A 244,653-nucleotide genomic window follows, 5' to 3' on the forward strand; every position below is an offset into this window, starting at 1 on the left:
GTGTCACCTCAACCACTACACTGATCCTGCTAAGTTTTTTCTGCTCTCACCTCCATCCATCTTTACAGAGGGGAGTGCACATGCAAAAGAAGAGAATTATTGGGGCATTCTTCAGGACTAGCTACTCCTTCTCACCATTGGGTCTCTGACTAACTTCTCAGGCTGTTGATTGATGGATTCCTCACCAAACAGCAAAGATGCCAGCATCAGTACATGGGGTTTGGGGGCACAGTGGTCAGGGAGAGAAAAAAAAAAGGAGAGAAAGATAGAGGGAGATCACCTTAGAAAACAACAGCCATCAAATCAGGAAAGGTGTCTGTGTGTGTGTGTGGGGGGGGGGGGGGGATCTTCCCCTCTTGCAGGCTGGAAGATGATGAAAGCTGAAGAGTTTTCAGTGACTGAATGACTTGCTCTCTCCCGGGGCAATTATTTGGATCAAGGAAAGAAAGAACTCGCTGGGATAGGCTTGGTGTTCATGCACAGTCTCAAGAGCTACACCCACATGCACTTGTGAAACCTAGGGTGCCTAGGCCTTTCTCTCCCTCCCCCCTTCGTGCAATGCGTGTTTTGCTGTTGCACAATGAGCTGGAATTCAGGTTATCCAAATCAAGCTGATTGAGGCAGTAATAGGAACTTTTTGGTGGAGTTTGGTAAGTGTGTTGTACTAACATTATGTACTTGGAGATGCAGTTTCAACAAAACCCCAATAGGAAGACCAAGGAGGTGCTAACAATGTTCCAATCGATGTAAGTAATCAATATTTTCAGCTATATAAACTGACTGTGGGGCTTTATTGAAAACAGTGGATGCAACGGTTCATTGGATTGACCATGGTGACAATATTTAACTTGGGAGTCCTAAACATTTTTTGAAGAACCACAGAACATGATGGAACGGGTACTAAAAAATGTTGGGTATATATGTGAACAGAAATAATAAACGTTTGCAAACTGTAGCCATTACTTTCTATGCATGCATCTCACTTGGACAATGTTAATTGAGATAGTGAACAACAATGTGGGTTATCTCAGGCTCTTACTTGTGGAAGAAATTGAACCACGTTTGCTCAAAAATGCACAACATGCTTGTGGTCAACCAACTGCCGAGGGAATTGACCAGGACATAAGGTATGTGGCTGCCACATTAGGAGATCCTCCAAGACATCAGCAACAACAAAGTTGTCTTAGTCAGGCTTTAAGTAGAAGTGGTGAATATCTCATTAACCATGGAAAGAATCTCCCTAGAATTTTATTCAAGTTAAGGTCAATGTGGCAGCAAGGGGTCTGTTAGTGCGAAACATACAATTAAACCTTTTTCATGAAAATGAAAGCAACCAATATAAAAACACGAGTGAAATGTCGAAATCATGTAATCAAAACCCTGCTGAAATGCACATACCAAATGTATTGCAAAACAATAACAGAATGAATCTAAGGGACATAAGGATGGAACCCAGATTGGCATCTTACAATGATTTTAGTTCATTAATGTTATCACTAGTTCCTAGCTGAAACTAAAATAGTCTCGCATGAGATCTTTAGTCGCAACTATTCTCTTTTCTTCTATACGGATGCTTGCTTATCTGGTAATTTTAACTGACGAATAATTGCATCATGAAACTGAGGTCGTCAAATGCTAAAAGATAGCTAAAGGTGCACTAGTTGTACACATAAATTATGTTTACCTGAGAACAGCTCTAGAGGGCACGCATAAAGAATTGTGATGATTTAGTAAATAAATCATTGCCATTTTCCTGATGGGGAACATACAAGTTAGTAGAAAGATTCTGAAAGAGGTTCAGATATTGCAGCTAGCATCCTAATGTAATTATGTACAGAGTACAGAACTACAGACCACAGTCATAACAGTTAAGTGGTTAACTCTTACATATGCCATATACTTGATGGAAGTTATGCCAGTATCACATTGTTTAATGTCCCAACTAAAAAATGGAAGGGATCACTTTCAGGAGGTTGGCATGTCTATCTACTGTCTAGACTCTTAACTTCAACATGAACACACACACAGAGTAATGAATATTGACACAGATAAAACAACTAGCTATGAGTTGTCAAGGACAAACTAAAGGAGATGTGATAATTTAGATAATAGGCAGAATAACATCATTAATATGTTTGTTCTGACATAGCAAAGTAGATGAGGGATAGAACCAGAATTTGTACTGAAGTACTGATGTACCTCTGTGATGATGTTTACAGATCAAGCTTTATATCTTATTCCAAAGTCCTGGAAAGAAGAATAGCATTATGTTATCTGTCTACGCGAATAAAAAGCAAGGGAATTAGGTGTACACAATTTGAATGATATATATGATTATATCATTCAAAACTTAAATCCATGACAACATTTTGCACCTTTTTAGTGCAAAACTTAAATCCATGACATAAAAGAAGTAAACAATAATTTTTTTTCTATGGAGATATACAACACTACACAAGTTTCACTCAAAGTTAATTCTCTAAAAAGATAGAAATATCTATACAACTATAAAAGATAGTACTGGTGATAGTGAGTCTACCACCACCACCATCACTGTCATGTGGGCCATTATATCAGCAGAACATGCATGAGTATTCTATCTGCTTTTTGTACTTGTGTAACCGTACAACTCAACTCAATTTTCTAAGCATGGTGTTCTAGTTTTAGTTTTTTTCAGATGAAATATTTTTCAATGGATTTTTTAACCACCATATAACACACATACAATCTTGTTTCAACCAATTAAACATATTTTTTCAACAAAACTTAATTTTGCTATTTTCAATAACATGTTGCAACGCACGTGCATTTAGCTAATAAAACTTAAAACAGTCAACAGGAACCTAGGAATGCATTGCATAAAGATACCCTTCATCAGGTGCTTAGCATCTAGACTGATTTTGGTTCATTGTAACCTACTTACCAATCCCCATTCTAACTACATCACCCTCCACCAGTCTACACCACTCAAAAATGGATCTTTCGGATGAACAAGCCACCAATGTGGACGACAGCAACTTAAGTGACAGAGAAATGCGGTTGGAGAGCCCAGTTGATGATGGCCCTCCTATCACCGTGCTTCTCCTCACAAACAAACTCCCTGCAGATGATTTGATCCAACACTTGGACACTTGGTTGAAGAACATGCACAACCATCTACAGAAGATTTGACCAAAACATTTTGTTGCTTGCAACTGCAAGGGACAAGGCTCACAGGAGGGTACGAACGAGCGAGGGGTGATTGTTTGGATGTTTTATGGGAAAAAGACAAATGATAAAAATTATTCGTGAACAAACAATTTATATACGTATTCATCCAATAGTAGAAAGTAAACCTCGATGAAAAAAATCTCAAAATCAACCTCAAATTTAAAATTAAAAATTTAAATTTAGCTTATAAATATAAGCATAGACAAAAAGATGGGGATGAGCGGAAGAGAAAAGGACCTCCTGAATCGCGGCGGCGGGGAGTGATGGTGGATCTCCATCCACGACGACGGACGGGAGATCACCCGAGCATCGGAGTACCTATCCCCATCTGCAATCAGGAGCACGATTGGATTGTGTAAGCAGCGGCGGCGGCGGCGGCTCCTTGGCGGCTGGCATGATCAGTTCGTCGGAATCAAACGCCGGCGGCGGCGAGAACCACCGAACGATCGAAGAGAGGGACGGAGGGAGGGAGAGAGAGAAACCGACGAGAAAATGTGGAAGACGACGAGGCGTCAGCGGCGTGCTCGGCCCAATGGCGAATTCGGCCCATTAGCGGGGTGGTAGAGAGAGGTGTGGGCCGTCCATGGGCCAGAGCTTCCAGATGGGCTACACGTGTTGGCAGGCAGTCCACAGGCCACATGCAAAGGCCACGGCCCAAGGGCTCTTGTTGTCATCCATGTGCAGCCCGTGCAATGCTTCTTTTGGGTGTGTTCGAATCTATCGTTTCCCAACATCTATATGTCGTTCGTGACAGGCACACCTCCTCAACAGTTAAAACGATATCTTTTAGTAAAAAAAATACAAGAAAGTTGCTTAAAAATCATATTCCTTCTGTTTTATCTGGCATTGACTAGATTTACTTGTGTTGAAAATATGATCACATTTCGACATATTTTAATCCAAAATAATAAGAAGATATGCATAATAATCATAGGAAATAATTTAATGAACAGTGATAGAGAAACTAACAACATGCTTAATATATAATAAGCATAAACCATCATTTGATCATCATTTATCAATGGAACCATTGCTAATAGGCAGGTTAAATCCAAGAACAAAAAGAACAAGAGAGCAACGGTATACCCTGAGAATGACCCTCCGCTAGCGTTTGAGATAGTACTGTCTCCGTTGGTGTTGTTTCCGTTCCCGTTATAGCCGTTGCTGTGCATGCTGTCGCCGTGGTTGTGCGTACCGTCACTGTCGTCGTGCGCACCACCATTGCCGCCATCAAAAGACATGACGAGGATGTGCAATAAGCGGTCGTGCGAATGCACTCCTAAAAACCTTAGCACCTGCCTACCTTGTGTAGGTACTCTGGCGAATGGGGTTCTAGAGGCCTGCTCATCCCGAACACTCGTGCGCGCAAGTGAACAGGATGAGAGAAAACAGAGGAGGAACGTAAGAACTCGTGAACCAGAGAGAAGCAAAAGAATGTAGGAGAGTTTGCCGCTGACCTTGGGAGGAAGAAGGAGGATATGGAAACCAAATCTTGTATCCCTTGATTCCGTTACGTTATTATCACGCAATCAGATCGCAATCACATCGTGCAATTATCGCTGCGGACGTTACGGGAGACAATCACGGGGATTCGAATATCCTTTCCTTAAATTCTCAACCGTTGCAAAAGGAAGACAGTGGGTGGGCGAAGCGGCTGGCCGGGCTAGGCCGACGCCGCATCCCGGACAGGCCGGCTCGGCGCGCGCGTGTGGCGGTCTTCATACAATTTCAACCAGTCAACAAAGTTGAGATTCTCCACTTTAATTCTCTAAGGTGATATTGTTGTCACTGCCGCCTTTCCCTTTTTGTTTGGCTCAAGCAGCAAAATCAACACAAGAGAAAATGAGTGGGTCGAGCCCAACCAGTGCTATACAGATAAAATAAGGGCAATTTGGTCTTTCTATCTCCTGACTAACAGCAAAACACTTCACTAGATGGATGAATGCTACAGAAATGGTGGTCTGTGCTTCCTGCCGAAATCAAAAAAGTTGTGTGCTATTTTTTGGTACTGCTTTCTCTCCTGTGCTATGGATCGAATTTTCTCAAAAAAATAGATGAAAAAGCTGACAAACAAACAAGTTCGGTAGGTGTGTATGTAACCCGACAGAAAACATTATAAGATTAACATATACATATTGTATGACTTTCTAGCCTTACTAAATTCATCACTTAATGAATGTATATAATTTATATGTATGTCTAAATTTATTAGCGTCTATATAAATTTAGATAAGGCTAGAAATTCTTACGTTGTGAAACGGATGGAGTAATAAATATGATTTTTTTAAAAAATAAATTAAAAAATAAATTAATATGATTTTTAAAATAACTTTCTATAGAAAATTTTCATAAAAAATACACCACCGTCGGCTTGAGAATAGTACCTACGAAGAATCTTGAAACCCGAGGAAAGAATGGAGCAGATGGCTTATGTTTTTTTTCTCAACTGCTGCTTATAAAACCAAATAAACTAAGGTCCTGTTTAGTTTCGAAAAACTTTTTTTAAAAACATCACATCGAATATTTAGACATCTAAATAAAGTATAAAATATACATGAACATTACAACATAGTTATGGGGAAATCGTGAGACAAATCTTTTAAAATTAATTAGTACATGATTAGCATAAGTGTCATAGTAACCAATATGTATTAATGATAGATTAATTAGACTTAAAAGCGGTTTTCAGATGGAATCTAAAATTTGTTTTATAATTAAACTATATTTAATATTTTAAATATGTTTTTTTAAGAAATGCAAACTGAACCCAGCGAAACGACTAGTAGACCGATAAAGCGCATTCGCGAAAGCAAAAGCGTGGATCGGAAGCCGACGATACATCGACCGAGCCAGCCCCAAGTCCATTTCGGCACCCTCCCTCCCCACCTTTCTCCTCCCCCCATGAAACCCTAGCTGCTCGTCGCCATGGACAACGAGCACGCCTCCACCTCCTCCACCAAGGGCAAGCGCGGCCGGCCTGGCCGGCAGCCGAAACCGCCGCCCGCCCCATCCCCCGCCCCCGCCGAAAATGGGAACCACGCCCCCTCCTCGGGCCAAAAGCGCAAGCGCGGCCGCAAGCCGAAGCAGCCGGCCGCCGCCGCCGCTTCCTCCGACGGCCATCACCCATCCTCTCCCCTCGCCGCGGCGGTCTCCGCCTCCGCCTCCGCCTCCGCCTCAGACTCGCCTGATCCCGCTTCCCTCGCCGCCCCTCGCGGCCGCGGCCGCAAGTCTCGGCGGGGCCGTCCCGAGCCGCCGTCCGACGCCGCCCCCCACGCGCCTCCGTCACCCCCGCGCCGCGGCGCGAAGAAGGGGGCGGCCAACTCCAAGGCGGCGGAGGTCCCCGTGGTGGAGCCGTTGCGGTGGGAGCAGGTGGCAAAGGTGATGCCGTCGATGGATGCAGTGGTGAAGGTGTTCTGCGTGCACACGGAGCCGAACTTCTCGCTGCCATGGCAGCGCAAGCGGCAATATAGCTCCAGCAGTAGCGGATTCATCATTGGGGGGCGCAGGGTGCTTACCAACGCCCACTCCGTCGAGCATTACACCCAGGTCAAGCTTAAGAAGAGAGGATCCGATACCAAATATCTCGCCACCGTTCTCGCCATTGGAACTGAATGTGACATTGGTATGTATGCACGCGCTGTTGCAAGGTTGTTATGACTATGCACTAGCATTCGTATAATGGAGTCCTTGCAATGTTTTATAAAATGACAATGATCTGTGAAATAGATTCGAAACTGCAGAAGTGCACTACACAAAAATTAGCTGGCAACACTTGCTATTTACTATTAGCAGATTAGTAAGTTTGGTTGTTTTACAGATCTTCACATTGTTATACCAGAGTACATCAGCTTTAATATCGTGATATTCCATTTCAACAGATTTAGTCATCACCACAGAGTAGTGTGATGATAGGTGGCAATCTAGATTGAATAGAGTGCATAACAAGCTTGTGTAGAAGGCCTTGAGATAGTTTTAACAGGATAGGGAATGCCAGGGAGTAGGTAAAGTAATGCTACAACTTTGGAGAGAGCAATTAAATCTCATCTGCTTTTTTCTTTAATCTAGAGCTTTGTGGTTGCACCATTGCACATTTGCACTTAAATGCACCATTGCGAAATTGTTATAGTATTTGTGCAAAACAAATCCAGAAGCTACTGCTAATTTTAGCACCTTATGTTAATATCTGCAGACAATATAATATGCTTGGTCTTCCTATGTTGTCAGAAACCTACCTGACTACTTGGGCCATTATTTTGGAGATATTGGTTGGAAGTTGTTCTGATCCCAAAAAAAAAAAATGAAGGCCAAGAGTCAAATTGTAGTATCCAGGCAATTTATTGTTACATTTCAAAGAGTCGCCTGACAATTTATTGTTTAATTGATTCAAAATGAGCTCTCTGCCTTTCTTATGTGATTTCGTAATTAATATAATCTTTCCATTTCAGCAATGTTAACTGTAGAGGATGATGAATTCTGGAAAGGGGTTTCGCCTGTAGAGTTTGGATCTTTGCCTGCACTTCAAGATGCTGTGACCGTTGTTGGTTACCCAATTGGAGGAGACACTATCTCGGTCACAAGTGGTGTTGTATCTAGAATAGAGATACTTTCATATGTTCATGGTTCAACAGAGCTTTTAGGATTGCAGGTTTTTTCCATTAAGATCTTTGCACTCTTTTGATTGTCTATATTTTGCATATTATAGGCATAGTTTTTTTCCTTTATATGTGGAATTACCGATTATGTTCACTGTTTTTCTACGAATCTCTTAACGTGGGAGCATAATTATGGTTACATTGTTTCATGTGAACAGATAGATGCAGCTATAAATTCAGGAAACTCTGGGGGCCCTGCTTTTAATGATAAGGGCAAGTGTGTGGGCATAGCTTTCCAATCTCTTAAACACGAAGATGTAGAAAATATAGGCTATGTCATACCCACCCCAGTAATTAATCACTTCATTCAAGACTATGAAAAGTCTGGGGAGTACACAGGTAAATCTTTCTATCTGGTTAGTGTATGAAATTTAGTTCTTTAGTAGCTAAACTTAAGGGTGGCATATGTGCTGTTCTTGAGTGGAAAATGGATGCTGGTTGCATAGGAACATGTTTATTTGGTGCATATGCATATGTTTAATGTTATTTTTAATATGAACCAGTTCCCTACATGTTACTGTTCTTCATGACTTATTGACTTGTATATTTTTAAGGGGAAAGCTTGGTGTATTGGATCATATTGTTATCCGTTTATCAGCTTCCATGGCATTATGATTGCAAGATGCTTAAGTACTTATATTTTGCATAGATGAGAGGGGTTAATTCTTCATGACATGACATGTGTTTGGAATCTCTATCAACTCCACCTATGTACATTAAAAATCTTTCGAGGATGCTTATAATTTGAGCTTTATCACTAAACTAAGACTAACAAATGTTCATCTACCTTTGTATTTTGTGCAAATACAAAAGTTAATTATTATTCTTCGTCTTGCCTTATCAATAATCAAGAGGTATTGTTGTTGAGATCTTACATTTCAAGCTAATCCTCCATATTGTTAGGCATGTCAATAACCCACCATACCTTCATTGATTGCATGCATAGATTATATGTGTTTTAAGTTTGATAAAGTTACAATAATGCAAAACTCCAAGAAAAAAACGGTTTGAATAATTTAGTTATGCATTTCTATAGATGCCTATCATTAATATTTTGATGCATAGAGGGCCTTTCTTCTTTTAAAAAATGTTTTGGGCTAGTCTGTTTTTCCATTATGGACTTTCAGGTTATAGCTTTTAATCTGATATATGCACATTTCAATTTTGACATATATGATCATATGATTTTCTTTGCAATTTGCTTATTATTCCCTCTATTCTTTTGCAGGTTTTCCTATACTTGCAATAGAATGGCAGAAAATGGAAAATCCTGATCTTCGGAAGGCAATGGGAATGAAATCTGACCAAAAGGGTGTCCGTATCAGAAGGGTTGAGCCAACTGCTCCAGAATATGAATTCTTGCAATCTTCTGATATTGTTCTAAGCTTTGATGGCGTTGACATTGCCAATGATGGTACAGGTTAGTCATAGCTTTACACAACTGTTTGAATTTATTTATGCTATTTTTGTTGTAGGACTTGTTTGCCATGTCCAGTTAGCCTGTATCTATTTAGTGGCATACATTCAAGGGGACTGTTGCATGCAAGAGAGACTCTATTGCCTTAGATTCAACTTCCAGTCCCCAGTGCCTGCTCTAGATTATTTGGTCCTGGAAGGATGCTAATTGAATGGAGATCTGCACTGATCATAAACGACCCTATTCAATGTGCACATGTTAACTAACACAAAGTGTTAGCATGGTTCGGCAGGCTCAAAGGGCTTTGGGATGGCAAGCGCAGCTGGCTCTAGTCCTGGTCACCTCCTCCCTTAGGGATAGATGGTTAGTTGGATTATGTTAGGCAAGGATCTCCTCTGATTGGTATTTCTATAAACCGTCACCTGGGTTATCCTTGCCTATATATGTACTCGAGCTTTGCCTCTCCATAATCAATCTATTATCCCGTGCCATACTCTCTTTCACAAAGCATCGGTATTTTTTATAGTATCCTGCATGTCTTATTGTCTTGGTTCTTCTCATCTATCATTAATAGTTCTCCAAATGATTTGTCTCCAATGTAGCCTTTGAAGGATGCCTTAGGGGGAGTATCGTCTTAACATTTTTTTCTTGGCTATCCAGTTCCTTTCAGACATGGGGAGCGTATTGGCTTCAGCTACCTTGTTTCGCAGAAGTACACTGGTGAGAAGGCCCATGTCAAAGTTCTGAGGAATTCAAAAGTTCTTGAATTTAACATTAAGTTGGCAACCCACAAAAGGCTCATTCCAGCTCATATAAAGGGCAAGCCACCATCATATTACATTGTTGCTGGCTTTGTTTTTATGGCTGTATCTGTTCCATATCTCAGATCCGAGGTATGTTATCATCTTGCTTGTCCTCCATCTTTCTGTGTGAAGGTTCACTTGCCAATTCTACTACTGTATGATGTTCAGTATAATTTTATTGCAATTTTGGAAGCTTGATTTTAATAGTTGTTTATGACTTTACGCCTTTATCTTGTCTCTTTCTTTTTGAAATAAAAAAAACATACTACTCTCTCCATCAGAAATATAAGAACATGTGGAGGCATTTGGAGATATTAAGGTTGAGGAGAGGGATGGTTGTGATTGGTTGAGATGAGGAATTTCGTGGGGGAAATTAAATGAGGGATGGTTGTGATTGTTTGCTATGAGGAAGTAGGTGGGGATTTCCTTATGTTGTTGGACAAACATCAAACTCTAGATGTCCTTATATATCCAGATGGAGGGGCACATGCTTAGCCTCGCATATGTATGTTAACAGACTTCCACGAACTTTGCATGTTAGGTCTCACCTTATTTTATTGTAGCGATTTACTATTTCTGTTTGTGCTCTAGCGTGCGTGAAAACATGGACTTCCTTTTACTTACATGTTCACAAAAGTCAATGAATATTTGTTTTCACTGTTCACATTGTTTTCACCAACCTTGTAGAAAGAAAGAAATATTGCCACCTGAACGACATGTTTGAAATGTGTCTGTTCTATGTTGAACCGCCAGTTGCTTTTCCCAAGTTGGTTGAAAATGTTGACAGTAACCTGTCATTACTGAACTTCGAACGATTAATACATGTAGCTAGTGTTCATAATCAATAACCAGTGTCACAATACATGGTCAGGGGGAGATGGTCCTTTTCTCTCAGAAGATTCTTTGTTAGCATAGTTTATTTTTGTGGAACAGTTCTCTGCAAATTCCTCGAATTTTCTTTTCAGGAACCACCCATGTCCTTCACCCATTACTGCTAGCATAACACATTCACCTTTTTTTTTGACCCAAATTGCTGCAGTTTTGGATTTCACTTAAAAAATCATAAGCTGGAACTTTTTGATCATGTAGAACTAACGAGAATGCTCATTTATCAGTATGGAAAAGAGTATGAATATGATGCCCCTGTCAAGTTGCTGGACAAGCATTTACATGCAATGGCTCAATCCCCTGACGAGCAGCTTGTGGTGGTGTCACAGGTCTCAAATTCTTTCTGTGTTGTGTTTTTATGTTATAGATGAGACAGCTACTCTAATATTTCTTTTCATCTTTTGACACTTGTTTTTGAAAAAAAAATGAACTTGTAGGTTCTTGTAGCAGACATCAACATTGGTTATGAAGAAATTGTCAATATTCAGGTAACTTTGTGATCACTACCAAAAGCTTTTTGTTGGCTTGAGATTTCTTTTCACACTTTATTGTGCACTCTGTAGTCTGTACCAGTGTAGGGTGTTCTCCTGTATCAATTGCATTACCCACAGTTCATATTTTATTAAATGATGCTGATCAAAATTTGTCGTCTCTAGCTGCTATTATATAGCAGCTAAATTAGAGCCAATAAGCAGTTTTCCTTTTGAAGTTGGTGAGAGTAAATTTCAGAAAGGAGTTACCTACATTGGTTGTTTAATTGTTCTTAGTGCTAAACGTGAGACTATTCAATAGTAGTAGTGAAACCAACATTTTCCATTTGCTTTTGACGTGTTAAATTATTCTTGCTTTTGTTCTCTATAGGTTCTTGCCTTTAATGGCAAAACAATAAAAAATTTAAAGCACTTGGCGACCATGGTGGAAGCTTGTAGTGAAGAATTCTTAAAATTTGATATGGACTATGAGCAGGTATCAGACATGTAGATTATACCTTTTTGTTCACTGTTCTACTTCATGTAAGTACTTTTTAATTGACTGATGGATCATTTGACAGCTGGTTGTTCTTGAGACGAAAACGGCAAAGGCTGCTACTCAGGATATTCTGACAACACATTGTATACCTTCCGCGATATCAGAAGATTTGAAAACTTGAGAAAAGCAAGATGCTTGCTGATTTTTGCCTCGACTGATTAACACAATGTCCACTACACAGAAAGCCTCACTTTGGGATTTTAAGTACCAACGAACTCTGGCTGCAGATCAGACTGGAGTCTGGTGGCACCAATGAAAGCCAATGATAGCAGGTTCACATCATCATAAGTTGGGTTGATTAGGTTGAATAGCAGCAAGGAGCCCTTGAGAGATTGTGGAATATTACAAAGTTTTGTTCCCATTTGAATATTTGATTCATTGAGCCAATATCAGAAAACTTAACCTGAATGCCCCTGCATGTTCCCTTCTCACTGCCAAGTTTGATCTGGTGATATTTCTACTTGAAACGTATGTAATCTTTTGCAACAAGAGGCTATTTTTTCTGTGCCCTTTTTATCTGCTTTCAGGGTGCTTTTAAGCGTTTCTTGCCGGCCAAAACATATATCTTAAGTGTCTTTTGCACCAGAATTTGAATTGTTTTCGTCCTGCCCTTTGTGGTTTTGCCAATTCTTTGAGCTGAAGTAGTTGTCATGTCAAATTGCCACGTAAAAGAGCCTGGCTTGCAGCTCAAGGAAGGGTGATTTGGTGTTTGGACGTCTCTTTTGCTGAACATTTATCTCACTTGCCGTATCCCTTCCTTTGGAAGCAAAATCGGCAATGCTTTTTCGTCTTTCCGACACTGTTTTGGCATGATTCTGGCAGGTCGGTTGTGTGATTCACATCCCTTTCGTTCCAGTCGCATTGATCCAAATTGTACTAGTTTTGACAGATAATGAATTGCTTGATCGCTACGTAGTATTGTGCATGGCATTATGATTGGTATTCGACACTCCCTTTCGATCTGGCACGGTGTGATAGTGCCCATGATGCCTATGAAATGATTTTTTTTTTTTTGGCATCGATGCATATGAAATGTTGCTCATGAATTACTAGTAGAGGGTATTTCAGTACGATTATACATGCATACGGCATACACACCATCCCTACAAAAGAATTGAACCGGAATATTTTGAGGTTGACATCTTGCTGTCTATGAGTACGTACGTTGATTGCCACTAAACAAAACAATTAGAACTAATGCGAGAACGCATTAGGTTACATCAATAGAACCTAACCAATTAAGTTACACTTAGGACATCCACTATGTACATCTAGAGTAGAGTAGGTACATCTAGAGTAGAGTAGGTAGTAAGGAATAAAAAATAGCTAATATCAAGTAATATGCTTACTGTCTTGTCATAACGAATAAATAAATGATTTCTCTCCTCTCTCTCAGGCTAGTGATGATGGGGTTTAGTTTACTACTCAGTTTTGTTCTTTCATCATTATGGCTATAATAATTAATACCTACTGACGCAGGGCCCACTCTTATTTATAAAGTAGATAATAAATATTGGTGATGCCCTTAGTCGATGGCTTTCAAGTAATTTTGATACAACTCTAGTTGAGCTACGCTACCTTGGCTTTGAAGTATATTTGACAGATTAAAATGTACTTCCATTTTGGTCACCCGATTATATTACGAAAATGCTTATTACGTACTAAACAGTTTGATTTGCGTATAGCCTTTCTTCATCAGTAACTACAGAAATCCCCAAAATCAACTTATTAACTTCCTAATATTTATTTATTCAATCGCGCACTCGAATAATACTCCATTGATTTTAATAGTCAATCCTAATATTTAAGAACTCACTACGTTGATTTTAATACCGTTCGTCTCGGTAAGATGTGGTACTCTCTCGTACTACCTCCGTTTATAATTTCATAATATAATGTTTGACTTTTTGGTTGTAACGTTTGATTATTCGTTTTATTTAAAAATTTAGTATAAATATAAGAAATAATAAGTCGTGATTAGAGTTCTTTTGATAATAAAGTAAGCCACAAGCAAAATAAAATGTTATTTTTACAATTTTTTAAATAAGACAAATGTTCAAATAAGTCAAACATATTATATTATAAAATGAAAAGAGTATTTTTTTTCTATTAGATGTCGGTTAGTTCAACATTTATATATGGAGGGATATTCACGTGCACGTGGCACCGGCGCGCACATTTGTGGTGCAGTGCCCGTGCCCTCCGATCAGAATTTACTCGGGACATCCCCCCATTGGATGATGCCCATGGAAGCGCGCGTCGCGGCGGCAGATCGACCTGACGTTAATCGGGGGATGTTTGGTACCCGGTTGTGCTATCGAATGTTTAGATATTTATTATAAATAGTAAATTTAGGCTATTAATAAAAATCATTCATAATTTTGGACTAATTCGTGAGACGAATCTATTACACCTAATTACTATGTGATGCTACAGTAAACATACTCTAATTATGAATTAATTAGGCTTAAAAAATTCGTATCACAGATTAGCTCTTATTTATAAAATTAGTTTTTCTATTAGTTCATATTTAATGTTTTAGATTAGTATTAAATATCCAATGTGATATGAGATTAAAAAATTTAGTCACATCTAAACAACTCCTCAGTCGGCCGCAGGGAGAGACGCGCCTTTCATCTCACACCGGCATCACGAGAGAGCTGAGCCTGCCTATGGCGGTCAGGCCGCGCGCAGGCTGATGCATGCATGCGCCGTCGTCTCTCGTGCGCGCGGTCCGCTGCCGTCCGTACGAGTACCTCGGAGGGGATTGTTTGTCGATAATTTATAAATAAAAATTATATATGTATTCTTCACGATATAAAAGCCAACATTGAAAAATAAATTTAGGTAAAAAGACACAAAAAAAACTTTAAATTTAAGATTAAAAATTTAAATTTTAGCTTATAAGTATAAATAAAAGTAAAAAGATGGGGCGGCTACTGGCTATGCTGCCCACCCTCGTCTGTAGGCTGCACCTGAAGGTACTCCGATCCCTTCTCTATCTTAAATACTCCAACCACAATGTTGGAACAAGTTTATTAAATGTTTTATGTAAAGTTGTGATGGATAGTTGGTAAAAGAACATGATCATGTGTTAATCTTTGTTGGAAATGCGGTTTGGAGATTGGAATATTGATGTTGGTGTGTGTAGGGACGACTAACATGAGTCCGGTTAAGATATTCGTACCTGTAAATTGTTATTTGGATTTTGAGAATGCAGGTAATGAAAATTAATCTTGGTCAATGACGGAATATGTTCAGGTAGAAGATGTCTGAAGTGGTCAGGAGTCAACCTTGATAGCAGCTTATAAGGACAAGCGACCTCATCGTTTTGATAGCAACGTATAAGCATAAGTAAAAAAAATTAAATTTTATAACTTAATTTTAGAGTTAATTTTGAGATTTTTTCATCATATTTTATTTTATAGTATTTACTTTTAGAACGATAAAAATACATATACAATAGTTTTGTTCATAAATTACTTTTTAATTTTGAATAATCCCTTTTGCTTATAATATATAAGCGAAACGATGAGGCTTAAAGATATGATTGGTGCCTCAGTGCCTCGGCGGTCCTGATCAATTGCCCGTGCTAGCTTGGATTGCAAGCCTTTGCAAGTGAAGTGAGGTGCAATTCTAACCTATTTTCATAGGCCATTGAAATGCTACCCATACTCCATACAAGAAATCTTACGATCGAGTTGGCATGAAATGGTCTAGCGAAGTTTTCTTTTCAGCATGCATGTCTAGCCAAAGTATATAAAAGACGTTGAAACACAAGAGATTTGCATAATTGGCCGATCTTTTGTGGATCGGAGATCAATGATTACAAGAGCTGTAAATCTGCAAAGAGGAACACCTGGCCAGAAGATCAAATTAGGATCGACTTTTGGGCCGTCAGCTTTGATGCATGCATGCATGTCGCGCGAGAAGGAAAAGTGGAAAACAAAAGCGTGGCTGGAAGGATCACCCAAAATATACCGATGAATCAAGCGCCCACATGCTGGTATCATTTGAGAAGTTCTTTGCTTAGTAATCATCTGGATTTTGTTTGGTAACACACACATATATACACACACATGGAAAAAATATTAAATAGGAACAAATTATATAATATATTGTGTATTGCACTAACCCTAGTGGGTGTACGTATATAGTGTACGTAAGGGATAAATGCTTGGAGTATAAACAAACATTCTATCCTATCCATTTAGTATTCTATCTTTATCTCTATATATTCTATTAGAGTGTGTTATCTCTAACCGTAGATATTTTATCTCTAACATTCCCTTCGGTCATAATGGGAGCGAAGCAAATTATTGCGACTGGATTTAAAATCTTGTGTTTTCACCATCTTCTCTTATATGTTCCACCATCACCAATTGCATATCTGATAGATGGTCCTTCACCTTGGTAAATGCATCTCCTTCTGTGTTATCTCTTATCTCTCTCCTATATTCCTTCTAGCTGTCATAGCGATAGTGTCATGTACGATAGTGATAACAAAGATGTTTTGACTGGAGTTGTCGAGGTTGATTTATTGTATGTGTCTGTCAAGGTAGCCGATCATGGAGTAATAATGGTCAAAGTAGTCATGGTAGTTGATATAGCTGCATATTGCCAAGACAATAAGAAAATTGAGAGGGAGTTGCAATCATAGTTGAGGCACTTTGCAGATATTAGAGGATGCCATTGCATTAGAGGATCTCCTTGAGTCATCTTACATATGTCAGAGAACGGTTAACGTCAGTTCACTATTTTTTAATTGAACTCTGTATGCCACGAAGGAGATATCATTGTAGTGATTCTGGGTTGATCTAGTGTTTGTCCGTTATATATGATGTAGTCGATTATGTCGTTGATAAAACGTCTTGCACAGTTCTTGTCAGAGGACGTAGATGCATGTCTTTGTGGACGGAGCGGCGAAGACAACGTGTTGTTACCATGTTGATGAAGACCGGACTTGTAGAATTGTGTTGAGGAGGATGGCGGTGATGATAGATCATGAGGTTTTGTAGAAGAAACTGATATAATGCTAAATATTGATAGAAATATAATATAATCTAGAGATGATTTAAGATGGCTAAAAAGAAATATAATACACAACAGATTGTAGCTAATTGATGTGATGCTCCAGGAAGATTTATGGAGAAATCATACCCATGCGACGGCGCTAACAGAAGCTATGACAACCAAGGGTCCAATGTCATTGGTGTATGCCTCTGATACCATATAGAAAATAATAAAGATAAATCCTATAATCTGTTGTGTATTATACTAACTATCGTGGGTGTACATAGTGTAAATAGGAGATGGATACTATGAGAGTACATGTATTCTCTCGTATCTAGATTATGTTATCTCTGGCTGTAGATATTTTCTTTGTAACGTGCAAACCAATGTATATGGGGCCTTGTTCTTGCCATTGCCCCATCTACCCTTGTCTCTGAATTTTCACAATCTTATAAAACTTTAATTTGGCCATTATAAGCACGCTAACAAAAATAATTATACTATATTTTTTCGATAATGGAAATACACCCGGTCTCTCTCTATGTCAAGGATGTATCTGGCCAAAGTTACAAAATATGAAAACTTTTACATACATATTGATTTTAATCCATGGGCGAGTTTATTATCTTCAATAATCTGCTTTGTGGAAAATAAAGAGACGCTAATCAGTAGCCATAGTGTGTGTCTACTTTTCAGAAGCAAACTTCCAAGCAAAAGATGGCAAAAGGAGGGAGGAGAAAAAGACATAAAGCACAAAATGTCAAGAAAATCCAGCTTAATTACAGCTTGCATTTGTTTCTTGCAATACCATCTTTCTTAATTGTGTGCTTGCTAAGCAAGCCACTACGCCGTAGTGGTCAGTTGGTCACAGCAAATGAAAGTTTTGGAGAATGAAGAAAAAAAAAAAGGAGATACTGACCTAGTACTGACTACTTGCAGTCAGGTCGTCGGCGCCTGAAGCCTTTTGTTCACTTCAGAAGTGGTATGCAATCTGTCATTTTGTAGTGACTTTTGTCAAGTTGTGCTAATCTTTGGTAGAACAACTGCAATGTCAACCTTCTTTCCTTAGTCTACACTGTTGGTATATTTAACTTGATTAATCTACAATGACATGCATGGTATATTTTCAGTTTAAAATACATTTCTCAATAGGAGGGTGCTTCTAAAGCGCTATGAATAATCGACAAAACTGAGTTTATGACAACTACTCAAGGGCACAAAAAATGAAAATGATACTAGAAAGTTGACAGGTTGATTTTTTTTTTCATTCTAGAAAAGAGTACTGAAAAATGCTGACAAAGAAAGGTTTAAAAACCGTACCATTTAGTTTCAATTTGCACAAACTCTTACGAGATTCTTGAAATTAGGCCCAAGAAGAATCACATGATGGCTGAAAGCACTACACAACCAGAAACCAACAGCATCATCAACTACAGGAGGACCAGACAATCAAATGCCCATGCAACACAAACAGTTCCTGCAATTCTACCAGCAGCCTACCAGCACAGTGCAGTAGACCCCATTTTTCAGAAGATGAATGAATGGACGATCCAGATCCCAGTAGGGCAGTAGGCCAATCCCTGAAAGAGAACACGGCATTAGAGTTCAGAGGATGCCAAGATAAAGGATGGGAGAGAGATACTGATGCTGAGATGGTCTCTAGCACTAGCAGCAGTGAGAACGGTCAGAGAGACTGGGTGCAGAGAGGAGGAAGCATGTGACTCTCTCTCTCTCTCTCTCTCTAGCCTCCAATCATCACCTCATCAAGAAGGCAAGAAGCCATTGCCATTGGCTCTCTGGTTCTCAGCTCTCTTCCCCTTGCTCTGTCACTGCTTGGAGTGCTTGCTGCTTCGTTTTCTTGGCTCGATTCGGGCGGCCATGGCGTCCAGCGCCTCCCGGTTCATCAAGTGCGTCACCGTGGGAGACGGCGCCGTCGGCAAGACCTGCATGCTCATCTGCTACACCAGCAACAAGTTCCCCACTGTAATGCTAATGCAAGCCTTGTCTCCCCTATCTGTTCTTGCCCATTACTTTCGGTAGTCTTTCTTCAGTTTGTCGAAATTTCAGGTTTCTTCTTTGCCTCCAGCTGCAATAATGTTTAGATTTTCCTTTTCCGTTCTCGATTTCCTGGGACTCTGAAAAGAAGAGCTGGCACCAGTGTTGAATTAAACAGAAGTTCTTTCTTTTGTGTGTATTTTGTTTCTTCTTTTGAATCATCGGTGATATTCAACTCAACGATTAAATATTCTGAAATTTTTTCAGGTTTATAACTTTTTTGTTTGTGTTTGGCCTTTTGCAGGATTATATACCCACTGTTTTCGACAATTTCAGCGCCAACGTGGTGGTCGACGGAACCACCGTGAATTTGGGTCTCTGGGATACTGCAGGTAATTTATAACTCCTCCATTTGTTTGTCCTGCATTTGCAGTCATTTTTTAATCTTTTACTAATCCTTCCACCTGAAAAAAAGTGCATTATAGTGATGCTGACAGTGTGGACTTCAAATTGTTTGCAGGGCAGGAAGATTACAACAGATTGAGGCCACTGAGCTACCGCGGAGCCGATGTCTTTGTGCTTGCTTTCTCACTTGTGAGCCGAGCAAGCTATGAGAATGTCATGAAGAAGGTTCAGAAAGAAAAGAAATAAAAAAACTTGCCTTGCAAATAATCTGATGTATTCAGAGAGATTCAGATTCAGTTAGGTTTAACTTGTGCTTTTGCCCCCTTGCAGTGGTTACCAGAGCTTCAGCATTATGCACCCGGCGTGCCAATTGTGTTGGTTGGAACCAAATTGGGTGAGTTGTGTGACAACGAAAGCGCAATTTCTGTTTGATTGCATATCGCGTTGTCTTCGTGACAATAGAAATGGTGGGCTGTACGTTCTCTGTCTGGCTTGGCACTTGTTGGTGGTGATTCGGATGTTTTTGTCTTTTCATTGTTGGAACCAGAAATTGTGGTCCTAAAAATATTGATGGAACTATGCTAGTTAGTAATTCACCAAGATTAGTCTTTGTGATGTTTATGTAGGAATTTATTGCAATTTGTACCTTCTGTCTTGTACCTTGTCAGTAGTAGTTCATTGGTTCAGATCAAATTGTCCTATCACTGCTGGAATTATGATCCCTTGAGGAATTGCTTGGATTTTTTTTAAAAGATTTTAGTTCTCCAAGATTAGTCACACTAGTTATTTCATTTTATTTGTATGTTTACATTCGACATTTTTATCTTTTACAGAGCTATCTTAGTTTTTTTTTCCGATTTTTTTCACTTCTAAAGAATTTCAAGACCTATATAATGGATGTTCAGAAAAACCAATTCTTACTGGAAGCAGAACTTCAATTTCCGCAACTCATATCTTACCTATGAACTACTGCTGTAACTGAACAGATAATGATTCTGCAGTACTAAATGCTTAAGTAAATAAATGTTGCACCTTTTTTAAAAGGCAAGTTACACTTCAGTAATGTTAAATGAAACAGGCTTGTGAACTTTTACTACTATTCATGCTGATAATGTTTTGTTGCCTTTTGTTCAACTTTCTTGCATTTCCCCTTGCAGTTTTAATGCCATGCCTATCATATCTTGCAACAAATATCTTAATCTCAAGATGTTTAATTGAACCACAACTTTTGTTGACCATCTAAATGCACACAGATCTTCGTGAAGATAAGCACTACTTACTTGACCATCCTAGCTTGGTGCCTGTGACTACAGCACAGGTATTATCTCCAGTACCCATGCCCTCTGCATACAAGTGGACTGAAAATCTGACAAAAACCTCTGCAATTTGAGACATCCCTGCATTCCAGCATCTCACATTTTTTGTGTTCTTGCCTCGTTGCTTATCTTGCAGGGGGAGGAACTTCGCAAGCACATTGGCGCGACATTTTACATCGAATGCAGCTCAAAAACTCAGCAGGTTAATTTCTCATGTTTTGCTTCTCTAAGTTCCTGAAGGCTACATTTCAATTCTCGTTATATCTTGGGTAATCCCTTCACTCCAAGATTTCACTGATATGTAGAATGTCAAAAATGTGTTTGATGCTGCCATCAAGGTAGTGATCAAGCCTCCAACGAAGCAGAGAGACAGGAAGAAAAAGAAAGCACGGCGAGGGTGTTCTATCTTGTGAGTGAAATATGCCACATAATTTTGATTTTCTCAAGTCTATGTCTATGAATTTGCAGTTATATAGACTAAGGGGCTGACTCTGGTCTCCGGTGTATTTTACTAGTAGTAGAATTTAATCTATACTGTTGATTTGTTTTTATCGGACGACTATGATTAAATTATACTACCAACAATATTAGATATAGTAGAAATTTGAAGGGATAATATCGTCCTTTTTATTGTGATCTTTATTGAAAAAAAATACAAAATACTGCTAATCAAGAAATTAACAAAGTACAAAAATACCCCTTTTCAGTATAATACTACAAGTAAAATGTACTGGAGAGTTGCCCATAGACTAATATTGTTCTTCTTACATCTGGGAGAGTTTTGGTTTGAGAAGACTAAAGTCCATTTTTTTTGGTATTGAAGTTGCAAGGGTGTCCTGTCTAAAAGAAGACTAGTATGCTTCAAGTGAACAGAAAGGCGTTCTTTGAGGCCTGTGAGGGGCAAAATGATGTCTTGTGTAGTTCTATTGCAAGTTTCAGTTTGATGGTTGCATCTGCAAATTGCAACTTATACATTATGTTTGGCAATTAACTACTAGTGATAGATTACTATCCCGTCCATGTAATGTATTAGGAAGTTTTATACTACCTAATAAACTGTCATGTTTATTTCATCCCAAGAAAATGGCCTCGTAATACCACTGATTCACCTTGTTATTTCTGTCGTAGAAACAATTTTTTTCTGACATTAATGGCGGTGTTTCCTCGCTTCTGGCTACTAATTTGTTTTTTTTCATTATGTAAAGGATTATTAGAATTAAGACTGAGCATCTGGATTGTTTGATCCAGATCCTTTATTATTATAGTAGTATCATTATAATCACTGACATATATGTCTTATGGACAATAGGACCTATATGTATGGCCCGTTTGGTAGGGCTCTAAACTCCAGATCCTAGCACCAAACTCCAACTCCAGTGAGAGCTGCTCCTGTGGAAACCGGAGAGCAGATCAAAACTGTTTGGCGAGCTTGGTCTACTCTAGAACTACTAAAAGAGAAAATACGAAATAGATTGACAATAATAGCCTTACGGATTATGTGTAGTCATGATTAAACCATAATTTAATTATGTTTCTTTTTATGTAATTAAATACTGATTATTTTTCTTTTGAATTTTAACAACACAAACTATATGGTTATAAAATACTACATGATAGTTACAATATAAATATTTACTAATAAATATATAGTAGCATGAGTGGTAGATTTAAGTAATTATAATAAAATAATAAAGGGTAGTGAGTCTTTTGGCGTGGAGTGGAGCTGTGGAGCAGCAAAAACCTAGCTCCACCACTGTAGTACATTTTTCAGAAGCAACTCCGCCAACTCCACTCCAAAAAATTAGTATCTGTATCGTTTGGCACAACTTCGACTTCAGTTAAGTTAGAGTTGAGAGCTAGAGCTGTGCCAAACGGGCCCATAATAGCAGTGGATCTCAATCTGATTGTTTGAGTTAGAGATTTTAGAAGAAGGTGCATTTGTCAGACAGAAGCTCCTCAAATTGTATCACACTACAACCAAACATGGAAACTATTTTTACCCTAGAGCGTGAATTTTCAAGCTTAAATTTACATTTGATTTTACTATTTTATCATTATAGTTTATTTTTCAACATTTGTTTTTGATCGTTAAGAACATGTATATAAAATTTATAGTCAAAAGAGGCAATATTTATAAATTATTTTTTATTTGTAAATATGTCGTTTTATTTTTTGATAAAAGCCAAAAAATGAGGGCATTGGTCCGTTGAGGGATGTTCCAATTGTTCGTCGAAAAACCGTTCAAATAGTCATAAAAAATTTCTCAAAAAAACCCAGGGATTATAATCCATTCTCGACCAAGTGACAAGTTTTTCTCAAAAGAAAGTTCAGAAGATTGCCACTTTTGCTGCATCAGCAACTGATCAAAGGCCAGCAACGGCAGCATCTTCGTGCTCACGCGTGCCGCCGCCCAACCGCGCCTCCGACCGCGGCGAGAGCTCGACGAGCCGCCGGAGCAGCACGTCGTTCCACATGTCGATGGGCCCCGGCAGGCACAGGTGCAGGCAGTCGTTGGCGTTCCTCCCGCGCCACCTCTGGTGGTGCTCGCCGGGGTGGCCGTCGGCGCGCATCATCATCGCCGGCGTCACGTCCAGCACGCCGAACCCCCCGCTCCCGCGCCCGCTCGTCGCCGTCTTCTCCCTCACCTTCCTCACCTCCTCTAACTGCGCCGCCCTCAGCTCCCACCCGGCGGCCTCCGAGCTCACCTCCGCCTCCTCCAATGGCCGCGTCCTGTTGCAGTTGCCGCCGCTGAACCACCAGCCGTGCTCGAAGTGGTCCGGCGTGTAGGTCCGCAGGAACGTGACGAGCTCCTTCTTGCAGTCTCGGCACCACGCGAGGGCCTCGAGCGCCGCCGCGACGACGCGGCCGACGGCGTAGGCCCTGGGGAAGTGGGCGAGCTCTGGCTCGGGGCAGTTGACGCAGCCGACGCGGCGGCCGCCCTCCCAGAGGTAGTTGGGGCGGAAGAACCAGTTGCCGCCGGAGATGACGGCGTAGTCGAGCTCCGGCAGGCGGCGCGTCCAGTTGGTGTTCAGCCTGTCGAGGTGGACGTCGAACGGCCCCGTCCTCTTCCCGGCGACGACTGGGTCGGCGTAGACAAAGAATTCCGTCCACACCGCAATGAGCGTGAAGTCGTGCTCGGGGAAGTGCCATTTCCGGAATGCGTCCACGAACGCGCCGGCGTGCATGTCGGTGGGCGTCTCCGCCTGGGACAGGAGGCAGAGCAGGGACTCCATCTGGTTGCGCGCCAGCGAGTCGCCGATGAACGCGAGGCGCTTGCCGCGAACGACGTCGAGGAACCGCGCCGGCGAGAACCGCGGCAGCTCGCAGCCCTCCGGCCGCCACCGCCAGTAGAGGTAGCCGGGATCCTTGCCGAACTTCTGGCAGTTGACGTAGTCGGCCACCGTCGAGCACGTCAGGTTGGTGTAGATCGGGCCCCTCGGCTCCCTCACCCATCTCCCCCTCGACACGTCGCACTCCTCCGCCACCGCCATTCCAACCTCACCGGCGCCTCGCCTCGCCGTCGTGGCGCCCCAGCCGGTGAGCACCGACACGGCGGAGGACACGTCGCCGGCGACGAGGATCACCAGCGCCGGCAGCGCGACAAGGCAGGTCGCGATCAGGGGAGCCTTCCTGCTAGCCACCCACGGCCTGACCTTCTTGTCCACCTCGGCGGCGTCGGCTCGACGGGCCGCCGCGTCGTCCGACGCATGTGCGCGCTGCCGCGGCGTCGGCTTGCTTATGCCGCCTATGCTTTTCTCCCGTTGCTCCATGATTGCCATTGATGAGGAGCTTCCTTGATTTGAAAATGTTTCTTATCTTAAGTAAACATGCCAATAAATGATATCATATACTACATTATGGTAGTACAATAAAAGACTTCTCATTTTGGAAGACAACATGTTAATAAATCATATCTTATCTTATGGTAAATAGGATAAAAGACTTCTTATTTTGAAGAATAAGGGCATCACCAATAGTTCATCTATCTCATCCTATATTCTAAAAATAGAGGATAAAAGGTAAAGATTAAGCTCTAGCAGAATATCCATCTCATCATTTATTTTTAGATGTAATTCATATTTGAAGAGAGAAACTCTACATTTGGATGTTCTCTCTATTCTCTAAAAAAATATGGAGAATATCATATATGGATGATCTGCTGGAGTAGAATGAAATTGTTTTAGATGATCATCCAAATAAAGATATGGATGACCAAATTTAGATGATCTGTTGGGATGATGCTCTAAGAGCATGTTTCAAGGTAGAAACCAGTATAGAGAGGTAGAGCTGGGTTCGGGCAGATCCACTCCAGACTCCACTTTAGAGTTAAATTCACGAGTGAGTATACTACCAAACATGCAAATTGTTTTTTAGACAATACATATTTGTTTAGGTATTCTATCTTTTCAATAGATAATACAACGAAGGATCCAACCACTAATACATAAAAATAATTATTTAGTAATATTCTTTTACTTTTTCCACCATCCAGCTGGAGGTATGACAATGGCAAAGCTCGGGTAGGCAATGCACACACTCTAGGATGACTGAAAGAGGTGGAACAAGCCACACACAGTAGATGGGGTTGGCATAGATTATTGGCAGTGGTAAATTGCTCTATTGGGGGAGGGAGGGGAGTTGGGGTGGATTATTGGTAGAAAAACAAAATATCACCCCCATTTCCAATACAAGGATTTATCTTCGGGGGAGTGTGAGTGTGCATCCATTTCCGAGAACATTTAAACATAAAAAAAACAAGAGAGGAGTGGAGAAAAACAAGAGAAGCGGTTCATCCAGCCTAGTGGTTGTAATTTGGTATTCACCAAGTCAATGATTGGTGGCTCAAACATGGTTGGATAGACTTAAACTTGATGAGTTTGTCCTATATGCTGAGAACTTTAATTTAATTAGATGGTTTAAGGATCGATTGAGTAGAACATCAAATAATTGGGGGGGGGGGGGTTGTCAGCTCGGGTGTTTGCAGTTAGAGCATTTTTGGTAGAATTTCACTCTGAAAGGCCAAATAACATTGATTTGACCGATATTTTGACAGCATGGGAAGGGAGTCGTAGAGTTTCATTTCTATCAAGTTTCATACAATTTACTTCAGTAGACTGAGATATCGACTAATAACTGAAAGGGACAAAACTAGAAATTTCTTGGTTTGTTTTTGCTACACACAACTATATCTCTTGCTGTGATGTAGCTTTATATATTCTAGAAAAGAAAATATTATATACCCGTTTTATTTCTAACATGAAAATTAGAGTGGACACTCTGTAGGCTGTTTAAAGGCTCTATCTTTTATGCAGCTCAAGGCCATTGCGAAAGGAAGGAGACTATGCAACACTACATAACCGGCATGAGTTGGTGATGAGGAAGATGGCTGAACTACGGACCTATGAACAATCTACCTGATGATCTTGGGTACGCAATTATAAGTACCTTGCAGTTTGTTATGATAGGAATCTAAGTGTTTCTTAGGTTTTCTATGGTGGAGTTTGATTAGTCTCCCTCCTACTATCCTATGGTCTGACATTGTCGCTCTTTAGCTTTCTGTTTCCTCTAGCTTTGTAGGGGTTTGCGTTTATGTTTGGTTTTCTCCAAAGTCGAGTGTTGAAAATGGGGGAATGGATTTTCTCATGTAGTCCAAATAGTTATGAATAAAATTGAATTTTTAAACAAGATAGATGTATATGTGATATCTCACCTCACAAACATGCTAATTCAAATTCAAATTCATTCCCTATGAGTTGTGACAAAAAGAGCAAATTAAACTCCAACGAGTATACACATATTCACTGTGACATCTGGTTTATATTACAATATATAAAAATCAAATATGAGCATGCATGTTTTAAAGGTGATTTATTACATATTAATATATTTTGTTGATGTTTTTTAAAATATAACTATTTAGATGATATGGAAGAAACGAGTGAATATCCCCTCGAGTTCAAATTCAACCTTTATTACAATATATAAAAATCAAATATGAACATGCATGTTTTTAAAGTGATTTATTACATATTAATATATTTTGCTGATGTTTTTTTTAAAATATGACTGTTTAGATGATACAAGAGAAACCAGTGGATATCCACACGAGTTCAAATTCAACCTTTATAAGTTATGATAAAAAAATTATACTATTTTAGTAGGTACATATTTCATTAATCTATCCCGTGCTCTAAAAAGTTAGCGTGGTCCAGTTATCCATTAGCATTTATTACTTCTAATGCAGAAGGTTTTTTTTTTCCCGTAAATCATTGTGTCAACGGTGCATACGATGTTTCGTTGACTGCTGCTGGTTGAAACTGTCCTTTGAATGTGTGTAATGTGGTTACTGGTTGAGTGGTTGGTGACTTGATATTTGCAGATTGTACGGTGGTTAGTTTAGTTAAAAAGAAATACGGCGAGTTAACTTTTACTTTTGCTATTGATCAAACGTTTGATTTTTTGTTTTTCTGTCAAACACACGCGCAATGCACATGGGTTAAGGGAATGGCTTGTATGAGATTTTTTATTTGCATGTATGGCTTCAAATTATTATATAAAAGTGACCGGATTTAATCGATGGAATTAAAAACTTTTAAACATTTAATCAGTAGGATCTATTAACTTTTATATATGCTCGACAGTTTACATCACGATCAATCGATTTCTATTCCTTTCCTTATTTTGCACCAATTGCTTGCTAAAATTTTCACCCGTCACCACCGACATCACCGGAGATTCGGCGACGGCGTTGAGATGTCGGAGATCTTGTGGAGCAGCACGTCGTTCCACATGTCGATGGGGCCCGGCAGACACCAGTGCAGGCAGTCGTTGGCGCCGCCGGCCGACCTCTTGTCGTAGTGCCATCCCGGGTGGCCGTCGGCGCGCAGCATCATCGCCTTCGTCACGTCGAGCACCTCGAACCTCCTCCTGCTCCCGCTCGTCGTGGCCGTCGTCTTCCTCGCCCTCGTCACCTCCTCGATCTGCGCCTTCCTCAGCTCCCACCCGATGGCCTGGTCCCAGCTCGCCGCCTCTGCTCCTTCCTCCCATGGCCGCGTCCTGTTGCAGTAGCTGCCGTCGAACCACGAGCCGTGCTCGAAGTGGCTCGGCGTGTAGGTCCGGACGAACGCGACGAGGCCGCGCTTGCAGTCGCCGCACCGGGCGGTGGCCTCGAGCGCCGCCCTGACGACGCGGCGGACGGCGAGCGCGACGCCGAAGTCGGCGAGGCTGGCGTCGTTGCAGCCGCTGCAGCCGACGCGTCGGCCACCCTCGGAGAAGTAGTTGACGCGGAAGAGCCAGTTGCCGCCGGAGAAGACGGCGTAGTCGAGCCCCCGCAGGCGGCTCGCCCAGGCGGGGTCGGGCTCGTCGAGGTGGACGTCGAACGAGGCAGTCGGCTTCCCGTCGACGCCGACCACCGCCTCGCCGCGCGCCAAGAACCGCGTCGTGATCGCCATGAACGTGAATCCGTGCGCGGGGAAGCGCCACTCCAGGACACCGCCTCCATCCGCGTCACCGGCGAGCACCTTCGTCGGCGTCTCCGCCTGCACGCATGCCACCTCCGGCGAATAGCTCCAGCTTTGCTTCACATCAGGTGATCGATCAGTACGTAGTTTACGTACCTGGGAGAGGAGACAGAGCAGGGACTCCATCTGGTTGCGCGCCAGCGAGTCGCCGATGAAGGCGAGCTGCCTGCCGCGGACGGCGGCGAGGAACAGCTCCGGCGAGGACCGCGGCAGGTCGCAGCCGTCGGGCTGCCACCGCCAGTGGAAGTGGCCGGGATCCTTGCCGTACTTGTGGCAGTTCTTGGAGTCCGGCAGCGTCGGGCACGTCAGGCTGGTGTACGCCGGGCCGGTCGGATCCCTCACCCATCTCCCCGCCGACGCGTCGCAGAAGCTGCCGCCGTCGCGTCGTTTGTGCACCGCACCTGAGCAAACGCAAGACGCACTGTGGTGAGCAAAGGCTGGGGGTGATCGTGCGGTCGTGCCAATCGAAGTATTTGCAAGAAAAAAATCATTATATACGTGTTTTTAGCGACATAAAAATACGATTAAAAATAAATTATAATAATATACCATAAAATTAAATTTAACTTAAGATTAAAAATTTAATATTACTAGGTTATAATTTGTCTTTCGGCCCAAACTCTCGAGAATCGGTGATTTGACGGCCCATAACCCTTCGTGTCCGAAGCTGGTGACAGTAGACACGGCGCAGGAACAAACCGGTCAGGGCCGGCCGGCCTCGGGGAAGCTCTGGATTCTGAGGTAACATTTACTATAATAATTTTTACATATATGTTTATGATAATAATTTTTATACAAAAAAATATATACCCACTATGACAAGGTCTTTTGCACTAGGATCCTGAAAAATCAGAACCTGCATTGAAACCGGTGAAACTCTTTCAATTCGAACTTGAAGTTCAAAAGTTTCCTTTTTTTGGCCTGGCTAATTTTCGTGAACGCATTCACGACAAAAGGCGAAACCGACTTCTTCTTAATACGTTTTTCTGTGCGGTGTCGTGGGGCTTATGAGCTGAAAAGATTCTTAGCATTTTTGTTCTTATCAAGTGGATGGAATAGATAGAGAGTATCCCATAAGTGAGTGATTTGGAAGTTTAGATAGCTTTTGAATTTTGTATCATGTTTTAATCATTTGCAAACTAGATGAGTGATGAAGTTCAAAGGTGAATAGTACGATTGGTAAGTGTTTGAAATCAGAGGGCGTATTCTAATCCGAACTTCTGGTACATCAATGACGTTGATGCTTATTTTTCTTCTGTAATTAATATGATAATTAATTCATCAAGCTTGAGACCGAGCGTGATGTCCCCACTAGATTTATGTTGGCAATATAATATATTTGCTTAGTACATAAGTCAACTTAATTAAGCTAGGAAGGACAATGTTAATTAACAACAAACCATTCAAAGACAAATTCTAAAAAGTATTTCGCAAAAAAGATTCTAAAAACGTAAATTAAAAGAAATGTCACTCATAACTCACTAGACTACAAGATACCCACCTCCAACACTAAAACTTGCCATCAGACAATATTGGCATCCAACTTAATTAGATAACTCTTAATTTAGTGACATAATTGTATATGAAAAATATTGTATATCATTGAAGCAAGTTACACATCTCTAAATACAAATCATATAATTTTCATCTAGCAAAATAAGGTAACTTCTAAACTTATTATCAACGGTCAAAATTGAACCAATCCTGATTAATAGTGAAAAATAAATACTCTATCCATTCCCAAATACAACGATATTTATCTATGCATTTGGACATTTTGGAACAAATGGATATACCCGTATTGTTTAAGGGAAAAAATAGATATGAAGCAGAAGTATATTCTCAAACGTTATATGCAAGGAACATGATCACTAATATGTGGGTTTACAATCTAAGGATCCACATGTCAGTAACTATGTCATTCCGTAAGATGTCACTCTATAAGAGAATCTCGTTAACGTTCCTCGAACCAAATCTCTAAAGGATCTACCTAGTGATCAAATGTTTAAAAATTTTAATTCCATAAATCAAATTTGGTTACTGTCATTAGATGATAATATGAAGACATGCGTGTAAGTTAAAAATCCCATACACACCCTTTCCAGTCCTTTATGTATTGCGCGTATATTTGACAGAAGAAAAAAAATCAAACGTTTAATCAATAGTAAAAGTGATCTCATAGATACTTCTGCGTTGCTGTCGATCGACTCTGAAACTACATACAGAGATGTATGATAATACCTTTGGCCGTGAAATGCCCAGCATCGCCCAACTGAGCCCCGTCGCCGTCGCGGGCGTGTGGCTGACGCCGGCCAGGATCATCAGCGCCGGCAGCACGACGACGAAGAACGCGAACAGCGCGGAGCTCTTGCTCGAGGCCCATGGCTTCTTCTCCTCCTCCTCGCCGGCCTCCGACCGTTGCTGCATCGTCCGCTTGCATGGGCCATGGCTAGCACATTGGTTTATCTGAGCTTTCTTCTGACTCAGGGTCAGCCACCCATGCAGATACAAAGAATATATTATATATTTGTACATTTATGTGTGCCAAAACAAGAAGATATTCATGTCACCCTGGAGGGATAAACACAGCAGTAAATGGAGTAGGTGTCTTCCCTTTTTTTTTTTCTGTTACTGGAGAAGCATCACCAACTGTGTCATCTTTTTTTAAGAAAAAAAAATCAAATAGTATATTTGCAAAAAAAATAATATTTAAATAAATTTTTCATATACATATTCTTACCGATTTAAAAAACAAATATTGAAAAATAAACTAAGATGGAAAAATCCTAAAATTAACTCTAAATTTAAAGTTAAAAATTTAAATTTTAACTCGTAAGTATAAGAAAACAGAAAAACGAGCATGCTTGTTTCGATATGACCAGAAGGGAAAAAAACAGGTGTCTTCTCCTGGAATCAGTTTTTTAGCACATAGGTATATATACACCCATTGCTTGTATGTCATCTATAGTCATCAAAAATATAAAAAAAAATAACAAGATGTTTGATATGAGTTATATCACTCTACTAATATGCAAGTTTAAATTCAACTTCTATAAGTTGTAGCAAAAATAACAAAAACAATTATGAATATAAGTATACTTAGTTTTGTTTTTTGCCACAACTTGTAAAAGTTACAAGCACACGGATATATGCATACCAATGTGCTAAAAAATTTTTCTGTCTCCTCCGAATTCATGCCATGCATGTGTGTTAGATGCGCAATAATAGAATACCAGCATTGAAGTAAATAATTAATTACCAAACGTTTTGCTTCTATCCAGCTCAAGCGGAGTTGCGGTGAACGGATCCGGTGACTGCTATGCTAGCTCGACCGGCTGCGCTACAGTCAGCGAGCGGGAGTTATCCATCGATCAACTGCCCATCTTTTCGTTTATAAGCTTACTAGCTAAAAATTAAATTTTAAAAATAGTTGGTTTTATGACTTTCTTATTATATTATATTTTTTTTCTTTGTTTTTGTTCGTTAAGAACACGTACAGTTTTATATTAAATTATTTAGTTTGTTAAAAACATGTATATAAAAGTTTATCACAAACTATTTATTAATTGTTAAAGAAGGTGTTTCACTTATGCTTTTAAACAACCAAGAGAAGAGCTTGGCTTTCTGGTTCTATACTCCTCGTACGGGTGCTCTGCATCATCCCTGCTGCCTCGGACACGCCCGAGATCTATATTGACATGGCCTGCTACTTCCTCTGTAGTGACATGGAACTTTGAGTGCGCATTGGAGAAAGCCAAATTCAGTGGAGGAAGATGCTTGATTGGTATACTTTGGCTGTGCTCTTTTTTTTTTAATCAAAAGAAAAGATTATCTGGTTTTTGATAGTTATTTAATAGCATAAATGATGAATTAATTATTTTCAAATAAAAAATCTACTCTTTAAAGGTGATGTGATGAACTTCTATACAGATTTTCTTTTAAAAAATATATCATTTAGCAGTTTGTATATCATTTAGCAGTTTGTAAAGATATTTTGATTTTTCAACGGATAAAATATGACGATGTTTTATGTGAGAGAATCGATATGATCCAATTGGATTTTGACTGTGTGAGCATATTTTAAGTTTTGGTTTTATACGTGAGAGCAAAATGTTACAATTTACAATTTTTCACTTTACAACATAAGTCTTTTTATATTTCAGTCGTAGTGATCAACTGAATATTTCAACCGTCCGATTTTTTTGATTCGGATAGGATATTTGTCCAATCTTTTACTACCTTCGTTTTCAGTATAAGCATTTATGATTATCCAACTGATGAAAATCCGTTCTTGTTTCACTTGAGTAATTGCTTCCTTTTCATTAGTTCCATGAATGGAGAGGTTACATATACATATATACAGAAGTATAATTTGGTCATCTTCAAATTCTGGAACGAGAACATCTGATATATTTGGCTTTGAAAACTTCGGTCTAAAATCTGGACGAGACAGGATGCCACGACAACGCATGTGTGGCGCCGTCGTTCACGGTTCACCTCGCGGCCGCCGGCGGCGAGATCTCGGTGATCCTCCGGAGCAGCAGCTCGTTCCACATGTCGACGGGGCCCGGCATGCACCAGTGCAGGCAGTCGCTGATGGCCCTCTGCCACCTCGGGTCGATGTGCGCGCCGGGGTGGCCGTCGGCGCGCATCATCATCGCCTTCGTCACGTCCAGCAACTCGAACCTCCTCCCGCCGCCGCTCGCCGCCGCCGCCGTCTTCCTCGCCCGCCTCACCTCCTCGAGCTGCACCCTCCGCAGCTCCCACGCGGCGCTGTCCGGGCGCAGCTCCGCCTCCTCCAGCGGCCGCGTCCGGTTGCAGTAGCCACCGTTGAACCAGGAGCCGTGCTCGAAGTGGTCCGGCGAGTAGGTCCGCAGGAACGCGACGAGGCCGCTCCTGCAGCCCCGGCACCGCGCGATGCCCTCGACGGCGGCGCGCACCACGCGGCGGACGGCGTAGGGGACGCCGACGTCGCTGAGGTTGGCCTCGCTGCACTTGACGCAGCCGACGCGGCGGCCGCCCTCCCAGAGGTAGTTGGGGCGGTTGAACCAGTTGCCGCAGGAGATGACGGCGTAGTCGAGCTCCGGCAGGCGGCGTGTCCAGTTGGCGCTCAGCCTGTCGAGGTGGATGTCGAACGACGGCGTCGGCTCGCCCTCGGCGCCGACCACCGGCTCCGCGTGCACGAAGAACTCCGTCCACATCACCATCAGCGTGAAGTCGTGCTCCGGGAATCGCCACGTCCGGAACTTGTCGTGCCCGTCGGCGTACACCTCCATCGGCGTCTCGGCCTGCACGAACACCACCCAACCATAACCATTTCGTCTTCGCTGCAACCGTGGCAGCCATGGCTAACACCTCACGAGTCACGACGAATAGCTGAGCTGGTGCGTGCATGCATGCAATGCATTGCACGCGGCTACCTGAGAGAGGAGGCAGAGCAGGGAGTCCATCTGGTTGCGCGCCAGCGAGTCGCCGATGAAGGCGAGCCGCTTGCCGCGGACGGCGGCGAGGAACCGCTCCGGCGAGAACCGCGGCAGGTCGCACCCGTCGGGCTGCCACCGCCAGTAGAGGTGGCCAGGATCCTTGCCGTGCTTCTGGCAGTTCTTGTACTCCGCCAGCGTCGCGCACATGTGCGTGTACACTGCGCCCTTCGGCTCCCTCACCCATTTCCCCATCGACATGTCGCATTTCTCCTCCATGTCCACTGATCCTGCCATTAACCACATTATCAAACACCGAGAAAAAGTTAAACGCCGTACGCTTTTCGCGAGTAAACATTTCACCTTACCGGCATGACTTGGAGCAGCAGCTGCTGCTGCTTCAGTTGATGAGTTCGTCGATGGCAGCGAGATGTCAGCAGACGAGCTCCGTTCGCGTTCAGCTGCCACATTGTTTCCTGCAGCGTCACTGATCTGTTCTTGATCATCACCTCTGCCGTCGTCGCCAGGAACAGTCTCGCCCTGCGGCGTCAGTGCCTGTGCCTCGCTGGCGGCGGCCGGTGGCGGCGGCGCGAAGCTCCGGGAGGAGCGGAGGACGGAGACGACGAAGAAGGTGGAGAGCACGAGCAGCAGCAGCAGCGAGGACTTGACGTTCCGCCGCACCACGACGCTCCACTCGCCGCTGACGCTGTGAAGCAGTCTCGGGCTGCCGCTGCCGGTGCCGGCTTTGCTCTTGGTCGGCGACGGAGGAAGAGGCGCCATTCCGGCGGCCGGCTTCTTCATAGCCTCGTGCTCGGTGCTCGCCGTGGATAGATGGTACGATATGATCTGAGCTAGGCAGGCCGCATCCTGGACCGATTTATGGATCCGTTACGTGTTCTTGAATTAGGGTGTTTGGTAAACGTTGCAAGAATAATTTGGTCACTGGATTCTCACATGTTGATTTTTTGGCTTTTCTTATGGAAAATACCAGAGACATATTTACAAATGAAAAAAAATTATGAGCAAAATATTTATATATATTCTTAGCGACCTAAAAGTTAAAGTTGAAAAATAAACTTTAGTGGAGAAAACCTTAAAAACCAACGTCAAATTTAAGGTTGAATATCTAAATTATGGTTATAACTATCAGAAGCGAAAGGCGAGGTGTCAGCAACTGAGCTGATTGGCACATCACTTCTGGTAAAGCCTAATCCTCCCACGCTATGACACTAGTAGCTCACCAAACCGCATACTCTTGCTACTGCTGTGGTTCAGTAGTTCATCTCAGTTAGTACTACTTTGCTTCGAAGAGAATTCATTCTTGCAGGTTTTTAACTATTAGGTAGCTTTTTATTTCTCTCCCTCTTTTCTTTGGAGGCTTTTCGATTCATCAATCTCAGAGCGTACGCCCAAGCAGGAAGCATGTCACTATGGCGTACTTTTGCTGGGCCGTGTGCGAGCTAGCTAACCCTAGGATTAATTAGCGAGATGTGGATGTGACGACGATGATATCAATATGAACCTTGTTCAATTTGCCATCTCAGCTACATGTACACGTACGAGCTTGATTGGAGAGAACAAAAGGGCAGCGAGGAATCTTAGGATGACAGCATGCCCAAATTGTGTTGGAAGGAAGAAGGAGAAATGACCCGTGGATGGTTGATGAGGTAGGCTGGCTAACAGATGGCTGGTGGTGTTCATTTGTTTTTGGCTGACCTGATGCGTGCTTCCATGGAGGCAAAGGTCTCACCGGTCGATTTGATCAGTTGGGTTCGATTGGATGTAGATGCATAGAGATTTCCCAACTGCATACAACAGATTTGCTAGACCTGGAACTTTGAAGTGTGGTACGTGCGTTTTTTTATCATCCTTGAGAATACCTTGAAACCTCAAAATACCATATTATCTAATATAAAAATTTATTACCTTTAATTTTGAGGTATTAAAATGTTAGATCAAAAGATTAGTACCTTTATTTTATCTTGGTCAATATAATTTCTCTCAAAATACACGGTAAGGTTGTTTTAGTTGACCAGGCCAGTTAATTTTTATACAATTGGTTGTGTTAGAGCTAATTCTTAAATTCATTAACTTACCATATACATAACCACCTATCTTTTCTTATGCGGAGTTTGGTGATGGTACTGGATTGTGGCTAATAAAGAAGCAATAATGCCGCCTTAGATTATGTTGGTATTGTCAATGTCACAGTAGTAGAACTCCAACCACTTGAGGCAGTGACAAGCCGGTGAAGAGGGTCACCTTGTTGATGATGGCGCCGTAGGATAGTCACAAACGGCGATAGAATTCACCATTTGACCTCTCTTGCATGCGCTTAAGGACTAGTAGACTTTGAGTTTAGAGAGTAGCTAGCCCTACATGAGTCATCACTCATGCACATACTGATCCCTTTATACATGTGTTGAGGGGATCGATGGTGATTCAACAACACATCAGATCACCTCTCAAGAGAGATCAACATACATATTGAGTCTGTCGGAGTACAAGTTTCTCGAGCGGGAGTTCACAGAACCCCTTTTTTGGGTTCGGCCCAGGCTAGGGTGCTAGGTCAAGGTTTCCGAGAAGGAATGAACACAGAAGAGATTATACAGGTTCGGGCCATCGAAAGGCGTAATACTCTACTCCTGTCGCTTGGTCAATATATGGCAAGTGAGTATATGCCTTCTTTGGGAAGGTTTTTCCCGGATCGATCCAGCTAGAAACTCGTTCCTTGATATCAAGTATTTGCGGGATGGACCCACCCACATCCCTCTAGCTTGGTGGCTAGATTAACCAACAAGCCAAGCAACTCCAGTAGGACTCTAAACCCAATCCCTAAACAATTTTTGCGGTGAGGAGAAACAAACTCCAGCAAAATTACTACTAGAGCCCCATACCAAGAGCCTCCAAAATACCTAGAGACCACAGTCGAAGAGGCTCTCCCCATAGCCTTCATCTGAAGTTGCCAATGTGTGGTTGTAAAATTACCTCATGAGAATACACCATGTTACCCCCCTTCCATGCCTGGTGACTGTGGAGCCAACCGCATGTGCCCACCATATGCCTGTCTCTTTATGGGCAAACTATTGTATGTCCTCCCCCACAACTCATGCTATCCTCCTTTACCTCCTTAACACCCATGTTGTCCTTTGTTGTCAACCGAAACCCTAGAAGACGTCGGATTGTAGCAGCACCTCCTCCTGTGCTCCATGATCTCAACGATGGCACACTACCCTCTACGCCTCCCCCTCGCCCTCCACATCCAACTTGACAATGCGGCGCAATGTCTCCCTCTGTCACCGGCTAATTAACAATGTGGTTGAGAAGATCTCAGTCCACATCCTAGCAGGCCTCCCCTTCGGCTCCATGATGTGGTTGAGTGGGGCTTGATCAACCTTGTCTAGCCTCTAATGTCTTCGACTTCTGTCTTCACGACACACGCCGAGTGCGATGTGTTTCCTAAGCCTAACAACAAGCATGATGTAATGTATATGATGAAATGCAAGACAAAAAAAAGACATGAAGGCTGAGAAACAGTGTTTGTCGATGGAGTTAAAATAATTTTGGATTTCTCAAAAATGGAGGCATCGCTGATCATTTGAGCTTTAGGGGTGGGCTCTACAATATGATATATCATTGAAGACGCTCTTGGAGAAAAAAAAACAAAGATCGCAAAGGTTAATACACGAATTAAACATGCCAGAGCAGTTATTCTCATCGGCTATATATGTTGGCACAAATAAATCACCCAGGACTACGCACGTAGTGATGCTCAAAATTACATGAAGCACACTGGATCATCATATTTCGCTATTTCCACGTCATCCGGGAGGAACGCCCGCCAGCATCAGACGTCATCCTCTCTTAAACCTGTTGCTTGCGGCGGAGTACACGAGCGACGCACCAACGAGTAGTACTCGTGGATGGAGATCCCACGGCCAGACATACCAAACCCCGGCCCGACAGGCAGCGTCCGTCCCTTGGGACCAAACACTTGGCACGGAATCACGCAAAAGCGGCGGAGATCCAGCCGGAGACCGCAGCAAAGCTAGCAGAGAGCAGGACGGCGTGTGGCCGGCTTGTGCGGTTTGCCGGCCGCGCGCCACCCACGGGAACGTTTTTGCATACAGAGGTCTATTACTCCCTCCGCTCCATGTTATAAAATTACATATACATCGATACATGGATAAATCTAGTCGAACATAGAAAATTTTATAATATGAGAGAGTATATTATATATTGGCATAATACATATACGATATTTTAAAAATATATTTATATAAGTTTGATCATTGATACTCAAAATCATCGACACATATATACGTATCCTTATAAATGCGCATATGCAGACTAGGCCGACATATTTTGTTATTCTTTTTTGAATTTGCAGATGTGAATTTAAGCATGTATATTTGTGAAGAGATATATTGTATAATGATAAACACTGTTAATTTTTTTGAGGAAAAGTCTCAAAACAATTTGGATGACGTTGAAGATTTGAAGCGACGGGGTACAAGATGATCATCTCCGGTCATACTCTAATAACTTTCTTCAAATTTACACTTTGCAGGACAGAAAATGTTTTAACATTAACCTATGCATAGGAGGAGCCCACGAGCATTCGCAAAACGACGGGGAAAGAGTCAGTTCAGTTGTTGCAGGGAATGGACAGGCAGCCGAACATCATTGGCCCTATTTCTATTATCAATAAATTACTCCTAGGCGATTGCTAAAGCATGTATCAGTTCAGTTGTTGCAGGGAATGGACACTTAACCAAACATCATCATGACCCAGTGATCTTCAATTAATTATGCAATTTTTAATGAATACTACTCCGTCCAAATAATTTTTTTTATTTTCTTTATCCAGTGTTGGACCATCTATCTTATTTGTAAAATTTATAAAAAAAATTAGAAAAAATAAGCGCGTGTAAATTAATATTGATGCTTTATTATCTAATAACAATAAAAATATTAATCATATTTTTTAAAATAAAACAAAGAGTCAAACATTCTATTTAAAAACTAATAAAATAATTTATTTTGGGACAAAGGTTCAGCACTATGTCCTGGTTCTTACCGTCATAGCCGCAGCGAATCTGTAATTCCAAATTGTAACCGATGAATTTGATGATTGCTTGCTGGGTATGTACATGGCCTTTTTAAGATAAGTTGTCGTGCTTGTTACCGTCATCCTTCCATATTCCATAATGCACTAACACAAAAGACTCAATCGTCTGCATTGGCTCAGATCATACATAGAATTGATACTATTTACTTTCCAACTTTTGCGTCAGATCATGCACACAAATCGTGCATGCATGCAGAAAACTTGCCGTGCATGCTAACTAACCCAAATTGATGAAAAATGAATGACAGCCCTTGATCTATCCTAGCACATGCTTGCACATCCATCGCAATTAGCCATCGTACATGGATTTTTTTAAAGGGTAATAAATCAAAGTCATAAAAAGATAATCAATTACATAATATATATATATATAGGTATACATATACATATATAATATAATATGTATATATATAATATATATGTATATATCTATATCTAATCCATTATCTAAAAATATATATATTTATACATATATATCAACATGAATGATCACCCTTAGCCCCAAATCAAGTGCGTTAAATCAAAAATAGACCGGATATTAATTAAGAAAATATATTATATATATAATCTAAAATTTTAATATATGTTTGGTTTGACAAACAGGGAATAATGAGAGCTATTTCGCACACGGTGATATTTATAATATTCCCTCGTTACTTTTATATCACAACGCTTAATTTTGAATCATCGCTTAATCATTTGTCTTTTTCAAAGTTTTTTTCAAACATATAATATTATACGTCATTTATACAGTAATAATAAATCAAATTGATAAATAAATAATTTTTATATGTATATATATCAACACGAATGGTCAACCGTAGACCTCTAAATCAACGGCGTTAAATAAAAATAGACGGTTATCAATTAAATGATGTATCATATATATATATATATATATAATCTAATATTTATATATACGATCGGGTTGATAATATGAAACAACGAGAGATATTTTTGGTAAAATTGTGCAATTTCTGAAACAGAAACTTTATTTCAATCTTTCGATTTTTATTATCAAATATCACTCTATGTTAGCACATATATGTTTGATACATGAGTTAAATCGAATTAAGTTGCAATTAGACCTATTTTGGTAAAAATAATTTAACTATAAAAAAATCAAATAATGTATGAATGAAAATATTATGACACCGTAGCGTTAGCACAAGTATATTGCTAGTTTTGATTTAGTGTACACACTTTTAATCGTTTTGCTTTATGGTGTTACAAGTAATCGGTCTACAAATTCAGAATAATGGAGTATATGGTTTTAACTAATGTTTACGGAGGAGTTATATTTAGCATAAACTGATAATTGACGTTTCTGTGACATTGTCTAAAAATTGATTTTGGTTCTCATAAGAAAATGAATGAGGTAAATCAATAAGCACCTGAATTTGGTACTCTATCAAATGAACCTATTAATCATACTTAGATGATACTTGTTGGGCCAAGATTGAAATTTCAGATATGCATAGAAGACAATTAATAAGCAACAGACACGACATCTCACTTCGTCTACCTGTGATTTTTTTTGTCTATTTTTTTATTAAGAATTAACGGAAAAATTTCTTAAAAAATTACAAAACTAGAACCCTACGTCGATTAGCTAGGTGATATATCCGATATGACAGATATTCGTGGGTGCCCAGGGAACCCCTTAACGTCCTACCAGTGAACGTTTTATCCACTCTTAAGGACTAGTCTACAAAAAATCACCCCTCTCTTCGCTCGTGGGCAGGAACATTTTACATGTGTCTCCCTTCACGCCCAGCTAGTGGATTTTAAGAGGGCTGCATGAAAATGTGACGAGCACCTTTAACGCCCCGGCCTTTGACCACCTATGCCACGTCAAATATATCGCCCAGCTGGTAGACGTTTTTTATATATATATATATATATATATATATATAAAGCCTCTGTCCTATTATCAGGTATTATCAGGTGTAGCTACTCTCTTTATGTCTAAGGTGCAGAAACACATCTATACATATTTCTTCTTTTCTTCAACAGAAAGTACAAACTCTATATATGTAGCTGTATCATTCACATGAGATTTAATAGTGTCTAAACTTTCTGTTAGGTGGAAACAGAAACAGTTATAAAAATATTTTTCATCATAGACGTGTAGGGAGTAGCTACACCTGATAGTAGGATCTAATTTTCAGACATCACTAGTTGGGCGTTGGAGTTTAGCTTTGTGTTTTTTTTTCAAACAAAAAACTATCTTTTGTTAATTGTTAATTAAAAAATAAAAATAAAAAATCGTCTAGTTGGTGTTACGTAAGCTTAGGCCCTGTTTAGTTTGCAAAAAAGTTTTACAAAAACATCACATCAAATGTTTAGCCACACATTTAGAGTATTAAACTTAGTCTAATTACAAAATAAATTTTAGATTTCACCTATAAACCGCGAAATGAATCTTTTGAGTCTAATTAATCCATCATTAGCACATGTTGGTTACTGTAGCACTTATGGCTAATCATGTCCTAATTATGCTCAAAAGATTCGTCTCACGATTTTCTCCGTAACTGTGTAATTAGTTTTAGTGTTCATGTATATTTAATGTTTTATTTAGATGTTTAAAGATTGGATGTGATGTTTTTAGAAAAAAATTTGATAACTAAAGAGCCCCTTAGTAAGGATTCTCTCATAGCCTATCAAAAAGAACAAAAACATTCTCTCGCAGCCAAGTATTCTGGGCCTGCTTTAGGCCCAAACCGAAGCAGTGTCAAATAACACACTGAAAAATTACTAGAGATGGGTTGACGAAGGCCTATTGGCTGAGCAAGAACGCACAAAAGCTGTAGCTTATTTGAGTACTTCTTGCTGGAAAAATAATACTCCCTCTGGTAATTTGTACTGTTTTGAACAGTGGCAGGGTAATTAAAGTCTATCTTTGACTATATTTTTATTACATAAATAAATAGATAGATGTTTATTTTTACTAAAATATTTTTAAGACTCATTTATACACCTGTTGTTCTCGTATTTTTAAACTAAATATTTTAAAAGTTTGATCACGCGGTTGTCCAAATCAATAAGAATTGGGAAAACGAAGAGAGTATACCTCAACGCCAAAGTTAACCGGCTGGAAATAAGGCATCCTTAGGAATGAGGGACTACTCTATACTACGAGCATGCAAACCGGCATTTGACATCGAGATACGATGATATATTGTATTGTATGTCGCATTAGGTTTTTTTTTTTTTTGGTTTTGAACGAGAGGACATCCCTCGATGAACCTAAATTGTTTCCGCAGCGATCGATCCATGAATTTTTGTAAAACAGAATAAACTTAATGATGATTCCAAATCATACGTATTTCACCTACACCGTCAATCCGTCATCTATGTAGGACAGTATCACATCTATTACTAAAGTTTTATAAGAGTATCCCGTCAGGATATTCATCTCATACTCTATCATAAAAATAAAGTTCGAAGGGTAACAATGAAGCTTCAGCAGAACATCCATCGTATCTTTTATTTTGGATGTCATTCATAATAAGATATTCTCTTGTACTTTAAAGTGATATGTAGGATGTCATATATAGATAATCTGCTGGAGTACAGAGAGATACGAAGGATGAAATTGTTTTCTATAATCATCTAAATAAGAGCAATTTTACGATTCTTGAGTAGGTACCAAGAGGTACTAAAATTTAGTGTAAAATTTAGTACCTCATAGTACATAAGATACCAAAAGTTACCAAATTTACACTAAAATTTTGGTAACTCCTGTTACCTTCTCAAAGACTGTAAAATTGATTTCTAAATAAAGATATGGATAACCAAATTTAGAGAACTTCGACATGTTCTAGGCTCACGTACATGCTCATGATCATATGGCAGAAGAGTAAATAGTTCAGAAAACTCATGCCAAAGTCAAATGTCAAAGAATGATAGATCGATCCGCCTGGCACGGAGAGACCGTGCGACGCGCCACACCGCCCACGTACGTGCTAGCTAGGGCGCGGCGTGCGGAGCTCGACGGCGTCTAGCCGCCGCCGGCGATCATCTGCATCAGGATGTCGTTGAACGTGTCGACCGGCCCCGGCGCGCAGTAGTGCAGGCAGTCGTTCGGCGCCGTCTCCGGCACCGGGCCACCGGCGTACGCGTGCTTGAAGATGTAGACCCCCGGGTGCGCGTCGGGCCGCATGGACGCCAGCCTCGTCACGTCGAGCACCTCGAACCGCAGCCCCCTCCGCCGCCGCCGCCGCCTCGCCGCCGCGATCGCCACCTCGTCGAGGACGACCTTCCTCAGCGCGGCCTCGGTGTCCTCCACCTTCGCCTCCCCGGCGTCGTACGGCGTCTGGCGCGAGCACGCGTCGCGGTGGTTCCAGCTGTATTTGCTGTCGAAGTGCGCCGGCGGGATGGTCGCCACCACGACGAGCTTGTCGCCCGACGACATGGAGTTCACGCGCTCCAGCGTCCGCTGCATCACCTTGCGGTACACGTCGACGACGCTCATCTCGGTGCGGTTCATGTCCGGCCGGTTGTGCACGCCGACGATCCGGCCGTCGTCGTAGTAGATGGCCCCGTGCGGGAACCAGTGCCCCGCCGAGATCACCATCACGTCCATGGCGTCGAGGTCGGCCGCCCACGGCTCGGTGAGCGCGTCGAGGAAGACGACCTCGTGCTCCATCGCGTAGTCCTCGGAGTGCCCCTCCGACCGCACCAGGAACGGCGACCAGTACGTCGAGATGTTCACGTCGTGCGGCGCCGGGAACGACCACCGCCAGAACTTCCGCCCGAGGCGCTCCTCGTCACGCCGCACGGTCACCGGCCGCGCCACCGTGGCGAGGTGGCACACGAGGGCCTCCGCCTGGTTGCGCGCCGTCGAGTCGCCGACGAACGCCAGCCGCTTGCCCCTGACGAGCCTCAAGAACGCCGCCGGGTCGAGCGCCGAGAGGTTGCCCCCGCCGGCTGCCACCGCCAGTGCAGGTACCCGCCGTCTGGCTTGCCGTTGACGACGCACTTGTACGTCATCTTCATGTCGCAGTTCTCGCTGTCGTACCGGCGGCCGCCGCCGCCGCCGCCATGCCCGTCGTCCCACACCCACCTCCCATCACTGTAGTCGCATTGCTTCCAAACAGCTAACCAAGAAAACCAATCAAGAACCATGCAAGATCGCAAGAAAATGGCGGCCAATTCATCTAACAAAAAGCTTCACAATTACCTCGAGGAGGTGTGAGATCAATGGGAGGATCGTCTGTTCGTCCTGCTCAGTCCCCGTGATTGGAATTGGGCAAGCAGATTGGCGGAGGAGATGACGAGAGGAGGGGAGTGGAAGTAGATGAGAGAGAAAGACAAGGTGAAGACGGCACAGAGCGCAAACGCGAGGAGCTTCGTGGGAAGGGAGCTGCGGCTCTGTTCCACAGCTGTTGCATCTGGTGCAGCTGCCATTGCTGTCTGAATCTGATGCGAAACGATAGCAATCCGATTATTAGCAGGAAGAATCGATGAAAAATTGACGATGCCGATGCTCAGTTAGTCAGCTGCGAAACTGTTTTAAGATCTAGAGGAGACGTTTCTATTACATACTATCCAAAGAGTCATTAAAATATAAAAAAATTATAAAGATAGATTAATATGTGATATATCACTACATAAACATGCAAGTTAAAATATGATTTCTATGATCTATAACAAAAATAATAAATATATAAAATTTATAAGTTATATTTTAATGCATATTTGTATAGTGATATATCACATATTAATTTATTTTAAAAATTTTATATTTTTTTATTACTATTTAGATAACATATAATAGACGAATGAATGTGACCTCGAGAGCTTAAAATCCTACCTCAGCTGGGAAGATGATGATGATGACCGAATGGATCGAAGAATCTATGTGCTCAAATTACAAGCCGTCGTGTTTGGAATTCCGAGAGTCAACGGCAAATGTTTTCGTGGATTTTTTTCATTGCACTTATTACGAGACGGTTCAAGTCGACTCTTATTTTTCATTACAGGCTAGGCTGTCACTCCCTCTGGTCGTTATTTTGATGTGTGAAGTTCTTCTCATCAACCTTTCTAATGTTTGATCACTAATATATTCAGAATTATAATGAAAATAATCGTGATGCTAGATCTTTGACCACAAAATGCTTTCGTGATCCTATAATTTTATACTACCATGTATCTTAGAGCAAAGTTATAAAAGTAATGATCAAAATAAAGTCATATATCAGATTTCAAATACCACATGAGGTAAAAAAGATGTGACCGAAGAAATATAGATGCATAAAGATCTACTCAAACAGAATATTAAAAAAATATACAAACATAGTAAGTTTATGGGAAATATTTTTAAACTCTTAAAAAGATAGCCCTCCAAGTTTACATGTCATCTTAGTAGCTATAAAAAGATTAATATGTATTTATTTATCATTTCACAAACATACAAGTTGGAAGGAACAAAACCATTGGATCTTCGATTGTGCGCTCTCTTCGGTCCCAATGGTCCTAGACTCCATTTTCTTGGAGGGTAATCTTTGGTCGGAGTTGTTTTTTTTTCCCGCCTAGCATTCTCTCTCTCTTCTTTTTGCCTTTAGGTTTTATGTCTATTTTTCTTTCCAACCTCTGGCCTATTTGGCCAATTAAGTTGTGTATCAAACTCCTTCCTTACGTGCAATCCTTCTGCATGCTAAAAAAAATATTCATACTAATTTTAATTTAATTATTTTAAAAATTTATATAAGTCGAATATGAACTTACGTATTTCGGTGTTTGTATATTGATATATGTTATAGTGACATGTAAAATATGGTTGGATGTCATTGAAAATTCATCTCCGGTGAAATGGCTAAAAGAGCTAGTAAGGTCATTCCCAACCCAGAAATTATTAAGTAGTTTTTATACCTATCATATCATATAAACACTATATGATAAAACTATGTATTCAATGGATAGTATCTTTAAATTAAATTTTCATCCAATCATCTCTCTTCTCTCATTTTTCACCTATCATCTTATTTTTGTTCTTAGTTCTTGTGTAAAGATGGTTTTTTGCATGATAAATGGTTTCTTCATCTTTTTTCCTCTCTCCTTGTTAACTCTCTTGCCATATCAGATTTTTGTTACGTGGCAATGTATTTAATGGTATGGAAACCAGAACACATACCTTACAATTAATAAGGAGGGGAAATAAACGAGGAATTAATTGAACAGAGCCGTATCGATGCGACCATGTCCATGTACGCACGCACCGACGAACGCCGTATTGGCGCGCTGGAAATACATCATCGATCAGCGCATCCTCTCGAGGATCTGGAGGAGTATCTCGTTGAAGGTGTCGACCGGGCCGGGGAGGCAGGAGTGGAGGCAGTCCGTCTGCATCCGCTCCGGCACGCCGCGCGCGAACGGGTCGCGGTGCATGTACGGCCCCGGGTGCCCGTCGGGCCGCATCGACGCCAGCCTCGTCACGTCCTGCACCGCAATCCTCATCGTCGTGGTGCCGCCGCCAGCGTCCCTCTCCGCCGCCGCCGCGGCCTCCTCGAACACGATGGTCCTCATCTCCGTCTCGATGCTGCCCAGCTCCTTCTCGCCCTCCTTGTACGGCTCCGTCTTCGTGCACGCCGTCGGGTCGAAGATGGGCTTCCCCTCGAAGTGCGGTGGCGCGAAGGTGCCCAGCACCACGGTCCGCCGCCGCCCGTCGGAGGCGAGCCGCTCCAGCGCCATCCGGAACGCTTCGCGGTACGGCGACGTGAAGCCTATCTCGGTGTGGTTGAGCTCCGGGTGCGCGTGCACGCCGACCACCTCGCCGCGCCGGTGGTACACGGCCGGGTTCCAGAACCAGTGCCCGGCGGTGAGCACCACCACGTCCATCGTGCCGGCGTCGGCGTCCCACCGGCTGCCGAGCTCGTCGAGGTAGACGAGGTTGTACGGCATGCTGTAGTTGAACGGCTTCCCGCCGCACCTGACGAGGAACGGCGCCCAGTAGGTGGACAGCGTCACGCCGTGCGACGGGAACGCCCACCGCGTGAACTGCCGCTTGTAGTGCTCGGCGTCCTGGTCGACGAGGTCGTACGGGAACGCGGCGCCGAGGAGGCAGAGGAGGGACTCCGCCTGGTTGCGCGCCATCGAGTCTCCGACGAACGCCACGTGCTTGCCGCGCACCGCCGCCAGGAACGCCGCCGCGTCGAACGCCGGGAGCCCGCACCCGGCCGGCTGCCACCGCCAGTCCAGGTACCCGGTCTCCGGCCGCCCGTTGCGGATGCAGTCCTGCTCCGGCTTGACGTTGCACGCCGTCCCGTTGTACCGCCGCGCGTGCCCCGGCGCCCACACCCACCGCCCCTCCGAGTAGTCGCACGACGAGCTCTCCACCCCTCCTCCTCCTCCGCCGCCGCCGCCGCCCACCCTGCAACAACAACGATCGACGACGACGAACACCACCATCGCCGGCGACACCGTCAGCTATCTAGCTCGCCTATCCAAACCGCAAAGCCTTGGCATGCATACGTACCCAGACGAGATGTAGGAGTAAGTGCCATTGAAGTACTGGAGCAGAGGCGCAAAGACAGCTTCATGGCCACCGGGAGGGGAGCAGCAGAGGAGGTGGAGGAGAGCAAGCGACAGGCAGGCGGCGGCGAGCCACGTCACGACGGTTCTTGGCAGGAAGTAGCCGCAGCCGCCGCCGGCGGCGGTACTGCTCGAGTGCTTCTGGCCATGGTGCTGCTGCTGCTGCAGCGGCTGGTAAGCTCCCATCTCGATCGAGCTGGGGAGAAGCGAGGGTTTTGCTTCCTGTCACAGAGAGAGCATCTAGTGGTACTATATAGACGAAATCTGACACATGAACGTAGTCATCTTTTGGGTTCAGCAAGTTCAATACTATAGTCAAATACTAGCTCCCTATAATTAATCTAATAGCCAATTCATACAATAGTCACCTACAAAACATATATACTGTTATGTCACACCTGTCATACAGCTGGTTACAGCTGGCTGAAAATGAAAATCTATGGTTCGCTGCTCTTCTCTCTGCTCTCTTTATCTCCTTAAAATACGTTTGCAGCTGCTTTATAGCATGCTATTGTACCTAAGTAGACTATAAGCCAACTATAAATATATTTTGAAGAGATAAGAGAGGAGAGAGAAAAGCAGTGGGCTACTAATTTGTAACCAGTTGTAGCATGGGCTCTAAGACACAGTGTGTGTATGACACGTGGGACCATGTGTTAATGTTCCATAGATAACTATTGTATGAATTGACTATTAGATTGACTATAGATGAATTGGAGCTAGTAATTGGCTATACTATTGAACTTCTCTAAGAGTGTGTTTGGTTGATAAGATAGCTTTAGCCTGGCTCATGAAAATTATACAGGCTATACTCAGCCAGGATATGAAAATACAAATGTGTCTTATTTGGTTGGTTGATTGTGATGAGTCTGTATCTATCGAGACGTTGTTTGATTGATTGCACTAAAGATTTTAAATAAGTAACATAAATAAGGAGAAATATATTAAAAAATGTTTAGTGGTCTCATAAATAGTTTATTAGATGTTACCTACCATTTTAAATGTTAATATAATTTAATTAGTATTAACATGACTTAATATATTCTAATCACCTCCTAATCTTATCGTTAGTTTGGCCAGCTTGAGCCTAGCTCACTAGAAACAGAATTTACTTGTGTTTCCCATGGACCAGGGCAAGTCCTCTATAGGGAATCGTTCAAACTGGCTCAACAAATAGATGTTGCATCGTTCAGCCCGATTCAAGAAACCAAAAACACCCTAAGAGAAGAAAGAACCAAATAACGACGTGTTTATAGATATAAAATAACTTATAAATATTTTTTATATATATATGTTTAGAACGATTTAAAAGACAAAGCTAAAAATAAACTATAGTAAAAAAAACTTAAAATCAAATTCAAATTTAAGACTAAAAGCTTAAATTTTAGCTTATATTTTAAATATAAGCGAAAGACACACAGATACGGTCAGAAAATTGCATATGGCTGCGTCGACAATGCGGTCGGTTGACCTCGTGGCCGTCATTTTCTTTCACTATTTCTCGACAACTGAGGAAGGTGCGGATCGATGCAGCAATGGCAGCGGAGATATGGCCGCACAGGTGATGCACAAGCGGTGGGCACGCATCCAAACCTTGGTCAAAATAGCAGCATGCCACTGGCAGTACTCTACTCCAGTTTTTTTACCTGGTGTTGTTTTAGTAGCCGCTGATAGTGCGACATTGCTGCTTCCGATGCATTCGAGTGTTTCACCCTCCGTATTTAAGAAAATATAAGACGTGCATGGTATCAATCACTGTGAATTAATCGGTGTTTTCTGAGGATATGAAACCAATGATACTGAAACTATATACTGTACATTGTAAGTAGTTTAGCGATTAGTTAAATGTCGTGAATGTTAAGTTTAAGAAAACAAAGGGCGTTTTATATTGTTATACCGAGGGAGTATCACCGTTTGGTCTAAGCCTATAGCCAAGGGGCGGAGCTGCTTTAGATCCAGGCTAATAATATAGTCTGTAAGTTCATATAAGACTATTTATAGTCTTCTCTCAGCTCATCAAAATAGTAGTTAGCTTTTCATCATTAATACATGACTCACTTGTCTATCTCATAGAGTTTTTTCTCTCCTCACATCTCTCCTCTATCTCAGTATTTAGTTGGCTTATAGTCTGCTGTTATACTTGCTCTTAGGGGAGGAAACCATGGATTTAAAAAAAAATTAGCTAGATTTTATCTCACAATCCAAATTTATGCACATGTAGTAGTCTAAATCCGGTTCAAAGCATTAAAGATAAGCGAGTGATATACGTATTTCGTCCTAGCTTCGCCCTAACTATATGTAAAAGATATTAAATATAATTTCCATAACAAATATTGCATCATCATTTTGTCATAGCTCGCTAAACCCGGGGTATGTGCTCTCCAATGTTTCGCATAGGGGACTACCTATATTTATTATGGCACCACATTTCCAAAACCTATCAAATCATTTTTACACTATATATATTTACCTACATTTATAGTGTAATTATATTGTTAATTCCAAATGTTACAATATACTCACCTCACAAAATGTAAGCATTTCATAGGTGTTAAGAAAATAGGTAGGAATGGTTGGATGAAGGTTGTATTTGTTGAGAAGAGAACGAAGGTCAAAAATTAAATAGGGTATGGTTGTGATTGGTTGAGATGAGCAGATGGATGAAGAAAAAGCTATATTTTAGGATAAATGTTGGATGGTAAAAATAGCTTCATTTTGGATTGAGGGAGTAATCACATTATAAATTTCAATACTTACATTATAATTTCTAATGCCCAATATATAAGAGAGGGTTAAATTAACTTGTTACCTACTTGAAAGGAAAGATATGTGTCAACGAACGAGCGCCAAGAGCAGGGGATAAGCTTATGCTTGCAAAATCCAACCCAAGGACTCCTTGGATCGAAAGTAGACAATCGACAGAGTTTAGATAGGTTCGAACCATACTGTGCATAATACCCTATTACTCAGTGGTGTGGTATCTACTTCTTGCTAAGGTGATCAATTAGCAAGAGATTCAATAGAACTTCACTTACCTCATGCTCTCCCCATATGTATACTATCAAGAGTACTCAATATATATATCAAGCAATGTTATAAAAAATACACAATTATATTCAATCGAGAGGTTTGGGTGCCATTTGTTGTTTGCCAGAGGAGGAGAACCACATGGCGGGCCTCCTGATTTGGACTCATTGGCTAGTATAATACAAGCAGAAAGGATGAAGGGAGTGGCCTACGAGATAGGTCACTTATCACCTAAGCGTCCCCATGCACAACAGTGAAGTGTTAACTATTTTATCAAAGTCTTGTTAGTTTACCAAACGTCTCATTCGTCATGTGCTCTTGACAAAACAAATTCATAGACTAGCCTAGGCTACCCAAGTTAGCGGCCTCCTTAGGCAGGACAACTTGGGCTTCTCTCGATAAGGGTTGTCACCTCCAAGTGATCATCCTTGCAGCTGCCAAAGTGGCTTGATCAACCCAAGGCTTTGGGGAGACATGTCTTCAAAATCTACCTTCAACTATGATCTAATATGATAATATACAATAAATAAATATTTGGTTTTATTAAGGAATTTAAGGATCATGTACATATATTGTTATATTGTCTTAAAACTAAATATTTTAAAATCTATTAATAATTAAAGTTTTGAAATTTTGGCATGTCCAAAACAACATATATTATGAAACTGGGGTGACTATAAGAGATACATGGGTGATCATATGGCTTTTTTAGAGAAAAAACAAACGATATATTTGGAAACGAAAAAATATCGATAAAATTTTTATGTATGTGTTCTTAAGTGATCTAAAAAGCAATGGCAAAATAATAAACTTTGATAAAAAATATTTTAAAATTGACTCTAAATTTATAGTTAAAAATTTAAATTTAGGTTTATATAAATATAAGGAGAAGTGAAAAGATAAGGCTAAATAGCAATCGTATTAAGGAAAAAAGTGACCGAAATCATGTGAAAAATGCGGCGACTTCCTTTAGTGAACCGTCCCGCGCGCAGGATCTTCACTGACAACGTAATCATGCTTTTTATTGGTTTTTTAGGGTCAGTCACAATGATTGTTGCCGGTGGGAACTTTCCCCCGTATTAATAACACTACACCACTCCTAATGCTTAATTTGCTTGCTACGCACTGATAGTTTAAGGATTGTTTTAGCGATATGTCGGGATTGTTTAGACCGTTCGTTCAACACTGATCAAACAAGTCATATCCTATTGCCTTGTAGGTTTGCAGTATGAAATATTATTTTGAATTTCAGTTTCCATCGAAAACACTACCTTTTATTGTAGGGTTTTTTTTTCAGTCTTAAAAAGGAGTAACACCGCGTTCGGCACCGGGTGGATAAGTTAACTTATCCCTGACATGGTAATAGATTAGTATATAACTAATTAATTGTTAATTATTAAAAAATTATAAAATAAATTAATATGATTTTTTAAACAACATTTATATAAAAAAATTTTATAAAAAATATATCATTTAGTAGTTCGGGAAGCGTGCGCGTAGAAAACGAGTTAATTAAAGGGGCTGCCGAACGGGGCCTTAACTTGGATCCCCTGTGGATCAAGCTCAAAAACTACTGTACTACGGAGTGCAGATCTCCAGGTAAGCGATGTCGTTTTAAATCTGTCCGTGTTCAACAAGAGGGCTTCTGACTTTCGCCGTTCAATTACCACGACACGAAGATTCGCTTGTTTAACTGCATCCAAAGGCCTGACATTAATCACTGTAGAACACGTAGTATCCTTTAATCCGCCTTAACCCCTTTGATATAAACTAAACATTCTGAGTGGATTTTTTGAGGGATTTTTCTGTCAAATATTTCAATTTTGAATGGGAATTGATTAATGTGGTCGATAAATTGACTCCCTCTAGTTTTTTTAGCGTTTGATTAGCTGTTTGGCTTATTCAAAAAGATTATATTAATATGCAAAATTGAAAGTCTTGCTTAAAATTTGTTTAGTAACTAAATCAAATATTACAAAATAATTAATAATTATATAAACTTTTAATAAGATAATTAGTCAAATATAAACATAAAAGTCAACAGCATCAAGGCACAATTTTTATATAGACATGGAAATATATATGGGTTTCCTAGTGAAAGAACTTGTTTATCATGGAGGTGTGTATGGGGTGGTGATACCCAGTGGGTATAGACCCATGTCAACCTTTTAACATATTTCTACGTTTTTCCTGTTCCTGCATTTATTCAACGGTGTTTTTCAAATGGTCCGACCTCGTAAATTTACACACCTTTGGGCTGACTTAGGTAGATCTTTGGGCCAAATTCGCATGAACCGTTGAGGTCTGAAAACATCCAACTTTGGGCTGAAATTTACGGACCGTAGGGCTGAATTTAGCAGATATTTGGGCCACATTCCCGTGAATTGTTGATGACCGAAAACAGGAATAAGTTCACTTTAGGTCCCTCATATTGACGCCAAATTTTAAAATCGTCCTTAAACCCTAATACCAGAAATATTGAACCTCGAATTCACATATCCCATCTAATATAGGTCTCTGGGCAGTATGAAGGGATTGTTTTGCTTACGTGGCATCCTAGTCAACAAAAGAAACCTTACAAAGTTTGTGGAGCCTACTAGTCGGTGAAATAGGATTAAAAAAAATGAAAAAAACTCCTTCCGTCGTCTCCTCTATTTCTTCTTCCGTGCGGCGACGCGGACGCTGGTGGCGACATCTGGCTCGTCGGCTCGTCGCATTCGTCGTACGTGTGCCTTCTCCGCTCGGCGACGATCTGCCACCCCGTGCGCGCCTCATCGCCCGCGCCGCCCGTCCCCAGTCCACCGTCGGTTGCCGTCCGCGCCACCCGTCCCCAACACGCCGTTTGTCGCTGTCCGCGCCACCCGTCCTCAGCACGCCGGCCGCCACCGCCCGCGCCGCCTGTCCCAAGCCCGCCGTCTGTCGCCGTCCGCGCCACCCGTACCCAGCACGCCGGCCACCACCGCCCGCGCCACCCGTCCCCAGCCCGCCGTCCGCGCCACCCGTCCCCAGCACGCCTGCCGCCCGCGCCGCCCGTCCCTAGCCCGTCGTCCGTCGCCGTCCGCGCCACCCTTCCCCAGCCTGCCGGCCGACACCGCCCGCACCGCCCGTCCCTAGCCCGCTGTCCGTCGCCGGCCGCGCCACCCGTCTCCAGTACGCCGGCCGCCCGAGTCGCCCGTCCCCAGCCCGTCGTCTGTCACCGTCCGCGCCACCCGTCCCAAACCTGCTGGTCGCCGCCACCGCCTGCGCTGCTCGTCCATTGTGCGTTGTCCGTCGCCGCCCGCGTCGCCCGTCCCTAGCCCGCCGGCCGCCGCCACCGCCCGTGCTGCCCGTCCCTAGCTCATTGTCAGTCGCCGCCCACCCCCCCCCCCCCCCCATCCCGCCCGTGCCGCACCGTCGTCCGCTATCCACCCGCAGCTCGCCGGCCATCGATGCGTCCAAGGATACCGGTAGGCGGATGGTCAGGGAGGAAGATAATGGGAGGAACGTGTGGCTTGCAACTGACATGAGACTTACCTATGGGTCCCATATTTTTTTTTTAATTTCTCCTTTGCTGACTGAAATTCCACGTTAGCGAAACCATCCATGTATACTGTCCTAGGACCTAATTTGTATGGTTTTGTATAGTTTAGGGGTAAAGGTTTCTGGTATTTGGCTTTAGGGATGTCTATCAGACTCGATGTAAAGTTGAGGGACGGCAGACGGACTTATTCTAACATTGAGCTGAATTTAGTGCTCAGTTTGGAGGCTGATTTCGACTCATTTTGGGCTGAATTATCCTTAAGTTTAGGCCCAATTCAATTCACATTTACGCAGACTTCTCAGGCAATGTTTGGACAGAAAACGAATGCACATTTGGGCAAAATTCCCACGCACACTAGGCCAAATTCATGTGAACTTCTGGTCCAAAGTCTTGCGCACGTTTGGGCCAAATTGGCATGCACCTTTGGGTTCAATTCCTACGGATTTTTTCTCTGAATTTGCACGCACTTTTGGACTGCATCCGCGTGCACTCTTTCCGTGCGTGCATGCGGGCTGCACCATCCTCCGTTGCCATTGCCAGCAGCCCAGCACGTCGCGGCACACGCCGCACGCAGTCGCTGCATTTTTTTTACCTCAAAAAACTTTTAAAAAAACTTTAATTATAAATAGATCCTTAAAAACTTCAACTAAAAATTGAACATTTTTCCTCTACGACAAGGTCAAATGTTTCGGTGCCAAAGATGATGATATCGACAACCTTGACCCCTGGGATGGCTAAGTCATCGATACGAAGAATGACGGCGCCAATGTCAATGATGCCGAGAACTTATTTGTAAAAATAATTTAAAAAATCTGTAGGTAAGAAAAACATTTATAATATAACTGACGCCAGGAAACTTTTTATAAAAATATTATTTCTTACAAATTTATTTTTTAAAAGTTTTTTTGCAAATAGATCCTCGGCATCAATGTCCTCTATTTCTCGGCTACTAGGGGCCCCTATTTCTCGGCTAGTAGGGGCAGGAATCTCGGCGTCAACAACTGTAACACTGAAACGTTGACCCCGAAAAAAGGTATATTCTTGATTGATGTTTCTTAAACTATATTTATAGAATAAGTTTTCTAAAAGAATTAAAGCGTAAAAAGATGATGCACGCAGTCGTGTCCATGACCGTGACACGGCGAGACGGCGGCACGGCATGGCATGATATGGCCAGGCTCCGGTATAGTGCTCGCCGGAGGAGCCAGTCGATCCGTTTTCGATGTCATAGGCCGCGTTCGGAAACTACGGTGGTAAGTTAAAGTTATCCGGCACGAAAAATATAGTAATAAATTAGTATATGCTTAATTAGTTATTAATTTTTAAAAAATATAAAATAGACTAATATGATTTTTAAAGTAACTTTTCTATAGAAAATTTTTAAAAATTACACCGTTTAGTAATTCGGGAGAGTGCACGTGAAAAACAAAAGAATCTACGATAACATACCGTATAGCCGAACGCGGCCATGGTCTAGCGTCAGCTACGAGAGGTAACTATTAAAAAAACCTAGCTAACATTAAACTTTAGAAACATAGTAAGTTTACATGGACATAAATATTATAATACAGATAAATGGCGCTGTATTCGTGTAAACGTCCTAGAAATTTGTTAAAGCTGTGTCTGTTCGTATTGTCGTGCATGCACTCACACAGTCAAACAGTATATTGCTCGTCTAGCCGTAGTACAGTTGCGAAATTATTTTCATCACTTGATTAGATATAAAACTCATTTCTTATGTCACCTATATAGTTAATTAAAAAATTAAAATGATTTGATAAGATATATTAATATTATATAATCACTACGTAAATATACAATTTCACATTCGGCACATAAATAGCAATTTTAACCATGACTATGCGCAACCTAGTTTTAGCTTAATTTAATATTTTTGTTACAACGATTAGAAGTTGCATGTCTATAATTATCTTATCATTTTTAAACAGAAAACTTAATAACTACTCCCTCCGTTTCATAACGTAAGAACATTTTTGATCATTTGTCTTATGCAAAAAAATTATAGAAATATTATTTATTTTGCTTGTGACTTAATTTATTATCAAAAGAACTTTAAACACGGCGTTATTTTTTATATTTGTACTAAATTTTTAAATAAGATAAATGGTCAAAGGTTATAAAAAATTAAACATCTTATATTATAAAAACAGAGGTGGTGTTATTTAGTGAGGTCCTATCGAAGAGATAAAAATCCATGTGCAGTAGAGTTTTTACTTTTGTGACTGCCTCTTGCTGGTCAGTATCTGCAGCAAGATCTCGTTGAACGTGTCGACGGGGCCGGGCACGCAGAAGTGGAGGCAGTCGCTCTGCAGTCGCTTCGGCACGCCGCGCGCGAACGGATCGCGGTGCATGTACACGCCGGGGTGCCCGTCCGGCCGCATCGACGCCAGCTTCGTCACGTCGAGCACCTCCACCCTGCTCCCGCCGCCGCCTTCCCGGCTCCTCGCCTGTGCGGCGGCGGACGCCGCCTCCTCCCTGGCGATGCTCCCGAGCTCCCTCTCGATGCCGCCCACCTCCCTCTCCCCCTCCTCGTACGGCCGCGTCCTCGCGCACGTCGTGGGGTCGTCCCACGCCTTCTCGAAGTGCGACGGCGAGAACGTCGCCACCACCACGGTGCGGGTGCGGTTGCGGTCGCCGGCGCCGAGGCCGACGAGCCGGTCGAGCGCCATCCGCAGCGTCCTGCGGTACGGCGAGAAGAGCCCGATGTCGTCGGTCTGGTTGAGCCCGGTGACGTTGTGCATGCCGATCACCTTGCCGGCGTTGTGGTAGATGCTCGGGATCCAGTACCAGTGCCCCTGGCTGATCACCACCACGTCCATCGTGTCGGCGTCGGCCGACCAGCGGTCGGCGAGCTCGTCGAGGTAGACGAGGTTGCGTGGCTGCTTGTAGTCGTCCGGCTTGCCGGTGGCCCTGACGAGGAACGGCGCCCAGTAGATGGACAGCGTCACGTTGTGCGTCGGGAACGCCCAGCGCCAGAACTTGCGCGCCCAGGGATTCCGGTCGCGGTACACGAGCCTGTGCGGCAGCGCCGTGCTGAGGAGGCAGACGAGCGACTCCCCCTGGTTGCGCGCCATCGAGTCGCCGACGAACGCCACGTGCTTGCCGCGCACGGCGGCGATGAACGCCGCCGCGTCGAACGCCGGGAGCTCGCACGACGCCGGCTGCCACCGCCAGTCCAGGTACCCCGTGTCCGGCCGCCCGTTCCCGATGCATCTCTCGCCCTCCTTCGCGTTGCACTCCGTGCCGTTGTACCGCCGCCCGTACCCCGCCGCGGCCACCCACCGCCCTTCCGAATAGTCGCAGGTCGCCTCTCCTCGTCGTCCATCTCCGACTGCGACCATCCCACAACATAAGCGAGATCGAATCACTCGCTCCATGGATTCCACGGATGGATGGTTGCTTAATTACCTTTACCGGAACCGATGGAGAAGTACTCGAGCAGGGTGGAGGCCGCGTTGAACGCCGCGCCGGTAGAGCAAAACCAGAAGAGGTTGAACAGAAGCAAGCTGAGTGTGGCGCAGAGCAGCCAGGTGGAGCCGGCTCTGTTCAAGAAGATGGAAAGGTTGCCGCTGCCGCTTCTTCTAGTGGCGGCGGTGGTGGCCGTCGGAGTGGGACACGACTGCAGCTTGGTGGCGCCATGGCGACGCGATGGCTCGCACGCTGCCATAGCTACCGCGTCCATGCGTGCATGCTGCGACGACGACGACGACGACATGGTAGTTGTACTTGTACAATGGTGCGTCGTGCATGTAGAGAGGAGATGGAGTGTAACCTGGAAAGCACAGCGTTGCTTAGTCGAACATAAAGGGATTAGCCTCTGGAGTAGAAGGGAAGTGATTAGACTGACTGAAGTTCAGTGGCATTTCGAGTGACCAAAGTATTCCTAATATTTGTGTCAAGTCTAATCCACTGGTTTGTTAATCTGATCCATATTTCCAATCCTAATATTCAATCATGCATGCAAAAGTTTGGTTACCTAGACATTAATATTCATATGGACGGTAAAATCAAGTATGTTCTTTTAAATTTAAAGCTATACTAGAAATTCTACGCTGTACGTCCAGATATATTTAAGTGTGTTGCCCATAGATTTAAATAAGTCTAGAAAATAAGATATGATAAAAAAGACTCATAATCAACTTTAAATAAAGTTTGAAAATTTCAAATTTTGGCTTATAAGCATAAGCAGAAGCGAAAAGATGAGGTTACATGTTTCTTGCGAAAAGATGAGGTTGCATGTTTCTTTTAAGGTTACGTGTGAATACAAATTTGTAATCGTTGTACTTCCCATATTTGTTATGCCTAACGCCATTGATTTTTAAGAAACTTGTTTAGTCACTTGTCTTATTTAGTTTTTTTATAAATATAAAAGAATATAAAATTTTAACCTTAAATTAGAGTTGATTTAAGTTTTTTTCATCGTATTTTTTTTTTGCCTTCACTTCTAGATCACTATGAACACATATATAAAAATTTATATAGAAATTATTTTTCCCCTGCAAATATGTCAATAATCACCCCTAGATAAAGTGGATCCGTACGTCTCCCATCTCTCATCCATATAAAGTCTTTAGGGAATCAGATCTAATAGCTAGGTTGTTTGGAGTTTATCTTTCAATGATAATTATAGGGTTGGATTTCTTATTCTTTTCTCTTTTTTTTTGCCTTTTCTATCTCTTGGTTGCTGGCTACTTTGTCTGCAAGGTAGAATGGTAATTGGTCTAACTTTTTCATATAATAGGATGGTAATAGGCTAAGCTTTTTTTCTATACAATTTGAGGGTTAGGATGGACAAAAAATGTATAAATTTTTTAGCTAAATATTTTAAAGGAATAAATAGTGCCGTGAAAGGGCCCAAGAGCTTAGGCCCATTACCATTTGTACCGCAAGGTCTTCGAAAAAGACTTACAAGAACTTATATATGTCGAGCTGTCAGATGATCATACCGGTGTCACTGGCTTTGAGATCTAGATTATCGCTTATTCGGTAATGCTGATTCATTGTTCAATTGGAGGATCAAAGATCGAGTAGATGGTGCCTGATGGTCGTTGATATAGTTCCACGCGTGTCGGAATTGATCAGTATTGTTCACATCTCTTAATTGCTAAAATGTGGAGCTTTTATTATTCTGGTTTGATACTTTTTTTTCCTAGAGTGAATTACACTTTGAACAGTATTTTATTAGTCAAATTTTAGTTCGGGTCACCCTTAAATATATCTTTTTATTATAGACTGAGAAAAATTGTTATTTTTGTGGCTTAGACACAATGAGCAACTTTTGTACCTATGTTTAGCCTCCTCGCAACAAATATACAGAGCTCATAGATGAGATTTTATTGGTGTATTGAAAGAAACGTGTTTGAACTCTTTGGTGTATATTTTTTTAAAAAAATGTCCGGGGTGGTTGGTATCACAGCTAGCAGCGATAAATATACCTAATTCAAAATATAAAATGTCGGCTTAAGGGCGGTCTAAAATAATAAAATATAGCCCACAGTGTAATTTAATTACCTTTTTCTTCAATTTGTTTTATAGAAAGGATTGCAATCTCTTTCATTGTTTTAATATATTTAACCCTACTTGGGGAATAAAAAGACAAGATGACTACTGGGCGAGGGCTGGCCTTGTCGTGAGTCGTTAGTTTTCAACGTGATTGGAGTTTGACATTCGCTGTTACCAACCCGGTGCGCACGAGGATTTCGCTTGCTTACTGCTGCTACAAAGCTGCGTAGGTACGTAGTCGTACAAGTTTAGTACATTTTATTAACTCCGTAATTTAATTGCGTACGTACTTGCGTGCTTAGGTTAATTCATGAGCGTGCATCGCCTGAGTTACAATGGAGTGTATATCAAGCAGGGTCAACGTGCACAAAAGGGTCATTTGGTTGTTTTTTTTAGATAATGGATGGAAGCATCCGGCCAACCACTTATTATAAATTAAGTTTGCACACAATTCATAATCGTATTACAAACATTGAATGATGAAAAAGATGAACTTAAGAAACACTGGACATGATAAGAGATACATTATTTATAGGATAATCTATTGCTAAATCTTCATTCAAAATTGACGAAAACTGTATGACGGTAGTCTCTAAACTTCTACATGCGTAAGCGTAAACACTATCATCTTTTTGCTTTTGTTTTTGTTTATGCTTATAAGCCAAAATTTAAATTTTTAGCCTTAAATTTAAAGTTGATTTTGGTGTTTTTTCATTATTGTTTATTTTTTAGCCTTTGCTTTTTAGAATTACTAAAAACACATACATAAAATTTTTATTTATAAATTATTTTTATTTGTAAATATAATGTTTGGCTTTTTCAAACAATGAGGGCGTCAGTGTTGCTATTTGTACAAAATGTTCCATTCTCATTTATACTTCTCGCACATGCCGCTAATCGGTTAGTGTCATAAAATAGGTCATTCTCCGTCAGTCCTGGTTAATTTGACCATGCACAACAGCAGGGAGGTAAAAAAAAAGTGTAAGATTACCTTACAAAAAACAAATAGTTAGCGGTACAAATATACATAAATAAAATCTCTCAACAAAATAGACAAGGAAAACCATTTCAAAACATATTCATGCATATTTTGTAGAACAAACCTTAAAAATTTAACTACATTTAATTGCATTCAAAGAAGCAGTTTGAACTAAATCAGCCCATGACTGATATGTCAACTGGGTAAGGGTAATCAGTGCAAGGTTAATTAAGTGTTAACATTACAGACTTGACAAAATTCATACCATTTGGCTACCTAAAATCCGAAAAGAAAAGGGCCTAAAAGCCCAATAGTTTTTAATTCGTCTCTTGTTCAAAGCTTGAACGTATTTGGGCCCAGCCAGCCCATCATGAGGCCCTCGTTTAAGGCCCAATAGGATCCACACAGATTCAGCCCACGTTGAATAGCCCAACGCCAGACTGTTCAGGACTTGAGGCGTTCCAGCAGCCAGCCCAGGCTCCCATGCCGATGCCGTGGTGAGTCGCCAGCCCCGGTCACTCGCCGGCCGGAATCACTCGGGACCATCTACGGCTCCCATTATCGGAGAAACAAGCGAAAACGTGTTTTTCCAAACAAAAAATAATTTACAGATAAAACTTTTATATACGTGTCCATAGCGACTCAAAAACAAAATGTATAAAAGAAACCATGATAAAAAACTACAAAATCAAGTTCAAAATTAAATTCTAAAATTTAAATTTTGGCTTATAAGCAGTTGCACCTGTAAAACGATGGAGCCCTACGATGCTGCCACTGCAATGATAGTTAATGATTAAGTGTATCGGTAACTGTGATTGATACTACTATACGTAACACATTCATTTTTATATCGTAAAGACTTTTCTAGGGTAGTATAAATTCATCAATCGATAAATATATATAATTTATATGTATGTCTAGATTTATTATTATCTATATATAAAGCTATATAAGGTCAGAAAATCTTACCGCGTGAAACCGATGACTGCAAGAATAGTACTGTGGCGAAGGTTAAGCACAAACGGAGGTCAAAAGCAGCCATTACTCTTGTCGGTCGGTGAAGCAGGCCATCAAAAGCACAACTTGCGGCGGAGGTTAAGCACAAATGCCCGGACCAGGCAGCCCATTCGCGACAAGTAGTAGTACCAGTCAGATGATGGTGGTCTTACTGCTAGTATTACTACAGAAAAATAAATAAAAAAATGGCGTGATCAACGTCAAGTTTCTTAAGTTTATAAGCTAAAATTTTAATTTTTAAACTTAAATTAAGAGTTTGTTTTAGGATTTTTTTAATTAAAATTTATTTTTCAGTATTGATTTTAAATAGTAAGAATATGTATATAAAAAATTTATTTAAAAATATTTTTTTATTTGCAAATATATGGTTGGATACACGAGTAACGATCACCCAAGTAACGAAGTGAGCGGCAGTATCCACGAAAAGTCCGATGCAAGATTTGTTCCCACGTGATCGATAAATCAGATGTCACCAACGATCCCGTTGTATTGATGACAGTACTGGTCAGTGGAGTTTTAGATCGGATTGTAGCATGGAGCAGTATATAACAATTTCACAACTACTGCTCCGTTTAGATCGCAAAATTTTATGTAAAAAACATCACATCAAATTTTTAGATACCTAACTGAGTATTAAACATAGATGAAAAAAATTAATTACATAGGTATGAAATAAATCACGAGACGAAACTTTTGAGCCTAACTAAGCCGTCATTACCTATAAGTGCTACAGTAATCTACGTGTGCTAATGATAGCTTAATTAGACTTACAAGATTTGTCTCACGATTTATTTCATAGCTATGTAATTAATTTTTTTATTTATGTTTAATGTTCTAGTTCTATTAATATATCTAAAGATTTGACGTGATGTTTACGTTGAAAAATTTTTAGGATCAAGGCCTGCATCAAGGCAACTACACGTCCACACCCAAACATCGCCGGAGACCTCGTTCGTAAAACAAACCAACCAAAACCGTTCTTTTACCGCAGAATTTGCACCGTTTATTACTTGGATAATATCTCGTAGTTATCGTTTTTGCCTTTTCAAAAAAATAACGTATTTATAAATAAAAGTTTTATATACATATTTCTAAGTGATTAATAAAAACAAACACTGAAAAATAGCATCCGATAAAAAAACTCAAAATCAACTTAAAATTCAAAATTCGGCAAATAAGCATGATGCTCATCGACGAAAAAGATCGATCGGTCGTCGTCGGCGGCGTCAGCTGCTGGTGATGGTCTGGAGCAGAATCTCGTTGAACGTGTCGATGGCGCCAGGGAGGCACCAGTGCACGCAGTCGTTCTGCACCCGCGGGCCCGCGCCGCCGGCGAACGGGTCGGCGCGCATGTACGGGCCGGGGTGCCCGTCCGGCCGGAGGTCGGCCAGCGTCGTCACGTCCAGCGCCGCGAACCGCAGGCCCGTGCCGGCGGCGGCGGCGGCGGCGGCGACCTCCTCCACGACGGTCTTCCGCATCTCCGCCTCCGTGTACCCGGCCTCCTTGTCGCCGTTCTTGTACGGCCGCGTCTTGTTGCACGCGCCGGCCTTGTCCCACTCCCCCTCGAAGTGCGCCGGCGAGAACGTCGTGAACGCCACCACCTTGTCCGCGCCGGCGACGTGGCGCCGGCTGATCTCGGCGAGCGTCCGGTGGACCGCCTGCTCGAACATGCCGAAGAAGGGGACCTCGGTGTGGTTGAACTCGGCGCAGTCGTGGCAGCCGACAACCTCGCCGGCGTCGTGGTAGATGCCCGGGATCAGGAACCAGTGCCCGATGGAGAGCACGACGGCGTCGAGCGCGCCCAGCTGGGACAGCCACCGCTCGTCGAACGAGTCCAGGAACACGTTGTTGTGCCGCACGCCGGCGTGCTCCGCCTTCTCGGCGACCTTCACCAGGAACGGCGACCAGAAGATGGACACGGTGGCGTTGTGCTCGCGGAACGCCCACCGCCGGAACTTGTTCTCCTCGCCGTCCCGGTACACGAGCTCCGGCGGGGAGCGGGACGCCAGGAGGCAGAGCAGCGACTCCGCCTGGTTGCGCGCCAGCGAGTCGCCGACGAAGGCGAGGTGCTTGTTCCGGAGCCAGCCGAGGAACGCCTCCGGGGAGAACGCCGGGAGGTCGCACCGCCGCGGCTTCCACCGCCAGTAGAGGTATCCGGTGTCGGGCCTGCCGTGCGCCATGCAATTCTGGCCGTCCTTGATCGTGGCGCAGCTCGTCCCGTTGTACAGGGGCGGCCGCGCGTCCGGCACCCATTCGCCGTCGGAGTACTCACACGGCGGCGCCGCCACTTCTCTGGCTGCTCAGATGCAACACAAGTTGCAAGGTTAGCTCCCCCAAGCAAATCCCCAAAAACTAAAATTTGTTCATAAAGATTTGAAATTCACACAAGAAACATCACAAATCTAACGCCCAGATTAGCTCCCCAGCATCAGCCATCTATTCAACACAAGAACTGGCCCAAAAACACTTACGAAATCGCCGCAAAAACAAAACTGAAAAATTAGGGCTCAAGCAAATCAAAATCTGCTTGTGGGGGAAAGAAAACCAATCGGGCAGATAAATCCCATCATCCTCGAATCCCCACAGCACACTGCAGCATCCAGGGTGAGAAACTGAATCGAAATCCCAAATGCCGCACCTTTCGCATCCTTCTTCTTCAGCACTTCATGATCTCCTTGGTCCGGAGGCAGCTGCTTGGCATTGACCTTGACATGCTCATGGTGAGACGAGATGATGACCGCAGCGTCATCCCTCGCCTGAGCCACCGCCACCGGCGGCTTCTTGGCGGTGGCCACAGGGTTGAAGAGAAGGTAATGGAGGAGGGCGAGAGGGATGAGAGCGTAGAGGGCGTAGGTCACGAACTGCCTCTTGGGGAGCAAGAACTGGTTGTTCTGGAGCTGATGGTTCTGCAGGAAGTTGGTCACCATGGCTGCCGCAGTGCTGCAAGTGCGAGCTTGTGCTCTTAGAGCTCAAGATGTGGAAACCATGGCAGACAGGGGAAGAAGCTACCGAAGGGAGAAGAAGGGGATCAAAGGAGGGAGAAGGGATATTAGGGAGTAAAAAAAAGCAATTTTTATATTACTAACAAGGGCTGCCCCTCTCGATGTTGCAGCTGACCACCGTCTTTGATTCTTGGAGGTGGCTACTGGTCGGGTACAACTGCTCGCAAGTGGCCACAAACCATGGCGTGCTGCCATGGCAGGTGGTTTTGATGTTCCTGTGTTGTTATTCAATGGATCTTTGTATTTTTTTTTCACGCTGACTAGCGTATTGTTTGTGAAAAAGAAAATACAAAATGGAAGTTGCTATATTGGGTTGGACTAAGCAAACTCGAGAGGAACATTATTGACAACTTCGATCGTACCTCTACGTAATTGTTCCCGACTTCTCTATAGAAAATATTGTGACACTACTAATATATAAATAATTCTAAATCAATTAATAACAATGTTTTTAATAGTGCTACTTTTTAATCTGAATTCAACACATGTTAAATCGAATTATCATCTCTTATCAATACTTTTCCTTAATCACTTCTATATATTGGATCCGATGAAGTCTCATTTCTATTTGATCCTCACTCTTCCGGTTATATACCCATGTTTTCTATCACAAACATACCCGATGGTTGAAAAAAAATAGAAGTTTTCTGTTGCAATAGATTGTGGGCAACATATGCAGGATGCATCCATCCCTCCATTCTTCCAACCACTTGTTAGGCCGTGTTCGGAAGTAGGGGTGGGGTGGGTTAGTTATCCGGGGCAGAAAACGTAGTAATAGATTAGTATACGATTAATTAATTAATAAATTTTAAAAAATATAAAATATATTAATATAATTTTTTAAAACAATTCTCCTAAAAAATTTTTTATAAAAAATACACGTTTAGCAGTTCGGGAAGCATATGTAGAGTACTAAGATACCTGAGCCATGCATCCGAATACGGCCTTAGTCGAAGTTGCTCCTGCGTACGTTACCCAATTTTAAACCCAATTCCAAATTCAAATTTGAGTTGAAGCATGATTCATGAGAAACAACCTGATTCCAGATTCAAATTTGCATGGCAACATGACTCAGTACTACATACAGTAGCAGGTACTAGAAACTATGCCTACTCCTACGTCACAAATCCAAACAGCACAAAATCTAGTTTAGCTTGAGTCTTGGGCCGTATCTATAACCAGGCCTAATACAAATCCGTTTGGATTAGGTGGGCCGGGCCGTATTCGAATCCCAGCCCAACTACTGAGAAGCGGCACCGCTCCAGCCCAAAGGTGGGCGCGTTAACTAGCCTTACCGTCACGGAGCGCCGTGTGACCTAGAGGTCTTTACCCGTATGCCATTAAAAAAGATGGTGTCTTTCTCTGTGTCACGTTCGAGTCTCCCTCTATGTCATTGTCGACTTTATTGCGCCCTCCACACCATTTCGTCCATTTTTCTCGTAACGGTGGGTAACGACACATTAAAATGACTTGGTTGCCCTTAGGGTTGACAGACCATTTTAACAAGCTGGTTTTCTTCTATGCCATTTGGAGATTATGTTTGGTTAGTTGCTGTACTAAATATATGAGACATATATATATATTTTTCAGAAGTCAACTCTTTTTTATATATATATATATATATATATATAAATATATAAAACTAGTTTTTCCTTAAAAGCATATCTGTAGTAGGTTGGTTAACGACGGTCCAGTTCTTGGTCTTGACATCGAACACCCAGAGGGCGTGGTGGCCGGAGCCACTGTCGCCTGTCGGCGTCCTCGACAGCGTCGGTCACGACGACGCGGTCGCCGCTGGCGACGCAGACGGCGCGGGCGTGCCAGCCTCAGGGCTGGTAGGGGAAGGGCCAACCTTGCGCCAATCGCGGCGGTCGCCGAGCCACTCCATCACGGTGGCGCCCTCGATGCACCAGGCGCAGCCACGGGCGATGATGTGAGCGGCGGAGGGGGGCGCGTCCCCACTGCCGCGCATTGCGCGAACATCGACACGGGTGGCGCCTTCTCCCGTCTCCACTCCCCGTCGTCACATTGTACACTGCCACCCCGTACGCCGGCGAGTTCATCGGCACGTCCCCATCCTCCTTCGGCCCCTCGCTCCTGCCCCCGTCACCAGATTCACGAATTGCAGCAGATGTACCAAGTCCTCGTTGGCACCCGCCTCGGCGCGTGCCACCGCGAAGGCCGCGCCTGCGCTCCTCCACCTGCGGCACACCTGCCGCATCGCGCTGTACGACCCGTGCGGCACGCGTGCGAGGCAGTCCACGACGACGTCCCGATCACCACCGCGTCCAGCAGCGAGGGGTGAGCGGCGGGGAGTGGCACGCGGCACGGCTCGGTAGCGAGGGGTGAGCAGTGGCGCACTCTCAGAGAAGAGAAGAGAGCTGACTCCACTGAAAGGGCAAGATAGACATTTTTTTGCCTAGATCCATATGTCAGAGTTGTTAAATGGTTCAAACCTAACAGAATAGTGACGGAATGGCGTGGAGGTCGCGATAAAGTTCGACGATGGCATAAAGGAAGGCTTGAACTTTTTAGTGGCATAAAGGCAGGCACATCTTTTTTAATGGTACATGGGTAAAAACCTCCGTGACCTAACCCTCTCCGCCGCCGCCGCGTCGATCGCCGGAGCGCCGCCGTGCCGAGCCGCTTCGTTCGTTCGTTCGTTCATTCATTCGATCGATCGATCGACCTCCTTCCTCCTCGGAGTTACTCACTCTCCTTCGACGACGACGACCGGAGGCCGGAGTCGTTCTCTGCTCGGAAATGACCAAAACGCCCCTCTCGCCGTGACTCTCCAGTCTCCACTCTCTTCCAACCTGCACCACCCCCCCTCTGAAACGACGGACGTTTGGCGGCGGTGGCGACGGGCATCCCTTTCGACTTACTACCCCACATGTGCGGCCAGTGCCTCCTCGCGCGCGCTTCCGGGGCGCCGGTTTGGAGGGGCGACGCCGCCGACGTCGGTGCGGATCGGACTGAAGGTATTCGTTCTCGCGCTGCCCCCCTCCCCGCTCGGCGGCGGCGTGGCGTAGATTGGGAATCGGCTTGTTTGGCAGGGGAAAGGGGGGGGGGGGGGGGGGCGACCTCTCTTGTTCTCCACCCCAAAATATGTCTGGTTGTTCGATCCTGATTGATTGTAGTGAATGCCAGTGGCAGTGAGTAGTAGGAGTAATTTTGGTGTTTAAACTGAAAAATTCGAAGACAAGCTGGCAAGTGATCCGGTTCTAAATCCAAACTAAAGTAGCCTCCTGTTTTAGTTTATCTAAACTTCGTTCAATTCCTTGGATGCTGCTGGATTTATTTTTATGTCCGGATGTGCATTGCTGGCAAAATCTTCTGTACTGTTTTGGTATGTTTATGTCGCAGTTAAATTTTAGGGTTTTAGTGAGGATTTCAGTATCTGTAGTTGTTTCCAACCGAGACACTGAGCTCAAGCAGCACACGGTTTTCTTGAAAAATCTGCGATTTTAACCCCCCTCACTACACTGTACACTTCAACATATTTTAGCTGGTACATTTCATGGCATAATTTAGGTGTTGAATCTGTATGAAAAGCAGGAATGCCATGAGGAAGCACTGAGGATTTATTGGTGGTAATGGAGAATGATTGTCCAGATCTAGATGATGTGGGATCCGGGTGGTTTGAAGTGAAAAAAGTAAGGACTTGCCTCTGCTGAATTGTAATGCATAGAAGTCCTGTGATATGATGTTTTCCCACTTTATATTCCCGCAATCATCTTATCGTTAAATATAAAGTGAAGGCCTTAAGGGGTGGGACTGTGGGAGTTTGATCATCGCAACAAGATGGTCATTTCAAAATATGGATCCAATAGCTTGGCCAATTGTGATGATAATCAAGTTACTACCTGTTTAGAAATTAAAGGTTAGAAGAATACCTAGGTTAAACCAAACAGATGTTGTGGTACTGGTCTTCTGTGTTATTTTGGCCATATTCCATCATGTCTAGGATGAGAGCTATTAGTCAATAACATCTTGCATGGACATAGACTTCTAAAGCGAAGATATACCCTGTAAACAGTTTTAAGTTGCTTCAAGGTTATTGCCTCTTTCAGAAGCATTTTTTTTGGGATCATTGTTAATACCATGCCACACTCCATTGAACACTTTGTAGTTTCCTTTTGTTTTTTGCTCCGAGACTTGGCTCATGTTTTCATGTGATGCTCTATCATGCCGGAAGAGCTCTTAGTGCCTCTGTTCCTAACATGCAAATCTATTCCACAGAAACATCGGTCCAGCTCAAAATTCACACTGCAGAGGTCTTCTGGAGGTTCCAATAATAAAATTTCAACCTTGTCGTCACAGTCTCAGACCAATTTTGGAAGTGATACAGCAAGGTGGTGTGACAGATCACAATGTCCACCTGAGACCACAAAAACTAATGCTTGTGTTGAACCGGGTGGGTTAAAAGCAGGGGAGGTTCAAGCTGAAGAATGTACTGATGTAGGTGCTAGCAATCTGAAGAGTGAATTAAGTGCTTCAGACTTGGAGCATACAATAAAATCCCCTAAAGAGTTGCTGGTAGCTGAAGAAATAAGTGAATCTCCCAACATTGGTAATATTGATTGCGCTGATTCTCCAACCCCACATCAACCCTCCAACTGTGCAAGTGGTGTTGCAAAATCTGCAGATCTTTATGGTCATGTTAAAAGCCCTCCAATGACAGATACTGCAGGTGTTTTATCAAACACTTCTGTCAGGTTTGGAGATTTTGACGAAGTGCCAGGTTTTGCATTACCTGCGGATGCATGTGGAAGTAATAACCCATCTCAAACACTCACACACACTGGTGATGCTACAGGATTCATAAATGAATGTAAAGATGAAAGTGAACTTAAAACTGAGATGAGTTCTTGTAAAACAATTTATGAGACATCTCCTGTTATGATTCAAGGAGCAGAAACACCTGCTGAAGATAAGAGCAAGGCACTGGATCTATGTGAGATAACAGAGTCTCCCTTGGATGTTAGTGGTTCACCTGCCTTAGCTGACACAGTCTCCCTGTCCTGTGCAAACACTGATCTTGAAGTTCCAGTTACTTCTTCGTCTGTTGCTTCAACAGAAAGCCAGACTGTTCTTCATGCATCAACTTCAGCAGATTTTGGAGGTGAAACTTCTGGGAGCAAAGAGAGGTTCAGGCAGAGACTCTGGTGTTTTCTTTTTGAGAATCTGAATAGGGCTGTGGATGAACTTTACCTCCTCTGTGAGTTAGAATGTGACATGGAGCAAATTAATGAATCCATGCTTGTTCTCGAAGAAGCTATATCTGATTTTCAAGAACTGAAATCCAGGGCGGAGCATTTTGATAACACCAAAAAATCTACTGCTCTACCAAAGGAGGGGATGCCGATGACTGTGAAATCTGACCATCGAAGACCACATGCCTTGTCCTGGGAGGTTCGTATTCTCATGCAAAATTCAGAAATATTTTCTTACATGACTTGTATGCAGCATTTCATTTTTTATTGCTCCAAGTTTTAGCATAGTTTTATAATAATTGAACAACTCATAGTGTGCACATATTATTCTCTGTCCATAAGCCTATATACATATGAATAATTGAACAAACACATATATCCTGACGAGTTTCTGTACTTGGACCATTTATAGAATTAATAGCTGCTTATTACCTGGTTAATTATCAGAACATAGTTTTCATGGAATGCAAATATACCATCTTACGTGCTAAAAGAATTAAAAACCTGTTGGATTAAATCATATGTGCAGGTCAGAAGGATGACAAGTTCACCACACAGGCAAGAGATATTGTCTTCATCTCTAGAGGCATTTCAAAGAATTCAATTGGAACTGGCTCGCAAACAGGCTGGTATAGTTGCAGAGAGCTTTACATCCAGCTCTTCTGGAGAAGTTTCAGGTAGCTCATCAAAACTGACAACAGCATCAGCAACTGTTGGAAGTATAAGTTTGAAAGTGGAGAGTCAGGTGAAAGTTTCTGACACCAATGAGAAAAAAATTGCTGGAGAGAGGCAAAGCAGGGATACATTCAAATCTGGTAGATCACTTCCACAAAATATGCCTTTGTCTTCTGCAAAGAGTCGAAAAGGATCACTGGAACCTATCTCTGAGGTAGAGAAGCATAATTTTAGGAAGGATAGGGAATTTCCAGAAAACAAATTTGACAAGCTCAGGTCCACCGATACTGCAAAAAGGACTACAGTTCATCTCGAGAAGGAGAAACAAAATGCAGCACCGCGGAAGTCATTGGATGCCTGGAAGGAGAAAAGAAACTGGGAAGATATACTGAAATCCCCCATTCGGAGTTCTCGTGTCTCCCATTCCCCTGGTGTTGGCAGAAAAGTTCCAGAGCGTGCTCGTGTTTTACATGACAAGTTAATGTCCCCCGAAAAGAAGAAACGGAGTGCTTTGGACATGAAAAAGGAAGCAGACGAAAAACATGCACGAGCTTTGCGAATCCGGAGTCAACTAGAAAGTGAGAGAGTTCAGAGGCTGCAACGTACCTCTGAAAAGTTAAATCGTGTCAATGAATGGCAGGCTGTGCGCAGCTCAAAACTGCGAGAAATAATGAATGCACGCCACCAACGTGGTGAATCTCGTCATGAGGCACATCTTGCTCAGGTTGCAAAAAGAGCCGGTGATGAGAGTACTAAGGTCAACGAGGTCCGCTTTATTACATCGCTAAATGAAGAAAACAAGAAATTCTTGCTGAGGCAGAAACTTCATGATTCTGAAGTGAGGAGAGCTGAAAAGCTACAGGTGATTAAAACAAAGCAAAAGGAGGACATTGCAAGGGAAGAAGCTGTATTGGAACGGAGAAAAATTCTTGAAGCTGAGAAGATGCAACGCCTTGCTGAAATACAGCGTAAGAAAGAAGAGGCTATTGTCAGAAGAGAAGAGGAGCGCAAAGCATCTAGTGCTGCACGAGAAGCAAGGGCTGCAGAGCAGCAACGAAGAAAAGAGATAAGAGCAAAAGCTCAGCAGGAAGAGGCTGAACTGTTAGCCCAAAAACTAGCAGAAAAGCTTCGTGAAAGTGAGCAGCGCCGCAAGTATTACCTTGAACAGATACGTGAGAGAGCTTCGATGGATTTTAGGGATCAGCCTTCACCTTTCCAACGTCGCTTTCCAAGTAAAGATAGCCAAAACCAAAACCGTTCTAGCTCAGCCAATAGTGGTGAAGATTCACAAGTTATAGGCAGTGCCAACACTGCTGAATCTGGTGTTAAATCGTTTAACTCTACGCAGATGAAACGAAAGATTAAAAAGATTCGCCAGAGATTAATGGCTCTTAAACATGATTTTGTTGAACCACTCATATGTGAAAATACAGGAATTGTGCACAGGGCTGCTCTAGGTACTGCAAAAGCCAAGTTAAGTAGATGGCTTCAGGATTTGCAAAGACTTCGTCAGGCTAGAAAAGAGGGTGCTGCGAGTATTGGTTTGATTGTTAGTGACATGACAAAGGTACCTCTTGTTTGTTCCATATTGTGTTGTTGTAATACAGATGTTTTACTAATACCTCTTTCTTTTTATTTTGCACAGTATTTAGAAGGAAAGGATCTTGAATTACATGCATCTAGACAAGTTGGTTTGCTTGATTTCATTGCATCTGCTTTACCTGCCTCTCACACTTCAAGGCCTGGAGCTTGCCAAGTCACTGTCTACCTATTACGATTGTTGAGAGTGTTGCTCTCGCTTCCAGCCAATCGAACTTATTTTCTTGTACAGAATCTTTTACCTCCGATTATTCCCATGTTATCGGTATCACTAGAGAATTACATAAAGGTGGCAGCATCAAACTCTGGAAGTTCCAACCTTCAGCCAAGCAAAACTTCAACTGAATACATGGAGTCAGTAGGTGAAGTGTTAGATGGTTTTTTTTGGACAGTGACTGTTATTGTTGGCCACGTATATCTCAATGACCAACAGCTTCAAATGCAAGGGGGGTTGATAGAACTAATTGTGGCTTATCAAATAATTCATCGCCTGCGAGATCTTTTTGCCCTTTACGACAGGCCCCAGGTTGAAGGATCCCCATTACCATCATCCATACTATTTGGTCTCAATCTTTTGGCAGTCTTAACATCTAAACCTGGGAATTTCTCTACCATTGACTGGGATTCCTGCAAATGCAGAACTCTAGCGGGAAATCTTGTTCAAGAATTTGAATATCTTTGTTCACAAGACATAGGTGTGGGCAACCAGTTGATTACATCTGATCAATCTGGAGATGTCAAATTCAAATGTGATGAATGCGGTCCTAGTGAACTGATGAAAGAAAATAAGTCATCTGAACATCATGAATTCAACATTCCAGGGGACAAAATATCGGTCTATGAAGCTAGTAAAGACTCAGCAGCCATGCCACAAATGCAGTCATCTGATTTGCGAGTTACGCTAGAGGTACACTCTGCAATTCTCTGCCAGGGAGACACTGTAGATGGTACCCTGGAAGGAAAAAGGGGGAATGCTGCATGTTTGCATGACAGTCCTGGAAAAGACAATGAAATAAACCTAAATCAACCTGTAGTGCTTGTACTTTCTGCCATGGCAGAGACAGGCCTTGTTAGTCTGCCTTCACTTTTGACAGCTGTGTTGCTCCAGGCCAACAACAGATCGTCATCAGAGCAGGTTTGTCTTTCTTCTCTAGTTACATCCAATGCTATCTGTGAGAAAATTTTGTTGTTTTTTATTCAAGAAAAAAAACTGGCTGTGTAGGTTGTGTACTCTATAGACATTAAGAAGCACCGGTTTACCATATTGCAAGTGAACTACATATATATATAGAAGTCACACATGCATTTTGATACACGTAAGGTATCTCATTTCAAAATGGCATGCATTATGAACAAGTATGGCAGATTGACATTCTACAGATGGCTGTGTTCTTTTACAGTCTCAGATTTTTTTTCTCGGCTTGTGCACACATGCTTCCTGAGCTTCTAAACAGTGTATTTTTTGCAAAAAGTTTTTATATAGAAGTTCATTTTATCTTTCTAGAGTAGATTTTTTAACTTTGTAGCTAATTTCATCGTTTATGCCATTAAATAGTTGTTAAAAAAATTAAATAATCTTTCATCACCAAAAGAACACACCATAGTTCTGTTTGCTTTCTGCTACGACTTTTAGAATCACAAAATGAGAAAACTGGACTTATTTCACTAACAAATTTAGATACTTATGCCATTGACTTCCGTGGATCTCTTTCAAACAACTGACATTTAAATTGTCAGGCTTCTGCGATTCTGCCATCAAATTTTGAAGAGGTAGCCACTGGTGTATTGAAAATTCTGAACAATATGGCATGCTTGGATATCACCCTTCTTCAATGCATGCTGGTAAGTGGTTGTATCCAAGGCTTGATATTACTGTTGTTGTCTGCATGTCTATTCTTCTGCATGTGTAACTTGACTTTCTTAGATGGATTTTAGCATTGCAACAAATGTAGTTCAAGGAAGGTACACCCAAGAAAAAATTGCTAAACCTGTCCATGTTATCAGTAGACAATCAGTTTAGGTTTCATGCAGAATATAGCTGTCAGGCAAATTGATGAGTCTCCAGTATGGGAAATCTGAATATGTTTACTTCTATTTTTCACCTATGTAAGTTTGCATTGTTATTATTTCAGGCTAGATCAGATCTAAAGATGGAGTTCTTCCATTTGATCAGTTTCCTTCTTAGCCATTGCATGAATAAATGGAGAGTGCCGAATGATCAGGTAAAATATATGCTCCATATAGAAGCACTAGGTCATGCATTCTCCACATGATATGTATATATGATAATTTTGAATATCCTTTTTTGTCGAAGTAAATTGTTGCCTTCTATATCATAATATTTTAAATGCAGAATAAATATGTATTAATTTTCAGATTTTATGTAAATCAATTCTTCTATCACTAGAACATTAGCAACTTGCATGCTTGTAAATTTCCCTACTTTTATGGATTAAGTTACATTTATCTTTGTTATTCTTGACTTAGACTAATAGAGTGGGTACCTTAGAATCTAGTTGGTGTCTAGATTTATTTCACATGATTGTCTAGAATAAATGCATATCATTGGCTCTTGTCCTTAAACAAGAATCTTAATGTATACTCTAATTTATACCTGGCCAAATGGGCCGTGCCAAGCCGGGCCGGCCCGAGCATGACAGTACTGTAGCTGGCCCAGGCTTGGCACGACACAGCCCGTTATCCCGTGCCGTGCTTGGGCCAACGCCTCAGCCCGTGGGCCGGCACGGCACGGCCCAGGCATGGCACGGCCCACCAGCCCATTTATTTTTCGTACGATTTTCTAATTTTTCCCATATATTTCTCACATTTTTTATTTCTTTCCCACATTTTATCCTATTTGTACCATATATTTTATGATATATTTCCTAAGTCTTCCTCACATTTATCCTATATTTATTGTTTTTTTCCTTTATATTATGTTTTTTCTGCCTTTTTTTCTTTTTTCCCCTCAAATTTCAATTTTTATGGGCCAGATGTACTAGTGGGCCGGCTACCGGCCCACGTGCCGCTACAGTAGCCGTGCTGGCCTGGCACGGCCCAGCACCTCCTTGGGCCGTGCTTGGGCCAAAGCCTTGGCACGTGGCCTAGCATGGCCCGACTCGCTACAAGAGCCATGCCTAACGGGTCGTGCTCTAGTGGGCCGTGCCGTCGGCGTGCCATGCCGTGCTGGGCCGGGCCACCCGTTTGGCTTGCTATACTCCAATTTGATAATTTTTGTCATTTTGGATAATGACATGGTCTTCTAATTCTAAATTTAATTTTCTATTAGAATATATAAAAAAGTAAACACATGTTTACTTTTATTAAATTGTTCTTTATAATTTATATATACATGTTGTCCTAATGTTTTCAAACTAAATATTTTAAAATTTATTAATAGTCAAAGTTTCCAGAGCTGACCACAACTTCTCCAAAACAACAAGAATTAGGTCAATCTCAATACATGTTTCATGGGGTGTCATGCACATTAAATAGAATGTCGCATCAGCAAAATTGCTGACTTGGCATGATTATTAAATGAGAGAGTTTCATTAGATGAGAGAGGAGTTTCATCCCCATGAAACTCATCTGGCTCGGTTACCTAGTTTATAGTCTTGGTAACTATGCCATGAAACTATGCATTGAGACTGGCCTTATGGAACTAATGGGAGTACTATTAGCATTTGCATAGTCTTCTTGAACAAACACTTTCCATTATGTCATTTTTATAGCGTGGTTTATTGACAACATGCACATTGAAATGTTCAAGGCAATGCTTTAGTATGTGGCTGAATGATCAGCTATCACATTTAATGTGCAAGGCATGCACGGGCAATTGTGGATAATTCTAGTTACTATAAGAGTTTGTGCTCCTTTCTTCAGGTTGGCTTGTTACTTCTAGAATCTCTGCTACTTCTTGGCTACTTCTCTTTGTTCCATGCTGGGAACCAAGCAGTTCTTCGGTGGGGGAAGAGCCCCACCATACTACACAAGGTAAACTAATCTTTATATAACCATGTTCCTATCTTAACTTCAAAGACCTATGGGCAAAACTGATAAGATAAAAACAGGTGTGCGACTTGCCTTTCGTGTTCTTCAGTGACCCAGAGTTGATGCCTATCTTGGCTGCTGCGCTTATCGCAGTCTGTTATGGTTGCGATCAGAATAGAAGTGTGGTCCAGCAAGAAATAAGTGCAGAGATGCTTCGTTCTTTGATCAAGTCATGTAATACACCAGGACAGCCCGCTTCAGATTCCATTCTTCTGGATGGTTGGGGAACCAACAGTTCCAATGATAATACACAGATCTTATTGGATACAAGAAGCTCACAAGGTGACATCTCAATAAGGTCAAACCGCAAAAGTGCACGGCCGGTTTTAGGAAAAGGGGTTTCAGGGGTCATCAGATTAAGCAGAAATAAGGGCCAAAGAGACAGCCGAGGAGCAAGAATTGGTGATGACGGACCTCTGAAGCAAAGAGCTGGAGAAGCTTCATCTAACTTCATGTTGCATAGAAAAATCCCAGCTTCTTTCTTGGACAGGGCTGAAGAGTTCTTCTGCAGTGAAAATATTATATCAGCGGATATAACAAACTGACCAGACCTTAGAACAAGCTCCTGAATCTGGGTGCTCTCTCTCTCTTAGAGATGATGGTCCTTCAGAATATACAATTAGACAGGCTACACTTTAGCTGGATGGATGATGATGATTAGGGATTAACTGTAAAGGGTTTTGGAAAAGGCATTGCCATTTTTACAAGGCTTGCTTGAGGTAACTCGGCCAAATTGGTCAAAACCCTGGGAGCTAATATGATATACAACGTGTCAAAATTTTTATCATGTAAAGGATTTTTTGATGCGATGCTATTTGTTGGACTGACCAGCCAAACTGCGAAAGATTGTACATCAAAGGATTATAAGCTTTGTCATGAAAATAGAACATTAAACTGTCCAGTCTATCTGTAACTTCACACAACAAATCCACCCTCCACCCCTAAAAAATGTTCAATCCACTACCAAGTTTTTGGTAATCATTTTTGGAGGTGGGCGCAACCGAGCAAGACGGTCGGCAACCACGGGTTTCACGTGAACATTGTTGGGAAACCAATTCGTGGAGATATGTTTCAAGTAGGTCAAACTGAATCGGAGGTGAGACATTCCAAGCTGGTGATAACACATCTGGTTAAAGATAATTTCCTTACTCATACCCTACCAAAATGACATGGACCTGAATATGGGGTGATAATAAATAAACGGTGGGAGGTCTACCTAAATAGCTATTAGAAATCAGATAATTCAAAATTTTTTGATACTTTAATTTCAAACAGAGCCTCAGAAACAGATGAAGCACTAGCTTGCACACAGAATTTTGTTATTACATACACATGCGTGCATGTAGGCAACCATAATATATAGGTGAGCACAGCTACCCTAGGCCTAAACGAGGCGCCTTCTCTTGCATTGCTCCGCGAAGCCGCCGGCATAATCGGCGGCGCACGCAAACTGCAGAGGCCTCTTCGGCGTTGCCGCCGCGTCCATCTGCGGCACGGCGGCGGTGGCGGCCGCCATGGTTCTCTTGACGCGGAGCATCTCCCGGAACGTGCACTCGTCGCCGTGACGCGCCTCGAAGTCGTTCCACCGCCTCCAGAAGTCGGGGTGAGCCGCCGGGTCCGCGAAGCCGCCGGCGTAGACGTAAAGCGCCCGGGCACGGTGGACTTCGCCGAGGCCAATCTCGAGGTCGGCGAGCCGGAGGCACAGTGCCCTCGAGTCCGCGTCCGGGAGGCCGCCGTTGACGATGGCGTGGCGGTATATCTCCCTCGCCGCGAGGACGCCGGACGCGGCGGTGGCCCGTGCGATGTACGCCTCGTAGACGGCGAGCTTGTCGCGGCCGGGGACGGCGGCGGCGGCCTCCCCGTAGACCTTCAGGGCACGCTTCGCGAGGCCGAAGCCCTCCTCGAACTCGGCGTACTGCATGTACACGGCCTTCTTCTTCTCCGCCGGCGCCTGCCGGACGACGTCGTCGAACAGTTCCCTCACCCGCTCCGGCTTGCTCGCGCCGAGCCTCTCGACGGACTTTGTCAGGTACGCTGCCAATATGGCCTCGCCGTGCGGGTGCTTGAACGACCTAACGCCGCGCTCGTAGACGCGGAACGCGTCCTCGAATCGCCCGAGCTGTTCGAGGAGGGCGGCGTGGCGGAGCACCAGCGGCGGCGTGATGAGCCCCAGCTCGTGCATCCTCTCGTAGACGGCGGCGCAGGTGGATTCCGGCGACCCGTGCGTCTCCATCAGGTCGGCGTAGAAGCACCACAGCCTGAGAGACCGGCGCAGCTTTGTTTGGACGGGCTCGCCGTCGCCGCCCTCGCTGGCCGCTGCAACCCTCCTCCTGACGTCGAGCGGCGGCTCCGACGTAGCCTGTTGGATGAGCTCGATGGCCTTGCTGGCGTTGTGCTGCCGCAGCTCCATCTCCGCCCACTCGCACCAAACGGCGGCGAGGTGATCCTCCGCGGTGAAGCTCGCCTGCGTGGATCTCCGCAACACCTCCCGCGCGCTCTCGAGGAGGCCGCACTCCTCGTACATCCTGGCGAGCGCGAGCCAGAGCGTGTGCGGTGGCTTCCCCGTCGCCTTCGCCGGCTCGACGGTCTTGACGGCCTCGACGTAGGTGGCGGCTTTCCTCCCCGGGTCCTCGTCGAACAGCTTGGCCCTCGCGTGCCACGCCTGCACGTCATGCGGATTCTGCCTCAGCTGGACGCGGCTGAGCAGCTCTGGCCGGCGTTTCAGAAGCCGCTCTAGCCTCGCGAGCGCCATGTCGCCGTCGTCGCGGTCGGCCAGCCAGCAACCCTGACCAAGAGAGCTCTTCTCTGCATGGGCGTGCTCGCCGAGTTCCAGGTCAGCCATGGCGTGCTCGAAGTGCAGGTACGCCTCGAACACCAACCGGAAGTTCTTGACGGTGGTCGCCGTGGAGACGCCCTCCTCAAACACGTCCCTCGCCTTGCCGTGGAGACCAACCCGCGCGTAGTGGCCGGCCAAACTCGTCCACAGCGAGCCGGCCTCGTCGGGGAACATGCGTATGCTGCCGCGGATGACGGCGTCCACCGCCAGCCCGGCGACCTCCTCCGGGTGCTGCGCGATCAGGTCGCACAGGTCGAGCAGGAGCTGGCGCTCCGTCCTGCCCTTCACCGAGACGAAGCCACCGTCGTTGACGGCCGCGGCGAGGTGATCGGCGGCTTCCCTCCACCGGCCAGCAGAGACAAGGAAAGCGACGAAGTCCTCGGTGTGCGCGGGTGAGGAGGCGCTGGTCGAGGAGACCGGACCCGTACATTTCCCAGACGCGCGGCATCCGCGACATGCCGGCGGCGAGCGCGCGCTCGAAGGCGGAGTTGAGCGCGGGGGCGGGTGCGGCGCCGGCGAGCTCGGTGAGGTACGCGTGCCACAGCTTGTAGGAGCCCGGGAGAGCCCGCAGCGCGCGCTCGTAGACGGCCGAGCGCTTCGCCAGCGGCGCGCCGCTGATCGCCGACAGGTAGCGGGTCCAGCCGCGCAGCCTGGACGGCTGGCGCAGGACGTCCTCCTCGTACGGAACGTCCTCCGGCGAGATCACCACCATGGCCGCCTCCATCTCACTTACTCTAACCAAAGAGTCGATCGATCGTATGATCGTTCTTCGTGCCCGTGATGGCTGGCGCGACCCCAAGATTTATAGCGACGTGATGACCAGCTCGGTTTCCACTTTCCCGGCATCCCGCGGCGTGGACGGGAGAGTCGATGCCCGCTAGCTCGCGCTCCTCGGTGTACGTACTCTCCGACTCGGGGTCGGGGACCCGGGGGTGAGCACAAAAATCGGGGGTGCATCTCCGATCCCACGCGCCCCAGCGGAAAAAAATTAGGTGCGCCCCTCCGCGCGATGAAACGGCCTTCTCTAAGCTTAAGTCAGAGTGGCTGATGTATGGGCCATGAGCGGTGACCCACTGTCATCCACCCAAGTTTCTCTTACTTAAGTATGGGCCCATGAGAGGAGCTCCTTCCGCGCGACGTGCTGGAGTTCGTATAGCACGGTGACAGCAAAACTCCCTCGCGTGGCTACTTGCCGCGGCTCATTCACGCGTGGCATGCGATGCTCGGTGACTTGGCTGCATGCGCTTCTCATCCGGCTCGTATGCATATGTTAATTACCCACCGTTAAGTTCTATTCAATGAGACTGTTAAGTCGTTTATTTAGCTGCTAAGTGTTAAGGGACCTTATAAAAACAAATATGTTCTTCAATGTCCATAAATGTTAGTACAAAATTGTATCAGTTTTCAAATAACGAACTTGCCATGAATAAATGCCATTTTTTTATTTTTTCCTTAACATGTCCGAAGCCACAAGATTAAATGATACAGACCCAACACAACATTCAAGCCACTACGAGCATTCATCCTCCTTGCGACCGCTATGAGCAGTGGCGTATGAGCCGGATGGGAAGCACGTGCAACTGACTGGGTGAATGTTTGTCACGTCATTATTTGGTTCTCCTATAGGACGGCAAGAGGTTAGTTCTGTGAATTTTTAAAATACAAAATTAAAGAAAGAGAGAGGAGGATAGAGGGGAAAGAAAGAAAGAAAGAAAGAAAGAGATTGAGAAAAAAAAAGAAACATAGGAAAGGAAAAATGAAAAGGCACCGTGCGAACACAAATAGGCAAATTGGTGTACTTTCGCAAAATTTTTCATGACCGACGAATTATGGTTCATCGCAAAATTAAACCTAGGAAAAATGGACCTTATACCAAACAAGGCCTAAGATGGTGCATGTTATCGAGAGCTAAAGTTGGGCTTGAACGGGTTTTTTTCACCCATATATAAGTTGGCGTATTACTTGGGCTAGAGTTACCCGTCGTATCTACGCTCCTACAAAAAATAGTGAGGTTGACAGTAAATCTACCCTCCACCCTCACCCGAGTCTCCCACCAACTTTTTTCTTTAAAAAAGAAAAGTGACAGTGGGATTAGGGTTTAGGGTCCATATATCAACCACCTTCACTAACTTTTTGCTTTTTTAGATGAATAAAATATGGTGATATCAATAAACACATAATCCATGTAGCAATTAAGAGTGGACACATTAACAAAATAGAGTTAATTACATGCTAATCATATTTTTTTTGATAAAATCTCGTTGCAATGTATAGACGATATAATACTATAGATTTGTGAAAACTCTAGTCCTACTCATCCATATTGTTCTGTAGCGATGTCCTTGCATGCCAATGCCAATTTCCATGAGGCCCATCTTTCCATGAGGCCCATCTGAGAGACATCCCAAATCGCTTTGGCATGGACGTTGCCGTGGCCGGTGATCCTAGCAACATTCCGGCCATCTTATGATACGCGTCACACTGCCTGTGTAAAAAAGACCTCTTTGCAGCTACGGACAATCACGCCTTCTGTTATTCGATGTAATCTGTTGAACAATTTTATGGTTATTAAAAAGTAACGAGGATGTAATATTTTATAATATAAAATTTGGTAACTCAGTTATCTTGTATTTTAAGGTACAAAAATTTTAAAACATTTTTTACCGTTCTTAAAAAATATATTTTGAGATAATATTTTTTGGTGTAAAAGTTTATTACCTCAAGGTATAATATGTACCTTAAGGTATCATAATTTTGCAATAAAAGTTTTTATACCTCAGTACACTCCGGTAAAATGGCCCTAATTTTAAGTGTAAATTTTAGTACATTGATGTATTTTTAAGGATGATAGAATTGTCCTAATATGGTATATCCTGGGAACTGTGTGAGTGTGATGCCTTGTGATTTACTCGTGAATACAGGTTGACATCACAAACCGACCCTCACATGGCCTCATAAAATCTAGCACAGGACAATTGAATAAGCGTCGTGCATCTACATTCCTGGCGATATTGACGCCGATCTGAGACCAAAAGCCACCGCCGCACCGGCGACTCGGAAAGCGATTCCTGGTATATTCAAGAATACGTGATCTCTGAATCCCAAAATTCGCAGGTCCCCCCGAGAAGTACATGCAACTTTTGCTGTTGCCGACTGAGTTTAATTCTGGCTTCAAACCGATCAGCCTAATTCCGTTGAAATCGCCATCACCGCCGGCTACTGTACTTTGGGAGCTTTTTTTTGACATTTTTTAAAAAATACCCTGAGGTGCCACATTTTTCAATATAAAATTTCGATACCTTGAGATACTATAATTTTACACCGAAAGTTTTGATATCTTAAAATACTTTTTAAGAATGGTAAAAAAAAGCCATACTTTTGAAGGAGCAGGTTCTTCTTTTCCTCCATTCCACAAGCTCCAGCTCGAGCAGTCACATCTGAAATGGAGCAGATTTAGAAATTGTGCGTTGATGGAGGAAAACTCTTATGGGAAGATCCAAAAATGCCATATATATGCTAGGTTGTAGCTCTGTGTGATTTCAGCCTTTCAGCAAAATCTTTGATGTGTAAGATCCATCCTGACTTATTGAAAGCATCTGGTACCTAGTATTTTGTACTATCTTGACAACCATACACTTTGTAGGTGACGGTTTGGGAGATTTTTCAGAGAGAAACCACTGACATTTGCCTCAGTACTTGTGAAGCTGTGGTTGTAAGATCTGCTACAGTGCTAATCTGGGACGCCTTCAAAGTCTTTACTTGGAAGAGAAAGTATACGAGATTCTGGTACAAGGGAATAGTCCATGCTCACACTTGTGGATGCATCTGTTAATTAATCACTGTTACTCTGCTAATAAAGTTACTTGATTAACAAAAATGCAGGCTGTAATCGTTATCATGGACGCAAAAGGGCAGTTCCAGGTATGAGGCACCGAAAACGGCTATGTGTATCTAAGCAAAGTAAGGTTAGATAATTATGCATAAAGTTTCTTTTGTGATACTACAGCAAGTTGCCAACACAAAATGTCAAATGGAAATTAAAGTAGTGCTTGCACACGCCATCGCCAATAACCTTTGGTTTCTGTCTTGTGCCTTTTTTTCATGCTTTTTGATCGATTGTTCTGGAAAAACTGCTACATTATGGGTTGTTAGATTAGATTAGAGCATAGACCGTTCATAGGACGTGTGATCACCGACCCTTGAGAACCATCCTTTGTTCTTATATATGTAAAATCTTCTACCGTCACATGGAAAATAACTTTTCCCTAGTCAACCCAAACAACAGTCATGTAAAAGAGGGATGACAATTCGTGACAGGTTGAGGGTGAAATGCAAACCAACACAGGAAAGAGGGTGGATATGGTGGTAAGGCCATGTGTGCATGATCCCACCTAGTAGAGTTTAAATGGTGATGCCGAGAAAATTGGAATTATGCCATTGGCGAAATGCCATCCCTTAGACCGGCTTCATAAAATTGTCATTCTCAGGCAATGGTACACGCTATAATACTATCTTAGATAAAATTGCCATTGGCTTCTCCTTCTCTGGCTACTCTCTCAATTCCGATTTGCTCACTACCAGCAATGATGCTTGGAACGGAGAAGCGTTGATGCATGAGCTTTTTCACCTAATTTCGGCCCTATTGTATGGTAGCCCGCTTCACTTTCAGCTAGTATGCTACATTCCCGCACTTGCTTCCATGCATCGCACCACACAAGGGGCTCACGTAGGCCAATTGTCACCACCAAGAGTATCAGGTAGAGGCCAAGATTTGACCACTATTACCTATCTCCTCTAGTGGTCGGTTCTTGTTGCTCATCTTCGTTGCTAGACCAGTGTCTCAACCCACATCCTAGCCACGCACCAGGGTTTTAGGAGGCCGTGTCGGGCTAAGTAGGAGCTAAAGGAGGCTAGCCACCTGCCGGGGCTCGAGGAGACTATGATACTGTGGGAGTCGGAGGAGGTCGCACCGAGCTTGAGTAGGAGTTGGAGAAGGGAGGACGATTGCCGCACCAGGGCTTGAGATCATTGTCATTTGCGCCTCGTCTCGCCCACCGCCGCTGCACCTCGCCACGACTGCTACTCATCAAACCGAATGTAGGAAAGAAGTATAGGCAAGGGCATTTGTGTCCATTAAAAGCACAAGTGGCATTTTAGTGTTGACACATCCCTCAATAATGGTATTTTAGCAAAGCTCATTTAAATTTTGATGATGGCATAATCTTTTCTGCACAATTATACACATGTATGTGCAACCAGATGTACGTAAAATTTATAGGCACTAAGAGCTCTGCTAACTAGAATAATACATCCCCAACTCCATTACCACACTGTTGGTGCTTCCTCACTTCTTAACTAGAGACACAAACATTTGGAGGGAGTGAAATTTCAAACCAAGATGGTTCAAAAATTTTACAACTTTTAAATAACTAAATTTAAACAATTTCTGCATAATTACATTTTTTTTGGGGTCCTGACCCAGCACAGGTGATCCCAGGCAGCGGTAGGCCGTAAATGATCCACACCGCACTCCGCCGCGCGCGCGGCGAGATATAAACACGCTCGCCTCCTCCGCTCCAACGCGAGCGCCACCGGCGGCATCGCATCGCGTCGCGTCGTGTCGCTAACACCGCCGCCGCGCCACCGTACTACTACTGCTCTCCCGCCGTCGCGCCGCTCGTCGGCGAGAAGGAGGCTAGGCTAGCTGCATCTCGGTGCGGTCGGTCGGTCGATGGGGAACTGCCAGGCAGCGGAGGCGGCGACGGTGGTGGTGCAGCACCCGGGCGGCCGGGTGGAGCGGCTCTACTGGGCCACCAGCGCCGCCGAGGTGATGCGCGCCAACCCGGGCCACTACGTCGCGCTCGTCACCCTCCGCGTCGCCGAGGAGAAGCGGCCCCCGGCTCCGGCTCCGGCTCCGCGCGCGGCCGCGCCTGCGGCCGGCGGCGGCGAGCGGCGCGGCACGGTGCGGGTGACGCGGGTGAAGCTTCTCAAGCCGCGGGACACGCTGCTCCTCGGCCAGGCTTACCGGCTCATCACCGTCGACGAGGTCACCAGGGCGCTGCAGGCGAAGAAGGAGGAGAAGTCGAGGAGGGCGGCGGCGGCGCAGCAGCAGATGGACCCCAAACCCGCCGGAGCCGGAGCTAGGATCAATCCCGGCGGCGGCGACGGCCACACGCAGCTCGATGAGAATCTTGATCAGGTACGTCACAATCTTCTTGCTTCTTCACCATCTCAGCTATTAATTCTTACTAGTTTACCATTTGCTCAATCAACATGTTAGCTTGAAATTAAATCCTACTATTTCAACCAAACATAATTTTACTCCCAAATGGAAGGAAAGATTTGGTTGATAATCAACCAAACTTAATTTCAGAAGCAAAAGGGACATATCAATTGTTACATGTTTGAAATTCAAACATGTGAGTTTTTTTCATTTACTGAATTTCAGTTATCATTCCTTGTTCAATAATTTCTTTCTTTTGGTTGAGTGAACACTGGGAGTGGGTGGGTACATAGTTGGTTAGCATTCTAAATTTGGAGTACATTATGAGGCAAGTTACTTGGTCTATAGCCCAACCCAACTGTTATTTCTATGTTTAGTTGGCCACCCTAATTGTGACACACTAGTACCTAACCAACTAACCAGATCCATTATAGATATCATATAATACCTGATCATGATACCAGGAATATGTTTAACAATAATGTACTCTTAAACATGATATGATGTCTCTGTTTATTATGCACTTAGTGGACAAAATTATTCCTATTTTTATTATTATGTACTTAGTGGACAAATTATTCTCAAAGCAAACAAAACAGCAACCTTGTGCCATACCATGATTTCCTCACACCACATGGAAAAAAAAGGCATGGATGAGTGGTTACTTATTTTAATTTTCTGTCATCTCCTAAATAAAAAACCTGAAAGTTTGACATTCTCTTGTAAGATGTCAGATATATGGGGAATATGGAACCTGATAGTTACAAAATGCTAGCAGAAAAGGCCAAGAAGGCCAGACTTTCAATAGTCTAAACTCTAAAGTCTTGCAACCACTCCTAACTCCTAAAAACTAATGGATCTGAAGAATCGCCCAACACTAATTCTTTGGATGGTAGCAATTTCCGTTGATCCTTAATTTAATTTGATTCCAAAGTCTGCTAAACTATATAGAAAAAATTCGACAAAGTGCCATTCTCTGAATTCTGATTACTCTTATGCCGCCCATCCTATTGCGGTTTGTGCAGCATGACAGAGACAGCCAACGGAGCAGCTCGGCGACACATTCCAGGCATCGTCAATGGCGCCCATCACTGCACAGCATCGCGGAAGTTAGTAGCTGACGGGATCGTCAGTTGCCGGTTGAAACTGATATGTGTTCTAGTGTTCATGCTCATCATCAGAATTCACAAGTTAGCACTCAGCTGATGCAATGTTCAGTTGGTTGTTGGGCTTCAGCAACTCAGCACAGCAAGATGATCAGTAGTTCTGAGTGGATCCAGAGTTAGTAGGTACCAAGTCACTGTAAGAAATCCCGATCTTACTCAGGCCATTTCACTGAGATTAAGATTGTTTCTGGCTTGGTAAGCTGGTGTGTTTGCATCTTAGGGTTGGCACATACAGAGGGTATTAATCAAAGCAGAGTGATGTACTATTATATATTCAGTTTAAGATGCAAAGTACATCCTTTGCAGATAGCTTTTAAGGATTCTTGCTTTGCTGTGTATTTTACTGCTCCTTGGTGCCGAATTTGTGATCATTGGATCGCCGCAATCATAGAGCAGAAGCTGGAAACTGAACTTTTATGTGTTGAAAGCAAACTGCAGATTCGCATTGGCGCCGCCTATTAGGCCTGCACATTTGTATAATGTTTTCTGCAGATGCAGTTGGTAGTAAGACAAGTGCTAAAGATTTGCTAGTTGGGTGCCACATCTGGACTTGAGTTCCCCTGCAATGAGCAAGGTTGGTTGTTGGAACACTGAAATGATTGACAGAACAGATCATCAAGAAACATCAGGGCATCATGCCATGTTTGTCCATAGCTGCAAATATGTTCTGTTGGTGCATTAGTATCCTAACCTGAATGTTTTCTTTCTTGAAGAATCCTTCTCCCTCATGGCCCAAACACCAAATTTTGTCACCAAAAATCACATACAACTTCCATGTATGACAATCTACACTTAGTTGTTTACAAACATGAATACTGAAAGTTTCAGATGCTGGGCTGCACATGTCCAAAGCAGCATGTGTTTGTGGCTGCAAAAGATGCTGATCGGCCATTACAGGGCAGAATATCAAAGAAAGGGGGAAAAAAGACCCTCCAAATTTTGTGCCAGCGAGTCACACAAATCAAGGCACGAAGGGAAAAAAAAGAAAAAAAAAGGAAAGATGATAATAACTGGTGCTTGATCACCAGGTTGACCAAACCAAAGTCGCTTTCACTCTCTTTTATCTTACTTCTTTTCTGACGCATGCAGGAGCTAGCGGCGCACTCGATCGCAACGTTTGGGACGGCCAAGCGATGATCCACCGATGGAACTGCAGCCATTCTTTCGTCAGAGAAGCCCACTCGCTCGTCGTCACAGAATTTCGTGAGCGTGGCATCTGGCACGGCACGGCAATTGGCAAAGGCAAAAAGCTTGCCGAACAGCTTATATAATAAATTTGGTTATCTGTATCTATTTGAATGATCATCTAACGAAGATTTATATTCATTTGTACTACTGCAGTTCATCTATATTAAATCTTTTGTTTCACGTCTCCTATATTTTATTAATATATATTAATTACCTATTTCTTATTAAGCATATACTACTCGAGAAATAATCTTATATCTATATATAGAATATGGATAATGGTTAAAAATGGAGGTATTGGAAGAACCGCCGAACCATATTTTTATGCTTCATCCTCTGTTATATAGTTAGAGTATAAAATGGATGAGCTGTCGGACATGCTCCCCACTAGGTACTCCACTCCAACTGCACTGCACTACTATGAGCTTCCCACATGTATCAATGGCGCATCATAAATCTTCTCTCTACCAACACCACATCAATCCGTATTTCTATCCTCGTAGCCTTTTCGACCCGATACTCCTCCTCCGATGATGATGAGGATGGAACAATCGACGACCATGTCATTCGTCTATTCGTCTATGGGGCGACCGTTTGGTTTATTCCTGGAAAAAAAAGTCAAACGGTATATTTATAAATAAAAAATAATTTATAAATAAAGTTTTTATATACATGTCCTAAGCGATTTAAAAATCAAGGCTAGAAAACAAATTTTGATAAAACCCCAAAATCAACTATGAATTTAAGTTATAAATTTAAATTTTGGCTTACAAGAATGAACCGAAGCGGAAAGATAGGAATGTCTCTCTCTCGGCTAGTTTGTTCTGTTCGTCCAGCACTCGTGGTGGCTACTTTTGATGCGTGTCACTGGGACTCTCTCTGCCGAAAGGAGCCAGCCGGCTGGCCGCGTGCAACCATGCATGCGTGCGTGATGGCCAGAGCCCTCCCTGCAGAGCTGAGCCCGAAAGCGACGAGAGCAAGCTAGGTGGCATATGCATTTCCACTGGGACACATCACACAGGACATATACGATATCGAGTCCGTCTTTCTTCTCGTCCCCATCTTTCCTGCTCGCGAGGTAGCAGCTAGCGCGCGCGGGGAAGATCGAGCACGGACCGGCCGGCCGCACGCGAACAAAAATTATCGAGATCCTATACACGTCATAATACATATAATATTTTTATTTTAATTAATAATATAATTAATATAGAGTAAAATAGCTTAATATTATAATTCTACCCAGTATCGTGTGACTCCGGGTAGGGTAATATGTATGATAATATAATGAGATAAAATGAAGATAGAGGAGATAGATGAAGAGTCATCCCTCATGCAAGACACGATGGCTTCCATCGTTTTGCAGTTATAACGGTTTATAAGTCAAAATTTAAATTTTTTTAACTTAATTTTGGGCTTGATTTCTTGTTTCAACTTTCGCTTTTGAGTCGCTATGGACACGTATATAAAAGTTTTACCGAGAAATTATTTTTCGTTTGCAAAAACACGTTTTAATCTTTTCTTATAAAAAGCGAAAGATGGGAGCCAATATCTATATATAAGCTCCAAATGAAAAGGTGAGAGAAAAGTAATAGATTTGGCAAACAATGATTGAAATAAGTGCATTTAGAGCCGGTGTGAAACTGATGTGTTTTATATGCCACCTCTTATTTAATGAGTTGTTTATATTGATAAAAATGAATGTACCACCTGTCTCTATTATTAAACTTGCTCTATTTTAACAGTGATCCAAGGGCTAACATGTAGGGTGCTCTATTTTAAAACATGTGAGCTGAATTCCTCCAAGTAATGCTTGAAATTTTTTTTTGAATTTTAAGAATCTTTTATGTAGAAAGATTTTCCTAAAAAAAAACACATTCTAGTGTTGTACCTTTGAGTTTTATACTTTTTCCACATGGAACTGGTTTATCTTATCAGTTTTGCTAGATATCTATCGATCACATTTTGGACCATAGGATCCGCTCCGAGATTTGTACAAAAATAGATGAAAAAACACAAACAACACACGAACAAAAACTCTTTTTAGCACACGGATGCATGTCCACCTGTATACTTACATCTCATTTAAATAGTTATTTAAAAATATATAAAAAATTGATAAGATATATTAATATAAGTTATATCATTTCGCAAATATACAGGTTTAAATTCAACTTCTATAAATTACAGAAAAATAAAATAAATCAAAACTACTATACATGTAAGTAACGGATGGACATCCATCGGTGTGCTTAAAAACTGTGACCCAAACTCCATCTCCCGACCTCCGGATCATGCCACACATGCACAACCCGCTGCAATAATCATGGTTTTCGAAAATTAAATGCCAATTACATACAACTCATATTGTACTTACCTACTAATTGCATTTTAACTACATTATATTTGCACTATTGTAGTTACATTATGATTTTTAGTGGAAAAATCTTGTTATTGAAAAAAAGTCACGGCCTCTGTTAATGTTCAGCGTTAAAGTCAAGTGTTTGAAGGAAAAAGAGAGCGGCAGCTGACTGTTGCAAACAGTAGAAACTCGAGAACCGAACAACCTGCAATTCCCAGCTTTTTCGAACTAAATAAATCAGCACCTTCGTTAATTCAGTTAGCTCGAGTAACATACCATTGCAAAGCTGGATACTAGTATATAATCATCCATCATCAGAGAGAATATCTGTCAAAGGCAAACACGACAATGATACCCATCTACAAAGTCCAAAACTTAACAGATTACGCAAGATATCTCTCTCACGATATTGTACAATCCATCAATAACCCGAGATCTCACTGTCAACTGCCACCGTTCGTATGGGGATTATTAATCCGGTGCGAAAATATAGTAATGTATTAGTATATAATTAATTAATTATTAAGTATAAAGATTTTAAAAAAAGGTTAATATAATTTTTTGAAGCAATTTTCATATAGAAAATTTTCAAAAAACACACCGTTAATCATTTCGGAAAGCTTATACATGAAAAAACGATGGAATCTGGTCAATAAAAGGGGAGAAGAACGGACCGATCATTATGTGCATTAAACAGTTTAACACTGAACAAGATTGGATCCTTTACGCAAAGAAGCTCTGTTTTCGTAGATTAGTGCAGGGATCAATGACACAAATCTGCTGCATTAGCTGGTGCATTTTCTGGGAAAGGAGTCTCACCGACTGTTCAGATCTTTCATGCCATCTTCTTTTTTATATGTGTGTGGCACGAAGCTTGGCTGGCCGGCAGCAGTTCGAAATGCGCATCGAGCTGGTGAGCAAATGATTTTGCTGCTGTGTCGACGCTGCTTTACATAAAGGCAGGACAAATCTGGTAGCAATGGGGGCATCTTGCCCTGAAGATTGCAACGGCTGTCATGTTGTCATGGGCAGATTTTTAAGTAGCACAGTGTGGCACTGACACAGTGGTTTAGGTCTAACTAACACACGCATGCAAGTGTGCAACTATAGATATATAATATGAAGTGTCCTGAGTCTTTTCAGCTTACAAAAGAACTTCATAGGACAGATGATCTCCTGAGAAATGCAGGTGTCCTACTGTGCTATATAGTACTACATTTTTTGGATTCCGAATAATGGTGATCGATCAATTTGATATGAGGATTGACCACTGTGTATGATGTATTGATGTTGCTGGTTAGAGCATTCCCGTAACTTATCTAAATTTGGTCATCTATATCTTTATTTGGATGATTATCTAAAACAGTTTAATTCTTCATATCTCTTTGTACTTCAGCATATCATCCATATGTGACATCCACCGTATCTTTTTGGAGGACATAGAGAGTATCTAAATATAGAGTTTCTCTCTCTTCATATAGACGACATACAAAAATACAGAATGAGATGAATGTTTTGCTGGAGTTCAATTTTACGCTTCGTCCTTTATTTTCAGGATGAGGGATGAGATGAATATACTGTTGGGATGCTGAAAAAGCAATAATCAAGTTTAACTAGCTAAAACAAACACACATGCTTCTCATTTTGCTAGGGCCAAACGAGGAGGAAGCTTTTGGTCATTCTAGTGGTAGCTAACTTGACCAGCCCTGCAGAGTGCAGACTACCCAGTCCACAGTGTCGTATTGAATCCATCCTTTGCTTCACTTTTCATCACTTTGCAGAAAGAAATACTACTGCACATGTTTGCTGGCCTATTTGGTCCCCATCAGTTCATCATACAGGTGCTTCTCTTTTTCTTTCTTTGAGAAATCTTTAGTCCTACCACTCGCGATCCCGACTCCTCACATTTATGTTCAAATATATGTTCTCTTTTCTTTCTGAATGAGCTACAAAATTATCATAACTGCAACAATCATAAAATGATAAATAAACAAAGAAACAAATAAAGAACTCATCCAAGAATTAACAGAAACTGCCGAGGAATTGATTCAGACTCAAAAACAAAGAGAAAAGATTCACTCTTCTCCGAAATGGCCACCAAGTTTGCGCCTTTTGCCCCGGGAAGATGAACTTGCTACTGACGAACAATTCATTGGTCTCAGCTGCGGCGCGAGCAGTATCATCAGATGCCGCCTCCTCTCTCTCGCAGTATTCAGAGCTTGCTGCTGCTGCAGCAGCTGGTAGCAACTGCTGATCCCTTCCTGTAAACAAAAAAAAGAGAGAGAAAAGATCAGTTTTTTTTTTCTCTCATGTTACTGACGAACTGACAAGGTTTTGCAAATTACAAAGATCTTGAATTGATCATGTTGTCATGGGTTGGTCAGTCAGTCAGTCGTCAGTTACCTACCTCAGTCAGGCCAACGCACCACGAGGCAACTGATTCAGGGCTGACGCTCCTGCAAGCCATGGCCGCTGGCGACTCATTTACTGCCAATAGCACCGCCGCTGCCGCCATTGATGAGGCGCAGTGGTTCAGGAACTCGGTCTCTGTTCCATGGCAAGAAGATTCTAGGGTTTAGCTAGAGAGCTTTGGATGCAGAGATACATGCAGTGATTCAAGGATAAAGTTTAGCATTAGTGCTCATGAGGATGTTTAAGGATACTCATGTTAATTAGCAGTGAATAAATTGCAGTGTGTACTAGTATCATTTATCAGGACTCAGAAAGCATGTGATCTCTTGCCACATTGAACTGTCGTCAAGATGCTGCCACCCTGAGTGCTCGATTGGCTACAAGATGCATTTAGATAATTGGTCGATTGAAGCATAAATCCAATTGTTTCCTTCCTATGATCTAAGCTATTAGTGGTCTGGTTTGAACTATTGATTTATATTATAACATAACTCGTCAATTATCCTGATGGAAGAGCTTTTTTAACATCCTTAAAAATGTATTTTAATGTATCATATTTTTCAGTGTAAAAATTTAGCATCTCAAGATATAATATAAAATTTTTAGTATTTTAAGATACTTTTTAAGGATGATAAAAAACCTATTTACAATATATCCGTTTAATTATATTTACGTCCTTCCGACCAGTAACCCCAAGGGAACTGGTTACCGTCCGGTTTTTTGGAACCATGGTATTGACTATTGAGTACTCAGTACTCACAACCTGGCTCCACTAACTCATCTTTTCATCTAAGACAGGGAAACAAAATGTCCTTTTATAGAAAGTTGAAGAACCAATGATAACATTATTCAGGCATGAAGACAACAAGTTCATTTCATTGTACCATTTTTCACCTCTTGACATTGGCTTGTAGTTTACTTATGTTATGCCACCTTTTACTACTACTGGCAGTATGGTCATAAATTTTAAATCTAATTATGTACTCTCTCCGATTATTTTTACCAAATACCATTGATTTTTGACATGTGTTTAACTATTTATCTAATTTTAAAATTTTATATTATTTTTAATATTATTATTATTTTATAATTTATTTTAGAGTATTTTTTCCATCTTTAAGCATGTACCATAAGGTACTACTGTTTTCTATGTAAAAATTTGGTAATTTTACATACAAAACAGTGGTTTCTCATGGTACCTCCTCAAAGATAGAAAAATTACTCTTTATTTTATTATGAAAACTACTTTAAGCATGATTTATAATTTTGTATATTTACGTAAAAGAAATTAAATAAGACGAATGGTCAAACGTAGATCCAGAAATCAACGACGTGAAATAAAAAACAGAGACTCTAACTAGGACAACTTTGACTATTCATCTAGTGCTATATAACAAGCCATACGACATGCGACTCAATGATCAATCTATATCCATCCTATAGATCCGAAAGAAATCATTAATTTTCCTACTATTTAATTCCTTAAAAAGAAAACTTTTACCAGCATATTACCATGAATTGCATCGAGAATTATTTGGCAAGTGCGCAACGCCAAGATCCTCGAGTTTCTCCCGGAGGAGCCGGCCTTGAAAGCGAAGAAATCAACAAAGGCGAAAGGCGTCAGCGACCGGAGCCTCCAGTCCAGCTCGACCAGCACGATGAGCTCCATCCTCTGGATCGTCCGAGGCTCAAAAATGAACCTTGTTCCTTCGATCTGCTGACATTGCTGCAAAGTTCATATGCAAAACAGATGCAAATTAAGAGAAACATGCAGAGTGATCAATCAAGCTAGGTACTTGAAGGTTGAGGAGGGGTGGTGAAGAGGTTTCTTCCATCTTGGCAGCCAGAGACAAGCAAGCCACACATAGCAACTGGGATGCCCATCCATAATCCTGGGTGAGATTAGTCAGATTTCAATAAGAAGCTAGAATCATTTGATCAAGGTCTTAATAAAACTAATGGTAGCACAACTCTTGACATCTTCATCAACATGAATCAAGGCAAACAAACCGATCAGACGAGCAGAGCGAAGGAATATTATAATTAACTAGTGGCGGATCCAATAGATGATATTAGAGGGGGACTGAATAAACTAGATAGAGATCTAGCGATGTTCGGTTTGGTGCTTGACGTTTCGCTCTATGTGTGTGTTTGGACGGTTGACACATGGATCGGGGCATGTGCTTTGGTGCACATCCTTCCTCGGCAGCCAGCCGTCGATATAAAACTTTTTTTTAACTTTTTCTTCCTATCTATCTTAATTACATTGAATGACCTCCTTCGGTTATTCCGACAAAAAAAAATCTAGCCCTCCTTCCCATTAACCTTTGGCATAAAATTTTAAAAAATATCCATAGGCTCTCATAGTCCTATTGGGTAGTGAGGGCTCAAGCCCTCCGTCCCCGTAACTAACGACAGCTCTAGGTAGCACCTGTAAACTGCAGTGCACAGTGTCATTATCAGATTGGCCTTAGCCCTGAACTGTTATGATTCATCTCTATCACAGATTCACAATCAATCATCACAAGGAAAAAAACCATGTGGACCGTCGATCCATGAAAAGCACCTGCCCTACTACAGTTTAAGGCAAAGTCGCCAGTGATCGTGTAGATCGGGGAATTGAGACCAAATCCAAATCTAAATAGTGGCCCTGCCAACCATAATTCTCAGTCTTGGTGTGGTGGCACACCTGAGCCAGAGAACGGCATCAAGGTCACATGCATGTTTTTTGTCTAGTAATGGGAAAGTTAAATTCCCCTGATGAACAGACACACCCTCTGACAGAATAATGCCCTAGCTAGCTATCCACCTAACAAATTAAGATTCAGAATTTTTGCATCTGCCAGAAACATTCGTCAGGTTTGTGTGCTAGCTAGCTATCTACAGCTATTAATTAAGCACATTTCAGTGGCTTCCTGGCCCACATGTCATTGGCATATTACTGTGGATATGCTAATTTTTCTAATGCAAATATTGTATGTTTGATAGTATATATGCTAGTATGCTACAGACAGTAGTAGTTTGATTAATTGATTCGTAATCTGCAGCTGATTCTTTTTTTAGAGCCTAATCTCTGCAGTGCTTAATCCAGTAGCTAGACACAGCTAGAGACAAATGTGGGGGCCATTGAATTACCGGCAGAGTGCGAGAGGACAGGAACCTGTCCATGTAGCTCACGGCGAGGTACGCCGTCGCCGGCTGGAAGCCGTGGAACGACCGGACCTGGAGAAGAAGAAGGCGAGACGAGGTGCAGGTTAGAGTAGACGCGCTCGATCATCACGCACACGCGCAAGAATGGAGCATCGCGATGGATGGATCGAGCGAGCTAGCTCTCGTGGTGTGTGGTAGCTTTTCACCTTGAGGATCCAGGAGACGGACTCCGACCAGCTTCCGGGCCGGTGGACGACGGCCCCCGGCCGGCGCCCCGGCGGCGAGAACGCGGGCACGACGAACTCGGTGTCGACGGGCGCGTCGTCGTCGTCGTCGTAGCAGAAGCACTCACCATGTCCTCCGTCGTCAGCTGCGGCGGCGGTGCACGTCGACGACGACGACGTCCCCGGCTCGCGGTCGTCGCGCTCCAGCTCGCCGGCGTCCTCGCCGCAGTACAGGAGCGCGTCGTCGCCGTTGTCGTCCATGAAGCACGGCGTCCGTCGTCGTCGATCGACGCCGTGGGCACTGCCACTGTCCCGCCGCGCATCCGTCGACATGCCGAGCTAGCTCGCTCGCTAGCTGGACACAGATTATTGCACCGCGGCCGCCATTGCCCCCGCTATTTCGCCGCCGCCGGCAAGTGCGAGAGAGAGAGCTTACGCCTGCACAAGCTGATATGATGGTTGCGATGTGACGGAGCAGAAGCCAGTGGAGTGTAGTGTGGACTGTGTGGCTACAAGCTGGTGAAAATTAAGCCTGGATGCTGCTTGGTTTTATCTGGCTCTGCCACTGTGCCTGATCTAGTGCCAATGCCCCTTTTCTAAAATGGAAAGTAACTAATGCCCTCCGTTCTAAAATATAAGATCGAGATCTTATTTATATTGAGCGGAGCCATTTAAAAAAAAGGCTAAAAGTTGTTACTCACTACGAGATTCTTATATTTTGTTTTTGTTGCTTCAATCAATTTAGGAAGAAAAATATGGTTTACCCCGTTGGTCTAGATGGATAATGGTGACTTAAAATCATAATGGTATAGGTTGATCTAGGGATGAAAACGGATCGAATACTCGATCGGAAACTAGCTCTATCATATTCGTTTTCATTTTTTTTTCGAAATCGAAAACTCGGATATGAAAACAGAATCGAATATTATCGAATACAAATACGGAGTGAATACGAATCGAAACGAATATGGTGACGAATATTAATCGGAACATAAAAACCTCTTAAACTAAGCTTCACATATCATTGAAGAAATATAACTTATTATCTTTTAATATAAGTATATAACTTATCAATATTTTTAAATATAAGTGATTACTAATACCATAAAAAGAAATATCTGTAGCGGTTGTGTGGTCGTGGACGCCTAGATTGTTTGAAGCCAGTTAGTCAGAACCAGCTAAGGTGAACACTAGTTGGACCGTTGGGATGGACTTTTTTTAGGTCGAGCTGATTTGATTGAGTGGTCAATGCATAGGTCCGGATATCCGGAAAATAATCCAGATATTATCCGACGGATATTACCCGTATCGTATTCGTTTCCGTATCCGAAGAAAAAAAATCCGAATTCGATTCCGAATCCAAAAATTTCCGGAACTATCCGACCGAAGTTATCCGAATCCGAAAAATGATCCGATCGGACGGAAATTATCTGAATCACTTTCAACACTAGGTTGATCAACACGGTTATAATATAAGTGTAACTGTATTTATAAAAGATGAAATATAAGGGGGATTTGTAACAAATACACGTTCTACTATTAAGTGAGCTTTAGGCATGCTTCGGAAGGATGAAATTTATGGAAATTTTAGATATTAATATAAACTAATTGATGAAAATCTTGTATTTTTCAAATAAGACCTTAATCTAGTTTCATGTTGACATTTTCTTATAAATTTGTGAAGCCATTTCAAACATATTTAATACTCTATCTACGTTTTAACTATGTCGAAATTCAATTATTGAGTGTTTGTATATACATCCAACTTCATTATCATTTATATAAATACCTAGATAATGTTAACAAAATTTATATTTTCGATTAATTTTTCTTTAACCTTATTATTCCTAGTTAATAAGTTAAAGAGGGTAATACCTCTAATTCATACACCCTCACATATATATGGCAAATAAGCAAAAGCTTATCTAGGACATAAAAAAACTAATCAAATCCGATTTTTTTTTATAAACTTTGTGTTAAAGCGCATGCACCCTACATCAAACGTTAGGATCAGGTTTATCCTTATCTGGGTAAAGTCGTACATCGCACTAAAGGCGATTTCAGCCTTTCACATACGTACTGTCATCCGTAAACACAACATCGATCGATTGTGCAATTGGCTATAACGTACATGTAATTACCGGCTCATCAGTACTCGGTACTACACCGGCCGTGACTTAAGTGTGACGCCTATAAGTATATCAAAGGTACCATCTTTTCGCTTATATTTATAAATAAAATTTGTATTTAAGTGTTCTTAGCGATCTAAAAATCGAGGCTAAAAAATAAATAATAAATTACATCTCAAAATTAACTCTAAATTTAAAGTTAAAATTTAGCTTATAAGCATAAACGAAAGATGAGTGTATATATCTAGACCCCACTAAGGTTTCGTGTTGGTTAACTACTGCATGTTGAAAATCTATTTTAGAAACGTTAGATGATAAACTTATATGTATAAACTGTTTTTTAATGAAAAGAAGTAATATTCAAATAGCGTTACACATAGAAGGCAATAAATAATCCGATAAAAATCTGGCAAATCGATACAGCCTTAACTTAATGTACGATATACTTTCCCACATACAACGTATAGATTAACTGAATGACGAGACAACCTTAACTGTACTTACGTGTACAGGATGTCCGTGTAAGGGGGTGTTTAGATACATAAAATTTTTGGAAGAAGTGTCATGTCAAATGTTTGACCGGATACGAATGAAAAAATAAATTTCACGGCTAGTCTGGAAACCGCGAGACGAATCTTTTGAGCCTAATTAATTCATCATTAGCACATGTTGGTTACTGTAGCACTTATGGCTAATCATGGACTAATTAGACTTAAAAGATTCGTCTCAAGATTTCTTCTGTAACTGTGCAATTAGTTTTTTGGTTCATCTATATTTAATGTTTTATTTAGATGTTCAAAAATTCGATGTGATGTTTTTGGAAAAAAAATTTGGGAACTAAACAACACCTAAGTACGATGTTGGCAAAAAGGTGTGCATACATTCGGCTTGCTTGGTAGAGTTCTAAAACAAAATGGATCCACACTTCTGGAGCGCTAGCTAAATTAAGGTAGCTTCATCCTTTCCATGTATTCCCTGAACCACATCCAATAGAGTTTCGTTCAGATTTAGGCCAATTAAACATCCAAGCCCGTCAAACAATTAAACCTATATTGTGTACATGTGTTTATTACAACTAAACATGAATATTTAGGGCAAAATGTTTGCCCAGCTAATAAGGATAGATCTAACGCGGGGCAAGTGGAGGCTCGAGGCCCCGCTACCTGTTAGATTTTTGGAGCCCTATTAAATCCCTCCAAAATTTTATATTAAAGTTAAAGAAAAGGAGAGACCGAAACTCTCTACAGTTTGTTTAGACTCCTCAAACTTTTGAGATCAAGGCCACGTTCGGCCGTTGGCATAAGTTAACTAAGCCCCCTCGTTTTCTGCACGCACGTTTTTCAAACTACTAAACAGTTGATTTTTTTAAAAAAATCTATATATAGAAAAGTTGTTTTAAAAAAATCATATTAATTTATTTTAGATTTTTTATAATTAATAATTAATTAATTATGTACTAATCGATTACTATATTTTCCGTGCTACGGATAAATTAACTTATTCCGGCCGAACGCGGCCCAAGCTAGCTAGCTAGATCATGGACCTGATACGTGTACATTAACCCAGGTACCATGACACTGCACTCTCGTAGGCCCGTGATCCAGCTTTTTTACTTGGTTGGCCTGACCCTTTATGATTAGGCGTGGTACTGGGCTACTTGGCTGTGCATGACCATCCGGACCCCAGGATAACTTTGATCACCTCAAAATCAAATCTTGCAATGCCTGCTTGCATTCCTATATATGGCCACGTGACAACCTAGGTATGTGGCTAGAGGCTATACTTACCGTATCCGTCGTCGTAAAGTACCATCATTTTCTTATCAAAATATAATTATTTTTATTTTATATTGTGTTAAATAAGTTTATTTCTGAGTAATCGTTGTATTTAAATTTATGAAAACAAATAATAAATACATTAGAAATAAATAAAGTACTCCCTCCATATTTTTTATACGACACTATTGACTTTTAAATCTATGTTTGACCGTTCGTCTTATTCAAAGTTTATATCGAAATATGCAAAATTGTAAAGTATACTTAAAGTTTCTATAATAATAAATTATTTATAAAAAAATAATTAATAACTATATATTTTTAATAAGACGAAAGTTGAATCTAAAAGTTAACGGCGTCATATAAAAAAATATAGAGAGTACGAAATAATTAACGTCAACCCAATAGTTAACGGTGTCCAGTAAAAGAATAAGATTACAAGAAGAAGTAGTACCATACAACACATATCTCCATTTGAGCTTTTTTATCATTCTTAAAAAATACCCTGAGATACCACATTTTTCAGTATAAAAATTGATACTTAAATTATTAGAATTTTGCACTAATTTTTTTTTATCTCTCCGCATTTCTCTCTCCTGTATAGTCAGATCCAATGGCCACCATGGATGGGGTCTACGAGGCAGTGATTAATCCCTACTTTCTATAAAGTTAATACCATTTTCTCTTCTTTCATAAGGCCACGTCACTTTAATTATTTTTAGCCTTAGGATGATACATCAAGGGTATATAATAAGCCACATCATCTTGATTGTTTTTAGCCTTAGGATGATATATCAATGGTGTGAATTAAGCAATATCATCTTAATTGTTTTTAGTCTTAGAATAATACGTCAATGGTGTAAATTAAGTCACATCATCTTAATTATTTTTACCCTTAGGATGATACATCAAAGGTGTAAATTACATCTCTTCACATCACCTCAATTGTTTTTAGCTTTTGGATGATTCATCAAGAGTGTAAATTACATCTCTCCCCTCCAAAAGACACACCATATAACCCAACCATTTATAACTTATGAATAACCGATAAATACACAAGAAATATAAACACATGAAAAAAAGTCATATGGTAAGTAAGAACTTTTTTTAAATTAATATCTACTATATTATCACACAGTTCTTTCGCAGTAACACGTGAGGTATCCATCTAGCTAAAGATATAGATATGATTGATCCACCGCGTTTGGCTGTGTGTGTGCATATATACCCTAACTATTAAATCTTGGGTGAATCTGCATTTTAATTGATCGTCAGGACATGACCAGTTGAGAGGTGCAATTATTTTGTGGTCCGAGAAATATAATAACACTACTATATTAATATGCATGTATAGTATTTACTGTGCCCGCATAGTAGCATGGATGGCCGGATAGCCAGTCGATCGATCAGTTGCATTATATTTATATACATGCATGTTAGTGTATCTGCAACGTCTGCATCTGTGAAAAGTTCGCTGGAGGCCGAAGCCACGGTGAGCCACACTACATGATTAACATGCGAATAGTTAGTGAGAGGCCAGCCGGCCAGTGCCAAACGCCCATCACAACAAACCCACGGCGGTTGGTTTCCGGTGGTTTGGTAGCTTGTTTAGCTTGTCAGCCGTAGCTATAAGGACAAGCTCAATGTGACAATGTTTCCATAACAATTGATCATAAGGGTGAGATCCAGTACGGGTGGTAATAGTTAATGTAAATTCTGTAGTGGCTATCGTTGTGAGGAGAGGGGATAGTTAAAGTGTGTTTTTTTTTGTAACACTAAACCTGCAAGCTATTTATTGTTAACTGTCACGTGAACTCTTTTTTGCATAATAAACAGTAAAACATCAAAAGTGTTAACTTGTGGTTACTCATCGAGCTTAAAGTTTTTTTTTCTTCTAGAAGCTTGTGGTTATCTTCCACAATGGTTAAAGTCATGTTCTGTTGTAGTAATTATTGTTTAAGATTATATTTTTATATGTTGCGGATGCTTTACATTTAATCTGAAAACACAACTTCAAGAATTGATTTGGAGTTATTTTGCCGATCTATTGTTTTAACTTTGCCATAAAACCACTAATAATACATAAATATTTTGTTCATAAATTATCTTTCTTATTTTTGTTTATTTTTCTAGTTTATTACTGTAGTTTATTTTTCAGCCTTAGCTTTATATCGCAAAGAACACATGTAAAAAGTTTTATTCACAAATTATTTTCCATTAATAAATACCTTTTGGCTTTTTCTTCAACAAGCAAAAAAGATGACCCCCAATTCTCCAGAAGTTTAAGCTAAAGACGGGTAAAATCCCATAGCGGAATTATGAGCCATCAAATCATCCTAGATGACATCCCATAAAACCTAGTAAAACATTACATAAAACCCAGTTCTATTGCATGTAAACAATTGTCTTTCTGATTTTATTTTTTGAGAACTCAGCAGTAAGGATGCCATTTCAAGGTCACAAATCCAATCCTCACTTGAGGAAATATGGTATTCTTTCATAGGTCGAAATAAACTTCTATCGTAATTAGCGTTATACTACTTTAAACTTTTATCACTATTATCGATGCTATGGGAACTAGGGTTCCCTTTTTAGTGGCTCATGACGCCTTACGACTTAGGCTTTCTGTTTGAGAGGGGTCAGACTCGACCCCTTTCCTGAGGAGCAAGTGTGTCCCTAGGGCCTAGGCGCACCCCCTTGGTGGGGGGTCAGGCTGCCTCAACCTGTTCCCTTAAAGAACAACCAGACGTTGGGGTAACCCGACACCCAATGTTAGCCAGCAAGGTGCACCCGTAGTGACGGTAAGGGGGCCAAGATGGATAGCCCTACAAAGCTCCCAACATACCTCACCTAATATGTATAGAACTATAGATAAGTCATAAGGAGTGATTTTAAAAATATAAATATTTGTTTATTTTTATATTTTAATAGAAAATTACAATCAAAGATATATTTAAAAGATCGTGTGGTTGTCCAAAATTAAAACTATCATACTGGATGGAGTAGGTATTTTCATTTCCGCTCCATGTTTACTCCTGATATAAATAGTTTGCCCATGTAAACTGTCTCCTCAATAAATCAAAAGCCTCTCAGAATGAGACTATTAGTAGTGATCACATTGAAAAGAAAATACCATCTGGGATTGCAAGAAGTAATTTTCTTTTCTTAGAATCACCTCCTACTCCTGGGTCTGTTTCAGTAATGCACGCAAGAACTTCTGTTTAGAGTCGTTCTTTGGGGGTCTAGTTGGGCAGCCCCATATACACCAATACCCAACTAAAAACGTCACCTTTATTCTTCAGAAGATAACTTTGAGGTCAGGTTGGACAGGCCCATATACCATCATTTGACACCCATCAGAAAGAGAGATGACATACGTATGAAAATTTTCATACTACGGTTGTACGAACCCCAGCACCTTGTGCACCGTTTGGTTCCTACAAGGATAGTACGAAAAATATAATATGCGTAGCTATTTCCCACGAGAAATTAAACTGTCATCTTTACTCTTTAGAAGAAAATTTATAGCTAAGTTTCTCTCAGAAGTTGAGCCGATATCAGAAACGGCTAAACCATAGGCTTCTCATTCAAAAAAATAAAAATTGATTTTTTTCACATTCTAGCCCTTTTTACAAAGAAACTATACAAATAGACCTATTAAAGACATTATCTAAAATAGACTTATTTCTCGGCGCCAAGTAACATGACGCTGAGGTACAACAGGTCGGCACCACGATGCGTCGTGCTGAAGTGAGGTTAATTGGGATCTAATATGCGCTGAGGTGGGGTTAGCACAAAATTAGACCAGTCAGCCTCACCTCGGTGCCACACATTGCGGCACCAAATTATTATATCTCGGTGTCATGTTACTTTGGTATCAAGAAATAAGTCTATTTTTGGATAATATTTTTAAAGAGATTCAGTTCGGAAATTTCTTTGTGAAAATGGATAAATTATAAAAAAAATCAGCTTTTCTACCATAGAAGTTTCTGGTTTTTGTAAGGGCCAACAAAAACTTTTTAGTTTTAAGAACAATAAAGAAATCCAAATGTTCTATAACACATTCAGATACAAACGTAAGTTATTAAATTTTGTAGGGTCACCAAACACACAAATATTCCAAAAAAATTTAATGAGGGAGAACGTGCATGATGCAGCTGCTAAACTACTTGCTCGGTCGTTCTGGCCTGCTAGCATTTGTGTCAGGCTGTCGGATCATTGTAGAATGTACAGTTTAGTTTAGATTAAAGTTCGTTTTTATGCTTATTTTTCAAGAGCAAGTTTAATAGTATAGGCAACTAACAGCCCTAATTTATTTATTTATAGTTAATTTAATAATTAATTAGTACAATAGCTACCTATAAAACATATATTATCATGTCTCACATGTTATATACATATTATGTCTTGAAGTCTGTGCTGCAGCTGACTACAACTCTGTAGCCCGCTGCTATTCTCTCTTCTATATTATCTTCTTAAAATATGTTTATAGCTGGTTTATAGCATGCTATTCTACCTGCTCTAACTAAACTCCAGTTTTAATAGCGATGAACAATATAAAGAGTAGTGTTACATCGCGAGCTGACGCTGCAGCTAGCAGAGCCAACCAATTAACTAGCCATTAATTACTCTTCATTGATAAAGGCTGTGAAACGATATATGATCAGAGATATGCTTCTGGGAGTAATAATAGTTGGAGATGTTCTTCTGAAAACAATAATAGCTGAAGATATACTACTATGATGGTAGGCGGTAGCATTTGATTGGAAATCATGGATATACCCCGACAACTTGCATATGCTTGTCTTGCTTGCACCTGAAATTTTGCTGCAGTATTCCACTTTCTGTGTTTTTTTGCAAAAACGCATTTTGATTAGTACTCCAAATGTTTTGTACGAGTCATTTTAAGTTTGTTTGTTCTAAGTCAAACATCTTCAAACTTAACTTAGTTTATAGAAAAATAAAGTGATGTTTCCAATACCAAATCAGTTTAGCTAAATCCACCATTAAAATCTTGATAATGTATTAATTTTGTGTTTGAAATGTTGCTATATTCTTATATAAATTTGGTCAAACTTTAATATGTTTGGCTTATGACAAACATAAAGTGGTTTGAAATATGAAACGGTAGAGTACTATTTATATGCATCAGCTAATATATAATTAAAACATGTTGATCCCTCTGGCCCAAAATACGTCCATGATTTTAGGAAAAACACCATTTATAAAGTTTGAATAATAATTTAACCAACAATACTCTCTCTCTTTAATTATAACTTGTTTTGACTTCTTTTGCAAAGTCAAACTTCTATAAGTTGACCATATTAATAGAAAAAACACAGTGATGTTTTTAACACAAACAAATATACTATTGAGATATTGAGATACATCCGGTGCTAAATTTAATGAAACAATTTAATGTTTATCACCGTTGACTTTTATACAAACAAATATACTACTCTATCCAGGTTTTAATATTTATCACCGTTGACTTTTTGCTATGCATTTGGCCATTTCTTTTATTCAAACTATTTAATGTAAATATATAAAGATAAGTTATGCTTAAAATACTTTATTGATAAATTAAATAACAACAACATAAATGATAATTACGTAAATATTTTAAATAAGACGAATGGTTAAACATTTATGAAAAAAATCAATGGTATCAAACATAAAAACCGGAGGGAGTAATTCTGTGTTGTAGATATTGCTACATTTGTATATAAAGTTAGTCCAACTTTAAGAAGTTTAACTTTAGAAGAAAAATCAAAACATCTTACAAATTACAATATATAATATAGGGGATACATGTTTAGTGTCATATTGTAACGTTATTAGATTTTTATATATAGATAATTTCATATATCCTTGGAAAAAAAGTACTTCTATATTGTGAGCATTTTTATAGATATTGATACTCCTTTTGTTCCAATATATAATATTTTAGAAACATAAATATATGGTAGTATTCACAATACTAATTATCTTATCAACCACTTCTCTTTCTAAATTCTTCATATTTTATCCCCGCCTATTCTTCTTAACTTTAATCGCTGCTATATAACATAGAAATGCTTATATTTAGGGATAGATGCAGTTTATTAAAAAAAAACGGAAAAAGTTATACATCGAATTGCTTGCAAAAGAACTTCTCTTTTTATGGTGGAGCGAGTATGATGTAAGAAAAAAGTATGTGTAATAGTAAATTTCACGAAACCCCAGGATTCGAGGCATAGATAACATAAAACCCCATGCATAGTGATTTGTTTAAAAAAAACTCCATGTTTTGAGACGAAATGTTTTAAGAAACCCCTAATTTAAGCTCATATTTTCTATTTGGCTAATATATTTATGCATAATAGTTTTTTTAAAAAATAGTATGTTATACTTTTAAGTGTATATACACATTAGTCGTATTTTGAATATGTGTTAGTTTTCGATAGCATAACTTTTTATGTATAACCTTATTCTGTCATTTGTAGCGAGGATTGTGATAAGTTTTTTCAATCATGCATTGAGAGAGTAAGGAAGAAGATAAATTACGTGGGAAAGACGTACATTTTGAGCTACTTATACGTGAATATATATTAAAATACCATATATCATAACGGAAATAAGTATTTTAGATAAACATGGATCTCCTTGAAACATTTTACCATAAAATATGGATGGGGTTTCATGAAACAAATTAAAAATACCTAGTTTTTTTTGCGTTAGATATGCCTCAAAAACCAAAGGTTTCGTGAAATTTACTCATTTTATAACGAAAGAATTAGAGATACAGGCCTTATCCCATACGGGCTAAGCCCTATCTCCTCAATTCCGAGCCGCGTCTCACGGCCCAAGCAACCGGCCCACCCACGCGCATCGGCCCAGTCCAAATAAGTTACCCCCGTCCCCCCGCCTCGCCTCCGACGCCCAAAGCCCTAAACGCGCGGCTCGACTCGTATTCCACCCCCCGACACCGCCGTCGCCTCGCCTCCTCCGGCACTCGCCGCCGCCGTCTCGGGGTCCCGCGTCTCCTCCGCTCTTCCGTCTCACGAGGGCTCTCCCAGGTTCGTACCTCCTCCCCACCCGCCCGCTTTCTCCTCCAGAGCATCGCTCGCGATTGCTCACCGAGTGTTCGATGCAATGCCTCTCCCAGACGAAGGAGCAGCGGCAGGCGGGGACGGCACCTGCGATGACGAGGGGAGACGGCGCGAACGGCGGCGGCGGTGGCGCCGGAGGGCAGCAGAAGGGGGCGGGGAAGCTCCCCCGGAAGCGGTTCTACCGGGCGCGCGCGCACAGCAACCCGCTCAGCGACTCGCACTTCCCGGTCCCGATATCGCCCGACGAGGTGGACCTCTCGCAGCACTATCCTCGGTACTTCCCCTCCGACGAGGGCGAAGGCCGCCAGGGCGATGCGGCGGCGTCACGGATCCGCTTCGCGGACGTCGGGTGTGGGTTTGGCGGGCTGCTCGTTGGGCTCTCCACGCTCTTCCCTGACACACTCATGATCGGCATGGAGCTGAGGGACAAGGTTTGTAACAATTTCCCTCTTAAGCTTGATTGGGCAGTAAAGATGCATTGCTTTGTTAATGGATAATAAAGCAAGGCGAACACTGAAGAATTCAGTATTTTTATTGAGATCATGTACATAGCTCATGGAAACCATATGCGCTTAACTTTTTAGAATTAGAATGCACGTTGCTTCACTTCATGAATGTTTAATGGACCAAGTATTGTGAATTTTGGGATGGCTTGCAATTTAAATTCGATAGTAAACATGGATTTCTACTAGACAGCTTCTGTAACTTAGTTTGTGATGGTATTATGTTATGCAATGGACGTGGATTTATACTTACAAAAGAAGTGCAATTTTTTAAAGCTATATATTTACTCTAGTAGCTAGTTACCTACTCACAATGCAGGGGACACTTTTGATCCAGTTTTTTTTTTTTTTTTTGCTGTCTATTTTTTTCAGGTGACCGAATATGTCAAAGAAAGGATTTTGGCTTTGCGAGCATCGAATCCAGGACAGTATGACAACATATCTGTTGTGCGCACCAATTCGATGAAATACATCCCAAACTATTTCAGGAAGGCTCAGCTTTCGAAAATGTTCTTCCTGTTCCCTGATCCTCACTTCAAGGAGAAGAACCACCGGCGAAGGGTGATCAGCATGCAGCTGCTTGATGAGTATGCTTATGTGATGGAAGTGGGAGGAATCATATATACCATTACAGATGTAGAGGAGCTTGGAGAATGGATGCGGTCATGTCTGGAGAAACACCCGCTATTCGAAGCTATCCCCGAGGAAGAGATAAAAGCAGACCCAGTTGTTAAGTTACTGTCTACTGCCACTGAAGAAGGCCAGAAGGTTGCAAGAAATGGAGGTCAGACTTTCCAGGCCATCTTTAGACGCATCCCCTTGCAAGAGGAATAGGCCATTGCAATTTCCTAGACCGCACTGTATGGATTTGTGTCACTTCTACAAATTTATGCTGCATGATTTTTGCTGTTTAAGGTGTACTATTTAGTTCTTACCATAGTCTACTTCATATGCTCTGTGTTGGAAGTTCCAAGCCTTATTAATTTTACCTCCCTTACCGTATCTAGTCGTGTGATGGTTTCGTGTTAGAGCATCCCTAAGGCATGTTCAACAGTAGAGTTCATTGTGAGCTCTATCTCAAGCTATGTAGCCATGTCAGTAATGAGAGTTTATTTTAAAATGATACAAAGATAGAGTCAGGAGTGGTCTCTTCATTAATGTAATAAAATATTTTTTATTAAGCTTGTTTTCTTTTTATACATTCTCATACAAGAAAGTTTTATTTAATATATGTTAAGAGTAGACTCTAAGCCATTGCTATGCATGACAACAACTTTTCTCTGTCCTTCCATCTCTTTCCTCCATATCACCAAATTTGCTTACGTGGCAATTGAGAGTGTCAGCTAATAGGTACCTTTGTACGTGCTCTAAAAGATGTCTAAAATTAATCTCTAAAACTAAATTTTAGGAATTGGACTAGAAAATATATTTCCAACAGGTTACCTTATACATTCATAATATTTACTCATACCTAAAATTATCTCAATTCTATCCTAAATTAGGGACAAAACTATGGGTTCCTAATACAAGTTATTTATTTTTAGATTTCTGTTGAGGAGTATATAATTTTTATGCTTAATATTTTTTAGATGAACCCAATATAAGTTTTTGGACAGCAAAATATTGGCATTCTCTTGGAGATGCTCTTAGAACTTTCAATTATAGGCTGTTACACATCATAATCACAAGTTTTTAAGTTTCGACGGTAATTCTAGAATTTGCAAAGACAAGCTTATACATTAATTTTAAAAACATTACAATAACAAATTAATACACTAGTTTCAAAATCACTACATGATCGAGTTCACGGGATAATTTTAATTAAATAATTTATTTTATTATCTAATAATAAACTCTATAAAGATAAATTTAATGAAAAACACTTTATAAAAACATATTTTGCATTCAATACATATTCTTATCTTCTTATAGTAAATGAAAATTAGTTTATGTTTCTATGTATCAAATGAACAAAACAAAACAATTGTGTAATTCTCAAATAAAACTTCATTCTAATTTTTTATTAGTTTAAAACAAATTTTGTAGTGTCTTCTTATATTACAGAAAAAATATTTAAATCAACTATTAAGTAATTCTATAATATCTAGCAAATATTTATCGTATGAGTTCTTTCGGTTAAAAATGTGTATGAAACTTTTTTAACAAAGTGGAATTACTAATGATGTTTTGATTGATTGTATTTCCTGTTCATTATTACCAGGAGATGCAAATATCTTTTAACAATTTAAAAAATATTACGATGATCTATATTTGATAGATCAAGAAATTTACTTATCCTATCTTCCTATATAGTTGGTACCCACTAAGAGGCATTAATTTCTATAAAACAATAATTTTAAGCCATCAGATCGTACTAGTACAAAGATAACAACTATTAAATCAAGAAGCTATTTAATCTATCTAATTTAATCATTTATTAGTCATCCATCCACCTTCCTTTGTTCAGATCGCATTAGTACAAAGATAACAACTGTTAGATCAAGAAGCTATTTAATCTATCTAATTTAATCATTTATTAGTTATTCATTCACCTTCCTTTGCTCCATCTTATACGTACGTAGTACGTAATACAACACTATTTTCCCCCTTTTTAAGCCCTAAAAATTAATGCTATTAAATCTATCTAATTTAATCATTTATTAGTTATTCATTCACCTTCCTTTGCTCCATCTTATACGTACGTAATACGTAATACAACACTATTTTCCCCCTTTTTAAGTCCTAAAAATTAATGCTATTTTTTAATACAACTCAAATTATTGTTTAAGATGTGAGTTTTGTTTTATTATGCATGATTAGATAGCATATTCTTATTAGGTATCTTATCTAAATCTATTTTGAGAGCAAGCTTGAGTGAAGTAGAGAGAGGAGTGCAAGCTATCTAGCTGCAAAGATACTCATATTGTGTGTGAAATATATTATAACACTACATAATGCCGCTTTGAAAACTAAAATATGAATTGCATTGCAATAACATAGGGTATACATGAAGTCACAGAATCATATATTTTGTATATACACTATGTTGCACCTAACTATTTAAAACTTTGATCTTGTTTGATGATAAAACTACAAAACCCGTAGCAAGGCGCGGGGTGCCAACTAGTTTCACATAAAATGATGTTGTCAACAAAATATTTCTAGAATCCCAAATATTTGTTTCTGTTTAATAGAGATTTTATTTCTGATGTTATCGTTATTGATTTGGCAATTTGAGTGTCCAAGCAAAGTGGTCTACGAAGACTAGTCTTGATTGATCTTATGGTTAGTGTAACTATGGTATAATGTTGAACATAAACTTTATTGTCTTGGTATTGTTGTCGGTGTTCTAGCATTGTTGTCGGTGTTCTAGCAGTGTCTTGTACCGACTTGTGTTTCTGCACATACGAGTATACAACGCTGATGCTGTGATTCAAATTTGATTCTAAAAACATAGAATGCATATTTATAGTAGAAACTTTATGGTTGAAAAGTCTATATTTATCTTATTAAAGTTTTTGTTATATAGAAAATGTTTGAGTTATTTTTAATTGAAAAGATAATTTCTAACGTATGGAAACTCTATAATTGATTATCTATAATTTATAATTCAGAGTCTCTAATATATATAAAGCCTGCATATGGAGAGTTGGGAGTCCATGCTAGTTGTCCGATCTTACGACGATAATTTAGCCGTCAAATTTAAAGACCGATGAACAAAGGAGGTAGAATGATTAAAATCGGTTAGTGCCTGTAAGGTAGATTTATATGGATGTTATGAATTTGGACGCGTATATCAAACATATTGATTAATCCACGAGTGAATCTAGATATTACCAAAATATCTAGATTCATATTGAACAGAGAAAGCAGATGATTCTCTACGATAAATGTGCACGAAAAATGGAAGGAACAACCAACTGTAACAAACGATTGGAGGAATCACCCCATTAAAAAACAATAGGAAGAATCACCGAAGTCAACAGTAACTAACATCTACTCTTTTTTCTGAATATTGTGGCAGAGCAGAGTCACATTTTTCTATTTGCTGGAACAAGTTTGACAAACTTTGCCAAATCATACGACTTGAAATCCCTTCCAAAACATAAGCTTAAATCCAAGGCAGTCCTTCCATCCTGTAATCAAATCTAACTTCAGAAGACAGTATTGGTCTATAGACTATACTAGAAACCATCAGTCCATGGAAATACAAGCATTTGAGGGGACAATGCCAGAAATCAAATTCTGTGAAGCGGCTAAAAATGACATGAAAATTTACGCCACTTTGCCAAATAATCAATGCTCCGAGCACATAAGAAACAGCTATCGTAGGTCTAATTTTTGGGGGCTATGCAACTGCCAACAGAACCATTGGACCGTGGGGGCACAACATACCTTGGTTCTTCTTGTCTTGTCTGCACCATTGACCAGCAATATCTTTGTTATATCTCTATTTCTACTCTGTATAGCTAAATGCAGTGGTGTCCACCCATCCTGCATGAAAGGGAAATTTATAAAAGAAAAATCAGTGGCACTGAAAAAAGGTTAAATTAATAAGAAAAAAATCCACATTAGCACATTACATTGTCAGCAACATTGACATCAACCCTGTTCTTGATCAGTAACTTCACAGTTTGTAGGGCACCAACTTGAACTGCATAATGTAATGGTGTGGCTCCATCCTGCAAATTGGATAGGATTAATTCAATGGACAAAATGACAAAAAAAAACTCAAATTAGAGTGGAAAGTGTCATGTTGCTGGAGAGGAACCAGACCAATGTGGTGTTAACATCACGAATTTTACTAGTCCTATATTCCACATACTAATGTTAATATGGAACTTAATTCACAGAAAGAGATTGTAGGCTTGTAGGTTTACCCTGTCTCTGACATGAGGATTCGCCCCTCTTCTCAGGAGATGGCTAATGACAGCCTCCTTTTTGCCTATCACCGCTTTGTGAAGTGGGGTGAAACCATCCTGTATCATCAACACTCCCAAAATCAACACCATCCAAGGTAGGGTTTTTTCACAGACACCAAAACAGAAAAAAAACCATGAGCATGAAACCTCACATGAAACCTCCTCTCTCAACATGTTATTTAAAAAGGACATACTTTGTCAAGTAAATTGATATCAACACCGCTATCGAGCAGCCTGTCCATGAGAGGTATCTGCAGCGCCAACGCGTAACTGTGGAGCGGATGCCATTTCGGCTGCACCAAACAATGCAAAGTTTCAGGAATTGGGAAGCAGTTAAGATCAACCGTGTGCACATTTCCTTGATCAAGATTCTGTAGCAAATGTATGACACAACCACAAGATTATATGTTGTCAGACAGTGACACTTACTGAGTGAAACTTACTGATGATATTTTGGTGACATCTGGGGTCTCGTTCTGATCCAAGATGGCCATTTCTTCAGGCGTCAGGAGAAGCTCGATTTCTAGCCAGACAAATAAAAATTGATAAAGATTCAGGTCTAGAACTCGAACAAACATGGCTGATCGAGAAACTGAAAAGAAGGAAATTTGCAATACGGCATGCGCAGATCAACCGATACCTCCTCGAAGCTCCTGCTCTTGTCGCCGCTCTTGCCGCCGCGCGGCGTCGAGCCTGGAGAACAGCGAGGGGGAAGGGAAAGAGGAGAAGCTCCTCCTCCTCCGCGCGGCCTCCTGCTGCTCGGCGGCCTCACCATCCTCGTCGTCGGCCCCGGAGCCGTCGTCCGGCTCCTCCCAGAACACGTCGCCGCCGTGGGCGGCGCGCGGGGCAGCCCAGGGGCCGGCCGTGACAGGCGGCCGACGCTGGGGTGGGTGGTACGGTGGCGGCGGCGGGAGGCGGGGAGAGAGCGCGCGGAGGAGAGGAGGCGACGAGGCCGGGGAGGAGGTGGCCGCCGGCGGCGCCGCCCATGGGAGCATCGCTCGCGCCTCCTCTTATCGTGAAAAGGGAGGGTGAGGTTTTGGGTTCTACGCTTGACGACGGGCACGTCTCACCGTTTGGAAAGGAACAAATTTTGGAGGAAGGAATTGTGCTTAAAAAGGAGAGGGAGGGAGGGGAATTTTCAGAAAACACTCATGATTTGGAGGGATACTTTGATTGTTTATACTAGGCGTTAACCCGTGTATTGCGAAGGTTATTTATTTAAATTATAAAAAAATTGATCATATGAATAGGTTGCTTGTTTCTTTTCCTTGAGAAATCTCTTTAAAGAAGGATAATCATACTCTATGGTGATTAATTAAAGCAAGAAAGTAATCTATGACCACGTTCAGTAAACCCTGTGCTTATCCAGATTCTCTCGTTTTTCACGCGCACGTTTCTCGAACTGCTATATATTTTTTATGAAAAATTTCTACATGAAAGTTACTTTAAAAGTCATATTAATCTATTTTTATAATTAAAACTAATTACTCATGTACTAATCTATTACTGTGTTTTCCCTGTCATATAACTAACCCAACGTGACCTATGTATTTAAATAATAAGCCCCTGTTTTTTTAGCTTTTCATCAGATTATTGAAAAATATGTCGTAGTTCTAAAAATAAGTTTCCTCAAATGACGGTCTCTTATTGTATTGCTTAAACCGCTTATTTTAAACTATTGTTTTAAATTATTTGTTAGGTTATTTCTAACCCGGTAGTTAAATCAATAAGATGTTGCTATAATTTGCTCAATTATCTAAATTAATTGGGAGTTTGGGACCTAAAGGACACTAATATCTGTTAGTAGAGTTTAAAATACACACTAATCGAATACTAGAAAACCAATATCTGTTTACTAGAGTTTAAAATACACCGTCTTCGAATGAGCATGATTTTTGAAATAAGCACACATAATCTTTGGCACTGCTCCCTCCCTCCAATAATATAAATATGTTAATAGAGTTCACAATACACCATTTTTGTGGATGAGCATGATCTTCAAAATAAGCAGATATAATCTTTGGTGCTACTCCATTTGTCCATTGTTGTTTGGATTTTTTTGGGAAAAAAAATTAAGGTTGAGAGAACAAAAGATTGTGATTGATTTAGACAAGGAACTATGTGAGGAAACTAAATAAGTGATCACTATAATTGGTTAAAATGAGTAGATAGATTTTACTTAAAGAAAAATATAAGTGATAGATGAACATGTTAGACAAATTCAAACCTAAATGTCCTTGCATTTTTACGGAGGGAATACAAAGAAAATTCAAAGAGAAAAAACAATGTTTTCTTACTCTCTCCAACCCAAAAGACTCTTAGAGCATCCCAAAATTTATCTAAATTTGGTCATTCATATATTCATTAGGATGATAATCTAAAATAGTTTTATCCTTCATATCTTTTCATACTCTAGCAGATCATTTATATATGCCATTCTTTGTATCTCTTTGAAGGATGAAGAGAACATTCAAATATAAATTCTCTTCTAATATAGACAACATAAAAAATATAGGATAAGATAAATGTTCTATTAGAGTTTATTTTTTAATCTTCATCCTCTATTTTTAAAATAAAGGATGGGATGGATATACGGCTAGGATGCTCTTAGAGGGTGTTTAGATGATAAAAAAATTCGGTATAAATTTCACATAGGACGTTTGATCGGATGTCGGAAGGGGTTTTCGGACACGAATGAAAAACGAATTTCACAGCTTGCCTGGAAACCGCAAAACGAATCTTTTGAGCCTAATTATGCCGTCATTAGCATACATTTGTTAATGTAGCACTTATTGCTAATCATGGACTAATTAGTCTTAAAAAATTTGTTTGGCGATTTCTCCCATAATTGTGCAATTAGTTTGTTGGTTCATCTATATTTAATAATTTATTTAGATGTCTAAAGATTAGATATGTTTTTGGAGAAATTTTTTAGAACTAAACAAGCCCTTAATTTGCAAACACAACAGAGTGAGAAGAGAGAGACTGAGAGAGAGTGAAGAGGAGCATCACGAAGCGGTCAAGGAGGGAAAGAGAAGAAAAAGGAAACCAAGACGTCCAGAACCGTGTGTCGTCGGTGTGTGTAGAAGAACCGCCGCCGGTGGAGAAGGAGGCAGAGAGAGAATGCTCGCCCGGACCCTCGCCGGCCGCGTCCACCCCCTCCTCGCGGCCGCGTGCCTCCGCGGCTACGCGCCCCGCGCGGTGGAGGCGGCGGCCGCCGCCGCCGACGTCGTCGTCGTCGACGACGAGGAGCCCCCGCCGCGCCCCGCGTCCTCCTCCTCCGCCGCAATCGCGGGCACCGCGCCCACCGTCCTGCAGCCGCGCGTGCTCATCTACGACGGCGTCTGCCACCTCTGCCACCGCGGTGAGCACATGGCCACATTTTCAGCTCGAATTGGGGCAAGAAATGTTTGCGTTTTGTGGCATCTACCTGCGTTTTATTTTTCGATTGGCTGTGATGGAAATTCGGTCTGGGGGCCTCGCATTTGCAGGGGTGAAATGGGTGATCAAGAGAGACAAGCACGCCAAGATCAGGTTCTGCTGCGTCCAGTCCAAGGCCGCAGAGCCGTACCTGAGATTGGTCGGCATGGACAGGGAGGACGTGCTGCGACGCGTCCTCTTCATCGAGGGGCCTGAGGCCTACTACGAGGGATCATCAGGTTCGTGTGCCTTCCTCTGGTGACTGAGAAATGCGATATTCATTTCGCGGTGCTAATAGTTGTAGCAAATTTGCAATCCGCATTCTCAATGGATGGATACTATTGAGTGTAGTTTCTACTTTCTTGTTTGGCGTATGAATTTGTAGCAGTTTTGCATGGCATGGGCGAAAATCTGTGTGAGAATGCGGTGGATTTCTGTGTCATTTCCTGCATGAATGACATCATGGAGGGCGTTGGAGTCCACTTGATGAATGCTTGGATGATGTTTCAGTACTAGCAACCTAGTGTCTGTGATTACTGATTAGGCTTTGATTTTCTGAGTGGGATCACATTTGAACTTCTTTCTGGTGCTTCTGAGTTGTACCAAATGCAAGGGTCCAGCATTTGCTATCCTTATGATGGATAGGCATGCACCTTATTTACCAGTGAAACATGCTTTTTGCTCTAGTGTGTGTGTGTGTGTATATTGCCCATGCTTTGTTCTACCAAGCTATTTCAACGATAGCCGTTGCTGTGCTCCTGCAAAAAGAAGTAAAAAATTCTAGAGGACAGTTCCTTTCATAATGTAGCTCAAGCATCCCTTGAGACACCAATTAGTCTAATAGTATATCAAGAATTCAAAGATAGATTGTGCATATGGTTCCATTGTCCATGTAGCGGCACTAACTGAAGTGTTTCTTTTAATGATACTCATTTAGGGAAAAATAAACTACAATTCTTTATGTATTTTCTGCTGTTTAGTTATGTCAGATTTCTCCACCCTTATGTCTCATGGTAATTCGGGTTCTAAAACCTCAATGTTTTGGTTGCAGCTGCTTTGAAAGTTGCATCATACCTGCCTCTCCCCTACTCAGCTCTGAGCTCCTTGATCATCATCCCTGCTCCACTGCGGGATACAATCTATGATTACATTGCAAAGAATCGCTACGATTGGTTTGGGAAAGATGATGAGTGTATCGTTACCAAGGACAAGGAGCTTCTCGAGCGCTTCATCGACAGGGAGGAAATGCTTGGAGGTGGTCCAGGCAACAGCTTCTAATGATCACAGATTTTGCTGCCCTAGCTCCACTTCACAGATCCAGTTGTAGGTTTAGGCACAGAGAGAGAGAGAGAGAGAGAGAGATGTAAATAATCTTCAAGTTCATGTAGGTACTCATGGTTGGTTTTCTTGACTTTTGATTGTTGACGCCTACAAATTTGGTACCACTAGTAGTTTCTGCCTTTCTGGTATGCAGCATTATCATAAGATAGTCTGCATGCATAACTTGGATAGTCAATGTCAAGAGAAAAGAGTTTTGGGGTTCTGATTACTATCTCAGTGTAGCAGGATAAGAACTGCCTTTGACCTGTCAAATTTCACCAGAGCATTCAAGATGAACCACAGTTTGCCTCAATTCATGGGTGTTTTGTGTTCATTTGTTGATCTACTGGGATATGCTTTAACACCACTTCTTTGCCTGTCTGTTGTCATGTATGGCAGTTTATGGTAATCCATGCATGCTGAATTTATAAACAATCTTAATTTGACTGAAAAATTGGCACGACAGCGCTGCAACTCTGCAGGTTGTATATGCAAACCTTCGTGTTGTTTGAGAGGTCATAAGAAATGGTCCCACAACAAAGTTCTATATACTGTTGTCATGTCTGCAGATACAAGTCAGCAAAAGAGAGTCTAACCATTGCGGCAAGTGTCAAAGGACAATCCTCTGCTGTTTTGCAGTACCATTAAACAAAAATATAAAAGTCTAGCAAACTACATCTACATTTTTCCTACGTCTACAGGCATGTTTCTTTTACCCCCGATCTACACAGGTTCGGAAACAGCTAGCCCTGACAAAAGACTATCTGCAGCAGGAAGTTCGGGGAAACAAAAACTATACAACTCTACCAAACTGCATTTTCTACAGAAGGGTTGACTAAAGGTTACGTTCGTGAGGTTCCAACCAGGGGAATCCAAGTGTATCAAATACATCCTTCTCGGTGTCACAATTAACTATAGCTTCTGATCTTCCCCCCTGCAAAAGTTCACAGTGAATGGAGCAAAACACATAAAGCATATAGATCTGGAATGAAAAATTGTATGTACATACACGCTTTCCACCACTGCCTTGTGTAGCAAGATACAAACCAGTGTCGTCAAGAATGTAGCCTTTGGAATCTGCTAATATTCTTAATCTGCATGTTTCAATTATGGAACATGTTTGTTAAAAAAAAACTGGGAACTTAAGTCATTGGCCATCAAAATATATAGTCATATAGAGATCAAATTTATACCGTCGATTTAGAACATCATTCCCAGTCCAAGCAAGCAGCCCAAATGCATATCTGTTTCTTGGGTACACCTTTTAACATTGAATTGCCACCGTTTTTATCAGCATGAGTACCATACATGAATGTTATGCAGCATATGTTGCATGGCAAAATCAGGGGGGGGGGGGGGGGGGGGGGGTGGAATCACAATAAATAATTTTTATTGACCAAGTATGAAGGATCATAAGTTCATAATATGCAGTTTATGTCAATGTCATAAATAAAAGGAATAATGAACGAAATAGTAATTTGTTGATGTATCACAAAAATAAGACCAATAGGCAGCAAGCATCAACCAAAGAAACATTGAAATTTGTTAGTCAGTTTCAATCAACAAAAAACAAATCGTGTCAAATGAAGATATGAACTAAATGACTCCTATTGGAATAACATTACACCTTGAGGTCGATGCGATGCCGTAGCTCACGGCCAGGATATGTGCAAAGACCAAAATACGTGTCAACTCCACAATCAGTTCCCTGCATTCAGAAGCAATACCAATTCATTCAAATCTCTTAGACAATTTTTCAATATGTTAAAAGTGGCACTGGTTCAATTGATTTCTGTAAGACATTTTGATCCTAAAAGGTCTTCAAGATTACTTTGATCTATGAATCTATTGGTATAACTTTTATACACTATATGTACCTGAAATTTGACTAATTATTGGTCAAAACCTACAAAATGTTTGACCTTTGAAATCAAAATACCCCCACTAAAAATTAAGAGAGAGTACTTAAAATTAGGATTTTGCGATTCTAGGGAAATTTTACATGTAACTTTTAAGGCTCGAAGCAGATCCAACTAGTCATAAATTAGCCAATAAGCTCAAGAGTTTACTTCTGTTAGTAATCCACTATCTTTGATTAACTAATAGTCACGCTCTATGGACACATACATTCATTGGAAACTACTTGTCAATTCTCACCTTCCATCACACCTCACTGGCTTTGATTAATTTCATAAGTCCACTTTTGGTCCTTAGCTTACATCCTGAATTTCAATAGCAGTTTGCTCTTGTCCCTTGATTACTAAAGCAGTGCAAATTACATTCAAAGCAGTTTTCTAGAGTGGTTGTGGATTACATGGCTGCTAGATCAGCTTTTTGATGCATGCTACCCACACCAACTCATTTAGGGAAAAAAACAAGAACAATTTTTTCTTTAGTAAATCATTACAGCACATCAACACATACACAACATAGGATAGATACCTTATGACCCAAAATCACCCTAAAAAATATACACGGGATGCCATTAGAACAGTTTTGATGGTTGGAACTTGTGCTCTAATCGGAATGGATGTTCAGAATATAAATTAAACCAATCAGAAGTGGAGGGAACAAAAGTGGTTTTTTTTTTTTCCATTTGTTTATAATCACTCTTCTCAAAATCTCTGAAAGTGGTGCCCAAACTTACCTCAATGCTGTGTATGCTGAAAATAAGATCCTCCCTCAAAAAATTCATGTCCTTCAAGCGCTGAACAAATTTCGGTAAAAAGCCTACATGGCTGGAGAAAAATGCAAGGGCCCATTTACAACATCAATATGATCAATGTTCTTATATAAAAATGTGTTTTAAGCAAACAGTATAACATGAGGGAAGAAACATGGTAATAACAAAAAAAATATGCTTATAGTGGATGACAAATTGATAAAGCAATCCTGCAAGTTGCCAGAAAATAACTTTACACCACTAAAATAACTAAATGGCTGGTATGGTACCAATGTTCGGTGTAAAATCCAATAGAATACACTGAACGCACAGATGGGCAGTTTCTCATCATACTTCAATACAACTCTTGTGGCATACCCAATGACCAACAATTTTTGAATGTTTTGAAGTATACCTTTCACCATCAGGATGAGTAATGATAATATCCATGTCACCACAGGAAGCTTTTCCACGTCTGTATGATCCCCCACATATAATTATTACCTCCAAATAAAAATAATCATGTATGAAAACCTTCAATAATCACTCATGGAAAATTATTATTCCAAAGCCCTAAATAAATGGGCTATTTGTTTCCAGAAATCAAATCAGCCTAGGATTCAATGGGATGACCTCATTCCTCATTTTTGTACTGAACATGTACTATCAAAGGATGACTGGTGATGAACCAACCGATCTAGTTCCTCAAACAAAATATGTAGTTAGGTTCAGACTACTAGGGAACTATAAAATAGGTGTAAACAAAACAACCACCATCACATATATTGGGACAGATGAGCATGGAGTTGCTGCTTCAGTATTAGCTTTTGAATGGCTTGTGCAGTTATATGTGATGGGAGACAAATGGTTTCTTTAAATGCTATATGGAACTTACTCCAGGCAAGATATCAGTCCCAACTTCTTGCAAAAGCTTCTCCATTTCACTAACCTAGATACAGGAGAATATAATATGTGCAATGTCACATTGTATTTCAAATAGCTAGTGATAAATAGGAAAAGAAACAATTCAATGAGTTTACAGTAAAATACCTCATGTCGGGGTATTCTTTGGTTGATATCGTCAAAGAATTTCAGGCCGATCCTCTGAGCACTTGTAAGTGAATCATCTTTTTGAAGGTCATCAAGTGTACGGTGTCCTTTATCATACAACTTGAGAGCAGTTGCTGGACCAACACCCCAAACTTCACCGAATAGGCTGACAGTTCGAACCTTTAAGATTATATGTAAATCAGTTAATATCAGGGAGCATAGCTGGATAATGGTGTTTACTGAAAATCAGTAACCTTCTCATCATTCTCGAAATGCTCTAGCTTGGCAAGCTTTCCTGTATTTACTATCTCATTAATCTGCATATAAAGGTAGTTAGACAATCAAACACCTGAGATATTGCATGTAGAATGATGAATGCACGAGTTCAAATTTTCCTTGGAACTTCTAAAACAATATATTCAGCATCATGTGGTACTTTTAGAACTTATTTGCTCAATAAAGGTTTAAATAAAGTTTTCAGACTCAACAGCAAAAGAAAATAAAAGACCATCATATTATCAAGAAAACAGAGTTATGACTTATGACAGTTGCTACTTGCTAGATCACCCATAGACCATAGTGGATAAAAAATAGGATCATGGGCTTTTAAAATTTAAGAAAGAGTTGTGCACTGGCAATCACCGATTAGATGAAAAAATAGTAGAAAAGGATAAACATACATGGTCTTTCAATGATTTCCCAATAGCAGGGAGGTTTTTAACTTGATCGGAACTTTCTATTTTGAATGGCAATTTCTCAATCACTGGAATAGCCTTGTAATAGCTAAATGATCTTCGGTCATCTCCCAGGGCTTCAAGTGAAAGAAGGGAAATGTATTTTTTTATAGAGAAAGGAAAGGAAATGTTAATGCCATGAACAAGAAGAATGAGAAGATTTCAGTACAATGTCCTTACCTCTATATATATTGATCAGCTTTCCAAAAATCTCGGTGATGTTCCTGTTCAAGTCTGGAGGAGCATACGTTGTGGATTCTCCAGATGAGGCTTCCTGGTTATATAACTAACAAATTAACACTAGGAAATATGAATCCTCAGGGTTCAGGAGTTATACATTGTATGATACAGAGTGATAAATCACCATTGTGTGTGCAAAATAGATATACAGCCAACCACCAAAGGTTTTCAACTTGCTACAGCCGTTTCATTTTGAACAGAAAAGGACAAGTATGTATCTTTCTTAGCAGAAGGAAAGTAATCTCAAGGTCCAATATATGCTAAATATCTATTACGCTATGATGTCATGTTAAAGTCAGTGGAGATGTAACTTAGATCTTAGCATAAGTTAATTACAAAAAACTGATAAAAAAAATCTCTCTTTGTTGTTTAGACATGTTCAGAATGGACCTTGTATGAATTTGAGCAAGCCGAAGAGGATGAGTGCAGAAAAACAACATAACTCAGACTAGAGGACAGTTGGTTTCTACACTAATTTATAAGGCGATGTTTATACCTCAGTGTTGAATGCATTTTGCGAAGCTATGGTGTCCTTAGAATCTCCAGTGGCACTTTGGCTACTTGTATACGAGCTAGGCTCCTTTACAACAACTGAATCTTTATCCACATGTGCATTTGCATCTTGAGCTTGATCACCCCCAGCAGTTTCCTTGTGATTCTCAGGATCATCTGATGATATTTTGATCCTCTTTACAGGCTGCGATGCACCTGAATCTGCAGCGCCACCTTCCTTCTTCGGCTTAAATTCCTCCTCATAATTGATAGTAAACTTGTGCTCAGGTAGCCTCTCACCGGATTTGAGGCACTCCTCCAGCCACTCGAATGACACCACGCTCTGCAACAAAAAATTAGGTCCTTACAGTAGCAAATACAAACAATATATGTAAGCCGAGATCTCTCTGCAACAAAAAATTCAGCCCTTATAGAAGGGAATACGATCACTTGATGTTAGGGGAAATATTTCCATTTCATGAACTCTATAACTCAATAAGGATTTGGGCTATGAAATGCAGATGGCAGCAATGCACACCAGCTTGAGACTATAATTCCAGGGAGCCAGCGAGCGTGGTGATTACCCCGCGGAAGCGGTGGAGCCAGGCGGCGTCGAGCTCCCGGAGCAGCGCCTTGGCGTCCGCGGCCAGCACGTGGGTGGCCGCCGCGCCCTTGCCGAGCTTCTCCTGGACGCGGCCCCCCATCTGCGCCAGCCGCTGCTTCCACACCTGCAGCGAACGAAGCCCGAAAACCCTAAGCACAGGAAGGAGAGAGAGAGAGAGAGCTGAAGCCCCGCGAGACCGCAAACTGGAACGCTCGGTGGAGGGAGGGAGGGAGGGAGCCGCGACCTCGAGGCGGCGAGACTGGACAGCGTGGGGGACGACTAAGGCGGAGACGCCGCGGAACATGCCGTCGGGGTCCGTCTTCGCCGCCGCGGCCGCCGGCGCCTTCGCCTTCGGCGGCCTCGCCGGCTTCCTCTTCGGGGCCATGGAGAACGCCGCCGCTCTCCGCGCCTCAGAGCGCCACTGGGGTTTTGGGAGGTTTTAGAATTTATTTTTCTTCATCGGGGCTCCAATCGAATGCTAAAATTTATATACAAAGTTTATATGATCTAGTTCAATTATTTAAAAATATTTCAAATTTTCACATTTCAAAAGGAGGCTTTGCATCATGTAGGTTGCGTTCGTTCCGGCCGATTCGAATTGACGTATCGGAGCATAGAAACCAAGATGGCTTATTAAGGTATGATTAGTTAGATATTAAATACTACCTAAATAACATGGTTGATTTTTTATACGTTTGATTATTTGTCATATTAAAAAAATTTACATGATTATTATTTAATTTGTTATGGTTTGATTCATTACTTACATATGTTTTAATTATAGCTTATATTGTCACATATTTGCGTAACTTTTTAATAAAACGAATGATGAAATATATGCTAAAAATCAATGGGATCATATGTTAAAAGTCGAAGAGAATATTAGAAACTTAATTTTTGTTATATTTATTATTTTACACGAAATCGTTTAACAGCTCATGCGAATTGATAAATTAGCTAAGCCTAACGGCCAGAACGAATGTGCAAGGGCTTTTGCCAATAGCCTAATTTCCCATTTCAAAGGAATACCACAACGGCCATACATTTTGGCAGCTGACAACCTGACACCCGACAGGTTCACGAAGAGAATGTTTTCTTAAAATTAGTGGATGACTCTCAAACCACAAGCCAAGCCACAACCAAGAACAACTCCACAGATAGCAGAAACAAATGAGCAAAAGCACACAGTAATTTGCATAAAATCTTTTACATCATCTGATGTACAACAAATCAAACCGCACGCATAATCTACTGTATAAGTTTGTAACCTCAAACCCTCAATGATGCCGTCCTCCTGATATGGGGAGGGGCTTATTGCTTGTGAGCAAATCAAATCATCAATACCTATAGTTCCTTTTGTTTTTCCCTCAAATTTTACAACTCAAGCATTGTACAAACAAAAACAAACAAAATGGCAGGCAAACCAAACTATCAACAGCAGTATCCACCCGTCTGGGTTAAAAACTGTGTACTGTTGTTAACTAATTGTAACTAGCTCACCGTTGTCTTGGCGAGCTCAGACAGCCTCTATGGTGTCTGCAGCTAGTGAGGGTTTGTCAGTGCTGGTGTCTGTGTCATCTTGCAATGGCGCCTCAGTGACAGTATCCTCAGGTGATGACTTGTTGCCGGCTGAGCTATCTTCTTCTTCCTCTGACGATTTCTGAGCCCCTGGCTTTTCAAGATCCATGCTGTCATCTGATGGCTTGGCGCTGTCATCGTCTTCCACTGATGGCTGTTCAAGAGCCGTGCTGTCCTCTGATGGCTTGGCACTCGCCTCGTCTTCCTCCAACGGTTTCTCAAGACCAGCATTGTCTTGGGATGGCTCCACATTTCCCTTGACTTCCTCTGGTTCCTTCTCAAGAGTTACAGTGTCGTCTGACTGCTTGGTACTGGTATCATCTTCCTCCAATGGCTTCTCAAGGACCATACTGTCCTCTGATAGCTTGGCACTTGCCTCATCCTCCTCCAAAGCCTTCTCAGGAGCAGCATTGTCTTCTGATGGCTTTACACTTACCTCATCTTCCTCTGATGACTTCTCAAGAGTTACAGTGTTCTCCGGTGGGTTTACACTGGCGCTATCTTCCTGTGATGGCTCCACAAGAACACTGCTTGCTTCGGATGGCTTTATGCTGGCCTCGTCATCATGTTTTGGCTCCTCAACAGCTATGGCACTTTGTGATGGTGTTTCTATGGGTGCACTGCTCTGAGGTGGTGCCTCCTCAGAAACGTTGCCTTGTGCAGCTTCATTACTGCTTATACTGCTATTTGGAGTGCTCTCGGGCAATGTTTCAGTAGCTGAGCTGCTTTCTGATGTTTTTTCATGAACAGTATCACTTTCAGTATTTGGTGACTTTTCATCCTCGACAGATGTATCATTTTCGAGCTCCAATGGCTGCTCAGTTGACTTGTCAGAAGCTGCATCAATTCGAGGTTCTGATGGAACCACGTTTGTTGCATCACTTTGATGCAGCACTGGTGTCTCAACTTCAGTTTGAGATTCTGATAACTGCTCAGTTGACCTATCAGAGGCTGCATCAATTTGAGGTTCTGCTTGATCCTCGGGAAATGCATCACTTTGGCTCAGTGTTGCCTTCTCACCTGCAGTTTGAGACTCTGATGGCTGCTCAGCTGACTGATCAGAAGCAGGATCTCCTTCAATTTCTGAGGGCATCTTGGCAGCTGTGCGACTTTCAGTCTCTGATGACTCCTGGGCAGTTGCATCACTATTATGCTCTTCTGCATTCTCTTCATCTGCTTTATGTTGAGGTTCCAATGGCTGCTCCATTGCAACTATAGCAGGTGCGGCATCTTGGGATTCTGATGACTGGTCAGCAGCTGAATCGGCGTTAGCTTCTAGAATTTGCGCAGATGTCTTCTCAGCAGATATAGTGCCTTGAGGTTCTACTAACTGCTCAGCAGTTGGACTGATTTGAGAACCTGATGAGTTCACACCAGTTGCAGCCCCTTCATATTCGAATGAAACCTTGGATGATTTGACAGAAGCAGCATCACTTTCAGGCTCCGTAGGATTCTCAACATTAGCATCATCCTGAGGTGCCTTCTCAAGACAGTGATCACTATCTATTATTGTGCTCTCAGCATTAGCTTCATTTTGGAGTGGCTTCTCAACATCTTCACTCTCATGTGGCTTCTCAGAAGGTTCATTGGTTTGTGGTAACTTCTCTGCAGCATCTTCTTTAGATGGCTTTTCGGTTAGTTTAGCAGTTTGAGATAGTTTCTCAACATCCATGGTACTTTCTGGTAATTTTTCTGTCAGCATCTCCCTCTCCATTATTTCCTGATGACCTGCATCACTTGGAGATGGTTTTGACATGGCTTCTAAACTTCCTAATAGCTTCTTGCCAATGCTATTTTGGGTTTGGGGTAGCTTCTCAGCAGCAACATCATTCTGTGCTGGCTTCTCATTTTCAACAGTGTTTTCTGATGGCTTCTTAGATTGCTCAGTGCTCTGAGATGATGCTACAGAAAACATGTCAGTTTCTGACGACTTTTCTCTGGAAATATCAGTTTGCAATATATTTGCAGTAAGTGGTAGTTTTTCGGTGGTTTCACTTATTGCTGACAGATTCTCTGCAGTAGCACCATTGTTCTTTTTATCTTGGATGATATCTGATTTGTTATCAGCAGTCACATTGATTTTCTGTGCTTCTTCAGCAAGTACACTGCTTTGCAGTGGTTTGTTGCTAGATGTATCCTTCTCTGGCTGTTTTTCTCTAGACATGCTTCTTTGCCACGGCTTTTTCACACCCACACTGCTTTGGAGCGGATTGCTGTCAGCCACACTAACTTGTGACGGTGTCACAACCGACGGACTGCTTTGCTTTTCAGTTGGAACATTGCGCTGCCACAATCTTTTGCCCATTCCACCGCTTTCAGATGTCTTTGCATCAGTTACACTGCTCTGGGCCTGTTTCTGGAATCCTATGTTACGTTCCCATTGCTTTTTAACCACTGCTGCTGTGCTCTCTGACGGCTTCACATCATCTGCGCTGGTCTGTGAAGGTTTCTTCACAGTTTCACTGTGTTCCTCTGGCACAGTGGGTGCTGTACTGGTTTCCTCCAGCTTCACATCAATGGCACTACTGGATGGCTTCTCAGCATCTGTATTGTTCTGCAGTGTCTTCTCCGTGTCTGTAATTTTCTTTGGTGGCTTCTCATTTACCACTGTGCGCTCCCATGGCCTTTTAATTGATGTGGTGCTTTCTAATGGCTTCGAATCATTTGTTGATGATGACTTCTCTGTTGGTCCACTGTTCTGTATCTGTGTCTCAGCAGCCACAACACGTTGCCATGGTTTTCTGATCAATTTGCTGTTTTCTGATGGTTTCACATCATCTGCGCTGGTTGACGACGGCTTATCCAATGGCGAAGTGCTCTCTGGTAGATTCTCTGAAGCTATCCTGCGTTGCCATGGCTTTTTCACCACTGTGCTGGTGGTGCTGCTTTCTGGCTGTTTTGCATCAACCCCATTACTTGGCAAGGGGTCCTCAATGACAGCACTGCTTGGAGAAGGCTTTTCAGTGGCTGTAGAACTCAGCAATGGCTTGTCTGTGGGAAGATTGCGCTGCCATGATTTCCTTAAGGCTGAACTACTTCTTGATGGCTGTACATTAACTGCACTGCTCTCGAGTGACTTTTCTACACTACTTTCTGGTGGTTTATTGCTGACTTCATGACTCTTTGATTCACTCTCAGTAACACTTCCCCCTTCTTCTGACCTCTCAACTGTTGTGCTTTCTGATTGTTTTGGGATATCAACACAACTTTGTGATTGCTTTTCAGCCACAATATTGTCCTGTGACGGTTTATCCGGCACGGGTTTACTTTCTAATGGTTTCTCAGTGAGCCCATCACCTTGATCTGGGTGACCTACATTCTCGGTCGCATCTTCATGTTCTGGTTGTTTCTCAATATCCACCTTTGCATTTGCAGTATTATCTTCAAATTTGCTAAAGTTTCCCTTAACCATGAATAATTGAGAGTGATGGGTCTTGCAATAAAGTTTGCCTTCATGCGTGACATTGTTGGATGGGCTAAGTGTACAGCCTCCATGGGTGCAACGAAAGCACGATTTATGATATGAGCTCCCATTAAGATCAACCTGCAAAATATTAATTGAATTAATCATGTCCTATTGGTTATCCTCACATTGCATTCTACAGTAGCTTACAAGAATACAAGTCAAACACAGAAGGTGACCAAAGCAGTAGGGTGAGGAAATGGTATTCGATGCCCAAATTTGCTAAAAATATACTCTACATTTCAGATTTGTCATTCTAGCAAATTCCACACCAAACAAGTAGATGTGGAAAATTATATCATTACCCCCATTAACTACATCACTCGTTTTCCAAAGCAGCATTAACTCTGAAAGTTGTGCATGGCTGCAATGGTGAAGGGTAGAGATGGAAGGTCACCTCTAACTGCTTTGGAACGTGAGAATGAAAAGTATTTTGATATAAAAAAAATTCAATAATAGAATGACAAGTGAACTGAGTTTCAGAGGAAATAGCATATTGGCATGTCATAAATGTGACCCTAAATTGTCAAAAAAACAGGTCAATCAACTGATTCCATGACATTGTGAAAAATTTGACAGCAAGTCAGTAATTGAAGTCTCCAAATACTACGTTTTAGCTTAGCATGTCATTCCTTTTGCTTGTGAGAAGAGAATTATTGGTACTTGAAACTGGAAAACTTTATCAGATGTAGTAATCCTATTATGGATTTATTCTAATAACAAGCACGATGAGATTGATCGCATTAGCAGTTGTCACTGAATTAGTCTTGTGATGAAATGGCAGATACGATGATGAGGCAAAATACAAGACTCAATTGTCAACTACTCCCTCCGTTTTACAGTGTAAGTCTTTCTAGCATTGCCTAGATTCATATGGATGCTAATAATCTAGACACATATATAAATTATATACATTCATCCATGAATGAATTTAGGCAAGGCTAGAAAGACTTACAATATGAAACGGAGGTAGTATATCATAAATAGAAGAGCACTTACATAATTAATTCCCCGAACAGCTGTTGTTTTATCATATTCATTAAATTTGAACAGATTAAATAATAATATTAATACTGACCTTTTCAAGAGGGTACACAGTCTTGTTACAAACTACGCACTTGTCTTGTGTACCAACAAACATGCTAGAGAATCTGTTCTGTTGACCCTGCAGTTTGGATAAAATAAAGAAGAAATGGACATGAATGTTATGTCAAATCAAAATTCCAAACAATTTGGATAATAGGGAAATGTTTCAACAGCAGAATGGAGCTGTCCTAGAGATTATTACAATACCTTCTGTCCATTTGATTTTTCTGCTTTAGCTGATTTTGATGTCCCTGACATAATACAGCAATATTGCCAAATTTAGCAGGAGGACTAAAAATCACAAGACACTAGCAATAATTAAGGCATCAAGCCCAGTTGATTTTCTTTTTCAGTACCTTCAAAACTTTTCTCCAAACTGCCAGTTGATTTCAATATCTGGTCATAGTGAGGTTTACAATATAGGACGCCTTCAATGGAACAATAGTTACTAAACTGCAGAAGATAATAAAACAGTTAGCAGAAGTATTTTTCTTAAACCAAAATTAGCTGCCGTGTTTCTTTTAGTTGCAGACAGAACAAGATAGGACTAGTTCTAGCTAGAATGATCATTATTGCTCTCAACGGAATTATACTAGAACCAAGGATAACGTAAGATGGATGATGGATTCCTCAAAAAAAAAAAAAGCTGGCTAGCTAGCTAGCTGCTTATCACATCATAATACATTGAGGGCAGCATGATTCATTCCATGTTACTTTGAAAAGGCAGACTAATCATAAGGCAATCATCAACACAGGTAGATGTCGTACTAAGCAAATCAACTAGCAGCCTAGCGCTATATTTAATAGGTGAACCAATCAATTTAGGAATAATATGATCAACAGTTTCCAGAAAAAAAACATTTATTTGCTAAACTCTCCAGATTTTTCTTCTCTGTCATACCACGACGACAAGAAAAATACTTGAGCATATTTCCCTACAGAGGCAAAGAAAAATGCATCCAAAATGGCTTACACAAATACATAAACCGTCCTTAGCATTTAATTTCGTGATGCTTTTGCGTGGTTAGCTACCACATAACAGAAAGCGGAAGCCCTGTGAGTCAATCCTGCGCACAGTTGCACTTGATTGTTGACATGAGCATACAACCTAACCTCCCCCTTCCACTGGTCGAGAAAAAAAGCACACCAACAGTACAACAACTAAAGCATTCAGGATACGATTTTAGGCGCTGTGCACGATGGTACTCGTCACAGAGTCCACAGTAATTTCAACACCCCTCGATTCACAAAACATCCATAGTTATGACGCAAAATTATCATGGTAAATAAGGAGGAGAGAAACAATCAATCATTCAATCACAATCAATCAAGCAGAGGAGGAGGAAGCGAGGGGGGTGGGTAGGATGAGGGACCTGGAGGGTGCTCTTGCAGTGGCTGCAGCGGAAGCAGGGGCGGTGGAAGACGCGGCCGTCGGCGGTGAGCTCCTCCACGGGGTAGACCGTCCTCCCGCACGAGGCGCACTTCTGCTTGGTGCCGCCCCACGCACCCGCCATCCCCTCCCCCTCCCCCTCCGCCTCCGCCTCCACCTCCAGGCCGCCCCCGCTCCTCGCTCTCGCCGGCCGGCCGCAACAGCAAGGCGCGTGTGTGGGAGGGAGGGAGGAGGCGATGATGGTGGTGGTGGTGGTGGTGGTGATGATGATTAGTGAAGGCGAAAGCAGCGGCAGCACAGCTCAGCTTGGGAGAGTCGTGGAGGGGGCTGGCGAGGCGTTGGCGAATAACGTCAGCGCGGACGGGGGCGGAGTTGGTGCGGCGTGCGCTCAAAAAGGAGGGAAGGGGAAACTGCTACGTGCACTCGGGCCGATTACCTTTCTGATAGAAGACGGGTTACTTAGGGATGATAATTTTGTTCATGGGTCTGAATATTCGCGGATATCTAGACTGAGGGTATAAATATGGATTTAAATTTTTACGTGTATTGCTTTTGCATGTCCGTCCGTGGTCTAAAAACCTAGTAGGCGGGTTCTGGGTGTTATATTTTACATGTTGGTAACCCATGTCTGGCTCAATATTCATGACGAGGTTGATTTTGATGATTTTGGTATATTGCATATCAGTTTTTATTAGTCCTTTAATATATTGAACTTTGATGAAATTAAGCTAGCTTGGTGCCAATTTATGTTGCTCCATTAAAACATTGATAGTAATTTTGTAATTTATTAATTATTTTGCTTTGTTCAATTATCTATTGAGATATTATCATATTACTCATGTGAAACTCATTAATGCCTCATAGACGTGGGTATGAATTAGACAAGTGAGGGCGGGTTACCGATCAGACATGGGTTTGCTCTATCCGTTTCTAACATGACACATTGTCATCCCTAGTTACTTTTACCATGTGACGTCACTTAGTATCAGTTGTATCGGAGGACGCGCCGACAGTAAGCAGCGAGCGAAGGGGATTAACGTGGGGGGAGGCTGGCGTAGGCGATGAAGTAGACGAACGGGAGCAGCGTGTGAGGAGGCCAACACAAAAGGGGCAATGCAGGGAAGGCTAGCAACAACGATGAAGCAAGTGGATGAGACGGATGAAAAGTGTAGACAACCAAAGAGGAGCAGCGCGGGGAGGCTGGCTTCATGCAAAGAAGCAAAGCGAAGGGGACGGAGGCAGATCACACGTAACGAAGTAGCGGATGGCAGCAGGCCGGTTCATCAGTGGATTCCGTCCTAGACGGAAGTCTGTTTCGTACATTGTAAGTTAATAATGTTGACAGACTATCCTATTAATTAGAATAAAAGTCTCATTAATTATGGCCTTGGAGCCATACAACAAGTAATATAAGCATATCGTAAAAATTACCGTATTATATTTGTGATTATACGAAGGAGAGAGAAAAGGTAAAGGTAATTGAAGAGATGCAGGTTGTAGATTTGTATCTAGTTGCAATATAGACTTTAAAATACTATGTGGCAAATGTACTATATATCAATGATATCATTAATTATATGTTAATGTGTCACTTATTACATAAGGTAACAGTAACCAAACTCTTATACAAAGTACTCTCAGTATTATCACCTCTTATTAGGGGTGTATTTATTTGCAGCTTTTCCATCCCACTGGCCTGACCCTCATCCCTCCTGATTCACGGGCTCGAGCATGACCAGGCCGACCCCACTTCCCCATGCACCCCCACATGTCAAAACAAAGAGTAGTGTGTGCAACATCTCCGTGGCCGTACCATTTTCGTCCTGCCTTTTCTCCGCCAAAGTAGGCCCCATCGACTATTTTTCATTTCTCTCTCCTCCAAATCAAATCCAGCCCGGCGCAGCCAAACTCTGCCGGTGCCTCTCCTCCTGCCCCTCTTTTCTTTTTCTTTTCTCCCTTCTCCTCGCACTGACATGTGGGCCCCCGCGATCGACGGCCCCACCTGTAATACAGAGGGGTGGGTCACGGTCGAATCGTCGTCAGGCTCCGGTTCGCCGAAAGTGCAACAGGCGAGGGGGGCCCACCGTCGGCCTCGTCCGGCCCCACCCTGCACGGCGCCGCGAGCACCGTCCGTTTTTGGCGGAGGCTGTAGGGCGTTGTCGCCGCCGGCCGTGCCGCCACGGCCAGAGGCTGTGTGGCCTCGGTGCCTCTGCTACCTACTTACTTACCTATTATCTAATCTAACCCAGCTCACATAAAAAAACCCATCGATTTTAAGAAAAAAACAGAACAAAATTAAATGGTTTTTTAAAGAATGTTTATCCTCGTTTGGACATTTACAGTCTACCGTTAATTATATAGATCTGTTATAATAACATGTATATTAGTAATGGATAATGATAAATTTCTAGGGCCATCTGTCCTACGAAGATTTTATGTTTCTCATATCATATATGTACCCATATACAACTAAAAACTAAAACATCCTTCACTTTTTCTATTTACAATGTATTTGTCCGTTATTTTTTCCAACCCCACTAAATATGTCCTCTACCCTCTCAAACTTCTGTGCAATGGTTACTCTAAAGTGGATTTTTTTATAGGTTAGGATGATGGGAGTATATATATTAATTCAATTAATTTTTTTATTTGGTGTCGTTAATTTTTAGTTCTATATTTGAAAAATTATATATAATATGTTGCGATTTGTTTTATTATCAAATATGCTTTATATATTTTTATTTTCTTTTAATAAAAAGGTTAAATAATACGGATGACGAAACATTTAGCCAAAGGTAACGGTTACACAAAATGGAGTGAGTATCAGCGAAGTGGTCGATCGAGTGAGCTTTTGGATAATCAAAAGGTAATGGAGTGCGGCCGTTTTTTGTTGTGGCTGTAAAGCGTACGATAGTACGATCCTTTTCCCGCTGGCAAAACACTCGCGGCGCACACGGCCCGCCGTGCATGCTGGCTGGCTGGCTGCCGATTCCATCGCAAGTGCCACGCATCATGGCGCCTGCGCCACGCACGGGCGGGCACACGAAAAAAGCGTACGTACGTGCTCACCACATACGTGTGTCCCGAACCGAATCATTCGATCGGAACAGGATTCTCTAACTTAAAGTCAGAGTGGCTGATGTTAGCGACCCACGTCCCTCTGAGGCTCTGACTACTATCAGAGGAACCGCGTTCTCGTTCGATCTCGTCCCAACGGCAACAAGAATGGCGGAGCGCTGGCAACAAACTGCCCACGCGGTAGAAAGGTGGCCATCCTCGTCTTTTCATCTTTGTGCTCATGTTTATAAGAAAAAATAAACAAAATTTTAACCTTTAATTTAGAGTTAATTTTAGGGTTTTCTCATTGACATTTATATTTTAGTGCTAAAATTTATATTGCTAAAAATATGTATATAAAAATTTTATTCACATATTATTTTTATTGGTAAACAAGTCGTTTGCCTTTTTGCTTTTAATAAACATAAGTAAACCAGCTTATTAATTAACAAACAACATACATATTAACTATTACAAAATAACCGATTGGTAAAACTTGTATGTACTAACCTAAAAATCAATATTAAAAACTAAACCACAAGAGAGAGAAAAATCCTAAAATAAACTTTAAATTTAATTTTTAAAATTTAATTTTAGTTCATGAGAATAGCCATGAACATAAACAAAATGAACATCTTGCCGACGCTGGGTCGGTGGCTGAGAGATGGGAGGAGAACTGCGTTGATGCGGGAGTACTCGTACGAGGCCACGGCCCAACAGTTTTGTCTAGGCCGATCGGATGCGACATATGGACCAAAGATTGTGGCAAATTGCCTCGAATTCCACTGTTCATCGAGGCTCGAAAAGCTGGAACCTCTCGTGATGAACACAACAAGGGCACAGGGTTAAGATACAACTCATACAAGAACAACTCTGTCTGTATTAATTGCCACTCCGTCCAATGGTCGTATCCAAGCGATTGAGGTCCTAATAAAATACAAGATACGCTACGACACAACGTACGGGTGGATGACGGAGTATCTTAGAGCAATCGGTGAGATATGAATGTCATGTGCTGAATCTGAACCTTTATTATTTGGTTTTTTCTATCCACATAGTTGCAAAATAAAAACTAATTTATAAGTAAAACTTTTATACGTATGTTTTAATGTTAAAAATTTAAATTTTGGTTAATAAGTATAAATAGAAACAGAAAAAAAAGACTGGCTGAGCATGCATTCGTGGTAGACCTTGGGGTCCTCTAGTTTTAGGGGCCTGAGCGATTGCACAGACCGCTCATGACCTTCGACGGGTCTGCTTCGTCCCAAAATAAGTTTATTTATCAATATTTAGATATAATGTATGACTCTATGTCTTATTTAAAGTAAAGTTTAATATTTTTATTGTTATTACATGATAAAACATAAATAGTATGTTATGTATTATTAAATTTTTAAAATTCTCAAATTAAATGGATGGTCAAATGTTGGATACAGAAAGCCAAAAATAATTTTTTTGGACAGACATAATAATTAGTTAATATTTTTTATCATTGTAAGAGCAGGTACAATAGCAGGCTATAAGTCAGCTATAAACATATTCTAAAGAGATAAGAGAGAAGCGAGAGGAGCAATAAGTTACAGATTTATAGCCAGCTACAGTACGGACTCCAAGGCACAATGTGTGTATGATATATGAGACTAGGTATTAATAGGTTGTATATGCTTTGTAATTAATTATTGTATGAATTGGCTATAGATAAATTGGAGCTAGTAGTTGGCTATGCTATTGAACTTGCTCTAAGCACACTCTTTCCTGTTTCCAATGGATAAACAACGCTTAATTACATCCAAGTATTAATTTTAGTTAGCTACACCAGCCGTTTCACAATGCAATGTAAGATTTTCTAGTCTTGTCTACATTTATACATTTATATGGATGTTAATATATATATATATATATATATATATATTAAATTTAGACAATTCTAAAAAGTATATCAAACAGAGGTAGTACTTAGAGTATCCCCAGTAGCTCATCCATCCCATCCTTTATCCTAGAAATAGATGATGAAGAGTAAAAGTTGAGCTCCAGCAGAATATTATCTTATCATCTATATTTGGATGTTATCCATATTAGTAGAGAGGAACTTTATATTTAGATGTTCTCTCTCCAATCCTCCAAATAAATATAGAGGATACCATATATAGATCATCTGCTGAAGTACAAACGATATAAAGGATGAAAGTGTTTTAGATGATCATCCAAATAAAGATATAGATGACCAAATTTAGATGAACCGTTGGGACGCTCTTAGCTGGCTGGCTAGGTGAAGCTGCACTCAGATGGCGCAGGGTTCCTCTTGCTCTTGTCGGTGCAGTAGTCGTAGGTCAGGTTCCTCCTCACGGACTCGTACGCCGCCTGCTGCGCCGCCGTGAGGCTCTTGTACCCGTCGCCGTTCCACCACAGGTCCGGCGACCCGCACCGCGCCGCGGTGTCGCCGGCGGTGGCGACGGCGCAGGCGGCGACGCCGAAGCCCTGGTACCCCGCGGTGAAGGGCGCCCGGCCCCAGTCGACCTTGCTCCGGCCGCCGTCCGTCGCCCAGTCGGAGCCGTCCCACACGCTGCCCCGCGCCCGCATCGGCTTCGCCGGGAACTCGTACTCCGGGCCCCGGCTCGTCAGGTTCTTCAGCACCCTCACCGGCGTCCCGTCCACGAACATCCTGCGCGCGTGTGCCAAAGAAGAGACCCACTTCCATCAGCACGATTGGAGCTGCGGAAGAAGGAGGCGAGCTCGATCCGGGTGGAGATGGAGATGGATCGATTACGTACACGAGGTGGGAGGGGTTCCAGAGGATGGCGTAGTCGTGGAAGTCGGCGGCGGGGTCGAACCAGAGGCGGAGGCGCTGCTCGCGGTCGCCGTGGCCGTTGACGAAGACGTTGGTCTGGAGGGTGGTGGGGTTGCCGTCCGTGTCGCCGAGGAACTCGAAGTCCACCTCGTCTTGCACGTCCCTCTCTGGCTCCGACGCCACCTACGCACGTCGTGCGTCCATGTCCATGTCCATGCATGCATTATTATTTCATTTCAGATGATGCAAGAGATGTTATTGGCTACTTTCTCCGTCCCACAAAATATAAATATAGGAGATCCCTCCTAGGTTTACTTTTTATTTAACAAAGGAGCATGTTCTTTTAGCGGACTATTTTTGGTTTTTTCCATAGTATATACACGTACACTTACTGAACTACGAACCCTGCGTTTTTTTAAAAAAGTTCCTTAATAAAAGTTTATCATTTCTTTTTAAAAAATATATTTTTAATTTATAGTAGTTAATTCTATTGTTTATAATGATACACAAACTATGTTGTTTTACCGGATTATTCATATTTTTTCATATTTATACGTACACTTGCTAAACTGTTATACCAAACAATTTGTTTTTTTAAAAAATATTATAAAAGTGAATCATCTCATATTTCTAAAGTACAATAGATTTTTAATTTTATAATACTTAATTCTAGCGTTTATACCCTTAACCAACTATGAAAAAACAAATAAGAGTTTTTTACCATTCTTGAAAAATACCTCAAGGTACCACACATTTTAGTATAAAAAAGGTGGTACTTTGAGGTACCAAAAATTTATATTAAAATTCTTGGTATCTTGAGATAACTTTCAAGGATGGTAAAAAAGCCCAACAAATAATCTTTAGTTTTCCGCCCTTCATCCTCTTTCTGACCAACAGAACATAGCAATTGTACTTCATATATTCTTAATTATTATCCCCAGCACTTATATTAGTACTCAAAGTGAACTTCAATTAAGAACATGAAGTTAACATATAAGCACTCACATAGTAGGCTGTCACGACGCCGGCAGTGTAGCCGGCAGGAACCTTGATCCTCATGTGGAAGAACCCTGAGCCGTACGCCAACTTGGACCTGAATCCGGCACCTGCATGCAGATCACACATCAAGCTAATTAATTAAGCTAGGTTAAGATTAGGAAAACAAAAAAAATAAAGCATGCTAACAACGAGCTGAAACGCTGAATTAATTACCCAACAGCCTCATGATCTTTCTGTGAATTAATTAATTACCGGTGATGAGATGCTAATGTACCTGAGCTCCTGTCCATGGTGAGCCTAATCTCCGTGCCCTGGTTGATCATGTGGTAGCCGTCTCCGCCGTATGCGACCACGTAGTTGTCGTCGAACACCGTCGCCGGTGGCGACGGTGGCGCCGGCAAGCTAGCCATGGCCGGGAGGATGAAGATGACGGCGATGAAGTGGAGGAGCAGCAGCCATGGCGGCCGCACTTGGAAGGCCATGCTGATTGATTTAGCCAGAGTTTAATTTGCTGCTAACTCGAAACATAATTGAGACTTTGTATTATATACTTCACCTAGCTAGCACTGTGTTATATAGTAGATGAACAGATGATGACATGATCTGCAGCTACTAGTTAAGCTAGCTATGTTTTGATAGCAAAGATATGGATGGAGATTAATTCGAGAGGATGATGACGCATGCAATTAATGGATTGATTTGGGAAGGGAGTGAGCTGTGGAGTGCACGGTTGATCTGCCTGCCTGCCTGACCGACCGTGAGAGAGCTTCTCATGGAGTTCGAACAGAAGCAAACTTAATCTGACAATGCATGCATTGTGCCTTGCTTGATTAACATAAACACAATGAGGGCCATTGTTTATGTGCGTGTTTTTAACTATCTAAATGCAAAGACTGAGAAATAAATTATAATGAAAAAAATGATAAAATTAACTTCAAATTTAATGTTAAAAATTTTAACTTATTAATGTAAAAATGAAAAGATAAGACTCGATGCATATAATAGCTCACTAAAGGTGTCACATTTGCTGTTTATCGTTTGGTAAGAGCTAGCACTGAATTAAGGGGTATCGAGAATTGAGAATATGTATGCTGTATTATTGTTTTGTTTTGTTTTTGTGTATGGCAGTGATAGTGGTTAAGATCTTGAATTGGAGAAGCGACAGCTCAAGACATTTTGAGAAACGATATGGGGGACATTTGGACAAACTGAAGAAAGACACGACAATTTCGTGATGTCACCGACCACAACAAAACATTCTTTTGCTCCAGTAGAGTACCAGTGAAAGAATCTGTTCGGAATCCTTTTCCTTTTGCGGGGATGGTTTCGTCAAAATTCGAGATCTGGCCATGACAGGATTACTAGCTGAATAAATTGTCACCTAGGTGATTTTTTTTTCCTTAAAATCACACTAACGTAACTCTAGTATAATTATAATATAACTATAATTTAAATAACATGTAGTTGTAAATGTAACTACTATATAACTAACATATAAATCTCACACAAATAAAAAAATATCCATAACTCAGTAGTAGTTATATTATAATTATATTTTAGTTACACTAGCATTACTTGATAATTACATCATAATTATATACTAGATATATTATAATTACACTATAGTTTCATTTGTATATTGTAAGGAAAGAACCACTCATACAATTTTGTAGCAAAACCATTTTGTCAAACCACATCAGCTACTCATTCCATCCCAAAATATACATTTATAGGTTATTTAGCATGAATTAAGATTGAAACAAAAATCTATGGCGTCTATCAATAAATGAGTAATGAATGAGGGTGAGAGGGTAGATGTGGAAAAAATAGGAAGAATTTTAAATAGAAAGCAATTGATAGGATAAATAGTACCTTGAATAATACCAAAAATGTTTATATTATAGTGTAAGATTCAAATTCTATAAATGCTTATATTTTACAAGTGCTTTAGAGTATATCCAAGACATTTGGCAATCAGTTCTATCTGAAAACTCGCCTAGTTAACTATGATGCATCGTCATATCCCAGTTTGTATCCAATTGTCGATGAAAGATACGCTAAAATATCCCAAAAGTCGTAGGCATTACATTTGTTGGGCAAGACGACTGGCCACACGATACAATTATTGCAGCAGATTGCAAGAATCATTGGAGGTGATCTTTTGGCTTTGTCGGACAAAAAAAACCAAACAACATATTTCCAAACAAAAAATAATTTATAAATAGAACTTTTATATACACGTTCATAGCGGTCTAAAAGCCAAGGCTGAAAAATAATCTATGATTGAAAAACCCCTTAGATCAACTGCAATATATGATTGAAAATTTAAATTTTGGCTTATAAGCATGCATAAGCAGAAGATGAGGCTGATTATGTTATAATTGGTAATTTGCCAGTTAAGAAATCAAACATACAACCACGAAACATTGATACAAATAAACTTGGTTTCAGATATCTAACAACTCATCAAACTAAACATCGATGCCATCAACAATTGAACAATTAAATGTGAATACATAGAGCTACAGTATGAACAAATTGCAAGGTGCTTCCTTTTTTATCTGCTTCCTCATTTGAGAAAGAAGCATCTGCATTGAGAAAATCATCCAAGGAATGCCAAGCAAGGGCTTAGAATATTTCCATCGCATTGTAACAATTAAATATGAACTCAGTCAATCCCATTCTACATGGATGATCTTGCAATTTTGGAGCGTAACATGTATTCTTTGTGTGACATTCAAAGCATGCTATTGTTGTGGACAGTGTGGCAAACTCCAACAGGTGTGAGGTATACATGATTGAAGACCATCACATGCACACATGGATGGCATGAGCAACAGGTTTAAAGAATACAAAACGAGCAAATAGCAATATCCTTGGGATGAAGGCGGCTATACTTACTGGTATAATACACTCTGTATTTCCAAAATAGATAAGCTCCCATATGTACAATAAAGGACAACCGATCACAATTAAAAAGTAAAAACTAGTATAAGAGCGGTTCTTGCACAAAATCCAGACATGCAAAGAGAGAAGACATTATAATGTAATATATTATGTTCATCATATGGTTCATTCCAATCAATCGATCTATTCATGATCAATGCTTCCACAAAAAATGCATATGGACAGTTCAATGACTAGCCTACAGAGTTAACTAGTTTACCAAAATTTTCTATGACAAGCATAAAGCATGCTCTTCCCCATGTTCTTCTTTGATTTCTTCAAGTAGTGCCAAAAAGACCATGATTATGTGGCTAGTGATGCAGAAAGCATGACTTCCAAGCAGAAGCCATGGTTTAGACCATTTTTTTAAGCTACTTTGCAAAGATAAACAATAAGACCTAAAAGTAAATGTCTATTTCCTTTTCGCTCATCTCATATACATGATCCCGTGCCTCAGACAGAGCAACCTGTATTGACTCAACCAGCATGAAAACATAACTCATATATGATACCACGACTAGCTAGCTGGTACAAAAACTGACCTGTCCAAATTTAGTGAAGAAGTTGTTTGCAAGATTTAGTGATGTGACTGCAAGATCTTCATTAGACTTGAGTGCTTGTGCCAATGCAAACGCTCCATCATCCTGTTAGGAATATAAAGGGTACTGAGCATGGTGGAGATCTTCCAACAGAAAACATAGAAAAAGGCAATGCATTTGTTGTTTCCTTACTCTAATCTCATTAAAACCCAGATCAAGTGAAGTCAAAGATTCATTGATGATCTTGAAACTTCGTGCCAAGCAGATAGCACCCTTCAAAAAGAGAGAATCAGAAGGCATAGGTATTAAATCAAAGTGCAAGTTATAAATAAAATTCAACAAAGATTATGCATACTTCATCTCCAAGTCCATTTGCCCTCAAATCCAACGTAGATAATGTTGTGTTGTACTTCAAACAATCGGCAACAAATTCTGCACCTGGCACACCTATCTGCAAAATGTGTAACTAGGGTAAAGAGGAAAGATAACTTAGATCTGCACCTGCAATTCCATCCAGTTATGAAGATTACCTGGCACCAACCAAGTTTAAGGGTTTGGATTTTCCCATCGAACTTGAGAACATCACACAGAGCTTTCACCCCATCTGGCCCAATCGGATTATAGCTCAACTCCAACTGCAGACCAAATCCAGAATCAGCGCAAGGACAGCAGTACCTTCTTATGCAGCTAAAAGAAGTTAGCATAGTAAGATGACTTACTGTTGTCACCACTGAATTATCCTTCAGAGTTTCAGCTATTGCACTAACCCCTTTAGAGTGAATGTTATTACCACCCTGCAGATTTATAAGGCTTAAGACCTAGAGCATATACATTTACCTTTTTACATGAATATTTGGAATGCTGGGACATCCAAAGAATTTCATAAAGTTCGTTTTTATCCCTCAAAATGCTGCAGTCTGAACAAGGTGTATTTGTTGGACACTCCCATTACTAATTAGAACAGCATGCCAGAGGGTTATGAGGAATTGAGTAGTTCCATGCGCTACTAAGAAATACTAGCATTGCACTCATGCATGTTGCGACTGATCGGAATAAATACTATAACATATAAAGTTAAGATAACAAAAATAAGGGACAATTTCGTTCTTGCCCTTATTTCCAAGTCTAATATTGATTTTACCCTATTTTTAGGGTTTTTGTTTTTGCCCCTCTTTTTTTGAACCGAATGAACCGATTGCCCATATTTTGGATGAGAGTTATGTTGACTGTTAATTGACAAATATATTTAGTTTAAAAAATAAAAGATTTAATTCTCGAAATAATAAATGACCATGTTACCCCTGTTGAGAGCTGAATAGATTTGAGTAGCTGGGAGTGGTAAATACTGGAGGGCAGATAGAGCTTAGAGCTAGGATCAAGCGGCGGCTTGTGGGCGTCGGCGGCGAGGCTTGTGGCGGCGGGGAGGGGGGTGCGGCGACAGGGCTTGCGGCGGTGGGGAGGGGGGCACGGCGGTGGGGAGAGAGCGCGGCGTCGGCGTCATCGGCCTGGCCCTCACCCGTGCAAGCACGCATCCAGTACTCGTGCAGGCGCGCCGTCGTCCGCTAGGCCGTCCTCCCCCACGCCGTCTTCCGCCGCGCCGACCTCCCCCATGCCGTCCTCAGCCGGGCCAACCTCTACCGCGCTGTCCTCCACCGGGGTGGTGCATACGCAGCAGCAGCAGCAAGCTTGTTTTTTCTTTTTTGCACCTGTTCTTTGCTGTATACGCAGCAGCAGCAAGCTTGTTTTTTCTTTTTTGCACTTGTTCTTTGCTGTGTACGCAGCAGCAGCAAACTTGGATAGATTTGATGCACTGGATTTCACACTTTACTGTATATGCATCAAATCTCTGCTCATGTTTTTCATATGCATTCAACTCCAAAAATCAATGAGTAGGATTTACTTCCACATAGAACTGAAAGTATATTTTGTCATTTGACTGGATCTACAAGGGGAATAATTTATATGTGATTAATTTTGTATATTGCTATGATTTAGAACAAAGGGTAACAACACAAGTGACTAAAAAGATAAGGATAAAAATGATATTATTGTGAAAGGGTAAAATAGTCCTTTAACATGTCATTTAACATCGTTAGTTCTTCCATCCAAGGGAAGGCAACCAGTTCATTCAATTCAAAAACGCAAGGGCAAAAATAAAACCCTAAAAAAGAGGGGTAAAATCAGTATTAGAACCCGAAATAGGGGTAGAAACGAAATTGCCCTTATTTTATTATCAAATGTAGAAAAAAATATACTTTACTACATGGTGATGATAATCGAATATACAGATGTGCAAATAATGTAGTTTCTTTTTAAAAAAAATCATGCAAACAACACATACTTTGTCTACATTGAATATATCTAGCCACAAGTCCACAAAAGATCTTTGAAGTAGGGATGGGTCACTGGGTGTGGACTAGCTGAACAGCTCATTATAAAGAACACAGATCGAAAGAGAAGAGGAAGCTGCAACTTTGTTCTGAGAGACTATGTGGTGATATTAGATTATTGACTTACAAAACAGAGAGTAGTATATGAGACTATGGGTGTTATTAATAGTCGAATAGGTGCTCACCAGGTCAACCGTAGAAATTGTCTTATTCTGTTTCAGAGCATCTGCAACCTTCTCAGCTCCCTGATGAAATTCATATGAATTTATGTTTAAAAGTGAAACAGATTCACCTTCCTTATCTAAAAATATAAACAAATTATAAATTCATCTGTTCCTAAATATAAGCAATGAAGCATTTCTGGCTATGCACCAGAAATGCTTATATATTTGGGAACGAAGGGAGTACATAATTAAATAAATGTGTCCAGACAGTTGATACAATGGATCACATATGAAAACCATGTATACGAATAATATAACATTATCTATAAACAAGCTGCTGCAATAACTGGCATTCATATGATGGCACAAAGAATGTATGTATAATTATACTGGTCAAATAAATGAGAACTAAGAAGTGCTTGAAAGGTCTTCCAGGCTCACCAGTCAGCACCTCCCTTGTATGCTCGTCATAAATTGCTAAAAGGGATCATAATGAAATTAAGAACACAGCCTCCCATTATTTGATGTGCTATGGAGTTATTAAAGAGTGATGTGGTAGATCGAATTATAAACTACAAAAAGAACTAGAGTGCCCACATATATGCCAGTTTTACAAGAAACAGGATTTAGGTATGAAGTTTCAACAAGATAAAAAGAACAACATAAGTTCTAAAGTAGTAGTAGTAATCTATTTAGCTCAAAGTCCCAGAATAGCAGAAATTCTATATTGGTTCGACATAAGTATCACTAAATACTTAATACAATTTGGTGGTAATATGATAAGCAAATCCATCAAGCTTGATAATGCCCTATTACATGTAGCAACCACAAAACTTCACTCAGTGGCAGAAAACAGAAAATGTATATAATAACCCGAGTACTACCTCATCGCCAATATCGTTCATGTATAGACTGAGCCATAGTAAAGACCTCGTCCTTTTGATGAACTCGGCAACATGAAGAGAACCTTCAGAGGTGATGTTGTTGTTGCCAATATCCAAAACTGTTATTTTCCCTGTAATTCAGCCAAGCAGGCTTTATTAGGGGTAAACTAGTCCTGTAAGAATCTATTAGATAGTTTGTTTAGTGCATAGAATACCTTTGTGAGAAGACAATGCTGACATCAATGCACGCACTCCCTCATTCCCAAATCCATTGCCATGCAAGTGAAGTTCCTAATAAAGGTTTACAACAATCAGCAGTCTAATATTGTCATACGATTATCATGTGTTGGCTAATTAACTAAAAAAGGAACAAAAATACCATACATTCAAAAAGAACATTGAGAAAAATGATAGAAACAATAGTTCAGGGAACGATTTCCTAGTTCACTATTGAACAAAAGCTTGAAGGATTCTTAACACATTGTTTGCTTTTTACACACAATAGCTCATGCAACAATCTTACATGGTATTGGTATGGAAAGAGCTTAAGGATATCAGCTAAACAATATGCCACAGAATGATTTCTTATTGCAGTACTTTTTTCCTTAAATTGAGTAAAATTGAATGAAATGGTCTTTCAAGATGCACTGCCGCGTATTGCTGGCAATTTGATCCAAATTCTTGCAAAACATAGAAAAATTCAGCACGAAGATGTGGGTGCAGTCCATGCACAATCACACCTGCACAGTAAGCCCCATGATTGGTGCAAACTTTTTTAAGTCCAAGACATTTTGAACGGGCATAGGATAGTGCATGTACCCTCGTATGCATGTGAGTATCTATCATTAAAAATGCAAAAACTAGTCTAACCACCTTGTGACTCGCAAAAATGGAAAAAAGGGTCTAACCAACTTGTGCCACACATATTTTCAGATGTTAAAAGTTTTTTATACATCCACTCAGCATTACAACTTTAAATTTTGGTCACATGTGATATCATTCATCCAAAAATGTACTTACCCCATTAGTAATCCAATACAAATATTATCTGCCTCTAATTTAAAATAGAAACAAAAGGATAGAATGGAATCTGGTTTGCTAACAACATTTGCAATTTTACTAAACATTTGAACAATTAAACTACACAGAAGTATTCAATTAGTCAAATATGTGTGGAGTTTTACCCTCAAAGTCTTGTTCCCTAGAACTCCTTTTGCTAGGCTGGATGCACCAAGAGGACCACCATAGTTGCCACTAGAGTAAATTGACAGAATACAAACCAATTAGTTCCACAGAATGAACTACCCATGAATGATTGCCAGTGTCTCAGCTGTTAACAACTGCATATGCACACGCATTGTATATCACATATGGGTTGTGAGCAACTAACTTGAGATATAAGCTCCGTAGCACATTATTCTCAAGGAGTGCTTCTGCAATACTTGCAAAACCCTGCTCCAAGACAAGAAAGAGATTTAGTAAATAGCATTTCTTCAAGATACAATCAGATGGTAAAGCTTTTTTCTATTTGTGATTCCAGTGCATGTCTTTGCCTAAGTCGATATATATATAAACATATATATACATACGCTGTATTCTATTGTATTGTTGCTGAGTTGTAAAGTACGTATTGTTTTGTTCTTTTTCAGCATATCCGAAATTGCTTTTGCCCCCTGAAAAGAAAATATCATGTTATATACTTACATTGGGGTGCACGCGCACAAAAAACACACAAAGAGAGCAAGAGAGATAGTGGGGGGTGGGGGGCAAGATAAACCTCGTCTCCAATATTGGTACTGTTCAATAGGAGCTTCTGAATACCTACGTTTTCGACCAATATATCTGAAAGACACTGTAAGTATTCATGAGTGTTACATTCAGTCAGGAGGTACGTGAAAATAGATTCAACTTAGTTGAAAGTAAGTTTACATCTATTCCTATTGTGCTGGGTTAGTTATCTCATACTTACTCCCAATGAAATGATAAAATCAGCAAGATGAGTGTTTAAATAATAGATAAACTATCAGATTGTACAAACTCCTGTTGGCATGAAGGCAAGCAATAATAATGCAACTCATACATGGTGCTAATGTGAGATAGCCAAACCTTTTGATACAAGTTAAAATGTAAGCTACAATATGGTTATGTAATCATAAGAGCTCAGACTTCAGAAAGCAAAATTGAGAAGAGAACATTTATATGCATAGTGTAAATTAGATCACAAGTTACAGCACAAATAAAAGGAAGAGGCAATAAGATTGAGAAGACCTTAGCTCCTTCATCTCCAATGGCATTTCCAGATAAGTTGAGAGATTTTAAAGCTGTATTTATCTGAAGAATGCCATCAAAGGCTTCTATTCCAACAGCTGTTATCCCATTACCAGAAAAGTCAACCTCTTCTGCACTCTGGGAATACAAAGAATAACTCATTTTCAATAAGAATTCAAAATAGATAGGACATTGGCAAGGGTAAATTGGTGAGGAAGTAAACATGTACTCATGCTAATATATGGATTGCAACCATAAAAAGGTATATGAGATATCAGATATATGACCTTGTTATAGGCTAGGCTTTCTGCTAGAAAAAACAGGCCCTCGTCCCCAAATTGACGACCTACCAAGTAAGTGAAGAAAAAAACAGTACAATATGCAATTAAAGTGTCGACACAACGCTCAGAGAATTTTCTTTCAAGTATTTTAACTCCTGTACTTCTAGTTACCTGCCATGTTAACATTTTTCAGAGTCCTGATTTCCTTGTAGAACTTATTTAAATTTTTCCTTGATTCCTTTTCAGCATTAAAGCTTGTTGATGTTGACAAATTGGAACCAGCAGCGAAGGACCACATGATCCCAGAAGACTTAGGTTCTCCAGAACTCTGGTCTTTTGTGTTTCCGGGAAGCAAATTCTGAACCACCCTCCATATGACTGTCCTCTGAAACAGAGAGTTAGTAGCAATTCCACACATCACAGGAAGTAACATGCTGTGGATAACACGATAACAACACGAAATTTTAGCATAACATATGGCATCTTACGATGTATAAATGCAAAAGCTATAAATGTTAGTACAGATTATCAAGAAATCCATACATTCTTGCATCTATGTTAAATGCACACATATTCTACAAAGGCTAACACAATGTGCAGTGAACAGTGCTCGCACTCATGTTGGATCAATGGGGACTTGGCACAGCTTGTGCGGGCGAGAGGAAACAGCAAGGGCCGTACCAAAGCTCAGTGCGAGGACCGCCCCTGCAGGGACGACGTAGGGTAAGACGCCCCTGGCGGCGGCCGCCACGGGAGGAGGAGGCGCTGCCGGCTCCCCCTGCTCCACGCGGTACTCCCTCCGGCGCGCGCCCCCGCGGCCGACCCCGGGAGGCCTGTCCCGGCTGTGAGCTCCTCCGTCGAACACCTCGCGCGCAGCGCGGGGCGGCGACGCGACGGGCGACGACAACGGCGGCGGCGGCCTCGCGCGGAGGGAGACGTGGCGGCGCGGGGCATAGCGGAAGGGGGTGGTGGTGGTGGTGGTGGGGTGGAGGGGGCGGGAGGAGGAGGAGAGGAGGAGGGAGGACTCCATTGGAGGCGGAGATGAGGGGAAGGAGGGAGGTTTTCTCTTGGAGGTGGAAGGTAAGGTTGTGGATCATGTCGGTTTTGTCGGGTCATGTTTGGTTTTAGGTTTACCCTTGTTTTGGCACCTGGCCAATTCAACCCTTTTTTTTTCTTTTCTCTTCTTAGATTTGATTCACTAAATTAGTAGCATTTTTTGAGAGGGGTCACTTGATTGAGAGATGATTTAGAGCCTATATGGTTTGGATTAGAAATAAATGATTAATATTTCTTGGTATTAAATTATATGGAAATTGACCGGCTTATAAGAATGAAGCGTAGGAAAATTAAATGTGTGTTTTCTTTCTTTCAAGTTGCAAAAAGAAAATGTACAAAAATTCATCCAATTAAATTTATTGGAAAAGTTCCTATAGATAAATACACATGAATCTCTTGGAAAAGTTCCTATAGATTAATAACAAATCTACACGACGGTGTCTTGTCCGGACGAAATCAATTAATGAGCCACTCGTCTTTCTCTGGCGCTACCTCCCCCACGCGTCTGTGCCTCCGTGCCGCGTTGCCCCCCTCCATCGTCTTCGTTGTCAGCCCCGATCTTTGCATGCGCTACTCCCCTCCGCTAGCTTCACACTCCAGCACATGTCTCTCCCACACTCCGCCGCGTCTTCCGTGTTGCCTAGCCGCAATGATACCAGATGATACAATTGATATCATTTGCTTCATAAATTAGCACATCCTCTAGTCGGTATTAATATATGTGTGTATTCCTAATCTTCACATTTTATATTCATATGGATTAAGAATTTCTCCGAACTCAACAAGTCCTTGGTGTCAAAAATACACCGTAAGCATCTCAAAACTGTGATTTCTTTATATAACTTAGATTTGTTGTTGGTAAATCATGCGTATCATAAAATATTTTGTATTTGTACAACTTAGCTATTTGTCCATCTACTAATATTTTATCCCTATTTTAGCCTTTGGATCATCCGACCACTCTTTTCTTCTTCAATCTCCTAATGGCCATGTTCATTCCAAGAAACTTCAAATAAGATAATAGGTCGACAACCGAACAAACTCATCATTCTTTCTAGTTATTGTGACATCGGGAGCCCCATCGAGCTAGGGTTCTACCTGACTCACACCAAAATCTTCGAGGAAATATGTTTTCCTTTTGTTTCTTTTTGTTCTTTTTGCCGTGGTGGGGGATCAACGGTTGATTTTCAAGTGTGCCACTCCTTAAGGAGGCACTGATACCTCGGCATCAGACCACATGCACAGAAAAGAAGCTTGAGGAGCTAGGTGCCTCTCTTTAGCTATTTTCCATTGAAGATTAAGGTTTAAACAAAGATGGCCTCATGTGTTGTTTGGTTGTTGGCTAAGTTTGATATAATAACCTTATATAAAATATGGCATGACACCAAAGTGTGGCTATGAATTAGTCGGCCATAAGTATTGGAGTGCGAACTTCTCAAGCAGGTGATTGAGAGGCAGAGTTCAACGTAAGCACAAGAGAGAGTTTACACAGGTTTGGACTACAAGGTGTCTGATACTCTACTCTTGTTCTTGTTATATGACTTGAGAAAAGCTAGGATCAATCCCCTCCTCCTTGAGTTTATCCCTCCTTTTATAGTAACAAGGGAGTACAAAGTGTTTTGAAAATTTAAATTTTAGCTTATAAGTATAAGATAAAAAAAAAGTGAGATTGCATGCTAGAGAATGCACACATCGACAGACTGCACGTGAATGACGAACCCAAACTGAGGAAATGGTTGTCTTTCGCCCTTTACATATCAGGAATACAAACGGGGAAGGAACATTATGTACAGCAGGAAAAGGGTGAAAAGAACTTATATTTACAACTGGTTACAAAGCGAACCGAAACAATACTAGACAAACGATAGAAAGAATCGGACTTGGACTATAGTGACAGAAGAATAAAAACTGGACTACGGTGGAATTCTTATGTAGACAATCAAGCATCACAGGCTCGTCTCGACAGAATTCGGTGAATGACCGACCAAAGGAATCTTCAGGGGGAAGCGGAAAAAGAATTCTTCACAGTTCACACCATCTGATCTCAGGCTTGCACCCAATCTTTCTACCAAATCAACCCAGGCAAGCGATGAAAGGTCAGGGTCGAAATGCCGTGTCTTTGAACTGAACATTGAGAATCTGGGGTGATTACCTGCAAAAACAGAGCAAATGGTGAAAGGTAAGTAAAGCATAGGTCAATTCATAACAAAATAGCACTGGTGAAAATTGAAGAAAATATTACGTTGCTCAGCATGGTTTTTTCCTGTCAACTTTGAAAGGAATGTTTAACCATTTCTTCCTTGGGAACCGCTCTTTCGTTTTCTTTTCGTTTGAATCTTCATCAGCACTTCTGCATCCACCCGTGGGTTGATCTTTCACTTTCTTTTCCTTTCTCTGATTTTTTTCCTCCTCACCTTTGGACCATTTTGAAGGTGATTTAGCTTTACTCTTGCTGGAACTCCTTTTAAGTGGTGAATTGTTGGTATAGGATGCATGGATTTCATTCCTTTCCTTCAAAAGCTCATCGATCTACAAAAAAGCCATGGTGACAAAATATAGTAGGATACAAAAATGACTACGCAATAGGATTGAACATACTGCTTGCATTTCTTGTGTGTATCTGCCAGTCATCTCAGTGAACTTTGCCAAAACCTATGAATCTCAACACATGAGAAATGTTGAAAGCTGATTCCCAGTGCATAGAAAGAATACAAAGGAAAACAAGGGAAAGGCAATAATCACGTACTTCTCTATACTCAGTCTCAAATTTGGATAGCTCAGCTCGTTTTGTGAGTATCTTTGCCTCAACACTTTGGAGCTTCTCCTTTTCAGCAGGGAAAGATTCACCACATACAACCTCTATAGTATAGTTTGCACTTTTGAAGAAATTGTCGCCTGAGTGAAGTATAGACTATATAGTTTAAAATGATACATACTGCCTCAAGTAATTAGCACTGCACCAACAAACAAAGTTATTACCATAGACAGCAAAGAAGTGTGTGCCAGGTTTTAGTTCATTTATGTCACATGGTTGGAAGCTGTCCAATCTTTTGAAGAAGGCACTATCAGGATCCTTTGTGGCAGCTGCCTGAAATTAAAAGGAGCTTGTAAGAAATGAACCACAGAGAAGCACTTGGAGGATTGAACAAAGGATGACATGTGTGTACTCACTGGGTTGTTTTGTTCAAAGCGATACACAGGAAAGCCAAGAAAATACATCCCTGCAGAAGTAACTTTCCCATTCTTTACACTGTCTTCCTGCAGAAGGTTCAATATTAGATCAGACAAACTTTACGACTTGCATATTGGATGAAGCAAAGGTTGCCATTAGCCAAAACAAAAACATATTCATCGATTTGCCCATTGCATGGTGTTACAGTTTAACAATGAATTAATAGACAAGAGTATAGGATTTCTCAACTTTTTTCTGAATGATGCAAACTATATAAAAAAATTAAAGAACATAAGAAAATTTAAGTCACTTTTGCTCACAGAATGTCTAAATTGGGAAGCCAATTTCTTAGAAATGACTAGTTTGGACAGGGATTACATGCAAGCCCTTCAGGTAGGCAGGGTGATTGAACTCAAACTCTCGCCAACCAAAGGGAGTAGGTTTTAATCCCTGTCTACCCCCAAACTCCACATGCTCAGATTTAAAGCTAATTAAAGTTATGTGCAGAAGAATACCTGAAAAGCAAGGCTCAAGCCTCCATTTTCTTCAAGCTCAAAGTAAAGCAACTGAAATAGTATGAAAGAATAACAATTTTAAAGGTCTAAGTAAAGTGAAAGGGCATTAAATGAAGTGAATTATATGCATTTAATCACTAGTATTGAACAAATGTTTTACATGCTAAGCATTTCGTAACTCTAATTTTATCAAAGCCATAGCGCAATGAAATAACAGGTTAAACATAAACTGACATACAGAAATACATGTGGATACTGGCTGTTGCATCCCACCATTACACTGGTAGTTCAAAATAATTTCATTAACATATTATGAGAACCGTCTCAAAAAACTCTTCCAGAAGCAGGATACAACAAAACAGTATATTTTTGTACCACAAGTAGTTTTTCTATATATGCAGCACAAGCAGTACTTATTGATCAATACAGAAAATACAGAAAAAGGGCAGGTTACGATTACTCATTAGCATCCTATGCCAATAGTAAATTATCTAAATTTCACCAATTGAAGGACAAAATTTTCTCATTGCTGAACAAGGATAGCTTCACTATAGAAGAATAAAGCTATAAAATATAAACAAGTCTAGATAAAAAGTAAATTAAAACAAAACTGGCAACTTCAGAACCACGTTAACTGCAAAAACACAGATTACAGAATACAAACATTTGACAACCTTAAATTTGCTTCTTTCAGTTGATTTCACACGACAAACTAACCCCATTTTAGCTTCCTTTTCTGTTATGTCGACAGAATAAAAATGAGCCGATTGCTTTTCCACCTAGGCACACAACTTTTAATTAATTAGTTGATAGCATCAAGAAAGAAGCATTACATGATCGACAGGTAGTCACCAACCTTCCTGTGAACAGAGTTCCCAAGCTGGAGCTGAGAAACCATAACCGACCCATTCAATGCTTCCTCTAAAACTGTTGCTGAGACAGTTGTCTTTATCGGTACACCAAGTTTGCTGCACATACGTTCACACAGTAAAAAAAAACAGCATAAGAAGCTGGCAAACAATAAATGAAATATAGCATCACTAAAATGTTATACCTGAAAAGAGCAGCAAACACGGTGTTGACAGTATTGAGACTCGATAGGTCCAGTTCCAATTCCTGGCTATCGGCTTCGATCGCCTGAACAAATTGCACCAGATGCCGTGAAGTGGTAATAGACACAACTTAAAACATCCAGTTCATGCATGAATTACCTCAAATCCTGATGTGTCGTACTGACGCCTCTTATCAGGATCTGACAGTATGTTGTAGGAGAATGTGACCTCCTGGAACAAGTCTGACGCAACAGGGTCGTCACCATTCTTATCCGGGTGGTACCTGCCTCAATTTGCCAGGAAATTCACTGACACGATTGCAACATGCTAGAAAAGTAAACAGAAGAAGAAATGTGCCCCCACCAAAATGGCTTGCTAACTCGAGAGAGAGAAGCAAGAGCGCCAACAAATTCTCTCAAATTTTCACTACATTAAGCTCCTACGGCCAATGCACGAATTCCAGCGAGACGCGTTCCCAATACGAATCCAGAAAAGGAGCGCGCCCAAGGCTAAAACGAACGAACGACATAGTAGAACACCGCACAGGTGGCCGAGTTGATCTGGGCGAGCAGAGAGTTGGAGGCCTCACTTGAGCGCCATGCGGCGGAATGCGCTCTTGATCTCCTGGTCGGTGGCGTTGCGCCCCACCCCGAGCACCTCGTACGGGTCCCTCCTCTGCGCCGCCGTGGCGGCCGGGTCCCCCTTCTCCGACTTGAACGACCCGAACCTCGACCCCGCCATGGCAATCCACCACCTCCTCGACCCCTCCCCCTCCCCCGCCGCGGCAGCAAACCCTCCAAGCCCTTCACGGCAGCAGCAGCAGCAGCAGCAGCCGCACCCGCGGCGCGCTCGGATCTCGCGACGCCGAGACCGCGCTCCTCCGGCCGAGGGGGGCCAGCAGGCTCAGAGCTCCCTCATCCTGCTCCTTCCTTCCTTTCTGCGGTGGATTTGGAGCCGGAGGAGGCGGCGGCGCGGTGGACGCGTCCGCGTGAGGTGAGGTGGCGCCGCGCCGCGAGGGAAGGAGGGAAAGGCGGGCGAAATGGAAGGGAGGAGAGGGGGAGTGAGGTGAGGCGGTGGGGGTGGGGGAGGGGGCATATTAGGTGTACCTCGTGGTGGGGCCCGCGGGTCAGTGGGTGTTGGTGGCTCCGTCCGGAGTCCGTCAGTTGTAGCCATCGCTGTGCACGTGACGGCGGTTGCGCCTGGTGATTTTTTTTATTTTTTAAACATTTTTAATAAATATTTTATTAGTAAATAGTCTTTTACCGTATGCTCAGCTAGGAGCCGTTTAGGTGACAAAACGACAAATTTGAATTACAAAGAGTTGATTTTTTTTATTTTTTCATCCTAGTTTATTTTTCATGAATTATTTACAGTCCCCTACATTTTAACAGATAACAATATTGACTTTTTAAGCATACGTTTTAAGCATACATTTAACTATTCTTTTTATAAAAAACTTATATAATTATTATTTATTTTGTTTTCATTGAATCTATTATTAAATCTATTTTAATTATAACTTGGATTTCCCCCTATTTTCGCAAAATGTTTGAACAAGACTGATAGTCAAACCGTGACAAAAAGTCGATGACATTGTCTATTAAAAACAGAGAAAGTACCGTGCTAATAACAGTGTGTAAAAGTTCCATCTATAAATTATATTTTCTTCATTCATTTTTCCTTAGTTATGTATCTTAGATCAAGGTCATCAAGCAATCAGAGCACGAGCGTTCGTTCTCTCTTTTTTTTGGTTGCACTTGCACGTTTGCACGCGCCTTTATCAAATGATGAAACTTAAGAAACAAAACAAGAACATTACCGAACGCTCGCTTGCACGTTCAGCTTAGCTTCAGATAAGCATGATAATACGTTAAGACTTTTTTTTTTGTCGAAGCTTATTATAAGCTAAGATAAAAGATTAAGGTAACGAAAATAGATTTAGAATATGGCATCTATACTTCTATATGTCAGTTATGACTGAAAAATAAAACGAGGAATAAAACACTTAAAGAGTTATAGGGCATATTTTTTTTCTGAACTTCTGCTCACTCGTTACTAGATCTTGGTATGGTTTGCTTTGACAGCAAAGTAAACATGCCCATATTGATACAGCCACGATGTGACTAATCTCCTTAATTCAGTTAATGACATGCTCAGTACTTGAAGCAAAAACCATTGTTGTATTCCCTCAGATGTACCTTGTACGCACAGAAAAATGAGACTACAAGGGCTCCTTTGAACCACAGAAATAAAAAAAAGAAATAAAAAAAACATAGGATTCTAATAGGAATGTAAGTGTAAAATAAAAGATTGCAAAACACAGGAAAAACTTAGAAATGACAATTTGATTAGATCACATGAAAAACACAGAAATTTGAGAGAAAAAGACTCAAGAGCCTCATCGTTTTAAAGGATTTTTATAGGAAAACTAGAGAAATTAAACTGTTTCCTCTGAAATTCCTGTAAAATTACTATAAAACGAAGAGGCCCTCAAACGATTTTTTCCATGAGGTTCTGCCTCTTGTTAAATTTTCTCTAAAACTTGTACGGGAAGAAGCATTCCATAGGAATTTCATAAAATCTCACAAGGGTTCATTCTTTTAATTCAAAGGGCTTTGTTGGAAAAATTTCTATAGGAATAAAATCCTCTAAAATTTCTATAAATTTCCTTTGAATCAAGGGGCCTGAACCATATAAGATGATTTACCGTAGGTACGTATACGATCGAACGGTGTACGTGAATCCTAATGCACCTACACTGTAAAATCCTTCTGTAGCTAGCTGCTACGGCAAAGGATCTATTTCCAATTGATTCCAGATATTTTGAAAAGGTGTAGTTGGTGTTTAAGGATCCTCAGCAAGTGGCTTTAAAACCTATTTAATTCGTGCACTCCTCCAGTGCAAACACTAAGGTCTAAGGGTACGTTAAAAGGTAGAAACTAGGATTTTGTACAAAGATAGAGTTATGTAGGTATAATTTCTTCATTAATACAACAAAATACATTTTTATTACCCTTCTTTACTTTTATCTATCTCATGTAACAAATTTTTCATTAAATAAACGTTAAAAGTCAACTCTAAACCGTTGACATACATCGCAATTATTTTTCTCTTTACTTCTCTTTCTTCCATACTTCTCTTTCTTCCATGTCATCATATTCATTTTTCTCTTTCCTCAATATTCATTTTTCTCTTTCCTCACTTCTTTTTCTTTTATGTAATCATATTTGCTCATGTGCCAATGGAGAGTCAGCTAATAATCGCCTTTGTACATACCCTCTAACCATCTTTAAAGAACTTAGTATTCTAAGAAACAACTAATGATAACAAAAGTGATGAGAATTGGAAAAAATACATGGTTCTTAACTTATGGCTTCTAACAGATAGATAGTTTGTGCAGCTTCTTAAATACTCCCTCTATCTAAAAAAAACTTTTCGGTTTTTCTGTTGAGCATTTGACCATCCGTCTTATTTAAAAAAATCAAGAGATTTTAAAAAATTAGTCACATATCAAGTATTATTCATGTTTTATCATCTAATAAAAATAAAATTATTAATCGTAAATTTTTTTTAATAAAACGAAGAGTTAAACATTGTATCTAAAAACTGAAAAGTTTATTTGTTTTGGGACGGAGGGAGTAGAGCATAAGTCAGTCACAAAAATAAATAATATTTACTTAAGTTTTATGAATAAAATGAACGGTTAAACATTATGTTAAAAATAAACAGCACCGTCATTAAAAACGGAGCAAGTAATTATGTTTACTACGGTGGTTTTATACTTTTATGCAGCCAGTCGATCACCCCACTTGTATACTTGTTAGAGTTCAGAGAGGTCAAAACTGGAAAAAAATCGCTTTACTTTTTACTCCAGATGTTACCATTAAGACAAGCATATGACATTAAAACATGAGAGAGTGCATTGCATCTTAGCCAAAGATAAAATCATAAAAGCAAATGATTCACTTTACTAAACTTCATGTAATCAAGAAGCAAACTGCCCAGCTGTTCCATCACATCACATTGCCACCATTGCTCTACTTTAAAGCATACGGTACCAAATGCACATCAAGGTCCAGTTCGTTGTCATGCAAGATTTTCCAGAGCGACTACAGTTAAGTTTAGTACTAAAACCTGGGTTCACAATTGGATGTCCCTTTCAGGACGGTGGGGTGGTGAGACTCAGATGGGAATGCACCGATGGTGACTGAGAACACGATGAATCTAATTAACATACCAGAATCTTTAGTTCACTGTCAGGCATTGCTTGCCTGAAAATTACAAGCCGTCTCAAACAAGCATAAGACATCACATGCATCAGAAAGTCAAGGCTATCTGGTGCACTGAACACAATTGGTTGGCTGTGATCTGTTGGTGCCTTTTTCTCTATTTGGCTTAGGGGGCAAATGACATATTTGCAAACGAAAAATAATTTGTGAATAAAACTTTTTATATACGTATTCTTAGCGATCTAAAAGCTAGGGCTGGAAAATAAACTTCGGTGATAAAACCTCAAAATTAACTACAAATTTAAGATTAAAATTTAAATTTTGGGTTATAAGCATAAACAGAAGCGAAAAGATAGGAGTGTTACTTTGCCGCAAAAAATGCTACGCATTCCTTCAATCAGTGTGATCAATGGAATTTTTTTTATTTTTTAAACCATTATAAGAAATAATTTTATTACTAAACCTTCAGGAAAAATATTTCCACCGTGTGAACCTTTTGGCCACGCCGATTAGGCTGCGTGGCAGCGTAGTCTTGCCACGCCACCATCACTGGCGTGGTTAAAAGGTTCAGTTTTGGAAAAATTTTGTTTGATGGTTTAGTAATAAAATTACTTGATAAAAAGGTTTATTTAATAAAAAAATTTCGTGATCAATGCCCATAGTTCTGCTTCTCATCCAAACTAGTTACCTAGCTAGTACTACATTGTACAAAACTAGAAATCAGTTATGTAAGGGATCTAGACTAAAATCATACAGCTGGAGCATGGAAGTTCGATACTGACAAACAAGAAAAGGGACCTGAGATTTCCATCAGATGAGTTGAGTTTGAGCACATAAAAACCTTTTCCATCAGTGTTGTTGAGAGATTGTGATACTACTTCAGAAAATACCAATAACAATAAACAATTCCTGCATTGCAAAAGATCATGCCATGAACAATTAGGTGGAACAACGACTAGGTCTGCATACTTTACATCATTCATAGTGCTTTTGCCAGTAAGAAAGTAGCTGCAAGCAAGGCCTTATGAATACCTTACAATATCCAAAAACAAAAAAGAGTGCATGGTGGTTCCCAGATGCAAATGACACAGTAGAATTAACTAATAATTTGGATTTATTATCATTGAATAAAGTTCTTGACACCAAGAATAAAACAGCATTGTGAAAAGGTCAGCTTGTTACCCATGAATTATACCTATCTTTTAAACATAGGTACTTCATTAATCAACAAGAAGTAAGTAATAGTTGAAGTTTTGTGGCTATATTATGCACTTTAAGATGTGCAGCAGAAGTGTAGCACTTACAAAAAGGCTAAAATCAGCAACCAGCTCATGATCTAGCTTTGAATAAAACAACTAGTCGAAGAAAATTTACTGGAGGGTAGACACTTATGCAGCCAAAATAAAATTAGTGCAGAATACAATAAATTTGAGATGTAGCATATTCATATTATCTCGAAATGGGCCAAGTAGCTTACCTTGGCTATTGTGTCATTTTTTCTTCAGTGCAACAATAACTTGTTAGGGGGCACACAGAATTCGGACCCATTGCTTTCTTGCCTCCTAGCTTTTTGGCACATGATTGACAAAGCTTTCCATGAGTTACAAATAGACAATTCAAATCAAATTTCAGATCATCAGGAATTTTGCTATTCAGATGAAGATATGCCTTCTCTCTGCTAGCTGTTGCTGGAATCCAACCAATAGCCTTTGTAATTCGGAGTACCTATTGTAGAAAGTATGTTATCACATATACACCATGCAAGCTAAAATAACTTCTTAATATGAACAACTGCCACATAAAGTTCTGCATACATGAGTATCTACTGGAAAATCATCCTTCTGGAGATAGAACATCAGCACACAGGCCACCTGTCATAAAATGCATAATTGCATACATTAGAAAGATCATCAGTTATATGCATGCTTACTCAAGCAGCTTGATATGATTTGAGGTCACTTCAAAAAAAGAATGATTTAAGTCACTTAAAAATTATATGTATGATTTGAAGTAATAACACTAACACGATATAGTATTCCCTTAGTTCCATATTATAAGACTTTCTGGCCTTGCATAAACTCATTTGTGTGGTAATGAATCTAGACACATATATAAAACATATACATTGATACATAGATGAATCTAGGCAAACTCAGAAAGTCCTATAACATGAAACAGATGGAATATTAAGCAAGTAATCAAAGAGCATACAAAGATGTTTAGGTTATATACATTCACAAATAAGGTCCCTTCTTTGTTTTGGAAATGCTGCTTGGATTCCACTGTTGAGCATAATTGCAAAAGTTTGCGTGGACAACTCCAGCAATGATTGTAACTACCAGCCTTAGTAGAAAATTGTTCTCCCAATATAAGAATCTAGAAGAAGCTCGATGCCATTGCACAGAGAGTGCCAGTCACCTTTTTTCTGTTAGCCATTCATTTCAAAGCAAAATTGGTTGTTGGTGGTTAACACCCATAGGCACATAGCAATATTTAAGCTTAACCAACACGAGCATACCAGTACATCAATTCAGTCACAAGGGCATACTTTCTCTAATTTTCGTTTTCATACATCTTAGTACCAACACTACTTTTCAGGCTACCATGCAGGGTTTGGCTGAAACTTGAGTTCAAGCCGTATGAATTTACATAGCGACCACAGAAACAGCTTGCAATCTGGCATTGCATTTGATCATTATCCCGTGACTCATGAGCTAACTACCACAATGTAAACTGCAACTACTTCTCACTAGCCAATTGTTATCAACTCCTCATCCTTCACAGCAAAATCAGTACTACTTTCTGCTTTACAACGAACTGCGCCTAACTATACTGAACTACAACAAGACGCAAATTAATTTCGCTTGAAGGAACAGGAAAGAGATGGAACTCACAGTCTTTGGCCCGATCCCTTTGAACCGCGAGAGCTCCGTCTTCACCTCTTCCACGGACAGCTCCCGCAAGTACTCGAGGCAGATCCTGCCCCTCCTCTCCCTCACGCCCCTCAGCATCGCCCTTATCCTCGCCGCCTTCGTCGCCGCCAGCCCCCCGCACCGGATGGCGTCCTCCAGCCTCTTCCCCTCCTCATCCACCACCTCCAAAACGGAACGAATCGCGAATCAGAAGATACCTCGGAGCGAGGGGAGCGAGCTCCTAGAAGCGTCCAGGCTGCCCGCCTGGTCGCTAATGCCGCTACCCACCAACCTGGTCCCAGGTGGGGAACGCGGCCTTGAGGGACGTGAAGGCGCGACGCGAGATGGCGTCGGTGGTGTTCTGCGAGAGGAGGGTCGTGACGAGCCCGTCGAGGACGGCGGGCGCCCCCGGAGACGGCGTCGCATCATCCGTGTCCTCCGGGGAGCCGCGGAGGCGGCGGAACGGCGCGAACTCCTCGGGGAAGCCGTGGAACGCGAGGAGGACGTCGCGGACGGCGAGGCATTGCGCGGGGGAAGGGGAGGGGTGTTCAGGGTACGGCTCCGGCGAGGGGGGAGGCGGAAGCTTCCGCCCGGGCTTCCGGGTCATCCCGCTGGCCCTGCGCGGCTGGCCGGTGGCGGACTGGCTGGCGATTGCCGGCGACGACGAGGAAGGGGGCGGTGGGTAGGGGTGGCCATGGCCCATGGACAGCCGGCACGGTCGGTTTCTGTGGCAGGCCGGCCCAACCCGCTAACAACGCGGGGGCACGCCACGGCCCGTCTTCCATCGAATGGGCGCACTTTTAAAAAAAACATGAAATCGTTGACTTTTAGAATCACATTTGACCATTCGTTTTATTTAAAATTTATATCCAAATATACAAAATTATAATGTATAATTAAAGTTTCTATAATAATAAATAATATTATAATTAAATAATTAATAATTATATAATTTTTTTAACAAGACGAATGGTCAAACGGTGACCTAAAAGTCAACGACGTTATATAAAAAAATATGAAGAGAGTATCAAATTTTATGTTACAAATATTCTAGGACCTTGTGCTACCTATTCAAGGACAGTAAAAGTTCTATTTGAAAAATAGGCGTTAGAGTGAGCAAAAAAAGCCAATCTTTTTTTATGTAAACTAGTGAAATGCTCTTACATATCAAAATATATTCTAATATTGTCTAAAATAAGTACTCCCCTTGATGACCGTTCGTTTTATTTAAATTTTTGTGTAAAATATGTAAAGTTATATATACGCATAAAAGTATATTTAACAATAAATAAAATAGTATAAAATAATTAATAATTATGTAAATTTTTTAGTAAGACGAATAGTCAAATGTGTATAAAAAAGTCAGCGGTGTTCTTTTATAGATAAAATATTATCTTACTTTTTATAATGATTTAATGGTTTAACGATGGATTTAACGATGATAGAATATAGCCAGGTGAAGTGATGAACAGAACTCTTTTCAAGAGCCCTTTACAATATTGCGACCACAACACAAGAAAGGATGGACACTCTGGCATGTGCTCTCTTGTGCTTTAGTTTGAAATTTTGATTTAGACAAAAAATTGTCAGAAATCAAAAATATTTCAGGGAAGACCTCCTATTATGCTGCAAACTAGGGTGTAAAGGAGATAAGAAACATATTATATTTATTCCGTTACGAGTTGTTTGTTGTCTTTATATGAATACATTTTCTGGAATTACGTCCACCTAAGTTTAATATTTTAGCATAGACGAATCAAACTTCATGCCATTCCAAATGAGGAAGGGGGCGATCATAAATTACATATTTACAAATAAAAAATAAATTACTAATAAACTTTTATATACCCGTTCTTAGCGATCTAAAAGTCAAGGCTGAAAAATAAACTACGATGAATGAAGAAATCTAACTTTAGTTTATAAGTACAAGTATAAGCAAAAAATGAGGATGGAACTATATCCAATCTTCCAGTCAATGCCATTCCCATATTCCTAGCAAGACAAAGTTGGATGGTCGCTGACACCACAAGAGTATGAAGAAGTAATATTTGCTTTGGAATGATCAGGAACTATGAATGGGAACGCATCGAAGAAAACGGGCTCGAAGAGATCAAGAGCCATGTGTGTTTGCCAAACACCGCGAGTTTCTTGATCTCTTTGTGCCAGTGTTTGTCGATGCATTCCCACTCAATAGTTCTTTGATCCATCCGAAGCCACTTGTACTTCTTCATGCCCTTCTGGTGTTGGTGCTGATCCGGTTTTGTTATGCTCATTTAGAACAATGGGAAGTTTGGATCATCCATACTAAAATATTAAAATTATGTGGACATAATTTTAGAAAATGTATTTACATAACAACAAAGAACGAATAGCAAAAAAAACATAACACACTCCCTGGTTTGCAGTCAAGCAGGAGGAGTTTGCCAAACTATTTTTTATTTGTTTACAAAATTTGGGCAAATTGTCTAAATCAAAATTTCAAATTAGAGCACAACAGAGCACAATTAAGATGAGAGATTTGGATGGATCAAAATTTCAAACTTGCCATTACGGACACGTGGGACTGTGGGAACACACACCATTCGATGGAGCCGAGTCGTGCCATGCTGCCATGTTGTGTTGGACTAGCCGTGCTGTGCTGGCACACCGTGCCGTGGTTGAGACCTGAGACCCAAGCTCGACATGTCCAGATAGGACATATTGGATAAGTTTGTCAAGAAAAGCTCTAGGCTTACAAGTAGCTCAAGGTCGGCTTATCTTAGGTTTGGTTTGAGCTTGGCTCACGCCCTAAACGAGCCGAGTTTAACCTCAAGGCTAAGCCCTTGAGCTTTACCGAGTAGAGTTAGAAATTCTAATGAGCTTGTTGTGCATAGCTTGTATTATTTATTAACAAACTAACGGATAAATAATATTAGTATGTATCTGTACAATAAATTAAATTAGTATGTGTTAGCAACACATATTTATCTTTGATTTCTTGTCTACCATTTTATTAATATTATTTTATTAATATGATTACCTAGAAAATAAATGTGATTATAAAGAGGCACTAAAATATATATTATAGCGGCAATTACCAAGCTCAAGCTCAATTTGAGCTTGTTTAGAAGCTTGAAGGTGTAATGGACTCGGCTCGAGCTTGGACCCAGCTTGAGCCTAGACATTCGAGCTTGCTTGAGCTCGGTTCATTGATAGGCTCACTATAGAATCAAGATGTCGACTGGAGGGGGTCAATAAGCGATTAAAATTAAATACCACCTTGGGATGGATAACAAGCCAACTCAGCTAACTTAGACTCACTATCTTAACGAGTCTGTTCGGCTCGGCTCGGCTCGTTAACATTTGTAAACTAAAAGCCTAGCTTGGCTCGGCTCACGAGTTAGCTCGTTAACAAGGTAAGTCTCATTTAAATTATCTCAATAATTTATAAATTTGTTATTTTATCATGTATTAACATAAGAATAGGCACTAACTAACAAATTACTCACTAAATAAAATAGTTTGGATATAATTATATGGCTATGCACTAGTTAATAACTTCTAAATATATAAAAATATAGTGATCTTTATTACTAATGAGTTGAACGAGTAGCTCGCGAGCTGGCTCGTTAAGCTCATGAGCTAAAAGTCTAGCTCGACTCGCTCATTAAGACTACGAGTTCGAGCCGATCATATACGCGAGCTTTGTTCACCCCTACGTTTGGTTACCCTAGTTCTTTCCTTCTCCTCGAACCTCTCGCTTCAATCCTAGTCTTGGCTATAGGTGGCTGAATAGGCATAGGCCGCGTAGCGTTCAAAGCATTGTTGGTTCATGCGACGAGCTGGCAGTGATTTAAATTAATTCATTGTCGGTTTAAGCCGATGGATAAATGAATACATGGTTTGAATAGGTCAATTCTTTATTTTGTTAGAGAATAGTATTTTTATCTGGCCTCTATATCCAACCGGATATATGCAGCTATTTTTTTTAATTTGAAATTCAGGAACTTAGCCCAAGTAGAAGACTTAGCCTCTCAAATACCCAATCTAAAATTTATACTCATATAGAGATTTAAATCCAGAACATTAAGTGCTACTCAAGTTTGAATAGGTCAATTGGATTGGAGCAGATCTAATAGTATAGCTAGATGTTGGCTATAAGAGCAATTTTACCATCCTTAAGGAGGTATCACTATTTTCTATGTAAAATTAGTGTAGATAGAAAACAGTGGTATCTCATGTTACCTCCTTAAGGATGGGAAAAATAAGCATATATAATTTACATAATAAACTAGAGACATATTTTACTAATATATTTGTAAAACATATTCATCTCTTCACATATATTGATCTATCATATGCATTAGTGGTGGGTCTGGATGATATTTAGGCCGCGTTCGTTCCCCTCGGTTAAGATAAATTACCTCCTCGTTTTTCACGCGCACGTTTTTCGAACTGCTAAACGGTGTATCTTTTGCAAAAATTTTCTATATGAAAGTTGTTTTAAAAATCATATTGATCTATTTTATATTTTTTAAATAATTAATAATTAATTAATCATGTACTAATCTATTACTACGTTTTCTGTGTCGTCGGAATAAGTTAACTTACCTTAACACAAACGAACGCAGCCATAGTAGTTCACACAATCTCTCTTATTACTTATTTCCTCCATGGCTCCATCTAGCATCTAATTCTACGTATCATGCTTATAGCTAGTACATTTAACCTTGTCATACTTGTTGGCGTGAAGCTGGCTACAAAATTTAGGAGATTCAGAATAATTGCAGCTAGGACATGGAGCTCGAGAACTTTGTTCATGAAGCTATCTAGCCATGCCTCTTTCTCGGTACTGACCAATTCCATTTCTTGCCTTTCCAGCGCATCCAGAAATCGATAGTGTAGTGTCTTAGTGTGATAATGCAGTTCAGTACTATTATTGTTGCTTCTTTGAATCTTTCCCGCTGCCCAACCAGTTCTCCGTTCTCATCTCGAAAACAAAAAGACGAGGGCAAAAAAAAAAAAAAGGGAAAAAGTGATGAATCTACAAGCTGAACTTTGCAATGCTTTTGCTCCTCTTCCTCTTTTATGGAATAAACAAAAGCACTGGGGTTAAGAATTTGAGCTATGGTAAACAAAATGTTCTTTCTCATGATCCCATCTCTTAAATTAATAAAGCAGAGGAGTTTGTACAAAATCCGAAATTTGTCTGTTTACGCACAGGCAAAGAGGTACCATTTCGGTGCCTCATTCTTGACATCGTCTGCAGCAGAATACGATGGGAAGTAGTTTATTAGCACACGGTGTATATACACCCCTTACTTGCATATGACTTAAATAGTCATAAAAAATATGAAAAAATTTAACAAGATAGTTTAATATGAGTTATATCACTTCACTAATATGCAAGTTTAAAATCAACTTCTACAAGTTGTACCAAAAAAACAATCAAACTGAAACTAACCATATGCATATTTATAATTATTTTTGTTATTTTTGCTATAACTTATAGAAGTTAAATTTAAACTTGCATGTTTGTGGAGTGATATAACTTATATTTATCTATCTTATCAAAATTTTTTATATTTTTAATAACTATTTATATGACATGCAAGCACACAGGCGTGCTACACCAGTTTCCCGCATCAGATGCTAATGTATTTCCAGCTGGTAGCAACCAGCAAGCTCAGGAGTTGTACCAGAAATTCTCTCGGTAGAGAGACGAAGAAGCAACGACAAAGTAAATTGCAACGAAAAGTCAAGAAATTCTTGTAAACAACGGCGAGACATTCAGACAGCAACATAATTGAGTGCAATAAGTTAAGTGTTATCTTGATTACAACAACATATCAGTATCCTCCGTATCAGTCTGATCTCGTCTCGTCCAGCAGATAACAGAGCGGCATTGACATCTCTATGTTGACCCAGGAATTAGGGGAGAGCTACGCAGCCAATCAGGGAAGTTCTTTGAGCTAATTAAACATTTAGTTTTAGAGAAATTTTACAAGCATTGAGAAAGTAAGTAGAGAATTTTGCACTGAAAATTTTAGTATATTTGTTTTCTTGCATACATAATATGTTTTTTTTTCTCTGTAGGTAAGTAGCCTCATATTTTCTTTAAAATCAAGACATTTCTTCTTTATCAATGTTGGAATTGTCCCAATTTTGATTTTCATCCCGTGAATATAAAATGCCAGTTCTGCTAGAGAGAAAAAAAAAACACTCTTCTTAAACATAGACATCCCCAAGGTACAACTAACTGAACAAATTGCTATTTAATCTCCAGGTCTCACCAGAAAGAGCTAAGGCATAGATCTCTCCACGATAATGTGCTGGATCAAAAGAACACATTAGTTTATCAACCAGCAAGGAACATGATTCAGAATCTGTCTGTTTGATCATAAACAAATCAAGAGAGATCAGAGCAGTATCAATTCCTATTTCCTAAGGTTTATTTCAGTCCAATAAAAAGTAACAAAAAGTATCTCGAGATACTAGTACCAAATCGTTTATGATTGTTGGATCTAACAATGCACATCCTACTCAGCTAGATCCAATGATAGAAAATGATTTGGTATCTCGAGATACCGGTGCCTCGAGGTGTTTTTTTATACCAGAGCAAATCTCATTTCCTAAACAATAAGGCCCAGAACTCCCTAATTTTAAAAACAAAGTCAACAACAAGCCTATTAGCCTTGTCTTAATCCGTCATTAGAAAAAAGAAATCCGTTGCATAAATGGCATCATGCTGCTCATCTCTGCACCGTACCACACCATTAGTTGCTCAAGACAACGTACAAAAATGTATATACACTGATGGTTCCTCCTCCTACCAACTGAGCGTTGGTGTGGTGTAGAATGATCAAACAACATGACACCACAATTCATCTTCCTCTCCATGTGACAGGATGACTGGATCCAACCTGACAGGTGATAGCAGCAACCGTTAATTGGTGAGGTCACTGCTGATTGCTCAACAAATCATATACTATTTGTGCAGGTAAATGCAGTAAACTATTCCTATCAACAGCTGTAAAAATATTTTTCTTCACATGTTTAGTAATAAGATTACTATTTAAAAGTTATAAAAATAAAAAAGATCTCCCGTCTCGTTCCTCCACTAATCCTGCCACAGGTTGCCACTCACATTGTTCAGAGATCTTTAATCTCTCATCCTGGGTGAAGCTAATTAGCAGTTTCATTTCCATGCCTTGATTACAATGGAAGTTAATGGTTGTGACACTGACACTGATAGACTAATGAGCCAAAGGCCTTGTTTAGTTTCCAAATTTTTTTTCTAAAAACATCACATTGAATTTTTGGACACCTAAATAAAGAATTATAAACATAGATGAACCAAAAAACTAATTACACAGTATAGAAAAAATCTTGAGACAAATCTTTTGAGCCTAATTAGTCCATCATGATTAGCCATAAGTGCTACAGTAACCAACATGTGCTAATGACGGATTAATTAGGCTCAAAAGATTTGCCTCACGGTTTCTAGGCTAGCCGTGAAATTCGTCTTTTCATTCCTATCCGAAAACCCCTTTCGACATCCTATCAAACGTTCGATATGATGTTTTTGCCAAAAAAATTTAGTAACTAAACACCACCTTTCTTTTCCCAAAAGAGTACCTTAGGGCAGACAGATCTGTCGATCTCTCGTTACAAAAAGATTACTTCAAAGCAGATCGCTTTGCTCGCCTGGAATCTTTGCCTGTAACCTGATCCTGTCGCAAAGACAGCTTAAATCTGAGCATACTTTGTTTGTACTACTGTGTAGTAGTAGTTTTGAGCCATCACTCGCAATAAGTGGCCAAAAGGAGATCTACAAAAGCAAAGCTAGTTTAAAACCGGAGGGCATTTTTTTGACCAATTTGTGTTGGATTGGATCATGGATTCGTGGATGCTTTTTCTCCCAGGACGTGCCTTGCATGCCATCAGCTTTGTTTAGATGTCACAGGCTCCATCGCTAGCAAAGGGCTCGTGTACAAGAACAACTAGTTAGATGGCCATCATTTCGTTTGTTGAGCGAAAAACGAAACAATATATTTATAAATAAAAAACTGTTTAGAAATAAAAATTTTATATATGTGTTTTTAGTGATCTAAAAGAAATATGAAAAAGTAAAGTACGGTGAATAAACTCTCAAATCAATTTCAAATTTAAGGTTAAAAATATAAAATTTTAGTTCATAAGCATAAAACAGAAGTAAAAAAATAATGTCATGTATAGAATAATGGAGCTTTCCAGTTGACAAACGAACAAACTTTACATGTTTATTTTGGTAGAATATGGACAAAGAAATGGTCCAGAGCTCTTGCATTCTGCTGCTGGAAAGAGATGGTCCAGACCTCTTCTTGCATCCTGCTGCTGGAATGGTTCCTCTTACCAGTGAAACATGCATATCCGGTCTGGATAATTTAGCACCATTATTTTCAACCCCCCCCCCCCCACCCAATGTCTCTTAGCCAAAAATTAGGAGTGTATGCAACGAGTCATCGAATTATTAGTGGAAATGAATGACATGTGGCCAAGATCCACGTCTGAAAGTTATACCGATATCTCATAATACAAAGAGTTTTGTTTTCATAAGAAAAAGGAAAAAAGGATTATAAGCAGCAACCAATTTTAGCTATTTAGAACTTAACTTTAGAATTAGATCATGGATTTTCTAGTAGCTTTTTTTTACCTTTTCAAATTTAGCTTTTGCGTTGCTAGGGATAAAAGTATAAAAAGTTTAACCCAAATTAGTTTTCATTGCTTTGTTCTCGGCCCTCATCATTTGGATTTTTCGTGAAAAAAAAAACTAAATGTCATATTTACAAATGAAAAGTATTTTTAATAATTTTTTATATATTCTTAGCGATTTAAAAATAAAGACTAAAAAATAAACTATGAAAAATTATAAAATTAATTCTAACTTTAAGGTAAAAAAATCTAAATTTTAACTTATAAATATAGCAAAAAGTAAAAAGATGGGAGCGTCCTTGTGTCCCATCTATTTATATTAAGCTTAAAATGAAATGCTCCCTTGAATAGTGCAGAAGCCTTTCAAAATCACTTTACTCCATTTACGTCTATTTTTTCAATGCGAGAGCAAAATCAAAATCACGTTCGGTTCGACAGCCGAGAAATTTCGGTTGAAAACTAATCAATTTTTTCTTTTGTGCGAGAGAAGTTTGTCACTGGAAGTTACAGCCACCGGCTACATAAAAAGTCGTCGTTGCTGAAAACGCCATTCGCGATTGGTGGTGGCGAGTCACGCGACGACGCCGCCAGCTACCGCGCGGCCGGGCGCCCGGGTCCATGGCCACCGCGTGGCCGCGGTGGCGGCCGTCCTCCTCGCCGCCGATGTCCCCGCCGCCGTCGTTCACGGCGGACCCGCCGGCGGAGTTCCTCTGCCCGATCTCCGGCACGCTGATGGCGGACCCCGTCGTCGTCCCGCCGGGGCAGACGTTCGAGCGCGCCTGCATCCAGGCGTGCGCCGCGCTCGCCTTCTCCCCGCCGGCCGTCGCCGCCGACCTCGCGGCGCTGGCCTCCGCGTCCTCGCCGCTCGTCCTCGTCCCCAACGTCGCGCTCCGCACCGCCATACTCAACTGGTGCGACCGCCTCTCGCTTCCCTACCCGGCCCCGCTCTCCCCCGACACCGCGCGCGACGTCGTCCGCCGTCTCATGCCGTCGCTGCCGCCGCCAACGACGACGACGACGGCTCAGCCGCAACACGAGCAGAGGTCGCAGGTGCACTCGGCGCCTCCCCCGCCGCCGCCGGCCTCCTCCGTCCGGACGAGGGGCCAGTACAGCGGCGACTTCGTGCAGCAGGAGACGAGGCAGGCGGGCGGTTCTACGGAGGAGAAGGTCATGGCCATGCTCGGGGCGGAGGGGGCCGGCCCCGCGGAGCAGGAGGCGGCGATGGCGCTTCTGAGGAAGGCGACGCGGGAGAACAAGGAGATGCGGAGGCAACTCTGCACGGCGCGGCTCCTCGCCGCGCTCCGGCCGATGCTTCTGTCGGGGGACGCCGGCGTCCAGGTCAACGCGGCAGCAGCGCTCGTCAACCTGTCGCTGGAGGCGGAGAACAAGGTGCGGATCGTGCGGTCCGGCGCGGTCTCGCCGCTGGTGGAAGTGCTCCGCAGCGGCCACCCGGAGGCGCGGGACCACGCGGCCGGCGCCATATACAGCCTCGCCGTTGAGGACGAGAACCGCGCGGCCATCGGCGTGCTCGGCGCGATCCCGCCGCTCCTGGAGCTGTTCTCGAGCGCCGGCGCGGAGTACCTCGCCCGGCGCGAGTCCGGCATGGCTCTGTACCACGTCTCCCTCTCCGGGATGAACCGCACCAAGATCGCGCGCACGCCGGGTGTCGTGCGGACGCTGCTCGCCGCGGCGGAGGCGCGGGACCGCGCCAACGAGACCGACGCCGCCGCTCTCCGCAGGATCGCCGTTATGATACTGGCGAACCTGGCAGGCTGCCCGGACGGGAGGACGGCTCTAATGGACGGCGGCGCGGTGGCCGCAGTGGTCAGGCTAATGAGCAGCGGCTCCGCGGCTCCGGGGAGCGCGGAGGAGGAGTACTGCATCTCGGCGCTGTACGGGATGAGCCGGGGCAGCCTGAGGTTCCGTGGGCTCGCGCGCGCCGCCGGCGTCGAGGCCGCGCTAACGCCGGTGGCCGATGGCGCCGGCGGCGTGGGCCGGGACATGGCGCGGCGGACGCTCCGGGCGATGCGCGGGGAGGACGACGAGGCGTCAGTCACCGCCACGGGGCTCGTCGGCCGGCAGTGGGACGACGGGAGCGTCGTGTCGGAGGGGCTCGTGTCGATCCGGCGGCCGCCGCCGCACCGGAGCAACTACGCCGCCGGGACGTCCGGGTCAAACACGACGCAGTTCTGAAAAGTCAAAGTCTTCGTCTCTCTTTCTTTTTTTTTTTTCAGTTTCTTGCTAAAGTATTTTGCTATAGTCCCCCCAAAAAACCTGGTGGTACTTCTGATGAATGCTGGTGTGTAATTGCAAGGTGGATTCTTTTGTTGGAATTGAACTGTAATTTTATTCTATTTGTTATGCACATGTTGATGCATGCTTTGTGAATGAAATACTGATTAGTGCTAATAGAAACTGTATTAGGAGTTTGAGGGCCTGTTTGGGGAGCTTTAGATTCTGAGAAGCAGCTGTTTTGTAGAGAATCTGGAAAAACTTCTAAACCCAGCTTCTCCAGATTTTAGATTCTTAGTTCATTTTCCAGAATCTCAGAAGCTGTGGACCGTTTGGGGCAGCTTCTGGCAGAAGCAGCTTTTGCAAAAACTGCGAAAAACTACAGCTGGGAGAAGTTTCTCCAAACAGGCCCTGAAACCAAGAAAAAAAAAGCTGAATTATTTTGGGTTTGTGACACCAACGCAAATTAATTCTAAATTGGAGTTGTAAATTGCAATAGGATAGTATCTATGTTTTTTTTGGCATTTGGGAGGTGTACGCTGTAAAAAAGAGAATGTGTTTAAATTTAAACTTTTAACCTTAAATTGTAAAATTGTAGTTGATTATGAGATTTTTTATTATAATTTATTTTCCATACTTGACTCCTAGACAACTAAAACACGTATATAAAAGTTTTACTATAAATTATTTTTCATTAACAAATATACCGCTAAACAGTTACCTCCTACGTGTTTTTGTTATCTGAGTTTGACTAGCAACAGCTCAAATGCGATGCTGTCAGGTGCAGTTGAGGGGCAAGTATAGACCCCGTTTACTTGGAAACATTTTTAGGAGAGATATTATATCGACGTGTACGGTCACACATTTAAATTATTAAATATAGTCTAATTACAAAATAAACTTTAGATTTCGCCTGCAAACTGTGAGACATATCTTTTAAGTCTAATTAATCCATCATTAGTACATATTGATTACTGTAGCACTTGTGGCTAATTATGTACTAATTAGGCTCAAAAGATTCGTCTCACGCTTTTCTCATAACTATGTAATTAGTTTTAATGTTTATGTATATTTAATGCTTTATTTAGGTGCCTAAAGATTCATATGATGTTTTTGGGAGAAGTTTTTGGAAACTAAATAGTGCCTCAGAATTCGAAATTGTCACATGAGCACCGTGCTGATGATTCCTATATTTTTTTTTAAAAAAAGGGCCAGTAAGGGTGATAGCAACTGATAAATTTCTTACAGTGTAGAACATGCAGAACCACTGCCTATTTTCGATCAAACATCATATGGTGTAACAGTAGAAGATATGAATATCTATTATTCCATAGCTCTCAATCGTAGTCATCCTTACAATGTGCTAATAACAAAATGGAGCTTTTTTTTTTCCACGTAAGTGCAAACATGGCAAACAAAAGCCCCTAATCAATTCTGGACTGAATTTGGAATTGAAAATAGAATTTCTTTTTAATTCCATAACAATGTACATATATTTTGCTACTATTTGCGACTTTAGTAAAAATGAAGCATTACTGAAAATAAATAAAAACATGTTTTCTCACATAATTCTTCCTTCAATTTTTGATCAACAAACATGATGCTTCTGAATGTGAAGTGGACTGCAAAATTTTCTGATGCGCCTCAAAACTGTTTTCTTTGAATAAACTTGGCAAAAACAAACAGCTTGAAGAGCTTTTGCCAAAGCTATGACTTCGTTTGAATCCAGCATTATTTTCCCAGATTTCACATAAATTAGATGGGCAAATCATTCATGTGGAATCCAACAAAATCTACTATTCCAAAGGCCTAGAAGTAGAAGTAGAGGCAATACCGTTCCTTCTCCAGAATCACAATAGAAACACGCCGACAACCCTGCGCGTTGCCGCGGAAAATAGATATAGAAAGGACACTATTTGTGAATGATGTTTTTTGAAACACTAATTTATCAGGTTAATCAACTTAGATGAACAGTAAAAACAGATAAACAGTACACGGTTAATTAACTCAGGCGAAAAGGGAAAAACGGATGAACAGTACAGCGAACAGTGGATGAACAGTACAACAGTAACGGTCTGCGTGGCAGCTGAACGCGACTCGTCACCGAGGGCGCCTTATGTCAGATCAAGACATTAATTTAAATAATTTAAAGTATTAAATATAAACTAATAAAAAACTAATTTTATAAATGAGTGCTAATTTACGAGACGAATTTTTTTAAGCCTAATTAATTCATAATTAGAGCATGTTTAACATATGCTAATCATGGATTAATTAGGCTCATTAGATTCGTCTCGTAAATTAGTTTAAAATTATACATGAATTTTATTTATAGACTATGTTTATTATTTATAACAAACATATAAATATTTGATGGTAAAAAACTAAAAATAAATCTTTTGTCCCAAACACCACAGCTATAGTTTTTATAGATGGTCTGATAGCCATGGTCAAAACTTTTGGCGCCCTGGCAATGTCTTCACCACATATCAGCTCCTCGAACCGTTCAATACAACAGCTGCTCGTGTAAATTCCAAGTTTTTTTTATGTAAGCAACGACTATAACTCCAACACGTAACCACGTGTAATCAACATCACACTCTAAGAATAACCAACTGCCTGTATTCTTAGTTAGCGTAAGACGATGTATTTTATTGATGAGTGATCTCCTCCATTTCTTAAAATATTACTCCATTTGTTTATATTATAAGATGATTTGTATTCATCAACGGAATGATGCATATGTTTTATATGTGTTCAAAATTTATTTATCCATATTAATCTAGAAAAAAACTAGAAATTATATACTTTCTCTGGTAAAAAATATTTATCATTTAAGACAAAATTTGATCAAACATCTAAAATTCTAATAACCAATTATTTTTAAATACTTAGTTTAATACAAATAAATGATATGTATAGGTTTTGGTACTATCATAATATGATAAACTTACTATTTTGTTTTATAAATTTATTTTAACAATAAATTGGTTGGCGAAAGTTTAGAAGTTTGGCTAAATCCTGTCTAAAATGATAAATATTTTTGACCTGAGCAAGTAGTATAAAACATGCGTAATAATAATATTGAAAATCAATGTTGTAAAAGAAATTTACAAGGCTATCAGGCTACCAGCTGTCCAGTTTCAGCTTAACCGTCTCCTGTGAAACGCTCTCTAACCGCCAAAACGCCCAGACCACCAGTGCCTTGCCGTTGACCTGACCACGTGCCATGGCGGGAGCCACCCCGCCGGAGTTCGTGTGCCCCATCTCCGGCGAGCTGATGGGCGACCCGGTGATCGTCCCCACCGGCGAGACCTTCGAGCGCGGCTGCGTCGAGGCGTGCATAGCGCTGGGCTTCACCCCGGCGGCGCTGTCGGCGTGCATGGACCTCGCCGCGTCGCCGCCGCCGGTGCTCATACCGAACGCCAACCTCAAGAGGGCCATCTCCTCCTACTGCGACCGTGCTGGCTTGCCGCATCCGTTCGCCGTCGCGCCGGAGGAGGCGAGGAGCATTGTCCGCCGCCTCATGGCGGCACAAGAACCTGCTCCCGCGACGCGCGTCGACGGCGGGAGGTTCGAGTCTTCGCCGTCGTCTTCGCGGGAGTTCTCGCCGCTGGGGTTGACCCAGGAAGAGGTGGTTCTGGTGAGGCTGCTCGACGACGAGCCGAGCCGGCAGGAGGGCGCGCTCGAGGCGCTGAAGCAGACGCTGCGCGGCGGCGAGAACGGGCAGCGGCGCGCGCTCTGCACGCCGAGGCTGCTCGACGGGCTGCGCCGGCTGATGGGATCCGTACACGAGGGTGTCAGGGTCAGCGCCGCCGCGTGCGTGGTCAACCTCTCGCTGGAGCCGGCGAACCGGGTGCAGCTCGTGCGCGCGGAGCTCGTGCCGGTGCTCGTCAAGCTGCTGGTCGCCGCATCCCCGGAGCTGCGAGACCACGCCGCCGGCGCCATACACAGCCTCTCGATCGAGGAGAGGAACAGGATACCGATGGGCGTGCTCGGCGCCGTCCCGCCGCTGCTCCAGCTCCTCGCGAGCGCCGCCGACGGCGACCGCGCGCGGCGCGACGCCGGCATGGCGCTGTACTACCTCTCCCTCGACGAGATGAACCGGGCCAGGCTCGCGAAGTCGGTCGGGACGGTGCCGATCCTCGTCAACGCCGCCGGGGAGGCCGCGCTGCGGCGCCCGGCGCTGATGGTGATCGCCAACCTCGCCGGCTGCGGAGAGGGGAGGGAGGCGCTCATCGGCGGCGGCGCGGTGGCGGCGGTGGCGGGGCTCATGCGCCGCGCGGCCGTGGCGCCCGGGTCCACGGAGGAGGAGTACTGCCTCTCGGCGCTGCACGGCATGAGCCGCGGCAACGTCCGGTTCGGCGGGCTGGCGCGCGCGGCGGGCGCCGACGAGGTGCTCCGGCGCGTCGCGGAGGGCACCGGCGGCGGGGTGCGGCGGGATGTGGCGTGGCGGACGCTGCGCGCCGTGGGCGGGAACGCCGGCGCCGGCGCCGCCGGGGCCGGGGGGCAGTACGGCAGCGGCGAGGACGCCGCCTCGCCGTGGTTGGACGACGTGAGCGTCATGTCGGAGGCCATGGCGATGCCGCAGTTCCCGAGACGGCTGGTCGAGCAGGCGCACGGGGCGCCGCCGCGGTCGAACACCACGGCGCTCGACAGCCTCAGGCAACCGCCCGTTGGATGACATGTGGGTCCTGGTGTCAGTGTCTTACCACGCTGGTGCGATTTGATCTTCTCCTTTTTCTCATTTTTCTTAAAGGGGTTGTTTAGATGGGGCTAAACTTTTTAGCCCCATGTCACATCGGATGTTTGGACACTAATTTAAAGTATTAAATATAGACTAATAAAAAAACTAATTTCATAAATGAGTGCAAATCCACAAGACGAATTTTTTAAGCATAATTAATCCATAATTAGAGCATATTTACTGTAGCATCACATAGGCTAATCATGAATTAATTAGGCTCAATAGATTCGTCTCGCGAATTAGCCCAAGATTATAGATGGGTTTAATTAATAGTCTATGTTTACTATTTATAATAAGTGTCTAAACATTCGATGGGACAAGGGGCTAAAGTTTAGCCCCTTTCCCAAACAGCCCCTACGAAATGGTTTTTATGATTTGTACATAGTGCAAGAAAACTACTCGATCTGTTTTCTTTCTCTTTTACACCATCAATACATCTATGTTTGACAATTCATCTTATTCAAAAATTTTATGCAAATATGCAAGATTATGCCTCCCATCGTTTCGCTTTTTAGAGAAATAAGCAAAAACACGTTTTTACGAACGAAAAATAATTTGCAGGTAAAACTTTTATATACGTGTCCATAACGACTCAAAAAAAATGTGTAAAACAAATCACGATGAATAAAAACCACAAAATCAAGTCCAAAATTAAGTTTTAAAATTTAAATTTTGACTTATAAACAATTGCAACTGCGAAACGATGGGAGCCTATAAGTAATTCTTAAAGTTTCTTTTGTAATAAACCAAATCGTAATAATAATAATTAATAACTATATAAATTTTTAAAATAAGACGAATGATCACCTAGAAGTCAATGACGTTAAATAAAAAAACGGATGGAGTAGCTAATTTGGTCATATAATGATATATTTTGGTTCCTTATTTTGTATAAATTTGTATATACATATGTGTGATAACAGTTTCTGTATTAAAATTGCATCAGCTTAATGAAATGGTGTGCAACCAATTTTGTTGACTCTTCTATATTTGAAGCAATGCCACACAACACTGTACAATAACACATTAGAACAGCTTCCTTTGCTATCTCTGATCAATGATCATTGCTGGAATAACAGCTTCAATAATAGTCCAGGTCAATTAAAGAGGCTTTTAAGCGGCTAGGCCGGATGACAAGACCAGTTCATATGTTTAATTGTTGGAATTCCATGAATTTAACATAGATAGATAGAACACCGTGTTTATTTAAGATGAAAGATATGTCTCACATTATGTACAGTGTGCAATAAAGGATATACTGTTTATCTTTACAAAGCACATACATACAAGATCCATGAAACATCCTTCACTAGATCCATGAAACATCCTTCACTTAAAATGACTTCAGCAAGGCCTTGTCCCTGCATAAATCATAATTATGTTAAACGAGGTTGGCAATAGACCAGATACACATGCTAAGGTCAGAACTGCAAGGTGGTTGTATACTCACTTCCCATATTCAAGGTATTCAGTGGGGGATATAGGTTTAGGACCCCCAAACCAGTCGATCAAGAATATGTTCTCAATTTCCAGTTTGAAGATTTGGAAATGATGGTTCTTTGGCCAATCTATTAAACAACCACATGAATGTTGTCATAAAACAATCACCTATTAATTGCACACATTAGTAAAAGATACAACGAAATACTTGAATTTACCCTTCATTTCAGGATGTTTGGAAAAAAGTGCTGCTTTGGCCAAATCTGCTTCAGATGATTGAAGGTCAACCAACTTCAACTGCAAACACAATATATTCTCCTTCAGATTGCAATTTATCGGTGCTATTAGAACATAGATCAGTATAAACTAATAAAAAACTATTAAAAAGGAAATTAACCACTGTACATTCATAGATCAGTCAGCACTAAGCAAACTGGACATAGGGAGATAAACCAATCAATGCCATCAAGAAAAATAGAAACAGGGAATAAACAGCAAGCGAATTATCATGAATTCATGATAACCATGGATGTAATATTTGTTAGTACCTTTCCAGTAAGAGTAAGTTTTGCACAAGTGGGGTTCTCAGGATCGATCTTCCCACATGTGCCAAGAGGGAACTCGCTAAGGGTAAAGGAGGTCCTTTCATCCTCCAATGCATCTCTTGCAGTAGGATCTAGCGTTGTCAGATAGAAGTAAGGGATTCCATGGCCCTCACCTGTTACTCCATCACTATATGAAACTACATTGCTGTATGTACAGGAAGCAGAGAACTAAGGTCCAACAATCAGAAAGGTTATGTACATCAGTGGTGTGCAGTTCTGAAACAAGAAATAATACCCAAAAGGAGCTCCACTTAGATCACTTGATATTGTGCTGCAAAAACGGATTGCATATGTGAGCAAACAATCAGTGGACATCTAGCAAATGTATTAAAAGAAAGTCAAAATAAGATATCAATAGTATTTTAAATTGCCTGCTATAGCACTCACGTAAGTACTTTTTGATGGTGACTGTTACACCATCACAGTAACATGTAAAAACTAGTGAAGGCAGCTATCACTGCTATTAGCGATATATTGATCTGCTAATCCACAAAATGCTTGAGTACACGCTAGCACCACTATTGACTACCAATCTATCAGCAGTTTTTAGAAATAATTTTCTGTTGTATGCTTTATTTGAAATCTGTTTTCTTATGTATAAAAAACAATGCTTATTTTCACATGAATATATACTAAACTATTAGTTGACTCGAGATTCATTTTTCTTACAAGCAATATATGTAAACTTGATAACTATTATTTATGCCTTGCATGATTGATATCAGGTAATACAGCTCATAGTAGTAACTTATGCTCTAAATAATATGAGAAAATAACTATATCTACCTTGTTACTAAACCTGTAGCTTTTCATTACTACTAAGTAAAAATATGTCTGCTATATTTAACTTAGTGATGTAGTAATACCATACTAGAGACATTAAACCGTGGAGGGTTTCAACTTGACACCAATTTCAAGGATTTTTTTCCCTTTATAGCGTGGCAATTTGAATGAATTGTTAGTTCTCCTTACCCAATTGGCCAATTGGCATACAAGTATGGTAATTCAGCAAAGCACTACATTGAATCGACAAACAAGCATGGCACTGAACTTCCACACAAGGTAGGGAAGAGCGCCAACAAATTTCCCTCAATTTCTATGCAGCCCCAGGCGACTACTAGTAGCCACAGCCAACCACAGCAACCCCAATTCGATCGAGTCAATCTCCGCTACAGAACCGCAGCGTGGAGAGCAGGGAAGTTAGGGCCTAGGGGGGTTTTAGGTTGGGGGTGGGGGGCAACCTGAGCACGCCCCACGTGTTGTGGGCGGCGAGCCACCTCGCGGTGGCGGCGGCGTCGGCGGGGGCGGGCTTGGCGGCGGCGGCGACGATCGGACGGGCGGCGGAGGCGACGATCGGACGGGCGGCGGAGGCCGGCAGCGGGGCGCGGAGGGCGAGGAGGAGGAGCGTGGCGGCGAGGCGGGCGGCGGAAAGCATCGCCGGTTGGTTTCTTCGCTCGGTGGGGAGTGGGACTCTAGAGGTAGGACGTCTCCCGTGGGGAACATGGAACCGATAAAAAGGATGGACATCGACGCCTCGTGGATTTTAGGTATGTTTTGAACTTTATTTTTGTGAAAATTTTTAAGATAAATACTCTGTTATGTACTTATTTTGAATAATTAATACCCACGTCTTTTTATTATGTTTATTATAAGCCATAATTTAAATTTTCATCCTTAATTTTAGAGTTTATTTTACGTTTTTTTATCGTAGTTTTTTTTGTGTTTTTTCTAATTTTAGATTGCTAAGAACATTTATACAAAAGTATTAATAAATTGTTTTCGTTTGTAAATATGTTTTCGTTTCATTTATTCATCCTATAAGCCAAAAGATACACACCTATGTTTTCTTACTGCACAGTAACAAGTATGCTTTAGGCCCTGTTTGTTTATACTTAGGATTATTGTAAGCTGGCTAATTAAGCTAGATTACTATAAGTTGGATTATGATAAGCTAGCGGAGAATAAGTTGTAATCTGTTTGTTTATCAGATTATTGGATAGACTAGATTAGTAAGTTTGTATGGCTAAAATCTGCAACGCCCTCAACTATTTTGGATGCATTATCCATTCTGGTGTCCGTATACAGCAAATAAAAAGTTGAATCTAGCTGGACAAAAATTGAATTAGCTAAATACAGATTGCTACATATTTGTAATTAAAACATTCATGAGTATGTGTATATGCTACCAGTTTATTTCTCCTTACCGTAAAATGATGCAGCACTGCATGTTGACGATGGATCGACGCCGCTGTCGCGAGGGCGTCGCCTGCAAACGACGTAGTTGGCCCAGTCTGCCGCCGCCGCTACCGAAGCCGCCGTCGCACTTTTTTGAGATGAGTGGGGGCCGAGGGGTGACAGGGTGACGGATGAGGTGGGGGTAATCGAAATATCAAAGGACAGTCGGTTTTTAGCCAACCAATAATCTGAAAAAATATTTATGGAGGTGTTTATCAGATTATAGTAATCTAGCTTATAGATTATAACAAGTTATCATAATAATCCATCTGTTTATTTTAGATTATTTCTAATAAGCCAGCTTACAATAATCCTAAGTGGAAACAATAATCCATCTATTTGTTCTTATGCTAATAACCATCCGTATCATTATTCTAAGATTTTTTGATTCTTTTCTCAAGTCAAATTTCTTAAAGTTTAACTAAATTATCAAAAAATACAGCCTATTAAATAGAATATTGAATATATTGTGAAAGAATATTTGTCTTATATTAAAAATGTTGCTATATTTTTTCAATAAATTTAGTCAAGCTTTAAGAAGTTCAACTTCAAAAAAGTTAAAAGGTCTTATAATCTCAAATGGTGGAAGCATTTTAGAGAAATGTTGATATTACAGTCGTTTATAATGATGAAGTTTATAAACACATGGCCTAATGTAATGGTAGGACTTCCTTTCAGCTTAGCTGAAAGCTCTAAGTACCCTTTAACACCGGTGAGGATTTATTGGCCTACTTTAGTTTGTAAGGAGTGGATTAGAATGATATACTTGATATCACGTCGTCTTACGAGTTTTATAGGACCGTTTGTCCATAAAAAATCACAATGATCTAAGGGTACGTACAAAAATGCTTATTAGCTGACTCTCTCAAGCGCTATGTAAGTAAATTTGGTGATGTGGAGGAAAATGAGGGAAGGAGAGAGAAAAGCTGTTACCATGCATGACAACGGCTTAGAGTCGACTCTTAGCATTTATTAAAGGAAACTTTCTTGCATGCAGATGTATAAAAAGAAAACTAGTGTAATAAAAAATATTTTATTACATTAACGAAGAAACCACACTTGACTCTACTTTTCTACGTATCATTATAAAATAGACTTTTGTTGCTGATATGGCTTTAGATGGAGCCACTACCATTGAACATGCCCTAATTATTATTTATGAAACTCGATAAAGTATGCAAGAAAATTTATCGATAACTCGAGTTTTAGTGTAGAACTTTTTGAACTTGGCAAGTTTCTTGAGTGTTTTGGCCTAATAAAACACATAACCAAGCATATTCGGATTTTGAAACCACATGCATATTCGGCCCTTTTTATCAGCATTTGGAAAACCTCGAAATTTACTCCAAGACAGCTGATCCAATTAGCCAAAGCAGCTCCGACTTCAGCCATGGGGTAACCAGATTTTCTGAGTCCTTTGTATCGGTTGATTTGAGCTGGCCTAACAAACCTTTTTTTTCGAATCACGGTAAGAAGTAAATGTACCCATGGCCACCATGAACGTGTTAAACTTTAGGCCTACACCCTTAAACTCATGGGAGAATTTTTTTAGAACACACTGTACGCTCACAACCAGTGGTGGATCTAGAATTTAGTATATGGTGGTCCAACCGATTTTTTCGTAAATACAGTAAATATAACGATGCTAACACACACACACATATATATATATATATATATTCTTAAAACATATAAAATTAGTAGTCAAGTAAAATTTTGATTCAAAGAAACTTATATGGCTTCTCCAAAATAAAATAGAAGAAAAATTTAAAGAATATTACCGTACTATATTTCTTCTTATCAAGTCAATGCCTTCTAAATTCTAATGTCTATAAAAGTATTCACTATATCTTCTGCATCCACTTTAAAAAACATCCTGCTCAATAAAGATGATTATGTTACATCATTTGCGAGAATACCAATCGATAAAAATTATTATTTTTTGGTTATTAAGGACTGATCGGCATTTTATTTGGGTGGTCCGGGGACCACTCGGACCACCCGGACCACCCCTTGGCTACGCCGGTGCTCACAATATAGACACACTCTCCTCTAAGAACACATCGGAGAGTTTGCTCGAGAAACTTCTGACAACTGCAGCTTTCTCGAGGATATATAGACTCTCTTAAATAGTCCAAATTCTCATATGGATTCTAATAAGTTGTAGTAGTAGAGTTCAGAAAATAAACTAGTAGACAAAAGCTAGAAAACTTTTCTTTTTTAGATTTTCATAAACTAGTTCTCACCGGCTGCTTTTCAGAATATTAAATTTCTCCCACAGACCTAAAGCATGAAATCCATACAAACAAGTGGAGAAACAACCTAACAAAGTTCCAACAAGGTGCAGCTTTGATCCTTTGATAGCTTCCTAAAAGAAGTAGACAAGCAGCCCATAACTATCCAACGTGGGGCAGCAAAAAACATCGACATCTACTTTGGACAAAGTCCCAACTAGGGATCCAATCAAAACTAGCTAACACCAAGCTCTCCTTAAACCCAGAAGAATGCCATGTTTTGAACCCAAGGAAGTTTTCCATGTAAAAGCTCAATCTCACAAATCCAGAATTCCAAACATGATGACTATTGACTTGAGCTCCACAATTTTTGTTTTGCACACTGGTTGAGAGCTATTTTGCAACGCAGGATTTTCAGGTGAATTGACCATTCCCACAAAATTCTTCCAAACTTTCTCCGGTTCAAAAACCAAAACTCCTAAATTCACAAACTTTTATCTTCAAAAACAAAAATAAAAAAAAGAAAAATAAAATCACAAACTGGAAACCGTCACTCTCCAAAGCTTGACGTCACAGTCCAACGAGCCACTGCAGACGAGAGCAGCGCGGCCGCAGCCGCAGCTCGAGCTCTCGTCCATGTCGCACGAGCAGCAGTGATCGCATCCCGCTGCTCCGCTCACCAATGCCAAGCTCTTGACGGCTCCGCCATGGCCGTCCAGCACGGCCAGGCAGGAGTACCCCTCTGCCGCCGCCGCCGCTCCCCGCCTCCACACCCTCACCGTCTTGTCCGCTGACCCGCTGCACACCACGTCGCCGGCGGCGGCCAGGCACAGCACCGCCTTCGCGTGGCCCCTGAGTGTGACGGTCGCCGTCATGCGCCCGTCCGCGGCGGACTCCCAGTCCCACACGACGACGGACCGGTCGCACGAGCCGGAGTAGAGCACCCGCCCGCCGGCGCCGCCGAGCGCCAGCGCGTTCACCGCCGCGCTGTGGCGCTCCATGGTGCCCACCAGCGAGAGCTTCTTCTGCCCCGGGTGGCGCCTCCACGCCTTGACCGTCCTGTCCGCCGAGGCCGTGTACACGTGCCCGTCGGGCGCGGCCACGACGGCGTTGATGGCGTCGTCGTGCGCCGCCGCCACGGACTCGGCGCACCGGCGGCTGGGCAGCCGCCACGCCTTGAGGCTCCGGTCCCACGACACGGAGTACATGCGCGCGCCGTCCGGGGACAGCGCGAGCGCGGTGACCGCGTCGACGTGGTGCACCCAGGTGCGCTTCTTGTGCCGCCGCACCTCGACGTAGCTGCCTGGGATCAGGAACGTGCGGAGGCAGTCCGCCGTCGTCGGCAGCACGGCGCGCAGGGCGAGGCGCCGCACGCCGGCGTGCCGCCACACCCTGATCGTGCCGTCCTGGTGCGAGCTGACGAGCCCATTGCCGATGGCCAGAAGGCACTTCACCGAGCTACCGGTGACGGCAACGGTGGAGCCGGACACCTCGCTCTGTGACTCCTGCCGCATGGCCATGTCCAGCGGCCACAGCCTGATGTGCCCGTCCGACGAGGCGACATAGAGCGAGTCGCCGTCGACGGCGAGGCCGGAGATGTAGGAGTTGCTGCCTCCGAGCGTGGCAACGCACTGGTAGTGGCATGAGCTGGAGCTGGAGTTGCAGGATTGCTCAAAGGAAGGGAGACTTGGCTGTGATGAGAATGAGATTGTCTGAGAGATGATTTCTTCAGAGTTCAGACTCATACTGAAGACAACAACTTCTTCAGAGTTCAGAGTTCAGACTCATGCTGAACCTGAGATCTTTCTTGCTCCTGGATACAAGTTGAAATGATGGAATGATTTAGCAATAGTGAAATGAGATAGGTATGAGGAGGAATCTGCATGGAAGCAGAGAACAGATTATAGTAATATGCAGTAGTGATTGATGAGTGAACACATCTTTATACCAAAGTGGCATGTAAAGGTTTTTCATTACAAATTTACAATTGATGTGTTTCATAAAGTTTGAAAAGAATGCAATGCAGAAAAGATCTTGATGAAAGGTACTTAAGTCGGGGGAAAGGCGGATTCGGCAGACAATTTTTCAAGTAAAATGTCCTTGTCAAAATAGCTAACGGACAGTCAAAACAAAATACAAAATCATGTGCTATTTCCACTAACTAATAACTGAATCATTCATGGGTGTATTCTAACAGGACAGAATGCCTTTGAGCATGGATTCTTTGTTTCTTGCTGATAAAATATACTTAAATAAGATGTGTCTAGTATCAATAGGGAAGAAATGCAGATACACAACAAGGGATATACCTAACATGGATGATTTGCCCTGCCAATTTGGGAGTACATGCAGTCTGCTTTCTTTCTTGTCTGCTTTCTCCCTACTTGCAGCATCCATATTCTTCCAGCAAAAGGTGAGTTTGCAATGATCACTGTGTTCTTGATCTCATCTTTTCTCCATTTGCAGCTCATTTGGGAGTAATAAGACACACATCTTTCACTTCAACAGTAAATTTTCTCTAAGGTAAACATACTGTAAGAAATGATTTCTGATGCTTTATTCTGGACTGCAATATTTTACATTCCTAATTTTCAGAGACTGCAGAGCACGATTGTAGCTGGAGAGTATAGGACCAGACAACTATAGATCAATGCACCAGGCACACAACAATCACATCTTCAGCCACATAATTTGGCATTTATCACAATTCACACTTACACAAATTACTACAAGACATGCGTGCTATCCACTGAATGAGTGGGTATTTTTATCATGCTTATTTTTGTTTGAAGTAATTTTTTCATGTTTGTTGTTGCAACAATTTGTATGCAATACAATCGCGAATTTGTGATTCAACAATGTTAGGCTTCCATGGTACTTGTGCTCTTTCCTTGGAGAAGAAAATTGGTTGAAGTGCATGACCACATCACACTCTCACTCAGTATCAGAACAGTAGCCTGATGCACACAATACAAGCCACACAACTTGCAACTCGACAGGATTATCAGATTATAAATTCACATTCCAAAGACAGCATTGGCTGGATTATTCGCTTATACTCTGTACATAGTGGTCATGTCACTTAGCAAACAGTCACTGAAACCACAGATTACACATGAATACAAGAAAAATCGATGCAATAAAGATTTTACTTAATGTACTTTTCTTTTTTACAGGATCATTTCCCAAAGACAAGATGAGCAACTTTGTCCAATCCCTGTCTCACATTGCAGGAGGTAGACAGCCACTTAAACATGTTGCATTACGTATTGTTCAATCAAGGACCGAAAGACTTGATGTAACAGCAATAGGGGATAAGAAGATAACTATGTATATATGAACTAGGACCACTGCTGAAGCTTGTACAGGAAAAAGTTGGCTGCATCAACAGCAAAATATGTTTGCATTCATATTCAGTGACTCAGTGTATTGTTACTCTTAACAAAAATGGCACTGATGCAAGCTAAGGATTAGTGTATAGAACTCAATTAACTAGGAGAATTCGAGGAGCAAATGGATAGATCTTTGATGAGCAATTGGATGAATCTTGATATTAAAGAACCCCAAACTGGTTTAAGGATTGAGATCCTTGAGGCTCATCCATATAAACTGCAACCGAAAATACAACTTGTTTAAACACGTGTGCATGCACATAGGAGCAATATGTATAGGATGAGTAAAGTTACTTATTTGGAGCTTTTAAGAGCACTTATATGACTGAGGTAATCATGCAAGGATAAGACTGCAATGCTTGCTGAGCCAGCTCAGGTCTATGCCTAACTTTGATTTGAGAAAAATACATAGGATCACTTGCTTTGGGACAGCCATGCCTAACTAGCCAAGAAAGGCGCTAGCAATCGTTCAAAAAGATGAAGTGGATATCACAGTGAGAAGCAGGCGAAGACAAAGAACAAACAGTTGAGCTGAGCAATTGGTCATGTGAGAACAAGCTACCAAGCTATACTGTACTTGAGAAAAGTGGTCTGGTTACTAATCTTTCAGTAGGGCTGCCTCACAATTCTTGGACACTCCTTTTGTAGCCTGCTGAATTTTTCCAAAGAAGCTACTGCCGATCAACTTATATTTCTGATTTCTGAAGCAACCACCAAACACCAGTAACCTGCAGCAGAAGGAAAATGAACCCTCCTTTCTGCTTGCTTCCCTTGTCCTCCTCACCAATCACTGTGAAGGATTAAATTGTGTTGGGGTAACCAAGCAAGCAATGGAACTTGTAGAAGATTGAAGAATTCAAGCATGCATACATAGGGGTGGGAATGGCCAATGTCCGTGGGTTTTTCCACAATCATATTTAATTCTTAAAAAAAATTTAGCTCAAAACTTTATACAATTTTATTTTCAATCTGTTTTGAACCCGGCCCTTAAATTTTGTAAGCAAATAGTTAGACCCATTACCACCCTTATGCATACATACTGTTTTTATTCAACCTATAAGCCAACAAGGCATGCATGGTAACGATCTGGGCAAAGAAATTTTTTTAGGCTAATATAGCACAGCTTACTGGTTAGCACCGGCCACTAATTCGAGCTTCCATAATCTCAAGAAATACAGTACCTAAGAAGCATAGGATAGGCATAGTGGTTAACTAGGAGTCGCCGAGATGAAATTGGACCAATACTGATAATAAAAATCCCAAGTTGATTTTGGGATTAATATCCTTCAATATCACAAAAAAAATTGATTTTTGTGAACTGGGTGAAGGAAAAAAGGATTGTAGCATTCTCTAGTCGTATCGGGCTTCACAGTTAGAAGCACTGTAATTTGTAAAGGCAAAGTTTGCTACGAAACAATGAAAGTTTGTGTAGGACACCCATAAGGATGTGTTTCTACTGAAGGGCAATGACGACGATGCTGATGGTGTTGGTTGCTGCGGTGAGTGGACCGATCGGTGGCAGTAGAGATGGTATACAGGTAACCGATGGGTAAGATTTACCCAAACGAGTATGGGAATGAGAAAATTTTTGACCCCATGACGGGTATGAGTATTTTAATGATACAAAATTTTACTGGTGGGTATGGATCTAGAATACCAATATCCGATTGGTATTTACCCGTCGCCATTCCTGGGTGGCAGTGGTCGGAGAGCTTCCTAGTCATGGCCAAGTGGGCTGGCCGGGCTAGCACGACCCATGGCCTGCTATGGCACACGGATCGTGCAGCGGGCTGGGCTGCGTCGGCCCATGTGCATGGTCAGGCCATTCCGTGCCGGCACGACCATTCCGTGCCGGCACGACTCATTGTCGGCATGTGGCCCATGTGTAGCCAGGCCGAGGCGGGGGCACATGGCGGTAGGCGGTGACCAGGTGGGGAAATAAGTTCATTTGAAGTCCCTTAACTAGTTAACTTAATATAGTGAGTTTGATTTTTATCTGTGAATCACAGTACCGGATATAATTGAGAACAATTGAGAATTGAGAACTGAGGTTTGGAAGAGCCAGATGTTGGGGTGGGTGGCCTATTTATAGGAAAAAAGATGTCACATTTTTTTTAGTTTGGTTTCATATTTTTTATATGTTCCAATAGTTGTTTTTAGAGTAAAGTTCATGGCCAGTAATCAAACTTATAGCGAGGTACCAGATAGGTCCATGATCTTTCAAAATACACTTTGAGGTCCACAATCTTGTTTTAATGTATCATCACAGTCCAAAACTCATTTGACTCTGTCTAGGCGTCGACTTAGCATGACACGCGGGCATGATTCTTGCATTCTCCCCCTGAGCTTGCCATTTAATCCTTCTCCCACACCCTAAGTGCACAGGCTACCAAACCTTATTATTCACCACCGTTGCTCCTAGGGTTTACTTGCTACGAGCTTCATCCAGGAACAATTCGTGGGGAGCGGCGGAGGGTGGCGGTGAGGTGTGTATTCCATGGCTAACATGACTAGCTCATTGTCATCCAATGTTCGAATGAAAAGACCGGGTTTACCTAAATAATATATATCCATTCATCTTTTTTACAGGGCCTAATACCGGTAGTCTAATACTTAAATTATTATATTATTCAGGTAAAAAATATGAATGGATATATATTATTCAGGTTAAAAAGATGAATGGGTATATATTATTCAGGTAAATCTGGTCTTCTCCTCCGGACATTGGATGGTGATGAGCTAGTCACATTAGCCATGGAAGACGCACCTCACTGCCACCCTCTGCCGCTCCCCACGAATTGCTTCGGATGATGCTCACATCAAGTAAATCTTAGGAGCAACGGTGGAGAGTAATAAGGTTTGGTAGTTTGTGCACTTTGGCTGTGGAAAAGGTATTAAATGGCAAGCTCATGGGGGAGAATGCAAGAATCATGCCCACGTGTCATGTCAAGTTGACACCCGGACTAAGTCAAACGAGTTTTGAACCATGATAATACATTAAAACAAGATTATGGACCTTAAAGTGTATTTTGGAAGATCATGGACCTATCTGGTACCTCGCTACAAGCATGAGGACCGGCCATAAACTTTATTCTTGTTTTTAAATAATAGCCATTGGACACGTGTCACCATTTCATTGCACCAGCCCACGCCATGTGGTTCCATCCGCGCCACCCTAACAACTATTTTTTACTTGAATATTCAACAGTTAATTTTAGGTTTTTCATCATATTTTATTTTTCAACCATAGCTTTTAGATCGTTATATATATATATATATATATATATATATATATATATATATATATATAAAAGTTTATTCATAATTTTTTTAAAAAATTTGTTATTTCACTTTTTCCTAAAAAGTCAAACGACCACCCTTAAAGCCACATTTTGTCTAGAACAAAACGAACTTTTTTCTTGTCAATGACATATGAGATTTTTATAGTGACGAAAGAATCTTATATACCATCAATGTGGCATAAACTAAACATATACTTAACTCAACTCAGTCAAACATATCTAACTTAAGTCGTGACATGGCGAGGCAAATGGTAGCAATAAATCAAATAACCCCTTAGTTGCGATTCTAGGGCCAATTGCTAGCAATTTTTAGCCATCAAGGTTGATCGGTGATGCCCACGATGTCAAGGTCCACTACTTGAGCACGTAAAACCAGTGCAATGACACCATAGACAGAGATGGCAATGGGTCTACTATTTTAACCTACAAAATTTAGCGACTAAATTTAAAGTGTTGAGCGTAAATTTTGTAGATTTTTGGGCTAAAAATATATAAACACCAAGTTATATTATAAATTGACCCAATGCGTCTTGGTCGAGTACCGGCCTTAGCCATAGCAACCGCTGACTACTACAGTACTTAAGGACATATATGATAGTGTAGACGACAGTTGTCTATTTGGCCTATATAGATAGGTAAATAGATAAGTTGTATAATATATTAGTCATTTAGTTGTCCGTATCATATTTAATACATTATTTTTTATGTTTTATATTTGTTGCATGCAACCAATGTATGGAGCTTTTCTCTAAAAAAGATTGCATGTAGCTTAGGAGCATGCGCCTAAATAGTAGACAAACGAAGAAACAACTATCAAGTTTTCCTTAAGTTAATGAAATCACGTAGTATGTTTAATCTAACGTGGATATACATAGACAACCATTGTCTCACCGTTGCACATGCCCTAAAGACTACTACCATACTTAAAGCCTAGTCGTTAAGAGCAAGTTCAATAGTATAGCCAACTACTAGCTCCAATTTATCTATAGCCAATTCAGCCAATAGCTCCAAAACATATACACCATGTCTCACGTGTCGTACACACACTATGTTTTAGAGTCCGTGCTGTAGCTGGCTATAAATCTATAGTCCAGTGCTCTTCTCTCTCATCTCTTATCTCATTAAAATTATATTTATAGCCAACTTATAACCTGCTATTATACCTGTTCCAAGGATAAAGACACTGGCACATCACACAGCCCGATAACGCTATAACAAATACCAGCCACTGTAATGCTTAAAGTGCAGTCTGGAAGTCCAGCCATTAACTATTGAATGCAATTACCTCATTTGTTTTAAAATATATAACGTATTTTTTTATAAAAGTTTGATTAGAGATTACTTTATTAATATATCACTTATATTCTATAAAAGTATAATTATAAGAAATTATTTTTGAATACAAATCTAATAATATCAATTTTGTTTCATAAAAACTATAGTTTAATACAGTAATCTTTGGTCAAACTCATTCTAATAGAGAGTACAATAAATAAGTAATGTAAACGGGCTCTAAAAGTTGTCACGCTATATTTATGCTTACGTGAAGGAGAGAGGAAAGGAAAGAGAATAAAAGTGGGCTACAAATTTACATTCAGCTGTAGCACAGACTCTAAGACAATATATATATGTATAAAAGATAGAACATATATTAATGATATAATATATGTTTATGTGTAACTATTGTATAAGCTGACTCTACGTTAACTCTTTAAGACGGAAAGATTTTAGAGCTAGCAGTTAGCTCATCTAGTAACATTGCTCTAAGGAAACAAAATATGTCCTATATTTGAAAATGTAACAAGAATCAATCTAATTACTGTATCGAAGATCTCACGTCGACCAGAAAGAACGAACACTCTATCCTAAGAGTAAAACATAGCAACGAAATTCCTAGTAGCAAACAGACTATAAATATTACTGTCCGTTCCATACTTTTTTGTTTCAGGGCCATTTCATCCGTAAAATCAATGTGTATGTCTTATATGACTGTCCAGATTCATCAGTATTTATATAAATTTAAAAGAAATTAGAACATCTTATAATATGAATAGAGATAATAACATTTTCAGTTGCCTAATGAGTTGAGAGGTCTCGCTTAGTATCCAACAATTCTTCTCAACATATCGATTGTCTTGTTAACAGCAGAAAAAATAATATCACTATAGACTGAAACAATTGGGCACATCGCCCACAAAAACAGATTATAACTAAAATGAAAATTCAGTCTACTCCCATATTTTTTTAACGAATCGACAAGCTGCCAAATTTATTGAATAGAGATAGAAGCCTACTCCCCATGTTGAATGTTATAAAACTTTTTACATACGTCTAGATTACTCTGTTCACGATGTATATATGTGTAGATTTCTAATGGAGGAGGTAGAAAGACTATGTTTTTATCTATACTACTATAAACATTACTAGTGGTGGCCACCAACCCCTTGTTTTTTAATCTATACTCTATTTTTTTAAAAAAATAATAATAATGAATTCTATATATTAACCATTTGCACTAACTCAACTCAACTTATTATGAGAAGAAGAGAACATTGAAACTAATAGACTTAATAACAAATATATATAACAATTAAAATATGGTACATACAAAAATAATGTTAATAACATGTTATGATATTTTTAAAAAAATTAAATTCAGTTGCCACGTATGAACAATGCGCTAGTGGACTAAAAAGAGAGGTGCTTCAAACGGAAATGTCTGTCAACTTTATTCCCGAAATGGCTATCTGAAACCACAACATTTTGAACATTACACTATTGTACAAGAAGTTAAATCTAATGCACAAGTTAAATTTCATGTATGAAGATCAAATCGAGCAAGATCTCTGCCTCATATATGGTGAATTCTGAAGTAAAGCATCAAAACTGAACATCATACTGAAAACCTCATCCTGCAGCAGCTTGGCAGATATCTTGCTTGGTTGGGCTATTATACACCGAAAATCGCCGCGATTGCAACTCCCAATCACTTGGAATCCGAAGCTTGCACTGCGATCTCGTGATGGGACGCCGATCCATTCGCCACCGGCGTTGCTGAATTGGTGATCCTTTCATCGTCTTCTTTCTCTTCGTCTGAATCCAACGTGAACTGCGAACGCAGCGGCGTCCCCTCCATCTGCACCTCCTTGCTCAGCATGCTGTACCCGCTCGGCGGCTGGTTTGTTTTCGAGAGCGCGGCCGCGTACGCCGCCGCGCCGGCCAGCACGAGCAGCGCGAGGTGGCCGTTGAACTGCAGCGTGGCCGCGGAGCGCGCGCGGTGGTAGTCGTCGTGCGTGCGGCACTTGATGGTGTAGTCGACGCGGCTCTGGGCGTGGAGCGCGCACCCCTGCGCGACGGCGCTGGTGAAGAAGGAGAACCCCATCTGGACCATCCAGGTGCCCTGCAGCGCCAGGCCGGCGGCGCGCGCGAGCCGCGGCGGGGCGGCCTCGGGGGCGTGCGCGGCGAGCAACGTGGCGCCGAGGCAGACGGCGATGGGGACGAGGAGGAGGTCGAAGTAGCGGTTCTCGATCCCCGCCGCGGTGGAGGGGCGGCGGTGTGCGAAGAGGAGCAGCTCCTGCGCGAACGCGGCGGCGAGGACGAGGTCGAGCAGCGCGGGCGGGAGCGGAAAGCGGAGCGGCGCGAACGGCGCGAGCGCGTAGAGGAGGAAGAGCGCGGAGGCGGCGAGCGTGGGGAGGGAGAGGTGGTGCGCGGAGACCAGCGCGGAGAGGAGGCAGAGCGCGGAGGCGGCCCCGGCGAGGAGGTGGCGGAGGTGCAGCGGCGTGGAGAGTCTCCGCGGCAGGAGGGGCAGCGGCGCGGCCGGGAGGCGGAGCGGGAGGCACTCGAGCGCCGCCAGGGCCAGGAGGCCCAGCCCGCCGGCCGTGTACGCGAGGAGGCCCGGCATGAGCGGTGGCGGATCTCGTGGGGTGGCAGGTGGCGATCGGATCGGCGAGGGGTCAGTCAGCGGTTGGGGGAGGGCAGGTGGTTGGCGACGGGAGGGGAGGCCGGCTCTGTTGACGAACTCTCTACAGTGAAGACGCAGACGACAAAAGCAGCGGTCTCGCTCGAGGAATGAGAAAATTGGGAGCTGCTCAATTTCAACATAAACCAGATGAAACGGCAACACTTCCCGGTTATAATGGTTAAAATTCTAGAATTGAACATTTTAAATATTTTTATATGTTATGATAGTTTGGATTACATTATGTAATGATGAGAGGGTTCGATGGAATGGAAGAATGACTAATTGTTGAATAAGTCCTATAAATTGAAGGAATAAGAACATCTCAAATAGCAAACTAGAAATTAAGTCCTAAAAATTCTGTATTGGAGGTCTTCTAGAAAATAATAGGTCTACGAAATATCTCCTACTCCAATAGAAACCAAAAAATTAGGTCCTAAAAGTTGGTCAAATCAACCAAATTAGTTCAAAGATCGCGTCATTCTCTTCTTTAGATCACGTCGTTCTCTTCTTTTTTTTTTATTTCGTCGCCCCTTGCATATATACCACATTGTCGCCCCTGCTTGTTACATACCTACAGCAGAGGGGCAACTTCGACGGCTTGCGGGCGACGTAGATGGACAGGAGGATGTAGGGAACCGGCTGCAAGGAAAGTTGCGACGCTGACGACCTAGAGCAGAGGCGGCGGAGGAGTCACGGGCCGGCAGCAGATAGGATGGAGTCAGGGTCGGCAGAGGAAGCGATGTCGGTGTACACGAACCAAGGGGGATTGCTGGCGTCGACGAGCGGAGGGGGCTAGCCGGCGATCTACACAGAAGAGGGTGTCGCTGGTGTCCTATAGTAGAGAGACCGAGAGACGGACTGGAGGTGGATATGTTGGGGGCATAGGCGCTTGTCGATCGTAGTGGAAGAGAGGGAAATTTTGCCGTGGCTAGGAAAAAAGGGCGGCACTGACGCTGACACTTCCGCACGTCGTACCCGTGAAATTTTTCCGTGGAACAACTGATTGGGAGCGTCGATTGCTTCCCCAAATCTGGTTCACTTTTGGACTACAATTGGGACTGTGAATATTTTATGAGCCAGTTTGGACCTCCGTTGGACATCTATTTTTAATTAAATAAAAAAATCCTTTTGAGAGTCTGTTTCATGCACTATTAGAGATGCTATAAGCATATAAGCTACACAAGGGGAGAGATCTTCTGAGGAAAACTCAAGGTGACGAGTAAGATGAGCAAATTCATCTGTAGAAAAAAACAAATGAGTTTGACCTCTATGGATTAATTTTTATAAATACTACGTAGCTGGTAGGAATAAAATATATGAAAATTAAAAGAAAATCTTCTTTTCCAAGATAACATGAGACTTTACATGCGCTCAAATCTTTAAAAAACAACGCCAATAATTTTTGTGTGAATTCTTATTTCTTCACTTCTATAGGTTGAATTTATACTAGCCCTGAGACAGGTTACATTGGTTCTAAAACAAACACAATAAATAGTTAGCAAGTAAATATTGAAAACCATGGTTTTATTTCATGGTTTACTTTTTTTTTTCTCTTGCTTGGCTAGCTCGAGCATTCTCGTGTAAAGAGTCTTATAAAGGTGGGTTTTTATATACTTAAACAATGATATATTATTTGTTTGGAATCAAGAAAATGCTAACAAGAACGTATATGCAGATCCCAAGAAATATTATTTCAATGATAAATAAAATGAATAAGGGCAAGTACAATAGTATAAATGATTATTGTCTATTTGACACACACAGACAGTTAAATAGACAGCTTGTACAATGACTTGTCTATTTGTTTGTCTGTAAAACATTTAATTTATTCTTTGACACATAAATCAAGGTAATCAATAGTACCAGCGAATAGACGAGACGCAGCGTACAACACAGTGCTAGTGGTGTCGGTTTGGCATTGTAGCACGCACCCCTACCGTCTCTTCGCGAAAAGACAATGTGGTCGTTTGTTAGATGAAGTGGGGTTTTTTTACAAATTTCGTAATATACAGACGGTTTAAAGACAGACGTTGTACCCTAATGCACAGGTATATTATGAAAAAGTTCGTTTACATGTTAAGCACCTACATTATGGACTTATGGTTAGGCACTAGCCATTGACAGCCTCAACCATCTCATAGCCATGATAGCAGCTTCGTAAATCTTAATATACCGCTTGATATGACGATACAGCCAAACTGTTTAAATTATAAACATAGTAAATCCTAACTTGAGGTCTCATCATTTGTCAAATCTGATTTATAATAAAATTTATGTTAAAACTATGGCGAACAACTTGGATTCAATCTGTTCAATTCAATCTGTTGATTATCTTCTAGCTCTACCACAAATTTTGTTAGTGCCTCCATCCCATACGTTTTATCTAATTATTTTACAAAGGTGACAAAATATAGGAGGTGATCATTTAAGTTTTGAAAGAAAAAGTCAGACGATATATTCATAAATAAAAAATAATTTATAAATAAAACTTTTATATACATATACAAAACTAAAAAATAAATTATAATAAAAACCTTAAAGTTAATTTTTAAAATTTTAAATTTTGGCTTAACGAGCAACGACCAAAATATGGAGGTGGTATTCGGTTGACGCAAAGGCCAACAAAAAGGCAGCTCCTTGACACGTCACTACCTGACCCAAACAACCCCAATCCCATCCCCCGCCGCCGCCGCCGCCGCGCGGGAGAGATGTCCCTCTGCTTCTGCAGCACCGCCGCCGCCGCTGCCGCCGCCACCCGCCGCTTCCTCCTCCCTCGCCTCTTCCTCGGCCGCCCCCACAACCAGGTCCGGACCTCAATCCTCCACCCAAGGACCCACACAACCGCCGCCGCACGGGCCAACCCCGCCGCCTCCTCCTCCGCCGCCAACCTCTCGCCGTCGCAGCAGCGCCAGGTTGCCCTCTACGTGGACGCTCTCCTCGACTGGAATCAGGTCCCCCTCTTGAAACCCTTCGGCCGCTCGCTTTTCAGTCGCCGGTGAACCCACCCCCAGCAGCTTACGCGGCCATTTGGTCGGTGTTCAGAGGATGAACCTCACCGCCGTCACCGGCGAGGACGAGGTGATGACGCGCCACGTGGCCGACTCCCTCGCCGTGCTGCCCCCGCTCGAACGCGCGTACCGAGCTCGTTGCGCCTCCGGCGGCAGCGATGCGGACGGGATGCGTCTCATCGATGTCGGCTCCGGTGCGGGGCTTCCCGGTCTCATCCTCGCCGTTGCACGCCCAAGTAAAGCGATTGCGTTTCTTCCCGGATTGATGGATTGATAGAGACGACGATGTTTTCACCTTTGATGATTAAGCTGTTGCAATGCGGATTCCGTTTGTTTTCAGGCTGGAAATTTACGCTGTTGGAGTCGATGCGGAAGCGGTGCACGTTCTTGGAGCATGCTGTTGAGGTCATGGGGTTGTCGAATGTGGATGTGGTGTGTGACCGTGCTGAGGTAACAGCTTTGTTTGCGCAAAATACGTTGCATCGAATTATGATGATTTAACATCAAATTGTGTATTTGGTTGCATTGTGGAAAAGTTTTGCTTCTAATATAATTTTAATGGTAATCTACCAAATTAATGACAAATGGACATCATGGACGTAGGGGATTCCCCCCCTTTTTTTGGTATAAAAAGGGGTGTCATTGAAATTTCTCAAACAGGAAACATGCTGTGCTTCATGGTGAATGTGATTTGGTGCTGAACACATTCTTAACCATTACCATATCATCCATGAACCCCCATTCTAGTGCTATGATGTGTCGATGTCTCTTCTATATTTTGACCACTTAACATTGCCTTATAGGACAGAATGTTGGCCAAAGTCCTGATTTCCGGGAGGCATTTGATGTAGCAGTTGCAAGAGCAGTTGCAGAACTGAAAGTTTTAGGTAATTAACCCTTAAATACTTTTCTTTTATGAGTTCACTTATAGAAATTAAGCCTAGCCTAGTATTCTCCTTGTAGCTGAGTACTGTCTCCCATTGGTTCGTGTTGATGGTTTATTTATAGCCGCAAAAGGACACAATCCCCATGTAAGTATTTTGGGTATTGGTAAGTTATTGTGCATTCCAATAATACCATACTATTTATAAGTAATGCTACTTTATTTTTGTCTTTTGTTTGGTCAGGAAGAAATAAAAGGTGCTAAAAGTGCAGTACATAAATTGGGCGCCTCTATGCTTGAAGTATGTGATGGTATGTTATGCTATCTGGTTATTATTATTGTTAAAGGCACACATTTTCCCATCCTGCATGATATTCGGATAACAACTCTCGAAAGATCTTTATTTGTTATTACTAAAAAAATGTGGACTACAATATCCATATTGTTTGGAGAGCAGACATAATTGTTGACTTGATCCCTCTGTCCCTCTGCTAATTGATAAATGGTAAACTAGTAATATATGTATCCATGTTTACCGAAGGTGGATGCTTTCTTTGACCTGGTTGCTTTACTGATTCATGAGTATTGTCATAATCATAGACTCCCAACTTCTTAACCCTATATCCATTCGCAGTTGAATCTGTGGGACCTCATGGTCAGCGAACAGCTGTTGTGTACTTAAAGGAGCGCATTACGCCAAAGAAATATCCACGGCATCCAGGTACTCCTAAGATGCAATCATTTGATAAATTTATAATTGCTGAAAGCTGAAAGATGCAGCTGGTGCTATCCAGGTACTCCTTCCAAGATGCCATTGTAAGAAGCGTGTTCACATTGCTGTAGACTTACAAATTACAATAGCCAAATGCTGAAATCTGTGGTTGGCCTCACCCGAATGACATCGGCTGGAAGAGGGTTGTTCATGAAGCATGAAAGGATTATCATTATCCCACCATCCCGACATCAGTTATTTTTCTGATGCAACTTGTACTGTACTTAACTGAATTAGACTGACAGACCCTCTGTTGATTTTTTTTAAGTGTAATAATTGTTAGGATTGTCACTGTAACAAATAATTGTAAATGTTGCAGTAGAAAAATAGCTTGAACTCCTTGGTATTACATCCTTTTTCATTGAATATCTCGGTATCTTGTGAACAACAAAAGAAATATATGTTGTCTTGAATGGATGTAGAACGAAGTGTGGAGGAAACGTAGACTATTAGAACAGTATGATAGAGCCAAGTTTTCATCTGCTACGGCTCAAATTTGTTATTATGAAATTCGTTGTTATACTCCACGACCCTGTCAACATGTTTCTTGTTGGTTGAAAGTTGAAATACAGCTGAAACAAGTTTTTCTCTTTGTTCGAGATTAACACAATATAAAATTGGGACAGTTACAAATTTGCTACTGGTTTAAAATGTTATTGCAAAACTGCCACTAGAAAAATTATAAAAATACCACTAAAACTGTCATTCGAGTGGCATCCTTACCATTTAGAAAAAATCAGTGGCAAATTTGCAAATGCCCCTATAAAATTATACTACTTAAAACATTTGAACAGGTACATACACATGGACATTATCATTGCAATATTAAACCCTTCACTTTTGCGTGCACTAACCTACCAAAACCAAAATGAAGGCTGAAGCTTTATATATGTAACCCAAGTAGAATGAACCTTCCTTCTGGCCTTCCATGAATACGCCATTGTGCACATGGCCGTCACCTTCACGTCGATTGCAACAAAACACACGAGACTAATTCTGACCTTGACCAAACCAAACCCTACAAAATTGGTACAAATAATCACCAAACACGAGACTAATTCCGACCTTCACATCGGCAGGGTTCTTTTTGTAAATGAAAGAGCAAACTTATCTAAGTTTTTGATAGCTATTTAATATTATAAATAATATAATTAAATACTATAAAGTAAAAAAAATATTTTAAAATGATAAGATAATAAACTTCTTATATAGATTTTTTTTAAAATAAAGTAGTCTGGTAAGCTCAAGCAAAAACAAATAAATATGGAGCTTTTGTGAATTTATCACTGTTTTTTTTAATTGCAAGGATGTCATTAGAACGATGGTTTTAATTGTATTTTTACAATTTTATAGTAGTAGTTTTGTACTAATGTTTCAATCCGGTGACAAATTTGCCATTGTCCTAATAAAATAATTAGAACGCAGCCGATCTTAGCCGGCTTTACGCACGCGGCTACCGTGTTGCATGGGTTGGATGACGACTTGGTAGTCAGTTTTCTTTGGAGTTTGGACTCGTCAAGCTATAAATTAACAAAAATCTGATCGATTGCCATTGCCCTTCACACCCTTGTTGTTGCCTTGCTGATAGCTCCAATGGCAACCATCACCTCTCCTCTCGTCGTCCTCCTCGCCGTCGCGGCGGCGACGACGGTGCTCGTCGTGGTCTCGCCGGTGTCCGCCTTGCCGGCCGGTCTCCCGGACATCAAGGCCCCGTTCAACAACCCATGGTCGGCGTTCAAGAACCTCTCCGGGTGTCACTTCGGCGACGAGAGGGCTGGCCTTGGCAAGCTCAAGAACTACCTCTGGCACTTCGGCTACCTCTCGTACCCGAACTCGTCGTCGTCGCCGTCGCCGTCGGCTCGGTTCAACGACTTGTTTGACGCCGACATGGAGATGGCGATCAAGGTGTACCAGGGGAACTTCGGCCTCGACGTCACCGGCGAGCTGGACGCGCCGACCGTCGCCCAGATGATGGCGCCACGGTGCGGCGTCGCTGACGTCGTCAACGGCGTGTCCACCATGGGCAACTCGTCCGGCGCCGTCCGCGGCCGCGGGCTGTACTCGTATTTCCAAGGCTCGCCGAGGTGGCCGCGGTCGAAGACGACGCTCAGGTACGCGATCACGGCGACCTCCCAGACGACCATCGACCGGGCGACGCTGAGCAGGGTGTTCGCGAGCGCGTTCGCGCAGTGGTCGGCGGCGACGATGCTCAACTTCACGGAGACCGCGTCGGCGTCCGACGCGGAGATCACCATCGGGTTCTACGCCGGCGACCACGGCGACGGCGAGGCGTTCGACGGGCCGCTCGGCACGCTGGCGCACGCGTTCTCGCCGACCAACGGGCGCCTCCACCTGGACGCCTCGGAGGCGTGGGTGGCCGGCGGCGACGTGACGCGGGCGTCCTCGAACGCCGCCGTCGACCTCGAGTCCGTGGCGGTGCACGAGATCGGCCACATCCTCGGCCTCGGCCACTCGTCGGCGGCGGACTCCATCATGTTCCCGACGCTCACGTCGCGCACCAAGAAGGTGAACCTGGCCTCCGACGACGTCGCCGGCATCCAGGGCCTGTACGGCAACAACCCCAACTTCAAGGGCGTCACGCCGCCGTCGACGAGCAGCCGGGAGATGGACACCGCCGGCGCCGGCGAGCTCTCGCGGCCGTGGCGGGGCCTGGTCGACGGCGCGGCAGGCGTGGCCATCGGGTTCTCCCTGGCGTTGTTGTAGGCACCATTTCCAGTGACCATTTCCATCGCTTTGGTTGGTCAATTGGCAGAGTATTTTTTTTAATTTTTTTTGGCTTTGTCAGTTTAATTATTCTTTTCTTTTTAGTTTGCGAATGGTTGGTTGATTTTTTCTGTGTAGATAAAAATGGATTAATTGTAGCATCAAATCTTAGCAAAATCTGTTCGCTTGTTGAATATTGGTAGATGGAGAAGAAGATGAGAGAATTGGGATGGATCCACATGAAACGACATGCAAATCCAGGCTGTGCTGTTGTGAGTTGTTTATTCGTGAGATTCCGATTCCATCCCTTGTGTTGAGCTTAGCTGATTGGCACGCTTTCCATCGGGTGTTGCTCCGACAGCCGGCGCGCTTGACGCCGGCCGGCCTGCACCCGCCTTGGGAGAAATTTAACTTTTTGCCACTCTTACGAGCGATCAAAACAGAATAAATTTGCCACTCGTTGTCTATGACATGTGGACTCTCATGAGTCTATTACAGGTGGGTCTAGTAACAATTCTGTTATGAAAATCCGTAAGAGTGACAAAAAGTTAAAAGCCCCCCTGCCCCGGTTGACATATGTGCTAACTGATCGGCTCGATCTGCATATATTGTATATTAGCGGTTTTATCTTTTCGCTTATGCTTATAATTAATTTAAATTTTAAATTTATAGCAGATTTTGTGTTTTCTCATTAAATTTATTTTTAGTTTTAACTTTTAGATCGATAAGAACATGTATATAAAAGTTTTATTTATAAATTATTTTTTATTTGCAAATATATCGTTTGGTTTTTTTAACAATCACCCCTATGATTAAAATTGTAAACTTTAGTTTTACTCGACACCAACTTTAGAGTACATACGCTGATACGCCCTAGTGAGTGTACTTGATAACATCCAAACATGTTGCAACGAGATGTTGGTGGTGTGTTACGGCGCATTTACAAAATTGCATTATAGTATGGAATCACAAAAAATATATGATCAATTATTACATAGGTTATAGAGTGAACAGTTATAAATTATAGCTTGATTAAAAAAACTATATACTATACTAACTTAAATGACATTCCATATATGATTTATTAGACTATGTACAAACGTTATAAGTTTCTCCAAACGGCTTACAAGTGCGTAGTCCTCATCTTTCTTAAACTACAAGAATATAATCTTCAAAATCAGTGGCTGATTCTAGTGTCCATCCGAGAACTAGTTTCAATCAAAGCAAAAGATCGACACCGGCTATGATTTAATACTTGGTACTGCCTTAAGGACCGAAAAATTTCTCTCAAATTAAGCATGTGATTTGGCACTGCATGCAAACTGGTGTCTGATTTGGATGCAGCATGGATAGCTGGTTAAAGCCTAACCAATGACCACACACACCACCTAGCCTGTCTAATCAATATGTATTAATTGATGTTTTCAGCAAACCTCTATACTAATACAATCTTTTGACTAGATAAAATCCACCGACGCTGGTCTAGAGAACATGTTAATATGCACATTTGTCGTGTGCCTTCACCCGTATCGACGTACAAGCATTTGGTAGTTAATTATTAATTGCAGGTTGCACCATCGTTAGAATAGTACAGATTAACTTGCCTCACTTTAGTTCGAATAGTATAAAATCGTCACACTTTTTTATAAGTCAATGACATCCAAGGCCCTTACAATAATAGAAGAATATTATCATAAGTGTGCACAAAACAAACGGACACCTAACTCGATCAAATATGTCTAACTTGAGTTGTGGCACGGTGAGACAAATTGTGTCGATGAATCAAACAACCCTAGACTCAAACAACACTCATTGGCATGCATTGTCAGGAGAACAATATAGATAATACTTAGGATTGACAAGAGACATTTGATAAGATAGATACCGCTTTTGTACGAGTGAGGGTGGTAGAACCATAAGTAACCTATATACTAGGTTATGTCTAATGGGGCCCTTGCTGAGGGACGTTTTATCCCACATCTATTCCCTACTACGGGCAACATAGGCCATAATTAACACCTTTTGGAGATTGTAATTGTTTTCTCCATAGTTATTTTCTCTTGGGATGTGGGTATCCTTAAAGATCATATAAGAGGAGGACCTTGACTGAGAGAGGAGAGGCTTCAAGAGCACACGAGAAGGGAGTTACTCTTCGTAGCGGTCCGAACCTATTTAAACTCTGGTGCTTGCCCTCGACTCTTAATCTAATCGTATTTATTAGATAGGTTCATTACACGCTGTACACCTATGCCAAACACAAAAGGGGCTAGCTCAGGCTTCTGCTCTTGGCTCTCGTTCACCAACACTACCTTTAACAAGCAATCAAAAATAAGATTTAGGTGAATCTCTCCTCTCCGGTGACTTTATAAAGAAACTCTGTCGACAAGCTTGCGTGAATGAAACCATCACATACTGTATCACCTTTTATGTTCAAGTTTCCATAACTAGGCTTTTACATATACACCGGTGCAACTTCCATCTTAGGTGGTTTTGTTGGAGAGAGGGTTGGTAACCTCTCCCTCAACGCAGAAAATAGGAGGGTTGAATAGCGTATGTTAATTAAGTATTAGCTAAAAGATGAAAAATAAATTAACATGATTTTTAAGCAACTTTTTTATAGATATTTTTTAAAATATAACGTTTATTGGTTCATGAGACGTATGTGAAAAAATGAGTACAAGGGAGAAAATGACCCACCTTATCATTTTTTTTTATCAGTGAGTCCCAAACTACAGATACATATGTATATATATCTGTAATGTGTGTGTATATGTACACACACGTGAGAGATAAAAAAAAAACGATAGCTGTTTATCGCCGGTGAAGAGAACAAGGCATGTTTCTCCATTTCTTTTTTTTTTTACTTTGGCATTTTCCCACGTGTTCGTTAGCTCTCTTATTTCTAGGGCCATCTATTGTGCACGAACAAAAAAATAATCTAGACAAAGGGAAAAAAAAAAGGCCGGTCAGCGACTCGACAGCAGAGATGCTGCTACAGTGGTTCCGCCGCAACTCTCCTTCGCCCCGCCCCCACATCTGAAACCGGAAGGAATCAAAAGAAGCGTGCGACCAATTAAAAATTAAACAACCCATCCCTCTGGTTTATCATCCTCTACGTACGCCAATTACAAGCAGCTTTACCGTCCTCTGATTAGAACAATTTCTATAAAATTAAGGGATATGCTTATAAAATTAAATAACTTGACAGATAGTACAGAAAATGGTATGATAAATAAGTAAATTTTTTTTTTAAAATCATATCATATCTTTCACGAGTCTGGTTTCTAAGCGACATCTAAAATTGTAATATTAAATATAAATATAAATTAATAATATTTAGTGGTATTTATTACTAATTTAATTTCATGATAACATAAAGAATATAAAAATTATAAATAGTATCCTCAATTAAGATGGTTCTCCCTTTTCATTTCCACCTCTACCTTCTTAGGTAAAGAAAGAACCAATTAAACAATTCGTCAATCCTCTTCGCCTCGTGTCGGCCCAACCCGTCCTCACTGGCAAGTGGACCACCTTCGATGGTTTTGAATTTTGAATTTCATTTATTAAATAATTTACCCATTTAATTTTGTATTTTAAAAAATCATAAAACTAACCTCCTGCCGTCCTCTAAGGGGACGGAAAGGTGACGTGACAAACGGCCACTCCGTCACGAGCAACGGCCGTAAACAATGACACGGTGAATTTTGCTTTTAGGCTCTTTCCGCCCTCTGTAAAGGCGGCAAGGACCTAAGTGCAAAATTTGCCACGCCGTCTGAAAATTTTACGATTTAACCATGGTTTGATACATATATCTATGATGTATGAAGTTTTCTAATTAATACTGCTCTCCTATCTAGGAGTAGGACTTAGCTCAGTGGTCATTCTTCTCCTCTCCTGATTCGACCATTGGTCTTCTAAACGAAAGAGTGAAACGGTGACCACTGAGCTAAGCTAGTTATCGTGATTAATCAATTACATACGATATACATATATGGATCAAATCGTGGTTCAATCGAAAAATTCTCGGTTCAATTATAGAATTCCTGGGCAGCGCGGCAAATTTGCATTTAGGCCCTTGCCTTCCTTACAAAGGGCGGAAAGAGCTTAAATGCAAAATTCGCCGTGTCGCCGTTTACGGCCGTGGCTCGTGACCGAGTGGCCGTTTGCCACGTCACCTTTTCGTCTCCTAGAGGACGGCAGCGGGTTAGTTTTGTGATTTTTTAAAATATAAAAAATAAATTTGTAAATTATTTAATAAATAAAATTCAAAATTCAAAAAATTCGACCACCTTCCAGCGATCCCTTCGGGACCCCACTCGTCGGCCTCACCCATCCCGGAACCTTCCCGCCTTTCCTCCCTTCACGCGCAAAGTCAGCGTTTGCCCCCGTCGCCCAGTCAGCCGCCGCCAAAAGTCATTCACACGACATTCCAGAAACGCGCATCATCCATGACCACGAGCATCGCTAGCTCCTCCTCGCCAAGAAACCAAGAATCAAATTTCCTTGTTAGCTGTCCATGACCGCAACGTCGACCTCATCGCCACCGCCCACCGGCGCTAGCTGATCGAGCTGCCTATAAAAACACCACGCCACCGGCCGAGCTTTGCATCTAGCCTACCTTACCTTACACGACAGAGTTTGTTTAATCGATCGATCGATCGCGCGCGGCGAGATGAGCAGCTCGTACGGGACGTCGTGGGCGGACCAGTGGGACTACGGCAGCGACCCGGCCCCGGCGCCGTCGTCGTCGTCTGGGAAGAGGAGCGGCGGAGGGAAGAAGAGCGGCGGCGGCGTGGAGAAGACGAAGGCGGCGGCGGCGAGCGGGCTGAGGAAGGTGAAGGAGGGGACGGCGCATGGGTTCCAGTGGATCAAGGACAAGTACCAGCACAAGAAGGCCGGCGGCGGCGGCGGCAAGAAGGCGCAAGGGGAGCAGCGGAGCTCCGAGATCGCCGGCTACTGATCGTTCGTCCGTCCGTCTTAGTGTTCGAGATCAGATCGATGCTCTTGCACTTGCAGAGGTCGGCTGGACGGATCGACCAGTGTTGATTGATTCGTTTGCTTTGTTCATCTCGTGTGTAGATATATATATTTAGTTTGATTATGTTCTCTTCTTTCTCATGTATCTAGATATAAACGAGGTTTGTTTCTGTTTGTCTTTTTTTTTAGTTTTTTTTTATTAACTTCGACTTTGGTATGTGAAAAGATACCGGAAGTGTCATACGTTATAATGATATACTCTCTTCGTTTATTTTTTATTTTGCATTGCTAGTTTTTTCAAAACTTTAGTAAAAATACAAAATTATAAATCACACTCAAAATACACATTTGATGGTAAAATAACTCACAACATTATAATTATATAAAAACTTTAAATAAGATGAATGATCCGACTTAGATTAAACAGTTAACGACATAAAAAAAATTCCAAGAGAGTATTTGAGACCTACGCATATATATTAAAGAAGAGTAAATTTCACAAAACCACAGTCTTAAGGTGATCGTAAAAATGAAGCCCTATTTTTTGCATTATGTTTCAAGTAGCCATAGGTTTTAAGGCAAAATGTTTCGCAAAACCAAACATCCATACCTAAATCATTTGTTTGGATATTGCACTTATATATAATATACTTATAAAGAATATGTTGAATTTTTTAACATTGGTTAGTTTGTAAACGAATATCGGTTGCTAATTACATAGTTTGGGTTTATGTAATTTGTGTTACCAAGTTTTGCATCTTAATCTTTTCCCATCATGAACCGAGGGAGTTAGGAAGGAAACATACCAAATGGTATATGCGTGTATATTTTCAGCCTTTTTACGTGAGTATATGCTTGTCAATACTGTATTATGGTGAAATATAAGTATTTTGCATAAATATGAGGTTTTGTGGAAAATTTTGCCACAAAACATGTGGTTCCTTAGAACAAATTCTAATAATTGGAGTCCTATGTTATCGACACCCCAAGACCACTAGTACGTTTCATGAAATTTATTATTCCCTTCGTTCTACGTTATAAGACCTTCTGGTTTTACCTAGATTTATATATATATATGATAATAAATCTACATATATATACAGAACATATACATCTATACATAATGAATCTAGACAGACCTAGAAAGTATTGTAATATGGAATGGAGCAAGTACATTAAAGAACTATAAAATTTCTAAATATATCATAGTAGTAGGGTAATGTTACAATTATTGAGAAAGTATTCTTGATAATTAAAATTTTAATACCTTCTAATACAAATTAATTTGAGGCACAAAATTTTACATATACTTCACATTACTTTCTTAATGACGGTAAAGTTGCTCGTTTTAGTAATACAACTGGATGGCCATGTTGGATGATATTGTTTACTGTTCAGAACAGAGTCCATGGCTCTATGCCACATGTTTCACACGAAACATTTGAATTCATTACGATTTGTCATTTCTCTCTCTCTCTACAAAGTATAAATTACTTATGAAACTATGATCCGCATCCAGATTTCCATTATGTGAAAACCTCCGCTTCAAATTCCATGACCAAGTACTCACGGAGAGAAGGCTAAATGCACAAACAATCTGTAGTTCTACAGAGTCGAGCAGCAGTACACCAATTTACAAGCTCTCTCTGAAAAAAAAAAAAGCTCTGAAAACATGGACATCACCTGAACTAAAAAGTTTGTAATCTGCAGACGAACAAACAGCAACAATGGCCAGATCGTTCAAGCAATCAGGCCTCGGCACTGCACTGCTAAAATCCTACCTCTAACTGATGCATCCATGGCGCCATGGCGGCAAGATCAGTAGTACTTGCACAGGTGCACGAAGACGACGAAGCTGACGCAGCTGAGGAGCGCCAAGAACCAGTAGTACCTGTCCAGGTGCGCCTCCCGAGGGTCGTCGGAGAACCAGCCGTGGCCGCCGGCGGCCGTCGCCGTGGCCATCTCGATGGCGGTGATGAGGAACGCGCCGAGGAAGCTCCCGACGCCGAAGACGCTGAGGTAGAGCGCGATGCCGACGGTCCTCATGGCGCCGGGCACCTGGGTGTAGAAGAACTCCTGCATGCCCACCACGGCGAACACGTCGGAGACGCCGAGCAGGACGTACTGCGGGAGGAGCCAGGCTATGCTCAGGCTGGCGCCGGCCGCCGCGGCGCGGAGCCGCCGCGCCTCCACGAGCGCCGCGACCGCCATGGCGACGATGGAGAGCACCATGCCGACGCCGATCCGCTGGAGCACGGTGACCCCCTTCCCGTCGCCGGTGACCAGGCCCGCCAGCGGCACCACCATCCGGTCGTAGAGCGGCATGAGCAGGATGATCGAGACGGTGATGGAGCTCTGCAGCATCGCCGGCGGGATCACGAAGGCGCCGCCCGCGACGCGGTGGTCCATCGCCATCCCCTGCCTGGTGAAGAACGTCATCGGCTGCTGGAAGATCACGGCGAACATGAGCATCATCGCCCAGATTGGGAGCAGCCTGAGTATGATCTTGGCCACGCTCGGTGCAGCCTCGCCCATGGCCACCTCCTCCTCGCGTTTCTCATCAGCCAACTCCACCTTCGTCAATGGCTTCTCCTGCAACCTGTACTCCAAAACCCCACATTTTATCCGTCCATAGTTTTCCATGCAACCTCGTCGACATGAACTCGATCTCAGAGCTTACTCTAGCTCGCTCAAGACGATGTCGTCAGTGTCGTCTTCGTCTCGGGAGGGCAGCGTGATCTTTCTTGCAGCGACATTCGCGAGAAGCGATCTCAGAGCTCCGAAGACACCACTACCACCACCACGGCATGGCTTATGAGCAACCCTCGTCGGCTGCCTCTGCTTCTTGTACAGCGGCGCGCAGCAGAAGAAGGCGGCGACGGACACGGCCATGGCGGCGGAGGGGATGGCGAAGCCGAGGCCCCAGCCGACGGTGTCCTGCACGTACGACATGGTGGAGTTCCCCAGCAGGCTGCCGCTGCAGATGCCGAAGTACCACCACTGGAAGAAGAGGCTCTTCACCTTGCTCCTCTGCTCTTCGGTTGCTGCCGCCGCCGTCGTGCCGCCGTCGCCGTCGTCGTCGTCGTCGCCGATGTCGAGCTGGTCGGCGCCGAAGGCTTGCAGCGAAGGGTTGTAGCCGCCTTGGCCGACGGAGATGAGGTAGAGCGGGAAGAAGAGCGTCGAGCATGGCATCCGCGTGTGCAGCAGTGCCCACAGTGTGAGCCCTATTAGCCCCTGGTGATGAAACAGTCATTGTGATGTTGGAGCACTAAACTACTAATTAAGATGCTAAATATCAGGAGATGTTTTAAGTTCTTATGAATGGATTGGATTGAGTTTCTTTTATTTTTAGGAAAAAAAATATGTCATGGTGTTGGTTGTTACTATTGAAATGGTTTTTTTTTAAACCTGTTGTCTCTGTCCTAATCCCTGAACCATCGGAAACAACAGCAACTGTCTGCATTTGCAATAGCTCTTGTCCTGAAGTAATTTTGTCTCTTGGTCCAATAATTAAACACCACATATACTGCACTTGTCTGATCTCCATATAAAAAAAAATAAAGTTTCTTGACTAGAACCTTTTCTTGAAAAAAAAATTCAGGCTAGAGCTACAGAATTAAGAACCAGTCTGTCCATTCCGAGTTTTGGACAGCTACAAGGTGCAGAAACGCAGAAATGGACAGAGTGATTCTTAATTCATAATTGCCAAGCTTCTCGGCTAACTGAAACAGCTAGAAAACCGAGATGACCAATCGGAAGGCTCATGTTTAATGGCAGCATGAATGATGAATCAATCAATCAATCAGAGGAGGAGGAGGAGGAGGAGATGAAGAGTGGATTAGCTTACGACGACGTAGAGCAGGGAGGAGGCGGTGATGGTGGAGTAGCGGTCCCAGTAGGAGTCGGCGACGACGGCGCTGGCGAGCGGCAGCATGGAGGTGACGCCGCTCCACGTGCTGACGCTCCTCGCCGCCGCCGACGTGCTCATCTCCACCACGTCGGTGAGGTACGTCACCAGGTTGGACGCCACCCCCTTGTACGCGAACCTCTCCACGCTCGCCACCACTGCACGCGCACATGCCTAGCTGCTCCATCACGCCCGCCATGGATATCTCAAGATCAAGCTCGCTCGCACGCATTACCTATGATGAGGACGCATGGCCTGCTCAGCCTCGCCGCCACCGCCGTCGCCTCCGTCGTCGGAGTCTTCTTCCCCGACGACATGACCGGCCGATCCGTCTCGCCCTTGGCTTCCTCTTCTTGTTCTTGTTCACGTACTTATAGAGGTCGTCGTCGTCGTCGTCGTCGCCGTCGATGGCGATGAACCGGGACGCCTCCCGCTACCTTTCTTGGCGGCGGCATGCATGATTACACATCGCGCACTGGGCGAGATGCAGGCCAATACGAGAGCCATCGAGATACTGAGCTCCGGAGTTTGTACAGCCATGAAGTGGAATCCACCACAAACAACACCCAAATCGCTCACTAGCTCTCCTGACCTTTTTAAGGAATACATGCAAATGCCTTCTTTTTCTTTCTTTTTTTATTTAATCTCTCAGGGAGATATGTCCACATTGTGGATGCATTCCATACCATGGTGGCATCTCCACATGAGAGGCAAAAGGTTGAGGATGCATGCCTGCAGGTAGCCTGCTAGCTAGTGCAGAAACACCCATAACTTTTAAGGTGAATACATAACATATGTATTAAACAAATCATGTTTGAACTTTGTTCTACTCAGGCTATCATGGAAACATCTCTCCGTTTTTTTATTTGACCCAATTGAGTTTTGGATCACGTTTGACCGATCGTCTTTTTTTTTTTTACAAATATACAAAATTATAAGTCATTCTTCAAGTTCTGTTAGTAATAAATCAAATCATAACAACATAATTAATAATTATATAATTTTTATAAGACTAATGATAAACCTAAAAGGCAACAATGTCAAATAAAAATACTAGTAACAAAGAGAGCATATATATATTTTTTGTTCTCTCAGGGAGATATGTCCACATTGTCGATGCATACCATAACATGGTGGCATCTCCACATGAGAGGCAAAAGGCTGAGAGCATTCTCAACGGTTCATCTAAATTTGGTCATCCATATCTTCATTTAGATGATCATCTAAAACAGTTTTATCCTTCGTATCTCTTTATACTCCAGCAGATCATCCATATATGATATACTTTATATCTCTTTGAAGGATGAAGAGAAGACATCTAAATATAGAGAGAGTTTTTCTCTCCTGATATAGATAACATCTAAAAATAAAGGATGTGATAAATTTTCTGTTGAAGCTGCACTTTTACCCTTCATCCTCTATTTTACGATAGAGGATGGGATAGAAGAGCTGTTAGGATGCTCTGAGGATGCATGCCTGCAGTAGCCTGCTAGTACAGAAACACCAATAACTTTTAAGGTGAATACAGATCATATATATTAAACAAGCAATGTTTGAACTTTGTTCTACTCAGGCTATCGTGGAAACATCTCTTCGTATTTTTATTGACACTATTGAGGTCTGGATCATGTTTGACCGATTTGTCTTATTTTTTTTACAAATATACAAAATTATAAGTCATTATTTAAGTTTTGTCAGTAATAAATCAAATCATAATAAAATAATTATTTTTTTAAATAATTAAATACTTTTTAATAAGATGAACGATAGACCAAAAAGTCAACAACGTCAAATAAAAATACTACTAACAGAGAGAGCATATTGATGCAGGAAGCTTTTTGCGTGTTCGCAAAACAAAATTTGTCGAAACAGCATATTGATCGATGTTTGGGAGCTTTTTTGCCTACACCGTTAATTTGAGCTTTGTTTTCTTAAAATGCTCGTATTCTTGTGCATTCAGTGAACTGCCTACTTGCATACATAGTGCTCTGAGTGTGATTGCTGTAAAAGGCGCAAGGCAACGGAGAAGTAAGCCAAAGTGGTACTTGTTGTCTAGACAACTGAGGCTAAAATGACCACATCCATCGCTTTCTTGTTTAAACCAGGCATCATCAGGGTTCACTATTTCGTAACGCATAAACATTCCGAGGACCGAAATTCCACAAAATTTGAACAAAGAGGGAAAAGGCCAAAAATTACTGGGGACCTAAAAGTATTCATCTATGATGTAGCAAAAAGGCAAAAGGACAAAATGCTGCTTCTAGTTCTTAAGTACTATAGGGGGTGGTCATTTGTTTTTTCACGGCATATTTACAAACGAAAAATAAGTTGTGAATAAAACTTTTATATGGGTATCCAGGATGAAATAAAAGTTAAGGCTGGAAAATAAACTTCGATAAAAAAATCCTCAAAATAAACACCAAGTTAAAGGTTAAAAATTTAAAATTTGGCTTATCAGCGTAATCAAAAATGAAAAGATGTGGGTATACACCTGACCATCTGAGTCACACAAAACAATAGTGCAACATGGACTCATGCTTGTGGAGCTCTAGCCTTGAACGTAAGGAGAAACAGAAGATAAATATAACCAGCCACGTTACGGCCCCTTTTAGGACATAGTATATATCTAATTTGCAATGCCGTTCTCTTGTGAAATACCTTTTTGGCCAGTTCTTTCTTTCTTTCTTTCTTTCTTTTTTCCCCAAAGGGAGCATTGCACGAATACTGTTCCTTTTGTTAAAAAAAATGGAGATGGTCATACGTCTAGGTTGACACAATATGTGTATTCTCAAACAAAGATATATACATATAATTCTTATCAATTTATCTACTGTTGTTGTTTCTAAAATGATAGATGAATACTTTTAGGTCCCCACAAAGATATATACACAATATGTGCCATTCATAAAGTTTGCACCGCTGATACCTACAGGGCAAACCATCCATATCGTATTTTCTGTAGCTCGATGTCCATAAATATTAACTAGAACCTAATTAAAGATCTCTCTTTTCTTAAAGGAAACACATCCTTCTAATTTGAACCATGTATATGCATAACTTGTTATAATCCTTTGCTGTTGTAACTCTTCATTTGAAGCAACAAGAAGAATTATTACTCGAGAGTTCAGACCAACTTTGAACATGAAGTTTTACTTTCAATATACCTGCAACACGTTTATATAATTGATGATGTGCTGCATATGACTGACCCTAGAGGAAATAAATAATTTTCTTAAAGAAACCACTTAATTTTTTTTTGGTTTTTGAAACGATAATTTTTATGTGACGTGAGATGGGAATAAGGACAAATGACTTTGCTTTTAAGTATTAGAGATTTGATAGACAGAAAGCTAATTCAATAGTCCGCTGGCATATCCGCATATGGCTTCTCAACCATGCGACCAAAATTTATCAAATGATGTTATTCCCCATCTACTATAAACACAGAACAATTTTACCATCGTTGAGAAGGTATCAGGAGGTAACACTGTTTTCTATGTATAATTTTACATATAAAACAGTGGTACCTCCTAAGGATAAAAAAATTGCTCATAAACAAAAGTTCACTATGGATGGTCAGAAAAGTACTCCTACTTGTATTTTGTTGAAATAAACCCCCAAAACCTGTGTGTGAGCACATACCTAATTATTATTCCACCATCCTGAGTCAATAATCAATTGCTAATTTGTAGTAGTACATCCGAAGTGCTGGATTACTTTAGGAGAGCAGGGAGCCAAATGAGGGGATAAGAGATGACAAAGCAGCTAGGAGGACAGAAAATCGCATGCTGGCTAGCTTTGTCCCTGTGGACGATGATCGGTGAGATCCCTATTGCTTGCCGATGTGGAGCTCACTTCACTGATCGACCTGCTTTAGTTTCTGGCTTTTTTTTTTCATCCCCTGGAGGACTGCATGAGTGTGTGGTTGGTGGCAAATTTCAGCCACAGATGGCACATTGTTTCGGCAGAAGCGTTTTGTACTGTCCTATAATGATTGAAGCAACTTGACAGGCTTTCAGAAGTACTTTTATTCTATTAATTAAGTTGGGATACATAATAATAATAATAATAATAATAATAATAATAATTATTATTATTATGCTTTAATTTGAGCCAAAATAGAAGCATCACTGTCTTCCTAGGTAGAATAGTAACAGACTTTCATGTTCTTTTAAAGAACTTTGTGACACATTTATACTAGAACCAACTTTCTCAGTGCCATCAAAAGGATATCAGGTTGAAAAAAAAAATTATGATGTATCATTAACTTGTGGGTCTAGTCCTCAAATGTCATTTTTCACCCACAATTCACATACTTTATGATGATGCTTACATATCAGTTTCTGTTAATACTATCAAAGCTACTCCTGGGACCAGAAGAGATCCTAAATAAACTCATGTTACCATAAATCTTAAGTCTCCATATATCATTTTTCTAGAGACTGCATCTTGCGATGCCTACTCTTTAAAGATTGAATATTGCAATGATAACATAATGGTTTGATAACTACAGAAGAAGAACGATTATCAGTGGGAAAATTTGGCTCATAACAGAGGTGGGAATGTGGGATATTAGTTTGTGCATCAGGTCAGACTCAGGCCTAGCTATTGGAGCCCAAAAATTATAAAAAATCCGAGAAAGCCCAAAAAACTTGGTTCGACTCAAGAAAACACGGGGTTGGGCCGGGCTTGTGCTTTGTTTTTTTTTTTTTGATCATCAGGCTCTGGCCTGTGATTTTTGCCTAGGCTTTTTCCATGGTCGCCCTGGTGTTTGAACATGCCTAATTATACTCAACCCACAAAGTAGTCCGATATGTGAGAACTATCCTCACCTTCTAAATTGGTCCCCCTCATCATAAATTATACTCAACCAAACAGACTAGTCTGATGTGTGAGTATTGTTCCCATCTTTTAAGTTGAGCTCCCTATTATCAATTAACTATGTGCCAAACAATCAATCTAGTCACATCAACCCATGTGACCAAAAAATTTGTTATCGGGCTCCTCCACCGTGTGATCTATAAAAATTATTTCGAGTTTCCAAAAACTTGGCTCTCAACCATCCCGCCATCAATAACCGATGTGACGAACAATCTCCCTCATCACATCAACCCATATGACCCTGGAAATGTTACTGGCTTCTCCACCATGCAATCCATAGAAACTATTTCAAGTTTCCAATCCTAGCTCTGTATATAGCTCAGCCCATTAACGATAGTTGATAGAGGAAACGAAGTTGATGACAACGAGGATGGTGGCTAGCTATGCCAATGGCATCGACCTTGGGCTTGAGTATGGGGATGAGGACAGTAGCATCTTCTTCAACAGCCACAACAACTCTCCTCTTCATTCCTCCTTTGGTCATGGATGGTGCGACGATAGATCTAAGAATGTTAGCGATGGACAGAGACATCGGATCGATCTTGGGGCAACATAGGTGGACGCAACTGTCGATGTTTAGTTGTAGGCGTGGTAGGCTATGGGTGGCGATTCAGTAGGTGTTGGTTGCCGACGAGGAGGATGCATCAACACTCGTCTTGTTGGCAATGGCTCTATCTCCCCCTTTCTTTGCTCAACTTAGGGTATGAACCAGGAAAGAGGTTGATAGTTCGACCTAAGAGGATATTTAGATCTTCTCACCTCATTTTCCACATCGGAGATGGGAATATATAAAAGTGAGAAACTTGTGAGTAGTAAGGGCATTCACAGTGCTCCTACGTGGCAAGTGGTCTCTGCTTGCCATGTAGGAGTTGTGATGGCGTGGAAGAAAGAGAGTGTGAGGATGAGTAGTCTCAACAAGTTTTCACGCATCCTGTAGAGGGTTTGGAGGGTACTCATTGCTTCATGCAACCTCGGAGGAGCTCCCCAACGCATCCATGCATGTTGTGGCCGAGCTCTGCTGTCTTGTCCCATCTTGTTGGCGTTGAGCCCCAACACCAACCCTGACGAGCATCGGTAGATCCGTGCCGCTCTTTCATTTGCCACCACCTCCTTCTCCGCCCCTAGCTCCGTGCCGCTCCAGCGGCCCTTTCGTCTGTTTGTCACGCTGCCGCATCAAGCCCATCCGCCGCCGCCCCCTCTTGGTCTACGTTGGAGAGGACAATTGGAGGAGAGGAGAGAGATGGTGAGAGGCCGACGACAAGAGGAGAGAGCATGTTTAGAGGATTAGGGGCAAAAATTATTTATTGATGGGTTTGCAGGATGTTAGTGCAAACTATTACACTACCTTGTAAATTTAAAAAAAGACTAACGTATACTACCTCCATTTCATAATATAATATGTTTGATTTTTTTGGTTGTAACGTTTGACCATTTATCTTATTCAAAAATTTAGTACAAATATAAAAATAATAAGTCATACTTAAAGTTCTTTTGCTAATAAAGTAAATCACAAGTAAAATAAATGATATTTTCATAATTTTTTGAATATGACAAATGATCAAACATTTTAAGAAAAAAATTAAACATCTTACGTTATGAAACGGAGAGAGTAATATGTTAGAGGCTGATATGAAATTTCTAAGCCACTCCTAGAGCTATTTGCATTATGAGAAAAATAAATTTTGAAAATATGATCTTAGCTGGCAAGTCAATCTAAGACCACTCGCATGGATAGGAAGATGTTCCTCTTAGTAAAAGTCAGATGGACATTGAGACTGATATGTGAGTCTTATCGTATATATCTATATATCAGCCTGATATATAACTCTTACCGTATATGGGCCTATATATCAGCGACATGAGTAACGCTGACTGTTAGAGGATCCCATCCTGTGGGTATCCTCCACCGCGAATGCCCTAATTTTCGTGAGGGGGCTAAAGAGAACAGCAGAGATGCGCACGCTGGACAAGAACAACAACGACTAATTCATCCGCCAATATATTCCCGAAAAGTCGAAAACTAACAGGAATACCGGTTACAGTACCTATCAGCCAAAGAGGAATTCTTCCCGTAGTATCGGCCATTTCCCCTACTTTCCTCCGGATGATTTGACCGACCCTGCTCCTGCTACAACATTTGCACATTTGGATGCTACTACCGTACTTTCTAGAGGATTAGCTTCCAAGGGTATTTATCCAAAAATATTCTAAAGTGCAGCCGGATAGATCCAATCTATTTGGTTTTACGTCAAGCAATAATCAATCATTTCTAGTTTATTTGTTTAATGATTAATTAAGAGGATTCACCAGATCATTGATACGGAGAATATCCAAATACCAAATACGCTCACTGTGCGATCCACGGAAAGAAAAGTAGGTTGTTTTGGCGAACATCAAAGAAAAAACTTGCTCTTCTTCCGTAAAAAAATCTTCTAAAAATACCGAACCCAACCATTGCAAAAAATAAAAGAAAGAAAAAAATATGAAAAAAACGTCCATTGTCTAATGGATAGGACAGAGTTCTTCTAAACCTTTGGTATAGTTTTTTTTCACGTGACCGGCCGCAGCTACCTTCCTTCCCTGCTACGCCTACCTACGTTCTGCAGCTGCAGCTCGAGAAGAATGCGTCCAAATTTCACAACAAAATTCCAAACTCCCCTCGCTAAACTAATCCGCTAGACTAATCACACGCCACGCCCTTCCTTTGCATCTCTAAATCAAGCGCGCACGAGAATCAAACCAACTCCCTCCGCGATTCCCCCCGCACTCCATCCCACCGAGGCTTCCGCTCGCTCGAGATCCAAATCCGGCGGGGGCGTGGGGGAGGAGGGGGATGCCCGAGGCCTCGGCGGCGGCGCTGCCGCTGCTCCCGTCGTCGCAGGCGGGATCCCCGGCCACGTACGCGCCGCGGGGGAGGCGGCGGCGCAGGGGCTGGCGCCGGCCGCGGGGCCTGCTCGCGTGGGGCGCCCTGGTGGCCTTCTTCTTCGTCATGAACTGGTGGATGTTCTCCCGCCTCCAGGACCCCGCCGCGCGCCCGCACTTCCGCCTCCGCCGCCACCCGCCCCGCGCGCCTGCCGCCGCCAACGCGTCGTCGCTATCCACTTTGGTAAGGCTGCCGCTTCCCTGGTAGTTTACTGCATCCGGTTCGGCTTCCCTGGTCGGTCCTCCTCTACTAGGGGGGAGTGAAAGCGTGCCGACTCAGGTGGTAGCTAGAAATTCAGCTTCTTAGTCTAACCAAGGTTGTGTGCAAGCGTGGCATTTCGCAATGTAGCTTGGCTTGTCACTTGTGGAGCTATTTCAGGAGCATGGACCAAAAAATTGTGAAAATAGCAATGACTGTATCAGTACTAGTATAGCATTTTACATAACAAAATTGTCTATACCCTATACGTGTGTCAAACTGCATAAAACGATAGAAATTGTATCTTTGGTAAAAGTTACTATAGTTTGATTGCTCGCTTTGTTGGTCAAGAACATGAACATATAAGTTGATGGGTTTAGTATGAAACTCAGTTGCATAATTTTTGTTGTTCTGGAATGGTGACTTGATTTTGGCTGTTCAAACGTCTGAAGGAAGAAGTGGGCGGTGCTGGAAAGGGCAAGAGACCTCATCAGGTCATGCTCACTCGCTTGCTTGCTTTGGCTGCCCATGCATTGGCTGAGGTAACATCATAAATGTGCAGCTAAATTTTCTTTGCACCTTCACAGTTGTTTAACATATTAACTGAACTGTGCAAACTGTAATGGATGATGCTAATCGCCTAGGCAGAGACCAGGCCAGAACCCAAGGACTTGTGGAAAGAGCCCATAAATGCTACGATGTGGCTACCTTGTTCTGACAAAAGGACTTGGGAAGCATCAGGTAATATAATTTATATTGCTTGGTTTTTTTGTTCTGTTTATCCTCTCATGCTAATGTTGATATTTTGTTCTTACACATTTGGATTCACCTCTCTGTTATCTGACTTGCCTCCTTTTTGTAAATTGAAGAGGGAACCAATGGTTACATCATGATCAGTGCAAACGGTGGAATAAACCAGCAAAGGGTAGCGGTAAGTAGTCCCTTAACGGAAAGAAGAATTATGTCATGTTTGAATTCCAAATGATAGGTTTATTTATTACCTGAAAACAGCAAATGTTATTTGCCCATGTCATTGTTTATTTGAAGCAATCATACCATTAATGCAATTTTCTTCTAGAAAATTGGTAAGTATGATTTGTCCAGAGACTGTAAAGTAATATTCAATACTGAGCTTGTACAAAGTTTGTGAAAAAATTGACATATCATTCAAAAGTGACTGGCAAAGAAAGATGAGAATCCTTGTTTGGAAAATCGGTACAAACTGGTTGAGTATATTTTTTATTTGATAGTAAATGCAAACAGCTTAGAGTAATGAATTTTCATTGTTGTTCTAAAATGAGTGGAATCTTATTTTTAAATACCTTTCAATTTTGTTGGCTTGCTTAGTTGATTTAAATAATCTGCTTGAAGGGAACTAAATCTAGTTTTAGATTTTGTGTGAACTGGTATATAATCTTATTTAATTGATTTCACTGCATACTTATCTATGAACAGATCTGTAATGCTGTTACAATATCTCGATTGCTCAATGCAACTCTTGTCATCCCCAAATTCTTGTACAGTAATGTTTGGCTGGACAAAAGGTATATTTTATTATTTCTCTACATTACAACTTCATCTCATTTCTTATGCTTTGGTATTTTTTCCCATGATTGTATATTTTGACAAATTAAATTCAATTCCTTAGCCAGTTTGGCGATATATATCAGGAGGATTATTTTATCAATTATTTGAAATCTGATATTCGGATTGTGAAGGAGCTTCCTGTGGAGCTGCAATCACTTGACTTGGAGGCAATCGGTAGCCTTGTAAGTTATTTTAATTTAGTGGAAGGCTCTAGAATGGCAGAACAATGATTTTCGTGCTCATTATTAAGTATCTAATTATCGCATTATTCTGTAGGTTAATGATACTGATGTCATGAAAGAGGCAAAACCAAACTTATATGTAAAAAAGATACTACCCATTTTGCTGAAGAATAGAGTTGTCCACTTTGTAGGATTTGGTAATCGTTTGTCTTTTGACCCAATACCTTTTGACCTTCAGGTATTACTATTTTTTATTACTGTCGTTTTGCCTGCAAGGCCACCTGAATGTCAAATTCCATTAGTTCTCTTTGATGTTTTTCACTCTAGGTTTCACGAATACTTGTACACAGCAGCAGAGCTCTACAATACATATAATGGACCTTTTTCATAGTTTCCAAGTCTATACAGGAGTGTTTGACTAAAAAAGAAGCTAGGGTTTATTTGCTAATTTGCAAGCTGCATATTTTCTATTGTTAACATATCAAGCTGCATATTTTCTATTGTTAACATATCAAGTTGCATGATCTGAGTGTATATGTTCATCTACTTTTCTACAGAGACTGCGTTGCAGATGCAATTTTCATGCTCTTCGCTTCGTACACAAAATACAGCAAACTGGTGCATTACTTGTAGAGAGGTTGCATGGTCATAGACCCCATCCATCGCCTTTGGAGGATAATCTTTTGGGTCATTTTACTAGAAAATCTGTTCTCAAGGGGTACAAGAATGATCCAACGAAATATCTAGCTGTTCATCTCAGGTTTGAGATTGATATGGTTGCATATTCTCTGTGTTACTTTGGTGGTGGAAAAGATGAGGAAGAGGAACTAGAGATCTATCGCCAAATTCACTTTCCAGCCCTGACAGAACTAAGGAAGACAACAAAGTACGTATGCTGTTTGATACTAATACTTTTCTGCCTTGCATATAGATGAATATAAATTATCATCTTCCTGTCCAACTTTGAAAAATCTTCCATGCTAAACCAGAAGGCTACTTTTATTAAATGCAAAAATTCCTCTACCTTCGATTAAATCTTGATTCCCTTTTGCCACTTCAATTTTTCTTTCTTTCACATGGCTTTCACTGACATGTGGGTCCTAACCCTATCGAGTGACAAAAAAAAGTACATGATGTTTAAGTCCAGTTTATTAAATCTATTGCCTGCCCTTACAAACGGTGTCTATCTCTGAAAGTCTCACTATCATGTTAGGTTGCCCTCTGCTGCTTCCTTGCGATCTGAAGGCAAATGCCCCCTTGCACCTGAAGAGGCTGTGCTTATGCTAGCAGCTATTGGTTTCAAGCGCAACACAAATGTATACATTGCAGGTGCTGAAATTTATGGAGGTAGGCATAGGATGGCTGCCATAAGCCGCCTATACCCTGCTTTAGTATCTAAAGAAACTCTTCTGTCTCCGGCGGAGCTTGAACCATTCAGAAACTTCTCATCCCAGGTAATATTTGATAAGATATTATTTTTTGGCCACTTCCATGTAATATACGGAAAAAAAATCTGATTGAAGTCATAAATCCTCAGTGTGTAAAAACAGCAAAATTTTTAAAAATAGGTTGCTTGTTAATAGACCAAATCTACGCAGTTCAAGACAAGAAGTTTTGTGAACTCAAATTATGAACGAAGAACTTTTGAGAACAATAGAATATTCATGTGCATGCCTACTTGGAAATACTCAGATCCAAATACTATAGTTGAAACTGGACAAAATAAGGAACACAACAATTTCAGAATTTACACTAATGTCTTATAAATATTGTTACACTCAATAATTTTTTGTGCTCTTCCCATTTGCAGTTAGCGGCCTTGGACTTTATTGCATGTGCAGCTGCCGATGCCTTTGCTATGACTGACCCAGGTAGCCAGTTCTCTTCCCTTGTCCAAGGATATCGCATGTACTATGGTGGTGGGGACCTTCCTACTGTTAGACCAAACAAGCGCCGGCTAGCCAGCATACTTCTGAAGAATGCCACTATGGAGTGGAATGAATTTGAAAGTAGAGTAAGAAAACTCATACAGCAAACTAAACAAGTTCATGAGAGACCAGTTGCAAGGAGCATATTCAGACATCCTCGATGTCTTGATTGTATGTGCAGAACAGAGAACTGAGACGTTTAGGACTTTCTTGTTCCTATAGCAATTTTAGAAGGCAATTTTGGTGCTTTGGCTGACAGGTTGGCTTACCCTTCTTTCCCCTAGCGTACCATTGGAATCAAATCAGAAAGCGGGGTGATTGAGCTCTCACTTCTAGGAGAAAAAAAATTGCACTTTGTGATGATGGCTCTGGCATTTGCTCAACTCCTGACCAGCAATTTGTTTTCAATTTCAATTCCTGGCACTTATCTCCTATGTTATGGTATCAACATCTGAAGTTTGCATCCAAGCTGCAGTGCTGCCATATCTTTGCTACTGCTGACTTGTACAATGCTGTTACTGTGGGAGTACACCATCCACATCTGATCAAGAAAGAATCAGTTTCATTATGCCGAGCAAGGTTAGCGGCGCCTTTCTAGTTTTGAAGGCTGTCTTATTTGTATTGTTAGGATTTATCATTTGATGACTCAGGCTGTGGGTTCTCAAATCATGTATGTGGTTTTATTCTCCATTTAATGAGTAAAGCGGCAATTAGTTCTCTTCATCTATTCTTTAATTGATTGAGTAGTTTTGTATTATATGAGCCGTACATAGCATTGTTGTAACTTGTAAAATTATACCAATGGAGAAAGTTATAATCAACAGCAAGAGGATCACTAATTTCTGTTCTCTATATGCCGTGTTTATCCAATGGGAAACCTCCAGTTGTAGCGTTGTATGTTTTTTTGGCCACGGTTTCTGTTTCTCTTTTTGTAAAACTTCTGCAAATTTACTTGGATGAGTGAAGTTTAGAAAAAAAGAACCGACGGTGTTGACAAAACGACAATGCTCTATCAGGGCTATTTGTAAGTCCTTTTCTTCTCTACTTGTAAAAGGAGCAATTCCCATTTGCAGCTTTTGTAATACTGTCTCTGTATTTTAATATATGATGACATTGATTTTTGGCACATGTTTGATTCGTCTTAAAATACTTATGTAATTACAAATATATTTTCATTATAACCTAAATACGCATAATTTTTTTAATAAGACGGATATTTAAACTTGTGACAAAAAATCAATAATGGATCAGACTAGCAGGGGTGTTCATGCATTGCAGTAGTTTGAGAAGAAATTGTCACATGGCAGACTGGTTGATCTAATCCTCCTAATAAAAACTTTTAATGTAGCTGTAGTTTAACGGATACGGTAGAAGAACTTGTTGATCAAGACAATACGGTAGAAGAACTTTTTAATGTAGCTGTACTTTAACGGATACGGTAGTAGGGTTTTCAGATGAAACAACTTGCTTCTCAAGAATTGGTTCATACTTTTGACTTCAGGTCCAGGCGACCATCTGGGAACGGTAACACAAATAATAAAAATACCAACATGTGTTGAAATGTATATCAGTATACGACCTCTGCTCTCAGGAGTTGTTCGAATAAGTATAGTTAAACCTCGAATTCTTAAATAATTAATAAATTAAACATATATTTGGTTTTAATATGTGAAAAGGACACCCATAGTTTGGTCATGAAAAATACTTTGGCGTAATACTTAATAGTGATAAAACATGTTTATCAGAGTGTCAGATTTCTAAAATGACAAGTAAAAGAAATAGAGGCATGACATAATTAGAAGCACGGAGGTTTGGATTCAGTCCTATTTTTCACATTTTAGACTGGAAAACGGAGGTTAAAACAATATAATTGAACCAATAGTTTTTTAACTTTCTTGAGTTGGAGCCCTTTTCTAGGCTATTAGAACACGTACAAAAGGTGTTTAGTAGTTAACTCTCTTAAACGTCATGTATGTAAATTTGTTGACATAGAGGAAAGAAACCGAAGGAGAAACAAAAGCGGTTGTATTAAAGAAAATTTTATTGTATTAATGAAGAACCACACTTAACTCTACTTTTACACGTATCATTATAAGGGCACATACAAATGATTCTCATTGTTGTCTCTATTGCTGCATGCTCGCTACGTGGAAGAGAGACATGATAGGAGAGAGAAAAATGGTTGTTTTGCGTAGTTAGCAAAACATTGACTCTTGACATATAAAACGAAGAGATAGTCAGAAAATATGTTTTATACGTGTGTTGACTCTAATTAGAGGTGCTGATCAGATGAAATGTGAACGAAGAATTAATTAGCCTGTAATTATGAAGAGTCAGTTTGATTTCCTTTGAATAAGAATTTTTTTTCTACTGACGTAGATTGAGATAGAGCCTATAATAGGCTCTATCATTGAACATGTTTTAACAAGTTATAATGTACGTTTATATAACGAGTTAAAAAAAGTAAAAGTTGATTTGCGTGTAGTTAGAGCAGGTATAATCGCAGGCTATAAGTCAGCTATAAGCATATTTTAAAGAGATAAGAGAAAGAGAGAATAGATGTGAGCTACTAATTTGTAGCCAGTTGCACATGGATTTCACACAAAATATGTGTATGACATATGAGACCATGTATTAATGTTTTATAGGTAATTATTATATGAATTGACTATTAAATTGACTATAGATAAATTGGAGCCAGCATTAAACTTTCTTATGCAGCCCTCCACCTCGACGTCACTCCTTTCGTACGACCGGACCTTCATAAGAGAACCCCACCTGTTCGATCAACGCGAGCCTCAACCCTCCGCGCACGCCACCTGTTCGATCAATTGCGCCGCCGCCCATGAGCTTCCTGGCCGGCCGCCTCGCCGCCAAGGAGGGCGCCTACTTCCTCCAGGAGTCCAAGCACGCCGCCGGCCGCCTCGCGGGGAAGCTCCCCTCCCCCTCCCCCGCGCCCGGGCCAGCCGCGGCTCAGCCGTCCGCGTCGCCCGACGTGCTCCCGGAGATCCTCCGCCACTCCGTGCCCATCAGGGCGACGCCGCCCCCGGGGGAGCCCTCGCTCTCCGCGTCCTCCCGCTGGGCCCTCCCGCGGGGCGGCGCCGAGGCCGTCGGATTGTCCCCTGACGCGCTCAACCCGCTCCGCTCGTACGTCTCTCTCCCGCAGGCCACCTTCGGCCCCAAAAGGTATCTGTTTCTACCGACGATTCTTCTCCAGACTCCAATTATGTTGCTCGTCAGTTCAGAATTCTGGAGGCCGAGTATATGTTTGTTACGTGCTTGATTGGATTAATCTGTGTCTGATGAAGATCTGATCATGATCGCTCATGCCTCGTACACGAGTACGCAATTGTGCGTGGGTATGAGATTTCTTTTGGTGAATGCAATGTGAGTTTTTGATCGAGAAGTAATTCTTAGTATGTTTGGAATAGGGAAATCACCACCATTTTTTATTTTTTGAACTTTTAATTTTTTAATTTTCAAACTAAACCCTTCTAAAACTTATTTCCAGATATGAACCCTTTTCTTTGCCACGTTACCCCATTAGTGTGGCTAAATAACACTATCACGATATGAGTAGTTGGTGTGACAATATCCTTCTGCCGCGCCAGTCTGGCTGAAATAACACCGCCACAACAGCTTGACTGGTGTGGTAAAAAAGTTTAGATTTAGAAACATGTTTTGAGACTTCGAGAGGGTTTACACTAAAAAGGTTTAGAAAGTAATCAAGAAATAAATCACCATATACTAAGGGAGAGGGGTTTAGGAGCTTATGCTTTGAGGTAGATGATATGATTTTGGAGTGGCCAGTTCATAATGCTAAAGCTGATCAATTGATTGTCTGACATGTTCTCCCAACTTGATGAGCTGATTAGAACACTTACCAAAGTGAAAGAATGCTTCATACAATATGTCTTGCGAAAATTCCTCTTTAGTTAGTTCATTGAAATGAGTATTTTAACAACTGTACTTTTACCAGCAGTTCTTTTGAAAAATTGGAAGAAAGCCAGATATGATCCCAGAAGTAAGTCTTATCCCCACACGCCACTACTCACCCCACACTTCACACACCATCCTTACAGAATGCCTTTTGCTTTTCTTCAAAAACTCTAGAATGCAGAGCCACCATCTCTGTGTATGCTGGACGACTGTCACTGTCTAGAAACTTAGCCCCAAAGATGTCTACTTTGCTTATAGCATTTCATCGTTTTCGATTTCAAAGAGAATCTGTTCAGGGGACTATTATTCATAAATCATAAATCTGAAATACCAAACATCATATTTTTGCAATTACCCCCTTCTTGTTGCCACTTGCATCTCTCCTTGGGGAAACCACAACTAAGTCAAAATAGGAGAAAAAGAAAAAGAAAAATAGTGACTAAGATCATGCTTGACCACATTGCGCCTCCAGCATTGTTTCTACCCCAATCTTGCTGGTTCGATGCCAACAGTCTGCACTGCTCCATCTTCTCAAGTCCAAGGAACCTCAACTAATTCATGAATAACCACAACCCCATCGACTATATATCCACCTGGCGCAAAGGATATCTGGTGAGCGTCGTCAACAACTATGAGCTACGTTCCCAGTGAAGTCTTGTGGTTAAGGTTTTGGTGATGAACTTAAACTTCAATTGAGAAGTCAAATATGTCTGTATTGCTTGATCTTTGTCTACACCATAGGTATTAAGTTGACTTTTGCTAAGGGTCATCACTGTCCTAGGACGACAGTCCAACAACGGAAGCTTCACCCCTGCTTTGTTTCATCTGCACCCTTAGGAATGAGAGTGATCATCATTTATTCATCTGTGTGTAGAGCCCTCATGTTTTTTTTCTCTCTCTCCATATGTGCAGATGCAAACATTTTATGTTCTTTTAGGGATTCTATTGATTACAAGGACGTTACTGCTGCAAGTATGTTAGTGAACAATAAATTTCTAACCGCTTAATCTTTCATTGTAATTAAATTTTGTGGAGTAGTGAACTAATCTTCTAATTGGAGCTTCTTGCAAAAGAAAAACGTGGCAAAACAAACCGGGTTTTTATTTTAAGCATCTCTTTAAGCACCCCCGTTGGAGATGGCCTAATGATTTTCCTGTGTTTAATTGCTGATCCAGTGTTTCCTATGTTTTCAGACTCCCAGAAATTCCGAAATTCCATGCATTATCAAGCTTATGCAGAAAAACAGAACTTGGTGATGTATTTTCTTTCTTTTTACCGTGCTTATTGTGGTGCTTGTTTGCAGATGGGAGCTTCCGAGTGAGCAACCTAACTACTCTGCCTCAACAGCCAATGAGCGGCGGCGTGATAGGCACCCACCTCCCATGGACCCCGAAAAGTTGAAGGCTGTAGTTGCTGGATATTCTCAGAGTATATTCTGGCCTCAAAACATTAATCTGCTGTAGTCTGTCTTCGATGAGTTGTTCTAACTTCTAACTTGCACAGTTGGGAAGGCATTTGTTGCTGCAACTATATTGGTGTTTGGAGGAGCAACTGCTGTCCTATTATACACAGCAGATAAGCTGCAGTTGCATTCGGTAAGTCAAAAGGGCTACCTTCAAGCGAACAGTTAAGTCAAATAAATTTATGATATTCACCGCCTTCTGAAGAAAAGAAAAATTTGCTAGCGAATTCAAACTGTAGTTTCCAATGCTAAGTTTGTGGCTACTGGCTAGGTTTGTGCAGTATATACTTGTCATATAATAATTGCTCTGCTCCTAGTGGCTCGTATTCTTTGATCGTGCTGGAGTGACTAAAATCTTTACAACCAAGGTAGAGATGAGGGTAACCTTAAGGATACAAAGGGGTTCAGTTCAATGAAAATATCCAGGAAACCGGAATGTTGATATTGTTTTATGCAATGAGAATTAACTTTTGTTCTTTGTTATGTTGGTGTAGATGATAATTTACACTGTTATGCGTACATGAAACACATAATAAATTATATATTTCTACTAACAATATGCATCGACATCTCCTTTTAGGTAAATGATGTCAGAACTAAAGGAAGAGATGCAGTGCAACCACGAGCCGATATGATCAAAGAACAAATAGCTCCGTTGAGAAGCTGGGTAACATAGAATTCTTTACCTACCGTACTTTTCCTTTCTGCCTACATACTTGCTCTTCTATTTATCTCTCAGCGTTAATCCTTTTCTTTTTTTTCCCTTTTGGCTGGGTAACAAATACCATTTTGTCGTCCACCTTTTCCCATTCTGAAACTATAGGCCGAAGAGATGTCCCGAAAATGGCATTTTGAAGGAGATAAAGATGCCAAGGAGAAGTCCATCATTAGAGAGCTTTCAAGAGCACTTGGCTCTAGGACACCACCAAATTGATCAAACATCATCGGCCGCATCTTGTTGTTGATAAGTTCATCATCATCAAGTTCTTTGCTTATATGCCCATGTATATGTTTGTTATATATAAGCCTATAGTAATGAGATCCCTATGTAATGTCATATTGAATAAGAGAATTTGTTACATCCCCTTGTGATCCGTGTAAAAGACTGCGGTTTCAGATTTGGGCTCTGATAGAGTTGACAACAGCTTCTGTTATGTAAACAGAATCATCACAGCACAGCGTCTGCTGCAGCCTGCAGCAATCCATGCGATCTCTTAGCTGTCATTCACATCATTTGGTGTAACAACAATATATGCGAACTTTCATGTCTTCAATGTAGGGCACCTTTGGGGGAGTTTTAGATTCTAAGAAAAAGCTGTTTGATAGCCAGCTTCTAATAATCTGAAAAATACTCTGAAACCTAGTTTGAAACCTAGTTTCTGACTTCTTAATTTATGTTTTAGAATTAATAACTACAGATTCTCAGAAGCTATGGAGCGTTTGGGACAACTTCTGACAGAAGCAATTTTTGAGAAAAGTTGCAGCTGAGAGAAGCTCTCCCAAACAGGCCAGTACTCTCTCTCTCTCTCTCTCTATATATATATAAGTTTGGGTCTCCTTGAAAACACCGATTTTTTTGACAAATTGGCCCTTTTCACAAACTTTTCTTAAAAATAGGCCCTGACCAAAACTTAAAACCAAAAATAGGCCTTTAGGTTAGTGCCAGTGCGCCTGGCGCTGAGAGAATGAAAGGTAGCGTCACTGTCATTGGCGCGGAACACCTGCCTACATGGACGCCGAGTAGGGTGACTAGCTGACGTGGCCAGGATATTAGCGTCAACGGCCTTAGTGCTGAGCCCTCAAGGCCAGCGTCAGTTACATTAGCGCTGACCTTCGGCACTTAGGCGTTTGCCGCAAGCCGCACCCCTTGGACACGTTTTGGAAGCATGTGGATCAAGGCGCTGACATGCCAACTCTCAGTGCCGAGTATATTGGCGTTGAGATTGGACTTAGAATTTGAGGGATGCGGCGCCCCCCGAGTGCGTATTGAAAATGACCGTTTTGAAGTGCTGAGCTGGCTAGGCTCAGTGAGGTGGGACCTAACTGTTTGTGGCAAGTCCCACCCCGAGCGCATACTGGAAAGTGGCGCTGATATTGGCCGCCTCCAGGGAGGTCAGCGCCATGTGATTTGGCGCGGAGGTATGGCATAGCAGCGCCATTTATCTTGGCGCTGAGTGTCCTACATTACCAATGTTTCAACTGAGTCCGCCTCTGTCCCACCACATACATATCTAATCTCAATGCAACATTTATCAAAAAATCACAGGCATACACCATTTATCCATATGTCAATCTCAATACAATAATATACATGAAGTCATTCAGACATTGATCCACCAAGTCATTCAACCAAAAATCCAACCACAGCCAACCATCGAACAATCGATCAATACCATTCATACATTGATCCATAAACAGTGCATCAAACCTTACATCAAGTGCATTCATCTGTGGTAGTCCATACAAAGCAGTCGAAAACGTAGGAGTCCATACATAGGGGTCCCACAGTAGTTCTCGCACAAAAGACCCTAACAGTTAACAGTCCCTAAACATGAATCCACCAGCACTACTTACCTTTTCCTACCCCTAATTCGCGGCCCATCCGAAGTGTACCTCCAGTCCTGGGCAGGCACTCGCTTGCGTCGTGGTCGAGATGGGCCTGCCTGTGACGAAGGGCCAGACTGTGATGGCTGAGGGGCGTCCTCTAGCTGCAATTGACCGAGCTCGACTATCTCCTCTTCATCCTCCTCCTCGCCGTCGTCGTCCTTCTCTTCGTCCTCCTCATGTTCCCCTACCTCCTCCTCCTCTCCCTCTACCTCTGCTCCCTCTTCATCCTCTCCATGGTCTTCCTCCTACCGTTGACCTGGCTGAACGGCGTCAGCTGTCCTACAACCCAAGCGTGCCGCCATCTTACGACAACGCTGTCGTAGACTCTGCACCAAAAGGAAGAGTTGAATACCGGTTGTATTGGCAACTATAAATAACAAGGGGTTTCAATTAAGACCCGTAGGGCATTGCGGAGGGTGCTGTTCTCTCCCTCGGACCCAGGTGGTGTGCCAAGCGCCACTCCCGCTTCGTTGACGGTCCTTAGAAGCTCTCATGCTTGCAGGGTAGAAATGAGGACAACAAATACTAGAGGACATGTATTAACGTCTAAGATATTGCAAGCACTAACCACTCCATCACGGACTGGTCCCGCCTCGATCGTATGACCTACGCGTGTGTGCGTGGCGTACTCGTTCGGCTCCTCCACGTCCTCCGGATCGTCAGCTATGTCTGCTAATGTTACATTGTTCTTTTTCCCCTACATTCACATTTATCTCAGGGTGAGCTTGCTGTCTTCCGGCATAAATGCATCTCTATTCTCTTCATTACAATACCAGGGGAACCATTGCTCCGACTTTCATTAAGATCTAACATTTCTCTTTTCAATTCTTACCCATCTTCCTTCCAAGCAAACATCTCTAGAGATTTGGATTGTGACCCTAAGAGTATATCAACGTATGTTTCCCATTCCACCTCTTTATGTGACATGACACCGGCATCCACACCTTATCTTCCTTGCATACCAATCGAGTCATCACTCCAACCCAATTCATCTTTGGTTCAGACTATTAACTCCTCTAAAGTGGGTTTGCCGCGAAACACTAATTGCCTAACTGACATTCCTTCAAACTTGCTTCCACCACTACTTTCATCTACCACACAACCACTGAAATGATGTCGGACCAATCTATCCATCTACAATATGTAACAAAGAAAATGAACAATTTTATTTCAATACAAATGCTATGCCAATCCCAATATAAATAGAGTTGTACTATTTTTGTACCAGAAGATTTTACTTACAAGTACACTTACATATGCCTATAATTTGCCTTACACAAATATTTTATTTTGGGTTAAAAACAAAAACCCTAAACCCTCGAACCGTAACCATGAAATTGTAGCTTTTGAACAACCACAATCAAACCCTACCATTTAATCCCAAACAATCAAAAAAATAATTAAGGCTCAAATCATGCATCAAAACCATAGCAATCAAACCATATCTTTCAAACCCTACCAATCAAACCATAGCTTTCAAACCCTACCAATCAAACCTTAACAATAAAATCAAACCAATCAAACCCTAGCCATCAATCCATCACTCAAACCTAGCTTTTAAACCCTACCAATCAAACCCTAAAAATTAAATCAAACCCTAGCCATCAATCCGTCACTCAAACCCTAACTTTTAAACCCTACCAATCAAACCCTAATACTAAAATCAAACAAATCAAACCCTAGCCATCAATCCATCACTCAAACCCTTGGCATCAATCCTCCCACAATACATCCACAGCCACCGATTTAAAGTTCATCTTTCACCCAAATATGGAACACCCAAACATATGCCAAATCTATAGAAAAATTGGTCCAAACAAAGGGTTTTTCGAGGAGTTTACCTCTACAATCGATCCCTAAGCCACTCCCTACGAAATGCCCTTGCTTTTCGGTGGTTTTGGCCTCAATTTGGAGAGGGCGGCGAGAGAACTCGTCGGCGTGTGCAAGAACAAACAGAGAAGAGCAGGAGAAGAGAGGAGGAAGAAGGCTGGGTCAGCCCCGGCCGCCTGCTAACTGCCGGAGGTCAGCGCCAACATGCCTGGCGCTAACCTTGTCGCCTCAGCACCAATGCCTTCGGTGCTGAACACCTGCCACGTCGGCTGCTCGCGGGAGTCGCCCTCCACGCTGGCAAGCATTCAACACCGAAGACCTTGGCGCTATGCCTCATATCTCAGCGCCATCTACTGTGGCAGTGACCCTGGAGCCTATTTTTGGTTGAAGTTTCTGCTAGGGACCAAAGTTAAAATAAGTTTGCTTAAGGGTCAATTTGTCAAAATTTCAGTGAAAACAGAGGGCTTCCAACTTCTCCACTGTATGAACCAATCAAAGCAATTAAACAGAGTCCTATATTTTGCATCTCTTATATCTTATCAGAAAAGTAGCATTCATTTAAAAAATCTGTGGGATCAACCAACTTTCTCATGCTTTTGTTGAATTGGGACGCATTCAAATTCTTCCATCTCAATGAAATTTGGTTGGCCTTTCAGCCGACCCGACTAAATTTTTTTTGAGCACACTGGAGATTGTAAGAGAACTCCAAACAAATAACATGGTTTTATCCACCAAGGTCTACCAAGGGTTTAAAACATACAATTCTCGCAAAACACATATTTATGCAAAGAACAAATTCCCCAACACAGTAGTGTGACAAAATATGGCTTGCAAAGTTACGCCTAAGTGCTGAACTAGGCTAATGTTTGTTTTGTGAGTTGTGATGAACTTAAAGGGTTTAAGCTATATGAAAACAGCAAAATATCCAAATGAATGGTTTTTAATCGAAGATTATACTATCCAGCTTTACAATAAAGCCCATATAAAGATCATAGGTGAGTTCTGATGCATACTCCAGGGACAAAGCGAAAGAAAGTAAGGGCTTGTTTAGTTCCCAAAAAACTTTTTCCAAAAACGTCACATCGAATCTTTGAACACTTAAATGGAGCAATAAATATAGATGAAAAAACTAATTGCACAGTTCGGGAGAAATCGTGAGATAAATCTTTTGAGCCTAATTAGTCTATGCTTGGCCATAAGTGCTACGGTAACCCACATATGCTAATGACAGATTAACTAACCCCAAAAGATTCATCTCGCGGTTTCCAGACGAGCTATTGAATTCTTTTTTTTATTCGTGTCCAAAAACTCATTCCGACATCCGGTCAAACATTCGATGTGACACAAAGAAATTTTCTTTTCGCGAACTAAACGTGCCCTAAAATCAAGAATTAAGGGAAATTTGTATGATTGCAGGGACTACCATCCTTCTCAGTGAACTTTGCAAACATGCAAGTACATAATATTTGTGAAGTTTTGGGAGAAACAACCACACCATATCCATGTGTTGCCTACGTGTTATATATAGCCAGAAGAGTCCTGGCCGTGGCGATTACAAGATGCTAACCTCTCTGGCAAGTTTACAGATATATATATAGTTACAAGCGATAATATCCAAGCTACCTGTAACAGCCTATTAGATAAGAACTAACGTACCGTCACATGTGCACGCAATAGCTTGTTCTATCTGGACTGCATGTGTGCGCATACAACTGAATATCTCCAACACCCTCTCTCAATCACAGCCCTACTAGTTGAGATTGTTTCTGAAATTTTGCTAAAGTCTTGCTGACAGCGGCTTTGTAAATCCGTCTGCGACCTGATCATCGGAAGACACAAAATAAATCTCTAAAAGTTTGTGACTTACTCTTTCTCTGACGAAGTGATAATCAACTTCTATATGCTTTGTTTTGGCATGAAATATCGGGTTAGCTAAAAGATATTTGGCACCTAAATTGTCACACCAGATCTTTGCTGCTTGAGGGCATTTTATGCCTAATTCTGCGAGCAAAGTTTTTACCCATATAATCTCTGTTGTTGCATTAGCTATAGCTTTGTATTCTGATTCCGTACTTGATAAGAACACAGTAGGATGTTTCCTTGCACTCCAAGACACTAGATTTGAACCTAAAAAGATTGCAAATCCACCAGTTGATCTCCTGTCATCTATGCTACCAGCCTAATCGGCATAAGAAAAACCACTAACAAGAGTAGACACTGACTTATGTATTTCTAGTCCTATCTTCGTACATTGCTTAATATAACTTTGCTAGGGACTCTATTAATGAGATAAATGACAGCTTGGAAGGCCTCATCCCATAATTTAAGAGGCACAGAGGCATGAGACAACAAAGACAATCCTACCTCCACTATATGCCGATGCTTTCGTTTTGCCGCCCCATTTTGTTGATGAGTATGAGGACATGAGACATGATGAACTATGCCAATCTTAGTAAAAAAAGGAGTTTTATGGACTGATATTCACCTCTTCAGTTGGTTTACATCGATAATTTTTTTTCTACCAAACAATCTTTCTACCATAACTTGGAACTCCTGGAATTTTTCGAAGACTTGGGATTTATATTGTAGAAAATAAACCCAACTAAATTTGCTAAAATCGTCGATAAAACTCACATAGTACTTCTTTCTCCCTACAGACACAGGAGCAGGACCCCATACATAGGAGAATATGAGTTCTAAGGGATATTTAGAAATACTTGTGGACACATGAAAAGGTAACTGATCACTCTTTGCTTGTTGACAAGCATTACAAACCAACTGACTCGAAAAATCTGAACATGGAAGATGGTGATTATTAACTACTTGTTTAACTATTGAGGATGAGGGATGACCGAGACGACTGTGCCACCGTGCTAGAGAGAGTTTTTCAGCATTGCAGGCTTGCTTCAATGATGTTTTTGGTATGGGGTAGATCCTGCGCCATGATCTCCCGCTAAGCAGAGTTCTCCTGGTGGTTTGATCCTTGATAGAAAAATAATCACGATGAAGTTCAAGAAAAGAAGAGTTATGAGAAACAAGGCGATGCACAGAAACCAATTTTTTCTTAGCTTGGGGAACATATAGAACATTATTTAAATGAATTTTGTGATTATTTGGTGTAAGAACAATAGTGGAACCAATGTGACTTATATCCATACTTGCTCCACTAGCTGTGTGGATTTGATCTCCTCCTTCGTACTTTTGTTTCACATTGAGTTTGTCTAATTCACCGGTCATATGCACCGGTGTTAATATACCAATTGGTATTAAATCCGTATCCTGAGCCTGTAACTGCAGATGCAACATGTTTAGGATTAGATACATAATCTTCTTCATACCTATGCCAGCATTCGATCAGCTGCAGTATGCATGCCCTCTCTTGAAGCTGCAGACTTGACATGTGGGACACAACGATCTGTGTTTGGCGTGCGCTCATGCCCGGCCACGACCGCCGGAGTTGCCGCCGAAATTGTTCCCGCCGCCATGGCCTCTACCGCGCGATGAGTTGCTTCGACCGCCATGCATTATGTCCTCCAGAGCCACTGTTGCGACTCGCTGAGTTGACGACGCCCGCCTCCTATGTCGTGGCCGCCATTAATTCTAGAGTGATCGGCGCGTCTCATAATTGATTGATCGGAGTTGGGAGTATAATTCTCCCAGCGTGATTGAACAGCTGAAGTCCTGACCAAGCCCGGTGATGATATATTGAAGAAGGTCCCCATCATCTAGCGAGCGCTCGGCCACCAGCTGTCATCTTAATTATCTCGCAAGGATTTCTTCTTAATTAGCGAAATATTCTGAAATTAACATGTTACCCTTTCTTAGGTTGTGGTGAGAGCAACCCGAGTATTGATCGATCAATAATCCCGGCCCCATGCTTCCTTCTGCGGCTGTTTCCCATGCATGTAGCGACTTGCAGCAGGACATCCCTTGTCAGAGATGAAAGGAGGTACCCAATTAAGAACCTGTTTGGTCTTGAGCCTCCCAGTGTCTTCATATGCAGGATTCTGTTGTCTAATCTGCTTTTCATCAACAGTGACAACAATTTCTGCATCTGGCTTCTTTGTTGCTCCCGTCTAATGCCCCTGGAGGTGTGCTCCCCCTTCCAAAGCGTGTGGTTTTCTGATATAGGATGACCATGGAGAGGATTGCTTGCATGCGCTTGAGGGATCATTTGGAAGAGATGGGAAAAAACCCTAGGAAATACTCCCCTAGGAGGTTTTTTGAGGTGACATGTGCTCCCCCTCCATTTCATTCGGAGAGATTTCCTAGCCAGGAAGATTTCCATGCCATCGTTTGGAAACAAGAGAAATTCCTAGCCCACCCACTTGCATGCACGTACATATCATAGACTGGCTCATCGTTTGGAAGCCCTTGACATATCAAACTATTTTTTAGAAACATAATAAAATAATAAAATAAAGAAAATTTCCAGAAAAAACTGAAACATTCAAAAAATAATATATGTAAAATTTAGAAAAATGGAATGATCCTTGCATAGACACATGTAGAACTATAACCATATTGCATCTCTTATAATCAATCTACCAAGATGAAAAATTTAATCTCAAATTTGCGTAATAAGTATACAAATAGTGATACTTCGACAATTGGCCACTAATACAAGTTGATAGGACGGAGCATGCAAGTTTGCCCGAGCTCTGTTTGGAACCTTGGGGAAAATATTGATGATACTGCTATCAAAGTCTCAAAAGTCAAATTCTAGTATATTTATGACATCCATTCATCCACACATGCATATATAATCATATCCATACAAGATCACAGAGTCTTGAACCTCCCAGATGTTTTCCATGGACAAATACTTGTACAGCTGCAAACATGAGAGCGTTAGAAACGATTCAATGTTCAATGTTCAATGCTATAGTAAACTAGCTGCAGTGCATATGATTGGCTTAAACATGTATTTGCAAGATTAGATTAAACTAACTCCTATATAAACTAAATGCACTTTGCACTGAGTGAACTTTAGCTATTAATTTGATAAGATATGTCTGAATTCCAACAAATGAAACCACTAGCAATTTTATTTAAAAGCGGTACATTATGATTCCTATTAGCTCAGAATTCGCTAAAGTCCAATAACCTCTCCCTGAAACATTCTGCCACATTTGTCTATGGAGTTCTCAACAATTTCATCCATCTTTAAATGCAAGAAATCCATTATATGAGGAGATCTTATAAATAACTACATATCCATGACAAGATTACCTGTTTGCAGAAAAGTAAGTTATGCAATTAACAGCCTGCAAAATTTGCAGATATGTATACAATGCATGAGGGAAATTAACCAAGAAATTTGTTGGTGAGACACCATCGATCTATTAATTCTCCACTGCTGATGTTGTTTTAGTAGATGGATTGAGTTGGTGTCCCATACATTTTTTCTTTGGTGTGACTCATCCAAATCGAGTGTTCAGTTAGGCAAATCAAGATGGTGGCTGTTTTAGTGATGTGCAATCATCTGTATCTGAAGTGTGAAGCATAGCACGACTGCAGGCAACCTACATGGCTAGCTACATCGACTTGTACCTACAACTGCATTATATTAAGACTGCTTAAGTTTTTCTTGTTTGAAATTAAGAGCCTGATCAATTAACTTGTGCATGCATGACAATTCTAAGCAGAGCACGGTTGCAGGCGACATAAACAATCGTATTGATTAGCAGTATATGCATGTTGAATTCACACAGGTTTACTCCTAATTCACACGTACGGGATAAAATTCATACAATAATGAACTAATAGTAAAATTCAAGGATAAAATTCACACAGGATAAAATTGTACATAATAATGAACTATTAGTAAAATAAAATAAATCCTAATCCTAATTCGCATATATATTAGTAAAATAAAATATATCGCCATCAAATTTGTTTTTGTTCCTACAAATTGTTATGAAGTTTGCCTCTATTACTTATAGACCAGTAAGTTCCTCAATTGCCATCACAGTCGCTTGTTTCTAACACAGGATTGATCACCTCTGTGCCTAATTATCAGATTACTGGTATCAAGGATGCCGAGCAAAGAATCTTTTCGGAACAGATCTCTGGTTCAGTAGAGCAATCAATGGGACAAGCAAAAGGGGCAGGTGTGCATGCGATGGAGGGAAGGGCACATGTTGAAGGTATTTGGAGCCACATATTGACAAATTCAAAAGGCAAATTACCAGTAGAAGTAGCACACAAAAGCTTGCTTTGCTGTGAGTCAATGTGTTGTTCGCCAAATCAACATTACTAAATCAAGAACTGGAACATAACCTAGACCACAACACTAACCAAAACACTAGGAGGAAAAGGAGAAGAAAGAAGAATGGACTAACCTCAGATCTCAAAGAGGAAGGCGAAGAGGTCTTGCGAAGGGAGGCGACGTCTCGTGGGGAGGCTCTTGGTCGGCGGTCTCGAGAGGGCAGGAGGCGACAATCTCGAGCAGGAGGAGGATGCGGCCTTGCGAGCAGGCGTCGACGTCAGCGTCCTAACGAGAGGAAGGAGGCGGTGGCGGCGGTGGCGTGACCCCGTGCGAGAGAAAGGAGACACATGACTCCTAGTTGCATGCACGGGAGGAAAAAAAATTCCTGGCCTCGTGAGGCCGGGATATTTTCATGTGGAACTGACGTAGATCAGATTATGGTAGAAGGATCAATGCTCTGATACGATGTGAAGTTTTGGGAGAAACAACCACACCGTATCCATGTGTTGTCTACGTGTTATCTATAGCCAAAAGAGCCCTGGCCGTGGCTATCAAAAGATACTAACCTTTATGGTAAAGTTTACAGATATATGGTCACACGCAATAATATCAAAGCTACCTGTAACAACTTATTAGGGGCTATTCGTTTTAAAGGATTTGCATACTGTAGTAGCGTTCATTTCAAAGGAATGCACCCAAGGAAAAGTATAGGAAAATTTCCTATCTCTCCACTATTGGGGGCAAAACATAGGAAAAAAATAATCCACTCTAACCTCATTTTCACAATGCTAGAGGAAAAATTCGTATGTTTCTTAATCCTATAGATTTATACATGCATTCATATCCTATTCCTATATTTTCCTATTGAAATCATACTAACCGAATAAGCCCTAGATAAGAACCGATGTATCGTCACATGTGCATGCAATAGCTTGTTCTATCTGGACTGCATGTGTGCGCATGCAACTGAATATCTTCAACAATATTTAAGTACTCGAGGTAACTTTGCAAACAAGCAAGTAGAATATATTAAGAACCAAACATGTGCTCACAACCTTTCAAAGAAACACCATCAAGCAACATCAATGTCTGCATTGATGCATAAACAGTCTGAGAACACATGATATATATGATTCGGCAAACAGAGTCCGGAGGATGCATGATACATACATGTATCAATCAGCTGTCTGTCCATGCTGACCCTCCTTTATTCATAGAAAAACAAAACCTCAATTATTCATGGAAAAACCTCGATGATCGACTGATAACCTAATATCGGCATGATCCTGTAATCACTGAATCCGGCCTCCAAGAAGATCTTCCGCCATTCGTGCTCATCTCGCTCTATCCCATCGACGCTCATCACGTACATGTCGTACAACACCTGCGTCTCTCTGATCGCGACGTCATTTGCTCCCTGCCCGACCACAACGTTTATGATTACCACCTTTCCTCCGGCGTCTCGTGTTGCGATCGCCTTCTTGCACTGGCGAAGCATCTTCACACAGTCCTCGTCGCTCCAGCAATCCAAAACATTCTGAAACATATATAGACGTATTACACGAAAACAATATGTGTAGTACTTGTTGGGCTTTCATTACGGTTCTTCAATTCTAAGTGGTAAATGAGAGATCAAATACCATAATTTTTAGTGTTAATGTATATCCTTTCGAGAAGCAACGTGGTGCTCTCTAATGGTAGTATTATACTATCAACCTAATCGATCTGGACCGTTGTGTTATAAGAGTATTTGGGTACTTGACTAACTCAATGGTTAGTCGTAATACCAAATATTGGTAAGTATGATTTTATGAAGAGGTTTTACCCATTCATCATATATCCCGCAAGCACTCAATGACGCATACTTGTCCACGCGCACTAATGTATGATTTTACCTGGCCCTTTGAATCATTTTTTTGACAATAATAGACATCCATATTTTTGCTGTCGTCGAGTGAGGTGGTAGTATAAATAAATCTAAACCATTCAATAAAAATTAACCAACGTTTTAGATTCATTTCTACCTCCCGTAGAAAACAACATAGAGGACTCATCCCTTTAAATACCTTCCTGTTTTCATATATGTTTAAGTAATTAATGCAGATTTACGTTTGAAGAAATTAATTGTGGATATATATCTCCTCGAGGGTCTTGAAAAACCTCAATAATTGTACCTTGAGTAAAGCAGCTTGAGCGGGTGGAACGGACTCGAACGCGTCGCCGGCGACGAACTGCACCGAACCGTCGTCAGGCGCCTCGCTGATCACCTGCTGGAGGTCCATCACGGTGCACTTGACGTGTGGGAATGCCCTGGCGATGGCGACGGCGGCCGTGCCGTACCCGCCGCCGACGTCGACCAGCGAGGTGAGGCCGCGGAAGACGTCGCCGCCGCGCCCTCGCAGGGCGACGTCCATTACCAAGGTGGTGTCGGCGGCGGAGGCCTTGTTCAGGACGGTGTTGTAGGCGCCGTCTTCCCTGGCCAGCTCCCACGGCGAGGTGACGCCGTGCGCCATCTTGAACAGCGTCCCGCCGGCCCCGCTCTTGTCCCTGAACCACTCTTCCAGCTTGAAGAACATGGCGAACCCGGCCTCCGGTCGCGGGTTCAGCATCGCCGACATGGCCGAGCTCGGCCTGTCGCCGACGAGGAGGCGGGACGCCGGCGTGAGCGAGTACACGGTCTCAGCGCTACCAGCATCGTCATTACCTGCAGTGGCGCCGGAGACGGCGACGAAGATGCCGGAGACGGCGAGCGCGCGCATGAGCCGGCGGAGGTAGGGTAGCCTGGACGGGTGGAGGCCGGTCTCGTCGAGGAGGGCGGCGGCCGTGGCGGCGCCGCCGAGGCGGTGGAGCGCGGCGGGGATGGCGAGGCCGCAGGCGCAGCGGAGGGCCTGCGACTTGAGCGAGCTCATGAAGTGGTGGAGGACCTGAGCACTGCCATGCAGCAAGTCCTCGGTATTGAGCTCGTCCTGGCCTTGCGACATGTCCCTTTCTTCTCTGTTGAATTAGCTACTACTCTTGTGTACTTTTAATTACTCTTTCTTCTTTTTTATATCAATTTAAGTGCACTTGTTTCTTCCATGCAGCTAGCGTGTGTACGTTTGTGTGTCTCCATTGAAGTGACTATGGACTTGCACAACGAACCAAGTATTTAATTTATAGGTGACCTTTAGGTTGGGTGAGGGCATGCATATGTTAGAATGGGTTCAAAAACTTAGGTGGTGTTTAGAGTGAGGAAATTTTTTGAAGAAGTGTCACGTCAAATGTTTGATCGGATGTCGGAAGGGATTTTTGGACATAAATGAAAAAACGAATTTCACGGCTAGCCTAGAAACTGCGAGACGAATCTTTTGAGCCTAATTAATCCGTCATTAGCACATGTTGGTTACTGTAGCATTTATGGCTAATCATGGGCTAATTAGGCTCAAAAGATTCGTCTCAAGATTTCTTTCATAACTGTGTAATTAGTTTTTTGGTTCATCTACGTTTAATGCTTTATTTAGATGTCCAAAAATTCGATGTGATGTTTTTGGAAAAAAATTGGGAACTAAACATGGCCTTAAATTTTAAAATGTAATGTGTGTGTAATAGCCCGTTCATAAATGCAATGCACCAACCTAGCTATTATACATGTGTAATACCCTAGCCCATTGGTACTGTTTCACCCTATATTGTTTCTTGTTCTAGTTCAGTTTGTTAGGTCTAAAAGATCGGTAGGTGGCATTAATCCTACATGAAAAGTTTACATATGTTTGGGCTAGCTTATATATCCAGTTTACTCCAAACATAGTACCTCTAGTTAACCCCTTTACATGCAGTGAGGGCGAAAGCATAAGTTAAGTGCTATATGAACGTGATCCCACTCACTGTGTAGAGTGGACTGGACAATGGTGCACAATGGCGTACTCTTTCAACTAAATATTCATTGTTATCATGGTTAGAAACTCAAGGCCTTTCTAAAGAGAATCCTTATCACTTGGTTCCAGGAGTTTATTGACATGCACTCTACCATCTAAAATGGCCTCCCTCTGCACCAGTAAAATCCCTAAACTCATAAATGTCCGAGTTCCTACCAAACACCCTCTCATATGCAAGACAACAATCCAATGCTAGCTTGTTCTCATTTGATAAAGGCTCGAAGGGTTGGTCGTTTTCCAAGTCCTCGGTGTATTCGTTATCATAGAACTCAGTACTATGATGTCCTTCTCCTAGGTCTTCAATATCCAACTCCTACTGATAGGCCTCCTCTCTAAGCATTAAGTGCCTATCGTTTGTATTTTCTAAACCACATACATAAGGAGCATCTCCATGTACCGACCAATCTATGCTATCTACATTGACATCAACATCAGGCACATTCTTCACCATTAACACCACTACCGGTATGTCTACCTCTTCCTTGATGCAACATCTAGTAGATGGACGTGTTGTGTCCTACTCATTTCCGGACATTACCCTCTTTGATCCCTCCCTCCCATTGAGGTCTTCCCAGGGCTGCTGACATTTGGAAAACCCTACAGTGGTCACGCCCTCATTTGGCAGTGTGTGCACACCAACATAAGATGACACCACATTATCCTCTTGTTGACATCCAAAGTTTACCGGATGACGTGTTACACATGAAGGCCTGGGAGTCTCTTCTTAGAACGCTTCAATGCAGGACCTAAATTCTTAGAATACGCGGTCATGCTAGTCAGTTTGGTTCTGCAACTGACAAGATGAAGAATAAAACAGACCGATCGACTATCGAGCCGATAGGTAACAAAAATTCCAGCCGATCGGATGTTGATGTAGTAGTGTTTAAGAGATAGGTTGAGCAATCGGCTGTTGAAAGCTTAGATGGGCTATAAAGTTAGTAGAAATATACTTGAATAATTAAATAAACAATGAATTATGTGTTACAATCGACCAAAATCAATTTGCATGTAATCCTCATAAGCCGATGCAACAAAAATAACTACCGATCTAAATAAATCAAGCCGATTGATGTAAACATAATGTAGTAGGGCAATCGGATACTCCATTGATATCAATATGGTAAACATGTAGATCGGCAAAGATCATCGGCTATAAACGACTGACGATCAATCAAGATCTATAAAATATCTAGCCTAGCTTACTAGGGATAATCTTAAAAGATCGAACCAAACTGAGACAGTTCAAGACTACGTCTAACATTGTTAGGTTAGATACTAAATAGATCTAGATCGATATCAAGCCGATGAGCCGATGACGGGTAACTTATTGACTAGAACTCCGATAAAACAATGAACAAGATACACTAATCTGATATAAAATATTTGATAAACACAATCTAATAGATCCCATCATAGCAACACTAATATCTAACTAAGAAAAATATCCTCTCTAACCACATTATACTCACATTCCAAATAACATGACCACTAAATACATGCACAAATTGTAGCACTTATGCAGCACAAAACTACCACAATGCAAGCCCAAGGAGGCACAAATGGAGGGTTCAAATATACCAAATCATCCAAAATTTCAAATTTAGGGTTTCACACCGATCTACAAATTTAGCCAATGAAATCGAACAAAACAAAAGGACAATGGTGGAGTTTACCTTCCTCTTCAATTCCACCAACAATTCCTGTGGAAATGCTTCCAAATGGAGAGGATTTGAAGGGGAGGCGAGGGAGGAGAGAGAAGAAGGATGAACAAACCCAAGAAAAGAAGAGGGTCGGGGTGGGGCCAACCTGCCTAAGTCCCCTTCATAGGACGGTGCCAATGATACTAGTGTCATCCCTGCCATGTCAGACGACGACACCAATGATGTTGCCGCTATGTTCCAGCCACATCAACACAGCTGGGTCCTCTGGTGCATACATGACAGGAGGACGGTGCCAACATCGTTGGCACCCTCCTATTCACCTAGGATATCAATATAGTTGTCATTGTCAAAAGGTCCATTCCTAAATTAAGTTTTTTTAGGATCTATTTGTATACTAAGTTTTTAAAAGGACCAAATTGTAAAAAATTGTGTAAAAATATAGTGGATTTGAACCGATAGTCTTCATGTTATATTCTAAACATGCTTAATAGGATATTCCAGTATAGATGTGGTGTCAAAACTGGCATGGAGTAGGAGTAGACCTTACGTGGTCATTGTTAATTTGGTTTTTCGAGAGAAAAATCAAAACAACATATTCATAAAAAATATAAATAATTTTTTTATATATGCCTTCTTAGCGATCTAAAAGAAAAGGTTGAAAAAAAAACCTCCTAAAATAAACTATAAATATAATGTTGAAAATTCATAATTTGGTTTATTGGCATAAGCAGAAGTGAGAAAGTGTGGCTGCTGGTTTATAAATGGATCAAAACTATCATTTGATAGTATATCAATACATACCAACATAATACAATAAGAGTAACTGGAAACAGCTTAACATCCAACAGTTGGTCACTTAATCTTCAACACTAGGAGGGGGTGTGGATAAGCTAAAGGAACATATATGGGCTATGGTAATGCATTATGATGCGATCATATAATACGGTGATATGACCTGGAGTCGGAACAACATTTTATCAAATAATCTACATTTGTGATTCATTCGACTTTAGGAAACAATCGTGCTATGCTATCTTTCGATAGTGTTTGGAGCGACTCATATTGGGAAATATCCTGCAATTCATCCTAGCTGTTAGTCCGTAGTCATCTAAACTATTTTTTCTGTTTATAACAGATACCTCCTATAGCAATAACAGAATTAGGCGAAGATTCCCTATGTATCTCCGAAAATTTGCTTAATCTCTTCTATACCAATGAATTTTACCTCATTTTCATTAGTTGTGCATCAGTTGACCGTTAAGTATTTTTAAAATGACTATATTATCCCTCTCTCATACTTATATGCTACCTAGTCTATAATATTTCATATGGAAAAAAATAACGTATACTAAATAAAAGGGATAGAATCGTTATATATATGCCATCCCCCGTGGCGTTCCGGTCGAGGACAGAGGCTCACTGGGGTTGGGAACCGTTCTCGACCAACCCGAGCCGCCCCATTGCTAACCATACATATAAGGCTTGCACAGGGAGAAGAAGGGGAAACAGGAGATTGGAAAATGAGAAACGGAAAAGAAAGAAGAAATGAAGAAGAAAAAAAGAAAATGAAAGAAAGAGAAGAAAAAAATAGTAATTAAAAGGTTCATAGTAGCGCTAGTTATGTATTGTTTAAAATTAAAATAGTGCATCAAATAAAAAATTCAAAGAGAGTATGGCTTAGAGAACTTGGTTAAAAATGGCATATATAACATGTTTTAGTGTGACTTTGTCTTAGTTCGTTGTTGAAAGAACACATCTTATTTAGTTAGTTTACGACGTTGAACACAATTAAAATTAACTTGATGCACTGCAACATAGAAACATTTTTCTAGTGTATGTGTGTGTATATATATAAATAATGGTTCTATTGCTAAATTGTTATTTAAAAAGAGTTTGGAAAATAAAATAGCATGCAAGGAGTTTGTGTGGTACTTTGCTGAAGTCGAACATGGTGTGTTGGTGCCTGGAAGACTTGTACTCCAATGCCGGCTGTGGCACAGCATGATGGCCTCCCCCAAAGGATTTGGAATCTCCCCAGTGATCAGATTCGATAGGATTAAAAATTGTGAAACTATACAAAATACTGTACACAAACGTGATTGTGTCAAAAAAATAAATAGTAGTTTATTGTGACATCTCATATATATATATATATATATATGCTTATTTGATTAGGTTTCTTATCTACATACTTAAAATATATACTTAATAGTGAAAACATACTCAATAAATAAATGTTTTAAGCAAATCAGAATATATCGCACATGCCATCCCGATCAAAATTTCACAGTGCTACAATCATAATTATATTTAATAATATCCCAGCATTGCGAGAGTTAATTATAAAAATGTCTATCTGTGGTGAGACATGAGAGGATGTGCCGGGCAGAAATCGTAGTAGATGGCATATGCAGATGCGATGGTTGAACGAACACGTACTCGTTCATAATTAATTATACATGCATTTGGATCCACAGACAGGGCCGCACGGCACACTCGTTTGGCTAGGCTACAATAGAGATGCTCTCCTTCAAGTATGGGAAAGCCTGACATAATTTAGTGCGATCTCTTTGATGTATATTCCCCTAAAATTCAAAAACAAACATCATAAACCCTTATAGACCAGTTATATAATATGACGCCAACTATAACCCGTTATATAATATGACACCAACTTTTGTTTAACTTATAGTATGATTTACAATCTTTGTACGGCTAGTCTCCACGAGTAATGTACGATTTTGCCTTAGTACCGTTAGTAATGTACAATTTTGTTCAAATGGGCAAAATATCTCAGCCCTAGAACAAAAACATACTACCTCCACTCTATAATAACTTTATTTTGTATTTTTCCATGTCCAACGTTTGACCATTCGTCTTATTTGAAAAATTTATAAAAAATTTAAAAAAATTAGTCTCACATAAAATATTATTTATGTTTTATCATCTAATAAAAATAAAAATATTAATTGCAAAAAAATTTAAATAAAACGAAGAGTCAAAACATTATATAAAAAACTGAAA

At 41.3% G+C, this 244,653-nt stretch overlaps 32 protein-coding genes and 1 pseudogene across 39 annotated transcripts; 13 read left to right on the plus strand and 20 right to left on the minus strand.

The window, feature by feature from the left end:
* Positions 1-6,049: 6,049 nt before the first annotated feature.
* On the plus strand, positions 6,050-12,601 carry LOC102703499 (protease Do-like 9). Its single transcript, XM_006655886.3, has 9 exons — positions 6,050-6,832; positions 7,656-7,855; positions 8,021-8,201; positions 9,091-9,282; positions 9,940-10,172; positions 11,198-11,299; positions 11,408-11,458; positions 11,832-11,936; positions 12,022-12,601. The coding sequence occupies exons 1-9, from the start codon at positions 6,136-6,138 to the stop codon at positions 12,118-12,120; spliced, it is 1,860 nt and encodes a 619-aa protein (XP_006655949.2). The 5' UTR covers positions 6,050-6,135; the 3' UTR covers positions 12,121-12,601.
* Positions 12,602-18,497: 5,896 nt separating this feature from the next.
* Positions 18,498-26,398, plus strand: LOC102703785 (rac-like GTP-binding protein 4). 2 transcript variants are annotated; one of them, XM_015838857.2, is made up of 8 exons: positions 18,498-18,995; positions 19,312-19,399; positions 19,528-19,637; positions 19,743-19,806; positions 20,666-20,730; positions 20,865-20,930; positions 21,034-21,137; positions 26,041-26,398. In XM_015838857.2, exons 1-8 carry the CDS (start codon positions 18,657-18,659, stop codon positions 26,144-26,146), a joined length of 942 nt encoding a protein of 313 aa, XP_015694343.1. In that variant the 5' UTR covers positions 18,498-18,656; the 3' UTR covers positions 26,147-26,398. The 2 variants fall into 2 exon arrangements, with proteins under 2 accessions (XP_015694343.1, XP_006655950.2); XM_006655887.3 differs by lacking the exon at positions 26,041-26,398 and adding an exon at positions 21,552-21,844 and having other exon boundaries at positions 18,587-18,995.
* A 957-nt stretch (positions 26,399-27,355) lies between these two features.
* Positions 27,356-30,675, minus strand: LOC102709853 (protein ALTERED XYLOGLUCAN 4-like). Its single transcript, XM_040524891.1, has 4 exons — positions 30,490-30,675; positions 29,059-29,104; positions 28,345-28,685; positions 27,356-28,266 (listed from the first exon to the last, which is right to left on the minus strand). The coding sequence occupies exons 1-4, from the start codon at positions 30,673-30,675 to the stop codon at positions 27,454-27,456; spliced, it is 1,386 nt and encodes a 461-aa protein (XP_040380825.1). The 3' UTR covers positions 27,356-27,453.
* Positions 30,676-32,523: 1,848 nt separating this feature from the next.
* LOC102710133 (protein ALTERED XYLOGLUCAN 4-like) lies at positions 32,524-34,588 on the minus strand. Of its 3 annotated transcripts, none has more exons than XM_015837944.2 (3): positions 34,037-34,585; positions 33,669-33,952; positions 32,524-33,536 (listed from the first exon to the last, which is right to left on the minus strand). In XM_015837944.2, the coding sequence occupies exons 1-3, from the start codon at positions 34,467-34,469 to the stop codon at positions 32,742-32,744; spliced, it is 1,512 nt and encodes a 503-aa protein (XP_015693430.2). In that variant the 5' UTR covers positions 34,470-34,585; the 3' UTR covers positions 32,524-32,741. The 3 variants fall into 3 exon arrangements, with proteins under 3 accessions (XP_015693430.2, XP_015693429.2, XP_006656820.3); XM_015837943.2 differs by having other exon boundaries at positions 33,669-33,958; positions 34,037-34,582; XM_006656757.3 differs by having other exon boundaries at positions 33,669-34,588.
* Positions 34,589-42,347: 7,759 nt separating this feature from the next.
* Positions 42,348-44,243, minus strand: LOC102710416 (protein ALTERED XYLOGLUCAN 4-like). Its single transcript, XM_015838467.2, has 2 exons — positions 43,985-44,243; positions 42,348-43,901 (listed from the first exon to the last, which is right to left on the minus strand). The coding sequence occupies exon 2, from the start codon at positions 43,448-43,450 to the stop codon at positions 42,803-42,805; it is 648 nt and encodes a 215-aa protein (XP_015693953.1). The 5' UTR covers positions 43,451-43,901; positions 43,985-44,243; the 3' UTR covers positions 42,348-42,802.
* A 1,819-nt stretch (positions 44,244-46,062) lies between these two features.
* Positions 46,063-47,520, minus strand: LOC121054681 (protein ALTERED XYLOGLUCAN 4-like). The gene is made up of 2 exons (XM_040524892.1): positions 47,285-47,520; positions 46,063-47,173 (listed from the first exon to the last, which is right to left on the minus strand). Exons 1-2 carry the CDS (start codon positions 47,518-47,520, stop codon positions 46,063-46,065), a joined length of 1,347 nt encoding a protein of 448 aa, XP_040380826.1.
* Positions 47,521-56,112: 8,592 nt separating this feature from the next.
* LOC102710708 (protein ALTERED XYLOGLUCAN 4-like) lies at positions 56,113-57,617 on the minus strand. Its single transcript, XM_006656758.1, has 2 exons — positions 57,311-57,617; positions 56,113-57,233 (listed from the first exon to the last, which is right to left on the minus strand). Exons 1-2 carry the CDS (start codon positions 57,615-57,617, stop codon positions 56,113-56,115), a joined length of 1,428 nt encoding a protein of 475 aa, XP_006656821.1.
* A 4,916-nt stretch (positions 57,618-62,533) lies between these two features.
* On the minus strand, positions 62,534-64,621 carry LOC102710993 (protein ALTERED XYLOGLUCAN 4-like). The gene is made up of 2 exons (XM_015838033.2): positions 64,039-64,621; positions 62,534-63,696 (listed from the first exon to the last, which is right to left on the minus strand). Exons 1-2 carry the CDS (start codon positions 64,325-64,327, stop codon positions 62,627-62,629), a joined length of 1,359 nt encoding a protein of 452 aa, XP_015693519.2. The 5' UTR covers positions 64,328-64,621; the 3' UTR covers positions 62,534-62,626.
* A 2,582-nt stretch (positions 64,622-67,203) lies between these two features.
* Positions 67,204-76,855, plus strand: LOC102704066. 3 transcript variants are annotated; one of them, XM_015838714.2, is made up of 9 exons: positions 67,204-67,383; positions 67,958-68,058; positions 68,645-69,817; positions 70,148-71,860; positions 71,939-73,027; positions 73,630-73,734; positions 74,025-74,114; positions 75,775-75,885; positions 75,963-76,855. In XM_015838714.2, exons 2-9 carry the CDS (start codon positions 67,999-68,001, stop codon positions 76,485-76,487), a joined length of 4,866 nt encoding a protein of 1,621 aa, XP_015694200.1. In that variant the 5' UTR covers positions 67,204-67,383; positions 67,958-67,998; the 3' UTR covers positions 76,488-76,855. The 3 variants fall into 3 exon arrangements, with proteins under 3 accessions (XP_015694200.1, XP_006655951.1, XP_040380866.1); XM_006655888.3 differs by having other exon boundaries at positions 67,961-68,058; XM_040524932.1 differs by lacking the exon at positions 67,204-67,383 and having other exon boundaries at positions 67,609-68,058.
* A 471-nt stretch (positions 76,856-77,326) lies between these two features.
* Positions 77,327-79,502, minus strand: LOC102704343 (annotated as a pseudogene).
* A 4,851-nt stretch (positions 79,503-84,353) lies between these two features.
* Positions 84,354-86,894, plus strand: LOC102711270. The gene is made up of 2 exons (XM_006656759.3): positions 84,354-84,977; positions 86,027-86,894. Exons 1-2 carry the CDS (start codon positions 84,510-84,512, stop codon positions 86,120-86,122), a joined length of 564 nt encoding a protein of 187 aa, XP_006656822.2. The 5' UTR covers positions 84,354-84,509; the 3' UTR covers positions 86,123-86,894.
* A 4,863-nt stretch (positions 86,895-91,757) lies between these two features.
* LOC102711541 (cyclin-D1-1-like) lies at positions 91,758-95,761 on the minus strand. Its single transcript, XM_006656760.2, has 6 exons — positions 95,483-95,761; positions 95,262-95,348; positions 93,923-94,018; positions 93,639-93,840; positions 92,122-92,261; positions 91,758-91,975 (listed from the first exon to the last, which is right to left on the minus strand). Exons 1-6 carry the CDS (start codon positions 95,759-95,761, stop codon positions 91,790-91,792), a joined length of 990 nt encoding a protein of 329 aa, XP_006656823.2. The 3' UTR covers positions 91,758-91,789.
* Positions 95,762-106,341: 10,580 nt separating this feature from the next.
* LOC102704620 (tRNA (guanine-N(7)-)-methyltransferase) lies at positions 106,342-108,165 on the plus strand. Its single transcript, XM_006655889.3, has 3 exons — positions 106,342-106,462; positions 106,552-106,926; positions 107,371-108,165. The coding sequence occupies exons 2-3, from the start codon at positions 106,588-106,590 to the stop codon at positions 107,830-107,832; spliced, it is 801 nt and encodes a 266-aa protein (XP_006655952.2). The 5' UTR covers positions 106,342-106,462; positions 106,552-106,587; the 3' UTR covers positions 107,833-108,165.
* Positions 108,166-110,755: 2,590 nt separating this feature from the next.
* LOC102711813 (ankyrin repeat domain-containing protein EMB506, chloroplastic) lies at positions 110,756-112,991 on the minus strand. The gene is made up of 7 exons (XM_015838034.2): positions 112,561-112,991; positions 112,364-112,443; positions 112,115-112,213; positions 111,879-111,977; positions 111,582-111,680; positions 111,394-111,492; positions 110,756-111,134 (listed from the first exon to the last, which is right to left on the minus strand). The coding sequence occupies exons 1-7, from the start codon at positions 112,913-112,915 to the stop codon at positions 111,030-111,032; spliced, it is 936 nt and encodes a 311-aa protein (XP_015693520.2). The 5' UTR covers positions 112,916-112,991; the 3' UTR covers positions 110,756-111,029.
* A 1,937-nt stretch (positions 112,992-114,928) lies between these two features.
* On the plus strand, positions 114,929-117,070 carry LOC102712091 (uncharacterized protein YuxK). The gene is made up of 3 exons (XM_006656762.3): positions 114,929-115,284; positions 115,412-115,579; positions 116,392-117,070. Exons 1-3 carry the CDS (start codon positions 115,044-115,046, stop codon positions 116,616-116,618), a joined length of 636 nt encoding a protein of 211 aa, XP_006656825.2. The 5' UTR covers positions 114,929-115,043; the 3' UTR covers positions 116,619-117,070.
* Positions 117,071-117,192: 122 nt separating this feature from the next.
* On the minus strand, positions 117,193-122,878 carry LOC102704895 (DNA polymerase lambda). Its single transcript, XM_015838397.2, has 14 exons — positions 122,687-122,878; positions 122,423-122,566; positions 121,843-122,181; positions 121,287-121,380; positions 121,053-121,183; positions 120,627-120,689; positions 120,373-120,552; positions 120,218-120,271; positions 119,738-119,826; positions 119,308-119,398; positions 118,288-118,368; positions 117,854-117,921; positions 117,670-117,754; positions 117,193-117,594 (listed from the first exon to the last, which is right to left on the minus strand). The coding sequence occupies exons 1-14, from the start codon at positions 122,825-122,827 to the stop codon at positions 117,496-117,498; spliced, it is 1,659 nt and encodes a 552-aa protein (XP_015693883.2). The 5' UTR covers positions 122,828-122,878; the 3' UTR covers positions 117,193-117,495.
* Positions 122,879-123,613: 735 nt separating this feature from the next.
* On the minus strand, positions 123,614-130,282 carry LOC102712368 (mucin-5AC-like). The gene is made up of 5 exons (XM_006656763.3): positions 129,943-130,282; positions 128,926-129,022; positions 128,777-128,820; positions 128,562-128,648; positions 123,614-127,564 (listed from the first exon to the last, which is right to left on the minus strand). The coding sequence occupies exons 1-5, from the start codon at positions 130,081-130,083 to the stop codon at positions 123,959-123,961; spliced, it is 3,975 nt and encodes a 1,324-aa protein (XP_006656826.1). The 5' UTR covers positions 130,084-130,282; the 3' UTR covers positions 123,614-123,958.
* Positions 130,283-135,006: 4,724 nt separating this feature from the next.
* LOC102712641 (putative xyloglucan endotransglucosylase/hydrolase protein 1) lies at positions 135,007-137,475 on the minus strand. The gene is made up of 4 exons (XM_040525339.1): positions 137,078-137,475; positions 136,810-136,910; positions 135,788-135,987; positions 135,007-135,678 (listed from the first exon to the last, which is right to left on the minus strand). Exons 1-4 carry the CDS (start codon positions 137,283-137,285, stop codon positions 135,282-135,284), a joined length of 906 nt encoding a protein of 301 aa, XP_040381273.1. The 5' UTR covers positions 137,286-137,475; the 3' UTR covers positions 135,007-135,281.
* Positions 137,476-139,787: 2,312 nt separating this feature from the next.
* Positions 139,788-147,239, minus strand: LOC102712914 (NLR family CARD domain-containing protein 3; the record flags this gene model as incomplete). Its single annotated transcript, XM_015838941.2, has 17 exons — positions 139,788-140,216; positions 140,292-140,393; positions 140,481-140,561; positions 140,644-140,739; positions 140,819-140,923; positions 141,008-141,082; positions 142,864-142,923; positions 143,727-143,857; positions 143,942-144,017; positions 144,911-144,980; positions 145,117-145,178; positions 145,316-145,399; positions 145,504-145,578; positions 145,995-146,132; positions 146,282-146,340; positions 146,447-146,653; positions 146,957-147,239. Coding segments are annotated over 17 exons (1,773 nt in total), but the record flags the coding sequence as incomplete, so codon positions are not given.
* A 1,799-nt stretch (positions 147,240-149,038) lies between these two features.
* LOC102705165 (chaperone protein dnaJ 16) lies at positions 149,039-153,127 on the minus strand. 2 transcript variants are annotated; one of them, XM_040525526.1, is made up of 12 exons: positions 152,660-153,127; positions 152,230-152,353; positions 152,073-152,155; positions 151,875-151,986; positions 151,693-151,797; positions 151,019-151,069; positions 150,503-150,589; positions 150,311-150,419; positions 150,078-150,226; positions 149,930-149,983; positions 149,574-149,860; positions 149,039-149,483 (listed from the first exon to the last, which is right to left on the minus strand). In XM_040525526.1, the coding sequence occupies exons 1-11, from the start codon at positions 152,809-152,811 to the stop codon at positions 149,579-149,581; spliced, it is 1,308 nt and encodes a 435-aa protein (XP_040381460.1). In that variant the 5' UTR covers positions 152,812-153,127; the 3' UTR covers positions 149,039-149,483; positions 149,574-149,578. The 2 variants fall into 2 exon arrangements, with proteins under 2 accessions (XP_040381460.1, XP_040381461.1); XM_040525527.1 differs by lacking the exon at positions 151,693-151,797.
* A 3,746-nt stretch (positions 153,128-156,873) lies between these two features.
* Positions 156,874-160,001, minus strand: LOC102705439 (putative DNA glycosylase At3g47830). Its single transcript, XM_006655892.3, has 5 exons — positions 159,504-160,001; positions 159,194-159,394; positions 158,114-158,170; positions 157,777-158,024; positions 156,874-157,208 (listed from the first exon to the last, which is right to left on the minus strand). The coding sequence occupies exons 1-4, from the start codon at positions 159,912-159,914 to the stop codon at positions 157,782-157,784; spliced, it is 912 nt and encodes a 303-aa protein (XP_006655955.3). The 5' UTR covers positions 159,915-160,001; the 3' UTR covers positions 156,874-157,208; positions 157,777-157,781.
* Positions 160,002-168,445: 8,444 nt separating this feature from the next.
* Positions 168,446-170,249, plus strand: LOC107305574 (U-box domain-containing protein 39-like). Its single transcript, XM_015843639.2, has one exon. The coding sequence runs from the start codon at positions 168,503-168,505 to the stop codon at positions 170,075-170,077; it is 1,575 nt and encodes a 524-aa protein (XP_015699125.2). The 5' UTR covers positions 168,446-168,502; the 3' UTR covers positions 170,078-170,249.
* Positions 170,250-173,345: 3,096 nt separating this feature from the next.
* Positions 173,346-174,873, plus strand: LOC102713193 (U-box domain-containing protein 39-like). The gene has a single exon (XM_040524894.1). It carries the CDS (start codon positions 173,346-173,348, stop codon positions 174,798-174,800), a length of 1,455 nt encoding a protein of 484 aa, XP_040380828.1. The 3' UTR covers positions 174,801-174,873.
* Positions 174,874-175,994: 1,121 nt separating this feature from the next.
* On the minus strand, positions 175,995-178,397 carry LOC102713472 (protein CREG1). The gene is made up of 6 exons (XM_015838037.2): positions 178,150-178,397; positions 177,144-177,179; positions 176,852-177,053; positions 176,522-176,600; positions 176,314-176,431; positions 175,995-176,224 (listed from the first exon to the last, which is right to left on the minus strand). Exons 1-6 carry the CDS (start codon positions 178,341-178,343, stop codon positions 176,197-176,199), a joined length of 657 nt encoding a protein of 218 aa, XP_015693523.2. The 5' UTR covers positions 178,344-178,397; the 3' UTR covers positions 175,995-176,196.
* Positions 178,398-181,399: 3,002 nt separating this feature from the next.
* Positions 181,400-183,284, minus strand: LOC102713748 (protein JINGUBANG-like). Its single transcript, XM_040525430.1, has one exon. The coding sequence runs from the start codon at positions 183,120-183,122 to the stop codon at positions 181,911-181,913; it is 1,212 nt and encodes a 403-aa protein (XP_040381364.1). The 5' UTR covers positions 183,123-183,284; the 3' UTR covers positions 181,400-181,910.
* Positions 183,285-190,775: 7,491 nt separating this feature from the next.
* LOC102705725 lies at positions 190,776-192,071 on the minus strand. Its single transcript, XM_006655893.3, has one exon. The coding sequence runs from the start codon at positions 191,970-191,972 to the stop codon at positions 191,058-191,060; it is 915 nt and encodes a 304-aa protein (XP_006655956.2). The 5' UTR covers positions 191,973-192,071; the 3' UTR covers positions 190,776-191,057.
* Positions 192,072-194,698: 2,627 nt separating this feature from the next.
* On the plus strand, positions 194,699-197,157 carry LOC102714021 (ribosomal RNA small subunit methyltransferase G). Its single transcript, XM_015838040.2, has 8 exons — positions 194,699-194,983; positions 195,075-195,276; positions 195,381-195,490; positions 195,849-195,927; positions 196,004-196,071; positions 196,168-196,234; positions 196,558-196,644; positions 196,718-197,157. The coding sequence occupies exons 1-8, from the start codon at positions 194,741-194,743 to the stop codon at positions 196,741-196,743; spliced, it is 882 nt and encodes a 293-aa protein (XP_015693526.2). The 5' UTR covers positions 194,699-194,740; the 3' UTR covers positions 196,744-197,157.
* A 1,111-nt stretch (positions 197,158-198,268) lies between these two features.
* LOC102714298 (metalloendoproteinase 2-MMP-like) lies at positions 198,269-199,662 on the plus strand. Its single transcript, XM_040525482.1, has one exon. The coding sequence runs from the start codon at positions 198,289-198,291 to the stop codon at positions 199,417-199,419; it is 1,131 nt and encodes a 376-aa protein (XP_040381416.1). The 5' UTR covers positions 198,269-198,288; the 3' UTR covers positions 199,420-199,662.
* Positions 199,663-203,915: 4,253 nt separating this feature from the next.
* LOC102706011 lies at positions 203,916-204,654 on the plus strand. The gene has a single exon (XM_006655894.2). It carries the CDS (start codon positions 204,095-204,097, stop codon positions 204,380-204,382), a length of 288 nt encoding a protein of 95 aa, XP_006655957.1. The 5' UTR covers positions 203,916-204,094; the 3' UTR covers positions 204,383-204,654.
* Positions 204,655-205,696: 1,042 nt separating this feature from the next.
* On the minus strand, positions 205,697-209,059 carry LOC102714565 (protein NRT1/ PTR FAMILY 5.8). Its single transcript, XM_006656770.3, has 4 exons — positions 208,542-209,059; positions 208,247-208,464; positions 207,080-207,633; positions 205,697-206,998 (listed from the first exon to the last, which is right to left on the minus strand). Exons 1-4 carry the CDS (start codon positions 208,621-208,623, stop codon positions 206,218-206,220), a joined length of 1,635 nt encoding a protein of 544 aa, XP_006656833.2. The 5' UTR covers positions 208,624-209,059; the 3' UTR covers positions 205,697-206,217.
* Positions 209,060-215,764: 6,705 nt separating this feature from the next.
* Positions 215,765-220,849, plus strand: LOC102714838 (O-fucosyltransferase 15-like). Of its 2 annotated transcripts, XM_006656771.3 has the most exons (10): positions 215,765-216,293; positions 216,761-216,850; positions 216,953-217,049; positions 217,178-217,239; positions 217,764-217,852; positions 217,957-218,077; positions 218,172-218,315; positions 218,635-218,963; positions 219,291-219,531; positions 219,888-220,849. In XM_006656771.3, the coding sequence occupies exons 1-10, from the start codon at positions 216,021-216,023 to the stop codon at positions 220,197-220,199; spliced, it is 1,758 nt and encodes a 585-aa protein (XP_006656834.3). In that variant the 5' UTR covers positions 215,765-216,020; the 3' UTR covers positions 220,200-220,849. The 2 variants fall into 2 exon arrangements, with proteins under 2 accessions (XP_006656834.3, XP_040381466.1); XM_040525532.1 differs by lacking the exon at positions 218,172-218,315.
* A 1,912-nt stretch (positions 220,850-222,761) lies between these two features.
* Positions 222,762-226,718, plus strand: LOC102706290. Its single transcript, XM_006655895.3, has 5 exons — positions 222,762-223,191; positions 225,248-225,372; positions 225,448-225,539; positions 225,987-226,073; positions 226,230-226,718. The coding sequence occupies exons 1-5, from the start codon at positions 222,851-222,853 to the stop codon at positions 226,338-226,340; spliced, it is 756 nt and encodes a 251-aa protein (XP_006655958.1). The 5' UTR covers positions 222,762-222,850; the 3' UTR covers positions 226,341-226,718.
* Positions 226,719-237,159: 10,441 nt separating this feature from the next.
* On the minus strand, positions 237,160-239,244 carry LOC102715122 (acetylserotonin O-methyltransferase 1-like). Its single transcript, XM_015838041.2, has 2 exons — positions 238,229-239,244; positions 237,160-237,591 (listed from the first exon to the last, which is right to left on the minus strand). Exons 1-2 carry the CDS (start codon positions 239,033-239,035, stop codon positions 237,292-237,294), a joined length of 1,107 nt encoding a protein of 368 aa, XP_015693527.1. The 5' UTR covers positions 239,036-239,244; the 3' UTR covers positions 237,160-237,291.
* Between the last annotated feature and the right edge of the window lie 5,409 nt (positions 239,245-244,653).

The sequence above is a fragment of the Oryza brachyantha genome, chromosome 6, assembly GCF_000231095.2.
Source record: "Oryza brachyantha chromosome 6, ObraRS2, whole genome shotgun sequence".
Classification (NCBI taxonomy): Eukaryota; Viridiplantae; Streptophyta; class Magnoliopsida; order Poales; family Poaceae; genus Oryza; species Oryza brachyantha.

Bases quoted from the DNA above. Each gene is read 5' to 3' on its own strand.
- LOC102711541 (XM_006656760.2), bottom strand. From the start codon at position 95,761: ATGGACGACAACGGCGACGACGCGCTCCTGTACTGCGGCGAGGACGCC. The intron at 94,019-95,261 runs GTAATTCAATGG...AATCTCACCCAG, and splicing joins TGTCCTCTCGCACTCTGCCG to GATTATGGATGGGCATCCCA. The intron at 92,262-93,638 runs GTAATATGCTGG...GCCATGGAACAG, and splicing joins AATTCTCGATGCAATTCATG to AGACCGAGTTCCTGAACCAC.
- LOC102711270 (XM_006656759.3), top strand. From the start codon at position 84,510: ATGGGGAACTGCCAGGCAGCGGAGGCGGCGACGGTGGTGGTGCAGCAC. The intron at 84,978-86,026 runs GTACGTCACAAT...CGGTTTGTGCAG, and splicing joins TCGATGAGAATCTTGATCAG to CATGACAGAGACAGCCAACG.
- LOC102714021 (XM_015838040.2), top strand. From the start codon at position 194,741: ATGTCCCTCTGCTTCTGCAGCACCGCCGCCGCCGCTGCCGCCGCCACC. The intron at 195,928-196,003 runs GTAATTAACCCT...TTCTCCTTGTAG, and splicing joins TGCAGAACTGAAAGTTTTAG to CTGAGTACTGTCTCCCATTG. The intron at 196,235-196,557 runs GTATGTTATGCT...ATCCATTCGCAG, and splicing joins TATGCTTGAAGTATGTGATG to TTGAATCTGTGGGACCTCAT.
- LOC102710416 (XM_015838467.2), bottom strand. From the start codon at position 43,450: ATGGAGCACGAGGTCGTCTTCCTCGACGCGCTCACCGAGCCGTGGGCG.
- LOC102712641 (XM_040525339.1), bottom strand. From the start codon at position 137,285: ATGGCCTTCCAAGTGCGGCCGCCATGGCTGCTGCTCCTCCACTTCATC. The intron at 136,911-137,077 runs GTACATTAGCAT...ATCTGCATGCAG, and splicing joins CACCATGGACAGGAGCTCAG to GTGCCGGATTCAGGTCCAAG. The intron at 135,988-136,809 runs GTGAGTGCTTAT...CGACGTGCGTAG, and splicing joins GCGTCGTGACAGCCTACTAT to GTGGCGTCGGAGCCAGAGAG.
- LOC102711813 (XM_015838034.2), bottom strand. From the start codon at position 112,915: ATGCTCCCATGGGCGGCGCCGCCGGCGGCCACCTCCTCCCCGGCCTCG. The intron at 111,493-111,581 runs GTAATGTGCTAA...CCTTTCATGCAG, and splicing joins ATGTCAATGTTGCTGACAAT to GATGGGTGGACACCACTGCA. The intron at 111,135-111,393 runs GTATGTTGTGCC...ATTTGATTACAG, and splicing joins ACAAGACAAGAAGAACCAAG to GATGGAAGGACTGCCTTGGA.
- LOC102705165 (XM_040525526.1), bottom strand. From the start codon at position 152,811: ATGGCGGGGTCGAGGTTCGGGTCGTTCAAGTCGGAGAAGGGGGACCCG. The intron at 151,987-152,072 runs GTATAACATTTT...ACGTATGTGCAG, and splicing joins GTGTTTGCTGCTCTTTTCAG to CAAACTTGGTGTACCGATAA. The intron at 151,070-151,692 runs GTTGTCAAATGT...ATACTATTTCAG, and splicing joins CTGAAAGAAGCAAATTTAAG to TTGCTTTACTTTGAGCTTGA.
- LOC102714565 (XM_006656770.3), bottom strand. From the start codon at position 208,623: ATGTCGTCGGGGAAGAAGACTCCGACGACGGAGGCGACGGCGGTGGCG. The intron at 208,465-208,541 runs GTAATGCGTGCG...GTGCGCGTGCAG, and splicing joins GCCATGCGTCCTCATCATAG to TGGTGGCGAGCGTGGAGAGG. The intron at 206,999-207,079 runs GTAAGCTCTGAG...TTTGGAGTACAG, and splicing joins ATCGTCTTGAGCGAGCTAGA to GTTGCAGGAGAAGCCATTGA.
- LOC102710708 (XM_006656758.1), bottom strand. From the start codon at position 57,617: ATGTCGTCGTCGTCGTCGTCGCAGCATGCACGCATGGACGCGGTAGCT. The intron at 57,234-57,310 runs GTAATTAAGCAA...GGATGGTCGCAG, and splicing joins CTCCATCGGTTCCGGTAAAG to TCGGAGATGGACGACGAGGA.
- LOC102704066 (XM_015838714.2), top strand. From the start codon at position 67,999: ATGGAGAATGATTGTCCAGATCTAGATGATGTGGGATCCGGGTGGTTT. The intron at 68,059-68,644 runs GTAAGGACTTGC...TCTATTCCACAG, and splicing joins GGTGGTTTGAAGTGAAAAAA to AAACATCGGTCCAGCTCAAA. The intron at 74,115-75,774 runs GTAAAATATATG...TCCTTTCTTCAG, and splicing joins GGAGAGTGCCGAATGATCAG to GTTGGCTTGTTACTTCTAGA.
- LOC102713472 (XM_015838037.2), bottom strand. From the start codon at position 178,343: ATGCTTTCCGCCGCCCGCCTCGCCGCCACGCTCCTCCTCCTCGCCCTC. The intron at 177,180-178,149 runs GTTGCCCCCCAC...CCGTTTTTGCAG, and splicing joins AACACGTGGGGCGTGCTCAG to CACAATATCAAGTGATCTAA. The intron at 177,054-177,143 runs GTATTATTTCTT...CTGTACATACAG, and splicing joins CTAAGTGGAGCTCCTTTTGG to CAATGTAGTTTCATATAGTG.
- LOC107305574 (XM_015843639.2), top strand. From the start codon at position 168,503: ATGGCCACCGCGTGGCCGCGGTGGCGGCCGTCCTCCTCGCCGCCGATG.
- LOC102715122 (XM_015838041.2), bottom strand. From the start codon at position 239,035: ATGTCGCAAGGCCAGGACGAGCTCAATACCGAGGACTTGCTGCATGGC. The intron at 237,592-238,228 runs GTACAATTATTG...TATATGTTTCAG, and splicing joins CTCAAGCTGCTTTACTCAAG to AATGTTTTGGATTGCTGGAG.
- LOC121054681 (XM_040524892.1), bottom strand. From the start codon at position 47,520: ATGGGAGCTTACCAGCCGCTGCAGCAGCAGCAGCACCATGGCCAGAAG. The intron at 47,174-47,284 runs GTCTGGGTACGT...TTGTTGTTGCAG, and splicing joins GGCACTTACTCCTACATCTC to GGTGGGCGGCGGCGGCGGCG.
- LOC102714838 (XM_006656771.3), top strand. From the start codon at position 216,021: ATGCCCGAGGCCTCGGCGGCGGCGCTGCCGCTGCTCCCGTCGTCGCAG. The intron at 216,851-216,952 runs GTAACATCATAA...CTAATCGCCTAG, and splicing joins CTGCCCATGCATTGGCTGAG to GCAGAGACCAGGCCAGAACC. The intron at 218,316-218,634 runs GTATTACTATTT...ACTTTTCTACAG, and splicing joins CAATACCTTTTGACCTTCAG to AGACTGCGTTGCAGATGCAA.
- LOC102713193 (XM_040524894.1), top strand. From the start codon at position 173,346: ATGGCGGGAGCCACCCCGCCGGAGTTCGTGTGCCCCATCTCCGGCGAG.
- LOC102710993 (XM_015838033.2), bottom strand. From the start codon at position 64,327: ATGGTGACCAACTTCCTGCAGAACCATCAGCTCCAGAACAACCAGTTC. The intron at 63,697-64,038 runs GTGCGGCATTTG...GCATCTGAGCAG, and splicing joins GAAGAAGAAGGATGCGAAAG to CCAGAGAAGTGGCGGCGCCG.
- LOC102706290 (XM_006655895.3), top strand. From the start codon at position 222,851: ATGAGCTTCCTGGCCGGCCGCCTCGCCGCCAAGGAGGGCGCCTACTTC. The intron at 223,192-225,247 runs GTATCTGTTTCT...GCTTGTTTGCAG, and splicing joins GCCACCTTCGGCCCCAAAAG to ATGGGAGCTTCCGAGTGAGC. The intron at 225,373-225,447 runs GTATATTCTGGC...TAACTTGCACAG, and splicing joins AGTTGCTGGATATTCTCAGA to TTGGGAAGGCATTTGTTGCT.
- LOC102713748 (XM_040525430.1), bottom strand. From the start codon at position 183,122: ATGAGTCTGAACTCTGAAGAAATCATCTCTCAGACAATCTCATTCTCA.
- LOC102703499 (XM_006655886.3), top strand. From the start codon at position 6,136: ATGGACAACGAGCACGCCTCCACCTCCTCCACCAAGGGCAAGCGCGGC. The intron at 10,173-11,197 runs GTATGTTATCAT...CTCATTTATCAG, and splicing joins TTCCATATCTCAGATCCGAG to TATGGAAAAGAGTATGAATA. The intron at 11,300-11,407 runs GTCTCAAATTCT...ATGAACTTGTAG, and splicing joins AGCTTGTGGTGGTGTCACAG to GTTCTTGTAGCAGACATCAA.
- LOC102705725 (XM_006655893.3), bottom strand. From the start codon at position 191,972: ATGCCGGGCCTCCTCGCGTACACGGCCGGCGGGCTGGGCCTCCTGGCC.
- LOC102704620 (XM_006655889.3), top strand. From the start codon at position 106,588: ATGACGAGGGGAGACGGCGCGAACGGCGGCGGCGGTGGCGCCGGAGGG. The intron at 106,927-107,370 runs GTTTGTAACAAT...TATTTTTTTCAG, and splicing joins GCATGGAGCTGAGGGACAAG to GTGACCGAATATGTCAAAGA.
- LOC102710133 (XM_006656757.3), bottom strand. From the start codon at position 34,469: ATGAAGAAGCCGGCCGCCGGAATGGCGCCTCTTCCTCCGTCGCCGACC. The intron at 33,537-33,668 runs GTAGCCGCGTGC...GTGTTCGTGCAG, and splicing joins TGCTCTGCCTCCTCTCTCAG to GCCGAGACGCCGATGGAGGT.
- LOC102706011 (XM_006655894.2), top strand. From the start codon at position 204,095: ATGAGCAGCTCGTACGGGACGTCGTGGGCGGACCAGTGGGACTACGGC.
- LOC102703785 (XM_015838857.2), top strand. From the start codon at position 18,657: ATGCTGAGATGGTCTCTAGCACTAGCAGCAGTGAGAACGGTCAGAGAG. The intron at 18,996-19,311 runs GTAATGCTAATG...GGCCTTTTGCAG, and splicing joins CCAGCAACAAGTTCCCCACT to GATTATATACCCACTGTTTT. The intron at 19,807-20,665 runs GTGAGTTGTGTG...AAATGCACACAG, and splicing joins GTTGGTTGGAACCAAATTGG to ATCTTCGTGAAGATAAGCAC.
- LOC102705439 (XM_006655892.3), bottom strand. From the start codon at position 159,914: ATGGGCCATGGCCACCCCTACCCACCGCCCCCTTCCTCGTCGTCGCCG. The intron at 159,395-159,503 runs GTTGGTGGGTAG...TCCGTTTTGGAG, and splicing joins CGTTCCCCACCTGGGACCAG to GTGGTGGATGAGGAGGGGAA. The intron at 158,171-159,193 runs GTGAGTTCCATC...ATTTTATGACAG, and splicing joins AAGGGATCGGGCCAAAGACT to GTGGCCTGTGTGCTGATGTT.
- LOC102704895 (XM_015838397.2), bottom strand. From the start codon at position 122,827: ATGGCCCCGAAGAGGAAGCCGGCGAGGCCGCCGAAGGCGAAGGCGCCG. The intron at 119,827-120,217 runs GTAAGTTCCATA...TTTTATTTGGAG, and splicing joins GGACTGATATCTTGCCTGGA to GTAATAATTATATGTGGGGG. The intron at 117,755-117,853 runs GTATAAATTTGA...TGAAACATGCAG, and splicing joins AATGATGTTCTAAATCGACG to ATTAAGAATATTAGCAGATT.
- LOC102709853 (XM_040524891.1), bottom strand. From the start codon at position 30,675: ATGCAGCAACGGTCGGAGGCCGGCGAGGAGGAGGAGAAGAAGCCATGG. The intron at 28,686-29,058 runs GTATATATTTTT...GATCACCCCCAG, and splicing joins AAAAGACCTTGTCATAGTGG to CCTTTGCTCACCACAGTGCG. The intron at 28,267-28,344 runs GTACGTAAACTA...GCATGCGTGCAG, and splicing joins TGCTCTGTCTCCTCTCCCAG to GCGGAGACGCCGACGAAGGT.
- LOC102714298 (XM_040525482.1), top strand. From the start codon at position 198,289: ATGGCAACCATCACCTCTCCTCTCGTCGTCCTCCTCGCCGTCGCGGCG.
- LOC102712368 (XM_006656763.3), bottom strand. From the start codon at position 130,083: ATGGCGGGTGCGTGGGGCGGCACCAAGCAGAAGTGCGCCTCGTGCGGG. The intron at 129,023-129,942 runs GTCCCTCATCCT...TATCTTCTGCAG, and splicing joins ACTGCAAGAGCACCCTCCAG to TTTAGTAACTATTGTTCCAT. The intron at 128,649-128,776 runs GTATTGTAATAA...TCCAAACTGCAG, and splicing joins AAAAATCAAATGGACAGAAG to GGTCAACAGAACAGATTCTC.
- LOC102712091 (XM_006656762.3), top strand. From the start codon at position 115,044: ATGCTCGCCCGGACCCTCGCCGGCCGCGTCCACCCCCTCCTCGCGGCC. The intron at 115,285-115,411 runs GTGAGCACATGG...TCGCATTTGCAG, and splicing joins CTGCCACCTCTGCCACCGCG to GGGTGAAATGGGTGATCAAG. The intron at 115,580-116,391 runs GTTCGTGTGCCT...TTTTGGTTGCAG, and splicing joins CTACTACGAGGGATCATCAG to CTGCTTTGAAAGTTGCATCA.